Source organism: Macaca mulatta, chromosome 13, assembly GCF_049350105.2.
Source record: "Macaca mulatta isolate MMU2019108-1 chromosome 13, T2T-MMU8v2.0, whole genome shotgun sequence".
NCBI classification, from domain to species: Eukaryota; Metazoa; Chordata; class Mammalia; order Primates; family Cercopithecidae; genus Macaca; species Macaca mulatta.
The window spans coordinates 26097632-26385989 of record NC_133418.1 but is presented as its reverse complement, the minus strand read 5'-3'; the positions used below and the strand labels follow the sequence as shown (position 1 = coordinate 26385989).

At 42.7% G+C, this 288358-nt stretch overlaps 4 protein-coding genes, 2 non-coding genes and 1 pseudogene across 11 annotated transcripts; 2 read left to right on the top strand and 5 right to left on the bottom strand.

Annotated features, from left to right (window-relative positions):
* The first annotated feature begins 64510 nt into the window (after positions 1-64510).
* Positions 64511-126316, top strand: RMND5A (required for meiotic nuclear division 5 homolog A). Its single transcript, XM_015112803.3, has 9 exons — positions 64511-65030; positions 85417-85559; positions 96658-96792; positions 98235-98335; positions 112966-113132; positions 114116-114281; positions 118282-118384; positions 119837-119991; positions 121640-126316. The coding sequence occupies exons 1-9, from the start codon at positions 64889-64891 to the stop codon at positions 121701-121703; spliced, it is 1176 nt and encodes a 391-aa protein (XP_014968289.1). The 5' UTR covers positions 64511-64888; the 3' UTR covers positions 121704-126316.
* A 7268-nt stretch (positions 126317-133584) lies between these two features.
* On the bottom strand, positions 133585-176645 carry CD8A (CD8 subunit alpha). Its single transcript, XM_028832320.2, has 7 exons — positions 176539-176645; positions 139815-140079; positions 139373-139726; positions 138684-138794; positions 138372-138482; positions 137570-137600; positions 133585-135047 (listed from the first exon to the last, which is right to left on the bottom strand). The coding sequence occupies exons 2-7, from the start codon at positions 139984-139986 to the stop codon at positions 134996-134998; spliced, it is 831 nt and encodes a 276-aa protein (XP_028688153.1). The 5' UTR covers positions 139987-140079; positions 176539-176645; the 3' UTR covers positions 133585-134995.
* Positions 152547-153842, top strand: LOC106993043 (histone-lysine N-methyltransferase SUV39H2 pseudogene; annotated as a pseudogene).
* CD8B (CD8 subunit beta) lies at positions 165747-209023 on the bottom strand. 6 transcript variants are annotated; one of them, XM_077959070.1, is made up of 6 exons: positions 208851-209022; positions 205092-205451; positions 200071-200160; positions 193638-193854; positions 191900-191936; positions 165747-166117 (listed from the first exon to the last, which is right to left on the bottom strand). In XM_077959070.1, the coding sequence occupies exons 1-6, from the start codon at positions 208891-208893 to the stop codon at positions 166028-166030; spliced, it is 837 nt and encodes a 278-aa protein (XP_077815196.1). In that variant the 5' UTR covers positions 208894-209022; the 3' UTR covers positions 165747-166027. The 6 variants fall into 6 exon arrangements, with proteins under 6 accessions (XP_077815196.1, XP_014968292.2, XP_077815199.1 ...); XM_015112806.3 differs by having other exon boundaries at positions 193765-193854; XM_077959073.1 differs by lacking the exon at positions 165747-166117 and adding an exon at positions 188553-189325 and having other exon boundaries at positions 208851-209023.
* A 23493-nt stretch (positions 209024-232516) lies between these two features.
* LOC114672052 (small nucleolar RNA U13) lies at positions 232517-232617 on the bottom strand. The gene has a single exon (XR_003722249.2). It is a non-coding gene; the product is annotated as a small nucleolar RNA U13 (small nucleolar RNA).
* A 5218-nt stretch (positions 232618-237835) lies between these two features.
* On the bottom strand, positions 237836-238019 carry LOC114672064 (U2 spliceosomal RNA). Its single transcript, XR_003722254.2, has one exon. It is a non-coding gene; the product is annotated as a U2 spliceosomal RNA (small nuclear RNA).
* An 11608-nt stretch (positions 238020-249627) lies between these two features.
* Positions 249628-279520, bottom strand: KRCC1 (lysine rich coiled-coil 1). Its single transcript, XM_028832319.2, has 4 exons — positions 279374-279520; positions 260719-260824; positions 257201-257359; positions 249628-251006 (listed from the first exon to the last, which is right to left on the bottom strand). The coding sequence occupies exon 4, from the start codon at positions 250982-250984 to the stop codon at positions 250205-250207; it is 780 nt and encodes a 259-aa protein (XP_028688152.2). The 5' UTR covers positions 250985-251006; positions 257201-257359; positions 260719-260824; positions 279374-279520; the 3' UTR covers positions 249628-250204.
* Between the last annotated feature and the right edge of the window lie 8838 nt (positions 279521-288358).

The following is a 288358-nucleotide window of genomic DNA, read 5'->3' as shown; positions in this document are numbered from 1 at the left end:
CTGTGAGATGAATTCACACACCACAAAGCAGTTTCTCAGAAAGGTTCTATCTAGTTTTTCTCTGAGGATATTTCCTTTGTCACGATAGGATTCAAAGCGATCAGAAATGTCACTTCTCAGAATCCACAGATGCAGAGCTAACAAACTGCTCCAGATAACATTGGTGTAACTCTGTGAGATGAATTCACACATCACAAAGAAGTTTCTCAGAGAGCTTCTTTTAAGCTTTTATCTGAGGACATTTCCTTTTTCACCATCGGCCTCAATACTCTCCTGAATGTCCCATTGCAGATTCCACTAGAACAGTGTTTGCAAACTGCTGAATGAAAGAATGATGTAACTCTGTGAGGTGAATGCACACATCACAAAGAAATTTCTCCGAAGGCTTCTCTCCAGTTTTTATTTGAGGATATTTCCTTTTTCACCATGGGCTTCAAGGCAATCTGAAGTATTCCTTCTCAGATTCCACAAAAGAAGTGCTAATAAACTGTTCCATGAACAAAATGGTGTAACTCTGTGAGATGAATTCACACATCACAGAGCAGTCTCTCAGAAAGCTTCTTTCTAGTTTTTATCTGAGGATATTTCCTTTGTCACCATAGGCTTCAAAGTGATCCAAAATATCCCTTCTCAAATTCCACAAAATCAGTGCTAGCAAGCTGCTCCACAAAAGAGTAGTGTAACTCTGCGAGATGAATTCACATACAAATCAGTTGCTCAGAAAGCTTCTTTTCAACTTTTATCTGAGGACATTTCCTTTTTCACCATCGGCCTCCATGCCCTCCCGAATATCCCATTGCAGATTCCACGAAAATAGTGTTAGCAAACTACTCAATTGAAAGAATGGTGTAACTCTGTGAGATTAATTCACATATCACAAAGCAGTTTCTCCGAATGCTTCTCTCCAGGTTTTACCTGAGGATATTTCCTTCTCACCACAGCACTCAAGGTGCTTGCAATATCCCATTGCAGATTAAATGAAAGCAGTGTTAGTAAACTGCTCCATGAGAAGAACAATGTAACTCTGTGAGATGAATCCACACATAACTAAGCAGTTTCTCAGAAAGCTTCTTTCTAGTTTTTATCTGAGGATATTTCCTTTGTCACCGTAGGCTTCAAAGTGATCCAAAATATCCCTTCTCTGATTCCACAAAAACTGTGCTAGCAGGCTTCTGCATGAAAGACTAGTGTAACTCTATGAGATGAATTCACACATCACAAAGCTGTTTCTCAAAAAGCTTCATTCCAGTTTTTCTCTGAGGATATTTCCTTTGTCACGATAGGATTCAAAGCGATCAGAAATGTCACTTCTCAGAATCCACAGAAGCAGATCAAACAAACTGCTCCATATAAGATTGGTGTAACTCTGTGAGATGAATTCACACATCACAAAGCAGTTTCTCAGAAAGCTTCTTTCATGTTTTTATCTGAGGACATTTCCTTTTCACCATCGGCCTCAATGCCCTCCCGAATATCCCATTGCAGATCCCACGAGAATAGTGTTAGCAAACTGCTCAATGAAAGAATCATGTAACTCTGTGAGGTAAATTCACACATCACAAAGCAGTTTTTCTCCAAAGGCTTCTCTCCATGTTTTACCTGAGGATATTTCCTCTCTCACCATAGCACTCAAGGCCGTCCCAAATATCCCACTGCAGATCCCATGAGAATATTGTTAGCAAACTGCTCAATGAAAGAATGATGTAACTCTGTGAGGTGAATTCACACATCACAAAGAAATTTCTCTGAAGGCTTCTCTCCAGTTTTTATTTGAGGATATTTCCTTTTTCACCATGGGCTTCAATGCAATCTAAAGTATCTCTTCTCAGATTCCACAAAAGAAGTGCTAATAAACTGCTCCATGAACAGAGTGGTGTAACTCTGTGAGAAGAATTCATACATCACAGAGCAGTTTCTCAGAAAGCTTCTATCTAGTTTTTACCTGAGAATATTTCCTTTGTCACCATAGGCTTCAAAGCAATCCAAAATATCCCTTCTCAGATTCCACAAAAACAGTGCTAGCAGGCTGCTCCATGAAAGAGTAGTGTAACTCTGAGAGATGAATTCACACATGTCAAAGCTGTTTCTCAAAAAGCCTCTTTCTAGTTTATCTCTGAGAATATTTCCTTTGTCACGATAAGATTGAAAGCAATGAGAAATGTCACTTCTCAGAATCCACAGAAGTAGATCTAACAAACTGCTCCATATAAGATTGGTGTAACTCTGTGAGATGAATTCACACATCACAAAGCAGTTTCTCAGAAAGCTTCTTTCACTTTTTTATCTGAGGGCATTTCCTTTTTCACCATTGACCTCAATGCCCTCCCGAATGTCCCATTGCAGATTCCAGGAGAATACTGTTAGCAAACTGCTCATTGAAAGAATGACGTAACTCTGTGAGGTGAATTCACACATTACAAAGCAGTTTCTCTGAAGGCTTCTCTCCAGTTTTTACCTGAGGATATTTCCTTTCTCACCATAGAACTCAATGCATTTGCAATACCCCATTGCAGATTTAACGAAAACAGTGTTAATAAACTGCTCCATGAGAAGGACAGTGTAACTCTGTGAGATGAATTCACACATCACTAAGCAGTGTCTCAGAAAGCTTCTTTCTAGTTTTTATCTAAGGATATTTCCTTTGTCACCATAGGCTTCAAAGCAATCCAGAATATCCCTTCTCAGATTCCACAGAAACAGTGCTAGCAGGCTGCTCCATGAAAGAGTAGTGTAACTCTGAAAGATAAATTCACACATCATAAAGCTGTTTCTCAAAAAGGTTTTTTCTAGTTTTTATCTGGAATTATTTTGAGGCATAGGTTTGTTTGCCAGCTCTTGGTTAGTTGAATGTGTCCCATCCATACTAGGCCTACTCTTTGCTCAGCTACCATGGGTGGTCCATGGTGTCTTGAACTTTATAGCCATGGAGAACTACCTCAAAGACTTCCCCGGGCATGCACAAAATTCTGAATATCAGAATCACCACTGCCTTTTCATTCTTCATAAGCCATATCAAACACAACCCTCCATCCCACAGAGCTTTCCTTGGAAATGTCTCCCACCCGTAACCTCGCCTTTCCATTCACCTTTTACTTAGTCACACTTTAGCATGTCTCCAAATCATTTCCTTAGAATACCCTCTGTTACTCTCCATTTGTCCATATCAGAACCATTCCTAAATTTGCAGCTTTTTTTTCTTTCTTTTTTTCATATGACAGTTTTTATTATTTTTATGCTGGAACTTACATAATCAAGAGTTGTGCTCTTGAAGATAGTCAATCATCTTGGTTGAATTTACATGACTTTCTTTTTTTGAGAAGTTGTTTCAGAACATGACTTCATTGTATTATTTCACACACCTTCAGCAGAACCTCATCTTGCTTCTTTTTAGGGCAGCTTTGATTTCTGGAAATAGCCACAATTCATCTGAAATGAAATCTACCAGGTAAAATTGGCAAACAAAAGAGATACCTAGATTTTTGATGCTGATGGAGATGTGGCTCTGAAATGATAACACTGATTTGTATTTGTATTTTGAATTGGCCTTAATGACTGTGAGATAAACATAATGGTAGCCTCATTGGTTTATATGATTTATAGGTTTATAATTCCTGAGGTTGCTTTTTCTTTTATTTCTCCCTCTCTTCTCCCTGAAGCTACTCAGGTCCTTCTCTTGCTGCTTCTCCTGCCTCTGGCATCTCAGTTGATGGTATTACCCACCAGGAGACAACCTCTTCTGAAGGAATATACTCTTCTTCCTTTGAGACCAGCCTAGTTATCCATTGAGTCACCAGCAGCTGCCTTAGCCCATGCTACCAATTCTTTTTCTGAATCCCCATCTTGGCTAAGTCCATACCTCAGAACCACCTACATGTCCTTAAACGTTTAGCTTACCAATTGTGTGTATATGGGCTATTCCTGGCACTATGCTTGTCCCAGATTGTTGTGTGAAGAAAATGTGAAGGCCATGACATAGGGAGGTAGAGCTAATGCAGGGAAAAGCAGTCTCCCCAAATTGAGGAAATGAAGCTCAGAATATGTGAAGACCAAAGGGACTAGAGTTTGCCAGACAGTACCAGAGAAGAGCATTTCACAGAGAGACTACTCTAGACATTTTCAAAGGGTTCTCCTAAAGCATTTAGTTGAGTATTGATCAGCACAAACCTGTGAAGGAACTGCCCAAGGTCGGGTAAGGAACCACTTGAAAGGATTAGAGGTAACAGTGACTGGCATTCATATAGGGCTGGAAGTAGTCCCTCTTACCACCAGCCAGACTGAAAAAGTTTATGATTTACAGAGCATTGGCTCACATAGAGGGAAGGATGTTGTCTCAATAGGGGAATAATTAGCTACGGACTGAGCACTTGTCCAGTTCCATCTAACAAATCATGATAGCAAGGTCCAAAGTATTAAACTGTTGCCAAGTAACTTAGCTACATGCCAGAACAAAGCTCAAGAATATTTATAGAAATCAAAAATACCCACCTCCCAACAAGGTGAAATTTACAATGTCTGGCATCCAATCAGAGATTGTCAGACATGGAAAGAAGCAGGACAATATGTCTCATATGAGGATTTTTAAAAAATAAATAAATCAATCAGAAATGAACCAGAACTGACACAACTTTTAGAATCAGCAGTCGATAACATTACAACAGTTATTGCAACTGCTTTCTATATGCTCAAAGTTAACTAGAGACATGAAGATATAAAACCACCCAAATTGAATTTATAGAGATGAAAACTATAATGTCTGAGATTAAAAATACACTGGATGCTATTAATGGCAGATTAGACATTGCTGGAAAAAAAGATTAGTGAACTGAAAGCCTAGCACTAAAAACTATACAATGGAATACAGAGGGAAAAGTGGATTTATTAAGGAGAAAAGAAAAGAAAAAGAACAGTAGTAAGTTGTGGGACAACTTCAAGCCTAATATATATGTAATTGGCATCTCCAGAGGAGGTGGGCAAGAAACTGGAAAGCTGAAAAAATTTGAAGATATAATGGCCAAAATTTTCTGATATTTGATTAAAACTATAAACCCACAAATCCAAGATGCTCAGTAAACCCCTAAAACAAGAAATATGAAAAAAAACTGCACTGGGACACATCATAATCAAATTGCTAAAAAAAAAATTGATAAAGAAAACATCTTGAAAGCAGCTAGAGGGAAAAGACACATTACAGAGGAACATTTGTCAGAATAACAGCAGATTTCTTACTGAAAATAGGATGAGATGATAATTTTTAAAATATTTAAAAACCTATAAGGAAAGAACTGTCAACCTAGAATTCTTTACCCAGCAAAAGTATGTTTCAAACATGAAGGATGTAGAGACAGAAAATAGATTAGTGTGACAGGAACTGTGGGGAGGAGAGAATAGTCAGTGGCTATCAATGATTATAGGGTTTTGGGGGGATAAATGTCCTGGAATTAGATAGTAATGATAGTTGTGCAACCTTGTGAACATACTAAAGGCCACTGAATTATACTGTTTAAAAATGGTAAATTTGATGATATGAGTTATATTTCAATTTTTAAAAACTAAAAATGAAAAACATAATAAAGACTTTTCCAGACACAAAAAAGATGAAAGAATTTATCATGAACCAACCTGCATTGCAAGAAATGGTAAAGAAAATACTTCAAGCAGAGGAAAATGATACCAGATAGAAATACAGATCTATGCAAAGGAAGGGAGTACATTAGAGATATTATACAGTAAATATATAACTTTTTATTATAATTTAAAGCTCTTCAAAAGACAACTTTTTAGATGAAAGTAATGAAATAATAAAAATGCATGATGGGGTTTATACCATGTGTATTAGTAAAATGTATGACAACAACAGCACAGAGCAAGAAGTGACATCACTACATATTTCACAGATATTAAAAATAATAAGGGAAGATTATAAACATCTTTATGCCTTTAGAATAAAGTCAACAATGTAGAAGAAATAGCCAAATTCCTTGAGTGACACAAACTATCAAAGTTTACTCAAGAAGAAATAAATAATGTTACTAGCTCTCTTTAAAAAATTGAATTTGGGCCAGATGTAGCTCACACCTGTAATCCCAGCAATTTAGGAGGCTGAGGTAGGACAATTGCTTGAGCCCAGGAGTTCAAGAGCAGCCTAGGCAACATATTAAGACCCCCATCTCTACAAAAAAAATACAGAAAAAAAAATATTAGCTGGGTGTGGTGGCATGACCTGTGGTCCCAGCTACTTGGGAGGCTGAGGTGGAAGGATCAGTTGAGTCCAGGAGGTGAAGGCTGCAAGAGTTACAATTGCACCACTGCACTCCAGCCTGGGCAACAGTGAGACTCTGTCTCAAAAATAACAACAACTAATTATTAAAAATGGAATTTGTAGTTAAAAGCCTTCCCAAAATGAAGACTCCAGGCCCAGATAACTTCACTGAATTCTACCAAATATGTAAGAAGTAAATAATATTGGGATTATACAAACTCATCCAGATATCAAAACCAGAAAAAGACTTTACAGGAGAAGACAACTACAGAAAAATATCCTTTATGAACATACACACAAAATTTCTAAACAAAATCTTAGCAAATCAAATCCAACAATTAAAAAAGGGTAATATTGAGAGGCTGAGGCTCACTTCAGGCCAGGAGTCTGAGACCAGCTTGGGAAACATAGCAAGACCTGGTCTCTACAAAGAATTAAAAAAATTAGCTGTGCATGGTAGTATGTGCCTGTAGTCCCAGCTACTTAAGAGTTTGAGGCAGGAGGATTGCTTGAGCCGAGGAGTTCAAGGTGGCAGTGAGCTATGATTGTGCTATGATCATGCCACTGCACTGCAGTCTGGAGTGAGACTCTTAAAACAAAAAAGGTAATATATTGTGAGTGAATGAGATTTATGCCAGGATTGCAGGTTGATGTGACATTTGAAAAATTAGTCAATGTTATTTGTCATATTAACAAACTAATAAAGAAAAGCCATATTGTCATCTCAATAGACATAGCAGAAGCAATTGTGATAAAAACTCTCACCAAAGGAGAAATTGATGGGAATTTCCATGACCTGATAAAGGGCATCTGGAAAACCTACAGCTACCATCACACTTAATGTGATGCTTTCCACTCTATTCCTCACTATGCTAGAGGTTCTAGCCAGTGCAATAAACAATTAAAAGAAATAAATGGCATCCAGATTGGTCAGGAAGAAGTAAAATTGCCTTTATTTGGGATGACATCATAGTCTATGTAGGAAATCTAATTCTATTGTGGTTTTAGAAAAAGTAAGCTTAGTTAGGTCATAAGATGCAAGATCAATATTTTTTAAAATCTTACATATCCTGCAGTAAACAATGGGAAATTGAAATAAAAGTTACCATTTACAATAATATTTTTAAAAATCAAATAGAGATATATCTGACAAAAGATATGAAAGACCAGTACACTGAATACTATAAAACATTACTGACAGAAATTTTTTAAATTTAAAAATGGAGAGATATACTGTGTTTATGGGTCAGAAGACTCAATATCGTTAAGATGTTATTTCTCCTAAAATTGGTCTGCAGGTTTAACGGAATCTTAATAAAAATCCAAGCAAGTTTTTTAATGATAAAAATTGACAAGCTGGTTTTTTTGTTTGTTTGGTTTTCGTTTTGTTTTTTTTTTGAGACGGAGTTTCACTCTTGTCCCCTAGGCTGGAGTGCAGTGGTGTGATCTTGGCTTACTGCAAGTAAGATCTTGGCTTACTCCGCCTCCCAGGTTCAAGTGATTCTCCTGCCTCAGCCTCCTGAGTAGCTCGGATTACAGGCATGCACCACCATGGCTGGATAATTTTTTGTATTTTCAGTAGAGATGGGGTTTCACCATGGCCAGGCTGGTTTTGAACTCCTGACCTCAGGTCATCCACCCACCTTGGCCTCCCAGACTGCTGGGATTAGAGGCGTGAGCCACCACACAAAATTTCTAAACCAAATCTTAGCAAATCAAATCCAACAATTTAAAAAAGGGTAATACTGAGAGGCTGAGGCTCACTTCAGGCCAGGAGTTCAGGCCGACAAGCTGATTCTAAAGTTCATATGGAAATACAAAGGATCTGAAATAGTTATAACATTTGAAAAAGTATGATAAAGTTAGAGAACTAACACTACATGATTTCAAAAATTATTATAAAACTATAGTAATCAGGACAGTGTAGTATCGGCACAAAATCAGAAAAATAGATTAGTAAAACAGAATAGAGATACTAGCAATAAACCCAGGTATATATGGACAACTGATTTTTTACAAAGGTACAGGCAATTTAGTGGAGAAAGGAAAGCTTTGCCATCAAATGGTGCTAGAACAATAGGAGATATTCAGATGCAAAAACAAAACAAAACAAAACTACTTCAATCCATGCCTGTACCATATATAAAAATTTACTCAAAATAGATCTAAAACTATAAAATTTCCAGAAAAAAACAAAGTAGATAATCTTTGTGATCATGGGTTATACAAACATTTCTTAGGTGTATTATCAAAAGTGGAATTCATTTTTTAAAAAACCCAAATCAATAAATTGGACTGAAAATTAAACACTTCTACTCTTTGGAAGACACTGTTGAGAGAATGAAAAAAGAAGCCACAGACTGAGAGAAAATATTTTAAAATCACATATCTGGGCCAGGCACACTGACTCATACCTGTAATCCCAGCACTTTGGGAGGCTGAGATGGGCAGATCACTTGAGGCCAGGAGTTTGAGACCAGCCTGGCCAACATAGTGAAACCCCATCTCTACTAAAAATACAAAAATTAGCCAGGTGTGGTGGTGCATGCCTGTAGTCCCAGCTACTTGGGAGGTGAGACATGAGAATCACTTGAACCTGGGAGGTGGAAGTTGCAGTGAGCTGAGATCTATACTACACTCCAGCCTGAGTGACGGAATGAGACTTCATCTCAAAAATAAATAAATAAATAAATAAATAAATAAATAAATAAATAAATCTGATATAAAAGGTTGTGGATCCAGAATATATAAAAGCTTTCAAAACTCAGTAATAAGCAAACCAACAACCCATGCAAAAGTTACAAAACTATTTTAATAGACCCTTAGTTAAAGAAGACACATGGTTGGCAAATAAACATATAATAAGGTTTTCAACATCATTAGCCATTAGGAAAATACAAATTAAAACCATAATGAGATACCTTTACATACTCACTAGAATGGCTAAGATTAAAAAAACTCACTATTCCTAGTGTTGGAACTCTCACACACTGCTGGTGGAATTATAAAATGAATATCCACTTTGGAAAAACTATTTGGCAGGTTTTATTTATTTTTTACTTTTAAAGTTAAACCTATCCCTACTGTGTCACCCAGCCATTCCCCTCCTGGGTATTTTCCCAAGAGAAAATAATGCATATATCCAAACAAAGACTTGCATAAATGTGCACAGCAGCTTTATTTGTGTTAGCCATTGTTAGTTTCAAGCCCCAGCTAAGGCCCAAGGGGAGTGGGTGGACGGGTGGGGAAGAGGGAGGGCAGGGAGCTGGAAGAACACTCGAGAGACAGCAGGTAGATGGGACATGGCTGTATTCAGCCCCACTGTCACAGTGTTGGTGCTGCATTTATACACCTCACAGAAAATAATGGCTCAGAGTCAGGTGATGAGCTTTCCCATCTTATGGCTACATAGCTGTGATTATATAATGCACGAAATTGTGCTCCTGTGCTCCAATCCTGCTGAGTCATGCAGGATGTTTGCCTCCACCTATGTCTGCCTGGCTGCAGTGTAGTCATGTCCTTACAGTCCTTACAGATAAATTTCACTTACCTAAAATTCACAACCATCCTATAAGTAAGTAGCCTCCATACCCTTATTTTCCAGAAAATTGTTAGGAAGCGGGGAAGTGTTGAGTTAGCTTCACTTCTCAACTGGGCTCACCAACTGGGCTAATAACAGCACCTGCTTCAAAATGGGTTGGGAATTTCAAATTGAATAGTGCATATAGAGTACCCAGTCCAGTGCTGAGCACATTGTATATTCTCAATAATATAATTGATGATGATGCTGAAAATGGTTATTTTATAGTAGGGCAATGATAGTCCAAATTCATGTAGACAGAGGCTAGAATTAAGAGGACCTAAGATATAGAGGATTCTTTGCCATATTTTGCCATATATTTTAGAGAATTTAAAAATAAAGAGCTTGTTTTGTAAGGAAACAGCAACAAATTTTAATAAAGTATTATTGAATTCTGGAGGCAGGCAGGAAGGTATGCAGATTTCATTCCTTTAGGAAACAGGCAAATCTACTGAATTAGGACCAAACTGTCTGCATCAGGGCCTCCAGATGAGAAACCTGTAGTTCCTCACACCTTTACAGTTATAACAGTGGAGGTGGTCAGGGTATAACATGAGAAGATCTGTTTTCTGAAGACATATTTCCTTGTGTCAGAAGGGCAGGCCCACATTGTAACACTTTTTAGTGGTCTGAGAGAAGCAGGTGACTACTTATCTGGATAGGCAAGGCAATTAACTCTTCACTTAAGGTATTTCCCTTCTAGCCATCAAGACATTTTTTATTGTTGTCATTTGACTACACAGGTAATTTGTGATATTCTGAGTAAAACAGAAAAATGCGATCAAACAAGATGAGAGTACAGAAGCCTTACAACCCCACCTATCTATTAATCCCTTAATGGATATCTTTCCAGAACTTTTTCTAGGCAGTTTTAAAAAGAAACAAAAATGGGATAATGGCACACATATGTATTGTTTGTAAATTGATTTTTTTTACTTGACGATAGATTCTGAATTTTTTTTCATTTCAGTTGATGCATTTCTGAAACATCATTAATCTTTGTATAGGTATATCATCATCTATTTAACTAATCCCCTAATTGTGGACATTTCCAATTATTTGATATTCTAACAGGGCTTTTCTGACCATCTTTAATCCTACCACATGATTCGACAAATTATCATGACTGACAATTTTCTTAGTGGAAACTGTCTAAAAGAGAAATTGCATAGTCAAAGGGTAGGAACATTTTAAAGATATTTGGATGCATTTCCAATTACCCATCAATGAAGCTGTGCAACTATCACTGTCAGTGCACATACTGTTACTTTAAGATAAAATCCATAAGGGGAGGCTGTAATAAATTCATGTATTACTAGTGTATACCTTTTAATCTGTGAGCAGTCAAATACTATGCAAATGGGGTTACTTTGTACATCTAAATTGGGATTAGGGTAGGCAACTTAGGGTAATCAGGTCAAGGCAGATGGATTTATCCCAAGCTGAGGAGCATGAAACATTAACCAAAAGATAAAAATAGAAGAAAAGAAATAGAAGTGAAAAGCCTACTCAAGGAAAGATGAAGCAATCAATAGCATATTTTTTTTTTGCTGCTGATATTGTAAAATTGCTTCTATCTATCTATCTATCCACCTATCAATCAATTGAGATGGTGTCCTGCTATGTTGTCCAGGCTAGAAACAAATTCCTGGGCTCAAGGGAGCCTACTGCCTCCACCTCTCAAGTAACTGGGACTACAGGTGCTCACTACAGTGCCCAGCGATATATATATCAGACTATACATATATATATGTAGTCTGTTACCCAGGCAGGAATGCAGTGGCATGATCTCAGCTCACTACAACCTCCTGTTCAGGGATCCTCGGGTTCAAGCAATCCTCTTGCCTCAGCCCCCCAAGTAGCTGGGATAACAGGCATGCACCACCATGCCCGGCTAATTTTTGTACTTTTGATAGAGATGGGGTTTTGCCATGTTGGCCAGGCTGGTCTTGAACTCCTGACCTCAGGTGATCCAACCACTTTGGCCTCCCAAAGTGCTGGGATTATAGGCATATATAGTTTTAAAAGAACAAAGGGGGATTCCATTCCAAGATGGCCCAATAGGAACAGCTCCAGTCTGCAGCTCCCAGCATGATCGACACAGAAGACAGTGATTTCTGCATTTCCAACTGAAGTATCTGGTTCATCTCATTGGGACTGGCTGGACAGTGGGTGCAGTCCATAGAGGGTGAGCTGAAGCAGGGCAGGGCATCGCCTCACCCGGGAAGGGCAAGGGGTCGGGGGATTTCCCTTTCCTAGCCAAGGGAAGCCATGACAGACTGTACCTGGAAAATGAGGACACTCTGCCCAAATGCTGTGCTTTTCCAATAGTCTTAGCAAACGGCACACCAGGAGATTATATCCCATGCCTGCCTTGGTGGGTCCCACGCCCATGGAGCCTTGCTCACTGCTAGCACAGCAGGCCGAGATTGACCTGCGAGGCAGCCACCTGGCAGGGGGAGGGGTGTCCACCATTGCTGAGGCTTGAATAGGTAAATAAATTCAAAGTGGCAAAATTCAACAGCCTTCATGCTAAAAACTCTCAATAAACTAGGTATTGATGGAACATATCTCAAAATAATAAGAGCTATTTATGACAAATCCACAGCCAATATCATACTGAAAGTGCTGGAAGCATTCCCTTTGAAAACTGGCACAAGACAGGGATGCCCTCTCTCATGACTCCTGTTCAACATAGTGTTGGAAGTTCTGGCCAGGGCAATCAGGCAAGAGAAAGGAATAAAGGGTATTCAATTAGAAAAAGAGGAAGTCAAATTACCCCTCTTTGCAGATGACATGATTGTATATTTAGAAAACCCCATTATCTCAGTACAAAAATCTCCTCAAGCTGATAAGCAACTTCAGCAAAATCTCTGGATACACAATCAATGTGCAAAAATCACAAGCATTCCTATACACCAATAACAGACAAACAGAGAGCCAAATCATGAGTGAACTCCCATTCACAATTGCTACAAAGAGAATAAAATACCTAGGAATCCAACTTACAAGGGATGTGAAGGACCTCTTCTAGGAGAACTACAAACCACTGCTCAGCAAAATAAAAGAGGACATAAACAAATGGAAGAACATTCCACGCTCATGGGTAGGAAGAATCAATATTGTGAAAATGGCCATACTGCCCAAGGTAATTTATACATTCAATGCCATCCCCATCAAGCTACCAATGACTTCCTTCACAGATTTGGAAAAAAACTACTTTAAATTTCATATGGAACCAAAAAAGAACCTGCATTGCCAAGATGATCCTAAGCAAAAAGAACAAAGCTGGAGGCATCACGCTACCTGACTTCAAACTATGCCACAAGGCTAAAGTAACCAAAATAGCATGGTACTGGTACCAAAACAGAGAGATAGACCAATGGAACAGAACAGAGGTCTCAGAAATAACACCACACATCTACAATCATCTGATCTTTGACAAACCTGACATAAAACAAGAAATGGGGAAAGGATTCCCTATTTAATAAATGGTGCTGCAAAAACTGGCTAGCCCTGTGTAGAAAGCTGAAACTGAATCCCTTCCTTACACCTTATACAAAAATAATTCAAGATGGACTAAAGACTTAAATGTTAGACCTAAAACCATAAAAACCCTAGAAGAAAAACTAGGCAATACCATTCAGGACATAGGAATGGGCAAGGACTTCATAAGTAACACACCAAAAGCAATGGAAACAAAAGCCAAAATAGACAAATGGGATCTAATTAAACTAAACAGCTTCTTCACAGCAAAAGAAACTATCATCAGAGTGAATAGGCAACCTAGAGAATGGGAGAAAATTTTTGCAATCTACCCATCTGGCAAATGGCTAATATCCAGAATCTACAAAGAACTTAAACAAATTTACAAGACAAAAATAACCCCATCAAAAAGTGGGCAAAGGATATGAACAGATACTTCTGAAAAGAAGACATTTATGCAGCCAACAGACACATGAAAAAAAGCTCATCATCACTGTTCATCAGAGAAATTCAAATCACAACCACAATGAGATACCATCTCACACGGGTTAGAATGGCAATCATTAAAAAGTCAGGAAACAACAGATGCTGGAAAGGATGTGGAAAAATAGGATGCTTTTACACTGTTGGTGGGAGTGTAAACTAGTTCAACCTTTGTGGAACACAGTGGTGATTCCTCAAGGTTCTGGAACTAGAAATACCATTTGACCCAGTGATCCCATTACTGGGTATATACCCAAAGGATTATAAATCATGCTACTATAAAGACATGCACACGTATGTTTATTGCAGCACTATTTACAATAGCAAAAACTTGGAACCAACCCAAATGTCCATCAATGATAGACTGGATTAAGAAAATGTGGCACATATGCACCATGGAATACTATGCAGCCATAAAAAAGGATGAGTTCATGTCCTTTGTAGTGATATGGATGAAGCTGGAAACCATCATTCTGAGCAAACTATCGCAAGGACAGAAAACCAGTCACCACATGTTCTCACTCATAGGTGGGAATTGAACAATGAGAACACTTGAAAACAGGACGGGGAACATCACACATGGGGACCTGTCATGGGGTGGGGGGTAAGGGGAGGTATGGCATTAAGAGAAATACCTAATGAAAATGACAAGTTAATGGGTGCAGCAAACCAACATGGCACATGTATCCCTATGTATCAAACCTGCCCGTTGTGTACATGTACCCTAGAACTTAAAGTATAATATTAATAAAATTAAAAAACAAAAAAATTCAAGAACTAAATATATTCAGATTCTGCAATGCCCATTGCTATCTGAACTTTCTCTTCAAACTATTTGAACTCAAGAACTAAATAGATTTGAATAAGAAATGAAGAAAAAAAAAAAAAAGAACAAAGGGTCTTCAGGGAGGTCATTCCAAGGCCAGAGGATGAATGCATTAGGAGGGGGCTTGCAGGATCAAAAGCTGGTGGAAAAGAAGACCTTAGGAGGTCTGAATGGAAAATCTGATGATTAATTTTTAGTAACTTATGCTTATATAGCACTTTACAGTTTAGACAGTCCTTTTAGTGGTGCAAAGGGAAGCAATGGGAGTTGGTGGTGAATGGTACTGGGGTTTTTTGCATTAGCACTGTACAAATCACTTCCTGACTTCTTGTTACTTGAGGGATTTGAACCACTTGCTTTGTTTAACCACCGTAGCCAGCTATCTCTTACATGCAGGCAAATGCAATTCTAACTTACACGAATGGCGAAATAATTTATAAAATTCCTAAGGGGGAGAGTGTTGTAGGATTTTAAAGAACTGTGACAGAGTAAACAAAAACATACGGTCAGAAAAAGTCACAAAGCAAAGGAAATGCTGGCATATATGCTGGTGATAGGGCCGTGGGGAGTGGTCATTGTCACAGGGAGAATGTGCATCGAAAGGAAAAGAAAAGGGCCAAGGCAAAAACCCAAGGAAAGCTGAATCTTGGAGGTGGGTAGGGCCAGGGAAGAGGGTGCAGAGAAGGAGGAAAAGAAGGAATGGCAGGATACCCAGGAAGAAACCAGCAGTGGGGTCACTGGTTGGAGAAGGAAGGCCACATACGCTGTGCTAACATATTAAAAGTTTCGTTATGGAAAAGGGATTAAACTTGTTTGTTTGTTTGTTTGTTTGTTTGTTTGTTTTTTGAGACGGAGTTTCGCTCTTGTTGCCCAGGCTGGAGTGCAATGGCGCGATCTTGGCTCACCGCAACCTCCGCCTCCCAGGTTCAAGCAATTCTCCTGCCTCAGCCTCCCAAGTAGCTGGGATTTCATAAATTTGTTTTATATAACAAGTAGGTAACAAGTATTTATCTAATATGGAAGGTAAAACAAAGCACAGTGGGTGAAGATGCAGGTAGGGGAATCTATTTCCATTCAATGTAGAAGTAGTAGTTAGTGTTCCGTTTTTGTCTGTCAGGATGCCTTCGCCTCTCCAGCTTCTTCTGTTAACAACCTGGTACTTGGTTATAGGAATGGGCAAGGGGCCGGGCGCAAGTGGCTGATGCCCGTAATCCCAGCACTTTAGGAGGCAGAGGCAGGTGGATCACTTAAGGTCAGGAATTTGGGACAAGCCTGGCCAACATAGTGAAATCTGGTCTCTACTCAAAATACAAGAATTATCTGGGCATGGTGGTGCATGCCTGTAATCCCAGCTATTGGGAGGCTGAGGCATGAGAATCACTTGAATCTGGGAGGCAGAGGCTGCAGTGAACCAAGATCACGCAACTGCACTCTAGTCTGGGCAACAGAGTAAGATTCTGTCTCGAAAAGAAAAAAAAAGGTGGGTGGGGGGGGCAAGATCCCAGGTCGAGTGAATAATATTATTCCATCCATCTGGCCACAGTGGCTGGTCCAGAGATGGACATATGACCCCAGCCAGGACAATCAGGACAATCAGAATCCTGAGCCAAATATTTTCTAACTGGATTAGTCTTTTCTTCTCTTTTGGTTGCTGAATTTTTTGGCTACGGGCTCAGAACAGTTTGAGGACATGCTCCCTGCTGCACAGGGAAAGTTCATCTGCAGAAGGCCTTCAGCACAAGTGTCCATAGCATGAATTAGTTATGAGGTGATTAATCAATTAGAGAACATGATCTGTGTGCTATTTCAACTGCTATTATTATAACCTCCTCTAAAACTAGCAAGTAGAGCAGGAAAAACATGGTTGGAAGCAACACCAGCTGCAATGTTTGAGTGACTTCATGCTTGGTTTATCAAAGCACCGGGTGATAAACTTGATAAGAATGTGTACAAGTTTTTCTAATGATAAGGGTGGTGGAGATGGTAAAGGAAGGGTCATCACCATCACTCTTGAGGAAGAGTCATATATAAAGTAGAAATGGAAGACAAAAGTCTAGAAACCCTTAGATTCAGACTAGATTCATATTAAATGTTAAGAAGTGTTGGAATAATAAAATATAGATCACTATATAATAAACTTCTCTATGAGAAAAGGAAGAATCCTAAGGAAGACTAAAGAGGTCAGAGAAGGGCCTTATTTAAACTGAAATCTATTAGACTACTCATATGAAATGACGTTTTTTAGGTCAAATCTGTCAACGACAGCAATTTCATATGATTCTCTCTAATATATAGGCTCTGTCTTTTGTTATGTCAAATGAGAAGCAAGATAGTTTCTGAGATATTAAATGGCTAATTACAAAGTTCCTGTTTAATATCCCAGGAAGTTTTTTGTTTGTTTGTTTGTTTGTTTGTTTGTTTTTGAGACAGGCTCTTGGCCTGTTACCCAGGCTGAAGTGCGGTGGTGCAATCATAGCTCACTGTAACCTCAAACTCCTGTGTAGATCCTCCTACCTCCTGTCCCCCAAAATGCTGGGATTACAGGTGTGAGCAGCCATGACCAGCCCTTGGAAGGTAATATTTAATTGCAACTATATAGTAGGATTTGGGAATGCTTCAAGAAGAGGTATTTGCAATGGGTATTGAAGGCTGCTTGAATTAATGATGGATATGGAATAGAAAAATATTCCAGATAAAGGATAGTAGCATAAGAGAATGCATGAAGAATAGAATAGAATGGGTACAGTATTTTACCATATATATAAGAAAGGAAAACAAAGTGCATATTATTTACTTGTATAAATTTTTAAAATTTCTGAATACTCACAAAAAAACTTGTATCAATGGTTGACCGTTTGGAATGGTGTGGATTCCAGGTAGATAAAGACAGCGGTGGAGGGAAGATTAACTACTGGAAATGGAGTTTAAGGTCCAAAAGAGGATTTAGTGTACAGCAGGACTAGGGTCTTTTTAGATCAGTAGAACTTTGAATGCTTTCCTATAAGGTTTATAGTTTAGTTTCTTAGTAATGAAGAGCCACTACAGAACTTGAAACACGAGATGGACATAATGAAATCTTCATGGAAGGCTTCAGAGTTTGTTCTGCAACACTGAAGTGCAAGAAATATTGCACTCCTTTGTGTTCCAAAATCAAATCAAATTTGCTTCAGCCTCCATTTGCCAGAGTTGGCAAAAAGTCCCAGTTTCATTGGACTCGGCAGTGGTGAGGAGGCATTCTTCCCAACTCCTCAACTCTCTTAGAATCATATGAGTTCTGAGAGCTTACGGGCATCCTAAAGAGGAATATTTCAGCCTGTGGTCTGAACTTTGCTGTCTCTTCCTACCCTAGGATCAGGACCAGCTACATAATTTGCAGGCCTCAGTACACAATGAAAACGCAGAGCCCCTTGTTCAAAAATTACTGAGAATTTCAAAATGGTAACAGGTGAGCATTAAACCAAACATAGGGCTCTTTGGAGTACAGGGCCCTGTGTCACAGCACAGATCATAAGCCCATGAAGCTGGCCCTGCCTTGAAGGCAGGTAACCTAGGGTGGGACACACTTCTTTGCCAAACTGAGGTCTAGGAGTCTCAGCTGTGTCTCCCCCAAATCTGGTGTTCATTGCGTGGACCCTCAACTCATACCTCGTTAACACCAGCTGTGATTCCGCCATCTCCAGAGCACCTGCCCTGCTTCTTCAGGCCCTCCTCAATTTTTTTAATCATCTAAAGCTGGGTTCCCTGGAGGGAGAACCTGAAACAAGGATTTGGATTTAATAGTTTATTTGGGAAGTTGACCCAGAAGAAAGAGTGAGAGATAGGGGCAGCTGATGAGGGAAAGAGTGCAAGGCAGTGTATAGATGTATAAGTGAGCTGGACACTGCTGACCACTGCTACTAGCGATTACTGCTGGAGTCAGACGTGAGGCCAAGAGGATTTAAAGTGTTGAAAGTAAGACACAAAAGGTATCCCTTACAGTGCTTCCCAGACTTCAGTGTGCACCAATCACATACAGATCTTGTTAAAATGCAGATTCTGATTCAGCAGGTCTGGGTGGCACCTGAGATTCTGCCTTTCTACAAACTTCCGGGTGCTGCTGGTGCTGCTGGTCTGCAGACCACATTTTGAGCATCAGGGCATGACACCATTACACTAGATGCACCTCAGCCTCAACCCTCAGCCTCTCCTCCTGTATTTCCAAGGGCTCAGGCTTGGTATCCAACCTATTAGCACAGAGACCTGGCTGCCAAGGATGGGGAAGGGGGCAGAGTTCCCTTTCTGTCTACAACCTAGAAGGCACATGGTACTTAATTTCCTCATCAGGTTACCTGGATTGGTCTGTTTTGTAAAGATAATACAGGTGGCACTATGCGGCGTGAAAAAGAACCACACAGAGACAGAGAAGGGCAGCTATAATCGGACAAGATGATAAAGACCAAATTGGGGTCCTTTGGGGATTAGAATGGAAGCAACTAGAGAGACTTTCCAGGAGTTGATTCAGCTGGCTGAGAAAGCCAACTGGATGTTAGCAGGACAGTGAGAAGGAAGGGACAAAGCTCCAGAGTTTTGCCCCTGGATGTGGTTGGAATGATGAGGGTGCTATTAACAGAGGCAGGTAGAGAGCAGCAACAGCTTGTGGGAGGAACGGAATTCAGTTTTAGCCATGCTACGTTTTAGGAGCTGTACATCCATATACCTAGGACAAATCCTAGGCATCTGTCTAGGCAAGAAGAAATCAAATCAAAATGGTAAAAGAAATACAATAATGGGCATCAAATGAGTTCAGATATGAAGTACAAAGTTTTTTTAGAAATAAGAATGTGCAGCCAGGCACAGTGGCTCACACCTGTAATTCCAACACTTTGGGAGGCTGAGATGGGTGGATCACCTGAGGTCAGGAGTTCGAGACCGCCTGACCAACCTGGTGAAACCCCGTCTCTACTAAAAATACAAAACTTAGCTGGGTGTGGTGTCAGGTGCCTATAATCTCAGCTATTTGGGAGGCTGAGGCAGGAGAATTGCTTAAACCCAGGAGGCGGAGGATGCAGTGAGCCGAGATCACGCCGTTGCACTCCAGCCTGGGGGACTAGAGAGAGACTTCATCTAAGAAAGAAAGAAAGAGAGAAAGAGAGAAAGAGGGAAAGAGAAAGAGAGAGAGGGAAGGAAGGAAGGAAGGAAGGAAGGAAGGAAGGAAGGAAGGAAGGAAGGAAGGAAGGAAGGAAGGAAGGAAGGAAGGAAGGAAGGAAGGAAGGAAGGGAGGGAGGGAGGGAGGGAGGGAGGGAGGGAGGGAGGGAGGCAAAGAGAGAAAGAAAGAAATCAGAATGTGAGGACAAATGTTCACTGAATGGAAGAAATCTAAAATAACGTAGTGTGGAGAGAGCTGTTTTGGTGGCATAGAGTAATGCTACTCAGAAGTCTAGGGGAAATAAAAAAAACCTTTGCTTATAAGCAGGTATGTAGCATTTTCTTCTATAACAACCCGTGAAAAATATTTTAGGAAATCTTTGTGCAAAGCTTCCAAGAAAGCTGATCTGGTCCTTGCCATTGTCTGCTTTGTTGTTAAATATAGAATCTGAGACTCTGGACTTGCTCATCTGGTATCTTATGAGTACTGCTTGTACACAAAATATTCTTCTGTGTCCCATTTAATGTGGTCCAATGAATATATTTAGGTATGTGAGGTTTTTTCCCTTAGGGCTTTTTTTAAACTGACAATTTTATGAGGAAAAAATTCATACCTATAAAACAACCTGCTACAGCTTCGTCGGATGTTTCTCTAATCCTTATCAATGTAAACATATGATGTACATCTTCACTTCGAGATTGGCTATGAATCATTGGTGCGTAGATTGTTTAATGACCACATATTCCTCCCATCCTTGTTCCTATCCCCCTTCACCCTAGATGGACCTCAACCTCAACCCTCAGCCTCTCCTCCTCTTTTTCCAAGGGCTCAGACTTGGTGCCCAACCTGTTAGCACACAGAGCCCTGGCTGCCAAGGATGGGAAAGGAGGCAGAGTTTCTTTTCTGTCTACAACCTAGAAGACACAGGGTATTTAATTTCCTCATCAGGTTACCTGGATAGGTACGTTTTGTAAAGATAATACACGTAGCACTATGAGGCATGCCACCTAGAGGTGAAGTTGATTGTGTCTCCTCTTGAATCTCTGCTGGTTTTATGAATGGTTTTGCCCAACAGATTGTAGTTTCTGCTCTTGCCCTCCTGCAATGCTATTGTCATCATGTGAAGGAGCTTGCAATAGCCTTCTTGCTATGACAGACCATGTGGAGACAGAAAGGCCCACTTTCAAACACCAGACATGTGAGCAAGGCCTTTTTATACCATCCAACTTGAGTTGAGTTAACAGACGACTATAGTCACAAGAGTAAACCCAGACCAGGCCAACAAAGAGACCATTTAGCTGAGCCCAGCCCAAATTGCTGACCCATAGAATTGCGTACAAATAAAATGGTGCTTGTTTTAAGTCACTAACTTTTAAGTAGTTTGTACATAATCATAGATAATTGATATAATTTGGTATCTGATATTTGCATTCTGATTTTGGAATCAACATTATTTTTTATATAATTTTTCATATATTGAATAAGTTGTAAGATAATTTTAAAAGACTGTACACAGTTCTATTATCTTACCATACTTTACTTAAACTTTTCCCAATAATTGGACATTGGTTTACATAGAGCTTTTCATTTTTATGGATAATATTGTTCTAAATGTATTTGTACAAATGATTTCTAAATTCTTTCCTGCTGTTTTCTTAGAAAAATTTCTTGCCAAAAGTGAATTAGTAGAGGAAAGAATGTCAAGTGTTAACTCTCTTTACATATTACTTAACTGCTTTCCAAAAGATTTTTATCAATTTATAGGGCAGCCAGCTGTATACTTGTCTCCCTGTGCCCCCTCAGCAATTTTTTTTTAATTCAGCAATTTGTTTTTTGGAGGGGGACAGAGTTTTGCTCTTGTTGCCCAAGCTGGAGTGCAATGGCACGATCTTGGCTCACTGCAACCTCTGCCTCCTGGGTTCAAGCAATTTTCCTGCCTCAGCCTCCCAAGTAGTTGGGATTACAGGTGTGCACGACCACGCTCGGCTAATTTTTTGTATTGTTAGTAGAAACAAGGTTTCACCATGTTAGCCAGATGGTCTCAATCTCCTGACTTCATGATCTGCCCACCTTGGCCTCCCAAAGATCTGGGATTACAGGCATGAGCCACCACACCTGGCCTAATTTAGCAATTTTTAAATTGAGATGTGCTATGATCTGAATGTTTGTGTCCCCCCAAAATCTATATGTTGAAATCATAATCCCCAAGATGATGGTATAGGAGGTGGGGGCCTTTGAGAGATGATTAGGTCATGAGGTTAGAGCCTTGTGAGTGGGATTAGTGCCCAGATGAAGGTGGCCATGGAGACACCCCTTGCTACTTCTGCCATGTAAGGTTACAGTTGGAAGATGGCTATCCATGACAAAGCAGGCCCCCACCAGACACTGACTCTGCCAGTGTCTTGATCTTGGACTTCACAGCCTCCAGAATTACGAGAAATAAATTCCTACTGTTTATAATCCACCTAGTTTATGGCATTTTGTTATAGCAACTCAAACAGACTAAAACTAGGTATAGCATATATGTGGCAAGGTGTATAAATCTTAGCTTTATGGCTTGATTAATATCTACAGATAGAAATAGATAGATAGATAAATATATAAGCTCTGTGTAATCACCACCCATATGAAGATTCAAAACATTTCCAACTCTCCAGAAGTTTCTCTTGTGCCAGTTCCTAGTCAATATCAGCTGCAGAAGTAACCACATTCTGACTTCCACAACCATAGATTAGTTTTGCCTAATCTTGAACTTCATATAAATTGAACCATACTCTTGTGTACTCTTGCATGCCTGCCTTCTTTTGCTTGTCACTGTATGTGTGAAATCCATCCATCTGGTTGTTGCATATGGCAATGGGTCATTCTTTTCATTGCTGACTATTATTCCACCAAGTGAGGATGCCACCTTTTCTTTACCCATTCTTCATTTGACGGGCATATATGTAGTTTTTCTTTTGATGTTATTAAAGAGTGTTTTTAAAACTTTTTTTTCAATTATTTTAACAATTCAATAGATGTGTGTTGGTGCCTTAGAGGTGATTCATTATTAATATCCTCAATTACTGTTGGAGTGTAGCAGAGGAGGGACTAGGGACTAGTTTGAATGAGTGGGCAGGGAGCAGTTGATAAAGGCTTTGTGAGCCATGTTGAGGAACTTGGACTTTGGGAGTCACTGAGGGATTTGAAGCAAGAGAGGGAATTTCTCAAATTTGCATTTTTGGGAAATAACTCTTGCAGTGGGAAGGAGAATAGATGATTTGAGGAAAAGCCTGAAGGAGAAAGATTCCTAGGCAGAAGGCTAGGCAATAGCAGAGGTGAGAGATCTGCTGGGCCTGAGCTAATGTAGTGGCAACAGAACTAGTTGGACAGATCTGATGGGACTTGGGGGATGAGAAGGCAGGAGGCAATAACTAAGGGTTTCTGCTGGGTAACTAGGGTGGTGTTAGGGTGGTGATAGAGGCATGGACTAAGATAAGAAGTGAGGTTGGGGAGCAGGAAGAGACAATACATTGAGAAAGAAAGATCCAAAGTTATCTTGGATATGTTGAATTTAAGATATTTGTGGCATGTCCAGGTGGAGCTACATAACAGCTCTAGAATTCGGAAAAGCGGTCCTGTTAGAGATAGAGATTTCATTAGCACATGGTAGAAAAGCCTGGAAGGTTGATGAGGTTAGTTAGAAAATCACAGAGGGAAAGAAGGCAGGCAGTGAAAACGGAAGACAATGAAGGAGGTAACAGGAAAGAAGTGTGTCTTAGAAGTCCAGGGGAGAAAATTTTTAAAAGGGAATATCTACAGAGTGGGAGCCAGATTGCAGGGAGTTGAGGAAATGGAAGGAAGTCATTAGATTTCCCTTTTAAGAAATTAAGCAGCAGATTAGAAGAAAAATAATGGTGTCATGGCCAAGATCAACGTCTTCTTTTCTTTTTCCATTCTTTTCCTTTCTCTTACTTTCTCTCTTCCTTTCTCTCTTCCTCTTTCTCTCTCTCTCTCTTTCTCTCTTTCTTTCTTTCCCCAGGGTCTCACTGTGTTGCCCAGGCCTGGAGTGCAGTAGTGGCACAATCACAGCTCACTGCAGCCTTGACCTCCTGGGCTCAGGTGATCCTCCCATCTCCCACCTCAGGCTCCCAAGTAGCTGGGACTATTGGCACACCGCACCATGCCAGCTAATTTTTTACTTTTTATAGAGATGAGGCATCACTATGCTGCCCAGCCACCATGCCTCATCGATCTGCATATCTTTTATTTCCTTTTCTTGTCTTATTGTGTTAGCCATGACTCTCAGAATGATGTTGAATAAGTCTGAAGTCAGGCGACTTCTCTAACATTCAGCTACTTCTCCCTTTCTCTGCTCTCTGCCAGTGGAGCCTGGGGGTTTTCATGGTACAGGATGTGGGGCAGAGTGGGCCAGGGGTGGTTTTGGAAAAGGCAACATTCAAGCAGGGAAAATGGGGATGTAAAGTTCTCATTTTGGGCTGTGGTTCCAGATTTCAGAGTGTGGCCCTCACCAGGGATCCCACCCTTTTCTGCCTAGAAGTTCTCCGCCTCCTGTCCCTATCAATGATCATGCCACTGCACTCCAGCCTGGGTGACAAAGAAAGATCCTGTTTAAAAAAAAAAAAAAGAAAAGAAAAAAGAAAAAAAGAAAGAAAAGAAAAGAAAAAGAAAGAAAGCGAGAAAGGAAGAAAATAGCAAATAAATTTTCATCTTTCCTAATGACAATAATTGTTCCTATAAACTAATCAGAATATGTAATGTTTATGGATTTTTTGTTTGTTGTTTTTTTTTTTGTTTTGTTTTGTTTTTTTTTTTTTTTTTTTTTTTTGAGACAGAATCTTGCTCTGTCATCCAGGCTGCAGTGCAGTGGCACAATCTCGGCTCACTGCAACATTTTCCTCTGGGGTTCAAGTGATTCTCGTGCCTCAGCCTCCCAAGTAGCTGGGATTACAGGTACTTGCCACCACTCCTCGCTAACTTTTATATTTTAGTAGAAACAGAGTTTCACCATTTTGGCCAGGCTGGTCTCAAACTCCTGACCTGAAGTGATCTGCCCACCTCAGCCTCTCACAGTGCTGGGATCAGAGGTGTAAGCCACCGCACCCAGCCTTAATGTTTATGTTTTAAATAAACATGTTCAAATTCATTTAGAGTGCTCTGGAAAACCTCTAAGTAGTTTAGAAAATCCTGTTTAAAAGTTGTTTGCTTTTTAAATTTAACTATGCAGATGGAGTTTTTAAAAATAATTTTTAAAATAAATTTTTAAAGCAGTTTTAATTTTACAGTAATTGATATACTTAATTTTTTTAAAGCAGTTTTAGATTTACAGAAAAGCTGAGCAGAAAGTACAGGGAATGCTCATATTCTTCCTTTCTCTCTGCCCCCACTTTGGTCCCCCATTTCCCCTATTATTAACGCCTTACATTAGAAGTTTTATAGTTTTGCATTTTATATGTAGTTTTGCATTTTACATGAAGTTTTATAGTTTTTGCATTTTATATATACATTTTACTATTACCCATTTTGAGTTAATTTTTGTGAAAGATGTAAGGCATGTGTCTATATTCATTTTTTCCCATGTGAATGTTCAATTGTTTCAGTATCATTTGCTGAAGACTGTCCTTTCTCCATCGAATTGACTTTGCTTGTCTGTCAAAGATCAGTTGGCTATATTTGTGTGTTTCTTTCTGGCCTCCCTATTCTGTTCCATTAATCTATTTGTCTATTCTTTCACCAATACCACACTGTCTTGATTACAGTAAGTCTTGAAGTTTTGTAGTGTCAGTTCTCTGACTTTTCTCCTCAATACTGTGTGGGTTATTCTGGGTCTTTTGCTTTTCCATATCAATCTTAGAATCTGTTTGTCAATATCTAGAAAATGACTTGTAATTTTTATTGGTATTGCATTAAATGTATAGATCATGTTGTAAAGAACCGACATCTTAACAATTTTGAGTTTCCTATCCATGATTCTTTCATGACAGTTTAATAGTTTTCCTTATATAGCTCTTGTACATATTTTGCTAAATTTATACCTAAGTATCTCTCTTTTTGTTTTTTCAGGGGCTAATGTAAATGATGTGTCTTTATTTTTATTTTTTATTTTCTTTCTTAAGCTAAGAATGTTACTGAAGATGTTGTGTTATCAATTTCAAATTCCAATAGCTCATTGCTGGTTTAGAGGAAAAAATAGACTTTTGTATATTATCTGCATCCTACAATTTTGCTATAAGTGCATATCAGTTCCAGTAATTAGTTGCCTTTTTTGTTTGTTTTGTCAATTCTTTGGGATTTTCTACATAGAAAATCATCATCTGTAAACAAAGACAGTTTTATGTCTTCCTTCTTGATCTGTATATATATATTTTTTTTGAGATGGAGTCTTACTCTGTTGCCCAGGCAGGAGTGCAGTGGGGCGATCTTGGATCATTGCAACCTCCACCTCCTGGGTTCAAGTGATTCTCCTGTCTCAGCCTCCCGAGTAGCTGGGATTACAGGCACACACCTCCATGCCCAGCTAATTTTTTTGTATTTTAGTAGAGATTGGGTTTCACCATGTTGCCCAGGCTGGTCTCGAACTCCTGAGCTCAAGCAATCCCCCCACCTCGGCCTCCCAAAGTGTTGGGATTACAGACGTGAGCCACCATGTCTTATCGATCTGTATATATTTTATTTCCTTTTCTTGTCTTATTGTGTTAGCCATGACTCTCAGAACGATGTTGAATAAAACTGGTGAGAGTATACTCCTTTGTGTAGCTCCTAATTTTACGAAGAAAGCATCATCAGTACGTACGATGTTAGCTGTAGGGGTTTTTGTAGATGTTCTTTATCAAACTGAGGAAGTCCCCCTCTATTCCTAGTTCGCCGAGAGTTTTTTTATTATGAATGGGTGATGGATTTTGTCAAATTCTCTTTCTGTATTTCATCTTATGATTTATCTTCTTTAGTGTCTTGGTGTAATAAATTACATTAATTCATCTCTTCTCAGCCTTTTGGCTAAGATCAAATGTAGTCATATTAATTGATTTTTGAGTATTAAACCAGTCTTTTATACCTAAAATAAATCCCACTTGGTTATGGTGTATAATTATTTTTAGATTTGTTGAATTTTATTTGTTAATATTTTGTTGAGGACTTTTGTATCTAAAGTCATGAGAGATATTGATGTGTAGTTGTTATTTTCTTATAATATCTTTAGTTTTAGTATTAGGGTAATGCTGTTCTCAAAAAATGTTAGGATGTATTCCCTCTGCTTCTATTTCCTGGAAGAGATCATAGAGAATTGTTATAATTTATTTCTTAAATATTTGCTAGAATTCACCAGTGAACCCATCTGAGCCTGGTGCATTCTGTCTTGAAAAGTTATTAATTATTGATTCAACTCATTTAGTAGATACAGGCCTATTTATATCATCTATTTCTCCTTGTGAGAGTTTTGGTAGACAGTGTCTTTTAAGGAACTGGTATACTTCATCTAGATTATCAAATGTGTGGGCATGTAATTATTTATCATATTCTTTTATTATGCTTTTAATGTTCATAGTGAAGTGCCTTCTTTCATTTCTGATATTAGTAATTTGCATCTTCTATTTGTCTTCGTTAGTTTGAGTAAAAGTTTGTAAATTTCACTGATGTTTGCAAAGAAACAGCTTTGGGTTCATCGATTCTTTTTCTATTGATTTCCTGTTTTCATTTTTGATGTTTTCTTCTCTGATTTTTGTAATTTCTCTTCTTTTGTTTATATTTAATTTAATTTGCTCTCCTTCCTTCCTTCCCTTTCTTTCTTTTCTTTCTTTTTTGGCATTTTGCTCTTGTTGCCCAGACTGGAGTGCAATGGTGCGATCTCAGCTCACTGCAACCTCCGCCTCCCAGGTTCAAGTGATTCCCTTGCCTCAGCCTCCCAAGTAGCTGGGATTACAGGCATGTACCACCATGCTTGGCTAATTTTGTTTTTTTTTTTTTTTTTTTTTTGTGATGAAGTCTTGCTCTGTTGCCCAGGCTACAGTACAGTGGCACAAACTTGGCTCACTGCAACCTCCGCCTCCCAGGTTCAAGGATTCTCCTGCCTCAGCCTCCCGAGTAGCTGGAACTACAGGTGCCTACCACTGCGTCTGGCTAATTTTTTTGTATTTTTAGTAGAAATGGGGTTTCACCATCTGGGCCAGGCTGGTCTTGAACTCCTGACCTCGTGATCCTCCTGCCTCAGCCTCCCAAAGTGCTGGGATTACCATCGCGAGCCACTGCACCCGGCCTATTTTGTTTGTTTGTTTGTTTGTTTAGTAGAGACGAGGTTTCTCCATGTTGGTCAGGCTGGTCTCAAACTCCCAACCTCAGATGATCCACCAGCCTCGGCCTCCAAAAGTGCTGGGATTACAGGCATCAGCCACCGTGCCTGGCCAATTTGCTCTTCCTTTTCTAGTTTCCTGAGGCAGAAACTTAAATGATTAATTTTAGGTCTTTATTTTCCTATATAAGCATTTAGTGGTACAAATTTTCCTTTAAGCACTGCTTTCACTGCATCTGACAAATTTTGATAAGTTGTAATTTCATTTTTATTGAGTTAAAATATTTTAAAATTTCAATTCTCTTGAGGCTTCTTCCTTAACCTACTGATTATTTAGAAATGTGTAGTTTAATTGCCAAATATTTTTGGATTTTTGAGCTATCTTTCTGTTATGGATTTCTAGTTTAATCCCATTGTCAAGATTTGTTTTATCACCCAGAATGTGCTCTCTCTTGGTGAATGTTCCATGTGAGCTTGGGAAGAATGTGTATTTTGTTGCTGTTAGATGAAGTATTTTATAAATGTCAATTAGATTCAGTTGATTGATGGTGCTATTTATGTTTAGTTCAACTATATAATCACTGATTTCATGCCTGCTGGATCTGTCAACTACTAATAGAGGGGTGTTGAAGTCTCTAAGTATAATAGTGTATTCATCAATTTCTCCCTGCAGTTCTATCAGTTTCACTGCGTGTATTTTGACACTCTTGTTAGGTGTGCACACATTAAGGACGGTTGTATTTTCTTGGAGATTTTTTTAATCTTGTACTGCTCCTCTATATCCCTGATAATTTTCCTTGTGCTAAATTCTTTGTCTGGAATTAATGTAGAACTCCAGTTTTCTTTTGACTAGTATTAGCGTGGCATAATTCTTTAATTTTTTATTTTTATTCTCTTTGTGTCTTTATATTTAAAATGTGTTTCTTTTAAACAAAATCTAGTTAGGCCTTTTTTTTCCCCAATTTTTTCGTCTTGTAGGGACTTGTTTTTTAATCCACTCTGACAGTTTTTTTAATTGGTGTACTTACACCATTCACATTTAAAGTGAACATTGATATCATTGGATTCATACCTACCATATTTTAAACTTTTCTATTCATTGCTTTTGTTCTGTTTCTTTTTGTCTTCCACTCTTTTTCTGCCTTCTGTTCTTTGTTGTTGTTGTTTGTTTTTTTCCTTCTCTGATTTTAATTTAGCATTTTATGATTCCATTTTCTCTTCTCTCTTACATCAGTTATACTTCTTTTTAGTGGTTTTCCTAAAATTTTTAATATACATTTATAACTAATGCAAGCCCACTTTAAAGTAATAGTGCACAGCTTCACAGCGCAAGTACCTTATAATGGTTTTCCCAGTGCCTTGTGGCCATTCATTTCACTTATTCATAAGCAATGGTCACTGAAAGCATGGATTGTATAAGTTAGAACTAAATTGTATAGTGAAAATTTCATGTATTTTATAATTAATTTTTCTCGTGGCTGTTGTTATCCTCTACCATTTTACATTTTATTAGTGATTTTATATTTTATTAGCTATCCAGTGATTTTTGAAGACAAGGTATGAGACAGAAGAAAATATTATAGGCCTAGATCCATGGACTCTTCTGATGGGGCTGGTAAAGAGTTTTAACCTGTATTTATGTATTTATTTATTTATTTAGGAGATAGGGTCTCACTCTGTCATCCAGATAGAGTGCAGTGGTGTAATTACAGCTCACTGTAGCCTCAAACTCCTGGGCTCAAATGATGCTCCTCCCTCAGCCTTCAGAGTAGCTAGGACTACAGGCATGTGCCACCACGCCTTGTGATTTTCTTGTTGTTGTAGAGATTTTGCTATGTTGCCCAGGTGTTTTCAAACTACTAGCCTCAACCAATCCTACCATGTTAGCCTCCCAAAGTGCTGGGATTACAGATGAGAGTCACCATGCCCAGTCAAGAATTTTAATCTTTTGGAGCATTTTACTGCACTAGGCAACAAGGAACTCTGGTAATCCAAATTGTTCCATTCCTTTGTGCATTGTCTGTGGTAAACAACTTACACATCCAGCAACGGCTCCAGCAAAACCGCCAAGACTCCAACTCCAAAGCACAGACATTTGACAAGTAGAAGGGCAGATTATTTTCAGTGGCTACTGGAACATTGAAAAAGAGTAAAGCTTTTGTTAAGCAAAAAACAAAAAAAGTTGTAGTCAGTGAATAGCCTCAGGAAGCAAGCTATTTAGTAGCAATTATTTATTGTCCAGAAAAAGAAAATGCAGAGTGACGAGAACCTAAACTAGAGTAAATAAAATGCTACCGCCAGCTCGAGCCCAGGATTGAGTCCAGTTTGGGCAACATAACAAAACGCTGTCTCTAAAAACAAACAAACAAATGAAATACTAGGACAAGATGTAGTATGCGAAAATGAAAAGTTTTCTCTCAATACCATTAATCAACACATTGATGATATATGTCATAAATGGAAACAAACAGTTCTCTATATACGTTGATGAATCAACAGATTTTACCAATAAATGTCGTATTATTGTGTCCAGAATTGGTGGGTTCTTGGTCTCACTGACTTCAAGAATGAAGCCACGAACCCTCGCGGTGAGTGTTAGTTCTTAGTATGTCCGGAGTTTGCTCCTTCAGACGTTCAGATGTATTTGGAGTTTCTTCCTTCTAGTGGGTTCGTGGTCTCCCTGTCAGGACTGAAACTGCAGACCTTCGCGGGGAGTGTTACAGCTCTTAAAGGCAGCACCTCTGGAGTTGTTCGTTCTTCCTTTTGGGTTCGTGGTCTCGTTAGCTTTAGGAGTGAAGCTGTAGACTTTCTCCGTGAGTATTACAGCTCATAAAAGCAGCCCACACCCAAAGAGCGAGCAACAGCAAAATTTTTTGCAAAGAATAACACTCTCATCACTACCTGAACGCGGACCCCAGCGGGTTGCACTGGCTGGCCCTGGCAGCCTGCTTTTATTCCGTTATCTGACCCCACCCACATCCTGCTGATTGGTCCATTTTACAGAGAGCTGACTGGTCTATTTTACAGAGAACTGATTGGTCCATTTTGACAGAGTGCTGATTGGTGCATTTACAATCCTTGAGCTAGACACAGAGTGCTACACGGAAAAGTTCTCCAAGTCCCCACTAGGTTATCTAGACACAGAGTTAGCTAGATACAGAGTACCAATTGGTATATTTACAAACCTTGAGCTAGACACAGAGTGTTGATTGGTGTATTTACAAACCCTGAGCTAGACACAGAATGCTGATTGGTGTATTTATGATCCTCTAGCTAGACATAAAAGTTCTCCAACTCCCCACCAGTTTAGCTAGATACAAAGTACTGATTGGTGCACATACAATCCTCCAGCTAGATATAAAAGTTCTCCAAGTCCCCATACGGCTCAGGAGCTCAGGTGGCTTCACCTAGCGGATCCTGCACTGGGGCTGCAGGAGGAGCTGCCCGCCAGTCCCAAGCCACGCCTGCACTCCTCAGCCCTTGGGCGGTTGATGGGACAGGGCTCCACGGAGCAGGGGGTGGAGCCCGTCTGAGAGGCTCAGGCTGCGCAAGAGCCCACAGCAGCGGGGGAGCTCAAATATGGCTGGCTGCAGGTCCTGAGCCCTGCCCCGTGGGGAGGCGGCTGAGGCTCCACGAGAATTCCAGCACAGCGCCTACTGGCTGGCACTGCTGGGGGACCTGGTGCACACTCTGCAGCTGCTGGCCCGGATGTTAAGCCCTTCACTGCTCTGTGCCGGCGGCGACGGCCCGCCACTCCGTGTGCGGGGCCCTCCGAGCCCGCGACCTCGCCAGCTGGAACTCACACTGGCCTGCGAGCGCTGCGGGCAGCCCCGGTTCGCGCCCGCGCCTCTCCCTCCACACCTCCCGGCAAGCAGAGGGAGGCGGCTCCGGCCTCAGCCAGCCCAGAGAGGGGTTCCCACGGTGCCATGGCGGACTGAAGGGCACCTCAAGCACCACCAGAGTGGACGTGGAGGCCAAGGAGGCACTGAGAGTGAGGGGCTGCTAGCACATTTTCACCTCTCATTATAACATTAGTTGTTGTCTGAGACGGAATCTCGCTCTGTCGCCCAGGTTGGAGTGCAGTGGTGCAATCTTGGTTCACTGCAGCCTCTGTCTCCCGGGTTCAAGCAGTTCTCCCGCCTCAGCCTCTCAAGTAGCTGGGACTACAGGCACACGCCACCACACCTGGCTAATTAATGTCATAACATTTGTAAGATTTGTATACAAGGTGTTTTTCAAGACTTCCCCTCCCCGCCCCCCCCCCGCCCCCCCCCCCCCCCCCCGCCCGGTGCAAAGAGTTGTCCCAAACAAGCAAAATCCCAGATGCATTTTTTTTTTTTTTTTTTGAGATGGAGTCTTGCTTTGTCACCCAGGCTGGAGCACAATGGCACAATCTTGGCTCACTACAACCTCTGCCTACCAGGTTCAAGTGATTCTCCTGCCTCAGCCTCCCGAGTAGCTGGGATTACAGGCATGCACCACCACACCCAGCTAATTTTGTATTTTTAATAGAGACAGGGTTTCTCCATTTTGGTCAGGCTGGTCTGAACTCCTGACCTCAGGTGATCTGCCTGCCTCAGCCTCCAAAAGTGCTGGAATTACAGGCGTGAGCCACTGTGCCCGGCCCCGGATGCATTTAATGTTGTGTCATTGTATCTGGAATGAAAAGATCTGATCTGGAAGAAACATGTGGGCATCCATACTGACAAGACTCATCAGTGAACTCCAGGAAAGGCAAAGGGAACACAGGAAATTCTGACTTCATTCACAACACACTCTTCTTCATAGAGAGGTGCTGGTGTCAAAGCCTGTCAAGAAATTTTAAAAGTCTGGATGATATGACAAAAATAGTCAACTTTCTTAAACAGAACTACAGTCTGATCATGTACTGAAGATGAGATTTACTCATCTATCTCTTGACAAACTGTGGATTTCTATGAAAAAATAGGTTTCTGCTATTCATTGGAAAGCAACAAACACCTTGGTGGTTTTTAACTTCTTTTTTTTGAGACGGAGTTTTGCTCTTGTTGCCCAGGCTGGAGTGCAATGGCTCGATCTTGGGTCACGGCAACCTCCGTGTCTCGAGTTCAAGTGATTCTCCTGCCTCAGCCTCCCGAGTAGCTGGGATTACAGTCATGTGCCACCACACCCGATTAATTTTGTATTTTTAGTAGAGACTTGGGCTTCTCCATGTTGGTCAGGCTGGTCTCGAACTCCTGACCTTAGGTGATCCCCCCGCCTCAGCCTCCCAAAGTGCTGGGATTACAGGTGTGAGCCACCATGCCTGGTTGGTTTTTAACTTCTTAAACTTGTAAATAAACTTTTTCTTGTTTTTGTTTTTTGAGACAAGGTCTCATTCTGTTGCCCAGGCTGGTGCAGTGGCATGATCACAGCTCATTGCAGCCTCAACTTCCCAGCCTCGAGCCACCCTCCACTTCAGTCTCATGAATAGCTGGGACAACACATGCATGCCATCACACCTGGCTATTTTTATTTTTATTTTGCAGAGGCAGGATTGCCTTATATTGCTCAGGCTGGTCTTTTTTTTTTAAGAAGCATTTGAAATTGTCATATTTATGCTGAAGATTGTGTATTTGACAAGCAAATACACAAGCACAAGTTTCAATTAAGGGGTAAAGTTCATTCTTTAGTTTTAGTTTCAAAAAAATGTTTAATACACTTTCAATACTTTTATATAGACCAGTTAAAGAGATCAACAAAGTAATACATGGATATAACAATTTTGTAATTGCTAGGCCTACATGGGAGTGTGTTAGTCCATTTTGTGTTGCCATAAACGAATACCTGAGGCTGGGTAATTTATAAGCAGGTTTATTTCACTCACGGTTCTACAGGCTATACAAGAAGTGTGATGCCAACATCTCTTCCTGGCTAGGCCTTCAGGAAGCTTCCAATCATGGCTGAAGGTGAAGGGGACCCAGAGTGTCACATAGTGAGAGAGGAAGAGAGAGAAGGTGGAGGGGCAGTGTTTTCTTAAACAACTAATTCTCGTATAAACTAACAGAGCAAGAACTCATTCATTACCACTGGGACAGCCTCAAACCATTCATGAGGGATCTGCTCCCATGATCCAAACTACTCCCATGGGGCCCCACCTCCAACTTTATCATATTTCAACATGGAATTTGGAGGGAACAAATATCCAAACCATATCAGGCAGCCTGATCATGTCACTCAGTAAGGAAATGCTTTTAAACTGTCTTAAAACAGTCTTAGGCCATTTTTATTCATATTGTTTTCTTTGCAGTTTTACTAACTTTTAACATTTTCAATAAATTTTCATGTTGTAAATAACATTAATTAAAATCAATTTACAACCTTTATATAAATTAAATCAACTCCTCCTACCTTTAGAAAAATTTCATTTTGTCTTAAGCCTGTTTAACAAAAATGTATTATTTTTACCATATGAGTTTTAAAATTTTATGAAAAGCCACTAGGTGTTGGGAGCAGGTCCCCCAAAATCTGGCCATAAACTGGCCCCAAAACTGGCCATAAACAAAATCTCTGCAGTACTGTAACATGTTCATAATGGCCCTAACGCCCATGCTGGAAGGTTGTAGGTTCACGGGAATGAGGGCGAGGAACACCTGACCCGCCCAGGGCAGAAAAACCACTTAAAGGCATTCTTAAGCCACAAACAATAGCATGAGCAATCTGTGCTTTAAGGACATGCTCCTGCTGCAGATAACTAGTCCAACCTATTCCTTTAATTCCACCCATCCCTTCGTTTCCCATAAGGGATACTTTTAGTTAATCGAATATCTATAGAAACAATGCTAATGACTGGCTTGCTATTAATAAATATGTGGGTAAATCTCTGTTCAGGGCTCTCCGCTCTGAAGGCTGTGAGACCCCTGATTACCCATTTCACACCTCTATATTTCTGTGTGTGTGTCTTTAATTCCTCTAGCGCCGCTCGGTTAGGGTCTCCCTGACTGAGCTGGTCTCGGCAACTAGGGAGATTAATTTCAAGAAAGGTAAGCTAATCTTAATTATCTGATTTTATTTCAGGGACAGATGGTTAAAAAGACATAGCAACCACAGTAGAATCTCATTTAGTAGAAATTTTTAATAAGAATTTGGGATCTACTTGGATAAGGCAAAAATTCAAGTAGACATAATGAATTAATATCTTGTTTTTGAGAGGAGGAACCACATAAAATGATAGGCAAATAAGTTAGGCAAAATAAACAGATATTCAGGAAAAGATATAATTCTCTACTCAAAAGAGCATTGGCAATTATTATTGGATTGTTATATCTACACCTTAGTGATCATGCTAATGTACTATGGGCTTAGATAAAATTATTTTTATACAGAGGTCCCTTGAGACCTGGAAATTGTTTTAAGAGCTCCTCCAGAGGAGAAAAACTGTGCTGGTTGACCTGCTTGTGGGATAAAAAAATTGCATAGTATCTCCTCATCTCAGTACAAAATACTATATAGCATCTATCACTTACAATTTTAAAAATAATTAATCATGTTCATGACATCCTGTGGCAAATACACTGTAATTTGTAACAATATACCAAAAATTTTAAAAAGTATATGATATGATCTATAAATATTAATACTGTTTATTTTAATAATTATATATAATTTTAGCAAATTATATACATAATACATTAAATTATATATATATAATTTTAATAATTTCTTTTTTTTTAGACAGAGTCTTGCTGTGTCATCCGGGCTGGAGCCTACTGGCATGATTGCAGCTCACTGCAGCCTTGACCTCCTGGGCTTAAGAGATCTTCCTGGCTCAGGTTCTTGAGTAGCTGGGACTACAGGCATGTGCCACCATGCCTGGCTAATTCTTATTTTAAAATTTTTAAAATATTTTGTAGAGATAGGGTCTCACTATGTTGCTCAGGCTGGTCTTGAACTCTTGGGCTCAAGTGATCTTCCCACTTTGGCCAACCAACGTGCTAGGATTACAGATGTAAGACACCACACCTGACCTAATTTTAATAATTTCTTTCTGTACCCCAATAAATCATTTTTCATACATTTAGGGATGCATACACCCACTTTGGAAGCTACTGTTCTGGTCATAGAATTTTATCATTAACACTACCAACTGACCTCATTTGATTAAGATTTATTGACCATTACACCCTACAACAGCAGAATATAAATTCTTTTCAAGTGACCATGAGAATATTTATTAAAATATAACATATTTTGGCCCAAAAAGCAAGGGTCAATAAGCTAAAAAGAATTTAAGTCACATACAGTATGTTCTTTGACCACAATTGAAATAAATTAGAAATCAATGACTGCTGAAAAATTGCTGGGCAGACCCCAAATATTTGGGAACTAAATAACAGACTTCTAAATAATCAATGGGACAAGAATAAATCAAAAGAGAAATGAGAGTATTTTAAATGGAGTGAAAATGAAAACCCATATATCAAAATGTGTGGGATGCCCTTGAAGCAGCACTTAAGGAAAATTTTACAACATGAAACACTTACGTTAGAATAGAAAAAAAGGTCTCAAATCAATAACTTCAGCTTCCATCTTAAGACACCAGAAAAAGATTAAACTCAACGTGCATAGAAAAAAGAAAATAATAAAGATCACAACAAAAATAATGAAATAAAAATCAGAAAAACAATAGCAAAAATCTGTGAAACTAAAACTGCTTCTTTGAAAAAATAAATCAAACAAATTGATAGACCTCTAGCTAGGGTGATTAGGAAAAAAAGATAGAAGATGCAAATTAATATCAGTAATGTGGGACACAACATCACTGCAAGTTATACAGATATTAAAAGATAATAATGGAATATTATGAATGACTCTACGCCAACGAATTCAACAAGTTTGAGTGAATTCTTTGAAAGGCACAAAATACCAAAGCTCACTCAAACAGAAATAGATAGCCTAAATAGTCCTATACTTATTTTAAACATTTAATTTGTACTTAAAGGCTTTCTCACAAAAGACTCCATATCCAGATGGCTTGCTGCTCTGATGAAGTCTACAAAATCACAAAAATAAAATAATAGTAATTCTACTAAAACTCTTTCAGAAAATTGAAAAGTAGGGAATATTGCAATGAATTCCATAAATTAAGGATTAACCTGGTACCAAAAAGCAGACAAAGACAAGCAAACTACAGACTAATATTCCTCATGAGCACAGATGCAAAAATTCTAAACAAAATATTAGCAAATTTAATTCAACAATATATAAAAAGGATAATGCAGCCAGGTGTGGTGGCTCACGCCTGTATTCCCAGCACTTTGGGAGGCTGAGGTGGATGGATCATGAGGTCAGGAGTTCAAAACCAGCCTGGCCAATGTGGTGACACCCCATCTCTACCAAAAATACAAAAAAAAAATAGCTGGACATGGTGGCTTATGCTTGTAGTCCCAGCTACTCAGGAGGCTGAGGCAGAAGAATCACTTGAACCCACACAATTGAGGTTGCAATGAGCCAAGATGGTGCAACAGCACTCCAGCGTGGGTCACAGAGTGAGACTCCACCTCAAAAAAAAAAAAAGGATAATGCATCATGACCAAAGTGGGGTTTATTCTAGGAATGCAAGGCTGGTTTGAGATCCAAAAGCCAATGAAGGCTGGGTGCAGTGGCTCATGACTGTAATTCTAGCACTTTGGGAGGCCAAGACAGGGGGATCACTTCAGCCCAGGAGTTCAAGAACAGCCTGGGCAACATAGTGAACCACTGTCTTGACCAAAAAAAAAAAAATCCAGCTGTGTTGGTACTTGCCTATAGTCCTTGGTACTTGGGAGGCTGAAGTGGGAGGATCACTTGAGCCAGGGAGGTCAAAACTGCAGTAAGTCATGATTGCACTACTGCACTTCAACCTGGGTGACAGATTGAGAAGTTGTCTCTTAAAAACAAACAAACAAAACAACAAAAACCAATCAATGTAATTTACCATATTAACAAACCAAAAAGAAAAAACACATGATCTTCTCAATAGATGAAGAAAATGCATTTAGCAAAACTCAGCAACAATTTCTGATAAAAACTCTAAGCAAATTACTATTAGAACATCCTGAACTTGATAAAGGGTATCCAAAAAAAATTACAGTTACCATTATACCTACTAGCAAAAACCTAAATGCTTTCTTCCTAACATCAGGAACAGATAAGGATGTTTACTTTCACCACTGCTATTCAGTATGGCACTGGAGTTTACAGCCAGTGCAATCAGACAAGAAAAAGAAATAAAGGGCATCCAGACTGAAAAGGAAGAAGTAAAATTGTTATTATTTGAAGACAACATGATCATTATGGAAAATCCAAATGAATTTGCAAAACAGGTAGATATTAGAAGTGACAAGTGATTAAAAGTAGGTTTAACAAGGTTATAGGATATAAGGTCAAAATACAAAATTCAACTGTACTTTCATACACTATTGAAGAACAATTTGAAACTGAAAAAAAATTTAAAACCACACATATGATTGCATAAAAAATTAAATATTTAATGATGACTGAAAACTACAAAATATTGCTAAAAGAAATTCAGGAAGACCTAAATGGAGAAACACACTTTGTTCATGGATTGGAAGACTCAATATTAAGATGTCGACTGTCCCCAAATTGATTTATATATTCAATGCAATCCCAACCAAAATCCCAATAGGTTTTTTGTAAAAACTGACAAATTGATTATTAAATTCAAATGGAAATACGAAGTACCTAGAATAGCCAAAACAACTTTTACAAAAGAAGAACAAAATTGAAGAACTTTCATAACATGATTCCAAGGCACTATAAAACTACAGTAATCAAGACAGTATGGAATCAGCATTAAGACAGACAAATAGATAAGTGGAAAGATGGTGGATCCCAGAAATAAACCCACATATATATAAACAACTGAAGTTTTCATAAACTTTAAAGGCAATTCTATTTTTTTCAACAAATTTTACTGGAACAATTGGATATCCATATCCAAAAAAAAAGAAAGAAAAAAAGAAAATGAACTTTGATCCATACCACACAGTACATAAAAAAATTAACTCAAACTGGATCACAAACGTAAATGTAAAACCTAAAGCTATAAATGTTCTAGAAGAAAACACAGGAGAAAGTCTTTGTGACCCTGGTTTGGTCAATGGTTTCTTAGAACCAATACCAAAATCACAATCCATCTATGGTTTTTTTTTTTTACTTTACCCAAATGAAGAACTTCTGCTCTTTGAAAAATACTATTAGGAGAATGAAAAGACAAGAGACAAGTGTTGGAAAAATATTTGTAAATCACATATCTGATTAAAAAAAAAAAGTGTCCTGTAATGTGCAAATAATACATATATTTTCAAAACTAACTAATAAAAATTCAAAAAATTAACAACCCACAGGGCCACGGTGGCTTATGCCTGTAATCCCAGCACTTTGGCAGGCTGAGATAGGCAGATCACGAGGTCGGGAGATTGAGACCATCCCAGCCAATATGGTGAAACCCTGTCTTTACTAAAAAAATACAAAAAAATTAACTGGGCATGGTGGTGGGTGCCTGTAGTCCCAGCTACTCGAGAGGCTGAGGCAGGAGAATGGAGTGAACCCAGGAGGCGGAGCTTACAGTGAGCTGAGATCACATTACTGCACTCCAGCCTGGGCAACAGAGCAAGACTCCATCTCAAAAAAAGAAAAAGAAAAAAGAAAAAAACATTAACAACCCAGTACAAAAATGGGCAAAACAAGACTTCATCAAAGAAGATACACAGATGGCAAATAAGCAAATGAAGAGATGTTCAAAAAATCGTTAGCCATTAGACAAATACAAATTAAAAATCACAATGAGAATCTTCTATACCCCAATTGAAACATCTTAAATTTTGAAGACTGTCCATGCCAAGTGTTATCAAGGATGTGCAACAAATGTAACTCATATATGTTGCTGGTGGGAATGAAAAATGGTTAACCACTTTGAAAAACAGTTTGGCAGCTTCTTAAAATTTAGACATACTCTTACCATATAACCCAGTTGTAGGATATAACAAATTCCTCTTCAAAGGTTTTAGCCTGTAAATTGTTAAGTACAATGCGTTCTGGTATCAGTATGTTCAGCATCCTGTTCTTTATTTTACAGCTTAACCTCCTCGTTCTCTTTGTCTCCTTACCCCTAGTTTCAGTAAACAACCCCCTCCTAGCCTCTATCACCTGCTCCATCCCGAGTCACCCCTGGTCACCTGCTCTGACCTCTGTCACCCAGGCTGGAGTGAAGTGGCCCAATCATAGTTCACTGCAGCCTTGACCTCCCTGGCTCAAGTGATCCTCCCACTTCAGCCTCCTGAGAAGTTGGGACTACAGGCAAGCACCACTACATCCAGCACTTTTTTTTTTTTGAGACAAGAGTCTCACTCTGTTGCCAGGCTGGAGTGCAGTGGTGTGATTTCAGCTCACTGTAACCTCCGCCTCACAGGTTCAAGCAATTCTCCTGCCTCAGCCTCCCAAGTAGCTGGGACTACAAGCGTGTGCCACCATGCCCAGCTAATTTTTGTATTTTTAGTACAGACAGGGTTTCACCATGTTGGCCAGGATGGTCTCAATCTCTTGACCTCGTGTTCTGCCCGCCTCAGCCTCCCAAAGTGCTGGGATTGCAGATGTTAGCCACTGCACCTGGCCTTTTTTTTTTTTTTTTTTTTTAAGTACAGACATGGTCTTGCTATGTTGCCCAGGCCGGTCTTGAACTCCTGGGCTGAAGTGATCCTTTCACCTCGGCCTCCCAAAGTGCTGGGTTTACAGGTATGATCCACCACACCCAGCTTAATTATTTCTTAAATTGTGCATATTGGCTGGGCACGATGGCTCATGCCTGTAATCCCAGCACTTTGGGAGGCCGAGGCGGGTGGATCACCTGAGGTCAGGAGTTGGAGACCAACCTGGCCAATGACTCTGGAGACTGAGGGAGGAGAATCGCTTGAACCCAGGAGGCAGAGGTTGCAATGAGCCAAGATCGCACCATTGCACTCCAGCCTGGGCAACAAGGGCGAAACTCCATCTAAAAAAAAAAAATCGCGCATATTGCTGGCCTTTCCTTTACCTTCTTGTATAGCTCTGTGTCTTGTCAGTTGGAGCTTAGATGCACAGAGCCGCATCCTTTTTGGAAGAGACTTTGGATACTGTGATCTCCCAACCTCCTCAACTTATACACAAGGAAACAAAGGTACAGAGAATGTCTTACCTAAGGCCAAATAACTGGGTGAACTGGTTTGGAACATCAAAGTTTTATGCCCTTTGTACTACACATCCTCTTTTTCATCTTTTTAAGATGGATCGTCATTTCCCTTGAAGGGTTCTCTGCTTAACCTCCCCGTGACTTGAGATATGTTTTCATGTTGTTTCCTTTATTACTTACTAGCTACATTGCCTCATTTCTCTGAGGGAAGCAAACCTTTGTTGTGTGAGAACGTTTTTAATAACCTTTTCCCCTACCCTGCTACTCTGACTATGACCTGTCTTCTGATAACACTGTCTTTTCCCAATTTGTAGTCCTCAGGTCTTGTTTTTTGTTTTTACTTTCTTTTCTTACAGTCAGTTCAGTTGCTTCAGTCTCATGTTTGTGGTTCTTAAGATTTTCCCTCCATTTTCTTCCTCTTTCTTTGGGATCTTGAGGTTAAAAAACCTTTCCCTCCCACCCTCATTATGACTGAGACTTTGTTAATTCACGTCTTGTTTAATCTTATTTTGTTTGTCTTCTGCATCTCTATTGTTACTTTAGTGGGTTTTCTGAAAACACTCATATTCATTCCATCTTCTTCACAGAACCCTTTTGCTTATAATTCGGGAAAACAGAGAAGTTCGATTGTATTCTACAAACTATCATGTGAAGTAAATTACCAGTAAAGATTAGGATGGTAAATACTTTTTGTCTGACTCCTCCCCTTGTGAGCCATCTCTCTGAGCACCCCTTGTTTCCCTCATGAGCTCTTGCTACCAGGTAAACAGAATTGATATGAGATCAAATGAGAAAGTGTGCATGAAAATAATTTAACTAAAAATACACGGAGCAAATATATTAGCATCAAAATCATGATATCAATTAACTAAGATTATTAATTAATATTAAACTTTAAAATAAAAGATAAAGGATAGTTATATGTATATTACAGTTAAATTAAGTGCTGCTGTTGTGGGGGCACATGGTGGACCACTGTACTGGAATTCCTTTTTCCAGAACTATGCAGGCCAGAGCCACATTTCAGAAACTATTTTTTTAAATGATCAGAAATCAATTGGAATTATAATAAAACACATAACACATCTGATGAAACATAATGTTCATATAAAATAAAATGTGCTTACTTGATTGCAATTATCTGTACGTATACATTTTTACATACAGTAAAATCTTCAATCATCTATTTTTCAGACACTGAGCTGGAACCACCCAACTAAGCTACTCCTGGATTTCTGAATGTCTGAAATTGTGCAACATAATGTTTGTTGTTTCAAGCTGCTAAGTATTAGGATAATTTGTTATGCAGCCATACTTAACTAATACAGCAACTCTGCCATGACATTTCCTCGAAACTCTTTCAGGGTACAGGGGACTGGGTAATGAGAAAGGAAGACCAGTTCAGGAAATTGTTCCAGGGCTTTCATCATTGGGAGTGGTTGGATCAATCCTTTGTCACTTCTTTTCCAACAGTAAGTCGAGTCATGGATTTCTGGCACTCCCTTAGTTCTAAAGGGAGAACCTTGACTCTGATCATAGCAAGAACATGGAGTCTCTCACAGAGGCATTTTTCTCTTTATGTGTGTATAAAGTTAATGTGTTGAGGCCGGGCGTGGTGGCTCACACCTGTAATCCCAGCACTTTGGGAGGCCGAGATGGGCGGATCACCTGAGGTCAGGAGTTCCAGACCAGCCTGGCCAACATGGTGAAAACCCATCTCTACTCGAAATACAAAAATTAGCCGCGCCCGTGGCGCTCGCCTGTAATCCCAGCTACTCGGGAGGCTGAGTCAGGAGAATCGCTTGAACTGGGGAGGCAGAGTGAGGTTGCAGTCAGCTGAGATCGCGTCACTGCACTCCAGCCTGGGCGACAGAGGGAGACTCCGTTTCAAAAAAATAATAAAAATCTGTTGAAAAATTAAGGAGTATCATCATCTTGAGCCCTCATCAACAGGCATTAAATGTAATTTTTTGTTGTTTTTTTTGAGACGGAGTCTCGCTCTTGTCCTCCAGGCTGGAGGCGATCTCGGCTCACCGCAACCTCTGCCTCCCGGGTTCAATCGATTCTTCTGCCTCAGCCTCCCCAGTAGCTGGAATTACAGGTGCGCGCAACTGCGCCCAGCTAACTTTTGTATTTTTAGTAGAGATGGGGTTTCACCATGTTGGCCAGGCTGGTCTGAAACTCTTGACCTCAGTGATCTGCCCGCCTCGGCCTCCCAAAGTACTGGGATTACAGGCTTGATCCACTGCGCCCAGCAATGTAATTTATTAAACTGCTAATTATTCATTGGTCTTAAAAACTTCATTTCTAACAAGTGAATTTTATATAATTACAGTTAATATTAATGGTAATAGAAAAGGAGGAGACCTAGAATTTTTCAAAACAGTCAGTGCATTGACATATTATAATTTTTGTATTATAGAACAGAATTCTTGTTTTTTGATACAGGGTCTCAGTCTGTCATCCAGGCTTGAGTGCAGTGGTGTTATCACGACTCACTGCAGCCTCAACCCTCAGGCTCAAGTGATCCTCCCCCTTCTGAGTCCTAAATCACTGGGACTATAGGCTCATACGACCATGCCCAACTAATTTTTAATTATTTTGGAGAGAAGGGTCTTGCTATGTTTCCCAGGCTGGTCTTGAACTCCTGGGCTCAAGTGATCCTCCTGCTTTGGCTTCCCAAAGTGCTGGGATTACAGGGATGAGCTACCACGCCTGGCCTAAAACACAATTTTAATTCAGTGCTTCTATACTACTTAAACACTAGTCCTGAATTGGGAGAGGTGCGGGGAAGAGAAAATTGAAGAGAAATTGACAATTTAGTTATCGGGTAGGATGAGACCAGTTATTTTTCTGTTCCCCTGAAAGGGATACCGTCACTCTAAATTTAATATAAAGCAAACACTGATCTGCCAAGGGAAACTGGCAAAAGAGTTGTTAAATTGGTAATAGGTTAGTAAGTTAAAATTGCCAAACTGGGTTCCTGCCTAAGATGGCCATGGGAGACAGTAAAATTAGGTTGAATTTTCCTAAGTCGCTGAAAACTATCTTCTGTTTGGTGGAAAATATGCAAGAAGTTTTGGCTCCTGACTATAACACACAGTGTCTTGTATGTTTTATATGGAGAAATGAGAGTGAGAAAAGTGAGAATGAGGTTGGAAAAATATGTGACAAGCTGCCCAAGGAAGATTGAAAAAATCTTGTCACTGTTTTTACAATTTCTTTCAGAAGCATGTAGATATTTTACTTCTGAGTCTCAGGAGCAGTCATATAAAATTCTTCCCAGAAAAAGTAGTAAACTTGACAAACTGCCAACAAAAGGACTTAGTCTAAGTAAAAATTCAGGAAATTTAGAAAATTATAGAGTTTTAGAGAGAATTAAGAAACCATGAGGAAAGAAATCCATATGTGTCATAGAATATATACACACATGCATATACACATACATGCAAACCCATGTATAATGTAATATTTTTAGTAAGATACTCTAAGGAAATATTGGCTTGGCTGGGCATGGTGGCTCACGCCTATAATCCCAGCACTTTGGGAGGCCGAGGCGGGTGGATCACCGGATGTCAGGAGTTCAAGACCAGCCTGGCCAACACGGTAAAATCCCGTCTCTACTAATAATACAAAAAATTAGTCAGGCGTGGTGGTGCACACCTGCAATCCCAACTACTCAGGAGGATGACGCAGGAGAATCGCTTGAGAGACAGAGGTTGCAATGAGCTGAGATGGCGCCATTGCACTCCAGCCTGGGCAACAAGAGTGAGACCCCATCTCCAAAAAAAAAAAAAAAGAAGAAGAAGAAGAAGAAAAATATATATATATAGGCTTTAGGTGACTTTAATTGAAAATTGTTTTAGCTGATTTCTGTGCTGTGTTTTGGAACTCTAACTTTGGTATAGGGTCAGGCAAAAACCCATCATTTAATTAAGGAAAGACATCTTCTATTCCTGCACCTTTCCCAAGGATTCCAAGAAAATGTAGCACTGTTTGCCCCCACTTGGTAAAGTTGTACAGCATCTGCAGGACTAACTCCCCCTTCATAGAAGTATTTAATCTCCAAAGGTCTAAAATTGCAAAACAGTTCTCATGATATGGTGGACACATTTATGAAAAGGGTATATTACAGTGGCTCACACCTGTAATCTCAGCACTTTGGGAGGCTGAGGCGGGTGGATCACTCGAGGTCAATAGTTCGAGACCAGCCTGGCCAACATGGTGAAACACTGTCTCTATGAAAAAAATACAAAAATTAGCCGGGCGTGGTGGCACACACCTATAGTCCCAGCTACTCAGAGGCTGAGGCAGGAGAATTGCTTGAACCCGGGAGGTGAAGGCTGCAGTGAGCCGAGATCATGCCACTGCACTCCAGCCTAGGCAACAGATAGAGATTCTGTCTCTCAAAAAAAAAAAAAAAAAAAAAAAAAAAAAGATTATAGGCCTGGTATGGTGGCTCACACCTGTAATCCTAGCATGTTGGGGGCCAAGGTGGGTGTACTGCTTGAGTCCAGAAGTTCGAGACCAGTCTGGGCAGCATAGTGAAACTCTGTCTATACAAAAAATACAAAAATTAGCAGGTATGGTGGCACACACCTCTAGTCCTCACTACTCAGGTGGCTAGCTGAGGCAGGAGGATCGCTTAAGGCTGGGAGGCAGAGGTTGCAGTGAGCCAAGATTGCACTACTGTACTCCAGTGCAGGTGACAGAGCCAGACCCTGTCTAAAAAAAGAAAGAAAAAAAAGGTTATAACTAAACAGAGAATATTTGGTGAAGAACAGAGTAAGCAGTGACAATTTTACCTACAAGAGAAATGTACAAGGGAGCGGTCCCAGGGGGCTCCTGTGATGTAGAGAGGCTTCAAGGAAAAGGTTTGATTTCAGCTGGGCTCTGACGGTAGGATCAGACTTGGGATTGAGAGGAAGGCACTAGATTAGCAGAGGAGCTGAGGGAAGCACTAAGAACAGTGAGAATAGACAAAATGAGGAGATGAATTTAGATCAGGAGTAAAGGCTTATGCCGGGAAGTAATTTCCAGAACCAATGGATCAGTTGAGAGAGACAAGGAAAGTTACTGGGTTTAATAACTGAGCAGTGCATGGAGACCCCTGGAGGTTCTATTTCAGGAGATTAGTCATCTATGGACAGAACTGTTTGTTATTTATAATAAACCATTTGATTTTTTGTGAATAAATTCCTTCATAGTTTCTCATGAAAAATAATATTTTATCCTAAAGATCCCTCCTGGAGGACTTTATTGCTTTTTTTTGGCAGGATAAGGTACAAGGATTTTTATCCCTGATAGATAAAGTAGCTTGAGAATCTCCCCTTATTTCAGTAATTTAAATCTAACAATCTTTGTCTTAAAATCCTTGTTTAAAAAGAGGAAAACCATTTTCTGGCCCACTAGACCGGTAACAACAACAAAAAAGATTTCGGTCATTATGCCATCAAAATATACACCTTGAACAGACCTGTAGACTTTACGTTCATTTCCTCTGATTTGCTTCAAGGCATTGAACTCAACTCTTCCATTGAAAAAGCTGTTGCAGACCCAAGCCAGAGGATCCCGGCAAAGTATGAATAGTTGGTTTTGTGGCTTTTGTTTATGCCTTGGAAAATGTGTCCTGGAGAGGAGGGTTAGAGAGAAAAGGGCACATGGTACGATGTATACCTACTCTGTCTTTCTTCCATATCCCAGAGTGTAGACACTAAGACTGAATGCACCCATATCTAGGGATTGGAGAAGTACCCCGGAGATGATTGGATGAAAAATGATCTATTTCAATGCAATAATGTGTTTTAGCTGATCGTACATTATTGGATAACCATGATGGGGGTTGATTTGGAAAAAGGTGTATAAATGATCCACATTCCTTGCAATTGTGAACCCAACTGTAAACAGAATTATATGAACGAGCTTATTAAAAATTAAAACATAAAATGAGGTTTTACCTTCTGATCTCTTGGAACATCTTTGCCCTTGAATCAAACATGGATGTGAAACAAAACAATGCATGTTTAAAATGTAGTTGTTAAATTCTCCAACTATATCAGTGTTGGAGGCCAAAAGAATGAGGGTTGTGATCAAGTCAGTATACCACTGGAGGCTATATGAGTAAACAGCAAACTGTTCTCATAAATGCAGAATGTTGGCAAACTGAAAAATCACATCTGCTGCCCAGAGGGAATGCTGAGGGCAGTCACACCTCAGGCACAAGTGTTTCTTGTAATTAGGCACATCTGAAGCCTGTTAGCAATAATGGGAACGCGTGATCAATCAAGCAACTGACCAATTGTTACCTCCTCTTCCCTGCTCTTTCTATCCAACAAATATGGAGGGCTGTGAAAACTCCAGGCCCTGGCTCACTAGAAGCAAGGAGCCCCTGACCCCTTCTTTAAAACAGATTATTTTGTCTTAAGTTTTCATTTCTGCATTCGTCCTCCTTTGTTCAGTCCTGTAGTGACTGTCACCAGCGGCCTTCGTCCTCCTTTGTTCAGTCCCGTAGTGACTGTCACGTATTAGGGTATACAAAATAACAGCTAAGAAAAAAATCTTATTCTTTATTGTATTTTTATGCAATTTTATTCATATGGCTTTAGTTTTAGAGACATGAGTTTCTATATTTTTCTTTCATAATGAAGATTACCCTTTTCCTTTTGTTCAAATCAGTAAGACAAAGTGACTGCAGTTACAAATAAGTCCAGTCACCTACATACAATGGGATGAGGCTCTGGGGGACTTCAGGAGGCAGTGAGTATATTGTGCATGTGGAATGTGAATCACAGGGGCAGAAGATAGACTGGGGTAGGCAGCCCCTAGATGGCTCCCAGTGACAGCAGCCTCCTCTTATTCTTGCTCTTGTATAACTCCCTCACCTTGATTGTGGCCTGGATCTAGTGACTTGCTTCTAACAAATAGAATGCCAGAAAGGTGAGTCACTTCTGAGATTAGGTTATAAAAATAGGGTGACGTCTCTCTTGCTCTCTTGCTTGTTCTGACGGGGGCCAGCTGCCTTGTTGTAAGCACCCCATGGACAAGCCCTATGTGGCAAAGAACTGAGGGTGGCCTCTGGCCAATAATTAGTGAAGAACTGAGGCTGAATCCAACAACCCATGAGGACTTGAATCCTGCCAACAACCACATCAGTGAGCTTGAAAACAGATGAAGCCTTCAGATGACTGCAGGCTCAGCCAACACCTTAATTGCATGCTGTGAGTGACCCAGCTAAGCACTCCCAGATCCCTGACCCACTTGTGAGACAATTTTTTTTTTTTTTTTTTTTTTTTGAGACAGAGTCTCGCTCTGTCACCCAGGCTGGAATGCAGTGGCAGGAGAGTCACTGCAAGCTCCGCCCCCCGGGTTTACGCCATTCTCCTGCCTCAGCCTCCTGAGTAGCTGGGACTACAGGCGCCCGCCACCAGGCCCAGCTAATTTTTTGTATTTTTAGTAGAGGCAGGGTTTCACCGCATTAGCCAGGATGGTCTCGATCTCCTGACCTCGTGATCCACCCGCCTCGGCCTCCCAAAGTGCTGGGATTACAGGCGTGAGCCACCTCGCCGGGCGAGACAATGTTAAGTCAAGTTTTGGAGTAAGTTTGGAGTAATTTAGAGCTTAATTTACACTGCCCTCAAGTAGTATATGGTCTAATTAAGTAAACTAAGAACATAAATAAAAATAATAGCTAACAAGTATAGTATTTACCATATGCCAGAGATGCTTCTAAGCATTTTACATTTAATTAATCATTAGTCATTTTTATTTATTTTTTGAGACAGGGTCTCACTCTGTCACCCATACTGGAGTGAAGTGGCATGATCACGGCTCACTGCAGCCTCAAACTCCCCAGGCTCAGGTAATCCTCCCACCTCAGCCTTCCAAGTAGCTGGGAGTACAGGTGCGTGTCACCACACCCAGTTAATATTTGTATTTTTTGTAGAGATGGAGTTTTGACATGTTTCCCAGGCTGGTGGTCTTGATCTCCTGAGCTCAATCGATCCACCCACCTTGGCCTCCCACAGTGCTGGGATTACAGGCATGAGCCACCACTCCTGGCCAATCATTAATTTTTTTTTTTTTTTTTTTTGAGACAGTGTCTTGCTCTGTCACCCAGGCTGGAGTGCAGTGGCGCGATCTCAGCTCATTGCAACTGCAACCTCCGCCTCCTGGGTTCAAGTGATTCTCTGCCTCAGCCTCCCGAGTAGCTGGGATTACAGGCTTCCACCACCATGCTCAGCTAATTTTTTTTTTTTTTTTTTTTTGTACTTTTAGTAGAGATGGGGTTTTGCCATGTTGGGCAGGTTGGTCTCAAACTCCTTACCTCAAGAGTTCTCCCCACTTTGGCCTCCTAAAGTGCTGGGATTACAGGCGTGAGACACCATGCCAGGTCAATCATTTCATCTTTACGACAACTCTATTAGGTATTATTACTATCACCATTTTATAAAGAAATTAAAGCAACATGAGGTTAAATAACTTGCTCATGGTCACACAGTAGAGTTGAGTGTCAAACTCAGTTTGGTGCCGGATTTCACGTTCATCTGTACTGCCTCTTGCCATTTCATACACCACAATAGAAGTATGTATGCTTTATGGAAGTACTACAGCATGGAGAATGATTGTATCTGTAGGATAAAAGGGTCAGAGGATTTGCAGACACCTAAGTAGGATTTGAAAGATGGAGGAAAGGGATTCCAGTCAGATGGAATAGCACATGTTAAGGTATGGGGGCACAGACTGACTGTTACTATTCCTTTCAAATGTTTGTAATCAGGCAGTGTGATCTTCTTCATATTCTGACCTTCATTTCCATTGATAAACACCACCTCTTTGAATCCTAGTAAACCATTACTCTTTTTAAGAAAAGTGTAATTCTTGATTCTGAACCAAGTGCAGGACAGAGGCTCAGAATAAGTTAAGCAGAAAAATCACTGTTTTGACACGAGGTGATTTAGGGGATTAGTAATGGAGGCACTTGTCTCTTGGAGCAACAGAAGCACATTGTTTACACACTGTCTACGTGCTGTCCACTTAGAGTGCCCAACCACTACAGTACTGTCCACTGCTCTTGGGAATAAGGCGAAGATCAGTCATAAGTTTGAGAACCACAATCAAGTTTCTATATTTAAATGTAACTTTAAATAATCTTGGCTGGGTGCGGTGGCTCACGCCTGTAATCCCAGCACTTTGGGGGGCCGAGGCGGGTGGATCACCTAAGGTCAGGAGTTCGAGACCAGCCTGGCCAGCATGGTGAAGCCCTGTCTCTACTAAAAATACAAAAATTAGTCGGGTGTGGTGGCGGGCGCCCAAAATCCCAGTTACTCGGGAGGATGAGGCATGAGAACCACTTGAACCTGGGAGGTGGAGGATACAGTGAGCTGAGATTGCACCACTGCACTCCAGCCTGGCGGATAGAGTGAGACTCTGACTCCAAAAAATAAAAATATAAATAAATAATCTCACATCAGACCCAAATATGACAGAAAAATGAGAACAGAAAAAAGGGGGAATTAATTATTCACTGGAAAAATTAAAAGAGGCAACACTAAAAACAGAGAGAAGAGGCTGTAGATATAACTAGGGACATAAAAAGAGTGGTCGCCTTTTCCCCTCATTATCATAATTATCCTTAAAGGGTCATTAAAATGGTTTTGAGATAATTGTAGATTAAATGCAGTTGTAAGAAATAATGCAGAGCGATCCCATATACCCTTAACCCAGTTTCCCCCAATGATAACATTTTGCATAACTACAGCATGACATTATAACCAAAAAATTAACATTGATGCAGTCCATGGAATTTATTCCATTTTCTTCAGTTTTACATGCATTTGTGTGTGTGTGTGCTTACTTCATGTGTATAGAGTCGTGTGAGCACCACAATTAAGGTACAGAACTGTTTCATCACAAGGATCCTTCATGCCACACTTCTGTAGCCACAGCCATTTCTATCCCTCTTATTGTCCCCAGTCCCTGGCAAACACCAATCTGTTCTTCATTTCTACAGTTTTATCATTTCAAGAACACTATATAAAAAGAATCTTTTGAGGCTGACTTTTTTCACTCAGCATAATTCCTTTGAGATTCATCCATGTTGTTGTGGTATTAACAGTTCATTCCAATTTATTGCTGAGTAGTATTCCATGGCATGTATATATCATAGTTTAACTGTTCACCCACCAAAGGGCATTAGGGTTGTTTCTTATGTAGGGCTATCACAAATACGGTTTATATAAGCATTTGTGTACAGGTTTTTGTGGGAATATAAGTGCCCAAGAATGTAATTGCTGAATGCATGTTTAGTTTTGTAAATGAAACAAAACACCATACTCTGTTCCAGAGTGGCTGTATCTTTTTATACTCCCACCAACAACGTAAAAGTAATCCCAATTTTTCTGCATCCTCAGTAGCATTTGGTATATTACTATATTTTATTTTAGCCATCTTGATAGGTGTATAGCAGTATCTCATTGTGGTATACATTTGTATTTTGCTAATAACTAGTAATTGTTGAATTCTTTTCATGTCCTTATTTGCCATCTGTATAGCCTCTTTAATGAAATGTATGTTCATGTCCTTTACCTTTTTCTGATAGGATTTTTTCATACTCTTGAGTTTTGCAAGTTCTATGTATATAGTCTAGATACAAGTCCTTAGCAGGATATGTGGTTTGCAAAGGCATTCTCTCAGCCTGTATTTTGTTTTTTCCAACGTCTTCACAGAATCCTTTGCAGAGCAAAAGTTTTTAATTTTGATTAAATTCAGTTTAACAACTTTTCATAGACTGTGCTTTTGGTGTCAAATTTAAGACCCCTTTGTATAGTCCTATGTTCCAAAGATTTTCATATATTTTTTCTAAGTTTTACATTTTACATTAAATGTTTTATTTATTTTTGAGACTGAGTCTCACTCTCTTGCCCAGGTTGGAGTGCAATGGTATGATCTCAGCTCACTACAACCTCAGCCTTCTGGGTTGAAGTGATTCTCTAGCCTCAGCCTCCTGAGTAGCGGAGATTACAGGTGCCCACCACCACATCCAGCTAATTTTTGTATTTTTAGTAGTGACAGGGTTTCACCATGTTGGCCAGGCTGGTTTCAAACTCCTGACCTCAGGTGATCCACCTGCCTCAGTATCCCAGAGTGCTGGGATTACAGGCATGAGCCACTGCACTTGGCCTACATGTTTTAAATTTAAATCAGTAATCCATTTTAAGTTAAAAGTGTGAGACTTAGGTTGAGGTTCTCTTTTTTTGGGGGGAGGGTGGGGGGCCTATGCATACCCAATTATTCTAGCACTATTTGCTGAAAAAGTTATCCTTTTTCTATTGAATTGCTTTTACACCTTTGTCAAAAATCACTTTGAGCATATTTGTGCAGGTCTATTTCTGAGTTCTCTATATTCCATCGATCTATGTGTCTATGTCTGTGCCAATACCACCCAGTCTTAGTTACTGTATCCTTACAATATTACATATATTAAGACATATATTAAAACTAGAGTGATTTTTACTACTTTATTCTTCTTTTTCAAAATTGTTTTAGCTATTCTAAGGCCTGCACCTTTCCATATAAATTTTAAGATAAGCTTATCAATATTATAAAACATCTTGCAGAGATTTCGATTGGAATCACATTAAACCTACAGCAATCCATTTGGGGATAATTGACATTTTCACTAAATTGAGTCTTCCATTTCATGAACATAGTATGTTTTTCCATTTATTTAGAATAAACTTCACCATGTCATGGTATAGAATTCTATTTATATATTGCTAGAATCCACTCACTATTTTGTATTTTTTTTTTTTACCAAGTTCATGAAAGATATTGGTCTATAGTTTTCTTTTTGTGTATAATCTTTGGTTTTGGTTTCAGGGTAATACTAGTGTCATAAAATGAATTGGGAAGTATTCCCTCCCCTCGTATTTTTTGGGAGAAATTGCACAGAATTGGTGTTAGTTCTTCTTTAAAGGTTTGGCAGAATTCTCCAGTGAAAAGTTCTGAGCCTGGAGGTTTCTTCTTTGAGAGTTTTAAAATTATGAATTCAATTTCATGAACAGCTAGAGGGTTGTTCAAACAATCTATTTCATATTGAGTGAGTTATGGTAGTTTGTGTTTTTTGAGTACTGGATCATTTCATTTAAGTTGCTAAATTTACCGGTGTAGAGTTGTATTAGTATTCCCTTATTCTTTGAAGTCTGCAGGGTATGTAGTGATATTCTTTGTTTTATTTCTGATATTGGTAATTACTCTTTGTCAGTCTTGCTAGAGGGCTTGCTAATTTTGTTTTACTGATTTTTCTCTACTGTTTTTGTTCTCAATTTCATTATTTTTTTCTTTATTATTTCCTTCCTTCTGCTTGCTTTGAGTTTATTTTGCTCCTCTTTTTCTTGTGTCTTGAAGTGAGACTTCCTTTTTGACCCATGGATTATGTAGAAATGTGCTGTTTAGTTCCCAAGTGTTTGGAGATTTTCCTGTTATCTTTCTGTTATTGTTTCTGGTTCGATTCCATTGTGCTCAGAGAATATAACTTCAATTTCAATTGAACAAATTGAACAAATTTCAATTTTTTATAATTTGTTGAGTTTTGTTCTATGGCTCAGAATATGATCTATGTTGGTATATGTTTCATGGGCACTGAAAAAGAATGTGTGTTCTTGGTGTTATTGGGTGGAGTATTCTATAATGTTGATTAAATCATGTCTGTTGGTGGTGATGTTGAGTTTTTTCATATTCTTGCTGATTTTGTCTAGTTGTTCTACCAATTGTTGATAGATGGGTGTTGAAGTCTCCAATTATTATTTTGAATTGATCTATTTCTCCTTCCAGTTCCATCAGTTTTTTATTTCACATATTTTGCTGTTCTCTTGTCTAGTGCTTACATATTTTGAATTGCCATGTCTTCTTGATGGATTGACCCTCTTATCATCATATAACGTCCAATTCTGTCACTGGTAATTTTCTTTGCTCTGAAGTCTTCTTTGTGTGATATTAACATAGCCATTTATGTTTTCTTTTGATTATGTTTACATATCTTTTTACATTCAACCTGCCTGTATCATTATATTTGAAATGAACTTATTGTAGACATCATAGAGTTGGGTCATTTTTTTTTTTTCTTTTGAGTCAGGGTCTCGCTATGCTGCCCAGGGTTGGTCTCAAACTCCTGGGCTGAAGTGATCCTCCTGCCTCAGCCTCCTGAGTAGCTGGGATTACAGGTATGCACCACAGCACCTGGCTTTTAATCCACTCAGCCAATCTTATCTTTTAATTGTTATGTTTGCAAATGTACATTTACATTTAATGTAATTACATGTTAGGGCTTATGTATGCCTTTTTGTTGTTGTTGTTGTTGTTGTTGTTGTTGTCTTTGCTGTTCTCTTTGTTTTCATGTATCTCATTTCCTGTTTCCTGCCATCCTGTGGGTTATTTGTTCAATGATCACCACTATCCATCTCCAGAATCTTTTCATCACCCCAAAGAGAAATTCTCTACCCATTAAACAATAATACCCCTTCCCCTTTATCTACAATGTTTTTATTGCATCCCTTTGTATATTTTTTTAGTGGTTGCTCTAAGTTTTACATTATATATATATGTAATGTAATATATATATTACATATATGTATATATTGTTATATATGTAGTATATATGTAATATATATATGTAATATATATATATTCATCACAGTCTACTGGTGTCATTTTACCAGTTTAAGTATAGAAACCTTACCTCCCTTTACATTGTTGCCCTGTTTATAATAGTTTTAAATATTTTCTCCACATACATTTAGAACTACATCAAACAATGCTATAATTTTTGCTTCCAATACCAATATAGAAATTTTAAAAACTCAAGAGGAGGAAAATTTATTGCATATACCCATATTTTTGCTGTGGTTTTCCTCCCTAGTGTTCCAAGTTTCCTTCTTTTATAACTTCCTTTCTGTTTAGAAAATTTCTTTAGCCATTCTTTTTGGTAGGTCTGCTGGTGACACATTCTCTTACCTTTCCTTCATCTGAGATGTCTCCATTTCCCTTTCATTACTGAAGGACATTTTCACTGGTCATTGGATTCTGGGTAGATAATTCTTTTAGTTCAGTATTTGAAGAATGTTATGCCACTTCCCTCTGGTCTCCATGGTTTCAAGTTAAAAATCTGCTGTCACTTGAATTGGTTCTCCCCTATCAATAATGCATCATTTCCCTCTGGCTGTTTTGAGTATCAATATTTTTTCTTTATCTTCAACCTTCAGAAGTTTAATTATCACATATCTTAGCATCATAGGTTTCTTTCGGTTTATCCTACTTGGGATTTGTTCAGCTTCCTGAATCTGAAGGTTCATCTCTTTTGCCAAGTAAGGGGAATTTTCAGCTATTCTTTGAATATTTTTTTTCCTTTTAAATATCCTGCAGATCCTTGAGACACTGTTCATTATTTCCCCTATCTCTATTGTTCAGATTGGGTAAGTTCTACTGGTCTGTCCTCAATCCACTGATTCTATCATATGGTATCTTCACTCTACTATTGAACCCATACAGCAAGTTTTAAAATTTTACTTGTACCTTTCTGTTTTCTGTTCTATAATTTTCATTTAATTCTTTAATAAATTTTGTTTTGCTGGGTTTTAAATTTTTGTTTCGAGAGAATTTGAATGATTGTTGAAGCATTTTATGATGCTATTTTAATATCATTGTTAAGATAATTTCAACACTTGATTTATCTCATCATTTGACAGCTATTGATTGCTTTTCTCATCTGTGCTGTGATTTTCCTGGTTCTTGGATGAATGATTTTTTATTGTATCCTGGATATTTTGGAGAGCATATTATAAGAGTTTGGATTCGTATCCTATTTAATAATTCTTCTTCTTCTTCCTTCTTTCTTCTTCTTCACAGGCATGTTCAGCTTCCCTCTGGGCCCCACTGACAGTACCTTGACAAAACTGAAGTACTGACTCACATGGCCTTATTGCAAATGGTGGGCTGGAAGTTCAGCTCTCCTATTGCTCCACTGACAACATCCCAGTGAAAGTATGGCACCAACTTTGACCACCTTGATGCCTCTGATTGGGGATGTAAGCTTGGTCAATCCCCCTTGCTCAATCTGCTGGGGGAACTGGAGCATTGCCTGCTTCTATAAGGTAGGGAATAAAAGGTCAGCTCCCAGTCAGGCCTACCAAAGTCACCCACAGGGAACTGGAGAGCTGCCTCCTACTTCCATAGGTTAAGGGGTAGGGTGGAAGGTCAACTTCCTGGTTGGCTCTGCTGAAACTGCTGGGGGTTGAGTTTTGGGGAATGCAGTTGTTCCATCAGTGTTAGGCTGGACTAGGGAAGAAGCTGATGAGGTTTTTCATTGTTGGGCCACACTTTTTTCTATTCTTTGACTAGGGAAAACGGGCTTTCCATGGGTCTTTGTTTTGTCTGTGCCTATTCATGGTGCAGGGCTGCAGACTTCCGTAGTGCCTTGTCTGAAATTTAGAAGGAAATGAGGAAACTAGGGAATTTACCACATGTGATTCCTCAAGTCTTGAGATCCCTAGGCAGTCTGACTTCATTCCACCTTCCAAAGTCTTCCTATGCTTGTTTTTTGTGTTATGTCCAGGTTTTTTCGGGAGGGCCTAGGAAAAATGGGACTACTCTATCTTGGTGGAATCAGAAGTCTCAAAAGGCCATTTTTATTTTATTTTATGAGACAGGGTGTGGCTCTGTTGCCTAGGCTGGAGTGCAGTGTTGCGATTTTGGCTCACTGCAACCTCTACCTCCTGGGCTCAAGCCATCCTTTTACCTCAGCCTACCAACTAGCTGCAACTACAGGCACATGCCACCATGCCCTGCTAATTTTTATATTTTTTGTAGAGATGGCATTTCACCATGGTGCCCAGGCTGGTCTTGAACTCTTCAGTTCAAGCAATCTGCCCACCTTGGCCTCCCAAAGTGCTGGGATTACAGGCGTGAGCCACAGTGCTTGGCCTCAAAAGGCCATTTGTAAACACTTGCTTTAGTTTACTGCCTAGAGTCTCCTCCAGGTTGTCAAAAGCCATGAATTTTGTACTTTATCAATTTACAACCCAAACCTTGCCCTGCACAGATGCATACTAAGATATAGAAACAGGCTGAATCAAATACTTAAGAAGACTTCCAGTTTCCAGTTCATGTAAGTAGTCTGGAAGTCATCATCACTCTGTCCTAACAACAAGCAAAAACTGAACAAACTCTTCTTAGATTTTGTTTTGTTTTGAAACAGGGTCTCTTTTTGCCCAAGCTGAGTGCAGGGGCATGATCATGGCTTACTGCAGCCTCGACCTCCTGGGCTCAAGCAATCCTCCTGCCTCAGTCTCCCAAGTAGCTGGGACTATAGGTGCACATCACCACGCCTGGCTAATTTTTTGTATTTTTTTGTAGAGGTGGTTTTCACCATGTTGCTGAGGCCAGTATTCTTAGATTCTTTACAGAAGTGAGGTCACGGGGCAAACTGCTGCCTCCTAAGCTGGAGGGTTAGATAGACAGATACAGAGAATTGCAACATGCTGGAGAAGAATCTCAGAAACAGAAATCTCTGAGTGAAGCAGTACTCATGAGGAAAACCTAAACTGTAATTGAGGAAATGCTGAGACTCACAGTGGACAAGTCTGAGAGTTAAAAATCCTAGGATGGGGCAGTGGGAGGAGGCTGTCCTAGAAGATCCTCACACTTGTGTGGATTTTACCTCTTAGAGCTTTGGCAGGTTCTCACAGTGAATATCAGAGAAAAAAATCCATGCTTCTGGAAGGAGAAAGGAAAAAGTTATTTTGAAATATGCCAGAGCATTCAATGATAAAGAAAAAAATCTTGGAAGAGCCAGAGGAGAAAAGTACCTTACCTATAGAAGAACAAAGATAAGAACTATATCAGGACTTCTCAGAAACTATGCAAGCAAGAAGAGAATAGAATGAAGTATTTGAAGTGTTGAGAAAAAACCCACCAATGTAGAATTCTGTATCCTGTGGAACTGTCCTTCAAAAACGAAGGAGAAATAAGCACTTTCTCAGACAAATGAAAATTGAGGGAATTTGTTGCCAGTAGACCTGCCTTGCAAGAAATGTTAAAAGAAGTTCTTCAGAGAGAAGGAAAATGATGTAGGTTGGAAATTCTGATCTACATGGAGAAAGGAAGAGCAATAGAGAAAGCATAGTTGAAAATAAAGTAAAAAAAACTTTTTCTTAGTTGATCTAACAGATAAGAGTTTATTCAAAATGATAGCAATGATGTATTGAATGATTGTAGTTTATATTTAAATGCAAAGAATGACAGCCGTTATACAAGGGACTGGAGGGAATAATTAGTGATATTTCATTATTATAAAGTATTTGCACTACCCATGAAGTGGTACAGTGCTATTTGAAAGTGGACTTGGATTAGTTATAAATGTATATTGCAACTTTAGGGCAACTACTAAAAAATGTTGAAAAAAGAAGTACAATTCATATGCTAAGAAAGGAAAGACAAAAAGTGAAATCGTAAGAGGAAATAATAGCACCCTGCACTTCTATGGGGCTTCATGATTTGTGAGCACGTTAAAAAATTATATATATATAAAAATATGTGTATATTTTTAAATATATGTGTAATTTAAAAATGTATATTTAACAATGTTTACTTCATCTACCTTGCAACATTGATATGTATTTTCTCAATACATATTGTTGCAAGGTAGGTGGAGTAGATTTTGTTATTGAAGACAAAACAAAACAGAACAATGAAGTTTGGTTAAGGTTCTTACCTAAGGTTAAAAAGCTGGTAAGAGAAATGTTAACAATTTTTGTGAATTTTAGCCCTGTACTCCTATTAGCAAACCCGGCATTATTTACTTTAAAAGGTTGCTTTGAGGACTGAGATAATCACACATTTAAAGCAGAATGCCTAGCATGTTATAAGCACTCAATAAATTGTAGCTATTTATTAAAACCAAAATCAAAAATCAAAAATGCAAACCAAAACAGAAAAATAAACCTCATCATATTTCCATAATGAGGAAGTAATGATTCAGACTCCAAGCTTTCAAAAACAGGAAGGATGCCTCTGTCTATTCCTGTTTGGTTGTGTTGCACCTCACCTGTTACTTAATAAGCCCTGGCATCTCTGTAATTTTAGAACTGGAAGGAACTTAAAGGTCATCTATTCCAAGCTTCTCATTTTATAGATAAAGAATCTGAGGCTGAGAGGGGTTGAATGAATTACTTCAAGATTACAGTGCTAGCACTCTTCCTGCTACAGCTGGTAGAGTACACCAACAGTGAGCAGGAAACAAACCTAAGAAAAACATCGAGATTCCAGAAAGGAAAAGATTCAGACAATAAAACCTGAGAGAGCAGGTTTCAAAAGGTATAAATAACCCCCTACAGGCTAAGCACCCAGGTACGAGGGTAGTGCCTACGAACTATACTCATGGAAATCTATGAGGTTCTCATGGAAGTCTATGAGGGGGTAATTTAACTGGTAGGCAACCAGACTAGAACTGCCCTGGACTTCATGAGTGGTAAAGGCCACACTGAGGAGGGCTTTGCAGCTGAGCAGAGGCTCTCTTCTACAAACATTATGGAGCTGAAAGGCGGGGATGGTGGACACAGAAGTGCAATACTGTCAATACTGCATATCCAACCCCTAAGAGTCAGTCATAATGGTGAGCAAGTATCATTAATCCAGCCAGCAAATGGACCCCAAACCACACAGGTGACACAAAAGATGCAGAAAATATTCAGATCAAGACTTTTTGCTAATAGTTGTGCTTTCACCCTTCACTTCAACTGGTCATAGCAGCAATTCCCAGAAATGTCTCAGATACATATATATTTTTTACTTGAAAATGATAAAAATGTGCCAGGCACAGTGGGTAGCTCATGCCTGTGATCTCGATTACTTGGGAGGCTGAAGCAGGAGAATCGCTTCAGCCCAGGAGTTTGAGACTGCAGTGAGCCATAATTGCACAACTGCACTCTGGCCTGGGTGACACAGCGAGACACTGACTCTTAAAAAACAAAACAAAACAAGATAAAAATTGATTTGTTTAAATGAGAAGAAACGCTATTTTTCGCAATTATTTCTTTTAGTAACACATTTTGTCAGTTTACTTTTACTTTTATATTAGTTGTGAGCTAGAGTAGTCAAGAAATTAGTAAGGTCTTTGCCAACCTCGCCGATTCATTTTTATTAATAGAATTATAAACATAGTCTTTCTTACCCTTATCTGAAAGTGTATTTTACATAAAAGCAGAGGTTTTTAAAAATATAATTTCTCAAATGTAAGAGATGAAATTTTGCCTTTTTCTATCTTGTCCCTCTGGTTTCAGTCTTCTAAGAATAAATCAAAGTGAAAAGAACATGTATGAGATATGTTGAATAAGCTATAAGCTAGTGTAACAGCTATTAAGCATTTTAAAAAGACGTCAAAAGCAGTTCTAAAAACTGTTTTTGTTGTTGTTGGAGAAATGTTAAGAGGACAACAAAAGCTGTTTACAAAATAGTAAATACAATAAGAGCTTTCTTTCATAAAAATGTGCATCTGAGTTTATGTGTATGCACAAAAAAGAAATCTGTGGAAATTCACCCCGAACGTTAAAACTGATTTTCTTTTTCTGGGTCTTGGGTTTTCATGGGACTTTTATTTCTGTTTACTTATTTGTGTTTTCTAATTTTCCTACAATAAATACGTATTTTGGCTGAAAGACAAAAGGTTTTCTTTTTCCTTTCTTTTTTGATTAATATTTACTTACATTTTACAGAGTCAAATCTGGAGTGGAGGGGAAGACGAGCAAAGTCCAGAATGAGTGTCAATTAAAGCTTCTCCAGGCTGAACAGCATGTGGGGGCAGCAGTCCTTTTGATACTAAAGTGGGATTTTGTGTGTGTGTGAGTTCTTCTTTGTTGTGCAGTGAAAATGCAATTATAGAAAACTAATTTGCAGTTGCTCTGAAAACTAAATTTGTTTCCCTGTTGTTTCTAGAGGTGCTTCTTTAACAATTCAGTTTAGGCTTAAAGCAATTATGCACTGTGTTGAAAGGGCCAATACAAAGTAAAGAGGGGACATAAATCTCTGCCCTTACAAGTACTATTTTTCTCTCCCAGCTAACTCTGAAGCCTCTTCTCCTCTAATTTGTGTATTCTTTTTCCTTTAACAAGCACTTCTTTTCATGCTGATTAAATCATGGGAGATAAAAAAAGCCCAGATCTGGAAGCTGATAGTCTAGTTGAGTCAACAAGGCACATGTTGGAAAAATTAACTAAAAAAATGGGGGCAGAATGCACTAAGACATGAAATGACTTATACAGAGGTCTTCAGCGGTTAAAGGTAGGGCTGGTAACTTTACTGTGGTCATGGTCTAGATCAGCACTGTCCAACCAAACTTTCTACAGTGATGGAAATAATTATTTTGCACTGATTAATACAGTAGCCACCAGCTACATGTGATTATTATTTGAGATGTGATTAGTGCAATTGAGGAACTAAATTTTAAATTATCTACCTTATATTTCAATTTAGCTACATGTGGGTCGGGTGTGATGGCTCACACCTGTAATCCCAGCACTTTGGGAGGCTAAGGCGGGTGGATCACAACGTCAGGGGTTTGAGACCAGCCAGGCCCATATGGTGAAACTCTGTCTCTACTAAAAATACAAAAATTAGCTGGGCGTGGTGGTGTGTGCCTGTAGTCCCAGCTGCTCAGGAGGCTGAGGTAGGAGAATCACTTGAACCCGGGAGGCAGAGGTTGCAGTCAGCCGAGATTGCACCACTGCACTCCAGCCTGGCTGACAGAGCAAGACTCCATCTCTAAAAAAACAAAAAACAAAAAACAAAACAAAAAAAAAGCTACATGTGGCTAGCTGGTGATTATGGTATTCAAGAGTGCAGGCCTAGGTTCTAGAAGGTGTCACTAGTTAAAGTAAGACTTGTTACTTGAAGAAAGGGAGGATTCGAAAAACAGAATAAAGAAAAGTGTTCCAGGAGAAGACAAAGTATGAATGAGCTGTACTCAAGTCATACAGAGGGTAGAAAAGTGCTTCATGCCTGGATAGGGGTTTGTGCTGTGTTGCTACACTGGGCAGCCCACGTCCTTGAGAGAGGATTTGAAGATGTAGGTAATGAGGAGTCATTGATTATTTGAGATCAGTGGATTATCATGGCTCTTACCTTGTGCCAGGCATTTTGTTGAGTGCCTTAAATGGAATATTTCATACTATAACAACCCTTTAAAGAAAAAAAAAAGACTGAGGAAAGGGTGACTGAGCTTATCAAGGAGATCCTTGAAGAAAAGGGAGGAATAAACGTAGATTTGTCTAGGCAGCTTGGCAAGAAAAGAAACGAGTGCTTGAGGAGGATTAAATGAAGGTTCCTCCCCCAGGTAGGTCAAACCCATTTGGGCTGAAAGCAGAAAGGAAGAACTTACTGCAGAGAAAGAGGGGGAAGATCTGGACAGGGGTGAGAGGCAGCCCGCAGGCCTCAATGACTGTCCTGGAAAGGGAGAAGGGGCTCCTGGGCCTTTGGGTACATGAGAATGTTCACAAAATGGATGATACACAGCAATACTTGGAAAAGAGTGACAGAGGTTGCTGGAGCTGGATTTTTTTTTTTTTTTTTAAATCTGTGAAGTAAGAATCAGAGACATCTGCCAAGAAAAGAGGGAAGAAAGAAAAATGGAGTGGGGAGAAAGGAGATCTGAAATAACATCATTTGGGGTTGCCCTAATAATGACTACCACCACCTTTATCATGTGGTTTTCCTGAGTCTATTATGGGTATTTACATATATTATCTCCTTTATCTCACAATTTAGTTAAGTATTATTAATTCCAATTATTTCTCAGTTATACGGAAGTTAAGGCTCAAAAACGTTACCACTTTAATTTAAAAAAAAGGATTGCCTACCACCTCACGCCAGGGGCTGTTCTAAGCAAAAAACTCAGGCAAGGGGCCTGCCTTCATGGTTTTATGTAAGTAGTGCAGACAGAAAAATAAAACATCAGATCATTTCAGAGTTTAAGTGGTGTGGAAATAATAAAATGTGTTATGGTATTAACGGTGGGGAGGAAGTACAGTTGTGTGGTCAGCCAGGGGAGGACCCTGTAAGGGGACAAGTGAGCTGAGAACTTTAGGATGAAAAAGGCAGGAGGAAGAGTTTTCCCGGCCAAGGAAAGGGCAAGTGCAGAGGCCCTGAATCACGAACTAGCTGGGCTCCTAAAGAAATGCAAAGGTAGTGCAGCCGACCCTGATCAAGGAGGTCTAGGCCAAGGCTGGAGACGCCATAGCAAGTTATGGGAAGGATTTACCCAAGGGGGCAAAGCCGATCCGATCCGATAGCATAAGGCTTCCCAGGGAGCAAGGGCCAGGCTGCCGGGCTCTCCAGCGCGTGTTCTTTCCACCCGGCTAAGCTGCCCGGCACATGGCTCTGGAGCGAGGCCACCGTCAGGAGAAGAGGTTCCCGGCCAAGGGGCCAAAGGGCCCGCGGGGGATGGGGACATGACTTCCTGGGTGTCGCAAGCCCGGGGTAGCGCTGACAGCCGGCGCGGGCCTTTCGCTAGCAGCAAGCGGCTCCCCTCGCCCGGGCCTGATCATCCCCGCCTTTAATTCCCATTAGCGCCCCAACCCGCCGCAGCACCAGCCCGGGCGGCCTGGCTTGGTTTTTCATCCCGGGAGGTGGATGCCTCGCCCAAAAGTTCGGAATGACGGTACCCCTTTCCCTTAAGAGCGATGAGGAGACGAAATAAATTGGGGTCAGGGCGACGTCCTACGGAAAACAGCCCTTTGTATTTTTGTCTGGTTTTCCCCTATGGCTTTCCAGAAACTACTCGTCTCTCGGTACGCTCTCCAAGTCACCCCCTCCAACAGCGAGCCCGTTGGTTTGGCCCCTCAGCCTGGATTGGCTGAAGGCTTACGCCTCGGCCAGGGATTGGTTTCTTACCACTCCCCGCGCCCATTGGTTGGGTTTCCCCACTTCTGGGCGGAGTGGTGAAGGCCGGTTTCCGCCCCCTTGTTTACGGAGCGCGTAGTTGTAGCGCTTTCCGAGCGCTGGGGCTGTCTCTAAAGTTACCTATTTAGTTCCTCAGGCCAATTGGGGCCTCGCTCCACCCTCGCCCTCTCCCTCGCACGCCTTCCGCGTGGTACGACCCACACCTTTAGAGCAGCGGTGCGTGTGGGCGCCGGTCGCATTCCCCCGCCCGCTCTCCCCGGGTCGCCCCCCCCCACCCGAGGGTGCGCTTGGTACGGCCCGCGCCGCCTCCTTTCCTCGCGCGGGTGGCCATCCCCTTCCCCCCAGTCGGCAGCGCTTGGTGCCGCCCGGGAGAACCAGGTCATCAGTCGGTTCCCGTGAAAACAAAAACAATCGGCCGCGCGGCCGCGGGTACCCGAACGTCGCTAGCGGGGCCCGGAGACGCGGGGCCGGGTGGAGCGAGCGAACGGGAGCAGCGGCGACGCGCCGCGGGGCCAGGGCGCCATGGGGCAGGCGGGCTCCGGCTGCGCGGGGCTCCCCCGGCGCCGCGGCTAGTGCGCCCGCTGCTTCGGCTGCCTCAGCCTCCCGCGCCGCCCGCTTGGGGGACGAGGAGCAGGACGCGGCCTCGGCGGGGCTCGGGCCGAACGGCTGCGGACACCCGGGCGCCGAGGAGCCGAGCGCCGCCGCCTCCGGCATGGATCAGTGCGTGACCGTGGAGCGCGAGCTGGAGAAGGTGCTGCACAAGTTCTCGGGCTACGGGCAGCTGTGCGAGCGCGGCCTGGAGGAGCTCATCGACTACACCGGCGGCCTCAAGCACGAGATCCTGCAGAGCCACGGTAGGGCGGCCCGCGTGGGCGCGCGGGGCAAGGCCCACCGCCCGAGCCCCGGCCCCGGCCCCGCGGCGAGAACCCCTCACCCACTCTCGCACCTCTGGCCCGGCCCTCGCCTCCCCTGGGGCGCAGAGGCCCCCAGACCCCTGAGACTTTTTCTCCTTTTTCGCCCGATTTACCTCGAACCTGCCGCGACTTCGCTGCTAATTCAGAAGGAGCGCGAACCACCCGGAAACCCGGCCAGGAGCTGCGGGCTCCAGTCCGGATAAACGTGGGTGTGGGGGCCGCCTATCGCACCTGCAAATTGTCGCCCCCGCGAGTGGGCGCCCCTCGTCCCCCGCCCCCAGCCGGCCCCGAGGGTCTCACGTGGTGCTCGCGGCGCGGTCCTGCGGGCCGTGCGCGAATCGCCTGGGACCCCAGGCTCTGAGTGATGAGGGCAGTGCAGGTGGCCCCCTTTCCCCTCTGTGCCGCCGCGAATCCTTGGCCTGGGGACTTCGTTTCTTCTTCTTATTTTGGAAAGTCGAGCGTTATTCTTAGCTGTGGGTTAACAACAGCCTCTCCTGCAACTTCATGATTTGGCTGCTATGTGGACGCAGCTTCTAACTCCGCAGCGGCTCTGACATGGTTCCTTGGAAACCAGCTCAATCAAACCCTTCTGTTCTCCTAGTGTACCTTCTGATGACACTAAGGGGGAACGGGCGACGTTTGCCCAAGTAAATTGTGCACATGTTGCTGGTTACTTGCTTGTCTGGTCAAGTTCTTTCAAAAAAAATAAATTTTCCTATAGAAGGTGTTTCACCTAGATTTTTTTTTTATTGCCCCAAGCCCTGAGGACAAGTACTTTTAAAGGCTTGGTTTTCTTACACTTAAAAAGTCACAGCGATGATTCCTCTTGATCAATAAGTAAAGGACTTATTTAATGGGTTTATTAAAGAGGCTGAGGGGGCTTCTCAGCTTGTGGACTGAACAGAAATTTATGTGAAGGACGGTTTGGTAGCTGGGGGAAGATGCAGATTATTTGTGGCAGGTGAGATGAGGGCAGTGGCGTTAGCTGAGTGTCTCTCCCCTCCTCCTTCGTTTTTTCACACTTTGTTTTCCCAGACTGCATTTCAGTTGAGGATGGGTGCTGGTCCATGGGAAAGGAGGCTTACAGCAACTTCTCGTTCTGGGCACTGCAGTCATTTTTGAACTCCAGGAAGGAAGCAAACCTGCAGTCATAGCGGATGAGATATTAATATGGAAAAACCGTATTAATTCTCTTAGGAGTTGCAATACTAGTATGGAAAAACGAGCAGACCTTGGTGGCTGCCTGTGAAGGGAAATTTGACGTGGCGATGATGATATAGTTCATAGATACAGGGAAGTGAAGGTGGAATGGGACAGGAATCCTGGGAAGACTTTGAATTTGGTTTTGGACATGTGAGGTAAAGTTGAAGGGCTTAATGAAGATAGAATCGAGGGCTCTCATATTTACTGGTGGCTGAAGATGCATAGGTCTAAGACTGTTTTCTGATGTCATTTTTAGGAGGACAGTGGAGGGGATCACTTAGATTGCACAGAAGAAAGACTGGGGTCTAACCGCAGTCTTGAATTTCCCTTGGTGAGTGGAGAGCCAAGGCTGGATAGAGCCAGCAGGAACCGAAAAGGGTGAGGGCTTAGAAAAGGAGAGGTTGGTTGGCTTTTATTTGGCTATTGGGAGTCAGTAACCCTCTGTGTTTGCAGTTTCATAGAATTGCTAAGACAAGCCAGATTACTGGGGGTTAAGAAGAAAAATGTGATGTGAACCGAGGTGTGGGAAATCCAGTACAGGGGTGGGAGGTATTCCCTCTGTGCTCCCGGCCCCGCCAAGGAACCAGTGGAGGAAGAGAATGAAGGGCCTAGACTTGGAGAGGTGGAAGGAACATTTCCTTTGTAGGGACCAGGTCATAGGCAGAGTTTGAGAGGAAAATGATGGAACAAAAAGTACCTTTCTTCCATGATAGAGGATGTAAGTTGAAGGGGGATGTGATTGTGAGCTTTGTTTTAGAAAATTTAGGGCCAGTCTCAAATGGATAAAATGATGGTGAGGAATTGCTGAGGCAAGAATTTGTTTTTGACCTCTTCACTGGGTACTAGGGAACTTTTCTCAGAATTTATGGTCCGAGGGGTGTTGGCCACACAGTATGCTATGCTGTTAAAAACAGTCTGAGTTGGTGAGTTTGTGTGTTCCTTTTTCAGCCTAATTTTTTCCCTCTTGTCTACCAAATTGCTAGTCTTATATTGGTATCTCTTTGATTTCCTTTAATTCTTCAATAATAGGTTTAAGTGACTAAAGGTAGTTTACTTTAGTTTTAGCTAAAACTTAGTAAAAACGTGAAAGAAAATAAATACCACAAGTGTCAGGTCTAGCTTCCCAAATAAAATCTTTTTTCTTTTGGTGTTCTTTTGTGTGAAGATAAACATCATGCTTTGGCATCTGGGCTATGGTATTTTTGAAAACAAGTGATTTCTAAATTAAAGTTCTCAGCAGGTGATGTGGTAGATATTACATTGAAACTTAAATATACCCTTCTCAAAGGTATTTCACTGAAAACTGAGTTTGGAACTCTATTTTCAAGTTTAAAGGGAAGATTTGAGGGCTTCTGAATATACCTGTCTGGGCAAATGATCCCGGTAACCTGAGAGGCTCTAATTGGGACCCCTTTGTCAGGACTTCCGGACCTCATTCTTTGAGATTACGTGTGGTAATCTTGCAAGAATCTGGTGTGAATAAAACAGAATTTTTGAGGACTATATGGAACACATCATTGCATCATACTGGTGAATGACTGTTGCAGAAGCATCCTTTAGCTAACGTAAAGGGATTGGTTCAGTTTCTGAGGATGAATGTTTTATGTTAAAAATGTTTTTTCCTCTCTAAAGTTGTGAGCAGACAGCTATATATTAAATGAGCTGTTAGGATAGTTTGTGATGGAAACTGATCATACATAAATAGAGTTTAGTTAGATAGTCCTGCAGTGAGCCCTAAAATTTCTCAGGTGGTCTAAATCACCTTTAAGTAGCCTGAAATTCTTGCACATAAAATTTCTCTCATTAATCTTTTTTAAATGAAAGTTTCTTAGTGCAAATACCCTTGGGGGAATGAGGATAGTATGGGCTGGTCTCTCATACCTGGGTGAATTGGTTTGTGCTGTCCCGTTTAATCCACCTCTAGCCAAATCCATCAGCCTCAGAACAGAATATCTTTTTTTTTTTCTTTTAAATGGGGTTGTGCTGGTATCAGGCTTGCAGCAGAGAACAATAATGGAATATAAGGCTCTGAGAGGGAAGTGCAGGCTTTGACTTGGTACTGTAGCCAGTTAGGGAATATTGGTGGTTCAGGGACAACATAGTTGTAATAGAAATATGAAGAAGCAATAAGAACCCAGGGAGAATATTGAAGAGCTGTGTCAAGGCCCAAACCATTCCTCTCCCTGGAGACTGATTGACTCTAGACTTCATGCTTTTGGAATTAGAAACCTTAGGGTGGTAGATAGGAGGGTGGGGAGTGAGCCAGAGCCTGCAGTGAGGTGCCCAAGGTAAAAGGAATAGAGATCACAACTTCTGTCATTTAGTTGTGTCAGCCTTTCAGTGAGGGTTTCCCTGTGAGCACAAAGTTTGGTGTAAGGTTCATTGTGGTTTAATGTAGGCTGGTGGTCATTCCCAGTGTGCCTCGATCTAATTTGTATAGTGCACTGGTGCTTCTAAAACTTCACTCATAGACATGTGCACTCTTACTTTTCAGATGGACTAACGATTTTACTTAAGTAGATTTATCTTAGGCAATGATATTTGTGTAGTCCTACATGCGGTGCGTAGGTATTAGGTATAATACACTACATGTTAAAATAAATTCGTAACCATTTAAATATTAGTTTACATACTAGCTAAAATTACCATTTGCGTCAGTGGTATGGGAGCCACGCTTTGGATAACCCTGAGTTAACAGGGTTAGCTACTGTATGGTTAAATTTTGGTGATTTGATTTGTGATTATATGCCTTTTAGCATTTTTTTCCTATTGGCAAATTTATGTTGTTTCCCATTAGCACCACTGTGGTGGAAGGGAAAAACAGAAAAGAACTATTTATCATGTTTTGCTGGTATTCTGAATTCATACTTTGTGAAAGAAAATTAGGCAGAAACAGTTGGTAATGATTTCAGGACATGTTTAAAGTATACTTGGGAAAATTGCAGTTTTTGTAAGAGTAAAGGACATGCAGTATTTTTTTCTGATTATTTTTAGACTATTATTTAACGGAGTTCTAATGTGGTTTCTGAAAGTGACTTTCAAGGAATTTTCTAAATTTAAAATGCATTTATTAATTTTTAGTAGGTCATATATTTCAAATGGTATCCATTCAAACAATGAAAAAGATAACCCAGTAAATAGTACATTCAAATGGTATAAACTCAAATGATAAAAAAGCACACCCAGTGAAAAATCTTTCTACTCTTGTTCCTGGACCACCTGGTTGCCCACTTCACAGACATAAATGCCAGTTTCCAGAAAAAAATTTTCATTGTTGTTTTTTGAGACAGCCTCCCTCTGTCACCCAGGCTGGAGTGCAGTGGTGTGATCTCAGCTCACTGCAACCTCCACCTCCTGCTTCAAGCAATTCTCCTGCCTCAGCCTCCCGAGTAGCTGGGATTACAGGCGCCCACCACCACGCCTGGCTGATTTTTGTACTTTTAGTAAAGACAAGGTTTCAACATGTGGGTCAGGCTGGTCTTGAACTCCTGACCTCAAGCAATCCACCTGCCTCGGCCTCCCAAAGTGCAGGGATTACAGACATGACCCATCACGCCTGACCTCCAGAAAAAATTGTAAAAGAATCCAGTGAAATGACGATTTGTCACTTTCCCTTTTTTCTCTAAGGAATCGGATATGTATTTCCATTTACTATGATTAAGGCTTAGTGTTATCTCACTTTGAAAGTTGGTAAAGATGTCTTTATCTGTGGGAGTGATCAACATATACTCTATTGGCACCTAAAACTCCTTTGGTGTGTGTGTATTTTGTGACTTTTCGTAGTAAAACTCATGTAAACCATAACTCCTACCCGTATCCCTTTGGTGAATCAAAGAAACTGTTGAAAATTTGGTTACCAGTTGGAGAACCGGTTTCTTTTTAAAAATGTGGGGGTAACAAATGAGAAGGTAAGTAGGCAAGTAAACATGAAAAAAAAAAAATCTTGTGGAGGTCACATTTTTAACTCATCGCTGTGGCATGATATTGCATCAGGACACAGAAACCAGAGGTTGAGGGTCACATGTTAGGTATAATCTTCCACTCTAAAATTTGGATTGTGTATATTATATATATGTGTTGAAAAGTATGCTTATTTGTGTATATGGATGATCTGTGCTTTTTCAGAGCTGACCAGTGTTGAGCATATTGTTTTCAACGAAAGTAAATGTATTATATCAGGGCTTTATTTACCTTTTTAGCCTTATTCTGTGGTATACATGGAGTAGGCCACATAGCCAGGTTGCCCCTTTGTTACCTAGACTTTTGCTAAATACTGACAAGACACTCTTGAGTCAATAGTGACTTTGTTTTGAATACAATTTGGTATCTGTGTTTAACATCTAGTCTGGAAAATAGTATATCAGTAGGTCATAAATAAAAGTTTGGGTGGACATTGTTCAGATATTCTAAGAGAAGAACAGACTGTTTCTCTAGTTATTTAGGCTATTTTAGGTGATAAGAATAAAAGGTCAGTATATTAGCGTTTCCTGTTGGGTTTAGAAGTAGATTTAACTTTGTTAGCCATTTTTTTTTCCAGGCTCACTCTGGAGATAATTAATTCTTTGTTATTGGGCACCTTATTCATTTAGACTGGCAGGTGACATAATAGTTTTCATTAAAATGGAATTTGTGGATGTATAAACAGGCTGAGGTTAGGGCTAGGCTGGCTCCAGGGGCACCAAGGATGTCATCAGGACTGATCTTCTCTTCTGTCAACTGTTGGCTTCATTTTCAGGGAAGTTTGCTTCCCATGGGGTAGAGATGACCAATGGAGCTCAAAAGACAGGAACGTGGCTGTTTTGTTGGAGTTACTCCGGGGAGTACCTTTATTATTCCGTTTTGGATTCTCTCCCTAAATCAGTAACTGGGGCCGGGGAGCCAGGTCTTCTGGCCACCTTGAGCTGTGCTCACCCCCTCAGGAGGTATCTGGCCTTATGATACACTGTTCATCAGGTAGAGAAGAGACAGTTCTAGAAAGGAACACGTAAACCCAGTCAGAGTAATAGATGTCTGTTACAGTGGAACAGCTACATGTTATATCAGTAACATTCTCTGAGATGTTTTCCTGAGTAGTCTCGCCTTCTCAGCTTTTGCCTTGCCTCCTAACTATAATGTTCATACAATTCAAGTAGTGAGTTGTTAGTATGACTTAATCTGTAGACTAGAGAATACAACTTGGTTCATATTCCTCTTGGGAACTTTTTTGAAATGACTTTAATGCTTGACATGGTAAAGTTAATTTTCCTAAAGTTATTTTATTTCCAAAGTAAACTCTGGATAATAACATTGGTAAGGAGAAATTTGCCAACACTTGTGTGATACTATTATACTACAGCTGATAGAGAAGTTTCTGTTGTTTTCATGTCTTAGTCTCTTAGTCTTTAGGATGGTGAAAATGGTGTTTTAGCAAACTGTTCACTTGGAATATTAAAACTAACTTGTTGTTATTTAGGACCCTGCTTCTTCATCTGTAAGGCTTCTGAAGTCTTTGAAAATGATCCCAAAATGCAGATTAGGGAGAAAATTGTGGAGGGCCCTGGCTCTGAGCTATGTGTACTTGGAGACCCATGGTACTTCCAGGAGATGATGCTCTCTAACTGGCCATTTCCTTGAAAGCTCTAAGAGTAGCAGAAACTTCTGGCCATTCTCTTTAGATTAGATGTTAGCTCAACCCTTCAAAAAACAAAGACTAGACTATCTGGCAGGAGTCGAGGATTTTGAGAAATACAGTGTGCTTTCACCTTATGTGGGTGTGGTGGTTGTGTGGCTGAGCTCAAAAGGGTGGTTTGGGAATGTCATTTGGGGAGGACATAGGCTTATATTACCAAGTCTATCTCCACTTAAGATGGAGGCCTGGATGGTGATTTCTTCTGTTACGGGGGCACAATGTAGTGTCAGGCTGTGTGTTATTTCTGATGAGTTTGTTGTATCTGCAGAATTCATATGGGTTTAATTCATCTTATTGATACATGAAGACATTTGGGAGGAGATGAGGAAATAATCTTTTAAAAGAAATGTTATTCATGGCCCTGGTCCTCCAGGAACTTGGAGGCTAGTTGAGAAGATGAGTCCGTACTTGTGGAGTAGTACCTAAAATTTTGACCCTGGGCCCAGGAGGTCTGGGTTTGAATCCTTGCACTGCCAGTTTACTGGTTCTACAACCTTTTTGGTTTTTTTTTTTTTTTTTTGGAGACAGAGTCTCACTCTGTCACCTAGGCTGGAGTGCAGTGGTGTGTGATCTCAGCTCACTGCAACCTCTGCCTCCCGGGTTCAAGCGATTCATGTGTTCCCAAGTAGCTGGGATTACAGGTGTGCACAATGCACGGCTAATTTTTGTATTTTTAGTAGCAACGGGGTTTGACCATGTTGGCCAGGCTGGTCTTGAACTCCTGGGCTCAAGTGATCCACCCGCCTCAGCCTCCCAACAGTGCTGAGATTACAGGCGTGAGCCACTGCACCCAGCCTGATCCTACAATCTTGCTTAGCCAGTTTTTCCTTCAGTTAACTGACATCACAGAGTTATGAGAATGAAATAGATAATAGATGTGAACTGGCTTTGAAATTTGTAAAACAGGGTAGACGTGTTATTTATAAAGTCTGTGCCTTAAGTAGTGTTAAGCACTTTTTTATTTTTTTTTTTGAGGCAGAGTCTCGCTCTGTTGCCCAGGCCGGAGTGCAGTGGTTCCAGCCACGATCTTGGCTCACTGCAACCTCCGCCTCCCAAGTTCAAGCGATTCCCCTGCCTCAGTCCCCCGAGTAGCTGGGATTACAGGCACACACCCCCAGGCCTGGCTAATTTTTTTTTTTTTTTTAATTTTAGTAGAGACGAGGTTTCACCATGTTGGCTGGGATGGTCTTGATATCCTGACCTTGTGATCTGCCCGCCTCGTCCTCCCAAAGTGCTGGGATTATAGGCGTGAGCCACCACGCCCGGCCCACACACTCTTTAATTGAGACACTTTGAGTAATATTTAGGTGTCTTTATTACTGGTTTATGTTAAATACCATTCTGTGCCAAGTGGTCTGATTAACACTGTAAAGAATGCTGAAAAGGTATCAGAAAGAGTCTTTAAGGAACTTAGCAGTTAGTTGGAGAAACCAGACTCATATTTGAAAGGGGGAAAAAACAAGACCGTGGCACAGTATATAACAGTGCTTCTGGTTAGTACAGACACCAGTGAAGAGAAAGAGCCCTTAGAAAGAACTGCATGGGGGTAGATAGGCATTATTTCAACTGAACTTTAGATCACCTCATCAGTAGTTATTAATCACCACTTATAGGTAGAACTAAGCAAAATCTTCTAGGAGTTACAAAGAACAGGCATTTTCATCCTCTGAGAACTTTGTGTCCAGTTAGGGAGATGAGACTGACATTTTTTTAACAAACACACAAACAAAAGCAGTGCCCTATAATGCAAGGTTATGTATCTAGGCTAAATGCTACATGAGTGGTGCAGATAAAAAGGAGTGGGATTTGAGACAAGGAGACACTCTTTTTACCTATGGGAAGTTTTAGTAGCAGAGATTGAATGCGAATAGTAGAAAAAGCAGATGGAGTGCCTGGAGGGGAGGATGGCAAGAACAAAGGTGTAGAGGAGTGAGAGGTGAAGGACCAGATTGCAGGGGAAAGGCGATAAGAGCATTAAAATTACATTGGAATCAGGTTTTGTAAAGCCATGGATACCAGGGAAAGTAGTAGACTGGGAAGATACTGAATTACTTTGGGGTGGGGTGGGAACATTTTGAATAGGGAGGGGACGGGGACATCATCAGAGACCAGTTGTCAGCAATATTTAGGTTGGTTTGGAGTTGGGAGTGAGGTTTGAGTAGAGGCAAGAAGGTTAGTTAGTTAAGGCTAAGTGTCAACCTAGATTTGATGAAACAGAGACCTGTCTTTGGGTACTGGTGGTAGAAATTTAAAGGGACCCATGAAAGGGATCTTTTGAGGGAAGGAATGACCAGGAGTTGGTGCACAGATGGAGTCTGGCAGAGTAGGAGAAAAGGGCAGGAAAAACCAAAGGTTAATCCAAGGTTTTAAGCATGAATGATGGGTAGATCATTATGGAACCAGGTGGAAAATAGAAAGTTTAGGAGAGGGAAAGGTAGGAATCTGAGTTGGATTTTGTTTTTGTTTTTGTTTTGGGTGGGGGCGGGGGGTGGGTGGAAGGGGCATCTCACTGTGTGGCCCAGACTGGATTGTAGTGTCTTGACTCACCACAGTCTCTGCCTCCTGGATTCAAGTGATTCTCCTGCCTCAGCCTCCCGAATAGCTGGGATTACAGGCGTGCGCCACTACCACCCGGCTAATTTTTGTAATTTCAGTAGAGATGGGGTTTCACCATGTTGGCCAGGCTGGTCTTGAACTTCTGACCCCAAATGATCCACCCACCTCGGCCCCCCAGAGTGCTGGAATTACAGGCGTGAGCCACCGCAACTGGCCTGAGTTTGATTTTTAAATATGAAATCCAGATTCCAATGCTACAGGAAACCTAATGTGGTCCCACCTTTCATTTCAGAGATAAATGAGATGCCTAGAGATTAAGTCTTTATACTTGGAATTTGAAGGGAGTGAACAGGTTCTCTAAAATGTGACTGTCACAGACATATGTTTAAAATCTCATCCCAGCACTTTGGGAGGCCGAGACGGGCGAATCACGAGGTCAGGAGATCGAGACCATCCTGGCTAACACGGTGAAACCCCGTCTCTACTAAAATACAAAAAAAGAAAAAAAAATAGCCGAGTGTGGTTGCGGGCGCCTGTAGTCCCAGCTACTCTACTCGGAAGGCTGAGGCAGGAGAATGGCGGGAACCCGGGAGGCGGAGCTTGCAGTGAGCTGAGATCGGCCACTGCACTCCAGCCTGGGTGACAGAGCGAGACTCCGTCTCAAAACAAAAACAAACAAACAAATAAAATCTCGTGCCTGTATCTTTTTTCTTCTCTCTGCAGTTCTTGCCTCATATACTTTGAAGCCTTTCCTGTCTTCTCTATGATAGTCATTGATATTGTTCTTTGCTCCAGTAGCACTATTAGTCTGTACCATGTAATTGAGCTCTTAAATATTAACTTTATTTCGTTTTTTCCTCACGCTTGGTTTTGCAGCACACTGTGCCTCTAATTTGATGCAGTGGTCTTTAATAATTTCTCTGGATCAGAATGCCTGTCTGTCAATTTACTGTTCTCTGAAAGGTCAGGAGTTGAACACCAAATACCATGCTTGCTTTTACCTTGCAGATTTACCAGCTACTAATATATGGAAAAAAAAATTTGTTTTCTGTGTGTACCTCCTCCAGAAAAAAATTGATGTGTTCTATTTTATGCATTTTCTCCTTCCTCTAAGCAGCCGCTGTGTCCTAGGTGCTGAAGTAGCTCACAAGAAGCTCAAAGTTTCAGTGGACCGCAGTTTATTTTACTACAGACGAAGTGAAATAGTCCTTTATTTTTAAAAAATACCAACCTTACCTTTTCAAGTTTCAAGTTTTTCTATTCTAATACTTCGCAAGGATATCTATGGTCACCTTGTCAGTGATTTTTGTAGAGTCAATCTTAGATCTTTTTATCCTTTATCTACTTTATTCCCATTCTAAATTTCTTAAATCTGTGTAGAAATTGATAACATGGGAAAAGTATCTTGAACACTGCTGATGAAGGCCTTCAGCACTCAATAAATGTTAATTGAATCTAAATGTCATAGTTCTCCCTTTTACCTTTTTTTTCTGTTTTTCTTGGTTTCATTTTGTATTTTAAGGCATCAAGGCTTTTATAAGAGTGGTATATCGTAGATTCTCCCCCGCACCAGCCTTCTTAGTGATGCCTAATACTCTTTTTGCTTTCTGATTTTAATGTTTTTATTTAAATAGCTAATCTAGAATGAATTCCGGAGTATATCTCTATGAGGTCTGAGTTTTTATTTAGGTACGGTTAGATTTGTTTCCTAAATGGATTTCTTCGTATTTATCTGCATCAGAACTTGTGTTCCATTTTGCTTTCCACTTAATTCTAAATTTAAGATCTCTGTCCATCTTATGAAAGTGGAGTTAACTTTTTATAACTCAGAAGAGCTCAAATGCAATACATGTAATATTTATAAACTTGGATATTTTAAATTTTTCCTGCCTACAGGATATTCATTAAAATGTCAAGCCAGGTCTTAGTGATTTCTGGGAAATCTCATTTCTCTGAAAATATTCTAGTCTTAAGTGGTGATGATTTTCAACCTTTTTGAAAATCATCACCACAACAATACTTTTTAATATTGTGCTTCCCTCTTTTTTTATAGAGTGCTCCCAAGTATGGTGGGTCTCATGTCTCATGTTTGACTCGTGGGCAGCATGTATTTCATGGTGTAATTGACACCTTTAAACTAACTGCCTTTTATAGACCAAATTAGAACTTTTTATTATCTCCTGATGAGCAGACATTTCAGGCTACAACATGGTGTGCTGCCTACCAACCAGCTGTTTAGTTTTAGCAATGCTATCTTTAACCGTGTGTTTGTGTAGTTGAGCCCCCATCCCCCCATATCATAAAAATAAGTGGCAGACAGAAAATTAAAACTGCAAATACTGAGTAGGGATGAGAAACATACTTGTCAGTGTTAATGATATATTTGTCTTGATTGTATTAAGGTGAGTCAAAATAGTGGGTAAATCTTGTCACAGAGCTGGACATGAGACGTAGTTTTTTTTAACCCTTGTGATCAGTAAGGAAGAAAGTAAAACAAATGTATGTACAAAATGCTAAAACTATATTGAAGGTGTAACCAAGGTATAACTAGGGATTTTACAGTTTTTAGCTTTGTGCAAACCAGTCACCCTTTTAATATGTAAATTTGTTCTACCTTCCTATATTCTGACTTAGAATGTACTTTTGTAGGGTCACATTATGTACTAGAGATGTTTCATTGCATCTTTGACAAATGTGGGAATAGTTTTGTAAAAAAGAAACTGTCTCAAAAGTGACTTGAGTCAGAGCACAAACCCATTAATTCCTGGGGTTGGTGGGAGAAGTCGTTATTTGGAAGAGAGAGGGAACTGATGCAGGGGGACTCTTTTATGAATGTGTGTTATTTGGAAATATGTGGGCATATGTGTGTTTGTATGTTTGTGTTGATCTTGGATACTGTGACCTTGTTGAACTCTCACCTATTCTTGGATTGTGTTTGTGTGTAGATTCCTTGGGATTTTCTACGTAGGCGACAATGTTGTTGACAATCAGGAACAGTATTATTTCCTAACTTACTTGATATTTGGAGAACTTAGGCTGCAGTGCTATTGTGTAGCAGATGCTAAACATTCTGTGAGAGAGTGAGGGATCAGTGAACTGCTGAGTGAAACTGCTGGCAGTTTCAGAGGGTGTTGGTAGTATCAGACAGTCTTCAATGCTGGGTTTGAAATTGAGATTATGTAATACATAATTAAATATTTTCATATGTATTCTTTTGGTAACTAGTTATTGAATGTGTAGTATATGCCAGTTACTATGCTAAACATTGAGGATTAGTCATATTTCCTACTAAAGTTAATTTTGTGGGAGGAATGGACAAATAACTATTTACAACAAAGTATGAAACTCTGATAGGGAAGTATAGGATGCTGTGGAAACATTTTTCTAATTTATTGTTTCTGTGAAACTAGTGGGAATACATGCTGAAATGGCAAAGCAGTGAGTCTCAAGGGCAGAACTTGAAAATTTTGAGAGTGTTGTGCTTAAAATCTGTTTATATAATAAAAGGTGCTGTTCTATTGTATTGAAATTTTTAACTTAATAAAGCAACACAAGTAGATTGTCTACATATGTTGGTTCTTTGCTTGTATTGAACATGCTAATTCTTATACTTGTTTAATCATAAAAGTGACTTTAAAAAGTACTTGTGACCATTCAGTGATGAGTGAGCATTGCGTCAGAGCTGTTCTTTCAGGCTCATGTATTGGGCCTGGGTTCCCTGGGTTTATTATATTGGAAGACACAGTTAGTGCAGGACTTTCTCCTGGATGATAAGTGACCACTGCAGCGGCCAACCTGGATGTAGTTATGGTGCAGATGACTGTCACAGTTAACTTCCCAGCTTTTCTTCTAGGAACTGAATCCAGTTAGATTTCATTCACATAAAGGTTCCCCTAGAAGCAGGTTGTGTTTTCATACAGAGAGATCAAAAAAACATTAGAACTCTCCTAGTAGGACTTATAGAAGTTTGGTTGACTGTCAGTCTGGTCATTATAGTGATTTTCAAACCTGTTTTTACCTTTGGCCGCTTTCCACTGAATCCATTTGAAAATGCATTAGTGAAATATTTCTCTCTTAACAGGGCTTTCCCAGGGTTCTCTTTCAGATTATTCCATTCTGCTTTTCTTGAGTTTCCAAATACCTTGTAGAAATTATTTTTCCTTGGAGCATTCTGAGAACTCTCAATATTAATTAATTGGCCGTAAACTGCTTGTATCTGTCATTCATAAAATTGAAAACCAAAAATTAGAGGAATTTGTAGATGGTAAAGGAAGAAAAGGAGGTAACAAACAGCACCAAACTCTAGGTATATAAGTTACTACGATTTGAAAATATCAGCAGATTTCAAGGTTGGTGCATGGAAGTTCAGTGGTAAATTCTAGGTGACCTGTCTCCTCCAGCTTGGCTTCTCCTTTTTTATTTTTATTATTATTGTTTTTGAGACCGAGTCTCAAGTCTCGCTCTGTCACCAAAGCTGGAGTGCAGTGGTGCAATCTCAGCTTACTGCAGCCTCCCCCTTCAGGGTTCAAGCTATTCTCTTGCCCCAGCCTCCCTAGTAGCTGGGATTACAGGCGCCTGCCCAACACCATGCCTAGCTAATTTTTGTATTTTTAGTAGAGACGGGGTTTCACCATATTGGCCAGGCTAGTCTCAGGCTCCTGACCTCAAGTGATCCGCCTGCCTTGGCCTTCCATAGTGCTGCGATTACAGGCGTGAGCCACTGTGCCTGGCACCCTTTTTATTTTTTATATTTTTCCTATGTTGTTGTCTACTGATATAGAAATAAATGAGTCTGGATGGATAGGAGGTATAACTTTCTTTTAAAAAACATTTTCTTTATTTCCAAAAGAAATCCAGCACTTACTAACAGTCACTCTCCATTCCCACCCTGCCTCCTCCCACCCCAACTACCATTAATCTACGTCTGTCTCTGTAAATTTGTCTATTCTGTACCTTTCATGTAAATGAAATGACACAATATGTGGCCTTTTGTGTCTGGCTTATTGAATACTTAATGTAATATTTTCAAGGTTCATCTGTGTCATAGTATGTATCAGCACCTCATTTCGTTTAATGACTGGATAATCCATTGTTTATCCATTCATCATTTGCAGGTTTGGTTTGTTACCAGTTTTTGTCTTACGAATAATGCTACTGTGAACATTCTGATTCAGGTTTTTGTGTGGACATGTTCTTTTGGGTATATAACTAGAAGTGGAATTTCTGGGTCATATGATAACTGTTTAACTTTCTGAGGAACTGCCAACTTGTTTTCCATGGTGTCTGCCCCATTTTATATTCCAATAGCAATGGAGAAGGCTTTGAATTTCTCCACATCCTTTCCAACACTTGTTACTGTGTTTTCCTGGTAGCCAATCACAGTGGGCATGAAGTAGTATCTCATTGTAGTTTTGATTTTCATTTCATAAATGACCAATACTATTGAGCATCTTTTTGTGTGCCTATTGGCTATTTGTGTATCTTCTTTTGAAAAATGTCTATTCAAATCTTTGACTTCTTCTTTTTTTTTTTTTTTTTTTTTGAGATAGGGTCTTGTTCTGTCATCCAGGCTGGAATGCAGTGGTGCAGCCATAGCTCACTGCAGCTTCAACCTCCTGGGCTTAAGGGATCCACTTGCCTCGGCCTCCCTAGTTGCTAGGACTACAGGCATGAGCCACCATGCCCAGCCACATTTTTGTATTTTTTCTGTAGAGACAGGGTCTTGCCTTGTTGCCCAGGCTAGTCTCAAACTCCTGGGCTCAAGTGATTCTCCCACCTTGGCCTCCCAGAGTACTGGGATTACAGGCTTGAACGTTGCCTTGTGCTTTGCCCATTTTTAAATTGTGGTGTTTGTCTTGTTATTGTTGAGCTTTAAGAGTTCTTTATATAGTCTGAATACTAGACCCTTTCAGAATGTGATTTCCAAATATTTGCTCCCCTTCTATGAACCATCTTTTCACTTTGTTGATAGTGTTTGCAACACAAAAGTTTTTAATTTTGATGAAGTCCATTTTAATTATTTTTTCTTTGGTTTCTTGTGCTTTTGGTGTCGTATCTGAAAAACAATTGCCTAATTCAGGGTCAAAAATGCATCTGTTTTCTTGCAAGAATTTGATAGTTTCAGCTCTTACATTTAGGTCTTTATTCCATTTTGAGTTAATTTTTATTTTTATTTTTATTTTTTTGAGAGAGAGTCTCGCTCTGTTGCCCAGGCTGGAGGGTAATGACATGCTCGCAGCTCACTGTAGCCTCGACCTTCTGGGCTCAAGCAGTCCTCCCACCTCAGCCTCCCTAGAAGCTTGGACTAGGGGCGTGCACCACCATCGCCTGCTAATTTTTGTATTCTTTGTAGGGACGGAGTTCTGCCATGTTGCCCAAGTTAGTCTCAAACTCCTGGGCTCAAGCAATCCACCCACCTCGGGTTCCCAAAGTGCTTGTATTATAGGCATGAGCCACTGCATTCGGCTCATTTGAATTAGTTTTTATATATTATGTGATTCTTTTGCATGTGGATATCTTGTTGTCTCAGCACCATTTGTCGAATATGGCTCTAAAAAAAAAAAAAAATTTTTTTCCTCATTTTATTTACCATCAATTCAGATACTTGTATGTGTTGCACATTTGCAGGCACTATTAACATAAAACTGGAGTATACAATTTGCAATAAGGACTTGGCCTTCCTTTGGGGGCTTATGTTTAGTAGAGACTGATGATGATATATATACATGAAATTGTTACAATGGGTTATAGTTAAGTGCGGGGGGAGTAGTAGGGGAGAGGGCAGAAGTTACCAGAAATTCAGAAGAGAGAGTAAGTCTGTGGTCAGATGGGTTCATAGAGAAGATGAGGCTATTGAGGTTAGGTATGCTTTAAGTACAGAAAGATCAGAAATGGCCAGAACGAGCTACTGAGGCAATTAGATGCTTTTGGTCCAAGAAATCTATGGAACACCTTTTAAACAGATTTTGAAAATTTCTTGAAGTACCAAGTCTTGTCTTAGCCTAAATTATTAGAAGTTGGAAACCTAATTGTGTCATTGAAAATTGGAAACACTTGATAGAAACTTTGTGCAACTGTATTTAGAGATAAGGAAAGCTTTTTTCTTACCTTTCATTTCTCTCAGTAGTTGTCATTGAACAGACTTAATATAGTTCCTCTTCACAGTTCCTGTAACCTTTTAGGATTTCTTTTAATAGAGCTTTAGAGAAACTATTCTTGTCATCGTCACTGGTTACTTCCACATTGTAAATCCACTGGCCATTCTCAGTCCACATCTTCCTTGACCTAGTAGCACATCAACACAGCTGGTTACTCCTCCTTCCTTGACACATTTTCTTCTCTTGGTTTCCCCAACATTATACTTTTCTTGAGTTTCCTCCTCCATCACAGTTAGTGCTTCAGCAGTCCTTATTAGCCTTCCTTTTCCAGTTCTATTTCTTCCCAGCCTCATAAACTTGGTGTTCTCAAGACTCAATTCTTTTATCACTTCTCTGTGTCTGTACTGACTCCCCCGATGATTTCATATAGTCCCATGCATTGAGTTTTATATATATATATATGGCAGTGACTCACAAATTTGTATCTCCAGCCCTAACACTGCTGTTGAACTCCAGGTTTGTATATGTCACCAACTCCTCCACTTATGCACCGAGGTGCCTACTCAACGTCTCAAACTTCACAAGCCCCAAACTGAACTTTCTCTCTCTCCTCATCCCTCATACCTGCTCAGCCTTTATTCTTTTTTGGCAGGATGGGGAGTTGAGGTCTGGCTCTGTCACTCAGGCTGGAGTGAAGTGCTGTAGCTCCCTGCAGCCTAGATGTCTCAGTCTCAAGTGATGCTCCCGCCTCAGCTTCCCAAGTTGCTGGGACCAAAGTCGTGTGCCACCATGCCCGGCTAATTTTTGTATGTTTTATAGAGACACGGTCTGACTCTGTTGCCCAAGGTTGGTTTCAAACTCCTGTGCTCAAGTGATCCTCCTGCCTTGGCCTCCCAAAGTGCTGATTTGTTTTTTGTTTTAATTGAAGACAACCCCATCTTTCTAGTTGACCCAGGCTAGAATCCTTGGAGACATCTGTGAGTCCTTTTCTTCCCTCATGTCCAGTCACGAAATCCTGGACTGAGCCAGTGTCATTTCTCATCTAGATTGCTGCCACAGCCTCTTATTTTCCTGCTCAGTTCTGGTACTCTTGTTGCCAGTTAGACTGACCATATGAAAATGTTTTATCGGCCAGGCATGGTGGCTCATGCCTGTAATCTATGTAATTTGGGAGGCCAAGGCAGGAGGATTGCTTGAGCACAGAAGTTTGAGACCAGCCTGGGCAGCATAGTGAAGCCCTGTCTCTGCAAAAAATACAAAAATTATCTGGTGTGGTGGCAGGCGCCTGTCATCCAAGCTACTTGTGAGGCTGAGGTGGGAGGATTGCTTGAGCTTGGGAGGCAGAGGTTGCAGTGAGCCGAGATTGTGCCTCTGCACTCCAGTATGGGCAACAGAACGAGACCCTGTCTCAAAAAAACAAACAAACAAACAAAAACCCCCCAAAAATTTTTTTTGTTAGTTTATATGCCTTCTCTGCTCAAAACCTTGCAGTGGTCCCTTTCAGTCAACGTAAAAGCGTTAAGTCTTTAAAATGCCAAAGATCCTACCAAACCAGGACCATTATCTCTTGGACCTCTTCTATTTTCCTTGGCCAGAAATCCACTTTTGACATGCTGGCCTCTTTGTTGTTTGAATAGTCTAGGTGTATTTTGCAATAGGGCTTTTCTCCCCTCAGGCTGGCATGCTTTCCCCAAAGCAGCCAGCCACATGGTAGGTAGTTCCTTCACTTTTTTCAAGTCTTGGCTCCAGTGTCATCTACTCAGTAAAGCCTACCATGCCAGCACTGTTTTAAAGTTGCGGTTGCTCCACTCATACATGCTCCCCATCTCTCTTACCCTGCTTTTTTCCCCCAGGTAGCGTGTATCATCTTTTGTCATCATTTATAGTTTGCTTATTTTGTGTGTTATGTCTCTTGCCAGAAGTTAAGTTCTTGGGAAGGGATTTTTGGTTATTTTGTTTCACTGCTGTACCTGTCACATATAATGAGTGCTCAATAAATATTGGTTAAATGAGTGGGCATCCTAGGGCTGTTGTACTCTTGGGCTCCTTGTTCAAATTCTCAGGTCCCATCCCAGACCTACTGAATGAGAAACTCTGGGGATAGGGTCCAGCTACTTTGTTTTAACTTTAAGTGATTCTGAAGTAAATTAAAATTCAAGAACCTCTGCTATATAATGTTGGTTAGCATTTCAGAAACCAGGCCTGTTGCTTACAGGTGGGAATATGTAGATATAGAGATAAATGACAAATACCATAACTGGATTTGTTTTATCTGTCTCTTTTTCTCCCTTCTCGAGAACTCTTTTTTTTCCCGCTGTAGGAACAAAATTTGGAGGGAGGTAGCTCAGGGAAAGGATGTAAACTGTAGTAACTTTTGGTTGATCATGTGTGTCAGGGGTCTTCAAACCCACCTTTAGGTTCCAGTGATTCATTAAAAGAATTCACACAATTCAGCATATAATCTTAGCTAAAATTTATTACAGCAAAAGGGTGCAAAGCAAAACCACCAAAGGGAAAAGATTCATGGGGCAAAAGTCCAAAGTTAGGCAGTCCAGAGTTAGGCAGTGGGTGCCTTGGTGACCAGCCCCCAATAAAAATCCTGGGCACTGAGCTTCTAATGAGTTTCCCTGGTAGGCAACCCTTAACACTTCTCACAACCCATGGCTGCAGGAATTAAGCATGTTCCGTGTGACTTCACTGGGAGAGGACTGTTGGAAGCTTTCTCCAAGCCAGGAGAAAGCCAGGTACTCACTGCCCAGCAGGTATCAAAATTCTAGGTTCCCAGAAGGAAAGCAGATGTTCACCATAAACCACACTGTACAACAGTTTAGGCACAATGAGCCATTCTTTTCAGCTAGGGCAGGGGTCCCCAAACCCCCGGGTATGGACCAGTACCCCTCCGTGGCCTGTTAGGAATCAGGCCGCGCACAGGAGGGGGCAGGTGGCGGTGAACGAGCATTACCGCCTGAGCCCCACCTGCCACCAGATCAGTGGCAACATTAGATTCTCATAGGAGCATGAACCCTGTTGTAAACTGCACATTCGAGGGATCTGGCGCGCGTGCTCCTTATGAGAATCTAACTAATGCCTGATCTGAGGTGGAACGGTTTCATCCTGAAACCATCCCACCCAGCCCTCGTCCATGGAAGAAATGTCTTCCACGAAACTGGTCCCTAGTGCCAAAAAGGTAGGGGGAACACTGAGTTAGGGAGTGATGGGAACACTCCCAAACTCCCAAGTTTCTATATGTCAGCCAAGAGGCGACTTTGTAAGCAGGACTCTCTAAGGGTAGCAGTCTATGACCTGCTGTGTTAACTCTTTTCCGCACATGGTGGTATCCAGGGAAGTTTGTTTTCTTCTACTTCTTTATATGGAATATGATGTGTTTGCACTAAATTATCTCTGTTGAGGAAATTTAGTAACAATCAGAACGTTTTGAGAATGACTTGAACAGTGTAACTGGGTTTAATAAGTGAGTTTATTCACTTAGACTTATTTTCTCAAAAATAATAGTGCCTTGACAGTATTATTCACAGTCTGTGCTGGTTTTTGTAATGGTAAAAATGATTACTTTCACAGTAAAATTTTCTTATTTCCCAAAATAAAAAAAAATATATCTTTCTTAGTATCCATTTGAAAAATCACATCTGTGAATGTGACCATCAGCTTCAAAGCAGATACTGAGTTTTCTTCACTTTTCTTCCATCTTTTGTGGTCCAAAAGGCCCATTAGAAACTTGCCATTTTTGGGTTTGTTTTAGTGAGTAACCAATCTTTCTTTTTTTTTCTTCCTTTTTTAATAGGCCAAGATGCTGAATTATCAGGGACACTTTCACTTGTTTTGACACAGTGCTGTAAAAGAATAAAGGATACTGTTCAAAAATTGGCCTCGGACCACAAAGACATCCACAGCAGTGTTTCTCGGGTTGGAAAAGCCATTGATAAGGTATGGTATTGAAGGAAGTGTTTTGTATTTTTTAGCTTCATTCTCTTTCTTCTGTCAGTACTTTGATAACACTAGCTTTCACAAAGTGTGCTACTCCTGTCATGTTTGCTTTTGATAACTTTTGCAGGTCTTGTTTTACCATGTTATTCTTACTCAGGTTCCCTGTTGCTATTATTTAAAAAATAAAAACAAAATTAAAACTCTCTGCTTTTATAGCTTTATTGTTTATCCGTTTGAATACATGACTAGAGCTCCTAGGGTCATGATGAATAAAGTTCCAAAGAAATTTTAACCCAATATGTGGGAGTTTGTTTACCAGGAGTAACTTCTCCTAATTCCTGAATAATTCCCTAGCTGTGACTCTGTCCCTGTTATGGGATGATTAGAATAACAGCCTTGTATCAGTCTCCCCTGCATCATCCCAACTGTTATCTTCCTATGAGCATCCCAGCTACTTTTGAATTTTGCCTTCTGTGTGAATGAGTGAGTGGGTTGGTTGCTAGGCAGTGAGGCTGGTCACTTTTATTTGATGTTTTTTTTCTTGTGACATTTTTTTAGTAAGCCATCTTTGACCTGGTGGTTGATTTATAAGCAGTTATCATTTTTAGTACTGGCGGATTTTATTCATGGAGTTCATAGTCCTATTGGGGCCTAAGAGAAGTAGCGCAAGGTTACTGTGTGATACCTCTGACTACTTCAGACATAGGGGAGATTGTGACTGGTCAGGGGTGTTTCTCTTCACACATCGTAAACTGCTGGGAGGGTAGGAAGAACTTCTGAGGAGTGCCCTTTGTAGCAAAGGCATCTTCTAAACAGTCCTATGAGTTACTTAGTCTGTACTCACAAGAGTGATAGTTGTAACAGAGGTAATAGAAGCTCATTGAATCTGAAGAGTGGTTCGTGTAACTCATGGGTAGACCCAGCTGTTAGAAATTATCCCGTGAAAAGGCCAGGCTTGATGCTGTTTGAGTCAGGACTATATGCTTATAAGGCATCACTGGTAGGTGTGGTATGACAAGACCGTGAGTGGCAGGGGCTCAGAGGACTTGTTTTGGTAGTCGTGGCTTACAGAAGTGTTCGTGACCTTTCAGAAAGTTCTCACCACTCCCATAGTGGTGTGAGGGGTATGACTCGGCCAAAGAGTCAAAGGTTGGTTTTGGCAGCCACAGGGTTCCAGCCACATCGTTACATCAGTGATGGCAGTCACCAGCAAAGTCTGGGAAGGCAGTGAGTATTCTCTGAAATGGTTTTGAGGTTGGGAAGCCTGTTCAGTAACTCCAAGAGAGTGAACACAATTTTAAAAGTGGGTTTGACATCAACCCTATTTGGTACTATGATACTTGAAGTCTTCAGTTGGTTCCTGGAATGGTTGTTGGTGTGTGTGAGCTTAAGAACTATGGGAGTGGTGGTGGGACACTTCATTTTCTTCCAGCAGCTGTATCCTTCTAGAATGTGATGGGGCACTTTAGAGATGGTCTTAAATCACTGTGGGTGAAGAACCCTCTGTTCCTCTAGAGGTACAGTAACTACTTATGGTGTCTAAGAAGATTCAGATTTTGATGTTGACAGTGACCAAGGCATCCTGGTGATTCTAATGGCTCAAAGTTCAGAGAGAACCCCAATAAGTTCCTGGGGACATCTGCATGACCACCAGTCTGCTTGCAGTTATAACAGAGGGTCAGCATTTGGACAGTAGAACCAAAGGTGCTGTGACAGTGAGAAGAGCTAAAGCTTCCAAGGCAGCCAATCAGAGATTCTTGGAATAAGAGGGGATGGGCTCAGCAACTATAATTGTAGCGTGTGGGCTACTGACTAAGATCTGGAGCAGTTGGGCAAACAATTCACCAATTATGCTTTCTGCAGCTTGTAGGGTGACCATATATGTCCCCGTTTCCTAGTTTATGTTTGTTGTCCTGTCATGATTATCAGAACCTTCTTTTGCTCTTGTCCTACTTCTCCTGGTGCCTGGCTGAGCATGTCTTACTCCAGATCTAGCAGGTCTTTATAGATATTCATAAGGGTTGTCAGATATTTTGACTAATCTTTAAGGCAAAACATTGTCTGGATGTACTTGGTGCCAAAAATGGAAGTATCTTATTGGGAATGGATATCAAGGAAACACATTTATCATGAATAATCTACATTCTGGCTTATTTGGGCAGGGGGATGTGTTCGAGGTGAAGATTCCTAATTACGTATTTTTAATTTACTTGTTGCTCTTTTGAGGACATTGTTTTTCATGCCCTTGGAAGTTATAAGGACTTTTTCAAGTAAATCTTTTACAGTTTCTTTCAAAAAATTGGGGTGTTTTTGTTTGTTTTTTTTGAGATGGACTCTCACTCTTTTGCCCAAGCTGGAGTGCAGTGGCACGATCTCAGCTCACTGCAAACTCTGCCTCCCAGTTTCAAGCGATTCTCCTGCCTCAGCCTCCTGAGTAGTGCCCAGCCCCAAAAATTGTTTTATGTTCCTGTGAAAGTAGTTTTGGTTCTAGGTGACCTGGATTCTGGATTCTTCTCATCCATCATATGAAACTGTATTATTTAGTCTGCAGGGCATGATGGCTCACACTTGTAATCCCAGCACTTTGGGAGGCCGAGGCAGGCAGATCATCTGAGGTCAGGAGTTCAAGACCAGCTTGGCCAACATGGCAAGCCCCCATCTCTACTAAAAATACAAAAAAAATTAGGCACATTCCTCTAATTCCAGTTACTCGGGAGGCTGAGGCAGGAGAATCACTTGAACCCGGGAGGTGGAGGTTGCAGTGAGTCGAGATTGCACCACTGCACTCCAGCCTGGGCAACAGAGCGAGACTCCCATCTCAATACATACATACATACATACATACTATATTATTTAGTTGACACTGAATAGTGTTTGTGGTACTGTAGTCTACCACCACAGAGGAAAGCCTGGATCTTTTAACTCAGTTCCCTAATATCTTTCAGTATACTTTCTCCCCATATTTTTGGCATCTACTTGGCCTCAGCTGAAGAGGAAGCTATTTCCCCAATAGAAGTACCTAGACATTGTGAATGGGCTTCTCGCATACATGAGGAATTCCGTGTAGGTTGTGTCACATAAGACTCCATTGACTTGTTAAGTCCTCCAGGAGCTCTTTGAATTTGAACCTGGTAGTTGTGTAAGCTCTGGGCAGCCTGTTGTAAAGGCTGGGTGGACCTGAATTGGTGGTGACCAAACAGGATAAAGCTGAATCCACTGTGGCACAAGACTTTCAAGAACCACACCAAACAGACCTGAGTAATAAACTGGAATGTCCATCAGCCTATGCGTACCACTTTATGAACACGTGCTCCCACCCTCACAGGATGAGGACAAAGAAGCCAGTGGCTCCTTTATGAGCAGGCTGATTTTGAGTGAGAAACAGTACATTTTAGTCATGCTCAATGGTATTTTTTCTTTTATATTTTAATAGTTACTTTGTAAAGTTCCCTACATCATGTCTCTGAAAATGTAAGCAGAATAGAAGCTTCTGGTGGTGTTAGCCAAGATATTGTTTGGCTTTTAATTATTATGAACCGCGTCTCGCTCTGTTGCCTAGGCTGGAGTGCAGTGGCAGCATTACAGCTCGCTGCAGCCTTGACTTCCCTGGGCTTAACTGGTCCTCCCACCTCAGCATCCCAGTCCCAGCCAAGTAGCTGGGCCTACATGCGCTTGCTACCATGCCCAGTTAATTTTTTTTCATTTTTGCATAGAGATGTGGTCTTGCAGTGTTGCCCAGGCTAGTCTTGAACTCCTGGCCTCAAGCGGTCCTCCCACCTTGGCCTCCCAGTGTTGGGATTATTGGTGTGAGCCACTGTGCCTGGCCCATTATTTATTTTAAATAAATAATATTTGCTCTGTGACCATTTTTTTTTTTTTTTTTTTTTTTTTTAGTAAAGATAATGTATTGGGCTGTTCTTAATTTCCTCTCCCATTTTTAGGTAATCTAGAATTCAGTCCAGTTTAGGGTATTTTATTCAGTATTTTATTTAGTCAATTGACTTCTAAAGTTTACTTCCTAAGAAAAGTCAACAAAAATGATTATTGCTTTAGACTTCTAGGTATGTGTGCATATGTGTTAAATAGTACTAAAGATTTTAATATATAAAATCTGATGTGGTATAATTAAAAGTTGACCACATAGTACATGTCCCTTATAAGATTGGTGTTTTGTATACATAAAATAACTGGAAAAATTCTTAGGCTACATGAAAGAAGTTTGCTGGAATAGGCACTGCTTATTATAAAGTAAAGGTAATTGCTATCTTACATTTGGCTTGGAAGAATGGGTAAGATTTAGAGCAGCAGAACAGTGAGATGAAATTTTTCCTTGAGACTGGAAAAGGGCAAAATAGCAACTGTGAGAATATGCCTGACTCATGTTTAAGATGCTTCAAGATTGACTTGATTAGAGTGAGTGCTCCTGTTGGTAATAGGGAAAGGCAAATGATGGAAGGCCTAAGAGGTGTGGATTTGATGAGATGATGAAAGCAGTTGAGGGTTAATTTGACCTCATTAAATAGGATGAAAACAGACTAAGTAGTAGTCATAAGTAGGTGGATAATGGCTATCAAATATTGAGTGTTGACCGTGTTCCAGATACTGAGCTAAGTGCTTTACATACATTTATATCCCATGATGCAGGGACATTATTCCCATTTTATATATGAGGAAACTGAGACTCAATGATAGCAAATAGCATACCCCAGGTATATAATTTGAAAGTGGTGGATCAAGGTTTGGAAAAAGTTTTCACTCAAGAATCTGTTCTTAAATACTGTGCTATAATAGGAAATCACTGAGGCCATTGCAGAACTGGTAATGTTGAAGGGGAACATAATAGTAAAAAAAAATTTTAAACCTCATTGTCTAAACATATATTTTGCCACTGGGTGGAGTATCTACATTGGTGAGGCAAAATGCTGACATATTAAGGAGTGAATGGAATAATGGTATAAAAAAAATGACATATAGAATATTTTAAGATAGTTCTGGGTGAGCAGTCCAGAACTGACTTTTATGTAGGTATGTGTGTGGTAAACAAGGTATGTATGTTGGGTAGAGAGGGACAGAAGGACTTAATATCCATTAAACTGTGCTAGCTAATACAGTCTGCAATTTGCATTTAAGTGCTTTTAAATTAATGAATATTACTATCTGTATGCTTTTGTGTATTTGTTTTTATTTATATTTTCTAATAAGGATTTTTTAAATACAGAAGCAGAAGGTTTGGTGGCAACCTGGCTCTCAGATTCACGTTTGGTTAGGTTTGGCCTGGCTCTCAGATTCAGCTACTGTGTATTAAAGGTTTACTGATGGATGGATACTCATAGAGGTTTTCATGTACATTATTTACCTTAATCTTCACCAAACACTTGTAAGGTTGAGATTATTGTCTCTAGATACAGATGTGAAAACTTAGATGTGTAAGGAACCTGCCTGAAGTCACAGAGCTGGGATTAAAAACCCAGATTTTAACATTTAGAGGAACCTTTCTCAACTGGAGGTTCTTGAGAGAATTCATCCCTAGTGCCCTGAGGGCACCCACTCTACACATGAATTTCTCTCCTTTCCATAGAATGGTAAGAGATACATGTCATACTTGGGAGAATTAATAAAATAGCCACAGAAAGGCAGATAACTAATAGTGGAGGAATAGGGATGCAAATGTGACAGAAGGCCTGGCAGAGTGGTTTGGCACATTACTCCCTCACTTTTTTAAATAAAGTAATAACATAACAGTGTGAATCTACCATTCTCTTAATGTTGATAACCAAAGAAGAGGTAGAAATACCGTGAGGAGAATATGGAATGTCTGCGTCAAAAAATGCATCTACAAAATGCTGATTATGACACACTACAAAGTTCATTTTCCAGCCCTTGCTTTGGAAAGCACTGCTATCTGGTATATGCCTCAAAATGGGTTATTTCGTCATAGGACAGGTGCCTCATTATTAGCTTTACTAGGTATTGTAAAATTTTCCCCTGAAGGGTTTATACCAATTTACAGCCCTACCAAACACATATAACAACACTTCCTGCTTCCTCATTTCTCACCTACACCTGGTATAATCAGACTTCAGATGTTTAAAGATTAATCAGATGGGTGTGAAGTAGTATCTAGTTGTACTAATTTTGCCTTTCTTTGACCATCTTGAAGGTGGGGCATCTTTTCATGTTTAACATTAGGAATTTCCTATTTGTGTATTTCATGTTCTGTCCATTTTTTCTGTTGTCTTTCTTATTGAGAGATGTGTGTTTGTTTCAGACTCTTCTGAATACTAATCTTGTGTGGTTTGTATGCAAAGTAGGTATCGTCTGTTAGTCTGAGGGGAACCAGAATCCAGGTCTTCTTACTCTGTTAAGTATCCTTTGCTGTCTGCCTCTCACTGCTAAACCAGATTAACTGGATGCTTAAAAGGGAAATTAGTTCCTGGTAGGTGCAACAATAGCACATTGTTGGTTCATACACTAATTTTTCTTCAAAGTAGATGGAGAAGTTTCAAAATACATGTTAATGCTATTAGGGAATTGGCACTTAGGAATTAAATACTGAGTTTTACTGTATATTGTTACCACTGTCTGCTCAGTCATTATAATTTTATAAAATATATTTGAGAAACGGATTGGTTTTTGATGGTAAACAGTGAAAGCCATTTCTGACTGATTTGTATGTTCATGATATGGCCAAACAGGTAGGGTGGCCTGTTTAGATCTCACAATTTCATAATGATGTTGTATCAAAGTTATTTACTCCTCTTCTGCCTCAGCTTCTAGATTTAGTATGTCCTGGATTTCTCCTTCCAAGTCATAACAGCCTCTCCGGATGGACACACCCTTGGATGTGTGCTTTTTTGCGTTTGGTTCTTGTTTGGATCCTTTCTTCCCAATTAAGAACAGGATGCCAAAGCTTTTCTTTGCTTAAAAAATATGAAAAGAAAAAGTATAGTAAGACAGAAGATGTTAATTATAGATGGTATTTCTCTTCATTAGCCACTTCTTGGGTGGTTTGCAGTGCTGTGGATTTTCTGGACAGCCATGCAAACGAGTTTGGTTACCTAGCAACAGAAGCTGGAACTAATGCAAGCTCTAGTGCAACAGTGAGTAAGAACCTGCAGTTATAACAAAAGGAGTTTGACTCTGTATTGCATTGCCTCAACCTCTGTATATTTTATAATCTTAGCTTTAATTTTTAATGCATGTGACCAGAAAATAAGCTATGGAAGTTTACTTATCTACCTCAGTAGTTTATACTGGAAAATCAGAATGGTAGAAGGGAGCTCAGAAGTGTCCAGAAAACAATCGAATGCATTGCTCATGCTTCTTTTCCAAGAGCAGCAAATAAGTTACAAGCTTGAATGTAGTTAGATTTTGAGTGTAAGGGTGTTTGACTTTTCTTATCTATGTAGGTAGTGACCATAGTAAGCCTTAAGAAAATGGAGGTACACATAGGGCATCGTTGTAAAACTTTGTAGCAAACCCAGAGAAAATTGTTTAAATATTAGACTCTTTTTGTAATTTTCTAGGTGATCAATACTTACTTTTAATATGTATATTAAGGAAAGAATTCAAGGGATTATTTTGTTTGATCTGAGCAGATACTGTCAGATGGTAGCTTTTAAAATTCTGACCTAACATATATATATTACCAGATAAAATTGTTTCAACGTGATCTGTGCTTTGAGCTGACCAGCGTGTCTTCCAGAGTTGTTTTATTTTATTTTTTCCTAAGGAATAGGTACTAATAAATTTGTTGTTTGGGGAAAAATCATTAAATGAATAAGTCGAAACCTGAAGGTTGTATTTGGATTTAATGCAGTTGATAAGATAGTGAGAGAACTTTCTTAATTAATCTCTTGATTCTTTGCTTATACTGTGCATTTAGACATTTAGAGAGTTATAGGCAGGTTCCTGAGTTTGTAATAAATTGTCATCTTCAGATCTTTAGAAACCCATTCCTTTATGCTTCTGAATGGCCCTTTGGGAAGTAGAATTTGGGAGAGAGTAACATTGATCAGCCTCTGAGCCTCTACTCCAGAAGAGGCAGAAAGTAGTACCACCTCCAGTGTTCTAGTTGTTATAGACAGCATAAAGATAAAATAAAATAAGTTACTTTTAAAAAATGATGAACTGTTATAAAATTAGCTCTCAACAGGCAGAATCTGATCAATAGAAATTAAACATGATAATCTTATACAAGCAGTTGTGTGTGCTAGGTAACAGTTTTTTCATTATGTGCATGGATGCTGTTGCTTTAGCATCTAGGTACTTTGTATTATTTCTTTCTTTTTTTTTTTTTTTTTTTTTTTTGAGATGGAGTCTTGCTCTGTCTCTCAGGCTGGAGTGCAATGGCATGATATCGGCTCACTGCAACCTCTACCTCCCTGGGTTCAAGCGATTCTCCTTCCTCACCCTCCCAAGTAGATGGGATCACAGGCACCCGCCACCACGCCCAGCTAATTTTGTATTTTTAGTAGAGACGAGGTTTCACCATGTTGACTCCTGACCTCAGGTGATCCTCCGACATTGGCCTCCCAAAGTGCTGGGATTACAGGAGTGAGCCACCATGCCCGCCCAATTATTTCTATTCTTTAGGTTAAGTACTTGGCTAAGAAAAATGTCTGTGAAAAGAAAATGAATAAAAATTAAGACTGACAGTACTGTTGGGTTTTTATGTTTGTTTTGTCTTGAGTGATTCCAAACCTTAATGTATGTATTCAGTTTTAGGCTACTGTTTTCACGTCTAGAAATAGGGTAGATAGCTCTTTATAGGGAGAAAAATGTGCTTAATTTTGGAGAAGGGCACTCCTGCATTGTGATTGTAAATAGTGGGTTGTTTGCAGTTGCTGTTACTAGTTACTTACTGTCTGTTCTTGTATGTCATATAAAATAATCCCATATTCGTTGGACTGTATATTTAAGCAGTGGTTGACTAGGATTGCAATTTTCGTTAAATCTAAATAGCCTTGTCTAGTTAAGTTTTTTTTTGTTGTTTTTTTGTTTGGTTTTTTTTTTTTTGAGACAGTCTCGCTCTGTCGCCCAGGCTGGAGTGCAGTGGCACGATTTCCGCTCACTGCAAGCTCCGCCGCCTCCAGGGTTCACGCCATTCTCCTGCCTCAGCCTCCCAAGAAGCTGGGACTACAGGTGCCCGCCACCACGCCCAGCTAATTTTTTTTTATTTTTAGTAGAGACGGGATTTCACCGTGTTTGCCAGGATGGTCTCGATCTTCTGACCTCATGATCTGCCCGCCTCGGCCTCCCAAAGTGCTGGGATTACAGGCGTGAGTCACTGCGCCTGGCCAAGTTTATACGTTTTTAAAAAGAAATGCAAAACATTTATTAGGGAGCAATGCCTATGAAAGATAAAGGGTGCTGAATTAGTCAGGGAAAGCTTTCACACTGTGATGTACATTTGCTCTTCTTTCACTCTTGATATTTCATGTTCCTTCTGTTGTCATTTCTTCTGTCTGAAGACTTTAGCAATGCTTTTAGAGCAAGTCTGATGGCAGTAAATTCAGTTTCCCTCCATCTGAGACTGTCTTTATTTCATCTTCATTCCTGAAGGACATTTTCACTGGAAGTAGAATTCTAGGATGACAGTTCTTTTCTTTCAGTACTTGACAATCATGCCACTTCTTTCTGGCCTCCATAGTTTCTGTTGAGAAATCTGTAGTCATTTGAATCATGGTTCCCCTGTAAGTAACATGTCACTTTTCTCTGGCTGCCTGCAAGATTTTTTCCTTTATCTTTAGTTTTAACAGTTTGAATGTGAGATGTTTGGGTCAGATTTCTTTGAATTTGTCCATGTTGGAGTTCACTGAGCTTCTAGAATCTGTATTTATGTCTTTTGCTAAACTTGGGAAATACTCTTTAACTGGTTTTTTCTATACCGTACTGTTTCTCTTCTCCTTGTATTCTGATGACACACATGTTAGATCTTTTACAATTTTCCCACAGGTCCCTGACGCTCTGTTTTTGTTTTGTTTTGTTTTGTTTTCTGGTGTTCAGATTGGATGATTTCTGTTGATCTTCACTGACTTTTTGCACTGCCACTTTGCTTCTGCTGTTGAGTCCATCCAATGAATTTTTTATTTTGGTTACTGTATCTTCTTTTTCCTTGCTAAGTCACTCCCTTTGTTTCAAGATTGATTGTATTTTTATAATAACTGCTCTAAAGTTTTAGATGGTTCCACCATCTGTGTCATGTTGGCATTGGTGTCTGTTGATCATCTTTTTCCATGTGAGTTGAGATTTTCTTGATTCTTGGTATGCCAAGTAATTTTGCAGTATCTTGAACATTTTGAATATGTGTTATAGTACCCTAGGTCTTATTTCAGTTCTGTGGAGAATATTGGTATTTTTGGTTTAGCAGGCAATCAACCTTGTTGGATTCAGGCCACAAGTTCTAGCCAGTCTTTTCTGGGTTGTGGTTTCAATGTTAGTTTTGTTTCTAAAGCCATTACAGTTATTTAGATTTGTCCTGTATGTGTACCACCTGGTAACCAATATGATACCTAGGAATTAGGTCTATTCCCTAGTTCAGTTTTCAAAATCCGTAGTATGCTGTTTCTAGTCGGGACCATGCATATATAACTCAAAGGCAAACCCAGAGGTGTACATAAACCACTGTCTTAACTACTTGGCCATCCCCCCACAACCACTTTCAACCTCAATACTGCAGTTGTTGGGATGTGCCATGGATTAATATGTTGATAGGCATGTGTGTTTTTTCTCCTTTTTTCCCCTCCCATTATAGACAGTGCTGCAGTGAGCATGCTTTTACAGGTCATCATTACATTCCTCTAAAAATATTGCTATATATAATGCCTAGAAATCAGTTCATTCGCTTGATTCTATTTTATTCATGGATGCCATTATTAAATCTACTTTTTAAAAAATTCTCTAAAAATATACCTATTTACTCTTCTAGCATGACAAGTTTTAGAAAGGAGCAGTGGAAAAATTCCTTCCTGTGATACACTATAAATTGCAGTTGGGTACTTATTGGGGTATCTCAGACTGAAACAAAGACCATTTTTTTCCTGTTAAGTGGGGTGAAAATAATCTATTTATGATTCTCTTTCTCTTTTTTCCCCAGAATTTTGATTCTGACATTAGCAGTGTGGGAATAGATGGCTGCTGGCAGGCAGACAGCCAAAGGCTTCTCAATGAGGTGATGGTGGAGCACTTCTTTCGACAAGGAATGCTGGATGTAGCCGAGGAGCTCTGTCAGGTAACAGTGTGCCCACTGGGAGGTTTTGAGAAAGAAGCAAGGGAACTCCTTAGAGTTTACAGTATTTGCAGGGTGGGGTTTTGAGTCTTCCTCTAGCTGTAGATAGATTTTTTAATATTTAAATTATCAGAGATGACCTCATTTTACTAGGAGTGTTTTTGGGAATTTTTTAAGTGGCAAAAATTATAGTTCTAGAACTTGTTATCCAAATCATTTTTTTCTTGTTCCTGTCCCAGAATGTGAGTCTCAGTTCATGAATCAGAGGGCTCAGAAGTGATACTCTTTCTTCATTTCCCTTTTTGATAGAGAAGGTTAGTATAGCAGACAAGAGGAAAGGGACAAAAACATTGATGTTTGTTCTTCTGTTCTAGCCTAGCTTAAACAATTTTATCAAATGAATTTCCAACTAAAATTTTTTTACCTCACATTAGCAGCATTTGTCTTTTATTTCTATCACACATGAGTTAGGACTCTGGAACAGTTTACCAATGCCATGTAGTCATAATAGTAGCAGCTGCCATATATTGAGTGCTTACCTTAAGCCAAGCCCTGCCTTTATTCCTTGCTGCAATCCCATGAAGTACAAATTATTGTTTCCATTCTACAGATGAAAAATCTAAGGTCTGAATAAATAAGTTGCCTGAGGCCTTAACAGGTTCTTTGTGAAAGAACTGGGATTCAGTCCCTGATTCGTATGTCTTCACACTGCGTTCTAAGCCACCATGTGCTGTTGCATTTTTGTTTAGAAGCATGAAGGACTAAAAGAATTAAATAGTTTAAAAGCAGTCTGTAAACCAAACCTCTAAGCTAAGCCTTTTCTGTTTTAAACAATTCAGATAAGTGATAACTTGGTTTTTCTCTGTACCTTATAGGGATTTTGTATGTGTGTGTCCATGTAATTTCCTGCACCAAACTGTCATTGAGGATTGTTTGCTTTTAAGTAACAAAAGACCCACAATCACAGTGGCTTACGCAAAAGTGAAGTATTTTTCTTCGCAGAAATAGGTAGTAAGACGTCCACAGCATGTTTGGTAACTCTGCTTCGTGAAACTCTTAGGGACTTAGCACCTTGTGACTCGGTTATCCCCAGGGTGTCTCCTGTCTTCAGGGTCCAAAGATAGCAGCCAAAGCTCCAGCCATACCTTTGTATCCCAGGAAGGGGCAGAGAGCATATTTATATTTCATTGGTCAGAACTTAACGTCTTACAAAGCCATACCCAGCTTTATTCCATTTGCGTATGTACCCTGCTGAAATTTGAGAATTCTACTGTGGAACAGAGGGGAAGAATGGTACTAGAGGGCAGTCATCAGTCTCTACTATAGGGAATTATCTTTAATGGCTTGCCCCATATTTTACAATCTAGAATATACTTAATCGCTAGCTCCTTAGCCTGATTAATGCTAACAAAAGTCCTTTCTGTTTTTTGTTTTTTGTTTTTCAGGAATCTGGTCTTTCTGTAGACCCAAGTCAGAAAGAACCATTTGTGGAGTTAAATAGAATATTAGAGGCATTAAAGGTCAGAGTTCTGAGACCTGCTCTGGAGTGAGTATTGAATTTGCTTTCTTTTGAGTACTTTCAGAACTCTTTGTAAGAAAACTCAATCAGAAAACACATTAGAGATTTTTAGATATATTTATCTTACCTGTGGTAGACTTCAGAGAAATCAAAGGAGAATTATTTATTTTGGCTAAGTGAAATATGGGGGGTGTGCAATATGAGAAAATGATTAGAGCTTATTTCACTTATCAGTTGGTCTGAATTCCCATGAGAGAAAAGGGTTTTCTGTTTCCAGGCTACACCACCACTTTGTGTGGGCTGGCATTACAACAAGCTCTATTGTTCAGCCAGTGCAAGTTTGATATTTAAGCTTCCATAATATGCTGGGTTTTGCTGGGTTTTATGCTAGCATTCTAAGAAATTATTGGTTATTGGAACTAAGTGATGTGGATGAAGAGAATAAATATTTTTGTAAAGGTACTCTGTTCATAATTATTGTGGATTTTGATAATTGACCATGAACCTCTCATTGATAAGAATTATCTGAAATTGCTGAGTAAGCTCTAATAAATATTATTCTAGAGCAGAGTCAGCAAACTTTTCCGTAAAGGGCCAAGTAGGAAATATTTTAGGCTTTTCAGTCCACATAAGGTCTCTGTTGCATGTTCTTCATTTTATTTTACAACCCTTTAAAAATTTAAAAACCCGGCCAGGCGCGGTGGCTCAAGCCTGTAATCCCAGCACTTTGGGAGGCCGAGATGGGCGGATCACGAGGTCAGGAGATCGAGAGACGATCCCGGCTAACACGGTGAAACCCCGTCTCTACTAAAAAATACAAAAAAAAAATAGCCGGGCGAGGTGGCGGGCGCCTGTAGTCCCAGCTACTTGGGAGGCTGAGGCAGGAGAATGGCGTAAACCCGGGAGGCGGAGCTTGCAGTGAGCTGAGATCCGGCCACTGCACTCCAGCCTGGGTGAGAGAGCAAGACTCCGTCTCAAAAAAAAAAAAAAAAAAATTTTAAAAACCCATTTTTGGCCATCTGCTATACAAAACAGGCAGCAGGCTGAATTTGGCCTGTGCCATAGTTTACTGACCCCAGTCCTAAAATGTTTTAGTGTGAGGATTACCAGGTTATGTGTAATAAATAGTTCATAAACTAAAGGGAAGAAACTGGATTATAGAAGCAGGGATTTGTTGTGAGATTATAGCTTTAGAATCCTGGTATTTTAAAACCAGAAAAATTAACCATTAGTGTTACGGAAGTTGACTTTTATAAAATGTGCACTTTTTCCCTTAAAATTTAGTTCCGCTAAGCCATTTAATTCTTCATAGCTTAGTTTTTTCTTTCTGATCATTTCTCAGTTCTTTTTTCTTTTTGAGACAGGGTCTCACTGTCACCCAGACTGGAGTGCAGTGGCGTAACCACGGCTCACTACTGCCCCAACCCCCCAGGCTCAGGTGATCCTCCCACCTTAGCCTCCCGAGTAGTTGGGACTACAGGACTGTGCTGTTAGGCCCGGCTAATTTTTAAAAAAATTTTTTTGTAGCGACAGGATCTCACTATGTTACCCAGGCTGGTGTTGAACTCCTGGGCTCTAGCAATTCTCCCACCTCAGCTTCCCAAAGTGCTAGAATTACAGACTCGAGCCACTGTACTCGGCCATTTCTCAGTTCTGAGAAAATTTTGTATAGTTCTAAAACCAGCCCAGATGACTAGATAGAAATTCCTGTATAAACTTATGTAAAATTCCTGTATAAATTATAATAGATCTCACTTAAGAACTGTACTGCAGTGTAAGATGCATATTACCTTTGCAGAATTTGTTTAAGCAAATTTCAGATTGTGACACATCTGGGAGATAAATTCAACCAAATACCTGTAACACCTCTTAAACAAAATATGGCAACAACTACTTTTTTTTTTTTTTTTTTTTTTCCAAAAAGACAGTCTTGCTCCGTGGCCCAGGCTGGAGTGCAGTGGGATGATCATAGCTCACTGTACCCTCTCAAACTCCTGGGCTTAAGTAATCCTCCTGCCCCGGCCTCGTGAGTAGCTAAGACAACAGGTGCGCACCACCACACCTGGCTAATTTTTAAATATTTTATAGAGACAGGGTTTCTCTATGTCGCTCAGGCTGGTCTCAAACTGCTGACCTCAAGTGATCCTCCTGAAGCTTCAGCTGCCCAAAGTACTGGGATTATAGGCATGGGCCAGTGTGCCCGAGAAAGCCTACATACATGTAAACATATAATGGGTTTCCCAATTGTTTTATAGTGATTAGCAAAATAATACTTGGGTTGTCATTCAAGGTAATATTCACTTATCTATGCGTTTCTTAGTTTGTTTTCATTAAACTTTGTTCATATGTGCTAGTCATGTACATACTATGACTATATCTATAGTCACTGGCACATAGTATTTGCTACTTCAGCCTTCAGAGTACTCCAGACTTTTCCTAAGACCCTTTTTAACTTTGTGCATATATAAGATATATTTCTTATTGACAAGCATGTTATGTATATTGATTATTTCTGTAAACTTTGTCTGTTATTTGTAGCCTTAAGACAATTCCTCAGGCAAATAGAGGACTTGTTCCATAAGTAAAAATTTTCTCATTTCATGTTTCTGGGAATAGTGTTTAATATCAGCATGAGGGAGTGTAGTGGTAATTATAGTTAACTCTTCTTGAGTGGTTATTATATGCCTAGCATTGTTCTAAGCATTTTACATGTCTTAACTTATTCAACCCTCATATTAACCTATGAGGTAAGTCATCTTACAGAGAAGCAATTAAGGCCTAGAAGATCCTCTGTGAAAAAAAGTCAAAATATTATATGAGAAATGCTTCACATAATAGTCCCCCAATATTCTCATTTGAGATTCACTTTAACTTATTAACTATATCATCAAGCCAGGTGCAGTAGCTCACACCTGTAAACCCAGCACTTTGGGAAGCTGAGGTGGGCAGATTGCTTGAGCCTAGAAGTTCGAGACCAGCCTGGGCAACATAGCAAAACCCTATCTCTACAAAAAAATACAAAAATTAGCTGGGCATGGTGGTGCACGTCTGTAGTCTAAGCTACTCGGGAGGCTGAGATGGGAGGATCACTTGAGCCCGGGAGGCAGAGTCTGCAGTAAACTGAGACCACACCACCACTCCAGAGCGGGATCCTCTCTCAAAAAATAAATAAATAGAAGTAAAAATGTACCATCAGTAATCCTACAGTAAAGAAACTCATTTAGCTTGGTATAACCCAGCGTTTTCTCCTCATATTTGACCAAACAATCTTGTTTTCCCTCCAGATAACAGATTTGAAACCCATAAAATTGGAGTTACACAAAACATAAGTTATACAAAACATAAGATTTAATAGAAATTGTCATTACAACAACTCAGATTTTTCCAGTCCTTGCCTATTACTTGTGGATGCAGAGCAGATACTGACAAAGCATCTTTCATGAGCTAAGTACAGAAAATTCCCTTTATTCAACTTATAGCAAAAGTTGAATGATACGGGATACCAATTTGGGGAATTCTAGTTAAGGTACAAGTGGGAAGATATCTGCCAGTTATGCAGCATCCCATTTGTTCTTGCTGGGAAGGATATCATGGAGCTCACAAGGGAAAAGAGGAAGGAGAGGATGCAGCAATTCCTCCAGGCTGCCTAGGCGGTGAAAAGGCAGAAGCCAGCCAAAAAAATTGAGGTGGCTAGGCCGGGCACAGTGGCTCATGCCTGTAATCCCAGCACTTCGGGAGGCCGAGGTGGGCGAATCATATGAGGTCAGGAGTTCGAGACCAGCCTGACCAACATGGAGAAACCCCATCTCTACTGAAAATACAAAATTAGCCAGGTCTGGTGGCACATGCCTGTAATCCCAGCTACTCACGAAGGCTGAGGCAGGAGAATCGCTTGAACCCAGGAGGCAGAGGTTGCAGTGAGCCAAGATTGTGCCACCGCACTCCAGCCTGGGCAACAATGAAACTCGATCTCAAAAAAAAAAAACCATTGAGGTGGCTAAAGGCCATTGAGGGCCTAGAAGGGAAGGAAGCGTGAAGAATGTTAGCTGTTTAGTTGTAACAGTGGAAAGAAGGCCCAGGGGAATGGTGATATTGTGGAGAGAAGTGGCAGAACAACACCTAACTACATAGGTCTAATCAGGACCTTGCTTACTCCTGTGTTTGTGCCCTTGTACTCTGAGTTTGTACAGATTTTCCCCCTCATCCAGATTTCTTTTATGCTCACCCAGATTGTTTATTTGTTTTTTGAATTTCCCTTGGTGCCTAGGGTAGTGCTTACCTCATAATAGGCCCTCAATGAATAACAGTAATCTGAAGGAGAATTTAGAGCAAACGTCATCCTCTTTCATGGTGGCAGATAGAAAGCCAAAAATAGTGTTAACAAGAGAATAATAGTAACTTAATACAATGAGGTCAGAGAAATATTAGAAAAAATAGGAACTGTCCTTGTGGCTGTGCCATTATTAACATACATATTGAAAGAAAGCAGTATCTTTAGGGGAAGCTACTTGATTGCCTTCCTAAAGCTGTCTCAAAGAGTAATACTACCTTGCTGGATTTGCCACAGTCTAGTATCTGACTTTCAGCCTTGCAAACTTGGAAACTTGTTTTTGGTGTCCTTGTTTTGTTTTGTTTTGTTTTCACTAAGAACAGGCCTTAAACGATAAAAACCTGAATTACTAAGCTGCGTGTATAGTTTGGATTATTAAGGGCTGTGAAACTAGCTCCTGGTAGGCAGGTCCATGTGGAAGGCACATGAGCTTGCTAAGCCTGGAGTTGGAACAAGAGGAGATTGTTCTAGAAAATGTTCAATGTTGGCCAGTTGCGGTGGCTCACGCCTGTAATCCCAGCACTTTGGAAGGCCGAGACGGGCGGATCACAAGGTCAGGAGATCGAGACCATCCTGACTAACACGGTGAAACCCTGTCTCTACTAAAAATACAAAAAAAAAAAAAAAATTAGCCGGCCATGGTGGCAGGCGCCTGTAGTCCCAGCTAGTTGGGAGGCTGAAGCAGGAGAATGGTGTGAAACTGGGAGGCAGAGCTTGCAGTGAGCCGAGATCGCGCCACTGCTCTCCAGCCTGGGCGACAGAGCGAGACTCCACCTGAAAAAAAAAAAAAAAAATGTTCAATGTTCTCAGGCTGAAATGTCCTGATGCCATTATCTCCACAATGGAGGTTTTGTTGCAGAGCCATTGGGCAGTTCATACTTCATTCACTGACTCCTTTTCTCAAAATTGTCCTTGGCTTGCCTGGGTCAAGTTTTGAGTCTGCATTAAGTATCCCAATAGGTAATAAATATAAGAGTACAAAATAAAAAGGCACAACAAAATAAAAATATAGTGAAAAGTAAATCTCCCCACCTTTGCCTTCTAATCACAGTTACTCTCCAAACAGGCAGCCACCATTAACTTTTTTCTTGTGCATCCTTCTAGAGGTAGTCCATAAGTCCACAAGTTTATGTGGGTGGTAGTTCCCCACTTATCCTGAAGGGATATGTTCCAGCACCCCCAGTAGATGCCTGAAACCACAAACAGTACTGAACCCTATAAATGCTGTTTTTTTGTATATATGCATACCTTTGATAAAGTTTACCTTATAAATTAGGCATAGTAAAAGAGTAATCACAATAATAAGATAGAACAGTTATAACAATATACTGTAATAAAAGTTATATGAATGTAGTCTGTCTCAGAGTATCTTATTTTACTGTACCTCACGTATTTTCAGACCATGGTTGACTGTTGGTAACTGAAACCTCAAAAAGTGAAACCACAGATAAATTGAGACCCTGCTGTATTAAGTTTTATGTACATTTTTATGCACAAGTCGTTGCATACTATACACAGTGTTTACTTGAAAATGTTTGAAGTATTTACCTATATCAGAACATATAGAACTATCTTTTTTTTTTTTTTTTTTTTTTTTTTTTTGGTGGCTGCTTAGTGTTCTCTTTTAGGGATTATACCTTAATTTTATTTAACCAGTTCCTATGGATGGACATTTGTAGCTTCCGATCTTTTGCTTTATAAGTGATGCAGCATCGAATATCCATTGCACGTTATTTTGAGCATGCCCACTATATATGTAGGGAACATTTCTAGAATATTGGGTTAAGGTACATTTAAAATTTGGATTGTTCTTACCATATTTCTCTCTAGAAAGGTTGCCCTGAAATACAACCCTAGCACAAAATACCAAAGATCATTTCACATCCTTGTTGTCACAGCTGATTTTCCTTCCATTTAAACAAACAAACAAACTTTGTGAGCCTGATACTGATAGGTATGTGTGGTAGGGGAAGAATGAGATGTCATATTTTCAGTTTGCATTTATCATATGAGTGAGTTGAGTTCAACCACATCTTTTCTAGATATTTTCACACCTTCATTGTGGCAAAGGCTAAGTCCACTAGACTTCTGGCCTGAACTGTCTTTGAGGGCAATCTTAAGGCAGAAGCGACCACTGCTGAGATATGTGACCACGTATACCACAAAATTATTTCCATGGGCCTGTGAGAGCATTTCATCACTGCCTCTAGGGAACCTCGTAACGCTTTTTTCAAAGAATTTGCTAACAGCAAAGCCTCAGTAAAATGCCATACAGAAAGCAGCTGGCCAGGCGTGGAGGCTCATGCCTGTAATCCCAGCACTTTAGGAGGCCTAGGCATGTGGATCACCTGAGGTCAGGAGTTCAAGACCAGCCTGGCCAACATGGCAAAACCCGGTCTCTACTAAAAATATAAAATTAGCTGGGCGTGGTGGTGCATGCCTGTAATCCCAGCTGCTTGGGAGGCTGAGGCAGGAGAATCCCTTGAACCTGGGAGGCGGAGGTTGCAGTGAGCTGAGATTGTGTCATTGCATTCCAGTCTGGGTGACAGAGTAAGACTCCATCTCAAAAGAAAAAAAAAAAGCAACCGAATGGTTATGAGAAAGGGAAGAGAGACATTACAGCATTTTTCACAGAAGAGAGAAAAAAAATTACTTCAGACCACAGAAGGATTTAGATTGGACAGGCCATGAACAGTATCAGGTAGGCTGCTGAAATATGGGAGGACTCCATCTGCAAAGCCAGCAGATAGGTGGGTACAGAAAGAAGCCACAGGTTTCTTAGTGGTGTGTGTGACCAGTAGTCCTAAAGATGAGAAGATGCTTGACAGACTTAATAGAAATTCTAGTACCAATGGGTAAAACTGTTTATAAGCGGGAAATAGTTCTAGAAAATGAAATTGGAGGAAGCAAGCAGAGGTGCCTGATCACAGGGCCTTGACTATCACTGGAAATGAGGGTAACAGTGATTCAGCAATTTCTAGTGTTCTTCCCCCCCACCACCACCACCCGGCTTTTTTTAGTTGAATAGAGATGGGGTCTCACTATGTTGTTGCTCAGGGTGGTCTTGAACTCCTGGGCTCAAGCGGTCCTTCCACCTTGGCCTTCTAAAGTGCTGGGATTACAGGCATGAGCCACAGTGCCCGGCCTGGTGTCTGTTTTCTTATTCCTACTCGTGGCTTCTTGTAGGTGAGTGGTCTCCCTGACTCAGGCACATTTTAATAGCCACATAGAACCACAGAGGAAACAAGGCTCTGATGTATTTGCCAGTCCAACAGAAGGAACAATCAAGGCTTGAACAAGTTGGATTTTTTTCCAGAAGTTGATTTCTTTTTCTTCCCTCCCCCACCTTTTGGTCTTAATTTTGAAAAGGCAGAAGACGAAAGAGTTAATGGATACGTTTTAACTCACTCTCTATGCCCTAAGTCTGGTGGAGAAACCATACCTCTTAAAGAGAAGCTAATTGAAAGGTAGAAAGAGGTGCCGTTTTTCAGAAGGATACAGAAAAGAAGGAATAGAAAAGCCAGAAGAGAAAAAACATTGCATTGATAACACTGTTTTCTATTGTCTATTTTATATTCGTTGCTGGTGAAAGTTTATAGAAGTTCCAAGACTGTAGGTATTCCTTAGGAAGAAGAATAGACATTATCTGAATACATCCTCACCAAAGATTTGGGCAGTATTGGAAATGAGTGCGCAAGCCGTGACTAGAGAAATTGAGACTAGAGAAAGAGAAAATTTAAATGGTCCCTGAGAATAAATGTTTAAAAACATAAGAAGCTAAACTAACTGAGAGGCTAAACACGCATGATAGAAAAGAAAAAGGTGACCTGGGAAAGACACTGGACATGTGCTTGTAAAATGCAAGTCTAGTATTAGGTTTATAAAATACCTTGTTTTTTTTTTGTGCAGTAAATAAGGCAATGTCATATTAAGTATTTTAAAAAGATCATTGATCTGTAGAGTTATATTGTCCAATATGGTGACCACTCCTATTTGTAGCTCTTACTAATTGCTGCATTACTGAGAACCTTAAATAAAAGGATGTGTGTGTGTGTGTGTTTTAAATAGAGTCAGATATGCAATACCATAGTTTGTGTGGTTTCTTAAATAGCATGTGAAAAGGACAGAGACTCACACCAACTGTGAGATGAGTTTAATGGTAGTAGTTCCAGCAATGGACTCAGCCCGTAGCTGAGAAATTACCATTTGAAAATATCTAAGAAATGAAACATTAAGTGTTCTTTTCAATCTCTAAAGCAAAGTTATGGAGTTCCTCACTTTTTTGACTGAATTTTTATTTTTGTCAGGTTTGCCATTCTCTGAATTTTTAAGCATTTGATTGATGTTACTAAGGACATTTCATGAGGTCCACACCTGTGGAGTAAAAATAAATGTCATTCATTCACCCTGAACTTCAGCTTTTACCCCCAAGAGTATAGCCTTAAAGGAAATTAGAAAAAGAGGTTTTTGTAAGGCTTTAAAATGCTGTGAAAGGTTATAGTGGAATGTGCTGTGGGATTGGCAGGAGGCTTTTTTTTTTCCAGTATTACTAGAAATAGACACCCAACCAGGCCGGCAAAATTGTAAGATGAGAGAGATAAGCCCACTAATGCTGTGTGTTAGGTTCCTGAGGGAGAACCGCTAACTATGAAGGTGAAATCTTGTATTTATTTTTGGAATGATGTAGAAATGCTAAATATGGAGGTAACCGTGTGCCAAGTCTTTTCACAGGCCTGACAATTTGGATAATTAATGCTAATATTTCTGCTGGGTAATTGTATAGATGCGGATTGCTTCTGACTTAGTCTTCTCGTAAGTAATATTGTTTTGGGGTTTGTTGGTGGAAAGTCCCCAAAAGGCTCTTCATCAGAAGAATGTAGTGGCAGTGCACAGAGGGTGACACTGTTGATCTTACTGTCATTTTTGGGGTCTTCAGTGTTTCCGTAAATGGAGTAATTCCAAAGGTGACAGTGTTCTCGTGGTCCACGCTGGAAATTTGGGATCAGAATTTTTTTAAAAAAAATTATAGAGTTAATAATTTCACTGCATTTTTAGTTTGCTTGCCACCCCTCCGCCCCCACCATCTCTACTAAAAATACAAAATTAGCCAGGCGTGTTGGCACGCACCTGTAATCCCAGCTACTTGGGAGGCTGAGGCAGAAGAATCACTTGAACCTGGGAGGCAGAGGTTGCAGTGAGCGGAGATCACGCCACTGTACTCCAGCCCGGGCAATAGAGTGAGACTCTGTCTCAAAAAAAAAGAAAAGAAAAAAAAAAAGGTGGGGAGGAAGGAAGGGAGAGGGGCAGGGGCAGGATTCATTTTGGTGAGAAATAGAAAACTAATCTCATTTTCTTTGTAATTCTTTAAGATTTATGAGAATGAGCCATAGACACCCTGACCTGCTCAGTTTCTCAAACTTTATCTTTCCTCATCTTATCAATCTGGAACTTCCTTGTCTTTATAAAGTAACCTCTTACCACTGAGATCTCTGTGTTCTTTCTCTCCTGTTTGTTTTTTTTTTTTTTTTAAGGCGGAATTTCACTCTTGTTGCCCAGGCTGGAGTGCAATGGCGCGATCTTGGCTCACCACAACCTCCACCTCCCAGGTTCAAGCGATTCTCCTGCCTCAGCCTCCTGAGTAGCTGGGATTACAGGCATGCGCCACCACACCCGACTAATTTTGTATTTTCAGTAGAGATGGGGTTTCTGCATGTCAGTCAGGCTGGTCTCGAACTCTCAGCCTCAGGTGATCGACCCACCTCGACCTCCCAAAGTTCTGGGATTACAGGCCTGAGCCACCGCACCCATCCCTTGTATTCTTTGCTGAACCTGTGGGCAGTCTTTGCAGGTTTCTAAGATATATAAATTCGTTTTTACCACAGTTTAGTTCAATAACACCTGGCTGCCAACAACACAGTTCAGATTTCAGTCACCATGATGTATTAGCTGTGAGCAATTGTATAAAATACAGACTTCTCTGCCAGCTCTTCAGTCTATACATCAGGACGTAACAGGCGCATCATGGTCATGACCAGTTCTGTCACTTCGCTCTTGATCACTGCGCATCTACTGTCAGTTACCCTCAGGCAACAAGTGTGTAGTTGTGTCACCTCCTTAACTCCCTTATCCATGTGACATTTTACAAAAAATGAATAATTGGAAGACGGACTCGGCAACAAGAAAAATCTTAGAAGTGAAATTGAATGTGATTAGAAAGATTTGAAAAGGATGACAGCAAGACGAAGCTAGGGCAAGACCTAAGCCTACAGGAAGCTAATGGTACAAAGCATATTGGAAAAGTCCTGTCACTATGAAGACCAGGGTAAAGTCACTTCACCATCTTTTCACTTATATTGCACTAGAATAGCAAGATGCTTGTGGTTTAGATGGAACATTTACTTCGTGTGTGTGTGTGTGTCCCGGTTTGGCTACTATTCCCACCAAATTGATAATAGTTGCCTTATGGAAAGAAGATGGTAATTACCAGGATATTGAAGAACTTCACTGCCAGTAAAAGATGCTTCTATCATGTTCAGAAATTGTGAATTGACTAATGTTAAGCTATCTGAGGAAGATGTTATTGTGAGTAAGAATGCTGCTGTGAAGTTTGTACTCAGATTTCAATGATTCATTAAGGCAGATGTTAACGATGATCATCACAGAAGGCAACTCTTGATACCAGAGCTTAGCAAAAGGCACAGAATAGTGAAGAATAGTGAACAGAGTTAAAAATAGATTCACTTTCTTACTAGGAGGCAGCTGTGGAGAGTGACTTTGAATAAAACCTATGCTTATTTGGCCACTTAACTGTGGCCAGGGAATTGAAGTCAACAAAATACAAATGTTGGTTTCTGGGTACAGTCCTGGAGGTATAAGAGAGAGGTCCTATCATGTCAGGTGAGGATTTCACCTTAATTGCTTACATGTGCTTAAATGTTTGGGAGAGTTAAAAATGGGTGTCTCATCCTTAGTTTAGACATTTTGCCAGGGAGGGAGAAGCTTGGAAGTCCTTTGCCTTGTATAATTTAGTCTTAGTATAATATTAAGAGGTTAAATGAGGATAGTACATTGTTTCAAAACGAATAGGATGAAAAGAAATACGACTTTTAAGAAATGTGAAATCTTGTGTTGTGTGAGTTTGGGTTTTGTGTTTTCTTTTCCCTCCCAGTTCCTTTTTGTAAAGGTATCTGCTTACTTTTCTAAATATTTCTTGGCAAGGAAAGGGGAGGAATTAAGCAATGCTAGTTTTTTTCTTATTTCATAGCCTTGTTTATAGCAAAATTTGAAACTGTGCAAATATAAATTTAAGTAGTACATTAAAAATTATATTTGTCTAAATAAATGCATCTCCAGGTTAAGTGGAGTACAGGTGTTTCTAGCTTATAAAGCTAAAATTGATAATTCATAACTTTCAGGAAAAGTAATTTATAATTACTCTATAGGCCTGTTCGTTAAAAGGAAGTTAAGACATTTTACTTTTACATTAGCTTAAAAAGTTATTACCTTTTAAAGTATAAAATTAATACATGTTCATTACAGAAAACCTGGAAAATATAGGACAGCATAGACTGTTATCAGTGCTGTTCAGCTGGAATTGATTGGTGTGTCTTCCTGGTTGTTTCAGACCCCTGGTGCTGATCTAAGAGTTGGTGCCTTGTTCTGATTAGTCATAGCCCATGGTGTAGCAGTTGATAAAAAATACTTGAAATCCCAGAGTCATTACTGTTAAACATTCTGGTGTCTAAAAGTTACTTTTAAAAATATATCACACTCTTGGCCGGATGTGGTGGCTCATGCCTGTAATCCCAGCACTTTGGGAGGCCGAGGCGGATGGATCACCTGAGGCCAGGAGTTTGAGACCAGCCTAGCCAACACGGTGAGACCCTGTCTCTACTAAAAATGCAAACATTAGCTGGATGCAGTGGTGCATGCTTGTAGTCCCACCTATTCAGGAGGCTGAGGCAGGAGAATGGCTTGAACCTGGGAGGCAAAGGTTGCAGTGAGCTGAGATCGTGCCACTGCACTCCAGCCTGGGCAACAGAGTAAAACTCTGTCTCAAAAAAAAAATGTGTGTATGTCTATATCTCATCACATTTGTATATATCACACTTTCAAGTCGTTCACAGTGGCTGACACCTGTAATCCCATCACTTTGGTAGGACAAGGCGGGAGGATTGCTTGAGCCCAGGAGTTCGAGACCAGCCTGGGCAACATGGTGAAACCTTCTCTGTGCAAAAAATTACAAAAAATTAGCTGGGTGCGGTGGTGTGCGCCTATGGTGCCAGCTACTTGGGAGGCTGAGGTGAGAGAATCGCTTGAGCCTGGGAGGCAGAGGTTGCAGTGTTAAGCTGAGACCGCATCGTGTCTATGAACTTTTCCTTTTTTCTATTGACTTTTTTAAAATTAAAATTCGCAGTTACTCTATTAAATAGCTCCGGTATTTTGGCTCTACAAGCCCTTACACATACACCCCATATCAGAAACAGAAAAAAGAAAAATCTTACTGCCTTTCCTTATTTGCTAGTAGGAAAACATACTTATGCTTTTATGAGTGAAGGGGTGTATAAACTTTTGGAAAGTGATTTAATTTAAATGCACTACTTGGAACTGGAAATCCATAAGGTGCCTGTCAGGCTTAGAGACTGGCAGGCTAGCGACTGCAAAAAGCACAGTGCTGTTGGTACTGTTGGTTGATGTAGGGCATTCGCAAAAGGCCACTGCCAGAAGTACTTTGCTGGTTGGCCAGGCTCACACCTGTAACTGCAGCACTTTGGGAAGCTGAGACAGTAGGATCACTTGAGCCCAGGAATTCAAACACAGCCTGGGCAACATAATGTTTACAAAAACATTTTTTAAAAAAATTAGCCGGGAATGGCAGCATGCACCTGTGGTCCTAGCTACTTCAGAGACTGAGGTAGGAGGATCACTTGAACCCAAGAGGCTGAGGCTATAGTGAGCCGGGATTACGCTACTGCACTGCAGCCTGGGTGACAGAGTGAGACCCTGTCTCAAAAAAAAAAGTACCTTATTGTCAGCAGGTTTACCTCACTTGGTGTTGCCACTTGACTGCATCATTTTAGTGCCAGGCAAGGAACCAAGGCTTACAAATTTAGGTAAGTATTTCCAAGATCCAGATGATTAATATTTTTAAAAATCACTGACTTTGAAGTCAGAGAAGCGTCATGATTTGACTGTAAGATGTGAATACATCAGCAAGTTAATTAGAATGTTTATCTGCATGTGCAGCCCTTTCTGGGAAGGTTAGGACCCGGTAAAAGTGCAGCTCTGTGAAGTCCAATCCCAATCAGCAAATTCATTATAAATAACTTGAAAGGTTTTACTCTTGTAGTTGGTGGAGTTACTCAGATTTTATATTCTTACCCAGTTCAGATTCCAGTGGTCTTTGGTGAATTGGGTTAAGTGAGGAGTATTTGTCTTAACTGATGGTCAAATTAAATAATATAATGCTAACAGCTTCTATATGTTAATATATTTAGAGAAATAAAGTAATGTTTCCTTATTCCCTTATCGCAAAATTTGATTTTAACAGCTAACTATATATTTTCCTGCCTTTGCCCTCACCTGACCTGGTAGTACCAGTTCAAGATTGATTATTCCAACTGTTTGTTCTGTAGAAGCCTGAGGTGCTGTATTTTTGGCTCAGTTAAAATAGAATCTTGTTTTTTCCCTTACTAGAACTATGTTTGTACAAATCATTTTGCACAGTAAGATTTACTGTATGATATTTGTCTAGCTTTATCTTCCTGATCAGACTGAAAGCACCTTAGGGGGAAATAACGGTATTTACTGTTTTTAATCCCAAAGTGAATAACACAAAATCTTGCAACTATTGAAAGTTTAAAAGTATAGTTGCCTTTCAGGATCTTTGATTCATGCTTGTATATATCAGGCCAGTTTTACAGGAAAAGGGCAGTGGATCTAGGCAATCTAATTGTGAATCTCACGGCTGACACCGCTTCAAAGTGTGGTCCTGTGCAAGTTCAGATGCATCATGTGACACATCAGAGTCATTCTAGTGATTGTCATCTGCTTTAATGCTTTTTTCTTTCACTGGCTGAAGGGCCTCTGCAGGTGTAGTTATTGGTGGTTACTTTCCTGACAAAAGTCTGGGCCCTAGGGATTGATGTTACCATAGACTTCCACAAGATGGCAGACCAAGCCCCTTTTTTGTTTTACTGCGTTTTGTTTTACTGCGTTACAGGTACTGCGTTGTTAAACTGTTTGTTTACTGCGTTTCAAATAGTTTTTAAGACACATTGCTTATGCTTTTGATTATTCTTAAAGTTTTTTTTTGCCTTTTCTTTAGGTGGGCAGTATCAAACCGGGAAATGCTTATAGCTCAAAACAGCTCCTTGGAATTTAAGCTACACAGACTGTACTTTATTAGCTTGTTAATGGGTGGAACCACAAATCAACGAGAGGCATTACAGTATGCTAAAAATTTTCAGCCATTTGCCCTGAATCATCAAAAAGGTGAGTCTGGAGTCAGATGTTATTAATGTTTGAAACAGGGCTATAGCCACCACTATAACTTAACGGTTCTTATTTGTTTGTTTTGTTTTTTGTTTTTGTTTTTTGTTTTTGAGACGCAGTCTCGCTCTGTCCCCGAGGCTGGAGTGCCGTGGCGCGATCTCGGCTCACTGCAAGCTCCACCTCCCGGGTTCACGCCATTCTCCTGCCTCAGCCTCCCGAGTAGCTGGGACTATAGGTGCCCGCCACCATGCCTGGCTAATTTTTTGTATTTTTAGTAGAGATGGGGTTTCACTGTGTCAGCCAGGATGGTCTGGATCTCCTGACCTCATGATCCACCCGCCTCAGCCTCCCAAAGTGCTGTGATTACAGGCGTGAGTCGCCGCGCCCAGCCCAACTTAATGGTTCTTATCTAGAGCTAATACATGTTTGCCAGTAAACAGTTGTAGTTGATAATCACAGGAAAAGCTCTGACTGGCTCTAGAACAAAAACAAAAATATTAAAGCCTCTTAGAAGTCAGAGATGTTGCAGATTTTGGAATTCCATATTAAACTGAGAGGAGATCTGAGAAAGAGCAAGGTGTGCACTTGCTCTCGTCTACCCCAACCTGGCTGTGTGCTGCTTGTTTTGCCACAACAAAGTGTCAGAGAGCCAAGGCAGCAAATGTTAACCCCACGTATTTGTGTAGGAATACATTAACTCTGCAATCAGAGATAATGTGATGACATAATTGTTACTCCTGTAGGTAATGGTAATTATACTATGCTGTATATAAGAATTTAAATTATAAGTTCAGTATTTTCACTCCTTTCCTTTTCTCTCCATGCTGTTTAAGATGAAGGAAGAAACCCAGCTTAAGGACCAGAATTTTAAAGACCTGTTAATACATTATTTTAGGCTGTATCAGTATGGGTGGGGGTATTCTTGCTTTTCGCAGCTTATTACTGCAAGCAAACTAATGCTTTCTTGCTGGTACTTTTTTTAGACATTCAGGTTTTGATGGGAAGCCTTGTGTACCTGAGACAAGGGATTGAGAACTCACCGTATGTTCACCTACTTGATGCAAACCAGTGGGCTGATATCTGTGACATCTTTACACGGGATGCTTGTGCCCTCCTGGGGCTCTCCGTGGAGTCCCCTCTCAGTGTCAGGTATGGAAATTGGCCCTGTCTGTTATTGAAGTATGCACTGCATTAGTCACCTCCCCTTAACTTGTTTGGTTCTTGATATTTAAAGCCAAAAGAACTTTTGTCTTTCTGAAGAAGAGTGCAATTGGTATTTCAAAAGATATCACAATTGGCAGTAACTCTGTTTTAGAGAAGCAGTTTTGAAAGTGTGGTGTGTGAACCTCACAGGATCCTGAGAGCCTTTTCCACTGTATTGATATTAGTACAGATGGTCCAGAAACAGTGGTGGATTAAACTGCTAGAGCCTTTACACAAGTCGGGGCGGTGGTACAAATTCCACAGATACTTGCTGGATTCCTCACCACCACACCCTTGCAGTTTAAGAAATGCTAGTTTTACTTAACCACACCTGTAATCCCAGCATTTTGGGAGGCCAAGGAGGGCAGATCACGAGGTCAGGAGTTCAAGACCAGCCTGACCAATAGAGTGAAACCCTGTCTCTACTAAAAACACAAAAAATTCGCCAGACGTGGTGGTAGGTGCCTTTAATCCCAGCTAGTTGGGAGACCGAGGCAGAAGAATTGCTTGAACCCAGGAGGTGGAGGTTGCTGTGAGCCGAGATTGCGCCATTGCATTCCAACCCATGCAACAGTGCGAGACTGTGTCTCAATTAAAAGAAAGAAAGAAAGAAAGAATATTCTCGACCTGGTGTGGTAGCTCACATCTGTAATTCCAGCACTTTGGGAGGCTGAGGTGGAGGGAATCTCTTGAGGCCAGGAATTAGAGACCCACCTGGGCAACACAGCTAGACTCTATTTCTCCAAAATGCTTTTTAAAAAACGGATGTTCTTGATGAAACATTAAAATTATTAGTTTTATTACATCTTGACTTTTCGGTACACATCATCTTAATAATTTGACAAAATAGGAAATCCACATAAAGCACTTCAGTTTCTTGTCGAAGTATGGTAATTTTCTTGAGAAAAAGCATATTGTTTTGAGTTATAAGCTAGCTAGTCACTTTTTATCATGGAATACTTTTTTTGTTTCTTGTTTTTTTTCTTTTGTTCGTTTGTTTTTTTTTGAGACGGAGTCCCCTGGCTGGAGTGCAGTGGTGCAGTCTCAGCTCACTACAGCCTCCACCTCTTGGGTTCAAGCAATTGTCCTGCCTCAGCCTCTGGAGTAGCTGGGATTACAGGTACCTGCCACCATGCCCAACTAATTTTTGTATTTTTAGTAGAGACGAGGTTTCATCATGTTGGCCAGGCTGGTCTCGAATTCCTGACCTCAGGCGATCCACCGCCTCGGCCTCGGCCTCCCAAGGTACTGGGATTACAGGTGTGAGCCACCACACCAGCCATGGAATAGGTTTTACTTGAAAGAATCATTAACACAGTTACCCACACTCAGGTCTTTGGCAGTCTTTTTTTTTTTTTTTTTTTTTTTAATCTTTTTTCTTAAATTTTTCAGAGACAGAGTCTTGCTGTGTTGTTCAGGTTGGACTCAAACTCCTGGGCTCAAGTGATTCTTCTGCCTCAGGCTCCTGAGTAGCTGGGACTACAGTTGTGTGCCACATCACCCAGCCATGTTTTTAAGTGAATGAAGCAAGCCTGTCACATTTGAAAGGTCTTAAGTATGATCCTACAAAAGCATGCATGAGTAAAAGAGTCATTCAAAGTACAAGACAGACAAATGGATTTTAATGTAGCAGGGTACAAAAAGTTTAATGGTAAAGTTTCAGATTTTGCTCTGCAACCAACCTTTAGAAAACTACTACCAGTTTTGGCCAGAACTGAAAAGTCAGTTTTGGTGTGGTATTGAGGAGGAGTTTCCACAGTGATCCAAAGCGATCAAAGTAGTGCTACACATATGTGTGAAACAAGGTTTTTTTTTTTCATTTATCTCAACCAGAAGAACATACCACAATAGATGTAATGCAGAGTAAGCTATAATAATCTAGCTGTCTTCTGTCAAGGTAGGCATTCAGGAGATTTGTAAAAGTGTGAAACAGTGCCACTCTTCTCACAAATATATTTTTGTTTTGGAAACTAGTTTTTTTTTTTTTTTTTACAAGAATGTTGTTTTTAATAATGGCATGGTATTTTATTTTTACATGGACTAATCGCAACTTTTATGTTTCTCGTTTTAATTTCTAATGCATTAAAGATATAACCCACAAAAAGAAAAGCTCTTTGAGATCCTTAATATTTAAGCATATAAAGGGGTCCTGAAACCAAAACATTTTAAGAACCTGTTTTAAGAAAATAACTTAATTCCACAAATGTTTTGTATATTTGCTATGTGCGAGGCACTGTGGGCACTGTGTTGGATATAAGATGAATAAGGTGTATTCCGCAGGGTTCTCCATCCTAGCATAGGAGCAGACAGATGCAATTAGCTATAATGTGAGGCATTGTTGCCGTCAGTCTGTCTGAGGAAGACTCTGAAGTGGGAATGTACATGCAGAAAGTTTATTGACATCAGCACCTGTGGGAGAATGAAAACAGCAGGATTGGGCAGAGAGGAAAGTTGGACTGTGTTAGAGTGGCAACAAGGTCTCTCCCATTCCTGAGGAACTCTGGAGCTGCTATGGGCCTGTGGAGTTGTCCCAAATTGGGCCTACAGGGCTGGGCTTTTGTACCCTCACATGGAGCAACTTGCTGGATATGACTCTGGTCAGATGACTCTTTTCAACTGAGGATAGTCCTGAAGAGACAGACACAGCTGAGAGTTGGCTGCCAACACTTCCAGATCTGAGAAATGAGTGCTTCTACCCTGGACAGGGGTGATCTGGGGATAAGAGGAACTATGCAAAAAAATGTTTCAGGAGCAAGCATGTCATTTGACTGATAAGCTGAGCCCATTAAACTTTTTTTTTTTTTTTTTTGCTATTTTGTGCAATATAAAACCTTTTTTGGCATTAATGTAAGATTATTATGAAATTCTTTATGTTTTTTTTTTTTTTTTTGAAACAGGGTCTCATTCTGTTACCCAGGCTGGAGTGCAGTGGCACCATCATGGCTCACTGCAGCCTCAGCCTCCTGGCATCTTCCCACCTCAGCCTGCTCAGTAGCTGGGACTCTAGGCACATGCTACCATACCTGGCTAATGGCTAATTTTTATATATTTTGTAGAGACGGGGATCTCACTGTTTCCCAGGCTGGTCTCAAACTCCTGGACTCAAGTAATCCTCCCACTTTGGCCTCCCAAAGTGCTGCAATTACAGGAGTGAGCCAGCACCATCTACTGTTATGAAATTCTCTAAAAACCTTATTCTCAATTCTATACTTCTTTCCTATGGACCGAAAATGGTATATAAATCAGCACCATCCTGAGACCACATTTTGAGTATCATTATTCTAATTAGCATATACCTTGGAGCACATTTTGTAAGAAAAATAAGTATGGTGGTATATAGTCTGTAAGGAAGGGAATAAGAAAGGAAGTTATGTCTTGTGTATTGCTGAATGAAGAATTTTGTGCAAGAACATCTCTTTTTCCTTCAAACTCAGATACTACAACTTCTGTATTTGGAAGAGTAGTAGTTCTTAATTCCTGCTCTTCATTTGAATTAATTGGTTCTCCAAAGCTGCCTTCTTTTTTAAAATGCATGTTTTAAAACTTTATTTTTCTATCTTCTGAGGAAGTAAGCTAAAGTTAAATTACCCTAGCAAATGAGTTTTTTTTTTTAAATGTTTGCATTCTTTAACTGCATTTACCCGCATATTGGTGAGGTTTATTTAGTAAATTTAGAGTTTCATTTTTTTGTTTTGTTTTTTAACTGGGATTGGTTTTCAGTAACTTCAGGAAATATACCAGTGGGCCTGGGGAAGAAGGGGAGGGAAAACAAGTTATTTTTCTTCTAGTGCAAATGGCTGGATTTACTTTTAGCAGAACAGAAGGCTCTCACCCCATCCAGGGGCCAGGGTCTGCGGTACACAGAGTCTGGAGAAATTGAGGTCTCCTTGGACCAAGCAGCCTGACACCTGGCCTGGCACTGACGTTTCCTCTTCTGCTCTCCCAGTTTCTCAGCAGGTTGTGTGGCGCTGCCAGCTTTAATTAACATCAAAGCCGTGATTGAACAGAGGCAGTGTACTGGAGTTTGGAACCAGAAAGATGAATTACCTGTGAGTTCCATTTTCTGTTGGCTATTTACTTTAACTGCCTTGAGAAGAATATGGCATCTTTAAATGTTCACCTTTTAACCAGGAAACATCATTGTAGCCATTCGACAGGAGTTCTTTTATATATATATAAAAGATTAAACAATACAAATGAGGAACCTAGTACATTTTGGGGACCCTGGAGGAGGAGTATTACAATTTTGACTTGAAGTGCCTTTGAAAGCTGGGGAAGGGAAACATCAGAAGTGGTGAGAGTTGTAGGTGCAGTAGCATGCAGTGGGTTCTGCAGTGCAGTTCACAGACTACTCCTGTGATGGTTTTTCTAATACAAAAGCAAAGTTAATTGGATTTACTTTTGTCTTAACTATTGCTGTCAATAAGATCATGGGTTTGTGCTGGTTACATTTTCCTAATGCCAACAGAATAAGTACAGAGCTCTTAAAGGTCGTCCCCGTAACACCTGCAGTCATCAGCGGGCCTCTAGTACTGTATTTCTACTGCTCTCCTAGAAAGGACCATGGTTTTAAACATCAGCACAATCACTTGCCAACTCTAGAACTTCTCTAAGCAGTAGTGTATTCATCTCTAAGACAAGGACCAGCTTTCTCTTTATGGGGCTGCTGAAGGCTGCATAAGCATGCTTAGAACGAGATGGGACACATGGTAGGCACTCAGATTGTGGCTGCCATGGTGCACTTATGATGTGGAGTGGCGAAGGTCATTGTATGTGTGTTTCCACCAGGTCTCTGACAGGCACTAAGACTCTGGGCTGGAATTGTCATTCCTGTCATGATTGTGTCACAGACCCTGAAAAGCTGACATACGCATTTAGTTTTTTGCCCCTTTTATACCACACCTGTACACAGGTTTATTTGCAGTTACCTTGTTCTTCCAGCGGGTAACCCTGTCAGTTGGTTGCCCCAGCTTCTCAAAGATCTTTTCTGATTAAAGGCACAGGTGCAGTCCTGGTCTTGAGTGTGGTCAGGACACAAGCAGCACTCCTGCTCCACTGCCACTAACTTGAACAAGTGAAAAGAACTTGAGCCTTCACTTGTTTTGTGGAGGCAGGTGCCTGGCATCTGGCAGTTTCCCGTTTATGTTGTAAGCATCTCTGACATGCACTAAGAGCAGACTGAAATCTGAATTCACCTAAAGACTGTGTGTCAAGCCAGTAAAGCCATTAGAGGTGGTGATCTGCCCCTTAGAGGTGGTGATCTGGTCATTGTTTTTTGTCAGACTTGTTTTTACACTTTGTCAGCTTTCTTGAAAATAATCTTGAAGGCTAATTTATCGCTTTGAATCACTAAGACTGTTCATCTGAGTTAGAAGAGTGCTATAGAAAGTTACATTCAGGCGAATAGATATGATCAATGCTCTTTGCTGCACAGCATATATTACCATGTGGATGATTTTGTGAAATATGACTTCAGCTTTTTTACTTTTTTTTTCTAACAGATTGAAGTGGACCTTGGTAAAAAGTGCTGGTATCACTCTATATTTGCCTGCCCCATTCTTCGTCAGCAAACGACAGATAACAATCCACCCATGAAATTGGTCTGTGGTCATATTATATCAAGAGATGCCCTGAATAAAATGTTTAATGGTAGCAAGTAAGTGTATGACTTTTTAAAAATGTTAGCAAATAAATTTTGTTTTGGAACTTGGTAGGAGGATAAGAAGTGATGAGGATTAAAAAAATGTAGCTAGATTTAGAACTAAATAAATTTCTTAACTACTCATTTGGCAAAGTGGGTGGTATCTGATTTGAGTATTTTTAATTTATCTGTGGATTTGGTGATTAGATTTATAAGCATGTCTTTAATTTTTGGGGTAGGTGATAGATTTTCCCCTTTTTTATACAAATGGAGTTGCATACTAAAAAATGTTCTATACTTTGCTGTTTTCACTTAGTGATGTGTCTTGGAGATCTTTATGCTGCAGAAACAGCCCTCATTATTTTTTTGTTAAAGCTGCAGTATATTCTAGTGTATAGAAATATGATGGGGTAGCCAGTTCCCTGTTGATGAACATTTGTTTCTCTAAACAGTGCTAAGTGAAGGCGACGGGCATGGTGGCTCATGTCTGTAATCCCAGCACTGTGGGAGGCTGAGACAGGTGGATCATGAGGTCAGGAGATTGAGACCATCCTGGCTAACACGCTGAAATCCCGTCTCTACTAAAAATACAAAAACAAAAAATTAGCCAGGTGTGGTGGCGGGCACCTGTAGTCCCAGTTACTCAGGAGGCTGAGGTGGGAGAAGGGCGTGAACCCAGGAGGCGGAGGTTGCAGTGAGCTGAGAACGCGCCACTGCACTCCAGCCTGGGCAACAGAGCAAGATTCCATCTCAAAAAAAACAAAACAAAAAAATACAGTGCTAAGTGAATTATATACCAGATACATAAATTCCTAGAATTGAAATTACTGGTTCAAAGGATATATGCATTTGTAATTTATTTTAGATAGTGAGCCCAGCTTTTTTTTTTTTTTTTTTGAGATTGAGTCTCACTCCATCACTCCGGCTGGAGTGCAGTGGTGCAGTCTTAGCTCACTGCAACCTCTGCCTCCCGGGTTCAAGCAATTTTCATGCCTCAGCTTCCTGAGTAGCTAGAATTACAGGTGTACACCACCACGCTTGGATGATTTTTGTATTTTTAGTAGAGACAGGGTTTCACCATGTTGCTCAGGCTGGTCTCAAACTCCTGAGCTCAAGCGATCCACCCACCTCAGCCTCCCAGGTGTGAGACACCATGCCCAGCCAAAATTGTTGATCTTAGTTCAGGCTGTACTGATTTCATGTGCCACTGTGAGGCATGTGGGCCGTTCTTGGTGTGGGCTTGTAAAGCTGCCATCAGATTTGCTGCCCTTGAATGGATTGTGTGACCAGTACATTTGAAATTCATTTAAAGACTGATGCAAGCTAAACCTTTGGGAAGGAGAAATTGAATTTATTTTCAAAACCCCAAAAATGATATCCAGAAAAGTTATCTTTGTTTTGTTTAAGAAACAATTTTCAATGAAGAAAAGGCTTTCTGTTTAGGATCTGGCATGGGTGGTATGTATTTGTGACCCTTCAAATCTTCGTGGTTATATTAAGGGAAAGCGTAATTCATCCTTAAAGCAAAATACAAACAGACTTGTTGTTTTTGTGTGTTCTTATATGTGTGTGTGATTGTTAAAGATACTGTATAACAAGATAAAAATTGAATGCACAGTACTGAGTCTGCTCCTTCACTCACTGTTTTCTTCTTTGTCTTTAGATTAAAATGTCCCTACTGTCCAATGGAACAAAGTCCAGGAGATGCCAAACAGATATTTTTCTGAAGAGATAACTTTAGTTTGCAATTTGTAAGTGAAACTGAGTCGTGGGCGCATTTCAGAAGAGAACGTTCCATATAATGCAGCTAACCAAGGACTCCTGTGTTTCTATAAGCTAATGCTCCAGAAACTTTGCCAACCTGTTAGTGTACACACACTGAGGGGAGTGCTCCCGGTGAATATTATCATAGGGCTTTATTATATTCTTGGTCTTCATTTCTGATCAAGTAAATACACCAGCAGTTGTCATTCAATGCAGGTTTTTGTACTTAATTATATGGTGATTTTTTTACTTTTTAAGAGCAGAAACAGAAATTGACCTCCCCACCATGTGTTTAATATTTCACTGCTTTTACTTTTGTCATTTTCTTGATAATCGTAAGCCTTGAGAGTGTTTGTGAAAAAGTTTTATTTCCTGTTATGTATACATAAGTAAATGAAAATTCTTCAGAAAAAGTTTGATAAATTGAATTGTGGTTATGAAACTAATTTGCATTTTTATTTGCTTAAGAAAGAAAGCTGTGATAGATTCCAGATTTGCTTTTTGATGTTTTCCTCTGCTCCAGCTCCAAGAAGTCAGCACACCTGCATTTTAGCTCTGCATGCAGCCCCAGCAGGCTGCGTGTTTAAGAATTTCATTGTTTAACCGGCTGGTGTGAGAAGTCTTCCGTTAGCATAGAGTGGAAGGAGTACTATTGTTTGGTTGGTTTTGGTTTTTTGTTTGTTTGTTTGTTTTTGCTTTTATTGCCAAGAGGTGCTTGTTTTAAAAGTATGTTTAATAAAATGAAATTCTAAAGTTAGAAGTGTTCTTAAGTTGATATTTGCTCTCTTGGTCTTGGTAGCCCTATTGTATCATTGCAGACACAGTGTTGTGCATGTGTGTATTATATATGTGCACCAGCATCAAACATTGTGTATCTGGAAGGAAAGCAGCATGTTCCAGTTCTAAAATGCAGTTACCAGACCCATCACTTTAAATCCTTAAAGTTAGAAGCTAGCAAATTTTCTGTAGTGCAGAATGTTTATTGCTGTTTTTGTGTTTGAATAGTATAATGTTTGATGCCTCTCTTCTGCAAAGTGTATCATCTCATTGACTGTGAATCTGTATATTATTCTAATGGATACAGATAATGATCTTTTCTCTTGTGAGGTATCTTCATTTAATGCACTGTCCAAAAATAGCCATGTGTAAGAGTCTCTCTGTATGATGAACCACATGGAAAAGACTTCTGTGGACATAATTCTGACTGAAACCCATGAAGTGACTTCAGTATGAGAATGTTACATGGAAATCACCAAATATTTTGCGACTTTATTTCATCTGACATGGAGTGAACATCAATAGGAATACTTTCAAAGAAAAAGAAAAAAAGAAAACACAGAAGCAAAAAGAAATGTGGCTCTTCACATTTTAAACTACAGATGGACTTGGTTCGAGGGAGGGGGAATCACAGATTTGGTGCTAAGTTACTTAGAAACTGGCAGCGTTTTACAGTAGTACACCAACCTGGATGTTTTTTTCTGAAATGTTTACCTGGGAGAGCTGGGGTTTGTTTGTGAAGGGAGAGAGTACTGTGGAAAAGCTCTGCTTGAGTGCCGTGTGGCCAGGCCTATGTGGATGGCTACTCCGCACTGTGCGGGTTCGCCAGCGGTTGCGATTGGCCCGGCTCGGAGTGCTTGTCTGGTCCAACCTCAGTCTGGCCCCATAGCGACTTTTGCCCCATGATTCTGCTTCACTGTTGGAGTCCTCTTTGAAGTTCCCCCTCTCGTTACTAAAGCAGTGAAGGAAGAGAACAGAGACAAACTCTTTGGACTGTGAAAGACAAGGTAGAGAATTCCAGGCAACAGTCTGACCAAGGGTGTAAACCAGTTTATTATGTATATTTTTTTGCCTTTGAATTAAAACCTAGAGTGTTGTTTTTTTGTTTTTTTTATGTTTTACCCTTTTTCTCCTTAGGCCAAGTTTAGCTTATTCTCATCTTTCCACCCCAAACACCTACACAACATTTAGGTTTCACGTAAGGTTTGAACAAGACAGATGTACTCTGAAGGCTGGTGGTAAATGTGTTTGATGACCAGGCACTTGATATAGTCGGCTTGGGCCACTTTTAAGGACAAAAGCCAGAGCTCAGCTTTATCCCTCTCCCAGTGCTGGGAGCCAAAAAACTGTTGACAGTTTTTTGTGCAGCTCAAGACAACTTTAAAAAGAACATGCTTTAACTGAAGCATTGGACTCTGCAGCTTTCTGTGTAAGGTCCGTGTACTCCCACTGGGCAGGGTGAGGACCAAAATTCTGAAACTTATGAATCTGACATATTACATGGAAATTATATCTTGCCTTTAAGTGCATGGACTTAAAATTCATGAGAGACTAAATGTGAGGGAGAAGTGGATTTAAAGAGGCCAGACCTTAACCAAAGATGCTGAGGTACAGCATTCTGCCCTCCCTACCCTAGAAACTCCATAAATGCTGTCACGACCCTATCATCGCTGATACTTTCTGCACGTCAGCAGTCCAGGAGGATGCTTTTTGTCTCTTTATCTCTACTTTACAAAAGGTAATATGATAGAGGCAACGTTTATAACAGTCACATTTAATTATAATGTACATGAAAGACAGAATTTCAGAATGGTTTCTTAAATTTCCTTGGAAACCGTTTCCACATATCAGTTATAGTCAAAGGCCATGGGACTATGCTAAACCAATAAAACCTTTTTAGCAAATCTTTAAATTCTGACTTAGCCAGAGCATCTGAGTGTTCAAGTACAGTTTTACAGTGGCTAAGATTGTCTCTTGATCTTTTTCCTCCATTGTGTGATCATCACAGATGCTATTTCTGTTTTATTGGTGATTATATGAGACTTCTAATACATAAATGAACGGGTATTGGTGCCTCTTTATTTTAAAAATTTTGAAGAAAAGAGCCACCTCATATTCATAGAGTGTGTATTTTTTGAGTGTGTGAGCATTTAATTGAAAATAAAGTTATGAAGTAAATCTTAACTTTTCTCTAGCAGCTAATGTATACAGAGACACTAAAACCCACACCACGTTTTGTGGGAAATGAGGATCCTCTTTTTGTCCTCTCCAGGTAGTCCCACAGGTTATGCAGTTTCAGTTCAGTCTTCTTTATGCTGTGATCGATTTCCACCTCAGTGGCTTAGCCTTTGGGACAGTGGATACTGCAACAGCCAAGAACTCTTGGTTATCCGCACAAGACAAGCTGCTGGTAGACTACATTAGCCCTCTGGTTTTCCAGCTCAACCTCTGATAAAGTGGACTGACAGCCACGCTGCTCAGTCTGTTTAGTCAGCCGACTCAGGTGATTTTCAGGGAAGGCATGGAGGCATAGTTTGGTTAGTTTCATCACTAGGATGTATAAGGTGACGACACAAACCAAATACCTTTCTTTCATCACTTAACTATACGTACTTGATCTCTGGTAACACTAGAATGCTGTGGTCTTGAGGGAATGTTAGCAAGGGACACATAGAAGGTTTGGTGTTTTCGTAAGCCTGTCTAGCTGTGGCAGGTTTTGTGTGGTACACTGATGTTTACCATAAGCAGGTACAAGCTTCATGGACTGTTCTTAATGAACTATAATTGAATAGATACCAAAAATAGAATGGCAAATGTATTTTAATAGCAGATGAGGCAGTTAGTTTTCGGATGAATTTTCCACTGTTGATTTTACTTCAAGACATAGCAAGAGAAACAAAATTTTGTTTTCAAGACATTTCCGCTACAGTTTCAAACTGTGGGCATATGCTTCATTTACTTCCAAAGAGGAAGAAGCAGCTGGAATTGGCTTACAGCACTTGCTTTGTTTCATGTTATGGGTGAAGACCTACATACACTCTTCTTGTAGCAGTCACTTAACCTTCAGCAAGGCAGTTGTGGGGTTCACTATGATTTAGTGCCTGATCTTTTTTTTGGGAAGGGGCGGGAATGAATGTGTTGGGACTGGGAGGGAAGCAGAAAATGGGAGCGTGAGTGAGTGTGCATGTGTCTGAAATTCACCATTGCCCCCACCTGCGCCTGGCAAGGAACAGGTGTTTGATGTATTTTGCTCATGACTGCAGTATGCATGTATTTTTTTCCTTCTCTGTGTTTTCTAAACTTACACTAAAGGATTCATCAAATCATCTTGTTCAGATGGCTCAGGATTGTATTTATTTTGCTTACCCCGTGCTCTTGGGTTCTATAGTATTTCTATAATTATGTAACGAGAATAGTGTTGCACTGTAATCTATCATATAGAGCTATATGTATGGAAAATTTTGATCAATTTTTTAAGAAATGTATCCTGTTTGCAAAGGCACAATAAAGTTCCATCTTATAGACTATAGGCAATAAAGCTAACAATAAACCTTATTTAACACAAACCACATCCATATCCTCTGTTCATTTGATTTTGGAAAAAGTCTAGCATATCCAGTAGTTTCAGGGAATTCATTTTAACTTTTAAGAATTCTGATATATTTAATTTATAAATATCAGACTGATAGAATTTTGGAAAACTATAAGAAATGCTTTGTTAATGTGTGTATTCCTATGTAAAACACATGACTTCTCCTGTGTATATTTTTAAAAATTAAAGAAATGCACATTGAAAAAGTATTTTGTGGAACCGGTCTGTATGAATGTGCCAGGTGACAAAGGTATGAGGGAGGGAGTAGGGAGGTGCTGATTGCGAGAAGAGAAAATTGCAGTCTGCATTTGCTAAGGGTCTGCATGTCAAGAATTTAAGAAAGTATCTGTCCCCATCTTACTCTGTTTCTGTGCCACCAACAGTGAGAAGAGAAGGTGACTGGGCACTGTCCCGAGTTGTTTGTTGTTGTTGTTTTGAGACAGACTCTCACTCTGTTGCCTGAGCTGGAGTGCAGTAGCCCAATCTCGGCTCACTGCAACCTCCACCTCTTGGGTTCAAGCAGTTCTCATGCCTCAGCCTCCCGGGTAGCTGGGATTACAGGCATGTGCCATCTAATTTCTTTTTTATTTTATTTTTAGTAGAGACGGTGTTTCACCATGTTTGCCAGGCTGGTCTCGAACTTTTGACCCTGAAGTGATCTGCCCACCTCAGCCTCCCAAAGTGCTGGGATTACAGGCGTGAGCCACTGCGCCCGGCTGAGTCCCGAGTTTCTGAGTAGGAAATTGTTTTTTAATGTTTCCAAGCTTCTGCCCCCTCTAGCCCCTCCTGTGCACAGTGGGGACCCTGCCCTGTGTACTGACCAGAGTGGCAGTGAGTGCATGACTGGTAAAGTGGAGCCCGGAAACAGCTCGATGAACAGGCTGCTGGAGGGACTGGAACTTGTGCTGTCAGCATTACCAGGGAAGACCAGAAACTGAATTGCCTTGTCTTCTATGGCAGGCCAAGGTTGTAGAGACCAAGCATTTATCTGTACTGCTTTTGTATATTTTTTAAGAGAAATGGTGTTACCTGAGATTTTAGGATGTTTCTTACCTATGGAAACCCTTGTGGTCCCACCGAGTCAGGTTGGAGCTAGTGGCCCAGGTAATAGAAGAAGAGGCCTGGCAGGCCAGTCCAAGCTCTCACCACCTTTCCCTCCAGCATTTGGGCTCCTCAGGACTCAAAAAGTGTGGTCCATGGACCAGCAGCATCAGCATCACCTGGGAGCCTGTGAGAAATGCAGAATCTCAGGCCTCAGCTCAACCCTGCTGAACCAAAATCGGCATGGTCATGAGAAAACGGGCTTCCCTTACAAGGAGTGTCCTGGATGCTTCCTGTTTCAGGAAGTATCCTCCCTCTCAAATGTGGCGGGTCAAGATCACACCTACTGAACAGAATTTCCCTTGAGGACTAAGGGCAAATCTGTTAGCCATCAAGAAAATTTATATTTAGTGTGCTTTGAACTCTAGTTATTGAAAAAATCAGTGTGTTTCTTTAAGCATCTAGGTAATTGAGGGAGTGCTGTATTTGCAGTATGGTAAAATGCATTCATTTTCTACCCCCTCCACCAAAACAGGGAAGGTGAGCATCAAAGATGAAAAACAATTTTGGTAATGACAAAATAAGGACTAAAAATGCATCTTTAAACAAGACAGCTTGATGCTTCTCACCCCCCAGCAGAGAAACTTGATAATAAACAATATCCCAGCAGAAGACAGCCTTTCTTAACTTTCCTTTTTCCTTAGCATCCAGTAAGAAGCTTAACCACATAACCCTGTGTACACAAAATTTAGAATTCTGAAACATTTTACAAAACAATAGTGCTACAAATGTGTGATGTGCTATTTTATTTTTAATGCTCCCCAAGACTAATTTGATTTCGTGACCTGCTAATGAGGCAGTTTTTTTGTTGTTGTTTTTGGTTTTTAATAAAGTATACTTTTTTTTTATAAAGTATATTATACTTTAAGTTCTAGGGTACATGTGCACAACATGCAGGTTTGTTACATATGTATACTTGTGCCATGTTGGTGTGCTGCACCCATTAACTCGTCAGCACCCATCAACTCGTCATTTACATCAGGTATAACTCCCAGTGCCATCCCTCCCTGCTCCCTCCTCCCCATAATAGGCCCTGGTGTGTGATGTTCCCCTTCCAGAGTCCAAGTGATCTCATTGTTCAATTCCCACCTATGAGTGAGAACATGCGGTGTTTGGTTTTCTGTTCTTGCGATAGTTTGCTCAGAATGATGGTTTCCAGCTGCATCCATGTTCCTACAAAGGACACGAACTCATCCTTTTTTATGGCTGCATAGTATTCCATGGTGTGTATGTGCCACATTTTCTTAATCCAGTCTGTCACTGATGGACATTTGGGTTGATTCCAAGTCTTTGCTATTGTGAATAGTGCCGCAATAAACATATGTGTGCATGTGTCTTTCTTTATAGCAGCATGATTTATAATCCTTTGGGTATATACCCAGTAATGGGATGGCTGGGTCATATGGTATTTCTAGTTCTAGATCCTTGAGGAATCGTCATACTGTTTTCCACAATGGTTGAACCAACAGTGTAAAAGTGTTACTATTTATGAGCCAGCTTTTAAAACCTTGCATGATGGGACAGTGATGCAGTGGTCCACTTATCCACCATACTTCTTTGAAATCTGTCAATATATCTATGATAGAAAGTACTTAAAAACAACAGCAACAAAAAACACTTTCCTTGTAGCAGTAGGGTATTTCGTATCCTTGTGTGAGCCTTCTATGCTAGCAAATGTGGCAATACATCTCAATGTTAGAAGGCTTGTATAATCCAGAACTACTAATTACTGAGCTCTCGTGTGTCAGGCAATGTTGCATTTATTTAGCTATACTTCCTTTCAGCTTAGAAAAGTACAAAGTGCTTCATGCTAAACATTGGCATGTAGAATCCTTTAATAAAAAGACATGTATTTTAGCATGTGGTATGACGTCTTAGCAGTCACTCATCTAACAGATTTTTAAAATTCCACTCTGCTGGGCACTGAGATGAAAGCCTACAATCTGCTGGAAAATACAGAAAAGTAGAGCCAAGGTCCTGTAATGAGGTTAATAACAAGAGGGTGCTGGAAAAGAAAGGAGAGCTGTAATCGTTTTGTGTTTTTAAGGCCCACTCTAGCTATAATGGGAAGAAGGGTAGTTGGGGAGGGGACAAGGCCAGAGCCAGGGAGGACAGTAGGTAATTAAGGTCAATGTGAGTATTTATTGAGTATTGGTCTCGGGTACTCTTGGAGGTCTCGGATAGAGTGGTGAACCAGGCAGACTTGTTCTCTAAGTGAGAATCAAGGTCATGAAGGAAATACAGGAAGGCAATGTGCTCCTCACACAGTGCTCTGAACCTCCCATTATTTAGAGAAGCAGTATTAGGTTCTTGTCTCAAGTGATAGTGGGCTTCCTTGCTCTAGCATTTTAACTGTATTCCCACTTCTCTCTATTATCTATGTTTTCTAGAAGGATGAATTTCTAACTCTGCCAGTCTCTATATCGGGCTCCTACACTGTGTGAGTTGTGTAAAATTCTCCCAAATTCCACTTGGGGCTGGCCTTTTTACTCTCTTTAAAGACATTTAGTGGCTGGTCATGGTGGCTCATGCCTGTAATCCCAGCACTTTGGGAGGCTGAGGTAGGGGGATCACTTGAAGTCAGGAGTTCGAGACTAGCCTGGCCAACATGGCGAAACCCTATCTCTACTGAAAAATACAAAACTTAGCTGGGCACGGTGGTGTGCGCCTGTAGTCCCAGCTACTTGGGACTGGGACTGAGGCAGGAGAATTGCATGAACCCAGGAGGTGGACGTTGCAGTGAGCCGAAATTGGGCTACTGCACTCCAGCCTGGGCAACAGAGCAAGACTCTGTCTCAAAATAAATAAATAAATAAACAGTAAATAAATAGGACGTTTAGCCACCGCGCAAGTGTTGGATCCATTCAAATGAAGGATTCTGGTGTGTCATTTCCCCTCTGAAGTAAAAATGTTTCTTAGAAGACATGTCCTCAGCATTCAAGACTAAGCTCTCCCCTTCAGAACAGATTAGAAAAGCATTTTAGGTTTTCTTTCATTCTTAAGTACAAGACTATGTTGCCTTTAGTTATTTCAGATATTTCGGATTAGTGAGCTAATCTGCCCTAAAGGGGAATTTCACGGGAAATTATTAAATTGTCTTGAAAACTTTCAAGGATGACTCAGGAAATGTGGGGCTGAGGGCCTCTGTCCTTCCTAGGTTGTGCTGTTAGGACTAGGCTTAGTGGCAGGTGTGGAGTAGGTAGCATGGGGTTTGTATGGTGGCTTCATGACCATCAGGGTCCCAGACTCCTTTCTGCTCCATGGCCTTAACATACGACCTCAAATTTACCCTTGTCTAATCCTAGCTGTGTTCCAGGCAGGAAGGAAGAGGAAAGTGGGTGGGGAAAGAGCGAACTTCCCCGTTGAGAGAGCCCCTCTAGGAGGCCTTCCTGAAAGTCCCATGTGGCAACTTACTCACTGTGTATGGCTGCAGGGTTGTCTGGGAAATGTGGTCTTTTAGGTGGCCGCATTACCACCTTTTCAGATTCTAATTGTGTGGTCTTGGGCAAGTGATAGAAACTTCCTACACTTTTGCTTCCTCAACTGCAAAGTAGAATGATAGTAGTTCCTATATCATAGTTTCGATGAGACCTAAATGAGATACTGACCTATGGTGAATGTTGAATAAACTCGTAGTTTTATTAAGTCAATAAAACATAAATGACATTTGCAGACCATGGTCAGCTAAGGGGGAACAGAAAAGGGGGAAATAGTAACTGGCACTCAGAAGTGAGATGTGTCTGAAGGGATGGAGGGGCCTTCCGTAGGTGCCGAGATGGCAAAATGGTACAGCACACTTCTTTTCCTCCTCTGCCCTTCCTCAGCTGCCCAGAGGATGACAGAGCTCCCTTGTGGAATGAATGGCCACAGCCATCAACAGCAGAAGTCAGGTGGTGGCACTCAGGATTCAAGGCTGAGGGGAATGTCAAATGACACAGTGCTGTCAGGGGCTGAGTCTATCTGGGACGGAGGTTTCCTGAGATGTTGCCCTGCCGTGCACTGGGTGCTGAGATCCTGGGGTATATGTAATAACATATATATCGATCAGAAAGGGCTACTGTTTACCCTTTTGGGGAAAGAATAGAAATGAGAAGAATCAGACTCAAGTAGCTGCATTCAGAGTATAATCAATACGACACCGGTTTAGAAAAATTCAGTGCAAGTTCATTTTTTCAGCATATATTTATTATTTGCTTACCATGTTCCATGAGCTGTTCTAGGCAACTGAGAAAACATGTATAAACTCATGTACTTCAAGGTAGGGACTATTATTAGTTCCATTTTATAAGTGGGGAAACTGAGGGATCAAGACATTAAGTCGCTTGCCAGAGAACTCATAGTTAATAAGTAGCAGAGCCAGGAGGCTGGTTTATTTTGGTTTTGTTTGAGACGGTTGTGCTCCATCGCGCCGGCTGAAGTGCGGTGGCACAGTCTTGGCTCACTGAAGCCTCAAACGTCTGGGCTCAAGAGATCCTCCTGAGTAGCTGAGACGACAGGTGTGCACCACCATACCTGGCTAATTTTTTTGTATTTTTTGTAGAGATGGGGGTTTCACCATGTTTCCCAGGCTGGTCTCGAACTCTTGGACTCAGTCGATCTGCCTGTTGTGGCCTCCCAAAGTGCTGGGATTACAGACCTGAGCCGCTGTGCCCGGTGTTAGGAGGCTGGTTTAGAGCCTCTGCATTTAACCACTATGCTACTGAGGCCTCTTTTAGTTCCCTTTGGTGGGGAAATGCTGCTCAACCCTGCTTTTAGGAGCAGCTTAAGTGGGGCTGCCCCCAGGTATTTATAAAATTGTGTGCAGAGAAGTATTTGCACACAGACCCAGGACAGGAATGGGGGCAGCTTCTGGCTGACAGAAAAGGGAGATTTCTCCCCAACCCACTTGGATAAAGATTCATGGGGAATTTTCTAAGGTAGAGTGGAATTGAAAGCTGGAGAAGGAAAATGACAGATTTCTCTCTGGCTTTTCTCTTCCACGAATAGGATATGTTTTTATTAAATGAATGAATGTGAAATGAACTACACTGAGGCTGGATTCCAGCAGCTGATACCAAGTTTACAGCATAACAGAGGAGTCACTTCTGTCCTTTGTGTTTTTCAGGGTCAAAAAAAAAACCTGTTATGGGCATCTTCCACATACTAAGAGGGTTTGTAGAACCAATGTCTCAGGCTAGCAATTGGCAAATGAAACATGGTTGCACCGGAGGCTGGCAGCTCTGAACTGTGGGTGCTCCTTCTGCATGTGTAGAATGAACAGGTTGGAGGTCTGTGGTTGTCAGTGATTCCTAAGCCTGAATTCACAGCCCACCATGAGCGTGCTTTAGGCCTGCATGGCTTGCAGATTTGTTTTCTGTTTTCTTCCTGGTCCAGAGGGCCACCTCTAATGAACGGATGTTCCTATATTGATATTTTTAATGTCCAAATTATTGTTTACCATTTTACTTGTGGCAAGTGAAATCCTGGTTGTTTTGAGGGTATAAAAAATAGTAAGTATTTGGCCCTCTCCGGAGCCTCCCAAGCGTGGCCCCTCCACCACTCACCACCACCAACTTTGAGCTCAAGGTTGAAGAGGAAATGCTGCTTGTGGCAGAAATGCCCTTTTCCTGTTTTTGCCCTGGCACAGATTCTTTGACATTCATTGGTGCTCCGGGGTCAACTTCACAAGTTTCTCCCATGAGAAGGGGAGCGACGTGTTGTGAGATGCTCATCCTTCCCCAGAGAATCCGGAGATAGCCTGGAGCCCAGGCCCTGCTTCCACAGGAGGCCTCAAAACCTGGCACCTGCCCTGACTGGGCCCTCAGTATGCCGGGCACCTCCTGGCTCTGATCAGCTGGGCTCAGGGAGGAGCGACATGGGGAATTTGTCTCATGGGTAATATCTCAGCTTTCTCTTCTGCTTTAACAGACACAGGCTACTTCACTTAGGGAACGGAAAGCCACTCTTGCTTTCTGTTCTCTAAAAGTATCTTGGTTTTAAAACTTACAACAGACTTCTGGAGGGCTGATTACATGGGTGTGTTTGCCTTATGATGTCATTGAGCTGTACATTTACAACTTAAGCAATTTTCAGTACGTATATTTTACCTGAACAACAAGACGACTTTGTGATGTATCATGAAAGGAGCATCGTCTCATCTGTTACCAAGAAAGAACAAAAGGAAGAAGGGTGATGCAGGATGAAGCTAATCTATTTTGATTGATGTGAAAATGGCAGGCTCAGGTGAAGGTGAGGACTGATTCAATAATTTTAGGTCTTTATCCTAAAGAAACAAAGATATATGCAACATTTTAGTAGTGTTATAGTAGGAAAAGTTTGGAAACAACTAAATACCAGGTAATAGTTAAATAAATGATGGCACAACCAAAATAGGATGCTATTTATCCATTAAAGAGGATACTACAAATGTTTATTCATTAAAGCCACTTATAACAACATAGTACAATCCCATTTTAAAAAGAAAGACATATTTTACACGTATGCATAGAAAATAATCAGGAAGAAAGTATACCATATTAACAGATTATTTCTAAGGTGAAGAATTATGAGTGGTTCTTACTTCCTTATCTACTTAAGTTTTTTCTCTCCAATGGGCAGGCATTGCTTGTACCATACTGTATGCAAGGAAGCGCGTGTTTGGGACAGCAGTTTGGGCTCTCAGCCTCCTTAAGAGAGTCAGGTCTGCCTCATCCCCGTATCTGCTAGTTGAGCAGAGGCCAGGGCTGTGCGAGCGGCTCTCCAACAATTGTCTTGACAAAGTATAAAAAGTCATCAGTGATCCCAGGAGCATGTTTGTATCTCAAATTCAGAGATTCAAGAGGGCCTTAGTTTAACCTCACTGATGCTCAAATTCTATTTGTAAAGGAGTGGCCTCTCCTCTTTCAGCGGCCCCTCTGCAATGCAAGGGCTGGGAGAGCAATTCCGCCTCCATGTACAGGTTTCACAGAGATTTTCTTTAGAGACAGAGGGATTAGATTTCAAGGGTTAAGCTCACCGCTTCATTTTATTTTAGGTCTACAGAATTTTAGACTTGATTATATTAAAAAAAGAGTCTGATGTTTACATTATATAACTATAGATTTCAAGGGTTAAGCTCACCCCTTCATTTTATTTTAGGTCTACAGAATTTTAGACTTGATTATATTAAAAAGAGTCTGATGTTTACATTATATAACTATACATTATATAACTCTGCCAAAGGCAGAGTTCATTACCTCCTCGAGACTCTGGGCACAATATCCCAGGTATCAAGAAGTACTTGTTCCCTTGCAGTTGGAGACTCAAGCAACTCGCCCTGAGACAGGGTCCTTGGAAAGAAAGACCTGAATGGTGTGGAGGAAAGAGCCCTGAGCTGGGAGATAAGGTCCCTCCAGCTACTGCTCCAACCCTGACTCGCTGTGTGCCTTTGATCAAGCTGTCTCTGGGCTTTAGCCTCCCCCTTTGTAAAATGGGTGGGGAAGAGGTTGAGATAGCACAGGTACCTCCAGCTCTGTCAGCATGATTCTGAGAACTCTGCGGGTAGCTCTGACTTGCCCCTTTCCACACCCTACCCCGATGTGTGCACAACAGTATTGTGACCCTTGCGGTGTACTGTAGATTTTACCTAGTTTTGTTTCCCGTCAAACACATAAAGAAAAAGTAATCTTTCCCACCCCACCCCCACTAAAATAATAATCATGAGAATGAATACATAGGGAGGAAGACTGGAAAAAATGAAAGGGAAGGACTTGCTCCCTCAAAAGGAAGGATCTCAGTTTGAAGTAACGTAGTGGCTGTCGCACAGGGTTAGACGTATCTGTCCGAAAGGCTGGGCTTGCCTCCCGATTTGACCACAGGCCTGAAAGAAAGGAAAGCGACCATCATTGTAGCGAGAACCCCATCAGTGCAGCTTCCATCCAGCCATGTCCAGCCTCCCAATCCCCCAGCCTTTGAAAAGTCTGAGAACCTGCTCCTGGGGCACCAGCATGGGATTGGCTGAATGACCTCAGCACAGCACCCCTGCTAAATGCCTTACTTGCGGCATCTCATGTAATCCTCACCGCAGCCTTAAGGGTGGGCGCTGAGCTTGAGAAGTTAAACTTGCCCAAGGTCACACATCTAGGTGGTGGTTGAGCCAGGATTAAACGGAGTTAGTGTAGCTTCCTGGAGCTCTTGTCAAGGTCTCCACAGAGGTGTGAGAGTGAGACTGATAACCAAAGTCATTAGCTGACCTGATTCTCAGCCCTGGAGGATCACAGGGAGAGAGGAGGATGTGAGCAAATCACCATCATCAGCCAAATGATGTTACGCTAAAAACGTGTTAGTGGCCGGGTGCGGTGGCTCAAGCCTGTAATCCCAGCACTTTGGGAGGCCAAGGCGGGCGGATCACGAGGTCAAGAGATCAAGACCATCCTGGTCAACATGGTGAAACCCCATCTCTATTAAAAATATAAAAATTAGCTGGGCGTGGTGGCGGGCGCATGTAGTCCCAGTTACTCAGGAGGCTAAGGCAGGAGAATCACTTGAACCCAGGAGGCAGAGGTTGCAGTGAGCCAAGATCACACCATTGCACTCCAGCCTGGGCGACAGAGCCAGACGCCATCTCAAAAAAAAAAAAAAGAAAGAAAGAAAGAAAAAAAAAAGTGTGAATTCAGCACCAGGCTAGCACCTCGTAGACATGCTAATTCATCATGAGTGTCATGTCTGCACTCTCAGCCCTCTAAAATCTCTCTGTTGAAGCGGAGCGGCCCACCATCATCACTGAGTATATTAACTCAGGTGTTGGAATTCCCCAGATGTGTTTAATCTGTATAGCTTTGTATTTTAAGGCAGAACTTTATTCTCAGTTATTCATCTCAAAATCAGAGTTTTGGGAAAAGGGATGATTCTCCTACAAAAGTTCCCAAGTGTACCCTGAATAATTAAAATGCTAAAACTTTTCTCCTTTTTTTTTTTTTTTTTTTTTGAGATGGAATCTTGCTGTTACCCAGGCTGGAGTGCAGTGGTACGATCTCAGCTCACTGCAACCTCCGCCTCCTGGGTTCAAGAGATTCTCCTGCCTCAGCCTCCTGAGTAGCTTGGATTATAGGTATGCACCACAATACCCGGCTGATTTTTAAACAGTCTTTATCCCCTTAGCATATCACCTATAACATATGCATTGGAAATTCATTGCATTTTTATTGGTAAAAATAACAATGTGTAAAGTCCTGAATTCGGATTTCCTCAGAAAAATGTAAAGGCGTATAAAATGCAAACTCCAGGTATAAAATGTAAAATATTTCATCTACTGAATAGAACTGGTGTACATATTCGGTTATCCTTAACACTTCAGCCTGCAACCATGGGGAAGGTGTCTGAGCTTTGGATGGAAGTTGCAGCTCCCCGGCAGTATGACCTTGGACAAATCACTAAATGTTCTAAGCCTCAGTTTCCTTATTTGTACAATGCAGGTAATCGTGACTACTTTAAAGGTTGTTATAAAACTTTAAAAAAGTCTATCTATAAAGCAAGTAACATGCATTAGAGGCTTTCATCAAATGGTTATTATTATTGATAATCTGAGTTTAATTGTGCCTTTGCCACTTTACTAATCCCTGAGCCATGAGATGGGGCAAGGTTGCTGTGAGGATTAAGAGAGATGGGGTGTATTACCCCTATCACAGGTCTGACTAGAGCAGGAACTTGTTAGATGCTACCACAGGGATGCCTCAGCCAACGGGTGGAGAGGAGGTTTATAACAATGAGTGTGTGTGTGTGTTTTAATCATTTCAGAATGATCATGGGCTGAAACTGGATGGGGCACTCACTTGAGCTGCCAGGGAGCTAATTGTCCCTGCATCTCATTCCCCTTTTTTCTACTCCAGTCCTTGACAGCAAAACAAGGTCCTACATGACACAGAGAAATTAGGAAGCAAAGCCATTATTTTTTTGGTTCAGCTGATAAAAGATTGGCTCTCCCTCAAAAAACTAGACCAGCCAAGTAGAAAAAAAAAAAAAGATTTTTTAAGAAAACAACAAAACCCAGATGGAATAATCACAATAAAGAGGAGGTCAGGTCCTCCAAGGAGCTCGGATGAATTGGGGGAATCCCTCAGGTATTTTTTTTTTTTTTTTAAGTGCCAGGCCAAATAAGATGGAGATTTACTGGAGTCACACTGTGTGGACACCAGCCTAACCTGGGCCTACTTTTTCTCAAGGATGCAGGCCAGATGCCAGCCTTGGCCTCTCTTTGCTCAGAAACTACCTGACTCCCTGCCCCAGGACTCCACGGCCATGACCTCTCTCTGGGAAAAGTTGCTACTATTTGCTACTGGGGAAACCAGGAGCCCACCCCAGGGCTGGCCAAGGTGAGCAGGCTGAGCGTTCCAAGAGACTCACCTGGGACATTTGCAAACACGTCTTCGGTTCCCTGGATAAGGAAAAAGAAGGGAAAAAGTGAGTGCCCCCATCCACCAATCGTCCCCAAAGACAGTGTTTTTGTTTTGTTTTGTTGTTGTTGTTGTTGTTGTTGCTGCTGCTGTTTTTTGGTTTTACAAAAAATCATTTCAGAACGATCATGGGCTGAAATTGGATGAGGCAAATAGGCAATGGCCCCTACGAATTCTCCTTCCTTTCCCCTATTTCTTTGAGGATTATAACTCTTGAGAGCCGGGTAAGGGCTTCTTACCCATCCTTCGTCTCAAGCATCCATTTTTTTAAAATTGCAACTACAGACGCGGGCGGAAGCAGGGAGCCTGCAGACCTGACCCGGTACCTCCCTTGCATGGCACCCAAAGCAGAGTAGGCGGTTCGCGGGAAGAGGGCCAAGGACGAACCTCAAACTGGTCGTGGTTTTGACTTAACCCCCCTGGGCACTTGACCCAGGGGCACAGCGGCCCCCTCCTGGCGGGCGTTGTCGTGTGTCCCGACATGTGCGCGCGCTGCGGGCTTCGCTGACCGAACACACCCGCTGCAGCGGCTCTGGGAACAGGGCTTTGTCTCCCAAAACCTCTCTGAGAGCGCAAGGAGCGGGAAGGGCTTTCGCGCATTCTATCTCCAGGAAAGAAGTGCCTGTACCTGCGGGGCAGCTCGGGAGTCCCAGAAATCTCAACCCCACACCCCGCAAGGTCCGCCTGGAGCTAGCAGCGCCAAAGGCAGGAGCAGAGCCGTCTCCTCCCGGCCGCGATTCCTCGGGACTTACTGTGGTTGCAGTAAAGGGTGATGACCAGTGACAGGAGAAGGACCCCGCAGGCCCCGGCCAAGGGCGCCCAGATGTAGATATCACAGGCGAAGTCCAGCCCTCTTGTGTTCACTGACGACACCAAAGACGCCGACATTTAGGAGCGGGCCCGGGACCTCTCAACCGCCCCACCATCCCAGGCACGTCTCTCCACCTCAGGACTCGGTTTCCCACCACTTGGATAGCCCTTGACCTACAGTATCAGGGCTCCCCTTGGCATGGGCTCTCCCCGCGGTCCGTGCCGCCCCCGCCCCGAGCCCCCGCACGCCTCACCTGAGCCCCCCGCCGCTGGCCGGCACGCCTCTGGGCGCAGGGACAGGGGCTGCGACGCGGTGGTGGGCGCCGGTGTGGGGGGTCGCGGCGCTGGCGTAGTGGTGGGCTTCGCTGCAGGGGCAACAGAGCGTGGTTGGGGGCCAGTCTGGGATTATGGACGCGCCCCCGCCCCGGCCCCAGCCTCGCGCGCCTTTGCCCACGGGAACACCTCCCCCCGGTTTTCCTGGGAGAAGGGATGGCAGAGGAGACGGGATGGGTACCCCGGAATGCGCGCGGACCCCTGTGCTCGGGCCTTGGCTTAGCCAAGCGCACGCGGCGCCCGGCCCGAGCGTAGGAGCCCGCTCCCCTGCACCTGTCCTCTCTCCCGGGCAACCAGCAACCCTGGAGCGCGGGTTGATTGCTGTCCGCATTTTACCCACGAACAAACGGAGGCGTAGAGAATTTAAGTCATTTGCCCAAAACCACACAAGCATCCGAACTCGAGCCCAGATCGGCCGGACGTAAAACACTATTCCTAGTCCCTACTCAGCCGCACGTTAGCCTCAGTTTGCTGTGTCTGTGAAATGGGAACAATATCTAAGTCTCTTCCAGGTGCCCTAAGAGGCTTGAAAGCAGGACCTGTGTGTGGAAAACAGGTTGAGGTGAACCCCAAGCCCCACGCGGAGAGGTGCCGCACCCCGCGCCCGGACCTGGCAGGAAGACCGGCACGAAGTGGCTGAAGTACATGATGGAGTTGCTCAGGGCCGAGCAGAAATAGTAGCCCTCGTTCTCTTGGCGGAAGTCACGTAGGGTGAGGACGAAGGTGTCCCCCAACCTCTTGCCCGAGAACCGCTGGGTGTCCAGCCCCTCCGCCGCCTTGGGCTTGTTTTGGGAGAGGTATAGGAGGAAGGTGGGGCGGGCGGCGGTGCCGCGCGGCTGGAAGAGCCACGAGCAGCCCGACGTCGGGTTGGACAGCAGCACCTGGCACTTCAGCTCCACCGTCTCTCCCAGGTTCCAGGTCCGACCCAGCGGCGACACTCGGAACTGGTTTGGCCTGGCGGCGTCTGCAGGCAGCAGGAAGCGAGGCTGAGCCCCGAGTCCCGCGCCCCCCGCCCGCCCCATCCCCTGCCTTTCCGGGGGTCGCAAACTCACGGAGCAGCAAGACCAGCGGCAGGAGCAAGGCGGTCACGGGTGGGGCCATGACGCGCTCCCCAGGACGCGGCTCGGCTCGAAGCTCGGGCGCCACGGGAGGCGCGCGGGAGCCGGTGGGGAGCGGAGGGGGGGAAGTTGCGCCCTTCGGCCGGCCTGGAGCCTGATTTCGCATTTGGAGGATGTGATGTCACCCGAAGCCCCCGCCGAGGAAAGTCACCCTCCTTTTCGCGGTTGTCGCCTTCCAGCCCGGTGAGGAGGCTGGGGCCTGTGAATGGGCCCGTCGAGGCAGCCTGGTCAGGCAACTGGGGGCAGCTGAAAACTGCAGGTTCGGGGATGAGGAAAAGGGCTTGGAAATAGTCCCTGGAAATGGTTGTGTTAGGAGAGTGACAGAGTGGGTGAAGGGAGATCAAAGATTTCAAGAAGTGAGGGCGAGAGTCGGCAGGAAAGGAGGGGAGTGTCCCTTCCTTTGCCTTCACTAAAGGCGTCTCTTATACTGTCACCCTTTTTGTTGGCAAAATGGGCACTGAGGGCTGAAAAGGAAGAGGAGCTAGCCACCTGCCCGCTTCTCAGGAACTCGCGCAGAGCAGCCCCAGTGTTCACCGAGGAAGGGCCCTCTCCCTTCCCCCAGGAAATTTCCATGAGGGCGGCAGCAGCCGAAGCTTTGGGTGGCAGTGTCAGTGCGCTGCTGACCTCATCCTTCCGGCCTTTCATCCAGCGGCTAAACTCACCAAACAGTCGCATCTCTTCTTGGAGTCTTTGCAACAGCCCCCACACTAGTCTCTCTCCTGACCAGTCCTCCAGCCACGTTGTTATAAAAATTATTATTCTCATAAAGGGGATCTAACAGCGTCACTCCTGCAGCCTCCCATGGCCTGCATTGCTGGATGGAAACTCAACCCTCAGCTTGGTTGACCAGCCCTTGGGTGCTGGCTCCTCCCAGCCTCCGCACAGCCCCCTGCCCTGCCTTTCCCAAACACCTGCAGCTGCAGCTGCAGCTTCACAGGCTTGAGGTTATTCAACCCCTGCGCTCTGTGCTTTCACGCCCTTGCACTTGCTGTAGATCTGCCTGGAATGCTGGTCTGTGAAAGCCCTGGAGGCAGCTCCTGTGCAGTCTCATTTGGACCTCATTTCTTTCACCCCCAGCTCTGGGCGCTCGGCGGGGAGGTGTGGGTGACGTGGGTGAATGCTTGGGTAGAGGCAGTTTTCTCTCTTCTGTCCCTAGCACACATGTGTCCCCTTCCTTTCTGTTTCTTTCTTTCTTTCTTTCTTTTTTTAAAGACTGGAGTCTCGCTGTTTTACTCAGGCTGGCCTTGGGACTCCTGGGCTCCAGTGATCCTCCTGCCCCAGCCTCCTGAGTAGCTGCGACTACAGGCTCATCCTTCCTTTTTGCCTGTTTCTGTCCTGAAACCTTCTAACCCCAGTGGCATGCCCTCTTCCCATTTCTTCCGGGCTTCTGAATCTTTCCACTTTGAATCCCACTGTGGCTGCACCTCACATTACTACTGCTTGATCCTAGAGACAAGACACCTGGCATTCTGTGTTCCAAATGTCTGTCTGCCCCACCTATGAGTTCTGCTGGGTGAGGACCATGCCCCAGACTTCATGATGTGTCCTCCATCCCCAGAAACACAGCATGGGCTGAGCTGTGCTTGTTGAACTACACTCTCCTTATCCTTGTGAGGCCCAAACTTAAGTGTTGGATGGTTTTCTGTTGTTGTTGTTGTTGCTGTTGGTTGGTTGTTTTTTTGAGATGGAGTCTGGCTTTGTTGCCCAGGCTGGAGTGCAGTGGCACGATCTCGGCTCACTGCAGCCTCTACCTCCCAGGCTCGAGTGATCCTTCCACCTCAGCCTCCCAAGTAGCTGGGACCACAGGAGCGCACCGCCATGCCGGGCTGAGTTTTTGCATTTTTGGTAGAGATGGGGTTTCACCATGTTGCCCAGGCTGGTCTCCAATACCTGAGGTCAAGTACTCTGCCCCGCCTTGGCCTCCAAAGTGTTGAGATTACAGGTGTGAGCCACCATATCGGGGCCTGGATGGGCTTTTTTTTCTTTTTTTAATTATTTGGATTTCAGTACCTCCTTCCAGCTCCCTCAAAGCATCCAAGATGCTTATTCTAACATGGAACATGTAACGTTTTATATTCTGAAATTTAAAAAAATGTCTTTTAAGTGACAACAGCGCAATATATTATTGTACAAAAACAAACACAAAGTCCCCTGTCTCAACTCCCATCACTGTCATCTGCTCCCCACAGAAAACCACTGTTACGGTTGAATGTGTCCCTCAGATATTATCTGTACCTAAACAGATGTTTATACATCATCTTAGACACGTGGGATTGTATAAGATATGTATTTTTGCAAGATATCTTGTTTCACAGTGGAAGGAGAGCTTTCAGCAGATGTAGATCCACCTCATTCTTATAAATGGGGGCATTTTATGTGGGTGTTCCATAATGTAATTCTGCTGTTAGTGGACATTTAGGCAATTTCTCATTATTGCAACACTAGCAAGGCTGTAGTAGATATAATGTATCTGTATCACTGAGGGCTTGCACCAGTACCTGCAGCTTTTTCAGATGGAAGATGAGGTAGCTGGGAAAGAAAACACCTTTGCAATGATGGTTATAACTGGTATATCGATGTATGCATGTGTGTGTGTGTATGTGTGTGTGTGTGTGCATGGTATGTGGGTCCCTCGCTGTGTAGACGCAGTGCTGTCCCTCAACTCACATGAATGAGGGAGACAAGGAAGCAATCAAGTCCAGACAGGCCACCAACACATCAATCCTTGCTGTAGATGGTAGTTTGCCATTTTGCTCAGTACCACCAGCACTGTATCAGGAGTGTCAAATGGCCCTGCTGGCCAAAGGCTACAATCAAGAGGGTGGTAAGGAAGATGACTAGATACAAACTGCACTTGCCCAGTGGTGGAAGCGTGGAGGGGGCCAGAGTCAACCTCCACATATTTGGATCTTGGGAATCAGGACCCTGAGTATGATGATGACCAGATTTGGGGGTGTACTGCTTTAAAATAGAGTAGTTCCATCTTAGTCTTGCGGAAATCAGCTTGGGGGCCTTCTAGCCCTGCAGCTCAGAAAAGTGTCAGCCGGGGGGTGGCAGCCCCTTTGTACAGAGCACCATGGGGGTTGGAGGGGAGAGGACAAGGCAACATGTCAAACCCATCAAGGAGGCTTTGTGACCCCAATGATATTTTTTGCAGAACGTGGTGGATTTTCGATGTAACCACAATGACATCCGCCTTGCAGTAGGCAGAACAGATGCAATTGCACGAGTTCTGGAGACACTTTCTGTAGACCAGGTGTGCAGAGGGCTGGGTTGGGCCTATCCATCACTTCCAGGTAAACTCCCAAACCCCACACTGCAGCACTCACTTGGGATGGCATGAAGAAATGTGAATGACTGCACTCCTTTAAGCAAGCTCCTTATTTTAAAAAATATCCAGAAGTAAATAGGGTAAGATAGTAACCAGTTTCTATGCTGATTTAAACTGGTCCATGGAAATGGAAAATTTTAATGTAGACTAAAGACATATTCAAAATGCATAAGCGGGCAGAACAGTGGTAGGAAATTCATCAGGGTTCTGTGCCACTGCTCCTAAGACATGGACTGCAGGGACAAGCTGGAATCATAGCTGGAAAATTGCCTGCTGTGTCCCCATTGCCAATTCAGGTCTATGGAGATGTTACTGTTCTTGGAAGGAGTTAACTCGTCCAGGGCTAGAAACTCTAGAGTTATTAGGGCTTTGTTTTATCTCAATTAGAAATACCAATCAATTTGGCTTCACTTCTGTCACCCTTCTTTTCCTCCACCCCGAGTTCCCCAAGTTCATCTAGGCTGCTGTCCTTCTTTCCTGAACTTTTGCAATGGCCTCTTAACTGGACACTCCCATTTCTACTCTGGTCCCTTCTAGTGAAAATCTCATCATGCCAACCTCCTGCTTCAACCTGAGAGGGCTTCCTGGTATCCCTAGTAGAATGTCAGGGATCCCTAATGTTGCCTGTGAGGCCCTGAGCACTTGGTTTCATAGTCTCTGTCCTCTCACCCGTCACCTTCTTCACTATTCCTAGGCTCAGCATCTCTCATTTCTCAACGGGGGCCTAGTCCTTTACACTTCAGAGCCCTTAAACATGCTATTCCCTCAGCCAAGAATGTTCTCACCTCTGCTCTCTGCTTACCAAACCCCTCTCCCTTGAGACCCAGCTCAAGCATCTCCTTCCTGTGGGGTTCAGCTCCTTCCCCTCCCACTCCCAGACAGTACAGACCACATCCTTCTCTTCTCTGTGTCACCCGGACCTTGGGTATCTACAGACTGGAGTACAATGGTTTGTTTGCCTGTCCAGCTTGACAACCAAACCCTTGGTCCCTTGAGGAAGGAGACTTGTCCCTCTCATGTTTACACCAGGGTGCCAAACAAAGGGCTTGGCACACACTTGAGTGGCACACACTCAAGAAATTCTTGCTCAGTAAAAGCTAAAGGAAGGTAGAAGTAGGATACTGCAGACCAGAGGAGGCCGAGATAGTTCATTCCAAATAAGAGTGGCCAGGAAAGGCTTCACACATAGCTGGGTTTGAAGATAAAGGAAGAATTAGGAGAGAGGTTGTTTAGAATGAGGCATTTGATATGTCTGATCAAGATCAGCTGATACCATGCTTTAACACATAGTAATGGTATAGTTAAAAACAAAAGGAAGAGGAGGAAGGGGAGAAGGCAGATGTACTCAAAAGCAAGATAAACATCTTCAAGGACGTAGCTGCCAGGCAATGACTGGAATCAGGGGCTGGCTTGCTGGGATCTGTTCTTAGCAAACCATTCTTGGGCCTGGGTCTTGAGTGTCTGTTCTTAGTGTAGAGGCACCAAGAATTTGACTCCTTCAGCTAACAGAGTTTCACAGTGCTTTGCCTATAGAGGAAGGCTGGAGCCAGGCTCTCTGCTTGAAACAGGAATTTGGATCTGGGTTTCTCTTGATTGAAAGACAGCCCACAGCCATCCATGAAAGGCCTAGTTCTGACTGTGGGCCCTGGAAAGTCAGAGGCTACTAAAAAAAAACTCAGGAAAAGAGAGAGTAAAGAGAGGAAGAGATTTTCAAAAATTTCTATTCAAGATAATCCTGCACACACACTCAAAATTCAAAGTATACATAAAAAAGACTCAACAAGTGGAATGTGCACTCACTTCCAAAAAGATGCAAATTATCAAACAATTTGAAAAAAATTTAAAACAAAGAGAACAACAAATGTAGAAAATGCAGAAATTGAAGAAGAACAGTTGAAGATGGTAAATACTGAGCATACTGGAAATGAACACTCTACATATTAAACTAGGATATACTCTAGGTTGGACATGGTTGAAGGGATAATTACTGAATTGGAAGCTAGTATGGGGAAATTCACAGAGAATGCAACACAGGAAGATGAAGATTGAACCAGTTTGAAAAAGCTGTTGAGATATATTAGCACGGTGAAGTGTGTAATAGGATTTCAGAAAGGGGAGAACAAAGGGACTGTGGAGAAGAAATATGGTAAGAAAGCATGGCTGAAAAATGTTCACAATTAAAGACAAACATTCTCAGATCAAAAATACTCTTAGTGCCAAGTATAAAAATACATACATCTTTGCACATATCAAAGTGAATTATAAGAAATCAAGAGTAAAGAGAAGAGGGCATCCCAGGAAGCTAGGATATTTGAAATATAATTGGGAGGATGCTTAGTTGCAGTTTGGATTGAGCAGAGAGGGTAAGAAGCTGAACTGTAATGGGGAAAAATTTTGGTTATACCTTGCATTGACTCTCTGTCAGCCCCCTCCCTTGCTGACACATGCTTACTATAAAACTGATCCAATGGTCTCATAATGTTTGTGGTTTCTTTGAATAAACATAGAAATTGATCCTTGCAGTCTTAAAACCTGAGAAAGTTACATTTGCCTCATCTGAGTTCCTTTCTAGGGAAACCAACCATTGGGGCTCCCAGATAGTAGCAATGAGCTGAAACTCACCAGATCACTTATTATAAACAATAAGACATCAGCCTCTTCACCTGGCATGACGGCCTAACCAACCTCTTGTTTCCTGTTGTCCAACTCCTTTTCCTTACTCCTCCCGACTTCCTGTTTTCCCACACATGGTTACATGTCTTCCCTGCTATATAAACCCCTTAATTTTAGTCAGTCAGAGGGATAGATTTGAGACTGATCTCCCATCTCCTTGGATGCAGCACCTGACTAAACTCTTCTTCCTTGGCAATACGCTCTCTCAGTGATTGGCTTTCTGTGAGGTGAGCAGAAGGACCTAGATGGATCCCCTGGTGTTTCGGTAACAAAATTGTTGCAGATCTTTAATCTCAAGAACACTGAAACAGAAGTGTTCTGAATGCAACTGGAGAGCCAGGATTTGAGTTCAGGAGAGGGGCCAGGGCTGGGGATGCAGCCTTGGGAAGGAGGTGATAAGTTGTGAGAGTGGGTGTCATTGCAAAGGAAGGTGGTGTGGAAAGAAACATACAGAAGAGGATATGAAACCTTCAGGAAAGGCTCAGATTGAAGAGCAAGAAATAAAACATTGGCAAGGAATCCAGGTAGTGCAGAAAATTCAGAATGAGGCTTGAGAAAAACTTCACAGGGGAGGTTAGGGTGATAAGAGAGGCACAGAGAGGACATCAAAGCCTGTGGCAGGTAGAGATTGTAAGCTCATGTCTGCCCCTGGCCCACATGAGGACATCCCACATGTTTGCCATTGGTGGATGATAAGATGAGGAGGACTTACAGGAGAAAGGCCAAGAAGGGCAGGTAGGGGCAGCGTGGGGAATTGTGGAGGGTAATGTCAGATGAAGTGACATTGACTTCCAAACTTCATTCATTATTCACTCATTTAAACATTTCTGCTATTCACTTTTTTTAAAAGAAAAGTTTTGAAAACATTTTAACATAGAGCAATACACCAAATAATATAAAATGCCCACTCTTTATAACTTATAAGTGTTAGCATTTTGTTCATATAATGTTCATATGAACCTTATAGATAAAATGGTACCCTTCCAAATACCACCCCACCCACCTTCTCACCAAAAGCTAAATTTGGAGTTTTGTTCATTATGACAGAAAGATGGTAAGTGTTTTAATTTTTAATGTTTTTACCTTTCCTATAGAGCTGAGAGAGAAGGATGCCAAATTTTCAATGAGTGTAGATTTATCTATTTCTCCTTTTAATTCGGTCTGTATTTTGTCTCCTATATTTTGAAGCTTTGTTATTAGGTGTATACACATTTAGAATTGTTGTGTCTTCTGGATGAATCGACTCTTTTATCATTATGAAATGTCCTTCTTTACCTCTGGTAATACTTTGTTTTGAAGTCTACCTTTTATTCATAAGCAACACAGCTTTCTTTTTATTTTTATTTTTATTTGTTTTTTGAGATGGAGTTTCACTCTTGTTGCTCAGGCTGGAGTGCAATGGCACGATCTCGGCTCATGACAACCTCCACCTCCCAGGTTCAAGCAATTCTCCTGCCTCAGCCCCCAGAGTAGCTGGGATTACAGGCATGCACCACCACGCTTGGCTAATTTTGTATTTTTAGGAGAGACGGCATTTCTCCTTGCTGGTCAGGCAGGTCTCAAACTCCCAACCTCAAGTGATCCACCTGCCTCGGCCTTCCAAAGTGCTGGGATTATACGCATGAAGCACTGCACCCAGCCTGCATAATGTATATTTTTCTATCCATTTACTTTCAACTTTCCCGTCTCTGTTTTGAAATTTTTACTACATATGTATATGTGTATAAGTGTATATATATATAAAAATGCTATATAATTTTATTTTCTGAGATTTTCAAAATACAGATATGTCATCATATTGTGTGTCTTTGAGCTACGTTGATACATATAGATTTATTTTAAATACTGTGTGGTGTATTATCTTGTGAATGTGCCACAGTTTTATGTTCAGTGGTTCTTGAACCACAGTGTTCATCTCTCTGGAAGTACATGGAAGCTGTCCTTGGGGATACACATAATTTTAAGGAAATTGTTTTCCAGATTCTCAACTCCCATTGGTTCTCTCTTCATAAAATGGATCTGCCCAAGAACAACTTCCTGTGTTTAGGCTTTGTGCTGGTTCCCCTTTCTGGCCTATTCGTTCATGATTGTTTTATTTTCCACTTTAAAACTGAAAGGCAAACTTCCCACCCTCCTGGTCTTTACTATGCCCCAGAGGTGGGTGCATAATCCTCTGGGCTACCAATAAAAAGACAAATCTAAACATTTTTCATGTAATTTCCATCCGTTAGAAATTGCTGGCCGGGTGCGGTGGCTCAATCCTGTAATCCCAGCACTTTGGGAGGCCGAGACGGGCGGATCACAAGGTCAGGAGATCAAGACCATCCTGGCTAACCTGGTGAAACCCCGTCTCTACTAAAAAATACAAAAAACTAGCCGGGCGAGGTGGCGGGCGCCTGTAGTCCCAGCTACTCGGGAGGCTGAGGCAGGAGAATGGCGTAAACCCGGGAGGCGGAGCTTGCAGTGAGCTGAGATCCGGCCACTGCACTCCAGCCTGGGCGACGGAGCAACACTCCGTCTCGAAAAAAAAAAAAAAGAAAAAAAAGAAATTGCCAAAGAATGCATTTCTCCTGAGAAGAGTCCCCAGTATTCAGGTAAAGAGTCATCTGGGGGCTGGGCGCCATGGCCCATGCTTGTAATCCCAGCACTTTGGGAGGCCGAGGTGGGCAGATCAGGAAGTCAGGAGATGAAGACCATCCAGGCTCACACAGTGAAACCCTGTCTCTACTAAATATACCAAAAATTAGCCGGGCATGGTGGCAGGCGCCTGTAGTCCCAGCTACTCGAGAGGCTGAGGCAAGAGAATGGCATGAACCTGGGAGGCTGAGCTTGCGGTGAGCCGAGATCGCCACTGCACTCCAGCTTGGGCGACAGAGCGAGATTCTGTCTCAAAAAAAAAAAAAAAAAAAAAAAAAAAAAGGGGGTCATCTGGGAGGAATGCAGGAGGCAGAGTGCCTCACAGCCGACTTTGGGGCTTCATCACTCTACTCAGCTCTCTATCGTTGAGCTAGAATTCAGAGGTGAGACAGTCATTATAAGGATGCATAGTAACATGTTCATTATAATTACAGAAGGAATCAGACTTTTTTTTTTTTTTTAACAGAATGTAAGTCTGATTTGTTAATTGGTTTGACATTGAAGACCAGCTTCGCCAATGAGGTTAACGGCAGTATTTTAATTTTCCTTGAATCCAATGAACTACATCTTTAGCTCCAAGGTTTTGATGAAAATCAAGTTTAGCGCTTAAGAAACAGCTGAGAAAAAGAAAAAAAAAGAAGAAAACAATTTTAACAAGTTTAAAATATATGATAAGATAAAAGCATTTTGACCAGGTGCAGTGGCTCATGCCTGTAATCCCAGCACTGTGGGAGGCCGAAGTGGGCAGATCACGAGGTCAGGAGTTTGAGACCAGCCTGGCCAACATGGTGAAACCTCGTCTCTACTAAAAATACAAAAAAACTTAGCTGGGCATGGTGGCAAGTGCCTGTAATCCCAGCTACTCAGGAGGTTGAGTTAGGAGAATTGCTTGAACCCAGGAGGTGGAGGTTGCAGTGAGCCGAGATCACACTACTGCACTCCAGCCTGGGTGATAGGGTGAGACTCCATCTCAAAAAAAAAAAAAAAAAAAAAGAAAAGAAAAGAAAGAAAGAAAGAAAAAAAGACAAAAGCATTGTATCACAATATTGTTTGTATTGGAATTTGTCTTGAAATTACATTAAAATATTTCTAATACCCCAACTCTTTCCAAGTTAATCAATTTCAACAATCAATTTTAAGTGAAAGAAGAATGGTGTCATTGATGGCTACTTGGTAGGCTTCAGTACAACCTAGTTTAGGGCTTCCAAAACCTGAGAAAGTGAATAAATCTAAAGATGGTAACAAACCCATGTGCAGGTCAATGGTTCCCAAGTCTTTGCCTTCAACAAAATTGGAAGAAGGCCTTCTAGATTTGGCAACTAACATGGGCTGAATTGTGTCCCCCCAAGTACATTTGTTGAAGTCTTATACTCTCGCATCTCAGAATATGACCTTATTTGGAGATAGGGTCCTTACAGAGGTAATCAAGTTCAAGTGAGGCCATTAGGATGGGTTCTAATCCAATATAACTGGTGTCCTTATGGAAAGGGGCAATCAGGACACACACAGAGAGAACATCATCTGAAAACAAGGCAGAGATGGGGTGATGTTTCTACAAGCCAAGGAATGCCAAAGATTGCCAGCAACTGACTAGAAGCTAGGTGAGAGGCACGGAACAAATTCCTTCTCTAGCTCTCAGAAGGAACACACCCAGCTGACACCTTGATCCTGGACTTCTAGCTTCTGGAAATGTGAGGCAATAAATTTCTTTTGTTGAAGCCACCTAGTTTGTGGTACTTTGTTAAAACAGCCCTAGCAAACTAATACAGCAACTAATAGATCACTAAAATTAATTTTTGATGATAGATAACATTGTTTGTTGCCTCTTTCTTTCTGTCTCTCTCTCTCTCTCTTTCTTTCTTTCTTTTTCTTTTTTGGAGAGAGGGTCTTGCACTTTTGCCCAGGCTAGAGTGCAGCGGAGTCACTGCAGCCTCAACCTCCTGGGTTCAAGCAATCCTCCTACCTCAGCCTCCCAAGTAGCTGGGACTACAGCTGTGCACCATCACACCTGGCTACTTTTTGTAGAGATGGGGTTTCACCATATTGCCCAGGCTGGTCTTGAACTCCTGGACTCAAGGCATCCATCCATCCACCTTGGCTTCCCAAAATGCTGGGATTATAGACATGAGCCACTGCACCTGGCTCATGCTTTTGTCTTTTTGCAAAAAAAAAAAAAAAAAAGGAAAAAGTTAGAAGATTTAGTGATTCTGCTGTAACAAAGCCAACTATGTATTTACGGAAACAAAATGTCTCAGTACTTGCATTGTACAACAAACAAAAACAAAACAAAATTAATGCTGAACTCTGTCTCATTCTAGCAATCAATAAGTCCTGTTATTTTATGGATTCATTAATTAAATGGACCCCAAAATTCATTTGTGCGGGAGTCCATTTCATTAAGAGCTGAATTTTCTCCCAAAATTATTTTTTTTAAACTTTTTTTTGAGATAATTGTAGATTGACATGCAGATACAAGAAAGAGTACAGAGAATTCCATACCCTTCACCCAGTTTCCCCTAACAAAGGTTATTTATTTATTTATTTGTATAAACAGTCGTCTTCTGTTGCCCAGGCTGGAGTGCAGTGGTGCAATCTTGGCTCACTGCAACCTCCGCCTCCTGGGTTCAAGTGAGTCTCCTGCCTCAGCCTCCTGAGTAGCTGAGATTACAGGCACCCACCATCATGCCTGGGTAATTTTTGTATTTTTAGTAGAGACGGGATCTTGCCATGTTAGCCAGGCTGGTCTCGAACTCCTGACCTCTAGTGATCTGCCTGCCTCAGCCTCCCAAAGTGCTGGGATTACAGGTGTGAGACACCATGCCCGGCCAAAGGTTACTTTTAATATTCATTAATTTTGAAGACTTATAGTTTATTTATGCTATAAAGAACAATTGTGCACTATTAATACTCACAATGATGACATAATCTAAAACTTTTAATATTTAGAAACTTATGGTTACAAGAAATTAAAAATTCATCTCATGTGCTTTTTTGGAAGAGAAGTATGAAATATTAATCAATATAAGGTCCTTAAGCATATGCACCTATTATATTAAACTTTTATGGAGGAAGTAGAATAGAATTCATAAATTCATTTGTTTTTATTTTTTATTTTTTTGAGACAGTCTCACTCTGCCGCCCAGGCTGTACTGCAGTGGCACAATCTCCACTCACTGCAACCTCCGCCTCCTTGGTTCAAGTGATTCCTGTGTCTCAGCCACCCGAGTAGCTGGGATTACAGGTGTGTACCACTACACCCGACTAAATTTTGTATTTTTAATTTTTGTATTTTTAGTAGAGATGGGATTTTACCCCGTTAGCCAGGTTGGTCTTGAACTCCTGGCCTCAAGTGATCTGCCTGCCTTGGCTTCCCAAAATGCTGGGATTACAGGTGTGAACCATTGCACCTGGCCTAGAATTCATAAGTTTAAGGAGAAGAAGGAGTGATGAAAATTTCCAAAAGTCAAGAATTTTTTCTTATATTTTAAAAATGAGTGATGGTTGAAATAAAATTGATATTTATGTGCTATTATAAATAATTTAAAAGAATAAGGTTTTATTTTAAAAATCAACATTTACTTTGGAAATGATATCCTTTATAGTGATGAAAAATGTTTGATGTCAAGTTAAAACTGAGTAAAGAAGTACATTCATTTTGTAACAGCATTTTTCACAGTAGCTAAAATGTGGTAGCAAACCAAGTGTTTATTACTGGATGAATAAACAAAATGTGGACGCAGGAATCTCTCTTCTGGGCTCATACCCAAAGGAAATGAAACCACCACCTCACCAAGGTATCTGTACTCCTGTGTTTTTTGTAGCATTATTCATAATAACCAAGATATGGAGACAACCTGGACAACCATCAATGGATGAATGGTTAAAGAAATTGTGGTATGGATATATACAAAGGAATTCAGCCTTAAAACAGGAGGAGATCTCCACAAGATGGCGGCGGTGGGGGCCGAGGCGTGAGGAGGTGAGGCTGGAGCGCCACCCCCTCACCCTCCCCATTCCCAGCTTGGTGTGTGCCTTGCCTAGTTTCACTTGATACTCTTCAGGAATTATGTAGAAAAGAAAAGCTCACATGTAAATTGATTGGAATCACCAAAAGGAATCTAAATAATTATGAGGTGGAATACTTGTGTGACTACAAGGTAGTAAAGGATATGGAATATTATCTTGTAAAATGGAAAGGATGGCCAGATTCTACAAATACTTGGGAACCTTCGCAAAATCTGAAGTGCCCGTTACTGCTTCTCTAATGACAAGCATAATTATTTATCTCAGGTAAAGAAAGGCAAAGCAATAACTCCGAAAGACAATAACAAAACTTTGAAACCTGCCATCACTGAGTACATTGTGAAGAAGGCTAAACAAAGGATAGCTCTGCAGAGATGCAGAAATCAACAGAAGGAAGAATCATAAAGGAATGATATTTGTTGAAAATACTGCTAATTTAGAGGGCCCACCTTCAGACTTCTATTACATTAACGAATATAAACCAGCTCCTAGAATCAGCTTAGTCAATGAAGCTACCTTTGGCCGTTCATGCACAGATTGCTTCTTTCAAAAATGTTGTCCTGCTGAAGCTGGAGTTCTTTTGGCTTATAATAAAAACCAACAAATTAAAATCCCACCTGGTACTCCCATCTACGAATGCAACTCAAGGTGTCAATGTGAACCTGACTGTCCCAATAGGATTGTACAAAAGGGCACACAGTATTCGCTCTGCATCTTTCAAACTAGCAATGGACATGGCAGGGGTATAAAGACCCTTGTGAAGATTAAAAGAATGAGTTTTGTCATGGAATATGTTGGAGAGGTAATCACAAGTGAAGAAGCTGAAAGACAGAGACAGTTCTATGACAACAAGGGAATCACATATCTCTTTGATCTGGACTATGAATCTAATGAATTCACAGTGGATGCAGCTCGATACGGCAATGTGTCTCATTTTGTGAATCACAGTTGTGACCCAAATCTTCAGGTGTTCAATGTTTTCATTGATAACCTCAATACTCGTCTTTCCCAAAGAGCACTGTTTTCCACGAGAACCATACATGCTGGAGAAGAGCTGACTTTTGATTATCAAATGAAAGGTTCTGGAGATATATCTTCAGATTCTATTGACCACAGCCCAGTCAAAAAGAGGGTCAGAAGAGTATGGAAATGTGGAGCTGTGACTTGCAGAAATTACCTCAACTGAACTTTTTCAGGAAATAGAGCTGATGATAATTGTAATTTTTTCCCTAATGTTAACATTTTTAAAAATACATATTTGGGACTCTTATTATCAAGATTGTGTATGTTTCAAGACATTTGCCAAATGTATTACCGATGCCTCTGAAGAGAGGGTCACTGGGTCTCACAGACTGATTTGAAGTCTACATATTTATGGTGCTTAGAGACCAAACTAATGGAAGGCAGACTACAGCTTAGCATAGGTGTACTTAAGTCTATGTGAACAGAGAAATGCCTCCCGTAGTGTTTGAAAGTGTTAAGCTGATAATGTAATTAACAACACAGCATTCAGCTTGCCATACACCTCAAATTCGGAGAAACACTTAATTTGGGCAAATCTACCAGTTCTGTTTTTGCTACTTTATTGTCATTCCTGTTAATACTCACTGTACTTGTATTTGAGACAAATAGGTGATACTGAATTTTTAAAAAATAATAAAAATAAAAAATAAAAAAGGAAGCGATCCCACCATTTGCCATAACCTAGACGGGCCTGGAGGACGTTATACTAAATGAAATAAGCCAGACACAGAAATGCATGATCTTCCTTATATGTGGAATCTTTTATTTACCTATTTTATTTATTTTAGATGGAGTCTCACTCCGCTGCCCAGCCTGGAGTGCAGTGGCGCAATTTTGGCTCACTGCAACCTCTGCCTCCTGGGTTCAAGTAATTCTCCTGCCTCAGCCTCCCGAGTAGCTGGGACTACAGGCACCCGCCACCACACCTGGCTAATGGTTGTACATTTACTAGAGACAGGGTTTTGCCATTTTGGCTGGGCTGGTCTCGAACTCCTGACCTCAGATGATCCACCTTGACCTCTCAAAGTGCTGAGATTACAGGTGTGAGCTACCACACCTGGCCTGTGGAATCTTTGAAAAGGGTCAAATATATAGAGAATAAAACAGTGGTTATCAAGATTGCAGTAGGAGAGAGGAAACGGGTCTAAGGATACAAAGTGGCAAACATACAGGATGAACAAGTCAAATAAAGTACAACATGAAGACTATAGTTAATAATAGTGTATTATTTCAGGATTTTTGCTAGATGAGCACAGTTGCTTTTGCTACAGGAGGAAATAAATGGGTAACTAAGTGAGATGATGGATATATCAACTTGTTTCACTATAGTGTCCATTTTACTAAATATGTGTGTCTTATACCATTATGTTGTATAAACTTATATATACACAATAAGATTTATTTAAACAAACAAAATGTGGTATATACTTAGAGTGGAATATTATTCAGCTTAAAAAGGAAGTCTGACACGTGCCACAATATGGATGAATCTTGAGGATATTATGCTAAGTGAATTAAGCCAGTCACAAAAAAACAAGTACTGTATGATTCTGTGTATTTGAGGTATTTAGAGTAGTCAAAATAATAGAGACAGAAAGTAGCACGGTGGTTGGGACAGGCTGGGGAGAGGGAGGAATGGGAGTTATTGTTTAACGGTTATAGAGTTTCAGTTTTTCTAGGTGAAAAGAGTTACAGAGAAGTATGGTGAAGGTTGCACAACAATATGCATGTACTCAATACCACTGAACTGTACACTTAAAATGTTAAAATGGTAAGATTGTTATGTATATTTTGCCACAATTAATTATTATTATTTTTAGAGACAGAGTCTAGCTCTGTCAACAGGGGCAAGCCCCCCACTCTGTGATTTTCCAAGGTTGAGTGCATTGGTGTGATAACAGCTCACTGCAGCCTCCAACTCCTGAGCCTCCAACTCCTGGACTCAAGCAGTCCTCCTGCCTCAGCCTCCCAAAGTGCTGAGATTACAGGCATGAGCCACTGTTCCTTGCTAAATCTTTTCTTTTGTTTTTTTTTCTAGACAGAGTCTCTCTCTGTCGCCCAGGCTGGAGTGCAGTGGTGCGATCTCGGCTCACTGCAACCTCCACCTCCTGGGCTTAAGCGATTTTCCTGCTTCAACTTCGCGAGTAGCTGGGATTACAGGCACGCACCACCATGCCTGGCTAATTTTTGTATTTGTAGTAGAGACAGAGTTTTGCCATGTTGGCCAGACTGGTCTTGAACTCCTGATCTCAAGTGATCCACCTGCCTATGTCTTCCTAAGTGTTGGGATTACAGGCATGAGCCACCACACCTGGCCTAATTTTTTTTTTTTTTTTAATGAGTGAAGGAGTTCATAGTCTTTCATACTTTGGGGTGATACAAGAAAAGGAAAAAGGTTTAATGACAACTGCCACTTTTATTTATTCATTCCTTTGTTGATGTACTTTTGGGCTATTTCTGGGTTTTGCTGTTATAAGCTAACCTACAATGGACATCCTTGTATACATTCCCTAGAGTCCAAGTACAAGATTTTCTCTAGGGTGTTTTCCTGGAAAAGGAATGACTGAGGAGTATGGCAATCTTGTGAGAAATGACCAGTTTGAAAGATGTGCCCCATAGCTTTTGATACACTTTTCTCCAAAGTCATGGTTCCAGTCCACACTGACACCAGCTGTGGAGTTTTCATTTACCCACGAGCTTTGTTATTCCTGGTTTTGTCAGTCTTTTTAATTCTGCCAATCTGATAAGGTGTGATGGTATCTCGTTGTTTAAACTTGCACCTCTCTTATTAAGGTTGAGACTGAGCATCTGGGCCCATGTTTGCTGGCTATTCAGCTTTTCTCTTCTGCAGACTGCCCATTTGTCCACTGCTCTGTTTCAGTAACTTCCATATACCAAGTACTCTCTGCCCTCCATAACTCACATCACTTAAACTACAAATTTTGTTGATGCTTACAGAACCTGATTTCCTTCCAACCAATTGTGCTCTCCTAATTCCAACAACCAAACGAGGCTTCAACTCTTCTTTTTGTTCAGAGGCCTCCTGAGTCCTGTCCTACTCACAGTAAAGGCTCTGCAAAAAAAAAAAAAAAAAAAAATGGGGAAAAATACACTGCATCCAAAAAAGGCTCATTTCTTTCTTTCTCTCTCTTTTATGTGTATGTGACAATTTGCTACCTTAAAACAGTTTACCCAAAACAAACTTTGCAAAGCCAGCGGAAATTTTTCTTTTTGCATAAGATGGTTAATTCTTTTGAGTGCTGGCCTGGGATCCATGAAATAACCTCAACTCGACCATAAAGCTTTTCACTCCCACGTTATGTAAACGGTGACAACCTTGTTGGTTGCAAGCCCCCCGTGTGACTTTCCGAGGGGATCTGAGTGGTGCAAGCTGGAGGATGCAGTGATGGAAACATTGCGAGAGGGAAGGCGACTGTTTCCACCCACTCATCCTCAGAGCATGAGGGCTAGGGGAAGGCTCTGACTCCTGTAGGGGGTGACCCATTTCTAGGACTACAGAAGGGGACATGTGGACTGGAGAGAGGAAGGAAAGACCACGGCAAGGAAAGTCAAGAAGTGGGACAAGTCAAGGGCTCTCTCCTCCCTTTATCCTTGTCCTTGGCCTGCAGCAACTCCTCTCTCTCTTTTTGTGGGGACAGACTGAAGAGGATTGCTTAGCCTGGTTTGTACCTTCCAAGTAGAGCAGGAAAAAGGAACAAGCTGCTCCCTCCACACCTCAGACGCTGAGGTCAACTGCCCTTTGGGCGGGGCACGTTGGCTCACACATGTAATCCCAGCACTTTGGGAGGCCATGACGGGAGCATCACTTGAGTCCAGGAGTTGGAGATCAGCCTGGGCAACATAGTGAGGCCCCATCCTCCGGCTCGCACCACTCAAATTCCCTCGGAAAGTCACACGGGGGGCTTGTTGCCAGCAAGGTCATCAGTTTGCAAAACATGGGAGTGAAAAGTTTTATGGTCGAGTGTAGGTTATTTCATGGATCCCAGGCCAGCACCCAAAAGAATTAGCCATCTTGTGCAAAGAGAAAAATTTCCACTGTTTTTTTTAAAGTTTCCATTTTGGGTAAACCGTTTCAAGACAACAAATTGGAGGGAGAGAGAAAGAGAGAAATAGGCCTTTTTAAGATGCAGTTTATTTTGCCCCATGATGTTTTTGTTTTTGGTGGTGATGGTTTTTTTGTTTGTTTTTGTCAGAGCCTTTACTGTGAGTAGGACAGGACTCAAGAGGCCTCTGAACAAAAAGAAGCGTTGAAGCTTCATTTGGTTGTTGGAATTAGGAGAGCACAATTGGTTGGAAGGAAATCAGGTTCTCTCTCAAAAAAAAAAAAAAAAAAAAGCCAGCGTGCTGGCGCAGGTCTGTGGTCCAAGCTACTTGGGAAACTGAGGTGGGGGGGATCGCCTGAGCCCGGAAGTCGAGGCTGGAGTGAGCCGTGATTGGACCACTGTACTCCAGCCTGGGCGACACAGCAAGACCCTGTACCTTAAAACAAACAAGAAACAAAACAAACGACAACAACAAAAAACTCATTTGGGAATGTTTCTGCGCGTGCCCAGAAGCACAGCCATGCTATAGGATCTCCTCTGTGCCCCACAGTCAGCTTTTTACTTGGAGGGTAGAGAACGGTGCTTTCCCACGCTGCTGTGCAATGGAGACAAGCTATGTGAAGCTGGCGTATGTGTGGGGTTTGCAGGCTTCGTCCAGTTTCATTGCCGGCTGCTGACCCGGCACCAATTCCTGTTCTGCAGGTCCCACCGCAGGGAGACACGCCAGCCATGAGGACAGATGAGGGAACATGTGATGCCACGATGGGGGTGCCAGGATGCGGTGGGTGCGGTCGCGGACAGGCGCACGAGGAGCCCAGCGGAGCGCCACCCGGAGCAGGCGCATAGGAGGGCTGGGGAGGGCCACCAGGGCGACGAGAGCCGGTGAGCCTGAATCAGCCTAAAGGAGGCGGAGGAGGAGTGTGGTGGGCGCAGGGCCAGGGAGCTGGGGGAAGGGCGGGGGGCTAGCCCAGGCTGAAGGCAGGCAGGAGCAGGGCCGCGATGTCAGACCAGAAACAGCAACACTGTGTTTGGGAACCTAGCAGCAACCGCACCGGTGGAGACAGGGTCGGCTGGAGAGGAGGTGGGGCCGGGTCCTAGCTAAGTAAGGCGGTGGACCTTGCAGCCCTTCCACCCTCAGCAGCTGGCTCTGGGAAAATCTCGGGGCCAGTCTTGGCAGGGCTGTAAAGCGTCCACCAGAGCCTGGATCCCTCCGCCACCTTGCCCATGAATTCATCTTTCTGTGCACAGCGAGCCCCTAAGCGGAGACGGCCGACAAGTTTCCCACTGTTACCCCAGGGAACAGCGGCCCCTGAGGAGGTCAGGTCCTGGGGAGGGGCAGAGCTCAGCGCGCAGTACTGAGGCAGAAACGGGGTCCAGAGAGGGTGGGGTGGGGGGACAGCGAAGGGTCGCCTGAAGCTCCCTGGTGCGGGGAGGCCAGAGGAGGGATCTAGAAACCGTAGCGAGACGAGAACTCAGAAAAGATCCGGCCCAGCGCATTTATTTTACGGAGGAAGAAAAACTGAGGCCCAGGGAAGGTGAGCACTCCAGGTAACTGGGGACTAGCAGCAGGGACACTGCCCGTCACCCGCGTCCAGCAAAATCTGACGCCCCTTCGGCCCAGCAGGGGGCGGTGCTGTTTTGGTTTTGGCCTGGTTGGGGTGAGCGGAGGAGGGAGCGACTTCGAATTCAGTCTGCATCTTACTGACCGCGAGCAAAAACTAAGCGGGTGCACGTTCCTTGCATCTGGGGGCCCAGCAACCTCTATCTTCGCCCCAGCCCTTACAGCCTAGCCCCTGGCTGGGGCTCCAGCTCCCCGCCTTCTCACCCCCACCACCAGGAGCTACCTATCTTATCACAGGCCCACGTAGATTACCACTAGGAAATTACCACTCGGGTGGGGCGGAGGTGCAGCGGGAACTGCAGTTTACAAGGGGTCAAAAGAGCGAGCGGCTAATTATGGCATTTCTAGCCCAAGACACTGCCCAGAGATATTGCGAGTAGGCGCCCTAACCTCTCAGCATCTGGTAGTATCTACCAATTAGTGCTGTGAGCCTCCTGTGCAATGCATCCGTCTGTAGAAATGGCCAAAATGGGCCGGGCGTAGTGCGCAGGGGCTCACGCCTGTAATCCCAACACTTTAGGAGACCGAGGCGGGCGGATCACCTGAGGTCAGGAGTTCGAGACCAGACTGGCCAACATGGCGAAATCCTGTCTCTACTACCAAAAAATAAAAAATAAATAAATAAAATAAATTAGCCGGGCGTGATGGCGCAAGCCTGTAGTCCCAGCTACTCGGGAGGCTGAGGCAGAAGAATCGTTTGAGACCTGCAGGCGGAGGTTGCAGCGAGCGGAGATCAAGCCACTGCGCTCCAGGCTGGGCGACAGAGCGAGACTCCCATCTCAAAAAAAAAAAAAAAAAAAAAAAAAAAAAGAAATGGACAAAATGTCAAAGCTTTAATGGTGGGTAGAAGTCCCCATACTTGAGAGTCTCGTTCTCCCAACTCTCCGTCTCTGTCAGAAAATGCGAAGGGACTGGAATGGAGATCCTGAGCGGTTCTGGGTGCCGAGGCCCTGCCCGGGTCTGAGCTGGCTGCGTCTGCTGGTCCCCTTGTCGGGGCCGCTGGGCAGAGATGCCTAGGGGCCGCGGGCGGGATCCCCTCCCTGGCTCATTCGCATCCGCAGCCCCTCAAGAAGGCCGTGGGCCCGCGGGGAGGAGGAGGTGAGCACCCGGCAGGAAGGAGATGGGCTTGGAGGCTTTGGGCGTGCCCTGGGGCAGGTGGAGCGTCCGGCCTCTGATTTCCCGCGCAGGACACTGAGGTCGTGGTGCAGAGAAGGGTCGGCGCAAGGATCTGACATCCTTGCGCGCGCTGGGCGCGGGTGCTGTGGAGACAGGGAACAACTCGGAGCACTAAGGTGGGAGGGTGCGGGAGCCAAGGTCCCTCTGAGGTTCTTTTGACTTATTCACCAACTTCATCTCTCTCTTGGTTTTAGTTTACCTGGAAGGTCCTCTCCTGCGCTGGCTCTGGGGGTGCTTGGAACCAGAGCTCCTTAGTCGAAACGTGTCCTGCTGTCAGCCAACACCAAGTCCTTAGGCCAAGCCGGTTTCTCTCCTGGTTTTTTTGTTGTTGTTGTTGTTTACCGAAGTCCCGGGCTGATTAGACATAGCAATGGCAGCTGGGGGTGGCCTGGGCCGTGCATTGAATTTGTGACTTTAGCAAGTCCCTAAAATTCCTCTCTGCCTCACTTTTGCTGCCTTTTTTAGGTTAAAAGTGTTTTGGAGAATAGAAAACAAAACAAAAATAATGGCTTTATAGTGCCAATATGGAATTATAATCACTCCTAACATTTTGGTATATTGTTTGTATTTGCTTTGTTTTTATCTTATGCTTATGTATTAATTTTTTTCCATCACTGTCATCATATTTCCTATTCAGGTCTTCAGCCTGCTTTAAAAATTTTTTAATCGTGAAGTTCCGTAAAAATTTTATTTCAGCCAATTTCTTTTATAACACGTTCTTCATGAATCTTATCTGATATCTGCATAATATTCCACTCATACTTTGCCCAATTAGACATTTAGGTCGTGCGTACTTTTTAAATTATGATACAGTAATTTCTAAATAGTGTATAATTTCAATTTTTGTTTCTTAGTGATCATAAGAGTTCTTAAAAGGTGATAACAATTTTTTAAGTGGATAGATTATTTTCCCCCTTCCTTGGTTTATAATTTTATTGCTCTGTGGTCTGAGAATGTGGCTGTCTTTACGCTTTTTGAAATTTAAGTTTTTGATTGATGGTTGATTTCATAAATAAATGTAGGCACAGTTTTGTATACTTGATTGGGCACAAAATTCTTTTATATTAGATCAAGCTTTGTAAAATGTATTACCCATAGCTGCTATGTCTTTTTAAAATTTTTATCTACTTGATCTAATTTCTGAAAGAACTGTAAGTTTTTCAAATGTATTTGTGGATTTACTATTTCCTCTTTATATTTCTAACAGTTTGTACATTGTATATTTTAAAGTGATGTTATGGAGTATAAAAACCACATAGCTGTTAAAAAGTAATAAACAAAGATACATTTTGGCATATATATCTTTTTGTGCATTTGAATTATTTTCTTGGTTTGAATTTTTAGAAGGAAATGGCTGTAAAGGCAAGTTGGCCTTTCAAAGATTTGACAGATGTACACTGTTGGCCACATCAGAGTTCTTCTTTCACTAACTCTTGGTCAGCCCCAGGAATTAAAAAAAATTACACACACACACATACGCGGACACGCACACACACACATATGCTTATAGTAAGTCTTCACTGTCATCTGTAGGTTCTGGGAAACTGCAACTTTAAGCTAAACAACATCTAGTAAAACCAATTTTTCAATCGACATTGTAAAAAAAAACCGCATTGAATGAAAAAATACTTTTTGAGGATCTGCTGTACGTTATTTTACTTAAAATAACAGTTTCCAGGAACCTATACATGATGTTAAGTGAGGACTTAGTATGTGTGGGGTGTGTGTGTGTGTGTGTGTGTATGCATCAATATTATTTTGAGAAAAGCAAGAAGTGGGATAATTTTTGCTATTTCCTTTGATTTTTATTGTGGTTGACGGTTTTTCTGTAGATCTGCAATCACTTGAATTTTCTTTGTTGTGTGTGGATTGTCTGTTCTTGTCCTCTTGTGCTTTTGTTTTCTGACTTTTAACTCAAGGAGGTTAATGTCTTTCAGCTCTTACACTGTAGGAATTACATTGCTATTTCTTCTACCACAAAACACCTTATTGAAAAAGAAAAACTCTGGTGCACCAAACCGATGTCTCAAATTCACCCTGACCGCCCCTGCTCCCCCTGAATCTTAGCAGAAATTTCAGTATGGCAAACAAAGCAGATAGAGTTCCTGTGGGGCCTAAAGCTTATGCAATTTGGGAATCTTCTTTAACCTTTTTTTTTTTTTTTGAGTGGTGAGATTTTAGCATATTTTGGCTGAAATATGGGAAAAAATAATGCCCAGTGAGATTACATGATATTCCTGGGATTGATGGCTTCATGTCCCAATTTCCCTCTGAGAAGGAGAGTGGGGTGGTGAGAAAGGGAAGGTAGTACGGAGAGCTAGGACCCTTTGCCTTCTTTCAGGATGAGAAAGAAAAGGAATAGCCAAGCTTGCCATACACAAGTGGCCCCATCCATTTATAATATTCTTTCGGTATCCTTTTATTGTCTGTGAGATCCATAGTAATGATCTCTCTATTGTTTCTGATATTAGTAATTTTTGTCTTCTCTTTTTTTTTCTTGGTTAGGTTGACTAGAGTTTTACCAATTTTATTGATCTTTTCTAAGAAGGAGCTTTTGTTTTATTTTCTCTATTGTTTCCTGTTTTCAATTTCATTGATTTCTCTAATTTTTATTATTTTTATTCTTCTGCTTGCTTTAGGCTTGTATTGCCCTTCCTTCCGTTGTTTCCTAAGGTGGAATTTTAGATGATCAATTTTAGATCTCTTTTTAAAATATATGTATTTAATGCTATAAGTTTCCCTCGAAGTACTGCATTGCTGCATCCCATGAATTTTGAGAAGTTGCATTTTCATTTAGTTCAGTGTTTTAAAATTTCTCTTGAGATGTCTTCTTTGACCCATGTGTTATTTAGAAGCACTTTGTTTAATCTTCAAGTATTTGGAGACTTTTCGGCTCTCTTTGTGTTATTAATTTCTAGTTTAATTCTATTGTGGTCTGAGAGCATACTTTACATGATTTCTGTTCATTTCACTTTGTTAAAGAATGCTTTATGGGACAGAATGCAATCTCTTTTGGTAAATGTTCCATGTGAACTTGGAAGAATATGTATTTTGTTGTTGGATAGAGTATTCTATAAATGTCAATTAGCTCAAACTGGTTGAGAGTGCTGTTGAGGTCAATTAAATCATTACTGACTTCTTACCTGCCAGATTCGATTTATCAATTATTGAGAGAGAAGTATTGAAATATCCAACTATAATACTGACTTTGTGTATTTTTCCTTGCATACCTATCATTTTTTGTCTCAGGTATTTTGATGCTTTGCTGATGCATGCATGTTGAGGATTGTTTTGTCTTCTTGGAGAATTGACCCCTTTAATATTACATAATGCCCTTCTTTATCCCTGATGATTTTCCTTGCCATAAAGTCTGCTTCATCTGAAATTAGCTCCTCCAGCTTTCTTTCCATAGTGCTAACATGATATATCTTTTTCTATTCCTTATAACCCATCTGAGTCTTATATTTAAGGTGGGTTTCTTGTAGACAGCATATGGTTAGGCCTTGCTTTTTTGCTGCTCTGACAATCTCTGTCTTTTACTCGGTGTATTTAGACCATTCACATTGAAAATGATTATTGATACAGTTGGATTAATATCTACTATGTTTGTAACTGTTTTCTATTGGTTACAGTTGTTTCTTGTCTCTTTTTTCCCTTGTCCCATCCATTTTAATGACTATTTATCAATGTTTTCCCAGAGATTGCCTGAGCTCTCAACCAATATCATGTCTAGCTCTGTGTGCAGCAAAATATATTTCCTCATACCTCTGCATAATAAGGCAGGTGCGAAGGTGTTTGTGCAGCATTGCCTTTAAAGTGGGCTAACCCAGTCTTCATCAATGGGGCAACAGGAATTTAAATTATGGTTCACTGACCTACAGGAATACCAGGTGGCAGTTAAACGTAAGCCAATACATCTATATGTCCTGGAATATAGCAAATTCTGACACATATTGTTAAGTAAAAGAAGTGAGTTGCAGACCAATATATGTATTATAATTCTTTTAGGTAAAAATTGTGTGTGTGTGTGTGAATGTCTAAATGCACAGAAAAGTGTGTGTCTAAATGCACAGAAAAATCTCTAGGTTTATACAAATTGTGTTGATGGCAGGTTTGGGAAAGCAAAGAAATATTAATTATATTTTTTCTGACAAAACTTATATTCATGTATTCGTAAGCTTTAAACACACACACACACACACACACACACACACACACACAAACTTGTTTCAGACCAGACTGGCCAACATGATGAAACCCTATCTCTACAAAAATACAAAATTTAGCCAGGCATGATGGCAGTCTCCTGTAATGCCAGCTAATGGGGAGGCTGAGGTGGGAGAATTGCTTGAACCCGGGAAGGTGGAGGTTGCAGTGAGCTGAGATCACACCACTGCACTCCAGCCTGGGCAACAGAGTGAGACTCTGACTCAAAAAGAAAAAAAGGAAAGAAAGAAAGAAAAGGAAGGAGGGAGGGAGGGAAGGAAGGAAGGAAGGGAGAGAGGGAGGGAGGGAGGGAGGGAGGGCATGGTGGCTCACGGCTGTAATCCCAACATTTTGGGAGGCTGAGGCAGGTAGGTTGCTTGAGCCCAGGACCTTAAGTGCAGCCTGGGCAACATAGGGAGACCCTGTCTCTACAATAAATACAAAAATTTGCCCGGTGTGGTAGTGCCCACCTATAGTCTCAGCTACCCAGGAGGCTGAGGTAGAAGAGTCACCTGAGCCTGGGAGGTCAAGGCTAGAGTGAACTGTGATTGTACCACTGCACTCCAGCCTGGGTGACAGAGTGAGACCTTGTCTCAAAAATAAAAAATAAATTAAAAGTAGGCTGGGCATGGGTGGCTCACACCTCTAATTCCAACACTTTGGGAGGCCGAGGTGGGTGAATCACCTGAGGTCAAGAGTTCGAGACCAGCCTGGCCAAACATGGTGAAACCCTGTCTCTACTGAAAATACAAAAATTAGCCATGTGTGGTGGCATGTGCCTGTAGTCCCAGCAGGCAGAGGTAGGAGAATTGTTTGAACCCAGGAGGCAGAGATTGTAGTGAGCTGAGATCGAGTCCCGGCACTCGAGCCTGGGTGACAGAGCGAGACTCTGTCTCAAAAATATATAAATAAATAAATAAAAATAAAATTTAAAAAATCAAAGAAGCTTAAAAATGTTTTACCTCACAAGGAGAGAACATCTGCCTGACATAAGTAACCCTCTCTAACCTCAGCATTTGGTGGTTCTTCTGAAATGGGTGGTTCATACTCATGGTGATCTGGTGCTAGAGACGCAGGAAGCAAAGACGTTCCCCAGTACTTAACAAGCTCAATGGTTCCCTTTTCCCAGTCTTTAGGATTTGGGGCAAATTTATTCAAGATGGATACATTTAGTTCCACAAGGTGGACACTTTGGGGGTTCACAAGGATGGGGACCACAGCTCACCAGGGCAGAACTTGAGCCCCCTATGACTTGGGGGGTTGATGGTGGCAGAGAAGTCTCTGCTGGGTGTGTGGGATGATCCCTCAGCAGGAGGGAGGAATCTGGTAAAAGTGGTAAAGATCCACTCATCGGGACCTGTGCTTCTTGCCTATGGTTTTCAGGATCCATGGGCTAAGCAGCTTCTTTAAGGTTGCAGTATTGCTGTAGTTTCCGTGCAGGCATCGGGGGACAAGGATTCCTGAAATACCTTCCCCTTGAGGCCTTGCAAAAAGAAAAACAAGAGAGTCTCAATACATGCACCAAGTCAAGGTGTTGGTTACTTATTAAGTAATGACTGATTTTTTTTTCTGTGACTTAGTCGAGTGAGATGTTGTGTCAAATTAAACACAGAAAGAGCTGGTGCATAACACTCGATAGGCCTAGGGTTACCACAGGATCCAAACACATTTGATTCAGGATCTCAAAGTCAGAAAACTCTGTTTCTGTTGATTTCTTCTCAGAAAGAGGAAACCACACACAGAGAATTACCTACTCAGTTATTCCCCAAAGTTCATCTCATTTGGGAAAGCGGGTGAGGGTTTTATCCTCCCTCTTAGGCGTCACTCTCAATTTTATTGCCATGGTTAATCAGGGTGAATTTCAATAGTGTCTGACCTGCAAATTAGTTTTCTGCCATTTGGAATCAAGGATGTGCGGGTCTACAGCTGCAAGAGACTTAGAGATATCCCCATGCTTTAAAAATTTCTCTCAGGAGAGTGGTAAGGTAGGGTGGCTATTGTCACCACAGGTTGGAAGACAAGACGGTCACAAATGTCAGAGAATTTATTCTGATGGAAACTTATCCTCTGGGGTGCATTATAATGGACATAAAGACTCAACTTCAGGAAGATGTCAGTTTTCACCAGTTAATCTACAGATCCAGTGCGTTCAAACTGCCAACCAGATTCTCCTGACAAGCTGATTATCAAATTCATGTGGAAGTATAAAGGACCAAAAATAGCTGAATAATTTTGCTGAAGGGTAAGGGGGAACCCATTATTCCAAATATTATTACTTATAAACTCTAGTAACTTCAACACGAAAAGAACAATGAAAGAGAGTAGGGGGGCCTAGAAAATACAGATGTGAAAATGTTGGAGATGGCTGGGCACTCTAGTGGGTAAAGGATTCGATCATTGGTGCTGTGACATTGGCTTCCCATGTGGGAAAAATGTAAAACTTGAACTTTATCTCAAACCATTCACAAATGTATACTCCAGATAGAATAAATATGAAAAGCAAAGTTTCAAAACTTTTTTAAAAATGTGTTTTTAAGACAGAGACATGATAAGGACAGAATTTCTTGGTCAAAATATAAAAGCACAAGCCATAAAAGTATGATGTTACCATTCAAACATTTGTTTAAAGTATGCAGGGCAAAAACCAATACAAAATTTAAGTCTCAAATTAGTAGAAGATATTTGCAGTGCATAAAAGCAACAGAAGATTTTCATCCATAACATATCAGATTCTCACAAAGTAATAAGTTAAAGACAGCAGAATTAAAACTGGGCAAAGTACGTGACCAAGCCAATATCCAAATAAAAAGATGCCAAACCTTACCTGAATCAGTGAGATGCAAATGAAAACAACTGATATCATTTTATACTCAAATTAGCAAAATGAACAAGACCAATAACATCAAGCACGGGAAAGGATATGGCCAAATAACTGTTATGCAATGCTGATGGGGATGTAAACTGTTACAACTGCTGTGGAGATAATTTGGGATATCTAGGAAAAATATCTATTAAAAATGAAGATGCTCTGGCCCCAGAACTTCCACTTCCAGGTTCATTGCTCAGAGAAGCTTTGATGTATAAGAGTGTTCACAGAAGCACAAACAACAGAAATTGGAAAATTATAATAATTACAAACTAATATCTAATAATAGGGGAATGAATAAAATTGTCATACATTAATAAAATATGACACAAATAAATGAACTAGATCCACAGGCATCAAACACAGGTAAATCTCAAAAATATGTTGAATGTGGCCGGGCGCGGTGGCTCACGCCTGTAATCCTAGCACTTTGGGAGGCCGAGGCAGGCAGATCACAAGGTCAGGAGATCGAGACCATCCTGGCTAACACGGTGAAACCCCCTCTCTACTAAACGAAATACAAAAAATTAGCCGGATATAGTGGCAGGTGCCTGTAGTCCCAGCTACTCGGGAGGCTGAGGCAGGAGAATGGCGTGAACCGGGAGGCAGTGCAGTGAGCCCGAGATCGCGCCACTGCACTCTAGCCTGGGCAACAGAGTGCGACTCTGTCTCAAAATAAATAAATAAATATATATATATATATATATATATATATTGAATGAAATAAGCAAATTTTAAAAGTGCGTGTACAGTCTGACATTATTTATAAAGAATAAAAGCACATGCCACATATTATTCATTATTATGTCATTGTTTATAGATACTTACATAATAAGAGAATCACAAGTATAAACAAAGCCTCAAGGCAGAACCCACAAATTTCAAGATAGGGTATGCAGTATTGAGGATGGAATAGGGGTGAAGAAGGGGTCTCAACACAAACATTTTATTGCTTGAAATAAAAGATTGAAGCAAATTTGGCAAAAGTTAAATTTGCTAAATCTGACAGATTTATTTAGCAAATCTGCTAATTTGCTAAATAAACTTGCAGCTAGTATATTACCTTCAGTAGTTTTCTTTATATTTGGCATAAATCATAGTTCATGGGAAGAGGTAATTACATATTAAAGATGTATATTCACTGGCTGGGTGCAGTGGTTCATGCCTGTAATCCCAGCACTTTGGGAGGCCAAGACGGGTAGATCACCTCAGGTCAGGAGTTTGCGACCAGCCTGGCCAACATGGTGAAACCTCGTTTCTACTAAAAATACAAAAATAGCCGGGTGTGGTGGCAGGCACTTGTGGTCCCAGCTACTCAGGAGGCTAAGGGAGGAGAATTGCTTGAACCTGGGAGGTGGAGGTTGCTGTGAGCTGAGACCATACCACTGCATTTCAGTCTGGGTGACAGAGCGAGACTCCATCTCAAAATAAATAAATAAATATAAAAAATAAAAGCATATATTCATAATTAGCAGAATAACTGTATGTAATGAGTACCTGCTCTGTTCCAGGCACTGTTTAAAGTATAGGCATACTTCATTTTGTGCTGCACGGATGTTCTATTTTTAGCAAATGGAAAGTGTGTGGCAACCATGCATGAAGCAAATCTATCAATACCATTTTTTAATAGCGTGTGTTGACTTTGTGCCTCTGTGTCACCTTTTAATAATTCTTGCAATACTTCAAACTTTTTTGTTATTATTGTATCTGTTCCGGTGACTGTAATCAGTTATTTCTGATGTTACTATTTGAATTGTTTTGGGGCACCGTGAACCATGCCCATGTAAGACAGTGAACCTGTTGAGTGTGTTCTGAGTGCTCCACCACTAGCCATTCTGTCTCCTCCTTAGACCTCCCTATGCCCTGAGGCATAATATGAAAATTTGGCCAATTAATATTAAAATTAGGCCAATTAATAACCCTACAATGGCTTCTAAGCATTCAAGGGAAAGGAAGAATTGCACATCTCTCACTTTAAATCAAAAGTTAGAAATGATTAAGTTTAGTGAGGAAGGAATGTTGAAAGAGGAGATAGGCTGAAAGCTAAGTCTCGTGTGTCAAAATAATTAGCCAAGTTAAGAAGGCAGAGAAAAAGTTATTGAAGGAAATTAAAAGTACTAATCCAGTGAACACATGAATGATAAGAAAACGAAATAGCCTTATTGCTGATAATGGAGAGAGTTTTAGTGGTCTGGGTAAATCAGAACTGCCACAAAATTCCCTTAAGAGAAAGCTTAATCCAGGGCGAAGTCCCAACTCTCTAAAATTTTATGAAAGCAGAAGTGGTGAGGAAGCTGCAGAAGAAAAGTTTGAAGCTAGGAGAGGTTGGTTGATTCAAGTGGTTTAAGGGAAGATACCATCTCCTTAACATCAAAATGCAACATGAAGAAGCAGGTGCTAATACAGAAACTAATAGGTGCTGCAGCACACCAAGTTATCCAAAAGATCTTTCTAAGATTATTGACAAAGGTGGCTACACTAAACAACAGATTTTCAATGTAGACAAAACAGCCTTTTATTGGAAGAAGATGCTACTAGGTCTTTCACAGCTAGAGAGAAGTCAATGCCTGACTTCAAAGGACAGCCTGCCTCTCTTGTTAGTGGCTAATGCAGCTGGTGACTTTACGTTGAAGCCAGTGCTCATTTACCATCCTAAAAACCCTAGGGCCCTTAAGAATTATGCTAAATCTACTCTACTTATACTCTATAAATGGAATAGCAAAGCCTGGATGACAGCACATCTGTTTAGAGCACGGTTTACTGAATATTTAAAGCCCACTGTTGAGACTCACTCAGGAAAAAAGATTCCTTTCAAAATATTACTGCTCTTTGAAAATGTACCTGGTCACTCAAGAGATCTGATGGAGATGTACAAGGAGATTAATATTGTTTTTCATGACTGGTAAAACAACATTGCTTTTACAGTCCATGGACCAAGGAGTAATTTTGACTTTCAAGTCTTGTTATTTAAGAAATACATTTTGTAAGGCTAGGGCTGCCATAGATGATGATGCCTCTGATAGATCTGGGCGAAACCTTCTGGAAAGGATTCACCATTCTAGATGCAACAAAGAACATTTGTGATTCATGGGAGGAGGTAAAAATACCAACATTAAGAGGAGTTTGGAAGCAGGTGATTCCAATTCTCCTGGATGAGTTGGAGGGAGGGGTTCAAGACTTCAGTGGAGGAAGTAATTGCAGGCATGGTAGAAAGAGCAAGAGAACTAGAATTAGAAGTGGAGCCTGAAGACGTGGCTGAATTGTTGCAATCCCATGATCAAACTTGAACACATGAGGAGTTTATTCTCTCTGATAAGCGAAGAAAGTGGTTTCTTGAAATGGAATTTACTCCTGGTGAAGATGGTGTGAACATTGTTGAAATGACAACAAAAGATGTAGAATATTACATAAACTTAGTTGATAAAGAGACGTCAATATTTGAGAGGCGTGACTCCAATTTTGAATGCTGTTCTACTGTAGGTAAAATGCTATTAAACAGCATTGCATGCTACAGATAAATCTTTTGTGAAAGGAAGAGTCAATCAATGTGGCAAGCTTTGTTGTTGTCTTATTTTATGAAATTGGCACAGCCACGCCAACTTTTGGCAATCACCGTTCTGATCAGTTAGCAGCCATCGACATCAAGGCAAGATACCCACCATCGGCAAAAAAATTACAACACTGAAAAGCTCAGGTGATTTTAGCATATGTTTGGTAATAAGTTATTTTTGATTCAGATATATACATTGGTTTTTTCAGACATAATGTCTTTGTACACTTAGTAGACTACCTTATAGGGTAAACATAACTTTTATGTACCCTGGGAAACCAAAAAATGTATGTAACTGGCTTTATTGTGATATTCGCTTTATTGTGGTGGTCTGGAACTGAACCTGAGATCTCTCTGAGGTACTGTACTGGAATTTCCAAGGTTAGTGAAACATCCTTTCTGTAGCCTGAGTGGTGAGATTTAGGCTAGTCTCCAAAACATCAAAACTAACTAGAATATAATGTAATAACAGTGATCATTAAGATAACAATGCTAGCAGCTACCATTCACTGAGTACTATGTGCCATGCACTCTGCAAGCGCTATTTTATTAATGCTCGTGTGTGAGGTAGATATTATTATTATTCTTGTTTTATATTCAAGGTTCAGAGAGGTTAATTCACTTGCTCAGAGTCACACAGGTAGCCCAGATCTGCTATGTGCCAGCCCTAATTACTGAGCCATCCTGTCTGTCCCACCTTTTCTGAGCCAACTCCCGGCTTCTCCTGCACCACGGGTCGTGTAGCTGGCTTTGAATATAGGGTCGTGTAGCTGGCTTTGAATATAGGTGCTCTTTTTATATAAATGCTCTTGAAAGGATCAACTTTCCTTTTTTTTTCAAATAATTCAGTAACTTTGACTTTTTATTAGGTTACACTGGCCTTCTCCCAGGTTTTTCATTAAATTCATGAAGACTGCTGCTCCTTAAATTCTCAAGGCGTTGGAGTCAGGCCGCCTGGGGTGAATCCTAGCTTTCAGATTTATCAAATGTGGTGTGATTTCTAGGATGCCATTGAGCCCTGCTAAAGGAGTTGCTAATATCCACCTCTTTCTGCCCAAAGAACCCGCAACTCCCAGCACAGTGCTGGTGCCTGTGAGGCACTCAGCAGATGGGAGCTTTGTTCCTAGTTGTGTTGTGATGGGGAAGCAACATGGCGCCTTGTCCTGCGGGCACACTTGAGTTAAGATCACACTGGGGCTCCTTCAGGCCCTGGGCCGAGTTGGGGCATAGGCCGAGTTCGGGTATTGCTGCAGCCTCAGAACTGCCCAGAGTTGACTGAAGACACTCAGGGACCTCCATAACTGAGAGCAGGCAGAGGCATTGTTTTTAACCCAGTGTGGACCCCCAAATGGAACATTTTCCTTCCCTAGGTGAACGCCTTCAGAACCCTCCGAAAATCACAGTTTCACTTTTAGCAAGGCCCCGCTGCAGCAGGGGAAAGCCCCCACAAACCCAGTCCTCTCCAAAGGGAGCGTTCTGAGCCCCCTGCTTCCTCCGCCCTTCTCTTCCCCCCGGTTAATTCCTTCGCTGCAGCTCGTTCTGCCTTCTTTCTTTGCCTTTTCAAGCCCCGCTCCTCTCTGATTTTGGAGGGCTGGCGCAGGCTTGGGCACTTCTTTCAAGGTTCTGTATTGTCTGCCTGCCCTGTGGCTTCTCCTTCTGCAACTCCGAGCAACTTTGTGCTTGGATTGCAGCTCCCAATAGTCCTGCCCTGACTTGCCCCAGGCACAGGGCAGAGATGAACCAGGGACTGTACCCAGGGTTTTGAGTTCCGCCATGTTTATAGCATCAACTCTCCTTTAGCTCTTGGGAAAAAGAGTTTTAAAGTGCTGCAATCTTCTAACACAAAATTATATCAATGCTGAAAATGTGTTTTCCACTTACACCCCAGCAGGAAAAAAAAAAAAAAAAAAAAAAAGAGGATATCTATTTCAGGTGAGAGTCATGATGACCTCAGAAAGCAATATCAAAAGCTATCAAAATGTTTATACGGGTAGATTCAGTAATCCAATCTGGAACGTTTCTCCAATGGATGTAATCTTAGGCTTGGCACAATACAGCATGAACAGAGATGTTAAATGTTAAAAGCAATGGAAATGTTCAGAAATAAAGGAATACTTAAGTAAACAGTGATAATGCATTCAGTATATTTTTAGGGATTAACATGATGTTTTAGAATTACGAAACCTGTGGAAAGATTGACAAGGAAAACGCAGACAGCATGCTTGATACAAACATACATTCAGCATGATTATAACCATATAAAATGTAAAAAATGTTTTTAAAACATGAGAAGAAATTACACCAAGATGTGTTTCCCTTGCTGTTGTTTCTAGTGGCTAATTTTTGCAATGTGTATTACTGCAGTTATAATACCTTTACAAATGGAAAGCTTAAAAATAACTCACTTCCCTTCCCAGAGAGCAATGCTCAGTGCAAAGCCACACTCCACTCCAGAGATGGCCTTCAGCACTGGACTTTTTGGGGCCAGAATCAAGCAGTATGTGTCACTTCTTGTCTTATGTTGTTGGTGCCACTTATTCATATGTTGTCTCATAATTCTGCAGTTGTTTAATGTGTTTATATCTTTCTCCACAACCATTTTTTAAAAGCTATTTTTAAAATTGTGGCAAAACACATGCATAACACAAATTTACCATTTTAGTCATTTCTAAGTATACACTCCAGTGGCATTAAGTATATTTATATTTTTGTGCAATCATTACCACCATGCAATCACAGAACTTTTTCATCTTCCTAAGCTAAAACTGTACCCATTAAGCACCAACCCCCTATGCCCCATCCCCCAGTTCCAGGTAACCGCTATGCTATTTTCAGTTTCTCTGACAAATTCAGAGACACCACTCTTGGTACCTCCTACAAGTAGAATCATACTGTATTTACCTTTTTGCACAATCATTTTTTAAAACTTTAAAAAACATTAATTAATTTGACAGTCTCACTCGGTCACCCAGGCTGGTTGGTGTTTGCAGTGGCATGATCATGGCTCACTGTAGCCTTGACCTCCTGGACTCAAGTGATCCTCACATCTCAGACTCCCGAGTATCTGGGACTAAGGCACCCACCACAGTGCCTGGCTAATTTTTTAATTTTTAGTAGAGATGAGGTCTCACTATGTTGCCCAGGCTGATCTCAAACTCCTAGGCTCAAGGGATCCTGCTACTTCAGCCTTTCAAAGTGCTGAGATTACAGTGTGAGCCACTAGGCTCGGCCTGCAGAATCTTTTTAAAAAGCTGTGGTCTCTCAAGGGGACGGTGTAGTGGACAGAGATAATGAAGAAAAACACAGGGAAGAAAGAATGACAGAGAGTGAGAAGTGCTGTAAGTGCAGTGACGGAGACCACCCCGGGGCCTCCTGGATAGGCTGCATGTTTGTAGGATGATGGGGAGTGGTCCTGGAGAAGACTGAGGAGGAGCCCTAGGGGGTCCAGGCAGAGAGACGAGGGGCACAGAGCTGGAGGAGGGAAGGGCGTTTGTACAGTGTGTGTGTGCGTGTGTGTGTGTGTATGCTGGGGGACATGCAGGGAGATGGCAGGCCTCAGCACTGGGGAGAGCTGGAGTGCATTCTAGATGCAGCGGGGAGCTAGAGCAGGGACCTTCTTCTCCCTGCTCGGCCTGGCAGCAGGGAAGGAGGCCTTGGGCTGTGGCTGATTGCAGTCAACACTGAGGAACAAGTGCCAATGCTTCGTGCAGGGCACAACCTCTGCCACACTTTTACCTATGTGACCTTTCTGGGCCAGGTGCTGTGTGAGGTGCTCCATTTCTCAGATAGGAAGGCTGAGGCTCAGATCAATGCTGCCTTGCGCACAGCTGGAAATGGCCAAATCAGTCCCAAAGCCCCACTTTGTTCTGCGTCTTTGTGAAGGGCCGGGTGGCTGTGTGTGCAGTGTCTGTTGTGCTGGACATACAACAGGAAAGCAATTGTTACCTCTGATTTTTAGGAGGCCAAAGGACAAGAAGCCACGTGCTGTAGGCCAAAGAGCAACTGAGGGATTGAAGAGTAAATCTGTGATTGAATGAGCAGATGAAAAGAGGAAAAGCCTCCCCCAGCACAAACCCGCAACCCATTCCCTTCCCAGCGTCCTGGGGGCAGGGAGTTTCATCACTGTCCTGGGTCAGGGAAGAAAGAGGGAGGCCTTGTGGTGGAGGGGAGGGGAGGAGAGCTCAGCATCAAAGGTGTAAAGAAGGTTCTAGTCCCTCCAGAGCACACTCAGGGATGCTTTCTTGTGCTTCTGTCGCAAGGCCTGGTCTCAATCTTGCTTACTATAAATGCAGTGCTACGTCCTGCTTTTCCTTTACTTCATTGCATAAACCTTCCCTGAATCACTTACAGAATCTTTAGAACCACCATTTTTAAGGTTTGAATAGTTGCGTACCAAGTAAATGACCACAGCTTATTGAAACTCCTCTTTGTAGTCAACCACTTAGATTGTTCTGTTGTTATTTCTAGAACACATAACTAATGCTAATAAATAATGATGATAACACAGATTAGTATTTCCTGAGGATGGATCTGTTGCGCGAGTTCCAAAGCTCTAAGCAATTTCTACGGGCCCTGGAGTTTCCTCCACAGCTCCTAAGGCGGCTCTGGCACATGAGGAAGCTGGGAAAAGAACAGGGGTGATGGACACATCTGCCTTGCAGGGGTGATGGGCGCATCTGCCTTGGTAAGTGAACTTGTTGGTTCTGTCCCACGCAGCTTGGGTGTCTGCACGGCGGTGTGCTGCTGGGGTTGGAGAGGGGCCGCCCTACATAACGTCCCCACATAAAAGGGGCAGGTGTGCAGGTGGTCCCGGGGATGGTGGCAGCTTTGTCTGACTCCCCTCTACTGGGGGCTGTGGGGGATGTGGGAGTGGAGGGTGCGGATCACCCTCCTCCGGGGTCCTCCAACCTCTCCTTGGCCATTCTCTTTGACTTCCTTGGGAAAGAGTCCAGGCTTCAGAGGATTCTTTGCCCATTTCAATCTGACCCCATTTGAATCCCCAACGGTCGCAGTAAACCCCAGGCACACAAAGATAGAGACTTGTGGCTGGCTTGCGGTTGCTGTGATCACGTTGGAATCAGACAACGGCTGCCCTGGCAGGCAGCACCCAGGCACCTCTCAGGTGGGAAAAGACTGAGCCAGGTGAATGTCCCCGAGCTCCAGCCAGCTCAGGCTCCTATGGGTGATAACTGCACCTCTCGGAGGAAGCCAACAGAAAGTGCATGCAGAGGCAACATGAGCAAAGAGAAGTGCTGGGACCCGTTCTTTGCTGCCACCTCCAAGTCTGAACAGCAGGCTCTAAGGGGGGCATGGGAGCCCCTCAGGAAGGGCCACTACCCGTGCCTCACCTCCTGCCCGCCACTCCACTCTTTATTGCCCTACCTGACTGTAACAGGCTGCGTCTTCAACGTGGTGTCAGCTGCCCCAGAGACACCTGAAGAACACCAGGAGACAGGGGTGCCATTCGGACATGAACAGGAGCTCCTACCTGAATGTGCAGACCTCCACCACTGGAGCTCTCGGGGGAAAACATCCACGACAGCCTCGCTGAGCCTTGAAACATTTGCAGACCAAGCAGACTCAAGTGCCCGTGTTTGCAGGCGGTTTTGTAGAACGTGTCATTTATCTATTCATGTACCCTTGAAAGCCCGAGAGGAAGTGTGGTCGTGTGGGGAGCTCTGTGCAGGCAACATGAGAGTCTGTATTGTCTTCCTAGCTCTGCCCCGGTTGTCAGAGGAGTGCATCTGGGCCACAGGGGTGAGGGGCCGTCACCCCTGCCTTTTGGTTAGCCGGTGACACCTCCCCAGTTGTGTGGCAGGGGATGCAGCACTAATGCCCATGAGCTCCTCTCAACATTCAAAACAAAACAGAGAGCCACTCTAAAACAGTGGCTTTCTTGCAAATGGAATATGCTGAGAATCTGTGACATGTGCAGGTCGGTAAGTGAGAAGGAAACAGGAACTACCGATCTATTCTGACAATGTAGAAAGCAGTGGAGGTTTGGGGCCAGGAGAACAAAAGACCTATGGGAGAGGAGGTGACCCAGCAAGGGTGGCCATGGACTTGGGTGAATCACCTGAGCCCTGTCACTTGGAAAGAACCCTAACAACCATCTTAATCCTTTCTGCATAGATACCTTACTGTGCTGCTGCTGGGTGTGAAGCATGGCTACTAAAAATGTTCACTTCATTTTTAAAAAGTAGAGCAGGTTCAAGGTTATTGCTGTAGAAGACAGTGTCACTCTCACTCATGTGCATTGTGGGAGGCTTCCTTAGCAGGATCGAAAGAGGTGGAATTACAGTGGGCACTGGAATTGGCTATGGTTCACACATGTAGACATGATTGAATTTTTTTTGTTGTTTTGTTTTGTTTTGTTTTGTTTTGAGACAGAGTCTCGTTCTGTCGCCCAGGCTGGAGTGTAGTGGCACGATCTCGGCTCACTGCAACCTCTGCCTCTTGGGTTCAAGCGATTCTCCTGTCTCAGTCTCCCAAGTAGCTGGGATTATAGGTGCCCACCACCACACCCAGCTAATTTTTGTATTTTTAGCAGAGGCAGTGTTTCACCATGTTGGCCAGACTGGTCTCCAACTCCTGACCTCAGGTGATCTACCCACCTCGGCCTCCCAGAGCGTGGGGATTACAGGTGTGAGCCACCGTGCCCGGCCGACTGTGGATTTTATCGCAGCAAAAAGTTCATCTTGGTACATCAGCTAAGACTGTGGTCAAGTGTAAGCCATTGAGTAGACTGGTTTTTGAGTGATTCTTGGAAGCTTGCAAGGACTTCTTTTGAGAAAAAAAAATAAAACTCTCTGGTAGAGTTAAACATGAATCGGCTTGCCCTGAGAGTTCGGGTTCTATGTCGCGAGAGGTAGTTAAATGTGGATTGGGGGCCTGGTGCGGTGGCTAATGCCTGTAATCCCAACACATTGGTAGACTGAGGTGGGGGGATTGCTTGAGCCCAGATTGAGATTAGCCTGGCCAACATAGTGAAACCCCATCTCTACAAAAATACAAAAAATTAGCCAGGTGTGGTGGCGTGTGCCTGTGGTCCCAGCTACTCAGGAGGCTGAGGTGGGAAGATCACTGGAGCCCAGGAGGCAGAGGTTGCAGTGAGCCGAGATGGCACCACTGCACTCCAGCCTGGGTCACAGAGCAAGACCCCATTTCAAAAAAAAAAAAAAAATTGTGGAGTAGACAAATATGGGGCAGGGTTGCTGTTTGCTGTAAAGGGTGTTCACGTTTTATTTTGGAAGCTGAATTAGGTGAACTTTAAATTCTTTTTGCAACATAGAGTTCTACAGCTCTGGATCAGATTTTGCTAGTTGCAAAGATTTTTGAATTTTAATTGCAGTTTGCTGCTGTTTCACCCACAACAAAAGTAGATGAAGAACTCATAGCTTATATGCACTGATCACGAACTCTGGGACTTTATAGAGCAGACGAGGAAAACTTGTGCAGTACCTGAACTTGAACTGCCTTGACTCTTGTTCCCATGTGCTGGGGGATGGGGCAAGGACATCTCACTAGGTATCAGTGGGTGGTATACACTGAGTAAAGTCCTATCCTTATAGTGTTGTTTTCTTGCCTGGTGACTTGACTGAGTTTAGGCTTAGTGACCTGCTTGTAAAATGGCAAGAGTGTGTACATGCATAAGTGATTAATTGACATAATGCAGGTAAATAGTACAGTACCAAACGCATAACAAATGTTTAATAAATGAAGATGGTGGCCGGCAAGTGGGGGTGAATGTCAATAAACAACATGTGAAGATATGGATCATCTGGTCACTTTAAACTTTTAGCCAGATCAATGTGGGCAAAATTTCTCTAAAAATAACTAGAATTGTGTGTGTGTGTGTGTGTGTGTGTGTGTGTGTGTGTGTGTGTGTGTGTGTCTGGACCCACAGAGAAGTTTTTTAACACAGATATATAAAGTAGATAATCTCATTTATATTTTGGAAAATTTTAATTTTTAAAAATTTTTGTTATTTGATGATGATGATTTGTTTCCCCTCACGTTGGTGAGGATGGTCTCGATCTCCTGACCTCGTGATCTGCCTGCCTCGGCCTCCCAAAGTGCTGGAATTACAGGCATGAGCCACCGTGCCTGGCTGGCATATGCTCTTTCTGAATATTTTTTTTTACTTTGGATTCCTAATTGGATTCCTAATATTGTTTACTGTGGATTCCTAATTAGGGAAAAAGTAGTCAGGCTGGTGGGAGTCAGGCGAGTGGGAGCAAGGGAAAATAAAAAGAGAAAGCAGATAAGCAACAAGTCTGCCTTTCTTTATGGTCCAGGACACACAGTCCTTCCAAGCAAGTAACTCTCACCAGACACCTGCAAGTTAGTTCACTGCAACCTTGGCATTATTAATACTACACAAAGCCCTCTTCAACAGATGGTATAAACACTACCCTGTAAAATCTCCAGCAAGCCTTTGTCTCCTTGCTGTCAGTTTCTCTCTGCTGCCTGCCCGTTGTCACTCTGGCAACGTATTTTCTAATAAATCTTCTGCCTTTCTTTACCTGCAACTGTCTCGGTAAATCTTTTACCTCCACACCACCGGCTGTCATTCCCCTACGACATTTAACACGTTTCTCACACAGGTAATTTCTTTCCTCTTCTGCCCAGGGCTGGGTTCATAGAATATCTAATATTTGATAATCTGCTTTTTACATTTAATAATGCATTGTGAATATCTTTCCATTTATTAAACATTCTTGTACAGCATTATTTTAATGTCATTTATTACCTTGCATGGATGTATTCAGAGGAGGTTTTCCAACTCTAGGAGATGCTGTTGACAATCTCATTTATTTCTCTCTCTCCCTCCCTCTCTCTCTCACCCTTTCCTCTCCACCCTTCCTCTTGCTGCAGCCTCCTCACAGGGTCATAGGCACAGGCACACAGCTACAGACATGAAGATGCTTTCCTGCATTACAAAAAAGGATAGTTTAAATACTTCCCTGCATCCTGCTTTTCCTCCTTAATAGTACACTCTGGCAGTCTTTCCAAGTTAATATATATATATATATATTTTTTTTTTTGAGATGGAGTCTCACTCTATCACCCAGGCTAGAGTGCAGTGGCATAATCTCGGCTCACTGCAACCTCTGCCTCCGGAGTTCAAGTGATTCTCCTGCCTCAGCCTCCCGAGTAGCTGGGATTACAGGCGCGCACCACCATGCTCAGCTAATTTTTGTATTTTTAGTAGAGACAGAATTTTGCCATGTTGACCAGGCTGGTCTCAAGCTTCTGACCTCAGGTGATCGCCTGCCTTGGCCTCCGAAAGTGCTGAAATTACAGGTGTTAAGCACCACACCTGGCCCTTCCCTCTCCTCCTCTCCTCTCCTCTCCTCTCCTCTCCTCTCCTCTCCTCTCCCTCCCTCTTCTCTCTCTCTCCTGCTCTCTCTCACCCTTTCCCCTCCACCCTTCCTCCCTCTTTTTCTTTTCCTTCCTTTCTCCCTTCCTTCCTTCCTCCTTTCCTTTCCTTTTTCCTTCCTTCCTTCCTTCCTTCCTTCTTTCCTTCCTTCCTTTTCTTGGGGGGCAGTGGGGACAGAGCCTTGCTCTGTTGCCCAGGCTGGAATGCAGTGGCTTGCTGTAACCTCAAACTTCTGGACTAAAGTGACCCTACGGCCTCAGCCTTCCAAGTAGCTGGGACTGTAGGCATGTACCACCATGCCTGGCTATTTCTTTTGTAGAGACAGGGTCTTGCTTTGTTGCCCAGGCTGGCAAACCATTCTTTTTTTTTTTTTTTTTTGAGACCGAGTCTTGCTCTGTTGCCCAGGCTGGAGTGCAATGGCACAATCTCGGCACACTGCAACCTCCACCTCCTGAGTTCAAGCAATTCTCCTGCCTCAGCCTCCTGAGTATCTGGGATTACAGGCACCCGCCACCATGCCTGACTAACTTGTGTATTTTTAGTAGAGATGGGGTTTCACCATATTGGCCAGGCTGGTCTGTAACTCCTGACCTCGTGATCTGCCCACCTCGGCCTCCTAAAGTGCTGGGATTACAGGTGTGAGCCACCGTGCCTGGCCAAATCATTCTTTTTAAGTCATTCTTTTGATGGCTACATGATATTTTTGGGTGTAGATAGACAGCAACTTATTAAATGATTCCCTATTGATTAACCTGGGATTGTTTCCCATTTTTATTTTTCCCAAACGATATTGATAGAATCATCTTTGTGTATTATTCTGATGCAATGATGCTTCTACTTTCCCGGGGGCCTATTCCCAGGAGTGCTGAGTGACAGTCCCTGATTCATGTTAAATGCTACTAGATGGTGCCCCCCTGTTTTCCATGAGGCTGCAGCGCTTATCACAGGATCAGCAACACCTGCGTGCCCTTGGCCCCAAGCTTTCCGCAGTGAGCAGCATCGCTGTTTTACAGTTTCACTTACTCAGTGACATTTGTATGCAAATGACAGATTATTATTTTTCTGGAAGATGTATGCTTAACCATGTCAGGGTCATAACTCATGCTATGAAAAAGATTTTGGTGTAGAGGTCATAGCAGAAGAAACGAGAACATGTGAATCAGCCTTCCTCTCTTAGACGCAGACACACACAAAGGTCTTAACTGAGCTTGGATATTAAAAGCAGTGCAGGGGAGAGGGTGGGGAGGTTTGGAGTTACCATCAGAAGCGTCTGACCAGGCTCAAATGTGGGATAGTTGTCCACTGAAGAGCCTTGTGTGTCACAATGTCTAGGAAAAAATGTATAAGACAAATGTTCCAGGCCAGGCATGGTGGCTCACGCCTGAAATCTCAGCACTTTGGGAGGCCGAGGCGGGAGGATCATGAGGTCAGGAGTTCGAGACCAGCCTGACCAACATGGTGAAACCCCATCTCTACTAAAAAATACAAAAATTAGGGAGGCATGATGGCGCATGCCTGTAATCCCAGCTACTCAGGAGACTGAGGCAGGAGAATCGCTTGAACCCGGGAGGCGGAGGTTGCAGTGAGCCAAGATCATGCCACTGCACTCCAACCTGGGCAACAGAGCGAGATTCTGTCTCAAAAAAAAGAAAAAAAGACAAATGTTCCCCTGCACCCTCCCCACTAAATTGATTGCCTGCCACACAGAAGCACACACAGGCGCACTCCGAAATTACGCAGATAAACGCTCGAGAGTATTCTTCCGTCTCCCATTGATAAGCTCTTTTCTGTGCTGGGCGGGGCTGGAGGACTTCCTGAGGGAGGAAGCTGGAACTGCCAGAGTGAGCACTGGCTCTTGTCTGAGTCCCTGTGACCCTTTCTTCTCTCCTCCCTCTTCCCCTACACCACAAGGTAGACCACCCGACGTGGCTTTCTGAGTTTCTAGGGAGGTGGGCTTTGAGCAGGGCCCACAAAAGAACTTCAACCAAAGTCTGCTTGTCTTGTGGAAGCTGCCCTACCTTCCTGTTCCCAAACCAGCAGCATCAGTGTGGCTGCAGTGTAGGTACTCGGATAGAAGGGGGTCAACCCAAGTTCCATCTTCTGCCCTGGTCCAGCTAGAGCCTTGGTGATCTGAAGTCAGCCCCACTTTTTGTGCTGATCACGTTTACTGTTGCTCTCCCTTCCCCATGTCCCCCAAACTTGGCTGAGGCTGAGGAGAGGGTGGAGGGGTGGGAGTCATGGCCTCCCTTTTACCTGGCCTGGTCGTGCCCAGATAGCAGGCCTGGCCCAGCAGGCAGCTTCAGGCTCTCAGGATGCTGCAGGGGTGCTGGGGAGGGGTGTGTGGGGAAGAGGGGCCTCCACCCCTCTGCCAACACCACCTCACATCTTCCCCTCGTAACTTTGCCCTCACTCAACCGCAGAGACCTCCACAAAATCTGCGAGAGGCTGTGAACTCCACTCCCAGACAAACATAACCTTTTTGAGAAGGCAATCCATGCCCTCTGCTTGTGTTGGCATCACCTGGATCTTTCTCTGGTCTGTGCAGGGCTGGCACGAGGCTGCAGCCAGTGAGGCACTGAGGCCACTCACTCTCGGAGCCATGCAAGTGCCAGCCTTGGGCCTGTGTCCCCCTGGCCATGAGAATGAAAGCCCGTGGGGTTAGGGACAGCTTCTGAGCCAAATCTTTAGTGCCTGAAACACGTGCCTGATTGAGATCTGAGTTGTTGACCTTGGTTCTCTAAGGGGATTGTCCATTGTACTTGGCAGAGTACTTGGCACATCCTGAGTGGTCCTCACAGCCTTAAGGAGCACAGAAAGGTGGATGGGTGGGCGGGGGAGCCAGCAGGGGAGGTGCTGGGCTGTGCTCCCAGCTTGTGGGGGCCTAAGGACCTTCTATCTGAGCCTTATGCTTTGTTCATTCATTCATTTCAATTCTGGCCTCAGGCTTAGGACTGACTTGTACAGGTAGCAGGAAAGAACCAGAGGACCCCCACAGGCCTTGTCCTGAGCTAGTAGGGAGCGAACTGAGGCCTACGGGCTCTAAGCAAGACTGCAAGCCCTGGGGACCCAACTATGTCTATCCTGGCTACGCTGCACCCCTAGTCTCAGCACAGGGCTGGCTGAGCCCACAGAAGTTTCCCCAAATAGATTTGAACTGGCATCAAGAAATTTAAGGAATTGGGCATGGTGGCTCACGCCTGTAATCCCAACACTTTGGGAGGCTAAGGTGGGAGGATCGCTTGAGCTCAGGAATTTGGACCAGCCTAGGCAACATAGCGAGACCTCATCTCTACTAAAAATAAAAAAATAAGTGGGCATGCTGGTGCACACCTGTAGTCCCAGCTACTCACTTGAGTCAGGGAGGTCAAGGTTGCAGTGAGCCATGACAGCGCCACTGCACACTAGCCTGGGCAACAGAGCACTGTACACACACATACACCCCACCCCCCAAGGAAGAGGAGAATTGAGTGTAGAGTTGTGGGTATTAGTTCAGTCATAAACGGGCACAGGAGTAGAAATGGTCTACAGTTAAAAATGCATGAAAAGGCCAGGTGCTGTGGCTCATTCCTGTAATCCCAGCACTTCGGGAGGCCGAGGCGGATGGATTGCTTGAGCCCAGGAGTTCAAGACCAGCCTGGGTGACATGGGGAAACCCCATCTCCACCAGAAATATAAAAAATTAGCCAGGTGTGGTAGTGCATGCCCATAGTCCCAGGTACTCAGGAGGCCGAGGTGGGAGGATCGCTTGAGCCCGGGAGACAGAGGTTGCAGTGAGCCATGAGTGCGCCACTGCACTCCACCCTGGGTGACAGAGCAAGACCCCGTCTCAAACAACAACAACAAAATTACCTAAAGGAATGGACATGGTTTCCTCTCAAATTTAGAAGTCTAAGCAAAGCTCTTAAAAGGGTACTCGCATGTGAAAGGCAGTAAACTAACAGGAAAAACAGGATCCAGGAGAGCCAACAGTACTGTGCAGGATGTAAGTGCCTTCTTCAGTGCCTCGGCTTTCAGCTTTACAGGAATCACATGTGTCATGCATATTTCTGTGAATCTCAAACTGATGCGGGGCTGGGGAATATGGTTTCCTTCTGTCTGAGTTATGCAACTGGAAGGCCTCCAGGAACCGGTGACTCACGGTGCCCCAGGAGTGTCAGTGACGCATTGAAGGAGGTTTCCCAAGAAGCGACAGAGGAAATATCTTTTGCCCTCCACAACCTTGGAAGGCCTCTGAAGACAAGGCTCTTTCTGTCTTTCCCTTTGACTGGGTGATAGATTCGGATCAGCGTTGCAGCCCGCGTGGGGTTGGGGATCACTTTCTGAAAACAAGTTGCCCACTTCCTACAGGTAGAGACACAAACTGCGGGGCGGGGGCGGGGATGAGTAAGGATGAAAGGGATGGGGTGGTGTAGGACCCCCTTCTTCTTTTGAACAGGCCCTGGTGGGCTCCACACCTGCAGGCTACTTCCCACTGAGAGGAAGGGGATGGGGGGAGGGGGGAACACCAGTGCTGCTCCCAGACCCATTAAGGTCCACAGAAAAACACACCAAGGGAAGTACTATAGATGTTCTCCTTCAGGGCAGAGAACCCAGGCTCCCCTAAGGTTGCTGGAGTGCAGACCACCCCCGCCACTAGCCTAGCCCCATATGAACTTCCAGACAAGTAAATGCAATTGGAAATGTAGCTTGCCCAAAGTCTGCAGCTGGTAAAGACCCAGACTGTGCTGTTTGGCCACCTCAGACCTGCCTCACCGTCATTTCCATGGTTCAGATTTTTAAAATTTATGAATAAATCTTTCATTGGTGGATATTTGTGTTGATTCCAATTTCTTATTATAACAATGGCCAGAGGTTCTTTTTTCCAAACTTTTAATTGCTTTTTCCCCAACTACGAAAGTAATACATGATGTAAAAATTCACACAAGGAACTGTAGAAAGCAGAAGTGAAAATTCCCCAGAGTAACTGCCATTAACAGCTGAGAGTAAATCCTTACAGACCTTTTCCTGTACATATCCAAACAAATATACCCAGAGGCCTTGATTTATTATGAGAGGAGAAAGATCAAATCTGCAGAACAATATTAGAAGATTTAATTTTCTATATTCTCTATGTTATGTATTATATTTGCAAGATTTCAATTTTATGTTTTAAAAAATATGGGAAGAAAAAAAAACAGGAAACTTTTTTTAGAAAAAAATTTATTTTTGAGACAAGGTCTCACTCTGTTGCCCAGGCTGGAGTGCAGTGGCATGATCACAGCTCACTGCAGTCTCAAACTCCTGGGCTCAGGATATCCTCCCACCTCATCCTCCCTAATAGCTGGGACTACAGGCAAGCACCACTGTGCCCTGGAAAATTTTTAAATTTTCTTGGAGAGTCAAGGTCTCAAACTCCTGAGCTCAAGTGATCATTCGGTGTGGGCCTCCCAAAGTACTGGGATTACAGGCGTGAGCTATCATCCCATGTGCTGGCTGAAGAAACTTCCAAATACCAAGTTTGCACATTTCTACAATGTTCTGTACTTGGATTTTAAAAACTCTCTTTCTTGAAGTAGAATTTACATCTATATCCATAGCTATAAAGTCAACATGTCCTAGTGTACAGCTTGATGACTTTTTCTAACGAAACACACTCATGCAAGTGACTCCCAGATTGAGAAGCAGAAACGCTCACCTTCAAACCTCATGCTCCCTCTTAATGACCCACCACTGGACTAAGGATAACTGTATCCTAACTTCTAACAACATATATTTGTTTTGCTTGTTTTCTTCTGTGCTTGAATTTTAACAGTGACCACATATTGCACCATGTATTGTATTAAGAATAATCTATAAAGATGTTTTAAAAATACACGCATTTGCCATAACCATCATTTGATATCAGCATATATGGATCTAGCTCATTCCTTAGTAGCTGCCTAAACCCCCTTATTAGACTGTATCTGAATTTATCTGACCAGTCCCTTTTGATGAACATTTGGATTATTTCCCATTTTTAGCTAGTAAGCAGCGCTAGAAGGAACAATCCGATGCATATTTCTTTGTGCATACCACTTTTTGATGTGTTTCTTTTAGATAAATGCCAACAGTGGAATTGGTAGTCAAAAGACAGCTGGATGGAGTTTGGGGGGCATATTTCATCATAACGGCCCTATAGAATGTAGTAGCAGCTCAGTTCCTTCTTCAAAACAAAAGTCAGGTGCTGGGTGCAGACCTTCTCACCGCAGCCCCCGCCATTGGCAGCCTAGCCTGCTCTAGCTCCCTGGGCAGCCGGAGTTGAACCCGCCTTGGCAGGTGCCTGCTGCACAGAAAACTGACAGAGGAGCGCAAACCACCCCTGCCCCCAGCCCAGCCCCATGAGAACTTGCAAGCAAGTACGTGCAATTGCAAAGACAGCAGCAGGGAGACGGTCAAATTTCAAAGCCTGCAGTGGGACAAGGGACCTTGCGGCCTGTTCTTACTTCCGCTGCGCACTGGGTGTGAGCCTTCAAGAGGGCAGACCGCGTGCACTGCAGGCCTTAGTCTCTTATTTATTTGTGATGGCCCGGATGAGGAGCCCACCTGAAACATGAACCCTAGAGGAGTCTGGTCCAGCTGACCCCAGTTCTTTCACCCCTCGCCTCAGCCTTGGAAGGCAGCCTGTCCCTTGTCCTCAGAGCTGATAGGCAGAGCTTTTGCTTCTTTTGAGCACCTCCTGCTGAGGCAGGAGACTAGGTTCTGGGGGCAGGGAATCTAAGGCCAATTCGTGCTGACTCAAGGAGAAACACCTACGTCTGGGGGCAGGGAATCTTGAGGCCAATTTGTGCTGATTTCTCAAAGCTGGATCAAAAGGAAAACACCTGGGTCTGGGGGCAGGCCATCTAAGACCAATTAACGTAAACCAAAAGGAAAAACCCCATCTCCCCACACTGAGTAACCAAGGATCAAAGGCTACTCTCTCTACAACCCTCCCGCTTCCACCTTATCTCAGACGGAAAGGGAGACTGTCCTGGATTGACCCCAGGCCAAGCACGAGCCATCCCTTCATCCACATAGGGCATCAATTCACCTCAGCCTTTCATTAGCCATGGACCAAATCCTTCATCTAGTTAAGGGGTAGCCGACAGGGATCTCAAAAGGGTACTTAAAACCCAGAAAACCTTGCAATTGGGACCATGGGCCGCCTGCTTAGGGCCCACTTCCACCCTGGGGAGTGCTTTCTCACTTCAATAAATTCCTGCTTTTGCTGCTTTTATTTCTTTATGACTTTGTGTGTTTTGTCCAATTCTTTGTTCAAAATGCCAAGGACCTGGACAACTTACACTCAAGGCCCTCCTTCCGGTAACACTGCATCTATGCCCTTCTAACTCCACCCACCACACCTCGTGCTGCTGCGACCGCACCCCAGATGCCCGGAGAAGGCCACACTACCCCCTCCCCAGGTTGTCTTTCCTTTCCTGGTTTTTTGGTAACATTTCTTACATTCTGTGGCTGCCACAGGTCTCTGAACATAACCTGATTTGTCAATGCCCTTCTTTGAGCTGGCCAGGAAAAGCAGGTGAGGCAGGATTCTCCTTGGTCCTGGACATGGTACTTCTGTTAATGCAGCCTCAGGTTGCAGTGTTTTATGGTGCAATAGCTCCTAGGCTGCTAAAGCTCAGGCAGGGGGCGGCTAAGATGGGACTCAGGCACTTTTTCAAACCCAGGAACGAGGTCCTGCTCTCCACTCTCCACTCCTGCTCATCACCTTCTCCTTGCTTTTTCCTTGTCCAACAGTTAAGGCCAAGAATCAATAAGAAAATGAAGGGACATGTGACAGAACCCCTCATGCCTCCTACCGTCTCTTTGATGCTTGACTTGAGGCCAGGGATCCCTGGGGTTCATCCCACAGTAGAAATGAACAAGTGCTAGTTCAGTGTGGGAGTGGGCCGGGAGATGGGCCCGAGGCACCTGAAGCCTGGCTCTGGTGCCCTGGGCACTTCCTAGCCTCTTTAGGACTCTCTACACCTACAATGTTGGGCAAATGAGGATCTCAGGTGTAACAGGAGGATGTACAAATTTTATCCTTATGGTTTCTGTTCCACTGAGCATTGATGTCTTGGCTGTAGATGGGCTTCTACACATTTATGCCACAGGAGCCATTTGTTATCTTTAACCTGGGACTTTATTTGTACAACTAAGACATTTGTATAAAAAGAGCAGAAAATGAAAGAAGAATTAAGCCATGGGAGAGTAGAAATGGGAGCTGAGAAACTGACAAGTGGAAGACGAAGTGAACTCCTATCCTCAAACCCGCAAGTTCCCAGCCCCAAAGGAAGCCCTCAGAGACTGACATGGCTTCTGGGAACTGGACAGCCCCTCTCAGCAAGCTTCATTCCCAACCTGCGCCTGGCCTCTCTGTGAGGAAGGTCAGCCCCAGCCTGGGAAGACCAAGACGGAGCCAGCCCAGTATCACCCCATGAAAGACCCAGGACCCAATGTTACTGCCCTACCAGGGCAAAGCAACTTGCAAAGATGGTGGCTAAACAGCCACCACTAAAGGTCCCAGCTCAGGGAAGGCACAGGAGCTGGAAGCGGTGGCATGGGTGGCATTTCTTACGCAGTCCTCCAGCACACTCTGTGAAGTGCCCTGGGGGCAACGAAGCCTTCTCCCCAGTATTCCCGATGGCCCACGAACAAGTTGCTCCCATGCACGTCACACACAGAAAGGCCTTGCAGCAGTGAAAAGCAAGCAGCCAGTGAACTCTCCAGGGTCGAATGTGTCCCCTCTCTCCTTTTTCCACATCGTGCTCGTTACTGACCAATGTCTTTTTGTAGCAGGACACCAAAACCGTATTCTCTGCTCATTTGTAAAACCTGAAAACAACAGCAAGTTGTGAAACCACGTATTTTCAGGCAAACGATATTGAATTTCCTGTAACAGAGACAAATGGCAAATGAGAAAGCAGAGTTCTACTCCAAGTGGCCTGGGGCCGAGAGTTTTTTGTGAGTATGTTTCTAGGGCCCATGTTAGTCACTAAAAAGATTGTTAAGGCTAAAAAACAAACAAAACAAAACAAAACTGCAGCTCAAAGAACCGTGGCTTTGAATTGCGTTACTTCCTGTAGTACCTCTAAGATAATCTAAGAGAATCACAAATTTATATCAAGGGGCCAGAAGAAATTACCCTGCGGATGGGATGATTTTCTAAGGACAGTTAGAGGCTGGGGAACAAGGACCTCAAATCGCAACTCAGATCTGTGAGCACCAGGGGTTATTTCCTCCGCGCCTGGATCATGAGAGGATAACCAGAGGTGCTTTTCAAACTTTTTAAAAGTCACAAACCCTTTTGTTCAAATGACATGTTACAGGTAAGTGTAAACCCAGACAATAGAAAAGAGTATCTGTTTGAAATGAAGAGAGTGAAGAGGGCTCAGGGTCCCCCCATGACCACCCAGTGCCCCTTCCCTGCCTCAAGCTGATCCTGGGCTTGCGAAAGCATGAGGTCCTGCATCTAGCACCCCAAAAACTGGCATCAGATCACTGGGGAGCAAGTTAAAATGAAGGGATGGGGACAGACCCAGACCACAGTTAGTACCCAGAGAGGGGCTTATTTTACATGAAAGGTCACCATGGGAGAGATTTTGAGTGGAACTTTCTCTTTTTGAGATAGAGTTTCACTCTCATTGCCCAGGCTGCAGCGGAATGGCGCGATCTCTTCTCATTGCAACCTCTGCCTCCTGGGTTCAAGTGATTCTCTTGCCTCAGCCTCCCAAGTAGCTGGGATTACAGGTGCCTGCCACCATGCCCAGTTAATTTTTTGTATTTTTAGTAGAGATGGGGGTTTCACCATGTTGGCTAGGCTGGTCTCAAACTCCTGACTTCAGGCGATCTGCCTGCCTTGGCCTCCCAAAGTGCTGGGATTACAGGCGTGAGCCACTGCACGCGGCCTTGAGTGGCACTTTCTAGAGGTCTGGCCTGAGACAGCTATACTCAAGTTATTATCTCTTGGGTAGGGGGCAGCTTCTAAATCCAACACACAAGGTGAAAATTGTACACAATTAAAATATCATTGAAAATTGCCCATAAAATCCAGCAGGCATGTTTCAGCAACTCTCGATATAAATATAATGTATACGACAATGCAGAGCATATCATAATATGAATGTATGTGGCTATTTACCATTTTAGAGTATTTAAAAATACATTTTGTTTGTCCGTTGTTGCACTTGCAGAATTGAAGTCAATGAAGTGACCTGAGTTTGTGCTCTGACTCCAGGGGCCTGGGGCCACATGCTTTAAGGATAGTACCCCAGAGAGTCCTCACACTGACCGTGAGATTGGCACTGTTAGCTCATTTTACAGACGAGAAATCCGAGGCTTGCCGAGGTAAAGTGACTCGCTGACTGTCACATGGTTGGTGACTGGCAGATGGGATTCAAACCCAGCTCCGTCTCTGCCTAAAGCCAGAGCTCTCGAGCAAGAGACCCTGTTGCTCTCTTCAATTTAGAGGTGTGTACTTTTGCTCCCCCAAACATTTCTATATAGAGAGGGTTGCTCTGAGGAGCAAATGTAATTAACTGGATAGGCAGATGTGAAACAGTCTCTGTTTTGAGGAACAAAAATCAAATGCAGGAATGCTGCCCCCGGCCCACGATGGCTTCCAACAGCCTCATGAAAGACCAAGTACATAATGTCGCTGCCCTACCAGGGCAAAGCAACTTGCAAAGGTGGTGGTTAAATGGCCACCACTAAAGGTCCCAGCCCACCCCAGGGAAAGTATCGGAGCTTTCTCAGCTCAGTGGGTCCCAAGAGTGTAATGTGACTCTGCCAACTCCTGGGACCCAGATGGGGTCGAGGGCGGCAGGTGGGACAAAGGCAGCTCCTAAGGAAGGAAAGCAATGGCTGGTGGAAGAGGCTAGTCTTCAAATCCGATTCCAGTAGTCTCTCCATTTATCTGTAAAATGAGGGTGATAACCCCTTATCTCACACAGAACCGAGGGGATGAAATAATAGGGGGGATGAAATAGTAGGTGGGATGAAATAACAGATGGGATGAGTTTGGGATACCCTGTGGTATTCTGTGCATGCAAAGCCTGATTGCTCTCCTCAGGAGAGCTAAGAATGTTCTTGAAATACATTTAAGTTATTGGTCAGGTTTTTGTTTGTTTGTTTGTTTGTTTAGGTTATCTCTTCGGTTCCTGAATTCTATTATCTCATCTATTTATACAGTGTGTGACTTTTTTTTTAGATGGGGTCTCGCTCTGTTGCCCAGGCTGGAGTGCAGTGGTACCATCATAGCTCACTGCAGCCTTGAGCTCCCGGGCTCAAGTGATCCTCCTGCTTCAGCCTCCTGAGTAGCTGGGACTACAGGTGTGCGCTACCATGTCTGGCCGAGTCTATGATCTTTGGAAGATGAGGTCTGACTTTGGGTCCTTGCTGCAGATAGAGGCTGCAAGCTGCAGCTGGGGCTGAGGAACCCAGGGCCACGCCCAGGTCACACACTTACTGTTTGATGAAACGAAGCCGGGCTCTCCTCCGCCGGCCTGGAAGAGGAAAGCAAGGGCGCCAGTCAGTGTGGGCTGTGGGTCACTGCACTGAGCCCCAGAGGCCAAGTAGGATGGTCACAGGGGCAGCTGACACCTCAGCCCACCTCCCTGGTCCCAGACCCTGGCCCAAACACTTTACACATTTCAATCCCCTTAATGCTTACTGAAAACCTGAGTTGGATACTACTTTTAAGATCTCCATTTAATTTGTGGAGAAACTGAAACACAGAGTGAGTTACCGGATAACATGCCCAAAGTCATGCAGCTAGTAAGTGGGAAAGCTGGAATTCAAACTCAATTAATCAGCCGCAGAGTCTGTGTCCTTAAACACACCTGCTCGCCCTTTACAGCAGGTCAGACACGAAAGTTCCCACACACAGGCAGTCTCAGGCCTGGGCAAGCGCACTCACAGGGCGAGATTTCCCACTGGGAGTAGGAGGAAAATAAAAGCATATCTATTTACATTTGTATCTCAGCCTTTATTACTTTTGATTTTTATTTATTTTTTTAGAAATGCAGTCTTACTATGTTGTCTAGGCCAGACTTGAGCTCCTGGGCTCAAGTCATCGTCCCTCCTCAGCCTCTCGAGTATGGGCACTTGCCCCTATATCCAGCTTACTTTTTATTTTTGAAACATATTTAATAACATGCATTTAATAACATAACACACACAAAATATGAAATAAGTAAATCCAGCCAACTGCTGCTGTATTCGCTTATTTAATATTTTATGCATGTCACTAAATGTGCTTCAAAATATTTTACCAATGAGGTCCTTCCTTGATCAAAAGAGTTTGCAAGCCACTGAAATTTATGGGGTTCTTAGAATGGGGTACATTGACCCCTTGGTGGGGAAGAATTTGTAGGCAAAAGTATGCACCTGGGTGCATTTCTGTGCGGAGAGGTCCATTATTTTCATCGTATGTTCAAAGGGGTCTGTGACCTACAAAAGTTAAGAGCCACTGATCTAGTTCATGCCCCTGCTGTCCCACCTGCCCATTTTATAGAAGCGCAGAGAGGGGAAGGGGCTTGCTCGAGGTGGCACAGGTGAGCTGAAGAACCGGGGTAGACTGTGGGCTCTGGGCTCTAGGGCAGCCATGCGCCTCTCCTCCGGCTCCCCGTCTTTCTTGTGAACCCAGTGCTGTGCAGAGCTTGGGGTGGGGGCCATAGAAGGAGACAGTCCCGTCTCTGGGGTGGCTGGGAGCAGCAGTCATTTCTGAGTTTCCGACAGCCTCATCAATATTGGTGGCGTAGAGAGGATTTCTAGCTTTCAGCAATGCAACACAAACCCCACAGGCAATCTTTTTTTTTTTTTTTTTTTTTTGAGACGGAGTCTTGCTCTGTCGCCCAGGCTGGAGTGCAGTGGCGTGATCTCGGCTCACTGCAAGCTCCGCCTCCTGGGTTTACGCCCACAGGCAATCTTTTCTGGGCACTGGGTTTTGGTCTCAACTGCTCACATGAGTTCCCACTTACACGTGCCGGGTGCCAGGCATTTGGGGCAGGAATTTACAAGCAGCAACTCTGGGAGGTAGGTAATGTCCTACGCCCATCTGAGGCAGCCAAGGCTCAGAGAGACCAGGGTACTGGATCGGGAAACAGCCACATTGCACTCAAACCCAGGTTTGTCTGACTCCAGGGACAGGGTGGTCTTTGGTTTTGGCTGCGTAGCCCCAGATCAAGAACGACCTCCAGAAATACCATAGGTTCTCTGAGGCACATTCCCACCAGGCTGCCAACTGCTCTGCTCCACTAGAGAAGTAAGTATCCCAGGAGCACTTCAAACAGCAAACAGGGACACCCGATGACCCAAGAGGAGACAACTCACAGTACAGGTGGATGGCCACTCCCAGGGAAACCAGCAAAACCAGAACGCCAGCCACCAGCAGGCCGAGGGTGATGGGGCTACAAAGTGGGCCTGGAAAAAACACACGTGACATGTGTTCAACACTGAACATTTTTCTGCATAAGACACGCAGAAAAATATAAGGAGGAAAAAAAATCAAGTGGAAGTCCCACCTCCCAGAGAATACCACTATTTGCATTTTGATATAATGTATTTTTCCTCAAGTTTTTTTTTTTTTTTTTTTTTTGTTTGTTTTTGTTTTTGAGACAGAGTTTTGCTCCGTCACCCAGGCTGGAGTGCAGTGGCGTGTTCTCAGCTCACTGCAACCTCCGCCTCCTGGGTTCAAGCGATTCTCGTTCTTAGCCTCCCAAGTAGGTGGGATTACAGGTGTGTGCCACCATGCCCGGCTAATTTTTGTATCTTTAGAAGAGACAGGGTTTTACCATGTTGGCCAGGCTGGTCTCAAACTCCTGGCCTCAAGCAATCCACCCACCTTGGCCTCCCAAAGTGATGGAATTACAGGCGTGAGCTACCATGTCCGGTCATCGTCTAGTCTTTGTAAGCACTTTAAACATCATTGAAATCATTTTATATATAAAATTTCATGTCCCACATCCAAATTTTTGAGAGGTAGACAATTTTTATTCCTGGTAATGAGTCCTTTACTATTTATGTTTAAAACTTTTAATTTCACAAGAAATAGCTGAATATATTTTCATTGTAAGAGATTTAAATATAGGATTAGAGTGCTTGCTGACATCTTTGCTCCTTCACAGAATTAATCACCATTGATAATTTAGTAACTTTCTCTTTCCATGCCTATGTAATTTTTATAGATACATATACGGTGTATTTGTTTGTTTCTTTGTTTGTTTTGACACAGAATCTCACTCTGTCGCCCAGGCTGGAGTGCAGTGGCGCAATCTTGGCTCACTGCAACCTCCGCCTTCTGGGGATTCAAGCGATTCTCCTGCCTCAGCCTTCCAAGTAGCTGGGATTACAGGCGCTCACCATCATGCCCGGCTAATTTTTGTATTTTTAGTTGAGATGGGGTTTCACCATGTTGGCCAGGATGGTCTTGATCTCCTGGCCTCAAGTGATCCACCTGCCTTGGCCTCCCAAAGTGCTGGGATTACAGGTGTGAGCTACCATGCCCGGCCTTAAATACATATAGTATTTTAAAATATATACAGCAGATTATACTGTACAAATTGTTCTTTTGTATCTTCACTGTTTCAACATGCCTTTTTTCCTTCACTTAATCAATGTGTTCTTTTTTCCAGCAGAGTAACGTCTGACAGTATGGATGTATCATGAGTTACTCGTCATCAGTGGGCATTTTTTGTCGTTTCCTGTGTTTTACTTTTACAAATAACTCTGCAGAAAACATCATGTGTATTTCCTTACAAAGATGCCTTCCTGAGGTAAATACTGAGAACGGGAGCTACTAAACCACAGACTTTGCCCATTTTAAATTGTGACAGATGCTGTCAAATGCCTCTCTAAAAGGTGGCACTGACTTCTGTCCCCACCCACCAATAGTGCACCCTGCTGACCATTGATATCATCAAAATGTTTTAGTTTTTGCCAGTCAAGTGGGGGAAAATGTTATTTCACTTAAATTCCCTCATTACTTACAAGCTTTGGCCTATTTTCATATATTGGGAACTTGTATGATTTTTCTTCTATGAGTTGACTATCTGTTCCTTTGTCCATTTTGTGTGCTAAACAGCACACTTTACACTATCAATGCCCCAAATCCTTCTCTGACACCCTTCAGGCCCCTGTGGCTGGTCCCTCGAGTAGCTGAGGGGCAGAGCCAGGGCCCATGGGTGAAAGGGCAAGGCTGCAGATTTGGGCTTGAGGTTCAGAAAATCGGAAAGCATTGTGGATGTCAAGGAAGAGAGAGAATTTTTACTGAATACGTATGTGCTAAGTACATACTAAATGCAAACTCCCATCTTGTGAGGAAGAAAGGTATTGGCATTTTTTTATTTGCATTTATTTATTTATTTTATTTTTTTGAGACAGAGTTTTGTTCTTGTTGCCCAGGCTGGAATGCAATGGCGAGATCTGGGCTCACCGAAACCTCCACCTCCTGGGTTCAAGCGATTCTCCTGCCTCAGCCTCCTTAGTAGCTGGGATTACAGGCACCCGCCACCATGCCCGGCTAATTTTTGTATTTTTAGTAGAGACGGGGTCTCACCATGTTGGCCAGGCTGGTCTCGAACTCCTGACCTTACGTGATCTGCCTGCCTTGGCCTCCCAAAGTGCTGGGATTACAGGCATGAGTCACTGTGCCCGGCTTGCCATTATTTTTATCTCTCATTTCACAGTTCGAAAACAAAAACAACATTCAAAAAGGTTAAATTATATGCCCAAGGTTACCCAGCTACTAAAATGCAGGACCAGGGTGTGGACACAGATCCTTCGAGTTCCAAGCCCCTGTGGGTCCCACCTCAGTTGCATGAGGGCATGAAAGGTATGGGAGGGAAGAGAGGTGGCTGCTACATGGGAGGGAGCCCACTGTCACTGGAGGGGAACCAGCCAAGGCTGGATCGCTGGGATGTGGAGAAGAGATTCACACACTGGGTGGGAGGCTGGATGAGTGGCCCCTCTGAGATGCTGAGGGCATCCGCTGGGCTCCCTCTCACCTCCTTTTTGTTCCCCCAACCTGGATGAACCTCAAAACACGGTGCTAAGTGAAAGTCAAGCAGGAAAGAGCCATGGTGTGCGATTTCACTTCTACGAAATGTCCCTGAGAGGCAAATCTGCAAAGGCAGATGGTAGATTAGTGGCTGCCAGGGGCTGGGAACAGGGATGAGCTGTGAACAAGCACTGGGAATCTTACTGGGCTGATGGAAACCTTCTAAAACTAGATTATGGTAATGATTGCACAACTTGGTAAATTTACCCAAAATCATTGAGTTTGTATGCTTAAAGTAGGTGAATTTTGCAGTGTGCAAATTATATCTCAACTAAGGTTTTGTTTTTGTTTTTTGTTTTTTTGAGATGGAGTCTTGCTCTGTCACCCAGGCTGGAGTGCAATGGCTTGATCTTGGCTCACTGCAACCTCTGCCTCCTGGGTTCAAGCAATTCTCCCGCCTCAGCCTCCTGAGTGGCTGGGATTACAGGCACACACCACAATGCCTGGCTAATTTTTCTATTTTTAGTAGAGACAGGGTTTCGCCATATTGGTCAGGTTGGTCTCGAACTCCTGACCTCAGGTGATCCGCACCCCTCCCCTACCGCCTCCCAAAGTGCTGGGATTACAGGAGTGAGCCACCGCACCCGGCTTAACTAAGTTTTTAAAAACTGTAATGGAGGTGGGTGCAGGTCACAGGGATGTACAGGGCAGCTGGGCTTCTTCCTGAGAAGAGGTCATGGTTAAGACCACTGTGGAGGCCAGCGATGTAGCTATAGGTCTCCTCTGAAGCATGGTCTCCCATCCAAAATGTGACTCTCCAGGAAAAGCTGCTGCCACAAATAACGTGCTTGGGTAAGGGGCTGTTCGACAGATCCACACCAGCGACACCCCCAGCCCAGCCTTCCTCATCTTGCTGGGGCCTCAGGGTCTCCTGAGCTCTGGATTCGCACTCCGCTCCTGAGTCCGTGGTTTAGAAATGGTCCCCCAGCACCTAAGGGTGTTGTCTCAGAAACAGCCCTAAGCCTCATGGGCGACCCCTTCTTAGTGGCCCTATGGGTTTCATTCATGATAATAGGCTTTGAGGTCTGTGTGAATGCCCCCACAAGCTCTTAGTGCCTGGTGTATAATTACATCTCATTTAATCCTGCATCACCATTTTACAGACGAGGAAACAGAGGTTCATAGAGGCTGAATCATCTATTCAATGTCTCATAGTACAGGTAGTGGTAGACAGAGATTCAGACCTAGGCCTGTCTGACTTGCCACTAGGCTACACTGACCCAGGGCCGCTCTCCTCAGTGTAACATCCACCTACTTTCCCCACACCCATCCTCAGCCCCACTCCACTTGGCCACCTTCACACACATCCGGGTTATTCTTAATAACTTATTAATGTTTGGTATGCGTTTTGCCATGGGATTTTACTGAGGGTTGGTACAAGAAACGATGCAAGAGGCCAGGCACAGTGGCTCACGCCTGTAATCCCAGCACTTTGGGAGGCCAAGGCAGGTGGATCACCTGAAGTCAGGAGTTCAAGACCAGCTTGGCCAACATGGTGAAACCCTGCCGCTACTAAAAATACAAAAATTAGCCAAGCTTGGTGGTGGGCACCTGTAATCCCACCTACTCCAGAGGCTGAGGCGGGAGAATCACTTAAATCTGGGAGGTGGAGGTTGTAATGAGCTGAGATCACACCACTGCACTCCAGCCTGGGCAACAGAGTGAGACTCTGTTTCAAAAAAAAAAAAAAAAGAAAAGAAAGAAAAAAAAGAAATTATGCAAGAAATCTGAAGCGCTTTGTTTTTGCCATCATTTATAAAAGTATGACTGAGTGCGCCGTCATTCAGCTGTCCTTACATGAAGATGAATGGGGCAGATTGCTCCTAGAATTTAGCACTAGGATGGAAGTTTCTTCTTTTGGTGCCAGGTTGTTTCTTTCTATCACCGGGGTTGGGGTGCCATACAACTCGGGGTCTTCCCTTTGTTTAAACTGATGTTGCTGGGTTCTCCAGAGCCGTAGTACACAACCAGTTCTTGCACCCTCATCTTAGTGGCTCTATTGTATTTGCATTTTATATCCTTTTTATTGTAGTCTGCCTGAAATCATTTAGGTGAAGGGGTCAGGGCATGGGACTTTATAAAATAAGGTCACTCTTAAGCTCCTTAAGACTTTACTCTTCTGTACATTGGTTCTGATTTTCTTTTTACTGTGACCTCATGTGATGGCAGCTTGCCACCCCGGTCTCCCAGATCCTATTCAGTACCCTCCTCGATAATTTCTGGTACAAAGACAAAGCGAACTGAGCAGTGCGAGGCAGTGCTCCTGGGGCTGCTTGTGGTTTGTTCTCTGGGTAGCAGCAGATGGCACTTTCTGTTTGTCATCAGTGGCTTTTGCTGGGCTGAGGTCAGTATTTTTCCAGAAACACGTTTGGGCTGATGGGTTTAAGGAAAGCGTGTGCGTGGGCATGTGTGTCTGTGTGTGTGTGTATGTGCATACACTCCAGCTGAGGTGTCTGGTGTAGCATAGAGAAGCAAATGTGTTCATTTGCAAACAAGCATGTATTCATGAACAAGCACATACTGTGTATTAGGTCCTCTGTTAGGTATTAAAACTGGAAACATTTTTTTTTTGAAACAGGGTCTGGCTCTATCACCCAGGCTGGAGTGCAGTGGCAGGATCTTGGCTCACTTCAATCTCCACCTCCCAGGCTCAAGGCATCCACCTCAGCCTCCTGAGTAGCTGGGACTACAGGCATGTGTCACCACGCCCAGCTAATTTTTTAATATTTTCATAGAGACAGAGTTTCACCATGTTGCCCAGGCTGGCCTCTAACTCCTGAGCTCAAGGTGATTCGCCCATCTTGGCCTCCCAAAGTGCTAGGATTACAGGTGTGAGCCACCACATCTGGCCAAAACTGGAAAAGTTTAAAGTGCTGGTCCTTTGAGTAGATTTTTTGTTTGTTAACAGCTTTATTGAGTTATAATTTAGATATAAAGTCTCCTTGTTTAAAGTGTACAATGTCATGATTTTTAGTGTATTCATGGAGTTGTGCAACCATTTCCATAATGTAATTTTAGAACATTTAAATTCCCTTAAAAAGAAACCTTATATCCATTAGGAATCACTCCCCATTTCTTTCCCAAGCCCCCAGCCTTAGGCAGCCACCAATCTACATTCTGTCTCTACAGAGGGTCATATGTTGAATATTCCATAATCATGGAATCATATAGTATATGGATTTTTGTGACTGGCTTCTTTCACTTTATTCTTTATTATGGCCAAACAATATTCCACGATAATAAATATACCATATTTTGTTAATCTATTCATTAGCTGGTGGATGTTTGGGTAGTTTCTACTTTTGGCTAGTATGAATAACGAAGCTGTGGGCATTTGTGTGCAGGTGTGTGGGTGGATTTTGCCTCCATTAAGCTTTGTCCAGTAACAGTTTACGAGTCTGTCTCCCATGAGACTGTGAGTTGCTGTCACACTCAGCATCCTTTCTGACCCTAGCTTGGGCCAGGGAGATAGGCTCTAGAGTTAACACTTGGAAAGTGCCTGGGGAAGGAAGGAGGGGAGGGAGGGAGGGCGAGAGGATGTCTGCCTTGTTTCTGAGGGTGCAGAGGGGTAGGGAACTCACCTTTCTGGGTCGCTGGCCTGGGTAACCGGCACACTCTCTTCTTGGGGGTGGACTTCTTGGTGGGCTGGGCAGTGGTGGGAAGGAAATCAACTACAGAAAGAAAGCAAGACACATATCTTAGCCAGGTGAACACCAGGTGGACTCAAAGATAAAACTTTGACTTGTGGCCGGGCGCGGTGGCTCATGCCTGGAATCCCAGCACTTCCAGAGGCCAAGGCAGGAGATCATTTGAGCCCGGGAGGTTGAGACCAGCTTGGGCAACATGGTGAAACCCCCTCTCTACAAAAAATAAAAAGTTTAGCCAGGCTTGGTGGCACATGCCGATAGTCCCAGCTACCCAGGAGGCTGAAGTGAGAGGATCACCTGAGCCTGGGAAGTCAAGGCTGAAGTGAGCTGTGATCACGCAACTGCACTCTGGCCTGGGTGATGGAGCAAGACCCTGTCTCAAGAACAAACGAATGAACAAATGAACAAAATTTGTCTTACATCCAAGTACTGAAGTCCTTATGACTGTTCCCCAGGCTGCTACAAGGCCTGAAGGACACATAGCAGTAGAATATTTGATCTGCTTTCTCAGTTCTCAGATGTTGGGAAAGGGGTGGGGGCCTAGGGATGGGGTTCAGTTTGGTGTCCTGGAGAGAGGAAGCCACACAGACCTGAGCAGAGCCTACATCTTTGATTTTTTTTTTTTTTTTTTGAGCTGAAGTCTCATTCTGTAGCCCAGGTGGAACACCGTGGCACGATCTTGGCTCACTGCAACCTTTGCCTCTTGGGTTCAAGTGATTCTCCTGCCTCAGCCTCCATAGTAGCTGGGATTACAGGCACGTGCCACTGCACTCGGCTAATTTTCTGTATTTTTAGTAGAGATGGGGTTTCACCATGTTGGCCAAGCCGGTCTTGAACTCCTGACCTCAGGTGATCCACCCGCCTTGGCCTCCTGAAGTGCTAGTATTACAGGCACGAGCCACTGCTCCCAGCCGACCTACACCCCTGATTAACCACTGTGTGATTTGGGACAAGTCATAGTACTTTTCTGTGCCTTGATTTCCTCATTTGCTGAAATAATGATAATTGCCACCTCCTTCTTAGGATTATCTGAGAATTAAAGGGACAGTGTGTCCAAAAAAAAAGGTTCAGTAGACGTGGCTCCACCTGGCCGAAGACCTTGCGCCCCAGGGCTGGATCGCCCAGCCTTTGGCACAACCAGACCCTCCGCCCAACTCGGCAATCTCTAAGCACGTGGAGGAAGCTCATGGAAGAGAGGGTTGCCCTTTTCTGCATGTACAGTACCAAGCAGGTGTCATATCTGGGGATTTGTTTTCCTTCTCAGGTGACCCTAAAATATATATATAATATCAGAGCTAGGAGAACTTCAGTCTCCAACTTTAATTTCAAAGGTGAATGCCAGAGACAAGGGGAGCTGGCCCCTGCAGCCCCAAGTGGTGAGTGCTGTGTTGGGACCCCAAGCCCCTGTCCTGACTCCTGGATGGGTCACCCCTCTCCTTCATTCTAACCCACTGACCCCTGCTGAAGTGTTGGGAGAGAGCAGCAAGCTGGCACCCAGAACAAAGGAAGACAGCTGTGGCTCTGACGCCTGCGGGGGATGAAAGGGGCGCTGCTGGCCACGGAGTCCAACCCTTGCCTGTGTGGGTTGAGGAAACAGACCCCTCTGCACTGATTTTCTCCAAAATGGTAGAAGAGGGAGTAAGAAGACACCTAAGCTCTAGGTTCAGGGAGACAGAAAAAAAAAAAAAAAGAAAAGAAAAGAAATATTAAAGCTGGGTGCGGTGACTCACACCTATAATCACAGCACTTTGGGAGGCCTAGGCGGGTGGATCACCTGAGGTCAGGAGTCCAAGACCAGCCTGGCCAACATGGCAAAACCCCGTCTCTACTAAAAATACAAAAATTAGCTGGATGTGGTGGCACGTGCCTGTAATCCCAGCTACTTGGGAGGCTGAGGCAGGAGAGTCACTTGAACCAGCGAGGCAGAGCTTGCAGTGAGCCGAGATCATGCCACTGCACTACAGCCTGGGTGACAGAGTGACTCCGTCTCAAAAAAAAGGTTGAGGGGTGGGGAGACAGGCAGGGGAAGCCCACAGATCAGTCATTTTGGGGCTGGCATCTTCTATATAAAAGTAGACATTTTAGCCCCTCACCTCTCTGAGCCTCCTCTGAAAAGTGGAGAAAACACGCTGTTTGCTTCAAGACATTGACGGGAAGAAGCAACTAGAATGAACGTGCACTAAGCTCCAACCATGTGCAGGGAGCAGTGCTGAGCTTTTCCACGTAAGTTTACTGAACCCAACAACTTTTGGGGCAGGCACTATTGTCCCCATTTTATCCAGGAGGAAGCCTAGGCTCAGAGAGCTGAAATGATGTGCCCAAAGTTAGACAGCCACAGGCTGCTGAGCCAGGATCTGCACCAAAAGACCTTGATTCTAGAACCTGTGCTGCTCATTCTGCCACACTACCTCACGTACAAAGGTTTTCTGACAAAAAGTTGAACGCTTTAGGTCCACCCAAGGCCCTGGGTCGTCAGAGTGTCAAGGGCAACTGTTGTAAGAGGAAAACTGTCATCAGCAGGGTCTTGGAGAGCATGCAAGGAGCCTGGCCTTCTGTTGGGAGTGTTGCCTCCTTTATTCCTCATGGCCCTAGAAGTAGTGCTGTTTGACTTATTTTCTATTCGACTTATTTTCTATTCGAGGAAGCAGGGATGTCTCCCAGATGGTCTGTAGTGAGCCGAGAGCGGAACCAGCTCTTTAGGCCCTCAGTGCCTTGGCTGGGTACCACAGCCTGGGTCTGGTGGGAGACTCAGGTTGGGGGACTGTTCTATTTTACATTCATCTTGCCTAGAGCCTGGTCACCCTGGATTCCTCCTGAGCCCCCAGTTTAATCTCTCCCTCTCCGTCCTTAAAAGGAATATAACTTTGAGCCCATGATATACTTAAGGGCCTGAAAAAGGCCCTGTCTTTCCCCAAACACTTTTTCAACCATCCCAGCTTTGTCCTCTAAAAGGCCTTTCTTGGGGGAGAAGCTGGGTTTTGGCTCTGAAGAAGGTCTCGTTGCAAGCCCTGGGGAGAAGCAGGTTTGGTTGCAAGCCAGCGCTGTAAGGAGGCATTGACATTCCTGCAGTGCTGGGAGGTGTTTGGGGTTTGGAAACACAGAAGTAAGGAGTGAGTGGGGTTGGGGTGGAGGCGGTGGGAAGCTCTGGAAACTAGCTGTGCTTATTCCACCCTCCACCTTCTCAGACCCCGAAATCTCATGAGTGGAAAGGTGTGGGGCTTACAGAGGCAAAAACAATAAGCCAACATCAAAACCCAAACCCCAAACCCCAAACCCCAAACTCCCAAACTCCCAAAGTCCATTTTTCAATACGAAAATCAGTGGACCCCACGCAAAGGGATGCCTCAGCTTCTTGCCTGCAATAGTCCCTCCAGGCTGGCAAGAGGTGGCGGGGCATCACTTTGGTTTGTGTCTTCCTAATCGTGCTGCTGTCCCCAGCTGCCCCTGCACTTCCTCACGCTGGGTGGTCTAATTTCTGGGTCTCCTTGTGGCTTTTAGTGCCCTCAGGTGAGCAGGAAGCAGGGCAGTGGGAGCCCTGGAGGGGGTTGGCTCCAGCCTTGGGCCAAGCTGGAGGTGGGGCTAGAGCCAGAGCCAGGTGGTGCGGGTTACCACACAATCCCTCCCCACCCATAGCTAAATGCCTTCTTTCCAATATGGTGGCCACTCACTGCAGGTGCTGCTGAGCACGTGAAATGTGGCCAGTCTGAATCGAGAGGAGCCGTACGTTTTATGTAAAATGCTCACTGAACACTTCGTATGAAAAATGAATGTAAAATATTTCAGCAATAACAGATGAAAATACAGTTAATAAATTGAGTTAAATATATTATTTAAATTAGTTTTACTTGCTTTTTGCTTTTTTAAACATGACTAAAAATTTAGAATTTCATCTGTGGCTTGAAATGTGTGTCTGCTGGACTTGCTGACTTAAGTCAGAGGTCTGCAGCTTCTCTGGGATTAAGTGGGTCATGCAGGCCATCAGCAGCCCCATGACACCGAAGAGAACATTGAGGCCCAGGGGAGAAAGCGTGGCAAGTTTGCAAGCAGAGCTGGGCCTGGCTGTCTCCTTACTACCTTCGACTCAGGTATGAGTTCCAGCCATAGACCCTCACAGAGAACATAAGGGTACCTGTCCCTCCACTGCCCCTAGAAATGCCCTCACTGGGTAGGTAAGTCAGGGCAATGAGGGCTTCTTCTCCCTGTGTGCACACTCTGTGGGGATTTCTAATACCACTATAGGGCCAAGGGACTCCGCCCAATCCAGCCGTAGCTTCGGATGTCCCTGATGTGGCCTGAAGGACAGCACTGCCCTGTCCACATAAGAAGCATAATGCCTGGCCAGGCATGGTGGCACACGCCTGTAATCCCAGCACTTTGGGAGGCTAAGGCGGGTGGATCATTTGAGGTCAGGAGTTCGAGACAAGCCTGGCCAACGTGGTGAAATCTCGTCTCCACTAAAAATACAAAAAATTAGCTAGGCATGGTGGCTCATGCCTGTAATCGCAGCTACTCGGGAAGCTGGGGCAAGAGAATCACTTGAACCCGGGAAGCAGAGGCTGCAGTGAGCCAAGATTGCACCACTGCACCCCAGCCTGGGCAACAGAGTGAGGCTCTGTCTCAAAAACAAAAAAAACAACAAAAAAGAGAAGCTTAATGCTCATCTCTGACTCTGATCCATCTCTTCCAGTTTCACCTTATTCCCATCTAAAGTGGTTAGGTAATAGACCTACCTTCCAGGGTGGTTGGCAGCATTAAGCGAGCTAGCTATGGAAACACTTGGAGGGGCTTGGCCTGGGTAAGTCTCCCCATGTACTTTCTGTCATTATCAGCAGCAGTGCCGTTAGTCACCGCTGCAGAGTGGGGCACACTGAAGCATGGTGGTCCCAGTGCCTGGCACGTGCCTGGTACACAATCGATGCTCAGTGCTCATTGATAGCATTGGGCCTGCTTCTTACCCACACTCAGCTGAGTTCCCTTTCCGAAGGTCAGCTCGGGGCTCCCGATGATCATGCAGAAGTAGATGCCACTGTCTTCCGGCTTCACGCTTGTGAGATTGAGAATGAACCGGCTTGCATCCCGAAACACAGCTATCTTCTCCTGTGCCACCTCTTCACCATGGACAGTCCCTTTTGTGGAGTCCCAGAGGGCCAGGAACTCGTGGTGACTGTCACTGCTCGGGGCCTGGCGCTGTCTCAGCCAGTAGATGCGCATGTTACCGAGGGAGATTTTAGCCTCGCAGGACAGCATCGCCATTTTGTTGGTTTGCACCTGTATGTATGCAGGGGTCTGCTGGAGGACTGAGCTGCCACGGACAACTAGGAAAAGCCAAGAACAGAGATGTCACACATTTTCCTAGCCACAGTTGTGGGACCTCGCAGTCACACTGAGTCAGGTGTCAAAGAAAAAGCCGTGGAAGAACCTGCCCAGTTACTGGGTCCAGGGGCTGTACTGAGTGCAGCTATTGGCTCCTGGACTCAGAGCTCACAGACCCCACCTTCCAGGAGATCATCTGGAAGGCAGGTGTTTGCTAAGTTCAGCTTCACAAAAGTACAGGGGAGAGAGCTGCCATTTGTTTATTGAGTACTTATACGCCTGGCCCTTGCATAAAGGAACTCAATCAAGCCTCAAACTGGCTTTGGAATTTTTTAAGACATGGGGTCTTGTTATGTTGCCTAGGTTGGAGTGGAGTGGCTATTCACGGGCACTATCATAGCGCACTTCAACCTTGACTTCCTGGGTTCAATCTCTTCTCCCACCTCAGCCTCCCAAGTAGCTGTGACTATAGGCATGCACCACCACACAAGGATGGATTCAGGATTTTTAGTCCTCATTACACAGATGAGGAAACGGAGGCATGAAGTTATTTGTTCAGCCTAGGAGTGAAACTCAAGGATTCAAAGTCTGAAGCCAAAGCTGGTTGCCTTTTACCTCCCCTGACTGCCACTGGACATATAGCCCTTCGGTGGGCTCCAAACTGCCGAAGGAGACCCAGGACAGGCTGGGAGAGGAGCCCAGAATCACAGCAGAGCATGTGGCTAGCCTGTCCATTGCTGGACAGCAAGGGCAGACAGCAAAAAAGCTCACTGTCCCCTGGTAGGTACAATTATAGCCCATGACCCCCGAGCCCAGCTACCGATGGGTCACTGGATCCCTATTCCCCAGTGGAAGGACAGACACCCCAGAAGCAGGGCTGGGAGTTCATCTTAGACTCTGATGAGAAGCACCCGGCAAGCAGGGGCTTGTTCATGAGGAGCTAGAGCAGGACTCACAGACCCGGCCCTGAACCCAGCCTCTGGCTGTGCCAGCTGTGAGACCTCAGGCCAGTCACCGAGCCTCTGTCTTATGAAAGGAGGGCAGCTTGGTGCTGTTGTCCTGCCTGTCTCTGAGGGTTGGAAAGAAATGAAATGCTGTCCAAAAAAGCACACTGCAAACTGTATGGCCACGTACACAGGTAAATACTGTCCTGATGTCTCATATCACAGGGCTGTTACTGGAAGTCAATTAAATCTCAAGGAGAAGGATCAGAATGGGTTCCATTCACACCAAGGCTGCACAGCTTCCAGCGAACACAATCTGACCTGGTGAGCCCTTCATTTTGGCTGTGGAGCAAAGGGAGACATTGCAGGCCAGGGCCGAGATGCAGGAGTGGGGAGGCACAGAGAGGACACAGACCTCGGTAGGCAGAAGAGGCCAGAGGGCAGGCGTGTGTGCCCAGGAGGAGCCGGCTTACCGAGCACCTCATGTTTAAAATCCTGCCTGCACTTGCGGCTCAGGCCCCGTGGCCCCATAATGGCCTTCTCCAACACTGACGAAATGAACTTTGAGTTTTTGACTTTGCTCCTGGACCACCCTTAGCTTTCGCTTGCATCAAGAATGAAATGATGGGGCCGGGTGTGGTGGCTCATGTTTGTAATCCCAGCACTTTCGGAGATCGAGGCAGGAGGATCACTTGGGCTCAGGATATTGAGACCAGCCTGGGCAATACAGTGAGACTCTGTCTCTACTAAGAATACAAAAATTTTCCAGGCATGGTGGCATGTGCCTCTAATCCCAACTACTCGGGAGGCTGAGGCAGGAGAATTGCTTGAGGAGATAGAGGTTGCAGTGAGCCGAGATCGCACCACTGCACTCCAGCCTGGACGACAGAGCAAGACTCTGTCTTGGAAAAAAAAAATTATTAAAAAATAAAAAAAAATAAAAACAAGACGGAAATGATGCCTGGGGCACAAGTGGCTGCTGGGCTTCCTCTTGTCTGCCCAAACACCACAGTGCCGTTCCAGCACAGCAGAGGTTTTTCCTTGTTTCGGGTCGCTGACTTCTTGGGGGAGTTAATAAGAATCAGTAATGCCAGTTTATTGAGCTGTGCCTGGCATGGCACATACATTGCCTCATTTGATCCTCACCAAATCCTGTGGGGGAGATACTGTTTTGCACCCACTTTACCCGTGAGGAAAGCGAGGCTCTCACGAAGTTTAAAGACCGCTCAAGGTCACACAGTGATCCAGATTCAAACCCAGCTTGTGGGACCCTAGAAACTGACTTGGAACCACTGAACTGAAGAAACCTCCAGTCCTCTCCCCAATGGCAGTTATGTGCTCATGAGCACACAGTGGGGCTGCAGGTTCACAGGTGCCTGAAGCCCTTCCAGGAAAACCCAGAAGCGACTCCTCTAAGAGCAAGGCCTGGGCTGTGAGTGTGCATTTCCTCTCCTGGCTGAGACACACCCTGGCTCTTCCCGGGACCCACTTGCTTCTTGTTCTCTAGGAACTGAATACTCAGGGCTGTGGCCAAGTCCCTGCTGTGTGCTGGACACGGAGCCAGGCCTCACTGCCTGTTCCCCTCCATAACCCAGGGATTCCATTATCAGAGGGACCTGATGTTTCTAGATCCATCAGTAATGACTTTAGTGCGCTGAATGGCCTGGGCTCTTTCTATTTATGATATTGCACTCACTGGGCCAGAGCCCCGGGCTGCCAGGCCTTGTCACCCTCTGGCGGGATGACGAGCTTTGGGCTTTTTGGGCACCAGAGTAAATCGACCGGTTTGGGCAGCTTTCCGGGTGTGCAGAGGCTTCTTCCAAAAGGCAGTCTGGCTGGACTTATTCAGAAGGACAATCTAGACGCCCCATTCAACTCCAACAACCCAACCTCCAGGCTGCTTCCTAGGGAGCCACGCTACCCATGACACCTAACACTGGGGACACCAGGGAGAACGGGAGCCAGAGGGATCACCCTGCCCTAGCCCTCCCAGAACTGGGAGCGCCTGATGTTTGTCTGATTGTACGACAAACATTTCCCCGGAAGTAATAAAAATGTGTCCGCAGGACCCTCGGCCTGGCCAACCTTCCTCGGAGCACATCCTGCGGGGACCCTGGGCAGGGACCTGTTTCCTTCCCCTTGTGACCTCCGGCGCCCCTCTCTTTCCTTCCCTCACTCCCTCCCCTTTTCACTGCCTCCCCTTCTCCTGGGTCCAGGCTTTTGCGGGGAGGTGGCCTCAGTCCAGGGGCTCTCCGGCTCCCCGGGGTAATGCGGTCCCGGGGTATTTTATTTCCACCCTTAGGGACGGTGCCTGCCAAGCTGCCTCCCGGGCGCCCTGCTGCCGCGGCCTCTACGCTGCACCCTGCCAGGACCAAGGCCAGGACAGCCACTTCTCACCTCCCAGCTCAGGCCCCAGGAGCGCAGACCCTCGGGCAGCCCGCGCTCCGCCCGCCTTACCTGCCAGCTGTGCAGCCAGGAGGAGCCACAGCCGCGGCCGCATCGTGGCGCGCCCGGTACACCTGGCCCCGGGGGCTCGGCGAAGACAGTCGCGGCTGAGGTGGGTGAGGAGCCGGGCCGGGCGGGGCGCCCATGGTCGGGGAGCTGGGGGGAGCAGTGGGGAGGGCGGGACCGGGCAAGGCGGGGGCGGGAGTCTTGTGTTGGGGACCGCGAGGTCTCCGCCCTCATCCTCCTCGCATTGCAAAGGTCTGGGCTGCGTTTCCAGAGCCCACCAGGACCCTCCGCTTTCCAGAAAGGAGGTGACACCGCCGGCTTCCCCCAGGCAGCTGCATGTGTGTCATCGCCCCCTGCCCCGGGAGATGCTCAGGACAGGGTTGTGACCCCGAGTGACAGTCGAGGCTCAGAGAGGTCAGGATGTGTAGTGCATGGTGGAGCTGGCCACTAACTCGGGCCATTTCTTGTCTGTTTGAGTAGTTATTGAGGGGCTCCTGCGTGCCCCGGGCTGGGCTGGGCCTGGAGTCGGCAAGCCCCAAGCCTTGCCCTCCCTTGCCAGGGAGGAAGGAAAGGTAACCAGCTGTGACACTGACGGAGGTGAGCTGGGAACTGGAGGTGCAGAGAAGGCCCCGACCCTGTTTGTAGGTTGTGGGGGTGCAGCAAGACCTAGATCTTAAGAATTTCGAAGGACTGTGACAATCACTGGCTGCGCCCTGCCGGCGAGTGCCCTGGGGCCGGTTCTATTTGTTGTGTGATCCAGCCCTGGTGGGGAGATTTGTGAGGGGAGACCTGGCTCAGGCTGCATCTTCCTGTTGAAACGGGGGTTAGCAGAAAGGGGGTTGGGGAGGTCCAGGGAGAACTGGGCATGCGGCCTGGAGGGGAGAGGGAGCCCTTGGAGGGCTGTGGGAGAGACCACTTGTAAATGTCAACGAAGACCCAGCCAGGCAGGCCCATGGGTTACCCTAACAGCTTAGAGTTTATCAGAGAGGAAATGGCGTGTCCCCTGACATCTAAAGCAGGCAGCGGGGCAAGGACACTGTCACATTTGGTCTCCACATCCAGTATTCTTTCCATCCCACTCTTGCCCCAGCCCCTCTGCCTATTGCTGGTGACAGAGAGTTCAAAGGCATCGCGGAGCTGGGTGCAGAGAGTTCAAAGGCACTGGGGGAAAAGAAGTCACTCAACCCAGCCAGCGGCCAGAGTTTCCCTGGATACTGCCTTTGCTCCCAGGCTGAACTGGTGAGGTCTGGATGGACAGAGACCTGGGGAGACCACACATTAGTGTGAGCTTTTTAAAAAAATTGATGTGAATTTCACATAACACAAAATTAACCATTCAAAAGCATACAGTCCAGTGATATTTAGTACATTTACAATGTTGTACAACCACCACATCTATCTAGTTCTGAAGTATTTTTATTTCCTCAAAAGAAATCCCTGCACTCACTAAGCAGTCATTCCCTATTGTCACCTCTCTCCAGATCCTAGCAACAACTAATCTTCCTTCTGTTCTTGGATTTACCTGTTCTAGATACTTCATGTAATGGACCCATACAATCTGTGGTCTTTAGTGAATGGCTTCTTTCACTTAGTGCAATGTTTTTCAGGTTCATCCCCATTGTGGCACCATTCCTTCTTATTGTTGAGCAACATTTTGTTGTATGTACCTGTATATGCCACATTTTCTTTATCTGTTCATCTAACGATGGGCATCTGAGTGGGCTATTATATCTACTTTTTGACTTTTGTGACTAATGCTACTGTGAACATTCTTGTACAAATATATGGTTGGGTGCCTGTTTTCAATTCTTTCAGGTATATCTCAGGGAGTGCAATTCCTGAGTCATACAATAATTCTATGTTTAACTTTTTGAGGGACTACCCAACTGTTTTCCATAGCAGCTGTGACCATTTACATTTCTGCCAACAATGAAAGGGTTCCAATTTCCCCACATCATCGCCAACACTTGTTATTTTCTGCTTTTGTTTTGTTCCATCCTAGTGGGTGTGAAGTGGTATCTCATTGTGATTTGGATTTGCATTTCCTGAATGAGAAATGATGTTAAGCATCTATTCATGTGCTTGTTGGCCATTTGTATTTCTTCTTTGATGTGTATTGGAAGTATTTGTTTTTTAGAAAACACAAGCTACCTCTTTCTATCCACTCTCTCATGCAATTGCACAGCATTGCAAAGGGAACAACTTTCTCAGTAAAGGATTAAAAGTTACTCACTGCTTTGTCAGGTATTGTCTAAAATCATAAGACAGGGAACCCCTGGATGCATTAGTTATGGAAACTTTTGCGTTTGTGATAAATTAACCTCTAAATATTAGTGGTTTAACTTAATACAAATCCCCTGTATTGTTCTGTGATATTCAAGTGCAGCTGTGCCGGGGACTAAGGAGTATTTTCTCCACTCAGTCCTGCAGGGGACCAGGGTCTTTCCCCCATCTTCAACTCATGGCTCCAGGGATCACTGTGCAAAGGGAAAAGAGGATGATTGCCTTCACCAGGGTGGTGTAGGGGGTGCTGGGGCTGGGGACCAGGCCTGGAAGCATCAACATAACTCTGTCTACTTTCCACTGGCCAAACCTCAGTCACATGGACTCAATCATACTGTAAGGGGGCTGGAAAATGGAGTTTACTTGAGTGCGCAAGAGGAAAGGGGAAATGGAATCAGTAACTATATAATCAGCATGGATCGCACTGGTATAGCAGAAAGAGCACTGGTTAGCATCGCTTCTCTGCTACTTACGTACTCTCAGGCCTCAGTTTCTACATGGATAAATGAGGAAAATAACACCAACCATGCCATCTCACTGGGTTATCTTCAGGGCTAAATAAAATTCGGGATCTGCTTGCCCATTGAACTTGGAGGAGGTAAGTCAGCAGGTATCTTGGAAAAACATTGAGGGCATGGAGATGGTCATATTAATTGAGGTGGGCTGTGGGCGCTTAATGGGTGGTGTCAGGGAAGCCAGATGTACTGAAGGACCCTTCCTTTGATGTTCACGTGTGCCATTGGATATTCATTCAGGTGAATAACCTGTTTGTAATTAACTATCTGAACCTGGAACAAAACTCAGTTTTGCCTTTCAACATAAAGTACCTTTCTCTCTCAGGTTTTGCCTTCCCTGAATGTAGCGGTTTTTAGTCTACCATTCACTTGTGCCTTTGCTCTTCCATGTTTCTGGTCTTAGCTACAGATCAGTTCATGATCTGACTTATCTTCGGTTGACGTTTGTTCAGTACAGGTTGGTATAAGTATTTGGGGACCTCACTATATTGTCTCCTGCAGCTGTGCCTGAGTTTTGGCTGGTTAAAATACTCATCTGTTTATTATAAAGCAATCTCCTTTTTTATATAGTTCAGGATTTTTGTTGACTTGTTTTGAAATTACATGTGTAGGTAGAGCCTATTATCTGTGAAATTCATTTCAGGGCAGTAAAAGTATCATTACAAAGAGTCATTTTGGTGAAGGAGGGCTGGTCTGATGGGTTGAGAACTGCTAAATTGGGTCATCACAATTGACCCACTGCCACTGTGGTGCCTGGTCAGAACTCAGTCACATGGACTCAACCAAACTGTAAGGCAGCTGGAAAATGGAGTTTAGTTGGGTACCCAAGAGAAAAGGGAAATGGAATCAGAGAGTATATAACCTGCCTGGACCGCACTGGTATAGCAGAAAGAGTGCCCATTAGCATCGCTTCTCTGCTACTTACCCACTCTCAGGCCTCAGTTCCTATATTCATAAATGAGGGGTGCTCTTTACCTGAGGTTAAGAGTTCAAGACCAACCTGGCCAATATGGCAAAACCCATCTCTACTAAAAATACAAAAATTAGCCGGGCGTGGTGGGGTGCCTGTAATCTCAAGCTATTCAGGAGGCTGAAGGCAGAAGAATCGCTTGAACTCAGGGGGCAGAGGTTGCAGTGAGCCAAGATCGCGCCATTGCACTCCAGCCTGGGCGACAGAGCAAGACTCCATCTCAAAAAATAAAAAAAATAAAAAATAAAAAAAAAAATTAAGATAGTGCAGTAAGAAAATTCCAGATTACAAGCAGATTTTTAGATCAGTTTTACAGAGAACATTTTGAACCAGGTAGAATAAAAGCTTATTGGGTTGATGTTCACTTTCCACTTGGAAATCTCACACTTAGTTCTAACCCAAATCAAAAAGAAGCAATCTACATTGCTTTTTCTAGTCTCCTTAGGAAAAAGTCGCAAATATCAAACTAACCACCATCAAAGGGAGCCCAAATCAAACAAAAATATATTGAATAAGCCTCTTTTAGTAGGGAGTTAATGATTCCACTGTTACCGTTAAAAGAATTGAAAGCAGAATCCCTCCTACTCAGAGAAGTCACATGAGGTGCAAAGCAAAGAAAAGAATGTCTTTAGAGAGTTTATTTCCAAGTTGGAGACCAGGCCCATGGAATGCTCCCCTATTAGAGGTCAAAGTGCAGTTCTATATCCTAAAGTCAAGTCCATACAAACACTTTACCAGTACTACCTCCCCCAAAGGACACCAAGGACACATTTCACTTTTTTTTTTTTTTTTTAGAGACGGGATCTTGCTCTGTTGCCCAGGCTAGAGTGCAGTGGCTGTATCTCAGCTCACTGCAACATCTGCCTCCCGGGTTCAAGCAATTCTCCTGCCTCAGCCTCCTGAGTAGCTGGGATTACAGGCATGTGCCACCATGCCCAACTAATTCATTTTGTATTTTAGTAGAGATGGGGTTTCACTGTGTTGCCCAGGCTGGTCTCGAACTCCTGAGCTTAGGCAATATACCCACCTCAGCCTCCCAAAGTGCTAGGATTACAGACGTGAGCCACTGCACCCGGCCTCCCACTTTTTTTTTTTTTTTTTTTGCCACATTAATTTTCTTATTTTAGTGATTTTATTTTAAAATACTGAAACACTAGGTTCATATTGTACTGTCAATCAAAAATAAAAATAAAAAATGTTAAAAAACATAATAAAGAATATCCAGGATTTTAAAAATCACATAAAGAAATGGAAGTCTCTTTTTCTGCTCCTACAAATTCCAGACTCTAGGGTGAGCCTCTTATCAAAAAGAAATTTATTCAAATAAGAGAAAGAGGGCCAGGTGCAGTAGCTTGCACTTGTAATCCCGGCTACTCAGAAGGCTGATGTGGGAGGATTGATTGAGATCAGGAGTTGGAGACCAGCCCAGGCAATATGGTGAAACCCTGTCTCTACCAAAAAAATAAAATAAAAGTAAAAAATTACCCAGAGGTGGTGGCGTGTGCCTATAGTACCAGCTACTTGGGAAGCTGAGGTGGGAGGATCACCTGAACCCAGGAGGTTGAGGCTGCAGTGAGCCGTGATTGTGCCACTGCACTCCAGCCTGAGAAACAGAGTGGAAACCTTGTCTCAAAATAAAAAGGGATTTTTTTTTTTTTCCAGGAGATCAAAAATGTTGATCCAGTAGAAAAGTTAATCTCTGGCCAAGAATAGTGGCTCATGCCTGTAACTTTGGGAGGCTGAGCTGTGAGGATCACTTGGGGCCAGGAGTTCAAGATCAGCCTGGACAACATAGCAAGACCCCCATCTCAATTTAAAAAAAGAAAAAAAAAAGAAAGAAAAGCTAATTTAAAAGTTATGACTGCCCAGAGGACATCAAGCATTTCTGTATCTAAATTAGCAAACTTATTGCAACATAAATCTCTGTTCCTTAAATACTTTTCAGACTAAGCGTGTCATGCTTCTTGGTCTTTTACTTCTTTGTGCACAAATGCAAAAGTAGAAGGAAGAAAATGAGAGGGTGAAGAAGGGCTGGGATACTTAGTGTCAACTGGCTTTGCTCAGGACCTTGGCCAATGAGAGATCTATCGGTTCTAACTACATCTATAGCTATATACGCACGTGCATATGCATTTATATTATTTTACATAGTTCAAAACATTCTCTGACAGATTGATCTAAAATCAGCTTGTGTTTGGAAAATTTTCTTATTGTTTGGCAGTCTTAGCTCAAACCTGGTGAGCAGAGTGGTCTAGATTCTAGCCCCTACTCACCTCCTTCGTTGAGCATCTGTATCTTGTGGCCCTGGGCCTATCAGCAAGACAGAAATTGGAACTGGGCTGGACACTAACTGGTGCCCTACCTTGGGGGAATGGCTCTCCTGTCTGGGTCCCACAGTTCTCATATGAATCACACCTACTTCACAGCACGTTTTGTGCGATCAGACTCAGCGTGTAATGCAGTGTGTTCTATGCCCACCACCCCACACATGCTGACTGAACACAAGCTCTGCTATTCCAGGCCTTGTGCATTCCAGGCATTGTGCATATATTAATAAGCTAAACAGATAAGATTTATGTCCACGGGGAGCATACAGTCTTGTGAGATAGACAAATAATAGGCCAGGCGTGGTGGCTCACACCTGTAATCCCAGCACTTTGGGAGGCTGAGATGGGAGGATCACTTGAGGCCAGGAGTTCGAGACCAGCCTGGTTAATGTAGTGAAAATTCATATCTATTTTTTTAAAAAAGCAAATAATAAATAAACGCTATAAAAATGTGCAATTAATGAGCCTGGTAAAGAAATAGAGGCCCAGATGAGACTTGGAAAAAAAATTTTTTTTGAGGCGGAGTCTCACTCTGTCACCAGGCTGGAGTGCAGTGGTGCTATCTTGGCTCACTGCAAGCTCCACCTCCACTGTGCCCAGGTTCACGCCATTCTCCTGCCTTAGCCTCCAGAGTAGCTGGATTACAGGCGCCCGCCACCACGCTCCGCTAATTTTTTGTATTTTTAGTAGAGATGGGGTTTCAGCGTGTTAGCCAGGATGGTCTCATTCTCCTGACCTCGTGATCTGCCCCCCTCGACCTCCCAAAGTGCTGGGATTACAGGCGTGAGAGGATTACAGGCGTGTACAGGATTACAGGCCCGGCCGAAAAATAAATAATTTAAATAAATTGTTGCAACCTTATTCTGTGGCTTGACGAAAATGTGATTGTGGAACCTGAGCAACATAGCTAACAGCTGCAACTTTTGCTTATCTGAGTATAGATTCATCCTTTTAAAATTTGTTTTTCTTTGTAAAATGTTGTGAAAGACTGAATGGCACCGAGATAAGACCCCTTCCCTTCTTAGTCACTGATCTTTTGTTATAGATTAACTTCTTTTCTTGTACCAGATGGCACAAAATACTCCATGACTATTAAATTACTCAAGATGCAGCTGTGCATGGCAGCTCACGCCTGTAATCCCAGCACTTTGGGAGGCTGAGGTGGGAGGATCTCTTGAGTTCAGGAGTTTGAGACTAGCCTGGGCAACATAGTGGAACCCCATCTCTTAAAAAAAGGGGGGGATATCTTTGGGAGGAGTCATTTTTACCACACGTAACAATCAAGTTTCCTCAAACATAATTCCAAAATTAAAAACAAAGCAGAGAAAGAATGGAGAAGAAACTATAGATTAAAAGGGATTTAAGAGCCAGTCATGGTGACTCATGCCTGTAATCCAATTATTCTGGGAGGCTGAAGTGGGAGGATCACTTGAGGCCAGGAGTTCAAGGTTACAGTGAGCTATGATCATGTCACTACACTCCAGACTGGGCAACAGAGTGAGACCTGTCTCTATAAATAAATAAATAAATAAATAAATGATAAAATATTAAGTATCTCTTTCCAAAAAGGAACAAGTTAAACCAATCAGCTTGCTGTAATCATGAACCACCTTTGTATGGAAGATGCTGTAATCCCGCTAAACTTCTTTGTTTCTGCCTAGATAGTGAGATCTTAACTTCTTCACTTCGCAGGACTGACCGCCTTCCTTTGGAGTCTGTACTTCCCAGGTAGATATCCTCAAACTGTGTGCTTCAATAAGCCTTCAAAGTTCTATGTTAATCCCTTTGATTATTTCAGACTGACAGACTGGAGGTTGCTGTGTGTGTATGTGTATCACTGTGTTGTCACCTGACAAATGAGGAGGTTCCTAAGTTTAGAAAGGAGAGCTTTATTTCTCACAAAAGGTTGCAGCCTGCAAGTGGCCATTCTGACAGGTCAGGAAGCTTGGACTCTCCAGCCAGCAGCACTTCAAGGTAGGGGTTAAGGAAACAGGAATTTATGCTGAGTGGGTTGGCCACGTATATATATTCAACAGGTTACAGGAGAAGCTATGAATATTCATGAAAAGGAAGCACAGGCATAGTAGGCTAATGATTGCAACATGCATCCTAAGTTCAACTTTAGATTAGTCAGGGCTCTCCGGAGGGACAGAACTAATAGGATATATGTATATATGAAAGGGAGTTTATCTGGGGGAACTGGCTCACATGGTCACAAGGTGAAGTCCCATGATAGGCCATCTGCAAGCTGAGGAAGAAGGAAGCCAGCAGTGACTCAGTCCGAGTCCAAAAGCCTCAAAAGCAGGGCAGCCAACAGTGCAGTTTTCAGTCTGTGGCCAAAGGCCCAAGAGCCCCCGGCAAACCACTTGTGCAAGCTCAAGAGTCCAAAGGCCGAGGAACCTGGAGTCTGATGTCCAAGGGCAGGAGGAGGGGAAGGAAGCATCCAGCTTGGGAGGAAGGTGAAAGCTAGAAGGCGCAGCAAGCCAGTTTAGCCCACCTTCTTCCACCTGCTTCCTTCTAGCTGAGCTGGCAGCCAATTGAATGGTGCCCACCCACACTGAGGGTGGGTCTTCCTCTCCCAGTCCACTGTCTCAAATGTTAATCTCCTCTGGCAACACAGAAACAGCGAGAAACAAGACTTTACCAGCCATCTAGGTATCCTTCAATCCAATCAAGTTGACACCTAATATTAACTATCACAGATGGTTAACCTAATTTATGACAATTAGGCCCTATACATCAAAAGGTGAAGCAGAGGACATGAAGTCCCTCTGTGTGCAACCTCTGTAGACTGGCCAGAACCACTCCTGTGGGCAGTGGTTTCTTATCAGGAAGGAATGCTGGTCAATGTTGAAATTGCAAAACGGAGAGCCAGTCAAATGGTTGGTTGAAGTCAGCGGTGGAGCAAATCTTTTTTTTTTTTTTTTTTTTGGTGGTTGGGGGTACAGAGTCTCTTTTTGTTGCCCAGGCTGGAGTGCAGTGGTGCAATGACCACTCTGCAGCCTCGGCCTCTACCTCCCGAGCTCAAGCAATCCTCCCACTTCGACCTCTCGAGTAGTTGAGACTACAGGCATGTACCACCATGCCTGGCTAATTTTTTTTTTTTGAGATGGAGTTTCGCTCTTGTTGCCCAGGCTGGAGTGCAATGGCATGATCTTGGCTCACTGCAATCTCTGCCTCCCGGGTTCAAATGATTCTCCTGTCTCAGTCTCCTGAGTAGCTGGGATTACAGGCACATGCCACCAAGCCTGGCTAATTTTTGTATTTTTAGTAGAGACGGGGGTTTCTTAATATTGGTCAGGCTGGTCTTGAACTCCTGACCTCAGGTGATCCACAGGCCTCGGCCTCCCAAAGTGCTGGGATTACAGGCATGAGCCACTGTGCCTGGTCTTGCCTGGTTAATTTTTTAAAAATTGTTTTGTAGAGATGGGGTCTCACTATGCTGCCCAGGCTGGTTTCAAACTCCTGGACTCAAGCAATGCTTCCCTGTCTCAGCCTCCCCAAGTACTGGGATTACAGGCATGAGCCACTGAGCCTAGCCAGATAATCTTTTTTCTGGTTTCTGGTTTTTGTTTAACCTTTAGGAAAGACAGCCTAGTGGCAGTTAGCGAGGTGGGACAGGGTGGTATAATGAGGTGTGTCCAAAGTCCCATCCTGTCTTGGCTAGAAACTTAGTTTTTATGTTTTCTCTGGGGTTCCCTTGGCCAAGATGGCATCTTTTCAGTTGGTTGGGGAGCTTAGTAATTTATTTTTATTTCCAAGTGTTCACGTCTGTGATTGTGAATGGGAGCTGCACATCAATGTGTTTGCACACACATTGTTGCATGTTTGCATGACACACAAGTTTGCAGGTCTATTTAACGTTCTACACGTTCACACCCTGATTAATACTCATGGCTCAGCATTCACAGTGCAGAAGGAGCTTTCCTAACACTGGGGAAAGTAAAATTACAAGTTTGTTTACCCTGATAACAAAACCACTCTGAGTTTTTGCTTGAACCATGAATAAAACTGCACCAGGGTGAAATTTTGCACATGGCTACTCCTTCTAGTCTCTTTTCCTTAGGACCCTGCAGGCTAGAGTGTTCATTCTTCAGAGGGACCTTCAGTTCTAGAATGATCAACAAGTATTAATAAACCTTTGAATGGCCTGGACTAGCTTCCACTTAGGATGTTACAAAGCTCATTGGGTCAGAGCCCTGGGGCTGGCAGGCCTGGTCACCTATTGGGGAAATGACCAGTTCTGAGCTTTTCAGGTTCAAGGGCAAGAACCTTTCAGGTTCAAGGGCAAATCAGCCACTTGGTGGTGGGAAGTTAAGGGGTACGAGGGGGTATGATTTGTGAAATATATATTTGGTCTTCATCCTGTTTCCTGAGATATAGCTTCTAAAATCTTTGGAATCTCCAAAGCGATAAGTCTTTTTGTATACTACTAAGTTGACTGATGCCTGGGGGTTCCTGGATACATTCTGAATGGTGCCGGTCACAGAAAGACCAAGATAGGATGAGAGAGTTGGGATTAAAAATTTAAGCCCCACCCTCCAACCTCTAGGGAGGGAGAGGGGCAGAAGGTTGAGTTGATCACCGAATGGCCAATGATCTAATCAATCACGCCTATGTAGTAAAGCCTCCATAAAAACCCAAAAGCAGGCGTGGTGGCTCACGCCTATAATCCTAGCACTTTGGGAGTCTGAGGCAGGCAGATCACGAGGTCAGGAGCTTGAGACCAGCCTGGCCAAAATAGTGAAACCCCATCTCTACTCAAAACACAAAAATTAGCCTGGCATGGTGGCGTGTGCCTGTAGTCCCAGCTACTAGGGAGGCTGAGGCACGAGAATCACTTGAACCTGGGAGGCGGTGGTTGCGGTGAGCCAAGAAGGCACCACTGCACTCCAGCCTGGGCAACAGAGCGAGACTCCAAACAACAAAACAAAACAAAACAAAAAAACCCAAAAGGACAGGGCTTGGAGAGCTTCTGGACAGTTGAACACGTGGAGGTTCCTGGAAGGTGGCACGCCAGGGAGGGTATGGAAGCTCTAAGCCTCTTCCCCCAGACCTCACCCCATGCATCTCTTCATCTATATCCTTTGTAATATCCTTTATAATAAAGCAGTAAATGTAAGTAAGTTTTTCCCTGAGTTCTGTGAGCCACTCTAGCAAATTAATTAAACCCAAGGAGGTGGGCTTAAGAACCCTAATTTCTAGCCATTTTGTCAGAAGCGCAGGTAAAACAACATGGGGCTTGTGATTGGCATCAGCAATGGGAAACAATCTTGTGGGACTGAGCCCTCCACCTGTGGGATCTGACAATTTCTCAGGTAAGTAGCGTCAGAATTGAATTTAAGGCAGGGCGCGGTAGCTCACGCCTGTAATCCCAGCACTCTGGGAGGCTGACGTGTGTGGATCACTTGAGGTCAGGAGTTCAAGACCAGCATGACCACCATAGTGAAACCCCATCTCTACTAAAAATACAAAAATTAGCCAGGCATGGTGGCAGGCACCTGTAATCCCAGCTACTCAGGAGGCTGAGGCATGAGAATCACTTGAACCCAGGAGGTGGAGGTTGCAGTGAGCCAAGATCACGCCACTGCACTCCAGCCTGGGTGATAAAGGGAGAGTCAGTATCAAAAACAAACAAACAAAAGCAAAACAAAACAAAAACCCCAAAGAATTGAATGTAATTAGCGAACACCCAGCTGGTGTCACCTCCTGGAGGACTGGCATGTGGGGAAAAACTCCCACACATCTGAGGTCACAGAAGTATTTCATGCTGTGAGAGTACAGGAAAAACAGAGTTCGTTTTTTTCTCTATGTTCTCAGAGCCTACTTCCAAAAGGTAGGCAGAGCATCTCCCCACCCCCTACCTCCTTATTCCAGCTCCAGGGCTGCGTCTCACCATTCCTGCCTGGAGGACAACCCAAGCAGAGGCATCCTGCCACCGTTTAGCCACCTTATACCCAATGTACACAGACACTTGTATCTGTATCCTGTGAATCAGGGGACCAGGAGGTGGGTCCAGCTCTACCTGAATCAGAACTAGCAGCAACACTCTGGCCAGTTCTGCTCTAGACACCTACCTGGGAGGAAGAGAACTCTGTCAGCAGGTCAGGCAGCTTGAGACTTGTGGGACAAGGAAGCCAAAACTCAGCCCAGACGCATGCCTGCCCAGCTCCCTGGACAAGGGCAGGAGCCATTCTTCCCTCCAGACCCTCCTTTTTCCACTGCACTTTAGCCTGGGCAACAGGCTAAATACTCCATCTCAAAAAAAAAAAAAAAAAATTATTAATGTTGGGTGTGGAGCCTCATGCCTGTAATCCCAGCACCTTGGGAAGCCAAGGCAGGAGGATTGCTTGAGGACAGGAGTTCAGCACCAGCCTGGGCAACATGGTGACACCCCATCTTTACAAAAAATGTTTAAAAATTAGTTGGGGGTGATGGTCTGTACCTGTAGTCCTAGCTACCTGGGAGGCTGAGGTGGAAGGATGACTGGAGGCCATGAGCTGGAGGCTGCAGTGAACTATGATTTCAACACTGCACTCCAGTCTGGGCAACAGAGGAAGACCCTGTCTCAGACAAAACAGAAAATAATTCTTTTTTCTTTTCTTTTTTTTTTTTTTTTTTGAGTTAGATTCTTGCTCTGTCACCCGGGCTGGAGTGCAGTGGAGCGATCTCAGCTCACTGCAACCTCTGCTTCCCTGGTTCAAGTGATTCTCATGCCTCAGCCTCTTGAATAGCTGGGATTACAGGAGTGTGCCACCATGCTTGGCTGATTTTTGTATTTTTAGTAGAGATGGGGTTTCACCATGTTGGCCAGGCTGGTCTTGAACTCCTGACCTTACGTGATCTGCCCGCCTTGGCCTCCCAAAGTACTGGGATTACAGGCATGAGCCACCGTGCCCAGCCTGGAAAATAATTTTTTTTTTGAGATGGAGTCTCACTGTGTCACCCAGCCTAGAGTGCAATGGTGCGATCGTGGCTCGCTGCAACCTCTGCCTCCTGGTTTCAAGCCATTCTCCTGCCTCAGCTTCCTGAGAAGCTGGGATTATAGGTACCCGCCACCACACCCGGCTATTTTTTTTTTTTTTTTTAATGTATTTTCAGTAGAGACAGGGTTTCACCATGTTGGCCAGGCTGGTCTCTAATTCCCGACCTCAGGTGATCTGCCTGCCTCGGCCTCCCAAAATGTTAGGATTACAGGTGTGAGCCACTGCGCCCAGCCAAGAATTCTTAACTGATAAAAGATGGTTAACTATAGTAAGTGGTTCAAGAGGACTACAAGGCAGGAGCTGACAAACTTTTTCTGTAAAGGGCCAGATAGGCAATATTTTAGGCTTTGTAGGCAAGAGGCACAATTAAAGACATTAGGTAGGTCCTCATATAACAACACAGAAGGAAATGTCCACATTTTTTTATAGATGAAATTCGAAATAAAGTAATGAGTACACGTTTTGGAATAATGTTCTATTAATGAAAAGAATGGGATCCATTTTGCTGGGATAACATTTTGCCTAGTTGAGGTTCCCATGTAAAATCGTCTCAGATCCGGCAGTACAAAAGCTGGATTTAATCTGCAGGTGGTACTGTGCCGGCGCTCTAAGCCCTGTCTATGGGGTAGAGGGATGGTGAACAAGGAACTGAGAAACTTGGAAGAGGGTCTGTCCCCCACAACTGAGATTCAGACCTCTGCAGGGAGAACCAGGTCATACAGCCCACCGGGGACAAAGAAATTTGTTAGAGGACATAGGACACGGACACAGACGAGAACGGATGGACACACACACCCCCAGAGAAAAGTGCCAACTTGGGCAAAGTACCTTTTTCCACCTGCCACTTCACAATGACCCTCCAGCGCCCTCTACTGGCAGAGACTAGCATCAAGCCAACTGGCAAACCAGAGGCGTCCTCTAAGGTCGTTTTGCAGAGTAAAGACTGCTTGGAGCTCAGAGGCAATAATTCCGTAACTTGCACAGGGATACTCAGTGAGGCAAATAAATTTTTCCCCAACTTCTTGCTTGTCTTTAAAAGTGTTTACTAGAAGGTCGGGCGCAGTGGCTCACGTCTGTAATCCCAGCACTTTGGGAGGCCGAGGCGGGCGGATCACGAGGTCAGGAGTTCGAGACCAGCAGGACCAACAGGGTGAAACCCCGTCTCTACTAAAAATACAAAAATTAACGGGGCATGGTGGCGCGCACCTGTAATCCCAGCTACTCAGGAGGCTGAGGCAGGAGAATCACTTGAAACCGGGAGGCAGAGGTTGCAGTGAGTCGAGATTGCACCATTGCACGCCAGCCTGGGCGACAGAGTGAAACTCCGTCTCAACAACAACAAGAACAAAAAAAAAGTTAGTCAGCTGGAACCTGTTCCCCACCCACTTAGTTCTCTGATCATAGAACCCATAGTTATCAGTGTATTGTGTATCCTTCAGACCTGTTCGATGCTCACATACAATGCTTTATTTTTAAAATTTCCATTTTACAAATTTTACAACAAAATCTTCTACTTTACACAAATTTAAACTATTTCGGCAGTTACATCTATTAATTTTTCTTTGATGGTTTCTGGTTTGTATCTTATTTAGGAAGGTCATCCATACTTCAAGATTAAAAACACTTTTCCCATATTTTCTTCGAATACTTTTATATTTTAGTTTTGACACATGTATCTGTAAACCATCTGGGTTTTAATATTTGAATAGAGTGTGAGGTGACGATTAGATTTTATTTTCTTCCAAGTGGGTGGCCATTTAACTGCTTCAGTGTTACCTAATCCATCCTTTCCAGCAGATTCAAATGATTTCATACTGGGGACCCCAGTCCCCAATCATCAGTAACAACTGCCAAGGATGGCTTCATCCCACAGGTCCCTCTCCTCCTCGGGGCCTTCCCTGCCTGGCCCCTTCTTCTCTCTCCCGGACCTTCTCGCATCTTTTGTGGTGTCCCGACCCTGGTGATTCTTCTTGCTGTGTCTGGGCCTCTCTGCACTGCCTGGGGCACCCTCGGCCTTTCTCCTGCCCCTGTTCCCTTTGTGTGAGTCTCCCTTCGCACGGTGCTTCCTCTTGAGCTCCTCCCCGTGCCTCCTCCTCAGGCCTCGGTCCTCACATTCTCTGTCCCCATGGCCCGCCTGCTGGGCGCTGCTGCGGGGTTCCCAGAAGAAGCAACAGGAATCTTCCCTGCCCTGCGTCCCGCGGACGCCTGTGTTCTCTCCCTGCCCAGATGGGCTTAGAAGCCACCGGTGTTTGAAGAAACGGTCCTGATTCTCCTGACTGTGGTTTACAGATTCCAGTCTTCGTGGAGCATAAGGAATTTTAGGCCAGGGAGGTACCCAGCTTTCCACGGTCCTCAGTCTTTCCAAGGAAGCCGGGAACAGGTGGGGTCTCCAGCAGGGGAGTCCCTGCTGCTCCGGCCCCCGAGGCTCAGTGGGACCCCTTTCTTGGTACACGGAGTCCTCCTTCACCTTTGTAAAGCAAAGTGTTGGTTGCAATCCTCTGGCTTTCTGCTTTCTAATGTAATCCTCCAGTTCATGTTGAAAAGAGTCAGAAGTCTTAGAATTTTCCATTATATTGATTACGGATGAATCTGTTAGGGAAAATGGGGGGAAGCTTTCTGTTAAATGTATTATTTTGCTATGATTTTTGTGTGTGTCCTAAAGATGAGACTCCAAATTCTAGGGGAGATTATGTTATGTAATATGCTGTAAGTACTACATAGTCACTGATGTTGAAAATATTTTTGACATAGACTGAAAATGATATATAATGGACTAAGAAAATGAGCCTTAAAACACTGTGCAAATTTGAGGATCTATAACTATATAATATATATAACACATATAGATAGGCATAAGATTTATCAGTGGTTACCCCAGGTTTAGGGGGAATTTAGATAATTTTAGTCTTAATTGTTCTGAATTTTTGCCAAAAATACTATCACTTGTGTGATAAAAAAAAAAAAGAAAATTAAGTTGTTTCAAGAAAATAGACAATCAACTAATCTAAAATCATTCATAAATTCTACAAAAACAGAACAAGCTAGTCCTGTGCTTATTATATGCCAAGAAAGAAATAATAGAGAGATAATTAAATTAAACATATTCCCAGGTCACTCACATTCTATTTTAAATCTAATAGCTGGTGAAAAAAGAGAGGAAGATGCTATTCTTTTTTTTTTTTTAACAAATGAAGAAACTGAGTCACAGAGAGTTTGGGTTGCTTACTTAAGGTCACACACAGCTGAAAAGTACAGGCAGGATTTAAACCCAGGGAGCGAGGGTTCAGAGCCTGCTGGCTCAGTCATACTCTGTAGCTCAGAATGCTTTTCATCTCTGAGATTTGTACCAACCTTATAGGTGTTTTGGGGACTAAGACAGTGATTACAACTGAAGGACTGGGGACAGCGCTGGGGATGCAGCAAGTGGCCAGTGACTGGTAGCTATTAATATTCTCATTAAGATGCAGGAATGAGGACCAGCAGTATTAAATGTTTTACTAGCAGTCTATTCTGAGAACTTGCCTCCATTTTATTTTACTAATTTTTTTTTTTTTTTTTTTTTTTTTGAGTCAGGGTCACTCAGGCTGGAGTGCAATGGCACGATCATGGCTCACTGAAGCCTCGAACTCCTGGGAGACACCCGCTGCTCCACAACACAGCCAGCAACATCAACAGGTCCTGCCAACTGCTGTTTTCAAAACTTCTCCAGAATCTGACCAATTCTACCTAAACTGCTCTTGCCTGGGCCAGGGTGCCACATGTCCCCTGGATCAGGGCAGTCACCCTTCTCTGGTCTTCCAGCATCTATTCAATGAGCCTATTTCCAAACCAGCTGCCAGGATAACCATTTTAATGCGATGTCATCCTGGCTATCTCAAAACCATTAGAGAGCTTAAAATCCTCTGCTCAAAACCATCAGTGGGCCGGGCGCGGTGGCTCATGCCTGTTATCTTAGCATTTTGGGAGGCCAAGGTGGGTGGATCATCTGAGGTCAGGAGTTCAAGACCAGCCTGGCCAACATGGTGAAACCCCATCTCTACTAAAAATACAAAAATTAGCCAGGCATGATGGCAGGCGCCTGTAATCCCAGCTACTCAGGAGGCTGAGGCAGAAGAATCGCTTGAACCCAGGAGGTAGAGGCGACAGAACGAGACTCCGTCCCAAAACAAACAACAACAACAACAAAACCATTAGAGAGCTCCTCCATCTCTCCCTCAGAAGGAAGCTGATTCCCACGGTGCCTACAAGGCCTGACACTGTGGGTCACTCCCTGTCCTGAGGCCTCCAGTTTCTCTCTGACTACCGTCCTCCTGCTCCTCCTCTTCAGTCACACTCCTCTCCCAGCTGGAAGGCAGCAGAGAGGCACACCCTGGCCTCAGGTCCTCCCTGTCCCTAACTCTGCAAAGCTCTTTACCTCTGCACGCACACCGGAAGCCCCCTTGCCTCCCTGGTCTTAGCTGGAAATGTCAACTTCTCAGAGTTTTGACGACCCTCCCCATGGGACACCCTCTGCCCCTTCTCTGCTTGATTTTCCTCCATGACATCACCATTCCCTAATAGAGTGCTTTAAGATACTGAGATACCTTGGGGGATTTGAGACAGGGTCTTGCGCTGTTGCTCAGGCCGGAGTGCAGTGGCACAATCACAGCTCACTGCAGCCTCCTGGGCTGAAGTAATCCATTACTCAATTACTCCCACCTCAGCCACCTGACTATCTGGGACCACAGGCGCACGTGACTACGCCCAGTTCATTTTTTGTATTTTTAGTAGAGATGGGGTTTTGCTGTGTTGCCCAGGCTGGTCTGGATCTGCTGGACTCAAGCAATCCATACATCTTGGCTTCCCAAAGTGTTGGGATTACAGGCGTGAGCCACTGCTCCCAGCTGAGATGTCAAGATGCTGGTTCTCTTGGCTGGGTGGAGTGGCTCACGCCTGAAATACTGGCACTTTGGGAGGCCGAGGTGGGCGGATCACTGGAGGTCGGAGTTCAAGACCAGCTTGGCCAACATGGTGAAACCTCCTCTCTACTAAAATACAAAAATTAGCTGGGCATGGTGGTGTGCCTGTAGTCCCAGCCACTTGGGAGGCTCAGGCAGGAGAATCGCTTGAACCTGGGAGGCGGAGGTTGCAGTGAGCCAAAATGGCGACACTACACTCCAACCTGGGCAACAGGAGACTCCGTCTCAAAGAAAAAAAAGACCCTGATTCTCATTCTGCATTTCTACCGAGCTCCCTAGCAATGCTGATACTGCTCATACCCAGACTACACTTTGAGTAGCAAGAACCTCACAATTTAACGTTTACATTTGTTTTTTGTTTTTGTTTTTTTTTGAGACAGAGTCTCACTCTGTAACCAAGCTGGAGTGCAGTGGCGCCATCTTGGCTCACTGCAAGCTCCGCCTCCCGGGCTCAAGCGATTCTCCTGCCTCAGCCTCCCAAGTAGCTGGCACTACAGGCGCCCGCCACCACGCCTGGCTAATTTTTTGTATTTTTAGTAGAGACGGGGTTTCACCGTGTTAGCCAGGATGGTCTCGATCTCCTGACCTCACGATCCACACGCCTCGGCCTCCCAAAGTGCTGGGATTTACAGGCGTGAGTCACCGCGCCCGGCCATTTTACATTTGGTCTGTTTTCTATCTTACTACACTTGGATGTAAGCTCCTCATGGGTAGAGATTCCTTGACTGCTGTTTCCTCAACATGTCAAATTGTGCTTAACGTAGATGCTTAATAAATACTCGCTGAGTGAATACATGAGTGAAGAAACGCCGTGACCTCTCCCAACATGTTCGGGTCCACTAAGAACCCCAGATCTAAGGAGTCCTACCCACTTCAGCTGTGCTTCCCACACAGCCTCCTCTCATTTGCCCCTCAGCTGTCTTCCTTAACAACTAGCCATCCAAACATCGCCAAACGTCTGGTTCACCTCTTACCTGGAATCACTGCCATGCATTAGTTTACTGAGAGAAATTTCCACAAAACAGATGGAACCTTCACCTCCTTTAGACTACAGTCGTTGGGGTCGTGTAAGTAGAGGTCCTGGGGGCCTCACAGAGTGCAGAGGCCCACCTGCTTAGAACTCAGAAGCAAGTTAGGAGCCCTAGCACGGCGGGGGTAGCTTTACTCTGAGCTCCAGGAGAATTCCAGCTTGCTCGCTGCTCGCCCGTCCAAGAAAGCAGGAAGCCACACCCCCTCCTTCGCCCCCGCCTCTTTGGTTTCAGGCCTCCCCATCCCATAGCTCCACTCTCAGGAGAAACAAATTCAATTACAGACACTAAAGTGATTTAGGAACGCCGCCCAAGTTTATCGCTTTGGAACCAATCAGCCTATAATCTAATCAGTATTATTAAATCCTGTCTGAAGAGTTTATCTTGAAAAAAATTTAATAAAACACTATTACTTTGTGAAATATAGCATACATGCAGAAATGTGCACGAAACAAAAATCTACAGCCCAATGGTTTATCACTAAGACAAAGTCCATCCAAACACCATTCAGGTCAGCAAACAGAACCGAGCCACGTGCCAGATGCGTCTCCTTTCCCTCCTAACCTTAACTGTCCCTTTGTCCCGCACTAGCCTGTGTTTTTTGGGGGGAGTCTCATCGTTGCTTTTCTGGATAGTTTATTACTTACATGCAAGTCTCGAAATGCTATAGTTTTGCCTGTTTTCTGGAATGTACTTTATGTAAATACGCTTGTACACTGCACTTCTTCGTACAGTGTATTTCTGAATTTTACCACATGTTCATTTTCATAGCTGTATGGTATTCCATTATTGAAAAAAGTATATATATTTCATAGAATATATATCTGTGCATTATATATGTATGGGTGTGTATATAGATAGTTAGAGGGATATTAACAGATTATTGATCTGTTCTAGGCCATTGTGATTGTCCCCAGTCCAGGCCATTTTAAACAACACTGTCATGAATATTCTTGTATATACTTCCTGATATACATAAACTTGCATTACTACAGAGTGTTTACCTAGAAGTGGGATTTCTGTGCTACACAGCATGGTATATTCAGCTTTACCAGACATAGTAATACCAAAGGTTTTTCTAAAGGGGTTAATACCAATTTTTGTTTTTGAGACGGAATTTCACTCTTGTTGCCCAGGCTGGAGTGCAGTGGCGTGATCTTGGTTCCTGAAGGGGTGGCCTGCCCCTCCACACCTGTGGGTGTTTCTCGTAAGGTGGAACGAGAGACTTGAGAAAAGAAATAAGACACAGAGACAAAGTATAGAGAAAGAAAAGCGGGGGCCCAGGGGACTGGCGCTCAGCTTACAGAGGACCCACCTTTACCATCTTAAAGATAAGGGAGTGGCAGGACAATAGGATCGTTTTTAGGGAGGAAATCAGCAGTAAGACATAAGAACAAGGATCTCTGTGACATGAATAAGTTTAAAGGAAAATCCTGTGCCTTGAGATAAACCTTTTAGCAGCATTGTTTCATCCTATCACATGGGGATAAACCTTGGACAAAACCTAGCTTTTCTAGGAACAAAGACACACCCTGCACGCCCAAAATCCATTCAACCTTGAGTTACCACAGCACATGTCTCTTGCAAGGACAAGGTTGGGGGTAGGGTCACAGATTAACAGCATCTCAAATACAGAACAAAATGGAGTCTCTTACGTCTACTTCTTTCTATATAGACACAGTAACAGGCTGATCTCTTTCTTTTCCCCACAGTTCCCTGCGGCCTCCGCCTCCTGGGTTCAAGCAATTCTCCTGACTCAGCCTCCTGAGTAGCTGGGATTACAGGTGCCCACCGCCATGCCTGGCTTATTTTTTGTATTTTTTTTTTTTTTTTTTTTTTTTGAGACGCAGCCTTGCTGTGTTGCCCAGGCTGGAGTACAGTGGCGTGATCTTGGCTCACTGCAACCTCTGCCTCCCAGGTTAAACCGATTCTTCTGCCTCAGCCTCCTGAGTAGCTGGGACTACAGGCGACTGCCACCACACCCGGCTAATTTTTTATTTTTAGTAGAGATGGGGTTTCACCATATTGGCCAGGCTGGTCTCAATCTCCTGACCTCGTGATCCGCCTGCCTCGGCCTCCCAAAGTGCTGGGATTACAGGCATGAGCCACGGCACCCAGCCAGTTATTACCAATTCACATCCTTCCCCCAGGAGTGTTTGGGGGCTTCACATTCTTTCCAACACTTGGAATTGTCAAACCTTGAATTCTGTATCTAACTGTGATTTTAATCAACATTTCCTGTTTACAATGGTACTGAGTATCTTCTTTATGTCTATCGGCCAGTGTTTTTCTCTTTTGTGCCATGGGGGTCCAGGTCTCTAGAACATTCTTCTGTTGGGTCGTTTGCATTTTACTTATCTATCTTCTAAGAATGAGCCCTCTGCTGGCTCTGTGTGTTGTGGAGTCTCCCACTGTTTGTCTTGTATTTTCATTCCCTGGGTGGTGGTATCTTTTGGTGGACACTCTTAATTTTAATGTTGTCCAACATAGGAATCAAACTTAACAGGGATAATGGTTTTTGTTGTTGTTGTTGTTATTGTTGTTGTTGTTGTTTTAGAGACAGAGTCTCCCTCTGTCGCCCAGGCTGGAGTGTGCGGTGGTGCTATCTCGGCTCACTGCAAGCTCTGCCTCCCGAGTGGGATAGTGCTTTTTAATGTCATGTTTAAGATATATTTTCCTAATGCTAGACCAGGGTTTCTCTACCTGGCACTGATGACATTTTGGGTCAGATAATTCTTTGTTGAGAGGGGCTGTCCTGTGCATTATAGGATGTTTAGCAGCATCCCTGGCCTCCACCCACTATATAACAGTAGCAACTCCCTTCCAACCTAGTTGTAACGACCAAAAATGTCTTCAGACATTGCCAGAAGTCCCCATGTTTCAGAAACATTGCCATAGATCATAAACATATTCTCATATGATGCCTTATGAAAGCTTCATAGTGGGCCAATGCGGTGGCTCACGCCTCTAATCCCAGCACTTTGGGAGGCCGAGGTGGGTGGATCACTTGAGGTCAGGAGTTCAAGACCAGCCTGGCCAGCATGGCTAAGCCCTGTCTTTACTAAAAATACAAAAAGTTAGCTGGGCATGGTGGCGCACGCCTGTAGTCCCAGCTACTCAGAAGGCTGAGGCAGGAGAATCGCTTGAGCCCAGGAGACGGAGGTTGCGTTGAGACGAGATCATGCCACTGCAGGCCAGCCTGGATGACAGAGCGAGACTCCAACTCAAAAAAAAAATAAAAAAGCTTTATGGTGGCTGGGTGAGGTGGCTCACACCTGTAATCCTAACACTTTGGCAGGCTGAGGAGGGTGGATTTCTTGAGGCCAGGAGTTCCAGACCAGCCTTGCCAACATGGCAAAACCCTGTTGTTTCTACTAAAAATATAAAAATTAGCTGAGCATGATAGTGCACACCTGTGATTCCAGCTACATGGGAGGCTGAGGCAGGAGAATCGCTTGAACCCAGGAGGCAGAGGTTGCAGTGAGCTGAGATTGTACCACTGAACTCCAGCCTGGGTGACAGAGCAAGACTCTGTCTCAAAATAAATAAATAAATAAATAAATAAAAGCTTCATAGATATATAATTCAACTGGAATTGATTTTTGTGCAAGCCGTGAGGCAGGCATCCTACTTCATTTGTTTGAAGATATGGTGGGGGGAACGCAAAGGGTTTGTGTTTTTTTCTGTTCTCTCACTCAACAATCAACACGGAAGATTTCTGTGACCAAATGTATGGGGTTTCCCCCCACACACCAAGCGAACAGTCAATTCTGCAGCTGACACCAGCGGGTGTGCTCTAATCTAATTCAGTTCTCACACTCTCAACCTGGAGATGGCATCAGGTCCCACAGGTTGAGGACTCAGTCCCCAAGACTGCCCCTGCCCCCAACTTTGGAGGCCAGTTGCAAGTCCCAGCCTGTTTCACTTGTGCTTCTGATCAACCAGCTATGAATTAGAGTTCCCAGGACCTCCTCCTTAGGTTCAGTTAATTTGCTAGAGTGGCTCACAGAACTCGGGGAAACACTTACTTATGGTTGCTAGTTTATTATAGAGCATATTAGAAAGGATACCAAAGAACACTAGATGAAAAGATGCAGAGGGTGAGATATGGGGGAAGGGGGCGGAGCTTCCTGGTCCTCCCCAAGCTCCTCCCCGGTGTTCCACCCTCCAGGAACCACCATGTGTTCAGCTGTCCACAAGCTCATCTGAACCCTGCCCTTTTGGGTTTTTTATGGAGGCTTCACTACACAGGCATGATTGATTAAACCACCGGCCATTGATCAACTTAGCCTTCAGCCCCTCTCCCCTCCCTGGAGGTTGGGGGGCAGAGCCGAAAATCACACCCTTCTAATCCTGCCTTTGTCTTTCTGGTAACCAGCCCCCTTCTGAAGCTACCTAGTGGCTGCCAGCCATCAGTCAACTCATTAGCACACAAAAATATATCACTTTGGAGAGTCTAAGGATTTTAGCAGTTGTATGCCAGGAAATGGGAAGAAGACCAAATGTGTATCTCACAATATCACATACCATACTTTTCCAACGCCATTTATTGAAGTTTATCTTCCACACTGCTCTGAAGTTCTTTGTTATTTTACTTTTTTCTCACTTCAGACTGGTAACAGGCAGACCTTACCAGGTTTGAGAAAGGCACGTCCCACACATGAGTGTGAAAACCCAACCATCATGCTTATGAACTGCAAACAGATCTGCCTTTGTTATTCAACAAATGTCCATTTGTTCATGGTTCTGCTGCTGGTTTCTGTACTCTGTCATATCTTTGCACCAGTACTCCTCTGTCTTCATTACTTAGTTTCATGAGAAGTCTTTATATTTGCTAGAGTAAGTCATCTCCCTATTCCTGTCTTTCCATATTCAAGTATGTGTTGATTTATCTTGGCATTTTGTTTATATATAAACTTTAAATCTGGCTCATCAATTTCTGTAAACACTTGCAGTTTTGCTTGGGGCTACACTGAATCTGTAGGTTAATTTGAGGAGAACTGACATCTTTCCAGCGTTAGAACTTTCAGTATATGAACATGGCTTATGCCTCCATTTATATGAGCATTCTTTATTCTTTTATGTTCCCAGATGATGGACTTTGTTCACCAAACTCCTCCTAGAATCCTGAAAGGCCACACGTTTTAAGCCCTAGGCCCAATGTCACATATAATGCCTGTGCAATTCATGGGTTTATTTATGTCAGATGTAATTTCATTTTTTACATTTTTATTTATTTATTTATTTTTTTGGGACAGGGTCTCACTCTTACCCAGGCTGGAGTGCAGTAGCGTGATCATGGCTCTCTGAAGCCTCGACTTCCCAGGCTCCATTGATCCTCCCACCTCAGCCTCCTCAGTAGCTGGGACCACAGGCGTGTGCCACAAGCATTCACACATGCACAGGTGTGTGCAGTAGAGACAGGCTTTCACCATGTTGCCCAGGCTGGACTCGAAACTCCTGAGCTCAAGTGATCCTCCTGCCTTGGCTTCCCAAAGTACTAGGATTACAGGTATGAGCCATGGCACCCAGGCAGGCGTAATTTCAAGTACTGAAGAAGCTTACAAAGATAAGGACTTTATTAAAAGAATTATTTGCAGGCTGGGTGCAGTGGCTCACTCCTGTAATTCCAGCACTTTGGGAAGCCCAAGGTGGGCGGATCACCTGAGATCAGGAGTTTGAGACCAGCCTGGAAACATGGCGAAACCCCATCTCAACTAAAACTACAAAAATTAGCCAGGCGTGGTGGCGCGCACCTGTAATCCCAGCTACTTGAGAGACTAAGGCAAGTGATTCGTTTGCATCCGGGAGGTGGAGGTTGCAGTTAGCCGAGATCATGCCACTGCACTCCAGCCTGGGCGACAGAGTGAGACTCTGTCTCAAAAAAAAAAAAAAAAAAAAAAAAAAAAAAAAAAAAAAGCCGGGCGCGGTGGCTCACATCTGTAATTCCAGCACTTTGGGAGGCCGAGGTGGGCAGATCACGAGGTCAGGAGATCCAGACCATGCTGACTGACACGGTGAAATTCCGTCTCTACTAAAAATGCAAAAAAATTAGCTGGGCGTGGTGGCGGGCGCCTGTAGTCTCAGCTACTCGGGAGGCTGTGGCAGGAGAATGGCATGAACCTGGGAGGCGGAGCTTGCAGTGAGCCGAGATCTTGTCACTGGACTCCAGCCTGGGCGACAGAGCGAGACTCCGTCTCAAAATAAATAAATAAATAAATAAATATTGCAATGTGAAGAAATTTGGGAGAAAGGAAAATAAAGTGGGAGAAGAAACAAAATGGAGGCCCCTGCAAGTCCAGGTTGTGTAGCTGCCCGGTCTGGGTGAGAGATTATTGTCACCATTTAGCAGGCAGGCACAGATTTCACCTTTGGGCAACCCTGAATGTCAGGCTCAGCACCATGAAATTTCACACTTTATTGTGGGCTCCCATTGTTGCGCTCTGATTATTTGATTCAGCTAACATGGTACTGGCACATTTCATCTTCAAATAACCCTTGCTGAGGCAAATTTTTTTTTAAATTCCATTTTAAGATGAAAAGTAAGGTTAAAGAGGTTAAGTGATCTGCCCTTAGCCACGTATAGAAGTTAGCATGTTCAAGTCCATCTTCCGATTCCAAGGCCAATGCCTGCCCTCCTTCCATTCTACCTCCCCACAGTGTGTGGGATTTCTGCTCTTGCTGTTTCATAAGCTCTGGACACTTGAAAGATATCTAATATACAGAAGGCAGATGCTAGTTATTATCAGACAAGCTGAAGTGAAAGCATGAAAGGGCTCAGGAATCACTTCTTTTCTTTTTGTTCTTTTTTCCTTTTTTGAGATGAAGTCTCACTCTGTAGCCCAGGCTGGGCTGCAGTGGTGCAATCTCGGCTCATTGCAACCTCTGCCTCCAGGGTTCAAGCGATTCTCCTGCCTCAGCCTCTCGAGTAGCTAGGACTACAGGCATGCATCACCATGCCCCGCTAATTTTTGTATTTTCAGTAGAGACATGATTTCACCATGTTGGCCAGGCTAGTCTTGAACTCCTGATCTCAGGTGATGCAGCCGCCTCTGCCTCCCAAAGTGCTGGCATTACAGGCCTGAGCCACTGAGCTGGGCCAGGAATCACTTCATGATGGCATTACCAAGGGCTGTAGATGCTGAAATTTATCAGAAAGGGATATTCTTGTTTCTGTGATGGACAAGCGCTGCCCCACCCAGACTCCTTAAGGCTCTTCCAGCCCTGAAATAAACCGTGGTGTAGAGCATTTATATGCTAAAGAGATCACTTTCTTGCTTACTTTATCCATTATTTCCATGGCTCTCTCTTGTCCCTAAGCTGCTCCTGTGTCTACGGTTTCACCCTGGAGGGCCAAAAGTTCCAACAGGCAAGTAAAGCTCATGCTTGCTTAGCCCACAAAGGGGGAACAAGTACTGCATACTTCGCATTTCAACATCTCTTTTGGGGGTACCAGGGTATACAACTCCCTTGTCCTGGTTTTATTATTTATTTATTTTTGAGACAAGGTCTGCCTCTATCACCCAGGCTGGAGTTCAGTGGAGCTATAATGGCTCACTGCAGCCTTGACCTCCCTAGGCTCAAGTGATCCTCCTACCTCAGCCTCCCAAAGAGCTGGGACTACAGGCATACGACATCATACCCGGCTAAGTTTTTGTATTTCTTTCTAGAGACAGGGTTTTGCCACTGTCCAGGCTGGTTTCGAACTCCTGGGCTCAAGTGATCTATCCACCTCAGCCTCCCAAAATGCTAGGATTACAGGCTTGAGCCACCATGCCTGTCCTGTCCTGGTTTATAACAGATGAGGTGAGGCTGCTATGCAGCTTTTATTTTGAAAAAGAACTATGCAGTTAGATTTCCTTGACTGTTCTTTCCTCAAAGAGCAACTCATTTCTCCATCTTCCTTTAATCTTGTCATAATGTATCCAAGGATGATATAAGCCCACCTCCACCAACAGTAGAAGAAAGACGCAAAAACACCACACCTTTACCAATCAATGGCTATGTCCTCATCCTCAAGCCCTCAGGAGTAAATAAGTTTTGCAAATGAAATTTTATTTTACCTATACAAAGACTAAAGATTTTTAATCAAAAATGCAATTTATTGCTTCTACCCAAGATCAAGGGTAATATCTGTGCTTATTATGTAATATCTGACACATTCACTAGCTGAGAACAAAATAATAAGTGGGTTTTAAGAGCAGAAGATAGTGTAATCTTGCTTCATCCACTAGGTGTGCGGGTTCAACAATGCAGTAACAACCAGAACAACGGTGCTCCAGATAACTGATGACTCCAGTACGGCTCTGGCCCTCATGCTCTCAGTTTTAATACGAAACCTGCCTTTTTCCCTTTTATTTTTTATTTTTTTTACTTTTATTTTTTGAGGCGGAGTCTTCCTTTGTCGCCCTGGCTGGAGTGCAGTGGTGGATCTCTGCTCAGTGCAACCTCTGCTTCCAGGGTTCAAGTGATTCTCCTGCCTCAGCCTCCGGTTTAACTGTGATTACAGGCGTGCACCACCACGCCCCAGCTAATTGTATTTTCAGTAGAGACAGGGTTTCAACATGTTGGCCAGGCTGGTCTCGAATTCCTGACCTCAGGGTATCTGCCCACCTTTGCCTCCCAAAGTGCTGGCATTACAGGCGTGAGCCACTGCACCTGGCCTTTCCTTATTTATTTTTTTGAGACAAGGTCTGTCACCCAGGCTGGAGTGCAGTGGCTCGATCTCAGCTCACTGAAATCTCCGCCTCCCAGGTTCAAGCAATTCTCCCACCTCAGCCTCCCGAGTAGCTGGGATTACAGGCGCCCGCCACCAAACCCAGCTAATTTTTGTATTTTTAGTACAGATGGGGTTTCACCATGTTGGCTAGGCTGCTATTTTTATTTTTTTATTGAGACAGAGTCTCGCTCTGTTGCCCAGGCTACAGTGCAGTCGCGGGATCTTGGATCACTGCAACCTCCACACCCCGCCCATTCCCCACGGGTTCAAATGATTCGTCTTTGCTGAGATTAGAAGCGCCCACCACCACGCCCAGCTAATTTTTGTATTTTTAGTAGAGACAGGGTTTCACCATGTTGGCCAGGCTGGTCTCAAACGCCTGACCTCAGGCGATCCTCCCGACTTGCCCTCCCAAAGTGCTGGGATTACAGGCGTGAGCCACCATGCTTGGCCTCCTTTTTATCTTTGTTATTTTTTGAGACAGGGTCTTGCTTTCTCATCCAGGCTGGAGTGCAGTGGCACAATCATGGCTCCTTGACCTCTTGAGTTCATGCAACAATCCTCCCACCTCAGCTTCTTAGGTAGCTGGGACTAAAGGCATGAGCCACCACACCCAGCTAATTAAAAACTTCTTCTTTTTTTTTTTTTTTGTAGAGTGCCAGGTGCAGTGTGGCTCATACCTGTAATCCCAGCACTTTGGGGTTGGGTGCGAGGATCGCTTGATCCCTGAGCCCAGATCCCAGGAGTTTGAGACTAGCCTGGGTAACGCGGGGGAAACACCTCTACAAAAAACAAAAACAAAAAAACCATATATACATATGAAAACAAAAAACTTCACACTTGCCCATTGTTATGGCACGCGCCTGCTATTTCCAGGGGCTGATGTGGATGAACCCAGGAGTCCAAGGATGCATTGAGTGAGCCAGAATCACGCTGTCTCAGAAAACTCAGTCTTGCCATATTTGCTCACGCTGATCTTGAACTCCCGGGCTCAATCTTCCTTCAAAAGAGCTGGGATTGCTGTGCGTCAGCCACCTCATCTTGGAAAATTTAATCGAAACAGTAGACCTATGTCTTCTAAATTGCTAGCATGCCTGTCTTTTCTTTTTATAACAGCCATACTGTTATAAAGTCATACGCAACCACAAAAACTCGACGTTAATGAAGGCACGAACAACTCTATCTTTATTAGTATTTATGAGATGAAGCGCACTATCGTTCCTGGAAATACTACTATACCAGGTCTATGAGTGCAAGATGGAGCAAGCTCCCATTACCAACTCCTGCTTCCAAAAAATGCCTTTAATATTCACCAGAACAGATACAGATATTAAGCTAATAAGAACACACACTACCGTTCTTCCGGGCCAAAAAAACCCCAAAAACAATAGCAGGAGTATGGCCCCTCCCAGAGCCTCCCTTCTTGCACTCACCTTAAGGTCACGGTGAGAAACCTCATCTTCGGTAAACATTTCACTCGTTTTCTGATGTAAACATTACATTGAAAACATACCCTCTTTGAGACATTTTGTCTGCTTCTTAGTGACTTCGATCTTTGTCGCCCCTTTTCCTTGGTCGCGAGGGCCGTCATTTGCATGTCCCGCCCTCCCTGCACCCAGGAGGCGTGGCCACCAAGGGGCCCGGTCCTGCACAGCGCCCCGAGGAAGCTGGTTTGGAAGCTCTGGAGCGACCCCACTGCCGGGTAAAGGACAATATTTGCCCAGAACGGAAGGGAATTTGGGATGAAGTTGCCGTAAGAGTGTGGGACGAAGCTGTTTCGGGCAGAGCAGTCGGAACTCACCTGAGGAAAGCATGGGGGCAGGAGTCACTAATATGAATGAGTGGCACGGACAGGGCGGCCTTGCAGCGCCCTCGGTGTTGGAAGGGAAGATCGTGCAGCGCCATGGGGACCAGGGCGGCGGGCCGCAGCTGGGATCGGGGTGAACGCCGGTCAGGGTGCCTTGGAGCGGATTCTGTCCTCGGGAGCTGCGGTTCTTACTCCTCTGCCGTCACCGGCGGGCGACCTTAGGCAGGGAGTGAAATGCAACGGGAGCCCTGGAGGGAGGGTGAAGCCGCGCATGCAGGAGGAACCTACTATTGGCGAGTTCAGGACCCGCAGCTGCGGAGGTGGGGGACCACTGTGTGGCGGCCTGCTGAGCGGCTGCGTGCTCCGCGGTTGGAGGGGGGAACCTCCAGCCCACCTCCTTTTTTCAGCCTAGAAACCGCTAGTTACCCCCTTTCTTATGCGACCAAGACAGTAATAACTTTCACGGCCCTCCGGGTCTGCGCCCATTCTCCTCTGAGGATTCGCTCATCCACCGGGAGGCCTGTTTTCCTCACCTGTTGTCCCTCTGGCAGACCCTAGGCCTCTTGGAGTCCAGCCAGCATCTCTCTGCCCGCTGTTTCTGAGGTGACAGCATGCTGGCAGCCCTCGCTCTGGGCGCCTCCTTGGCCTGGGCGCCCACTCTGGCCGCGCTTGAGGAGCCCTGCAGTCCGCCACGGCACTGTGGGAGCCCCTCTCTGGGCTGGACGAGACCGGAGCCAGCTCCCTCTGCTTGCGGGGAGGTGTGAAGGGAGAGGCGCGGGCGGGAACGGGGGCTGTGGCGCTCACACGCGGGCTCGGCGGGCCCAGCACTCGGAGCGGCCTGCCGGCGCCGCAGGCCCAGGGCAGTGAGGAGCTTAGCACCTGGGCCAGTAGCTGCAGAGGGTGCGCCGCGTCCCCCAGCAGTGCCGGCCTGCCGGCGCTGCGCTGGAGTTCTTGCCGGGCTTCAGCTGCCTCCCCGCGGGGCAGGGCTCGGGACCTGCAGCCGGCCATGCCCGCACCCGCCACCCCGAGGTTGGCTCCCGCGGGGAGCCTCCCCGACGATCACCGCCCCCTGCTCCGCGGCACTCCGTCCCATCAAACGCCCAGGGGCTGAGGAGTGTGGGTGCAACCCGCAGAACCGGCAGGCAGCTCTGCTCAAGGCTCCCGTGTGGAATCCACTAGGTGAAGCAACTTGGGCTCCTCAGTCTAGTGGGGACTTGGAGAACTTTTATGTCTAGCCAAGGGATCATAAATGCACCAATCAGCACTCTGTGTCTAGCTCAGGGATTGTAAATGCACCAATCAGCACTCTGTCAAAACGGACCAATCAGCTCTCTGCAAAATAGACCAATCAACTCTATGTAAAATGGACCAATCAGCAGGATGTGGGTGGGGGCTTGATAAGGGAATAAAAGCAGGCTGCCAGCACCAATCAGCGCTTTTCTGAAGGGTGGGAGCGTTGTTGTTTTGCTCTTTGCAATAAATCTGGCTGCTGCTCGCTCTTTGGAGCCAGGCCACCTTTATGAGCTGTAACACTCACTGCAAAGGTCGGTAGCTTCACACTTGAAACCAGCAAAACCATGAACCCACCGGGAAGAATGAACAACTCCAGATGCACTACCATTAAGAGCTGTAACATTAGCTGCGAAGGTCTGCAGCGTCACTCCTGAAGTCAGAGAGACCATGAATCCACCAGAAAGAAAAAACTGGACACATCTGAACATCTGAAGGAACAAACTTCGGACTACCATCTTTAAGAACTGTAACACTCACCGTGAAGGTCCGCAGCTTCATTCTTGAAGTCAGCTAGACCAAGAACCCCCCAATTCCGGACACAGTTCCCACCCACCACACTCTCTCCCTAGTTCTATCCCAGCTCTTTAAACAGTTGTAGTTCAAACCTCAGACCATGACAGCACATGAGCCTGAACTCCAGTATGGCCCTGGACAAGTTCCTTAATCTCTCTGAGCCTCGGCTTTCTTGAAGCAGCGGTAACATTGTTATTAGTAGCCTCCTGGCCCCAGTACACCGACATACATATATGTGGATATCCTGTGAGGGGTCGTTTCTTGTCCGCAGAGGTCCATACTTTGTTCCTGAGTCACTGATGCATTCCTGCATCCAGCATGTTTAAGGGAGACAGTCTGGGGAGGGCAGGGAAGAGCCTAGCGGGTCCCTTAGTGATTAGGGCTGTGATGGGGGTGTTACTGGAAAAGGGTCCCTATCCAGACCCCAAGAGAGGGTTCTTGGACCTCTTGGAAGAAGGAATTTGGGGCAGGTCCATAAAGTGAAAGGAAGTTTATTAAGAAAGTAAAGGAATAAAAGAATGGTTACTCCATAGGCAGAGCAGCAGCATGAGCTACTTGACTGACTATATTTACAATTTTTCTTGATCCTCTGCTAAACAAAGGGTGGATTATTCATGGGTTTTCTGGGAAAGGGGTGGGTAATTCCTGGAACTGAGAGTTCCTACCCTTTTTAGACCCTATAGGGTAACTTCCTGATGTTGCCATGGCATTTGTAAACTGTCATGGCACTGGCAGGAGTGTCATTTAGCATGGGAATGCATTATAATTACCATATAGTGAGCAGTGAGGATGACCAGAGGTCACCTTCGTCACCCTCTTGGTTTTGGCTGGCTCCTTTACTGCATCAGTGTTTTATCAGCAAAGTCTTTGTGACCTGTGTCTTATGCGGACTTTCTATCTCATCCTGATTTAGAATGCCTAAGCTAGTGGGAATGCAGCCCCGCAGGTCTCAGCCTTATTTTACCCAGCCCCTATTCAAGATGGAATTGCTCTGGTTCGATTGCCTCTCACGGGGCAGTGCACAGTCACATCTTGGTCTCCGCCGCCTCATCCTTCCAGATCTTTCAGATGTTTGCCCTCTGGCATTCTAGGATAGGAAGACTGCTTCCAAAGTGATGCAGGATTTTTCTCGGACACTTTTCCAACTGCAGACTTCTGGCCTTCGATGCTCCAGCCCATGCCTAGCTCTGCCCCAGGCAGGAGGTGCCCTGCACACTTGGGCTTGCACTCTGGTGGGGTTCCTGCAGCCACCAAGACTACATGCTCAACCCCAGTAGGAGGGGGTGTGTGAGCAAGTGAGTGCCTCATCTTGCCAGCCACTCCAAGTGCCCTTTGGGGCTTGCAGCTGGATCAGGCCTGTTGGAAGCAACTCCCAGGGTGAACTCTGACATCCAGATGAAGTGAACTTGGTGGCGCCCAAACAGGAAAGCACTGACTCTGAAGCCTCAGAGGGGGTGTTACAGCCATGCTAACAGTTTTTAGTCCCACCGTCAGCAGCCTGACAAACAGGGGCATGTTAACAATGAATGGGGGGGGAGGTGTTAACAACTCTGTCAGTCCTGTTGTCTGCTCCTGCTGGAGGCTCCCTGGCTGGCCTGGCCCTGCACTGCTTCTCGTGGCAAGTGGCTGCTACTGGTCGCAGACAGTGGGGGAGGTGTGGAGGGCTATGGTGTTACTGCCTTCTTCGTACCCTTTGCTGACAATGGTAGGGTGAAAAGGGCGGAGAAGACTTTTCTGAAGCGATGAAACGGCTCTCAGTGGAGAGGGGATGCGAAAGGTAGTCCCTGACCTGAAGTCGGGTGGTCTCTCAGTGTGGCTGAGTCTGGGGTTTTTATGGGCTCAGAAGTGGGGACTGCATGCTGATTGGTTTATGAGTATGCAAAAAAGGCTAAAACAAAGGCACCATTCGAAGGTGGCATGACAGTGTAGAAAACCAATTAGGGAAGGGTAGATATATGTAAAGTAAGTGAAGGGTTGGGATCAGTCAGGAAAGTGCACCAACAGGAAGAGAGGTTCTCAGTTCAGTCCGTGGATTTATCCAAGACTTGTAGCTTAGCTTTCAGACTTTTAAACTGCCTTTGGTTTGAAAGTTGGGTTTCACTGGGGACATGCTGCTATCTGCCTAGGTGTTTGTCTGCCTCCTACCACTATTAAAATTACTAAATCAGTGCATCTAGCCTGAGGGGTCCCCTAGTCTGGCCAGCAGAGGTTTTTGTTTTTTCTTTTGTTTTAATTAAAATTTTAATTAAAAGGGACTAATATAGAGGGTTTTTAAAAAAATTACCATATGTGTTGAGTATTTATGCTATGCCAAGCACTTCCCATATATTTTCTCATTTAATCCTCAGAATAGCAAGGGTGATTGCCTTATCTCCATCCTATAGATGAGAAAGCTGAGACTCAGAGAAATTAAGAAACTCACGAGGTCATGTTGTATGTAAGTTAGTTTTTGCTGTGTCATAAACCACCCAACTGTTTATGATTTCAAACAGGTAATACTTGTTTCTTAACAACTGGATGGGGGTGGATGGCCAAGGGGCCTCATATTTTAGGGACAGGAAGAACTCATCGTCAGCTGGGTGTTGGGGATGTGACCACAAGTCTCATTATTCAGGAGAGTTTGAACATAGGGGTTGAGTTCCAAAAGCAGCATAAGGGCAGCAACACAAGAACTTTCTATGTCTCACTTATGTCATATTTGCTATTCTCCCATTGGCCAAAGCAGGTCACAAGGGCATGGCCAGCCAATATGGAAGGGGACAACCAAAAGGGGTGGACACAGGGAGTGAGAATTGCTGCCACAGGGAAAAATCTGGCAGGTGTCACCTTTAACCAAAATGAACATAATCAGTAATAGGACAAATTGCAATCGTGTGCCTCCTGATAGTCTAGCAAGAAGAACACAGCATCACTTCTATGATGTTCCTGCCAATAATACGTAATTGGGATCTAATCCTAAAGCAACAAATTCAAATTAAGGAAAATTCTACAAAATAATTGGCCTGTAATAGAAGTGTAAAAGTCATGAAAGTTAAGGAAAGACTAAAGAACTGTTCCAGACTGAAGATGAAAGAGACATGAGAAATAAGTGCAGTGGTGTTCTGAACTGGATCCTGACTTGGCAAAACTTGAATAGGAACTGTTGGTTGGATGGTAGAAATATATTAATGTTGATTTTCTGATTTTGCTAGCTATATTACAATTTTAAGAAGACACACAGTATTTAGGGGTTATAAGGAGTCAGGTCAGGAACTTTCAAGTCATTTAGTAAAATAAAAGTTATTTGTACTTTAATTCTAAGACTTCTATAAATTTGAGGTTATTTTAAAAATACTTAAAAAAACTCCTTTAAAGTCTCTTAAAATGCTGTCCTATTAATAATAGATTTTTAAATTTGTTTTTATTTTTAGCAAGGTTTTGTGTGCCCATAATTTGAAGTATTGTTTTTATTTATTAAAACATTGTTTAATGTCATTCCATTCAGAGGTAATGAACTGTTAGTTTGTTGATGATGTTGTTGTTGTTTGAGACAGAGTCTCGCTCTGTCACCCAGGCTGGAGTGCAATGGTGCAATCTCAGCTCACTGCAACCTCTGCCTCCTGGGTTCAAGCAATTCTCCTGCCTCAACCTCCTGAGTAGCTGGGATTACAGGCACCCGCCACCATTCCCAGCTAATTTTTGTATTTTTAGTAGAGACAGGGTTTCACCATGTTAGTCAGGCTGGTCTGGAACCCCTGACCTCAGGTGATCCATCCGCCTTGGCCTCCCAAAGTGCTGGGATTACAGGTGTGAGCCACTTTGCCTGACCTGAAGTGTTAGTTTTATGTCTTTTTTTTTTTTAAAGACCAGTAGTTCCCTTATCTCCACTTTCCTCCTTTCGTGCACCTCAGAGGCAACTACTTTCAGCTGATTACTTTAACAGGTATGACCTTATTTCCACATAATTCTTATGTCATGATTTTTTTATTTTTGAGATAGGGTCTTGCTATGTTGCCCAGGAGGGAGTGCAGTGGCGCTCTTGTAGCTCACCACAACCTTGAACTCCTGGGCTCAAATGATCCTCTGGCCTCAGTCTCCTGAGTAGCTGGGACTACAGGTACATGCCACCGTGCCTGGCTAATTTATTTTCACAGAGACAAGGTCTCACTGTGTTGCTTGGGCTGATCTCTAACTCCTAGGCTCAAGTGATCCTCCCGCCTCGGCCTCCCGAAGTGTTGGAATACAGGTGTTAAATCAAGTTTAGCCTAAAGCTGCCTCCTCACATATATAAGTGTGGCCTAAAGGTTTGTCTGTATATCATGACAAGTGTAGTAACAGACTACACTTGTGTCAATCACTGAGTTTTGGCCAAATGTAGCCAACTGTTCAAACCATGTTCAGATAAGGCAAATGCCAAGCTGTAGCCAAATTCAGCTGTCTCTGTACCTCACTTCCATTTTCTGTCCATAAACCTTCCACTGCGTGACTGCGCTGGAGTGTCCGAGCCTACTCTGGCTGGGAAGGCTACCCGATTCTTGAACTGTTTATTGCTCAATTCAACTCCTTTAAATTTAATTTGGCTGAAGTCCTTCCTTCCTTCCTTCCTTCCTCCCTCCCTCCTTCCTTCTTTTTTTTTTTTAAGATGGAATCTTGCTCTGTTTCCCAGACGGGAGTGCAATGGCACGATCCCGGCTCACTGCAAGCTCTGCCTCCCCGGCTCATGCCATTCTCCTGCCTCAGCCTCCCCAGTAGCTGGGACTACAGGCGCCCACCACCACGCCTGGCTAATTTTTTTGTATTTTTAGTAGAGATGGGGTTTCACCGTGTAGCCAGGATGGTCTCGATCTCCTGACCTCATGATCTGCCCGCCTTGGCCTCCCAAAGTGCTGAGATTACAGGCGTGAGCCACTGCGCCTGGCCTGAAGTTTTTCTTTTATCACAGGTGTGAATCATTGTACCTGGCTGTCCTACATTTTTAAAAACTATCATGCAAGTCATAGTGACTTCCTCAAGACTGTCATTATCACATACTTGTAGTGTGCCCTTGCTCAATTTTTATGGTTTTAATTTAAAAATTGGAAAAAGGATCTGCCTGCTCTACTAAGTGTAGTTCAGTTGTGTGTGCTAACTACTGAACCATGGCATCTTTTTTGAAACCATTTTGACGAAATCACAGTACTTGGGTATCTTACTGAATATTCTTAGGTAGTTGGCTCCTGAACAATGTGGGGTTAGAGGCTCTGAACCCTGTGCAGTAGAAAAGCCGAGTATAACTTGTGACTCTCCCAAAACTTTACTAATGGCCTGCTGTTGACTGGAAGACTTACCATATCATAAACAGTGGATTAACACCTATTTTGCATGTTACATCTAGTGCATGCTGTATTCTTACAATAAAGTAAGCTAGAGAACAAAATGTTACTAAAAATCATAAGGAAGAGAACATAGATTTACTATTAAGTAGAAGTGGATCATCATAAAGATCTTCATCCTCAACATTAATTGAGTAGGCTCAGGAGGAGAAGAGGAGGGGTTGGTCTTGCTGTCTTTTTTTTTTTTTTTTTTTTTTTTTTTGAGATGGAGTTTAGCTCTAGTGGCCCAGGCTGGAGTGCAATGGCGTGATCTCAGCTCACTGCAACCTCTGCCTCCTGGGTTCAAATGATTCTCCTGCCTCGGCCTCCCAAGTAGCTGGAATAACATGCGTCACCATGCCCGGCTAATTTTGTATTTTTAGTAGAGACAGGGTTTCTCCATGTTGATCAGGCTGGTCTCGAACTCCCGACCTCAGGTGATCCGTCGGCCTTGAACTCCCAAAGTGCTGAGATTATAGGCGTGAGCCCCACCACACCTGGCCTTGGTCTTGCTGTCTTAAGTGTGGCAGAGGCAGGAGAAAATCTGCGTATAAGTGGACCTGTGCAATTCAAGGCCATGTTGTTCAAGGGTCAACGGTAGTTTTGAACTTCCCCCAAGCATTAGACTCAAAATAACCTGTGAAAAAGAATTTTGTCAACTCTAAAAATGCTGATAATTCAGCTGACCTTGTTTGTAATACCTGTCAATAAAGACTATACTATCTTGGGGTTTTCAGAGAAGAAGGTATCTTTTAGGACTGATAATTCACAGCCTACTTGTGCTCTACTTTGGTTCTCTTTTGACCAGTAGACCAGACATGTTAAAAACAGGCAGTAAAACTGCACAAAATAATCTTACTCTGTCAATGCCATGGAAGAACAGTTAATTTGGGGATCTACTTAGTCACTCTAAGACTAGTCACATAGTCAGTTATAAATCTACCTAATAATACAGTTTTTTAGCCTATATTATTTTGTCCCAACCAAAAAAAAAAAAGTTATATTCCTTACCTATAGACAAATATATCACTAAGTGTATTTCCTTATTGTTAGGATTAAGTCATCAAGGAACGGGAATGTCTACTTTTTCTATTCTTGGTGATTTTGATACAGCTGCGATGACTGGAGGAACACCAGGGTCTTTGGTCTCGCGCTGACAGGATTGACATGGACACACATGGATTGGTTTTAAGAAGCAAAAAGTTTAATAGGCTGGAAAGAAGGAAAGAAGAAAACAGCTCCCCTGTACAGAGATAAAGGGAGGGGGGATTCAAACAAAGAGAAAACCCTGTGTGCCACAGAAAAGTGGCTGCTTATATTGGGATGCTGGAGGAGGCGGTGTCTGGTTTCCATAGGGCCCAGGGGATTGGTTTGACAGGTATGTCACTCACGTAGCCCGTGAAAAAACTGGCCCTCCCATCCTAGCCTTTTAACATGCAAATACAGGGTGTCTTGCCGTTCTACACACGTGGGGATATGCTGGGGCAAGGGAGAAGGCTCAGGGAATCGCCATGTTTGGGTGGACCCAGTTTCTAATGGCCGGGATTTGCATAGCAAAGCTTGGCAGCCCTGCTCTAAGAGCAGGGGCTTTCCTGCTAGATAAGACGTTTCTGGAACTGCTTTAAAAGCAGCACAGCAACATGGCACAAGTATACATATGTAACAAACCTGCACGTTATGCACATGTACCCTACAACTTAAAGTATAATAATAATAAATAAATTAAAAAAAAAAAAAAAAGAAACAAAAACTTCCCAAGGATCCCCTTTTCCTCTCTAGCTGCCTAAAATAATTTCTTAATAACTCCTATAACAATTGATGTTGGGTTCTAATGGTCGCCTCTTCCCCTTCTAGGCTACCGTCTAAGATGAATTTTTTTTTTTTTTTTTTTTTTGAGATGGAGTTTTACTCTTTTTTCCCCAGGCTGGAATGCAATGGTATGATCTTGGCTCACTGCAACCTACGCCTCCCAGGTTCAAACGACTCTCCTGCTTTAGCCTCCCGAGTAGCTGGGATTATAGGCGCACACCACCACACCTAGCTAATTTTGTATTTTTAGTAGAGACAAGGTTTCGCCATGTTGGCCAGGCTGGTCTCAAACTCCTGACCTCTGATGGCCTCTCAAAGTGCTGGCATTACAGGCATGAGCCACCGTGCCTGGCCTGTGTGTTTGAAATTTATTATGGGAACTGGCTCATGTGAAATGATTATGGAGGCTGAGAAGACCTACAATCTGCCATCTGTAAGATGCATAACTAGGAAACCCTGTGGTTTAATTCAGTCAGTGTGAAGGCCTGGGAACTTGGGGGTTAGGGTGGGATTAGGTTAGGGTGTAAGTTCTAGCTGAATGTGAAACCCTGAGAACCAGGAGCACCTATGTCCAAGGAAAGGAGAAGATGGATGTCTCAACAAAAAAAGAGTAGGCAAATTTGCCCTTTTTCCTCCTTTTTATTCTGCTTGGGGCCTCAACAGATTGGATGATCACATTGGGAAGGCCATCTGCTTTACTAATTCACCAATTCAAATGTTATTAATCTCTTCTGGAAACACCTTCACAGACACACCCAGAAACAATGTTTACCAGATACTCAGACATCCCTTAGCCCAGTCAAGGTGACACACACAATTAAAAATCACAGATGATTAAAAAAATAACAGATGGGAAGAGTTAGAGTATAGGCATGCTAATAAAAGTTTAAGTAATAATGATTTTTATCCAGTGTTTATTTTTTCAGGCTAAAAGTTGTATTTTAGAATACAAAATGGGAAGGGCAGTTAACTTTTGTTTGTGAATTTCCATCTCCCTACCATGGTAAAAATAATTTTAGCAAAACAACTTTAATGTTAATATTATAATAGACATGTAAGCACAACATTGCAGAATACAAAGAGAATTTTTTTCTGTTTTCTTTTTTTAAGTGGGGCTTGGGAATTTTCATTTCACAGTCTCCTTGTTATCCAAGGCATTTTTAGAGGCCAGTCTTTCTAGTCATATTTGATAATGAGGAAGATGAACTAATTGACTTCCTCAAAGTCACATAACAACTTCATGGCATAGCTGAGACTAGACTCCTGGGATTCAGATTCTCAGGCCATCAGTCTCTCTACAACAAAACAGTGATGCTTAAATACTTTAGATGCATATCACAAAAAAGGGGATTATTATAATGAAAACACTGATTAGGACAAGATAATTTAATGGCATTTTATTTCCGATAAACCCTTCTCTCTTCAGTTTTAACTATTTGAAAAAATTGTGGGCATGTCAGAGGCATGTAAACTAGAGTAACTCCATCTTGAATAGCAGCTGGGTAAAATGAGGCTGAAACCTATTGGGCTGTATTCCCAGATGGTTAAGGCACTGTAAGCCACAGGATGACATAGGAGGTCAGCACAAAATACAGATCATAAAAACCTTGCTGATAAAACAGGTTGCAGAAAAGAAGCCGGACAAAACCCACCAAAACCAAGATGGCCACCGAGAGTGAACACTGGTCGTCCTCACTGCTAAACTCCCACGAGGGCCATGCCAGTTTACAAATGCCATGGCAACGTCAGAAATTACCCTATATGGCCTAAAAGGGGGATGCGTATCAAGAAATTACCATAAAAATGGGCAACCAGCAGCCCTCTGGGCTGCTCTGTCTGTGGAATAGCCATTCTTCTATTCCTTTACTTTCCTAATAAACTTGCTTTCACTTTATTCTATGGGCTTGCCTTGAATTCTTTCTTGTGTGAGATCCAAGAACCCTCTCTTGGGGTCTATATTCAGACCTCTTTCCTGTAACATCGTTCTGGCGACCAGTGAAGGGACTATAGTGAGGAAACCCCCGACCCAAAAGCTAACTTTGGGTAAGTGGTGGGGTCCTGTAATACTCAGTCATAGATTTCCACCTTAAAAACCAGGTTCACATGTGAGTAAGCAAGGAACTTTTACAACTTTAAAGTGTGACCTACCCAAAAGATCTTGCCTCTTAAGTATGAACTGCCAAGTTATTCTCTCCTCCTCCCAAAAGAAAAATCATTGTTAAATAGACTGACACACAACAACATGTAGAAATTAGAATACTTTATTATAAATATTTCCAGAATATAAACTGATTTTGTATCAAGATTATTTGAAACTTTAGAAACTTTATGTAACCTAAGATTATAATGTATTTCATTTTCCACTTTCCAGCCTAGAAAATACACTGCAAGTTAGATCTAATACAGGAGAAAAAAATTGCTTCATAGAGAAAAACCAATGAACATAAAATACCCAACTCAAAACTGTAACAAACCCAATCAAGAAACAGATTGTGCAAAGTCCATTAATCCTCCAATTTAAAATAAATAACCTCCCAAGAGAAAATAATTCTACCATCAAAGCAATTTGATGAATAAAAGCAGAGTGACTTTCATTAAAGGAAATTACACTATATGTCAAAAAAATGTAATAATGCTTTTAGAAAATGAGGAAAAGTAATTTCTGTGTTGGAGAGCAAGCATGCTAAACACTTTCTGTTCACTTGGCCTTTGTTAGAAGTTAACCTATTCACATAAGAAAAGTGGTATGAACATGGACATCATAAAACCAAGCTCTCACCTATTTTTTCAACTTAACTTTGGAAGAACCAACTTTGAAAGCTTCAAAATCCAAGAATAGACTGGTCCCAAAGCATTTCCTCCTCTGTCCTTTCTTGGCCTTGTTCCTTTTTCTTTTTTGTACGCTTACGTTCCTCTTTCTTAGAGACTACATCTCGGCTTTTTTTCTCCTTTCGATTCTTAAGCTTTTCTGTACTGACATGTACGGTTTCTATTTCCACCTCTGTCTTCTTTCTTTGGATGCTCTTGTGTTTGTCTAAATCAATTTCCTCACAACTTTTTTTTCTCTTATGCTTGGATTGCTCCTCCTCTGATTTTTCTCTGCCTTCCTCTGGGCGCCTTTTCCTCTTCTGATATATCTGTCTGTGACTGGCTTGATGAGTACTGATACTGTTATCTGAGGAGAAGTGCTTGTAAACTCTAGATTCTACACCATGTGAGCCACAAATATATTCTTGCTGATTAAAGTTCAGGGGTACTGGTTTTTCTGAGAAACATTCCCTGGTGAACTGACAGTAGCTCAGAGAGTCTAGTCTCAATCTGCTGTCATGGGCTGGTAACCACTGAGGCAACGGATTTTCCACTGTTTGTGAAATATTGCATGATCTTGGGTAGGTCTGGATGGTTTCAGATGGGAGTCTCTGGTCAAACATTCTATATGTGGGTCTGGAATTAACCTCTCCTTTGTACCCACAGGTTTCCAAATAGTCCCCTCTCATCTTTCTGAAACAAGTCTTTGGCTCTAAGCCTCTGGCTTTCTGTACTTTAATATAATCTTCAAGTTCATCTTGAAAAGAGTCATATGTCTTCTTTGAATGCTTCATTAGGTTGACAAAATGGGATTTTCTGCAAAGAAGGGAGAAAATTCTTACCAGATTATCTTGTCCAGAGCATTTCCTTTGCTCTTTTTTTTTTTTTTTTTTTTCCGAGATGGAGTCTCGCTCTCTCACCCAGACTGGAGTGCAGTGGGGGTGCTCTTGGGTCACTGCAACCTCCGCCTCCTGGGTTCAAGCGATTCTCCTGCCTCAGACTCCCGAGTAGCTGGGATTACAGGCACATGCCACCACGTCCAGCTAATTTTTGTATTTTTAGTAGACACAGGGTTTCACCATGTTGACCAGGCTGGTCTCAAAGTGCTGGCCTCAAGCGATCCACCCACCTCGGCCTCCCAAACTGCTAGGATTACAGGCATGAGCCACTGCACCCGGCCTCCTTTGCTCTTGGTAAGAGCTTTGAAAAACAAAGCAGCTCAAACAAATTACAACTTAGTTCAGCATAAAAGTTGAGTATCTTGACATTATATGCCAAAGGGTAGCATCAGGATGGTCAGATACCTCCCAGGTCATGTACCAGTAACTTTAACCTTCTCAGAAGTGAGAGGAAAAGGGCAGAAGGGAACTGATACACATGTTGCTGTCATAGGGACAAAATGTGAGACAAGCAGGGATGTGTGGATAGGAACCACACAACCACGGTGGGTGTCTTGGTATTAATGTTCAAATAACTTCTGAAGTTCTCATGAATTGGTTTCCTATATATTAGGTTTCTAAGACAAGTAAAAGAACCACAGATATAGAATTTGATTTTTAAAATCTTCAGTTTACTCAAGATAAAATAAACATACTCACCTGACGAGAGTACTGTAAGACTTAACAATAAAAGGATGTTTATAAAATGGATTGGGAATGCTGAAAATTGGAAATTCAGTTATACGATGAAAACTACTTTTAGGTATCAGGTATGAGGGAAGATGAAGGAACAGAGTTCTGTATCTTCTGTGTAGGCTTGGATTTCATTCCACTACTTCTGATTGGTGAAAAAAGCATTCTAGAATGTCTTCTGGTTTGTTCTCTCTTAAAGTACTGGTGAGAGGCATAAGGGAAGAAACAGGGTGAAAACTGAAAGGGGATAGGGCTGATGTGGAGAAAAGTTTCAGAAGAAACTTACAGTAGATACACCGTTTTTGTTTACTTGATTCTTTTTTTGGGGGAGGGGCAGGACTGTTCCTGATTCTTTCCTTTCCTCACCTCAAATCCTGAATAAATACAAATACAGCAGAAAATGTACTTACTATGAAATTATAATGCCATATATGTGTGTGTGTGTGTGTGTGTGTGTATATATATATATATTTTTTTTTTTTTTTTTTTTTTTGAGACAGAGTGTTGCCCTATCGCCCTGGCTGGAGTTCAATGGCACGATCTCGTCTCACTGCAACCTCCACCTCTGGGGTTCGAGTGATTCTCTTGCCTCAGCCTCCTGAGTAGCTAGGACTACAGGTGCGCACCACCACGCCTGGCTAATTTTTGTATTTTTAGTAGAGATGGGGTTTCACCATGTTGGCTAGGCTGGTCTCCAACTCCTGACCTCAGGTGATCTGCCTGCCTCGGCCTCCCAAAGTGCCGGGATTACAGGTGGGAGCCACTGTGTCCCACCTGCCCTTTATATTTTTGGTGATACAGTTTATCTCAAAAAATTAGGAGGGTGTATATCCCATATAGAACTGAATATTTCTTCAGCTCTCAGAAACAAGGCTTGTTTCTGCTAAAGGGAAGAAATGTTCAATTCTACATGGGATATACTCCCTCCTAATTTTTTGAGGCTAATGATCAGCCAGTTTTTCAAATTTGGAAATTTGAGGTTAAAAAGAAAATCTAAATGAAGCCTAGTTTGTCAAGTTAGAAAACATAGTTCCTGTTCAACTTAAAATAGTATAAAAATTCTGACTAGAAAACTAATAAAAAATAATGTAACAAATACTTGCTTAAATATGGGCAAATTATTTTAACCTATACTTCAGAAAAGAATATATGCAAATAGCCAATAAGCACAGGAACAGATGTTTAAAAGCACTGATCAGCAAGTAAATATGAATTAAAACCACAATGAGATACCACTATGCACTTACTAGAATGACTAAAATGAAAAAGACTGACAATACCAGTGCTGATAAGGATCTGAAACTCTCATACATTGTTGATAGGAATGTAAAATGGTACAACCACTTGAAAAACAGTTTGGCAATTTCTTTTTTTTTTTTTGAGACGGAGTCTCGCTCTGTCGCCCAGGCTGGAGTGCAGTGGCGCGATCTCGGCTCACTGCAAGCTCCGCCTCCCGGGTTCACGCCATTCTCCTGCCTCAGCCTCCCGAGTAGCTGGGACTACAGTTGCCCACAACCGCGCCCGGCTAATTTTTTGTATTTTTAGTAGAGACGGGGTTTCACCGTGGTCTCGATCTCCTGACCTTGTGATCCGCCCGCCTCGGCCTCCCAAAGTGCTGGGATTACAGGCGTGAGCCACCGCGCCCGGCCGGCAATTTCTTAAGAAGTTAAACATACATTTACCATATGAATGCAGTTATTCTATTTCTAGGTATTTACTTAAAGGAAAAGGAGATACAGTCATGCACTGCATAACAATGTTTTGGTCAACAATGGACTAAATGAATATATGATGGTGGTCCCATAAAATTATAGTGGAGCTGAAAAATTCACAATAATGTGAATAACGCACAATGCATTATTCATGTGTTTGTAGTGACGCTGGTATAAACAAATCTACTATACTGCCATATAAAAGTATAGCATATACTATGTACAGTACATAAGATTTGATAACTATATTACTAGTTTATGATTTATTTACTATACTATATTTTAAATTGTTATTTTAGAGTATATTCTTTCTCCTATTGAAAAAAAGTTAACTGTAAAACAGCCTCAGGTAGGTCCTTCAGAGGGTATTCCAGAAGATGGCACCATAGGAGATGACAGCTCCATGCATGTTACTGCCCCTGAAGACCCTCCAGTGGCACAAGATGTGGAGGTAGAAGACAGGGATGATGATCCTGACCCCTGTGTAGGCTTAGGCCAATGTGTGTTGTTTGTGTCTTAGCTTTTCATAAAAAAGTTTACCAAGTGAAAAAAAAAATATATAGGGCCAGGTGTGGTGGTCCATACCTGTAATCCCAGAACTTTGGGAGGCCAAGTGGGTGGATCACTTGAAGTCAGGAGTTCGAGACCAGCCTGGTCAATATTGTGAAACCCCGACTCTACTAAAAGTACAAAAATTAGCTGGGCATGGTGGCACATGCCTGTAATCCCAGCTCCTGGGGAGGCTGAGGCTGGAGAATCGCCTGAATCTAGGAGGCAGAGGTTGCAGTGAGCTGAGATCGTGCCTCTGCACTCCAGCCTGGGCAACAGAGTGAGACTCCATCTCAAAAAAATAAAAAAATTAAAAATTTAAGAATAGGAAAAGGCTAGGATAAAGACATAAAGAAATAAAATATTTTTGTGCAGTTGGACAATGTGTTTTAACCTAAGTGTGATTACAAAAGAGTCAAAAAGTTAAAAAAAAATTAAAAGTTTATAAAGTGAAAAAATTACAGTAAGCTAGGGTTAATTTATTACTAAAACAAGAAAAATATTTAAAAAATAAATTTAGTGGGCTGGGTGTGGTGGCTCACGCCTGTAATCCCAGCACTTTGGGAGGCTGAAATAGGCAGATCACCTCAGGTTAGGAGTTTGAGACCAGCCTGGCCAACATGGTGAAACCCCATCTCTAGTAATAATATAAAAATTAGCTGAGTGTGGTGTGGGCACCTGTAATCCCAGCTACTTGGGAGGCTGAGGCAGGAGAATTGCTTGAACCTGGGAGGCAGAGGGTGCAGTGAGCCGAGATCACGCCACTGCACTGTAGCCTGGGTGACAGAGCGAGACTTTGTCTCTAAATAAATAAATAAATAAATAAATAATTTAGTGTAGCCTAAGTGTACAGTATTTATAGTCTACAGCAGTGTACAGTAGTATCTTATGCCTTCCCATTAACTCACAACTCACTGACTCAGAACAACTTGCAGTCCTGCAAGCTCCATTCATGGTAAATGCCCCATATCGGTGTACTATTTTTTTAAATCTTTTATATCATATTTTTACTGTTTCTTTTTGTTTAGATAGGTTTAGATACACAAACACTTACTGTTGTGCTACAACTGCCTACAGTACTCAGTATAGTAACATGCTGTACAGATTTGTAGCCTAGGAGCAACAGGCTATATCATATAGCCTAGGTGTGTAGTAAGTTATACCATCACTCTATGATGTTTGCACAATGAGAAAATCATGACACATTTCTCAGAATGTATCCTGGTCGTTAAGTGACACATGACTGTGTGCCTATACAAAGACCTGCACATGAATGTTCATATAGTTTTATTTGTGATAGCCCCTGAAAGAAAAGAAACTCAAAGTCAATCAACAGGGGAATGGATTAAATCAAACAGTGGTATAACGATACAATGAAATACTATCAGTCATAAAAAGGAATAAACTATACTGATACACATGACGTGAGTGAATCTCAAAATAATGAAAATAATTATAATTCTTTTTTACTATTCAAAACAGTGACACACTAGGCATAGTGGCTCACGCCTGTAATCCCAGCACTTTGGGAGGCTGAAGTGGCAGAATTGCTTGAGTCCAGAAGTTCAAGACCAACCTGGCCAACACAGGGAGAACCCATTTCTAAAAATAAATAAATAAATAAAAAGTAATAGAAGGCTGACAAAAGAGTACATACGATATGATTCCATTTATATAAAACTCTAGAAAATGGAAACTCTAACAGTGGTTGCTTGGGGAGAGGTGGGAGGAAAAGATTCTAAAGGGGCGTTTTTTGGGGGATGATGGATATGTCCATTATCTTGATTGTGGTGATTATTCCATGGCTATATACATGTGCCAAAACCTACCAAATTGTATACCTTAAATACATACAGTTTACTGTATGCTAACTATGCCTCAATAATGCTGTTTTTAAAAAGTCACTAATGGCCAGGCGCAGTGGCTCAGGCCTGTAATCCCAGCACTTTGGGAGGCTGACGCAGGCAGATCACCTGAGGTCAGGAGTTCGAGACCAGCCTGGCCAACATGATGAAACCCCCATCTCTACTAAAAATACAAAAAATTAGCTGGGTGTGGTGGCACATGACTGTAGTCCCAGCTACTCAGGAGCCTGAGGCAAGAGAATTGCTTGAAACCGGGAGGTGGAGGTTGCAGTGAGCCTAGATCGTGCCATTGCACTCCAGCCTGGGTGACAGAGAGAGACTCTCTCAAAAAAAAAAAAGTCACTAATGAGATTTAAAAGATGTTGATAATTGTTGAAACTGGATGATGAATACATGAGGGTTCATTATACAATTTTCTCTATTTTTAAGTTTTTTTTTTTTTTTTTTTTTTTTTGAGACGGAGTCTCACTGTGTCTCCCAGGCTGGAGTGCAGTGGCGTGATCTCGGCTCACTGCAAGCTCCGCCTCCCGGGTTCACGCCATTCTCCCGCCTCAGCCTCCCAAGTAGCTGAGACTACAGGCGCCCGCCACCACGCCCGGCTAGTTTTTTGTATTTTTAGTAGAGACGGGGTTTCACCATGTTAGCCAGGATAGTCTCGATCTCCTGACCTCGTGATCCACCCGCCTCGGCCTCCCAAAGTGCTGGGATTACAGGCTTGAGCCACCGCGCCCGGCCAATTTTTGAGTATATTTAAAAATTTTTGGTAATAAAAAGATTTACTTTACACCTACTAGGAGGGCTATAGTCAAAAAAAGATAATAGAAAGTGTCAGCAAGAATGTGGAAAAATTGGAAACTTCATTCATTGTTTGTGGAAATGTAAAATGGTGCACCTACTTTGGAAAATAACTTAGCAGCAGTTTCATCAATTCCACTTAGCAATTCCACCCATATACAGCCAAAAGAATGAAAACCTATGTCTATGCAAGAAGTTGTACACAAATGTTCACAACAGCACTATTCATCACAACTAAAAAGTAGAAATAATCAACCCAATGCCCATCAACCGATAAATGGATAAACAAAATGCGGTATATTCATATAATATTATTCAGCAGTAAAAAGGAATGAGGTACTGATATATGGTACAACACGAATGAAGCTTGAAGACATTATGCTATGTGAAAGAAGCCAGTTCCAAAGGACCACAGATGGCACAGAGATGAACAAAGAGCTGAATGGAACCTTACTTACCCTTATCAGGCTGAGAATTTGGTGGAGAAATCTGATCATATTCACTCAGTTTTTCAGCATGAACTTTCAAAGAGTGAGACTATACAATAACTGGTGAGCTAAAAACCATGATTCAGAAACTAAAAATCAATTTTTGTCCAATTCTCCACTCTCATTCATCTGAAACCAAACACAATCTTGTTATAAAGATTAAATAATTCAAAGTTTATAATTACATCAACATAGACCAATCATCTGAAAATTCACAAAATTTATCTTCATTTTATTAATTTTCTTCTTAAATCTGAAAATAAAGCCTAACTTTTAAAAATGTTTAAACATACTTTATTTTATAACAATATTTTTATATAGTTTTATTTTTATTTTTATTTTATTTTTTTTTTTTTTTGAGACAGAGTCTCGCTCTGTCGCCCAGGCTGGAGTGCAGTGGCACGATCTTGGCTCGCTGCAAGCTCCACTTCTCGGGTTCACGCCATTCTCCTGCCTCAGCCTCCTGAGCAGCTGGGACTACAGGCACCCGCCACCGTGCCCGGCTAATTTTTTGTATTTTTAATAGAGACGGGGTTTCACTGTGGTCTCGATCTCCTGACCTTGTGATCCGCCCGCCTCGGCCTCCCAAAGTGCTGGGATTACAGGCGTGAGCCACCACGCCCGGCTATAGTTTTATTTTTAATTGACAAGTAATAATTGTATATATTTATGAAATCCAATATGATAGTTCAGTACCTATATATAATGTGGAATAATCAAATTTGGTGAATTAGCATAGCCATTACTTCAAATGTTTATCATTTCTTTGCAATGTGAACACTTAATCTCTTACAGCTACTTTAAAAAATATTAAAATAATAAATATATTTTGAATATACATGAACTATAGTCACCTTCTTATGCAACAGAACACCAGAACTTATTCTCCTATCTAACTGTAACTTTGTACCCCTTGACAAATGTCTTTCCTTTCTCTGTCCCCTCCCTTACCCTAGCACCCAGCCTCTGGTAACCACCATTCTACTCTCTACTTCCCTAAGTTTTTAGATTCCACGTACAAGTGAGATCATACAGTATTTGTCTCTCTGTGCTTGTAAAGCCCTAATTTTTTGAGCATTTTTTTATACCCTGGAAAAATAAATAACATTTGTTTATTTAAGAAGAAATTACTCCAAATTTATTCTACCCTAGGTATATACCCCAAAGCACTATAAATTGAAAAATAGCACTTAAGAGTTTTAATAAAAAGAGTTAAAAAAAAATAGCACTAATAAAGAGTTTTAAAAAAAGTTTTAGTCTGAACTAAAAGTTTACGAATAGAGTTTCGCTTACTTTCAAATCAAAGTATGAGCTTCCGTAGATAATCCTATGATTAGAATTATTTCTAACATAAAGTTTTATGTTTCTGTTTGTGACAGAGACTACCAGTTGTCTCCCAATATACTTTTTACTTCTTCCTTAGTAACAAACCTTAGGAAATGTGTCTAGCTAAAAGACTACATGTTCTGGCCATTGTTAAAAGCAACATGTAGTCATGTGAATAAATTCTGGTCAATAAGAAGAAAGCTGAAGTGCTGTGTAGGATTCTAGGAGGGATCCTCCCTTCTGCTGCTGAAATGAGGATGCCATGGTTAGAAATGAAACAGTCGGCCGGGCGCGGTGGCTCACGCCTGTAATCCCAGCACTTTGGGAGGCCGAGACGGGCAGATCACGAGGTCAGGAGATCGAGACCATCCTGGCTAACACGGTGAAACCCCGTCTCTACTAAAAAATACAAAAAACTAGCCGGGCGAGGTGGCGGGCGCCTGTAGTCCCAGCTACTCGGGAGGCTGAGGCAGGAGAATGGCGGGAACCCGGGAGGCGGAGCTTGCAGTGAGCCGAGATCTGGTCACTACGATCCAGCCTGGGCAACAGAGCAAGACTCCGTCTCAAAAAAAAAAAAAAAAAAAAAAAGAAATGAAACAGTCATCAAAGAAGTCAGTCAGGGCCTTAGAATAAAAAGACAGAAAATGTCTAGGTCCTCTCTGATGATCATGGAACTATCCTAACAGCCTTGTATACACTGCCTAACTCCACACTTTTAAATGAGGCAAGGAGTAAACTGTTATGGGTTCAAGCTATAACAGAAAATAATCTCTGAATATATTTAAAGCCAACCATGTAAGAGTAACTAAAATGTAAATGTAGGGAAAAGGACACTAACATTTTCAGAACACAATTATGAATGATGTGTATTTTCTGTATTTTTCTACATTGAGTATTACTTGATAATCCTTTGAAAGTTATTTTTAAAATTTCAATGAAATGCAAGTTATCACAGAGCCCTTTGACTATTTCTTAGACCTCTGGGCTCTGAAGACTGAGCCTAAAATATACTAGACTAGAATATAGTAGATTAAGAATTAGGGCAAGACAGAGATTGCCACTTCCATTTTTCAGGTTGAAGAAACAGAGAGGTCAAAGTGATTTGCTCAGCAATTAATGGTGGAGTCAAGGTTTGAATCCAAGTTCTCCCAATCCAAGGCTAAGACATGACTGTAATTATGGTACTTTAATCTCAACCACCACATATGAAATAAAATGCAGTTTCTGACATGATTATCAATGGGGAAAACTAGATGAGTTCTCTAAAAAAGCACAGCAGGCCTATGTTTCATTTCAGTAAATGTATCTACTACTTTTGGTATCCCAGATACCACAGATTAAAGAGATCTAGGAAAAATAAATAACATTTGTTTATTTAAGAAGAAAGAAAAGAAAGAAAGAAAGAAAATGAGCTTCAGAGTTAGAAATGAGCTCCAGAGTAGCTCATCCAAGTCTCAAGAGTGTGAGAAGAGTAGAATGGGAAAAGACTATTGTAATGTAGTATACAAAAGACTATTCTTTCTCCAGGATACTATTATACAGCAAAGATGATACAAGTGAGTAGCTATACCATATAAAAGGAAAGAACACTGGACAGGGAATCAGATCTCATTTATTGGCTTAGTCATGCCCATGACTAGCTAAAAACAATCACCACTCCTCCGGATCTCAGTTTCTTCTTCTATAAACTAAGGAAGTATGATCATTAGACATTTTACCTTCCAATGCTAGCATTCTAAAATCCTGTGCCTTGAAAACAAGGCAAAGTCAAGGGTAAGACTGCTGCATATTGTGTTGTAACCTTTGATTACTGTAAAGGAAGAATCTGGGGATCTATAATATCTCTTGACTTATTAATATTTTCCTGCTCAAGCTTCATAATATCTTCCTTATATTTACCACAAGAACTGATACAGTGGCTTTCTGCATAAGGTAGAAGACAGAATGGAGAGAAGAAAAGAAAATGAGCTTCAGAGTTAGAAAGATCTGAGTTTAAATCCTAATTCCCCAAATACAAGTCAGGAAGTTATTTCCCTTCTCTGAGTCAGTCATCAAAAGGACAATACTTTCCTTGTACGGATTAAATAAGATGACATATATGAAGTTTACCCACTACATTTAAAAAGTGACATTAGGACATATTCCTTCTATTTTCAACCTACCTCATAATGCAAAATCCTTTGTTATTTGAACTGTAACACTACTCCACAGACATCTTTTATAAAAGGTATCCGGAAAAGTTCAGTCTTTGTTCATTCAGTGTGGTATCTATCAATAAAAGAGAGGTAAGACAGAAGATTATATTAAATCGTTAAAGTAATATTTTTAATTTTCAACTACTATATTTCATATACCATCTCAAATCTTAATTTTCTGAGTGCTTGCAAAGCTACAGTAATAAATTTTTGCTCATTAGGATAGAAATTTTAATATGAATATTTTGTAAGACTCTAATATTTAATATGCTAACATATTTTTTAGTCTACAAAATACCATTCTGAAGGAAAAGTTACTGGGGCACCAGTATTGAAAGTCTGGGCTAAGAAATCCAGTCTTGGCATTTTATGTTTTAAAGCTAACAATCTCAAGAAATGCAGTCAATTTTAAGATAGCTAATGATTCCAGATACATCACCAATGTCATCTGAGAATCACATGGGGGAACCACAAACCATCTTTTTTTTTTTTTTTTTGAAACAGGGTCTGGCTCTGTCACCCAGGCCAGAGCGTGATTCTTCTATCTCAGCTTCCTGAGTAGCTGGGAGTACAGGTGCATGCCACTGTGCCTGGCTAATTTTTTTTATTTTTTGTAGAGATGGGGTTTCACCATGTTGCCCAGGCTGGTCTCCAACTCCTGAGCTCAGGTGATCCAACCCACCTTGGCCTCCCAAAGTTGTGGGATTACGGGCATGAGCCACTGAGCCTGGCCAACAAACTATCTTAACCTTGGCCTCCCAAAGTTCTGGGATTACAGGAATGAGCCACTGAGCCCGGCCAACAAACTATCTTAACCTGTGGTAGACAACCTTCTTCCACGGCTGGTACAAATACAACCACACAAATTTCACTAAATAGAGCTCAGACAAGCCCTTCAAAGCTACAGTCATATTCACATATTAGCTTCTACAACTTTTGCTAAAAGTGTTTCTCACTTAATAAATAATCTACGCCAAATTACTACATTTACACTTGGGGTCTGTACTTCAATCTAAAGTTCCTAACAGCTAACATTTATTTTATAGAAGTTTACCAGTTTATACATAGGGTGCCAATCATATAACATCAAAATTGTACTTTCTATCTGGTAGTTTAAACGGATGAGTTAGAATCATATGTAATGTCATGGAGAAATGCCCATGATGTATTAACGGGAAAAACAATGTATAGAACTCTATCAATCAATTGTTCAATCATAAAATCCAATTTTAGTATAAACAACCCAACATATACAACCCCAACTTAAATGTATACATATGTATTTACTATAAGGAAGGAATAATGCAATTGGCCTCCAATCCATTCACTTCCTTTCCTGGAGAAGAGGGAAAAAGAGAAGGATGGTTGGCAACTGGACCTCAAGTAAAAAGCCTAATGATATTTGCTTGGAGGAAGAGATCTTACCACTAAAATGCTCTTAGCAAGATGTCCCTGGCTAAAGATTACCTGTAGTAAATAAACCCAGACTCTATGAGGCATCTCTCTCTGAAGAATGCCACATAAGGTACACAACTCTCTAGGGTATAACATAGAGATGAGTCACAATTTAAACACCCCACTGTGTGAGCTCATCTTGTGAATCTTACTTAGAAACCTTACCTATTTATTCTGGGCCAGAGATACAAGTCCAAAGTGGGAAAACATGGTGTATTGGTCTGTTCTTACATGTTACAAAGATATACCAAAGACTGGGTAATTTATAAAGGAAAGAGGTTTAATTGACTCAGTTTTGCATGGCTGGGGAGGCCTTAGGAAACTTACAGTCATGGTGGAAGGTGAAAGGGAAGCAAGCCACTTTCCTTTCAAGGTGGTAGGAAGGAGAAGTGCTGAGTGAAGCGAGAAAAGCCCCTTATAAAACCATCAGATCTCGGGAGAACTCACTATCATGATAACAACATGGGGCAAACTGCCCCCAATTCAATTACCTCCACCTGGTCTCTTCTTGACATGTGGGGATTATGGGGATTACAATTCAGTATGAGATTTGGGTGGGGACACAAAGCCTAACCATATCACATGGTCTGAGGAGCCATCTTTCATGTATTAGACACTATGCTTCGGTTGAGTCTTTCGACTGCCTGTATCCTTGAAATAATTAGTAAACCTGATGAGTCTGATTTGACAGTCTGATCTTGTGTGTTAACTCAGTATCCACAGAAAAAAATCTGAAAAGATATATGCTAAATTTAATGGGGTTTGGGAAATGCGAAATTGGGTCAGAAAATGAGTAGGGGCAAACATTTAACATATTGCTCTTTGTACATATCTATATTAATTTGTGCAAAAAACATATATGACTCTCTACTTTTAAAAACTCCATAAATATTTAAGTTATACTGGGTATCTTCAAACTAATCTTAATATTAGTGCCAATGTATGGATTAAAAAGATTTGCTTAAAAATATTATGTGCTCAAGATAATTATAAATCAGAAACATTTTAGAAAGGACTTGAAGAGTATTAAAAATGTATCTCAGGCTGGGTGTCATGGCTCATGCCTATAATCCCAGCACTTTGGGAGGCAGAGGCGGGCAGATCACTTGAGCCCGGGAGTTTGAGACCAGCCTGGCCAACATGGCAAAACCCTGTCTCTACTAAAAATACAAAAAATTAGCTGGGCGTGTTGGCACATGCCTGTAATCCCAGCTATCTGGGAGGCTGAAGTATGAGAATCTCTTGAACCCAGGAGGTGGAAGTTGCAGTGAGCCAAGATTGCGCCACTGCGTTCCAGCCTGGGCGACAAAGTGAGACTGCCTCAAAAAAAAAAAAAAAAAAAACAAAAAAAACTATTATATATAATATCTAAATTATTTCTTAGTTGTTTTAAAATAAAGGATTTACTTACATTTGACTTTAAGGTCAGCAAGGTAAACAGGTTAATACAAAGGTTTTCAGAACTTCCTTTGATTCAGAATTAATGTACAAAAACTGACATGGTGATGTGATGGTGACTTTTCCATTAAAAATCTTGGTTTGGCGTAGTGCTTCGTACCTGTAGTACCAACACTTTGGGAGGCTGAGTTGGGAGGATTGCTTGAGGCCAGGAGTTTGAGACCAGCCTAGGCAACACATTGAGACCTCCAGCTCTACAAAAATAAATCTTTAATAAGAACAGGTAAATACTGTCTTTCGGTGACGACCAAATCAGTATACATGGAAAGTTTACTGAGTAGTTATTTAGAAGCTCAAGATATCTGAAAATAGAACAATAATTTCCTTCCTGGTTCAACCCTTAATACCAACCAGGCATTTCTAAAAGGCAATGTTGTAAGCTGAGGTAAGAAACTTGGGGTTACCTTTAACTCCTTTACCAACTATGCTCTCATTTTTTATCTGTTAAATAGCAAAATAGTCTGAAGCTCAAAATCTCAGCCATTTTTCTCCTGAGTCATGTCTGTTCTAGCTTTATAATATTTTCAAAGCTGTTCTTTCATTTTTCAATTCCTATAACATTATTTAGTTCAAGTTCTCCATGCTTTTGGACTTTACTAAACTTTATCACTATTTATTTTGTCTTCAAGGTACTCTGGTGAGTACTGTGGGAAAGCACAGGAAGAAAGAGATGAACCTTACTTATCGAATGCCTACTGTACGCCAAATAATAGATTATTATTTCAGTTTTTTACTTCTGCAAGAATTTCTCATAAAGCTCTGGATATTGGGATTTAAAGGAATTAAAATGTTGCCACATGTGCTATTTGATAAAGGCAGATATTAAACCTTGGTTTATCTCATACCCTTTCCCTTACATACACATAGCTGTTCCACACATTGGGAGTAAGTGAACAAGACAATTGTTAATATTGAGGACTTCATAATTTTGTAAAAACTGATAGGCAAAGAACTATGATGCAAGACAAAAATGTGTAAAGTGCTGTAACACATAAGAAGGTATAATGTGTTCTTGGTGAGGGGTTTGTGGAGAAGAATGGATTTTGAATGAACTCTTAAAGAGATGGGTAAAATTTAGAAAAAAAAAACAAGAAAGGGGTATTCTGGAGGACAGAAGAGCATTAGAAAAGGCACTTCTGCTTTAGCTAAAACAAGACATGCATAAAGGTAGTGAAAGACAGTGCTAAAGGTGGAATGACGCTAAATCATAATATGCCTTATTTGGACATTTGGATTTAATTCTGCAGTCAATAGGGGAAGAAAAAGAGACTCAACATGGGGATATTGTTAGGAAGCTGTTGCAGGCAAGAGATTATTGGGCTGCACCAAAAGAGTAGCAGAGCTAACAGAAAGGAAGGGAAGAATATGAGAGATATTCTAAAGCTGGAATCAAAGGAATTTGTGATAGCTGGGAAGAGCAGAGAGAAGAAAGAGAGTGGGGGCAGAGACAATTCTAAGTAAGGCCTTGATCCTGGGTAAAGTTATCTTTGACAGAGAAAGCAAGGAAGAGGAAAAAGAGTTGTTACTGTTGTTGTTATCCCCCAGAAGGAGGGAAGTAGGGAGTGGAACGAATAAGCATTAAGCATTCAAAAAGCAGAATTTGATTTTGGAACAAACCCAGATTCTTTCAAATGTCTAGTATCTTTCACATCTCTTCTTTCCTGTTGCATTCTTCTATGTGTTTAATTCCTCTATGTGAAGTTGGGTTTAAACAACTTGCAGATGTTTTATGTACTCTGAAATTCCTTACGAATTAAAATGGTTGGGCCCCTGAACTAATTGTGTACGTATCAAACTTCACTACACGTGATGGGTAACAGGAACCACTAGAGGAAAGAAAGGTCGGTAGTGAGCTCTAGGCATTTGTAGAAATCTTTCCTCAGAAAATTTTGACATCACCTCTCTTTCACTTGCATAGTGATTACTATATATTTCCTCATTACAGAGGTTGCAGCATTATATAGTTTGAAGAACACAGACGGTGATTGTTGTGGAGTAAAGGGAAATTATCTCTTCCTCTAACCTGGACATTGTTTTCATCCTTACCATTTTATTTTAGCATTAGTTATTTTTTAAATAGTCATCATATTACTGGTTTCTAATGACCTTTACAATTGTTAAAATCTTGGAGGTAGCATCTCTCTCCCCGGATATTGGCTATCTTCTCCCATGTGATAGGGATGCTGACTGAATTATTTTTCTAAATGCAGGAATTAATACTTCATCTTGTTATGGGTTTAGACCATTATTCCTTTTTTTTTTTTTTTCCAGACGGAGTCTCACTCTGTCTCCCAGGCTGGAGTGCAGTGGCGCAATCTTGGCTCACTGCAAGCTCTGCTTTGCAGGATCACGCCATTCTCCTGCCTCAGCCTCCTGAGTAGCTAGGACTACAGGTGCCCGCCACCACACCCGGCTAATTTTTTGTATTTTTAGTAGAGATGGGGTTTCACTGTGTTAGCCAGGATGGTCTCGATCTCCTGACCTCGTGATCCACCCGCCTTGGCATCTCAAAGTGCTGGGATTACAGGCGTGAGCCACCGCGCCCAACCTAGACCACTATTCCTAAATGAGGTTTCTTTCTTTTCCTTTGTTTATTTTCTTTCTCTCCCCACCCCTGCCCCGCTTCTCCTTCTTTCTTTAAAAAGTCAGAGTCCCCCAGGCTGGAGTGCAGAGGCATGAGCATAGCTCACTGCAGCCTTAACTCCGGGGCTCAAGTGATCCTCTCGCCTCAGCCACCAGAATAGCTAGGACTATAGGCATGTGCTAGCATGCCCAGCTAATTTTAAATAATATTCTGTAGAAACGGGAATCTCATTATGTTGCCCAGGCTGGTCTTGATCGCCTGGCCTCAAGTGATCCTCCTCCGTTGGTCCGTTGGTCTCCCCAAGTGCTGAGATTACAGTTGTGAGCCACTGCAGCCACCTGAGAATTTTTAAAAATTCAAATGATCTTAATCTTGGTATTTGCTATGGCTCCCACACATACTTTTTATATGCATTCAGTCTATGACTTCATTCACATTACTGGTGAAAACTTTAAGCAGGACAAGGGCAAGATAATACCTATGGCATGCTACAAATAATCTGCTCTCTTCTTGCATCTAGGATGTATCTATTTATTAGCAATCTGTGGGTTTAATTAGAAAGATATTAAGAATTTGATATCATCTGAGTTTATTTCAAAATCAAATTCAGCATCTTTTTGAACACTATGCTTCTCCACTCTACTCCCTACTACTCTCCTTCTTATGGGTCTGATCTATTTGTACCACACTGAAGTCTTATTTTTCCATTTTGTTGATATTTGAAAGATATAGGAAATGCCCTTCTAAAATTGTAACCATCCTTTCTACAGCAATGGTTCTCAATCTCAATTATTTTGACCAAAACAATCTATAGGCAGATAGGAGTAAACTCTTGTAGTCAGGAGGTCTAGGGATTACAGCTTAAAGAGATCAACCACACACACAGCAGAAGTATTTCAAGTTTCATGGTTTACTTTAACAACTCATGAACTTCTTGAACTATAGTCTTAAAACTTCCATTTGATATAAAAAGTCATTATTTAATCTCTGAATAAATTATGCCAATTAAACTTCAAGTATCTTCCTGGCACAATCTTGTATCTCAGAAACCTCAGGGAATCTCATTATGCTCTCTAAAGAAATACGGTCCTGCAACGTTCTTTTGATTTACCAGTAATCTTTCATAAAAGAAACGAGGCATGGCATGACTTGTTTTCAATAAATCCATATTGCCTTTTAATGTTTATTTCAAAGTATCACATTCACAAGCCACCTATTAATAATCTGTTCTGTAACACTTTTACAGCATTGCCCTTATGTTGTATCAGGTACTGTTCTAAGCACTTATACATAGTAACTTTTTTTTTTTTTTTTTTTGAGACAAAGGTTCCCTCTTGTTGCCTAGGCTGGAGTGCAGTGGCACGATCTTGGCTCACTGCAACCTCCGCCTCCTGGGTTCAAGCGATTCTCCTGCCTCAGCCTCCCAAATAGCTGGGATTACAGGCATGTGCCAGCACGCCTGGATAATTTTTTTTTTTTTTGTATTTAAGTAGAGATGGGGCTTCTCCATGTTGGTCAGGCTGCTCTTGAACTCCCGACCTCAGGTGATCCACCCGCCTCAGTCTCCCAAAGTACTGGGATTACAGGCGTGAGCCACCATGCCTGGCCTCACGGCAACTAATTTTATCCTCGTAAGAACTCTATGGGCTCAGTACAATTACTTTGTATATTTTATAGAAGAGGAAACTGAGGCACAGAAAGGTTAAGAAACATATCCATGGTTGCAGTTAGTAAATGACAAGGCAGTCTGGTTCCATAATCTGTTACTGACTGTTGTGGCATGCTGCCTTTCTAACTCATGTAAAACTTTTCAGTCTACATTCTGGAATCCATTTCTCCTCCTTAAAAAGCTGAAACATTTTCTGATCTCCAGGTTTTCCATCTCTCTCCATTAAAAAAATGAAAACTGGCTGGGCACACTGGCTAATGCCTGCAGTCTCAGCACTTTAGAGGACAACGTTGGGGGGATCACTTGAGTCCAGGAGTTTGAGACCAGCCTGGGCAATGTACCAAGACCCTGTCTCCACAAAAGAAAACAAAACAAAAAAATAAAATAAAATCAAGCCACAGAGTATAGGATATTCTCAACTAACATATCAGACAAGGGACTTACATCTGGAAGATATAAAGACTTTTTAATGACTCAATTATAAGACAAACTCAATTTAAAAAGGGCAAAAGGTCTGAACAGATACTTCAGAAAAGAATATATACTAATGACTAAGTAAATATGAATTAAACCACAATGAAGGGTCTGCTTTTAACTTGGACTAACATAACTTCTTCATGCAATAAACTGAAAAGAGCCATACTGTCTAGTTAAAAAAACAAAAAAAAAACAAAAAAAAAAAACCATAATGAGATAACACCACACTCTCACTAGAACAATTAAAATTAAAGGACTAAGAATACCAAGTGTTGCTAAAGATGTTAAATAACTAGAACTTCCATACATTGCTGGCTAAAATGTAAAATGGTACAACCATTTTACAAAGGAGTTTGATAATTTTTTTTTTTTTTTTTTTTTGAGATGGAATAGCACTCTTGCTCATGCTAGAGTGCAGTGGCATGATCATAGCTCACTGCAGCCTTGGCCTCCTGTGCTCAAGTGATCCATCTCAACCTCCTGAGTAGCTGGACTATGGGTTCATGGCATCATGCCTGGATAATTTTTTTTTTTTTTTTTTAGTAGAGATGAGGTTTTGCCACGTTGCCCAGGCTGGTCTTTAACTCCTGGGCTCAAGCGATCCGGCCATCTTGGCCTCCCAAAGTGCTGGGTTTACAGGTGTGAGCCACCGTAAAAAATTATCAGCCACCTGGCTTAATTTTTTATAAAGTTAAATACATAGCTACCATATGACCTAGCCATTCTGCTCCTGTGTATCTGACATGAAAACATATCCATGCAGATTTGTATATGAATGTTCACAGCAGCTTTATTTGTAACAGCCAAAACCTGAAACAACTCTAATGTCCATCCACAGCTGAACAGATAAGCAAAATACAATTATTCAGACATAAAAAGGAACAAAAGAGCAACAATACAACATGGATGAATCTCAAAACCATCATGCTGAGTGAAGACAGACATGAAAGAGTATCTACTATATGATTCTATTTATAAAATGTTCTAGAAATGCAAACTAATCTCTAGTAATAGCAGCAGATCAATGGCTGCCCAGGGATAGAAGTAGAGGGGGGAATGGATTGTAAAGGGGCATAAGTACTTTCGAAGTTGATGGAAATGTTTGGCATTTTGCTTATGATAGTGGTTTCACGGGAGCATACACCTGTCACAAATTCATTGAATTGTACTTTTTTTTTTTTTTGAGACAGTGTCTCACTCTGTCCCTCAGGCTGGAGTATAGTGGTGCAATCTTGGCTCACTGCAACCTCCGCCTCCTGGATTCAATTTTTGTGCCTAAGTCTCCCAAGTAGCTGGGATTACAGGCATGAACCACATACCTGACTAATTTTTGTATTTTTAGTAGAGACAGGGTTTCACCATGTTGGCCAGGCTGTCTCAAACTCCTGACTTCAGGTGACCCACCCACCTCGGCTTCCCAAAGTGCCAGGATTACAGGCGTGAGCCATCGTGCCCGGCCTGAATTGTACACTTTATATATGTGGAGTTTATTGTAAGTAAAATATACCTCAATAAAATAACTAAAGGAGTTTACACTTTTTTTTTTAATAAGAAATAATTATACATTAAAATGATTTTGAAATGTTGGCTTTGTTTCCAGAAAGATCATCCACCCGACAAAGGCTACGTCACCTCAGGCACTACTAAGAACTAATGCCTGTCATACTGTTACTTAGCTCCATTGCTCCTTTGAGTCAAATAGATATAGGAACACTGGAGTCAGTTCTGCCTCTTAGGAAGTTATGTAACCCTGGTCAAGCTTCTCAACCTCTCTGCCTTAGGTTCCTCACCTCTAAAATAGGGATATAACATATACCTCAAAAAGCTGTCGTGGTCCCTATAGAAATTAATACATGCAAAGCACTTAGAAGAGTGCAGGGAACAAGGTAAGTGTGGTATGGATGAAGTATTTGTATTGTTGTTCAGGATTCTGTCTATTTAAGTGACATAGTGAGATGTTCTCCCAATAAATTAATCTAGTAACTATAGAAAGACAAATAAGGTTATCCATAAACAGCACAGAAGTATCTGAAAGAAGTACCTAATTCTTTGTATTTCAAGTTAATTTATGTTTTAGAGGGACTGTGTTTATGGAAGTTGAAGGATGGACATGATCCTTATTCTAATTGCTCTGATTTTGAACCAACTTTTTGTTTTTTTGACACATGGTCTCATTCTGTCACCCAGGTTGGAGTGCAGTGGTACAATCTCGACTCACAGCAGCCTCAACCTCCCAGGCTCAATTGATCCTCCTGCCTCAGCCTCCCCAGTAGCTGGGACTACAGGCATCTGCCACCACGCCCAACTTATTTTTTGTATTTTTTTGGCAGACATGAGGTCTTGCTTTATTGCCCAGGTTGGTCTCGAACCTCTGGGCTGAAGGAATCCACCTGCCTCAGCCTCCCAAAGCAGTGGGACTATGGGTGTGAGCCACCAAGCCCTGCCAGGTCTTTATTTCAGTAAAAATATGTAAAAGCACTGTGAAAGTTAAAGTAACAAAAACTGCACATCAACTACTGTATTAAATATGAAACACATAATATGAATTTCTCATAATTCAAAACTGTCTAAGAAGAGCTTCATATCTTAAATACAAGGAATTGTTCTACTTTTCTTAATTTGATTTACAATCTGTTTCATTCTACCTACCTTTTAGAAATAGCAAAACCTGAATTTAACTTTTTAAACATCTTTCTCACAAAACGCAACTTGATGTTGAATTATTTATTTATTTAAAGAGACAAGGCCTTGCTATTTTGCCTAGGCTGGTCTCAAACTCCTGGGCTCAAGCGATCCTTCTGCCTCGGCCTCCCAAGTGCTGGGATTACAGGCATGAGCCACTGTGCCCTGCCTAATTTAACTCTTGCACCATATGAAATGTTTTTCAGACATTTCATGTTTGACGAATAAATCAATTGAATTTGAACAAAAAATGTAATAAAAATTTCCATGCCTCACAGCATGACCTGCTGTGATATGGCATTTAATCATAACAGCTTAATAGGTTTGTGTTTTTTTGAGACAGGGTCTCACTGTCTCCCAGGCTAGAGTGTGGTGGCGTGATCTCGGCTCACTGCAGCCTCTGCCTCCCAGGCTCAAGTGATCGTCCCACTTCAGCCTCCCGAGTAGCTGGGACAACAGGCACACACCACCACGCCTGGCTAATTGTATTTTTAGTAGAGCCGGGGTTTCACCATGTTGCCTAGGTTGGTATCAAACTCCTAAATTCAAGTGATCTGCTGCCTTGGCCTCCCAAAGTGCTGGGATTACAGGTGTGAGCCACCATGTCTGGCCAGCATAATAGATTTTTAAATGGTTATTAAATATCTTTAATCTTTGAGGAAAAAATTTTATGAGCAAAATTAGGATGTTAATTTGGTTATATTTTAGGTATCAGTAGCTTACTTCTTCTTCCCCTCTAATAAATACACCATGGCTCTATACTTTTCAATCCAACTCACTAACATATATTAGGAGACATTTTATGTCTTTCCATTATTTGCACCTTCTTTCTGTCAGCAATGTTATTTTCAGTGTTTTTTATTTTTATTTTTTTTTGAGATGGAGTTTCATTCTTGTTACCCAGGCTGGGGTGCAGTGGCGGGATCTCAGCTCACTGCAACCTCTACCTCCTGGGTTCAAGTAATTCTCTTGCCTCAGCCTCCCGAGTAGCTGGGATTACAGGCGTGCACTACCATGGCTGGCTAATTTTGTATTTTTAGTAGAGACAGGGTTTCACCATGATGGTCAGGCTAGTCTTGAACTCTTGACCTCAAGTGGTCCACCTGCCTTGGCCTCCCAAAGTGCTGGGATTACAGGTGTATTGGGCCCGGCCTCAATGTATTTTATTAAAGTTATCTAAAAGTATCTTATGTTTTATGACAAGGTCTATAAATGCAGTTTTGTTTTTTGATATAACAGTAAATAGTATTTTTAAAAAATCTGTTTCTAATAGCTTTTTGCTAGCATTTAGAAATACTATTGATTATATATACGGAACTTGTATTTTACTCCCCTGCTGAACTCACTATTCTCATTACCTTTTCCTAGATTCTATGGGGCTTTCTACATAGATGATCATATAATCTGCAAATAAAGACAGTATTATTTATTGCCTATCTGTAAACCTTTTATTTTTCTTGCCTGAATGTACTGGCTAGGCGCTCTAGTACAATACTGAATAGAAGTGGTGAGAATGGACATCCTTGTTTTATGCCTGCTCTTAGGGAGTTCTGTAATCCAATACTATTCTAATCTTAGTAAAGACTAGGCAGAGCACAGCACTAAATTTTGGGATATTAGGCAACTGATTCTGTTATCTTTGCCAAAACATGTTGTTTGATTCTTTTTTTTTCCCCGGAGGTCAAATCCTATTTAAAGTGATTTCAGAGAACTTAATTGGGGTAACAATGCAGCCCAATACCTGTCAACATTATGAATACTCTTTGCTGTAACGCTAGTTGTTAATCTTGCTTTTTCAGGAAATGAGACTAGTCTGATGTACAGTTTGCCATGTTTTAGCTACTTTACATTAATACAACAATTACAAAAATAACTAAGGGTTTATTATGGCATATTCCCAATGACAAAATACAAATGAAGTAACAAAATCATTAATTGGGAGTACATATTTAGTATCAAATTAATGTTTTTATTTAAAGTAAGTCTTTGAATGCCAATAATCATAAGTACTCTATAGCTAGCTAGCTCAGGGATCACGCTTGTGAAATTAGTTTTATTTGGATCCAACGTAGATATCCTACATCAAAGGCCATCAAATGTGTGCCATTCCTTCTAATGGGTTAGTGTGAATAGTTTTGTAAGAGGGAAGCGTATCAATGCTCATGTCCTTGGGAAGCTGAAGTAGGTGGATCATTTGAGTCCAGAGTTCCAGACCAGCCTAGGCAACATGGTGAAACCCCATCTCTACTAAAAATACAAAAAAACTAGCTGGGCATGCTGGCGCACGCCCGTAGTCCCACCTACTTAGGAGGCTGAGGTGGGAGAATCACTTGAGCCTGGGGAAGTTGAGGCTGCAGTGAGATGAAATTGTGCCTCTGCACTCCAGCCTGGGCAATTGGAGCGAGATCCTGTCTCAAAAGAAAAACAAAAACAAAAAATGAGATCAACGCTTATGTCCGAACATACATGTGGTGAATACAGTTAGGGGCAGTTCTTAGTCATTTTAACATGCTTAGTCAATATTTTCACTTATTGACACCTAATAAAGGCAGCAAGTCTGAAACTAACAAATAATCATTAATGTTTCTCCAGGCACACTCTCTCATCATTCTTCCCAGCTGCCAACTTCAGATTTACATTAACATAATGTGCTCTGGTGTGCCTGTAACAAACATGTCATGTGCAGAGCACATATTTATGCAAAACAATGTACTACTCCTGGTATCTTAGGAGTCTGACTAATCCATATTTAAAACTGCATTTTCTCCAAGTGCTCTTTATTTTTCTCCCTAATTTCATTAATAAATGTTACTATTGAACCCTTTAAAAGGGCTGGCCTAATTCATTTGTATACCCTTAGTACCAAGTATAATATCTGGCACATAACAGGAGCTTAAAAATGTTTTCTGAATAAACTTAAGGGTTATTAGCTAGATTTTCTTTATGTCGTTGAGTCTCTGCTTAATATCATGGAAACAAAGGAAAATATTTTTAGGCAATTGCTATGTAAATGAGTTAATTACTCAATAAGTAGCCAGAAATGTCCTTCACTCCAAAACCAAGTCAGTTTTGTTTTTTTTTTTTTCTTAAAAACAGGTAGAGCTGGGCACAGTGGCTCAAACCTATAATCCCAGCACTTTGGGAGGCTGAAGTAGGCGGACCACTTGAGGTCAAGAGTCCAAGACCAGCCCAGCCGACATGGTGAAACCCCGTCTCTACTAGCAAACACAAAAATTAGCTGGGCATGGTGGTGCATGCCTGTAATCCCAGCTACTTGGGAGGCTGAGGCAAAAGAATCACTTGAACCAGGGAGGGAGAGGTTGCAGTGAGCTGAGATTGTACCACTGCACTCTAGCCTGGATGACAGACTATATCTCAAAAAAAAAATAATAATAATAATTAAAAAAAAAACAGGTAGATAACCAAGAATTTTTGTTTGTTGCAGTTTTTACTATGATTACTCAGGAATATTATTATTTAGTGACTTTTTTTAACTGTCAAAAATATTTGAGAAACTTCACCAAATAAATTACAAAGTGTCCTGGAAAATCTTGACACCACAATAATACATTGTCTGTGTTATTTCTTTTGGCTATGGAAACATGGTGCTTCTTTGGGTTTTTGTGACTAAATTTTCCATTTCCTATTTGTAACCTTATGCCTTCTATATCTTCCTTACTTGGTTGTTGTTTTTTGTTTTTTGTGTTTTTTTTTTGAGACAGGGTCTTGCTCTGTCACCCGGGCTTAAGTATAATGGTGTGATCACAGCTCACTGCAGCCTCAACCTCCTGGGCTCAAGCAGTCCTCCTACCTCAGCCTCCCAAGTAGCTGGGACTACAAGCATGCACTGCCATGCCTGGCTAATTTTTACTTTTTTTTTTTTTTTTTTTTTGTAGACAGGGTCTCACTTTTTTGCCCAAGCTGGTTTCAAACTCCTGGGCTCGAGCAATCCTCTGGCCTTGACCTCTCAGTGTTGGGATCACAGTCGTAAACCACCATGCCCAACCTTTGCCAATTTTTAATCCTTACTGATATTCGCTCTTTATCAAGACCAATACAGAGGAGTTCCTTATAAGGGTGCCATAGGTATAGGTGAAAATGGATTAGCAGATGCTCTTCAAATCAGTTTTAGTGGTCCTATCAGAATTTTGAAAGTGAGAGTAGAATTTTAATAACTGGAAACATGACAATTCTTTGATACCTTTGGAGGAATCTGCTAACAAAGTCTTAAAAAAATTATAGCTAAGTGCAAACAACCTTTTTTTCCATCTTGGCAATTATTTAAAACTCAAATACCTAAAATAAAAAATATATTGACTCCTAGCCATGTTTTAGATAGTGTGACATATGAAATATTTGCCAATTGTTAAGTGGCAGTAACTGAAATTTTAATGAAGGATATTTACCAGAAGTAAAGTGACAATAGGTAATTTTTTAGGTAACAATTATATTCTGTTTTTTCAAATTCTAGTGAATAGTCTCAACCTTAACAGAGATTACTCTGAATGTCATCTGAGATTACTTTTTGAATATCAGCCCTTATGGGTCAAAGTTTCATATGCTTTATGAATTACAATTTTAGTACCAGCCATGTCAAGCCATGGAAAGAATACCAACACAGATGTGTTTATTCAATTCACAATTTTAAAGCTGTAAAAGACCTGAGTTTGGCTGGTGCAGGGTTCTTCAACCTTGACACTACTGGTATTATGAGTAGGATAATCCATTGTTGTGTGTGTGGGAACTGTCTTGTGCATTTTAGGATATTTGTGACATCTCTGGCCTATGCCAAGGAGATGCTGGTAGCACCTGTACTCTTGCTTACCATGTTCCTTGTGGGTTTAGAAGATAATCCCAGATGTTGAAATCCCAAAATACCAAAATCCCAGTCACAAGATAGTTGCATCATGTTAGCCCAGCTTTCATGGACTATTTCTGTACAACTGCCCATAATCTATTCCTGTAATACATTTTCTCATTTGCCATTTTTTTTCCAGTATCTTAAATTGTCAGACTTAAAAAAATAATAATTCAGCATGCTGTGTATTTCATCTTTGCATCATGTCCAATACTGGAAGTGTAAACTGCAGAGACTTTGAGAGAGTTCTAATTTGTCTTATGCATTTTTTGCAAATGTGACTTCATGAAAGTACATTATCAAAACACTGACTTTGTGTGTAAGCACTGTGCATGTACCTAAAAACGTTGAAACTTCCTCAACAAATGAAGAGATGAGAGATGTCTTTTGCGTATCTGCATTTGTGAAAGATAAAAATTTCTTCAGGTTTCAGCTCTTTGGGCAACTGCGTAAGTGAACAGTGACCCACTACAGGTTTTGACCTATCTCATCAAAAGACTTGTCACAGTATTTCAGATGACCAGTTATTAAGCTAGGTGCACACGACTACCAACCATTGTGACATGCTTTTATACATTTCCCTTTTTGATCTACTTCTTTATGAATACAGCTCATCTGCTCCTAACTGTTATATGCATGTGACTGTTAGTATACTTGTTTGCAAAATGTTACCATTGCGTTTTATTGTGTCAAATGACCTATGAAGTGTTCTGTCATGTTTCTTAAATAAATCCCCCTTTAAAAATGTAAACAAACATATTTTAAAGAACTAAAAAAAGTACTTTTCCCAGATGTATTATTTTCAATATTTTGGCCTTTTGTAATTGTGATTTTGGGGACTTAAACTTTAGGGATTTTCATCTTTCGGGATTTCAACATTCAGGATTGTGTCTTTTGGAATTATGATTGGCTCTTCTCCCTCTCTGCTCAGTGATGACAACCTAAAATGTCTCCACATTATCAGAGGTCTTCTGGGGGGGGGTACGATCATCCCTAGATGAGAGTCACTGGGCTAGTCCAATTCCCCCACCCACAGATGACAAAACTCAAATCCAGGAAGTAGGACTTACTCAGGGTCATTTAGCTGTAGGAGAAACTAGCACTAGAACCTGTAACTAGTCAGACTCCTATTCCAGTATTCTCATTTTACCACCTTGAGGTGGAACAGAAAGTATTGTGTGAACTGACATCTTTTAAAGTCTTTTGCACATATTTGAAGTCATTGCAAAATCAAAAACAAAAACACATGCTGAGTCTGGCAAAAAGCTTTTTCCATGAGAAGCTGTTTCCAAATCTTCCTGTGGTCTGGCCATGTGAGCCAAATTGAATTGTAGTCTTTAAACTGCTCAGGCTTATTTATTAGTGAGAGGCAGGAAATTTGTTATAAAAGCAAAATAATCCAGGCTGACTGAAGACACTAAATCTAGTCTTCCAAAACTGCCTTCACTAAGAGAACTTAATAGTTTCAACATTTGGTTGCAATGACTAATCCCTATTTTTAGTGAACAGAAAAAGTGCTTACAAAAATGTTTTAAGAAATTTGCAGTATTTTACTCCTCTGCTAGTTCTCCAAAGTCAATTGACACAAAGTCAATTGTGTAAAATATTATGGGATAACATGCAAAATGTATCATGAAAAAGGATAAACAAGAAATCAGTATTTTTATGGAGTTATATTTACAGGTGTCTCTCCTGGAAAAAGGAATCTAAATTATTCTACAATATTCTGGCTCCCATCATCTTTCACTGTGAAGACAAACAGCAACATAAGGCAACACAGCAAATACTAAAAAAATTGATACTGAACATGGCTAAATGTTTCACTTATGTCTTCTGCAGTGGGATCAAGCACTATCAACTAAAATAATTCCCAAAACTGCTTTAAGCCTTATCTCATGGTTTGCAACCAGCAGGCTGTTTGTAGACATATAGAACTATTATGGTAAGAACTCAAACGTCTCTCAGATTAAGATGGATAAGAAATAGCCTTTTGTGTTAGGGGCAATGTGTTGGAGAACTGCAAAAACTCTCCCCATCCTTGGAGAGTTGACCAAAATTTAACATGGCCTCGAGAAGCCTAAGGCCACATCCATGAGGGCAATCCAGCCCTCTTTTGAGTTCCTGTTGGAAAAGCCAGGCTGCCAAAAAAATTTTACTGTTTGTTCTAACCAACACCTAATAACAGCTCCCTGACTTCCCTTTTAAAAAGCATTTACTAAAAAGGGCTCACAACTACGAATCCTCCTCCGTTCCTTTGAGATGTGTTTGTACCTCTTACAATTCAGGAGTGTCTTCCTTAAGGACCTGGAAGCCAATGCTCTGAAATGTAACCAGGAAGGACTGGGCCTGACTCCCGGTCTCTGTGGGAGGATCCTATTTTATCTCAGATAATTCCAAGATAGGAGACAGAGCTGGCCTACTTGCATTTATGCAGTGACCAGCCCTTTGTAATTTTTCACCTCCCTGACTCTACTTGAGCCCTCTCTTCCCACTCCCTACTTCTCCCTTTAAAACTCGCAATCATCTCGGTGAAAATAGGAATGGAGCTCAGCCTTTCCCCCGTCAGTAGTTGCGGAATAAAATCCTTTTTCAGCGCTTTAATGTCCAGCTTCCTGTATCTCTGACATTGGTAGGTACATATTAAAACTCAGCTGGGCGCGATAGCTCGCGCCCATAGTCCCAGCTACTCCGGAGGCTGAGGCAGAAGGATCCCTTGAGCCCAGGAGTTGGAGGCTGCAGCGAGCTATGATCGCGCCACTGCACTCCAGCCTGGGCACAGCGAGACCTCCGTCTCTAAATTAGAGGATTAAAAGCACACACACATAAAACCCCAGATCACTATCAAGACGGGCCTATAAATCTTAGAAGCTTGTCTTACAGGGCCATATGCTCAAAAGCTTAGGAAAACTCTCCAGTGATCCCCCGCTAAACCTCATCCCCTCTTCTCTTCCCCCAAGGGTCCCGCTACTTCCTGCTTTCCCCGATTCCTAAATCCACCTCTCCCTAAGTGTCCTACGTCGAAGTCTCTACTTTCCAGGATGCTGAACTTCACCAAACGGAAGCTTACCCTCTTCCACGTTTGGGCTTTTTTCTACTTATCCCTGTCCCCTCAATTTTCGAGTTTCCTCATCAACCCCACTTCCCTTTCCCTGACGCTCCGGGTCTAGATTTCCTCCTGGCCGCCCCTAGTTTCCCACTCCGACCTCGGCTTCCTCCGCAAGCCGAGCGCCCCTTCCCTCCGCACTTCACTCGGAAGCCCTGCGCCCCTTTCCGGGAGCGGCGGCCGGTGAGGGGTGCGCGGGACTCGGGCCGCGCCCTAGTCGGCCATTTCGCACACTCGGGGCGCGCCCGGCGGGCTGGGCGCGCGAGGCCTGTCCTGGAGCGCAGGAGTTGAGGGGCTGAAGACCGGGCCGCCCCCGCCGCCGGGGCGGGAACTCACCTTCTCTGAGGCAGGGGCGGGCGTCTACAACTACTGTCCCCCGCCCCGCCAACGCCGCCAGCCAGGGGATAAGCCGCGGTGGAGGTGGCGGAGAGGCAGGAACAACCGCTGCCGCTGCCGCCGCCTCCGCCGCCGAGCAGGCGGGATGGGAGGAGGAGGCGGAGACCCGGCTTCCTGAGGGGAAGTCGCCGCCACTACCGGCTTATGACTGGACAGCGCAGACGCCATGGCGGCGAGGCGCGCTAGTGCGCTTGCGCTGCGAGCCCAACGCCCAGGAAGCCCCTTGAGCCCCGCCTTGCTGCTTGCTTCGCCCACTGGGCCTGGCAGTTCCCGGCGCGGTTCTAACGTCTTGCTGGAGCGACTGGTTTTGATCCTGTCCCTCTGCCCTCCTTTCGGGGGCAAAGAAAAGTTCGTGGGGCCGCTCGCCTTGGGAGAAGGAGTATAAAGCCAACTGAGTGAAAAAAAAAAAAAGTCTGGAAATTTACAGTTCCACCCCCAAATATCTTAAAAATACATGATCTGTTGCCTTATCAACCCCCAAATATAGGTTCGTGTACCAAATGGGCAGTAAGCCAAAACTGACACATTCAGTGCTTAGGAGCGGGGGAAGGTTTATTCCATTTGGCCAAAGTGAGAGAGCGGGAGAAGTCTCTCAGATACTGACATGCCTTTGAACGTAACGGGGGGGCTTTTATGAGTAAGGTAAGAATAAAGAGGGTGGGATCCCCCGTGATCAAAGTGTTTCCTCCCTGGGACTCTAGGTCTCATCTGCCCCATCAGATGATGCCCCATCTGGACCATCAAGGAGGTCTGCGTGACCTAAGAGTCATCGTTGTTTTGTTTGTGATAGGGTCTTGTGCTATGGCCCAGGCTGGAGTGCAGTGGTACGATCACCGCTCACTGCAGCCTCGACCTCCTGGGCTCAAGTGATCCTCTCACCTCAGCCTCCCAAGTAGTTGGGACTGCAGGCAGGCACATACGCCTGGGTGATTTTCGTTCATTTTTTATAGAGATTGGGCAGGGGGTGGGAATGTCTCACTATATTGCCCAGGCTGGTCTCGAACTTCTGGGCTCAAGTGATCCACTCACCTCAGCCTCCCAAAGGGCTGGGATTACCAGTGTGAGCCACCGTGCTAGGTCCATTGTTCTTTAAAAGAAAAACAAATTCATCAGTCTTGCCTGCAGCTCTGGGGTTAGGTTATGAAGTTAATCAATTCCTAGTGACTACCCTCTACTGAAATGACTACGTGCAAGCAAGCCTGCATGGAGGAAGAAAAGGACGAAGAAAAGGAAAATAAGTAAAACAAAACATTTTATGATCTATACAATAAAGCCTCAGTTATAATCTCTCTTTCCTTTATTATGTCCTAATTACACAGAGTAGATTAAGCACAATCGTTTGTCATGGTACGTTGTCATCACTGGTCCATAAATGACCTTTTTCTCCCTCTTGCTCTTTCAGTATATACATCTATAATATATATTATACACACAAATATATATGTATGTATATATCTCATCATCTCATCCCGTTTCCCAGAGAAATCACTAACCTAGTTTGTATTCATCATTTCCTTTCTCTATGTATTATCATACATAGGCATGGCTGAAACACATTTAGATTGTTTTTAAACTTTATAAGATTTACACCTTTATGAGTATGCTGGGGGGTGTTGTTCATTTCACTTAATATTTTGAATTTCGTCTAAGCTGTTGAAGACAGCTGTAATTTGTTCATTTCACTGCCGGACAGAACTCCACTGATTTTCCTGTTGATGGGCACATCTCCTGGTATACTGTGGAAGAGTTTTTTTTGGGTATTCTCTACTTTCCTGTCACATTGCCGTTGCCTTATTTCAGATTCTCATCATCTCTTGCTAGAAACATGCTAACATCTCCCTCTGACTTCACCTACTCCAGGCTACTCCCCATATTGCTGTCAAAGGGTTCTATCTAAAAGTCATTACTGGCTCCCCAGTGTCTGTTGGAAAAGGTCAAACTGAGTACTATGAGGCTTCTGTGCACCACCTCCCTGATCTCATTATCTTTCCACTGCCCTTACATCCCCACCCTGCTATTACCTGTGATTCAGCAACATTAAACCTATACTGATTCCTGTAAATACCACAGTGTTGCAAAACTCAACTCGCAGTACTGTATACACTTCTCCCTCTTTCTGGAATGCCCTCCGCTCCACTTCCTCATGAATTCCTCTTTCCCTCAGAAATAAATACTATTCTAAATTCAGCATTTTTCATTTCCATGTATTTCTTTATAATTTTACTACATATGTATGTACCCCTAAGTAACATGAAATATTGCATTGCATGGTTTAAAACTTTACGTGTTACTATACATACTGTTTATTCCTCTGCGATGTTTTTTATGTGCCCTCTTTTATATTAACTCATGCTGATATGTGAGGTTCTCATTCACTTTCACAGTTCAATAATATTCCATTTTATGAATGTACCACTACTTACCCTTTCTCCTAGACGTTTTTGATAGACACTGGGTTTGTTTCCTATTTTTGCTCCTCCAGTTGTTGCTGCTTTAACGTTCTTGTGCAGTCTCCTTATGCACCTGGAGCAGAGTTTCTCCAGGTTTTATACTTTGGAGATGTTTTTCACAAGGAGGCCTCAGATATACTTCTTACTTCTGTGAACCTCCATTTTTTTCATCTTCAAAATGGCCACAATATCCACCTCAAAGGGTGCCATGAAACTTGTGGTAACATAAGCAAAGAACAATGTCACACATTGGAAGAGATGTTGCTGTTAGAATAGCTTTCAAATGTATATGAAACACTGGGACATAAAACACAGTAGTCTGGTGCCGGAATGGTAAAGAGAAGTATACTACTTATGTATCTGTAGCTCCTGCAATAGTCGCCCAATTATAGTTGTTGCACATATCATGCTGTTTCTTGGCCTTCATGTCTCTGCACATGCTGCCATGTCCTTGGGTCTGAAGTGATCTCCTTTGGTTCTGAGGTTCTGGTCACCCTCCCTACTTCTCTTGTCTGTCTCTTCTCCAGAGCTTTCCCTGGTTCCCTTCCCCTTAGCCTCCTATCTCTCACCAGCTTTACATGCTCTTCCATAATCTCCTTTAAAGGTCAATGTCTCGAAGACAGGGCTTACATTTTACACATTTTATTTTATTTTATTTTATTTTATTTTATGAGACAGAGTGTCGCTCTGTTGCCAGGCTGGAGTTCAGTGGTGTGATCTCGGCTCACTGCAACCTCTGACTTCCTGGTTCAAGTAATTGTCCTGCCTCAGTCTCCCAAGTAGCTGGGATTACAGGCACGTACCACCATACCCAGTTAATTTTTGTATTTTTAGTAGAGACAGGGTTTCACCATGTTGGCCAGGATCGTCTTGATCTCCTGACCTTGTGATCCGCCCGCCTCAGCCTCCCAAAGTCCTGGGATTACAGACGTGAGCCACTGTGCCTATTTTACTTTATTTTTTGAGAGAGGGTCTTGCTCCGTCACCCAGGTTGGAGTGCAGGGATATGATTGTGGCCCACTGCAGCCTCCTCCTGGGTTCAAGTCATCCCCCCACCTCAGCCTCTTGAGTAGCTGGGACTACAGGTGTGCCCCATCACACCCAGCTAATTTTTATATTTTTTGTAGAGACAGGGCTCTTACTATGTGGACCAGGCTGGTCTAGAACTCCTGGACTAAAGTGATCCTCCTGCCTTGGCATCTCAAAGTGGTAGGATTACAGGTGTGAGCCACCATGCCCAACCTTACTCATCTTTATACCTGGAGCAGTGAGCACAGTGCCTGATACACAGGCTGATAAATGCATGCGGGATGAATGAATCTAGGACTTCTTGGGAGGAAAGGATTGCACAACTAAGGATTTCTTGGAGCCAGAGGGAGAAAGAGGGAAGCAAGCATGCTGTTTAAGTAAGAACACATGAACTAGAGAGTATGAAGTTTTGTCAAGGATGTAATTATGCAGGATATCATGGATAATCAAGGAGGGCACCTGCTCCTGTCACCCTGGAATGTGAGTGCTAGGTGTGCACAAGAACTTCTTCCTTGATCAGGTCCCTCACACAGCATATGAAATGAATGAATGAATCAGTCAGTGAATGTACTTGAAAGCGGTGAGCTTCTCCCCAACTCTAGGCCTATTTAACATTGCCAGGTATTAAGCTATTATTAATCGAAGCATGGGTTGGCAAACATTTTGTGTAAAAGGTCAGATAGTAAATATTTTCAGCTTTGTGGTCCATATGTTGCCTGTTGCAAATATCCAACTCTGCTGTTGCAGTGTGAAAGCAGTCACAGAAAATATGCAAAAAAAAAAAAAAAATGACTGCAGCTGTTTTCTAATACATTTTTCTTTATGGTCATTGAAATCTGAATTTCATGTAATTTTCATGTGTCACAAAATAGCTTTTTTTTTTTTTTTTTTTTTTTTTTGAGGTAGGGTCTCACTCTGTCACCCAGGCTGAGTGCAGTGGCACAATTTCAGCCTTGACCTCTGGGGCTCAAGTGATCTTTCCACATCAGCCTCCCGAGTAGCTGAGACCACAGTCATGCATCAACATGCTTGGATAATTTTGTTTATTTTTTATAGAGATGAGGTCTCACTATGCTACCCAGGCTGGTCTCAAACTCCCGGGCTCAAGCAATCCTCTTGCCTTGGCCTCCCAAAGTGTTGCTATTACAAGCATGAGCCACGGCACCTGGCCAAAATAGACTTTTGATTTTTTTTTCTAACCATCAAAGAAGGTACAAACCATTCTTAGTTTGGAGGTAAAGGAATCTTGACTCTTGGTCTAATTGAACCTTAGCTCTGGGTACAAAGGAGGTCAAATCCAGGGATAAGGGCTGTCCTTTAACTAGTCTTCAGATGTAAAATCTTGCAGCTCCTTTGATTTGTCACTAGATGGTGATCATTGCAGGCATGTGGCTCAGTCGGTGGGTCTTTCAAGGAGATGACTAGAGCTCTTCCAGGTATGACAGATTAACAGCTACAGTATTAATACAGACACACAAGCTATCCCAGTGATTCAAGACGTATCACAAACCACATGGATTTGATCGCTATCTACACTCCTTCACACTTATTTGTACATATTCCCTGAATTGCAACATACAGGGAAAATGTACTCACTCTCTCAAGGCCTGTGAGGTTATTAGCTTGAAGGTTCAGAACAATAATACAGAGTACAGTTAAAGATTTTGGGGCTGCAAAGTGGCATCTGGGAACAGATCCTACCCACAATGCAATTTAACAAGTAGAGCCCCTTCTTACATTAAAAGGATACTTGAAGCCATGCCTAGCCCTTTGATGATACATTGATAACGCTCCCAAAACAGCCCCCACTCCTGCCTCTTCGTGTCCCTTTCTTCTACCCTTGAGCTGTGTGATTAGGGACCCAGCATGACCCTTGCTTCGTAAATCCTGCATCAGTTGCCTCTCACATACTTTAGGGTGAGGGAGTGCTTGGTATCCCCAAGAATGTTCTTGGCTTGTGTGTGTGTGTGTGTGTGTGTGTGTTGGGGAGGCGGGAATTCAGCTGAAATAGAGACAGACAGAGCAATGGCCTGGACATCCTGTTCCACAGTGGTAATTATTGTCATCCCCTTGTCTGAAATCTCCCAGGTCAGCCTCATTCCTGGACCAGGAGCTCTTTGGCTTGAGCTGTTTCATTCTTCTTCCTTTCTCACTACCCTTCTTTATTCATATACAAAAAAAGAAGGAGCCTGGATGCTTACTAAAATCACTAAAGATGGAAAAGGTTGCCATCTTCCTGGAGTGGAGAAGGGCTCGTCTACAGAAACATGACTGTGAAGGTCTGTGAAGCTCGAGTCTACAATCCTAACCACTATATCACATTGTCACACAGTTATGTCCACCCTGTCCCCTAGATTGATCTCTTAGGAGATGCAGAATGAATCTACTTTTTCCATATTTCAAGAGGTAAGACATCAACAACAGCTCTCATGTGCTTCCTGAATCTTTCCTGAATCTTTTTTTTTCCCCCCCTAGAGGGAGTTTTGCTCTTTTGTCCAGGCTGGAGTGAAGTGGTGTGATCTGCAACCTCCGCCCCCACCGGGTTCAAGGGATACTCCTGCCTCAGTCTCCCTAGTAGCTGGCATTGTAGGTGCCCACCACCATGCCCAGCTAATTTTTGTGTTTTAGTAGAGACAGGGTTTTGCCATGTTAGCCAGGCTGGCCTGGAACTTCTGACCTTGGGTGACCCACCCGCTTTGGCCTCCCGAAATGCTAGGATTATAGGCATGAGAGCCACCATGCCTGGCCTGCTTCCCGAATCTTTTCTTCTCTGCCCAATCATCTCCACTAGGGCAATAATGATTCAGCCTCATTGTCTGGAGTGACATCTGAGATTTGTTGTCTCACAGCCATGGAGATCAAGAATGTGGGCACACAAAGAGTGAGGTTAACAGCAGAAATTCAACAGGGAAATTAAAGAGAATAGCTCTCTGCTACAGAGAGGGGTCCCAGAAAAATGGGTTGCTGATCCACACTGAAATGAAGAGGGTTTTATAGGTGAGCTAGTGGGGAGGTGGTGTCTGCTCTACATAGGGTGTGAAAAATGGGTTAGGACCAGGTGGGTCATCTGCACAGGACTTGAATCTCTGACAGCCCCCACCCCAATCTTTTATTATGCAGGTAGGTACTCTGCCTGAGCTTCTCTATGTGGCCCATTTCTTTTCTACTGTACACATGCTAACAAAAAAGGGAAGGTAGAGCCCCATGTTGGACATGCCTGGCCCCCAGGTAGCCCTTTTCTATTGGCACAGCTGCCGGCATCCCCTGTGCAAGCTTCCAGCTTCCTTATCTATGTTTGCAGTTCGGTCTTCCAGGGTGCTCTTTGTTAGAAAAGAAATTATTTCTAGGGCTGTTTTTTGTTAGAAGGGAAGTTCTGCTGAGGACTCTTTTGCCCTCACTATCTGCCTAAATGATTTTTTTTTTTTTTTTTTTTTTTTTGAGACAGAGTCTTCCTCTGTCACCCAGGCTGGAGTGCAGTGGCATGATCTTGGCTCACTACAACCTCCACCTCCCAGGTTCAAGTGATTCTCATGCCTCAGTTTCCCAAGTAGCTGGGATTACAGCTGTGCACTCCCATGCCTAGTTAATTTTTGTATTTTTAGTAGAGACGGGATTTTACCATGTTGGCCAGGCTGGTCTCGAACTCCTGATCTCAAGTGATCCAACCACCTTGGCCTCCCAAAGTGCTGGGGTTACAGGTGTGAGCCACTGTGCCCGGCCTAAATAATTTTTCTATCTCCTGCATCAATAAGAAATCTTTTCAAAACTCTACATGTGCTTTTTCTCATGACAGAGACCAGTAGTTCTCAATGGAGGCAAATCTACTACGTAGAAAGCATTTTAGGAATGTGGGAAGAACTTTTGTTTGTCACAATGATTGTGGGATGCTACAGGCATATTCGTGGCAGCACCAAAGTCATCAAAAAAGGGTTGGATCTCAGTGGGGGGAAAAAACAAACCAGGATGGGCTGTAGCAAAGGCAAATGGGCAAAAAACTTTTACACAGGATTTATATTGATATGTGGCATACTAGGGCCTTATGCCCTCTTCTCCACCACCAGTCTGGAAACTACCGTCAACATCCTCTGCATCCTTAATCCTGGCCAGAGATGTTAGATCCTCTGAGAAGCAGGGGACAGCCTGGTACAATGGAGACTCTCTGCCCACCCTGCACAACCTTGAATATCTGTATGTGCTTTTCTGGTAGGCAAAAAGTCGGTTTATGATTGTCTGAGTCTGGTAACCCATTTTGTAAGTAATCGTAAAGTAGTTTTTGTAAAGTTTTAATATACACTGAATTTTCCAGCAATGCAACTTCTTGTTAACCAAAGGAAGATCATAGTTTATTTTATTTAGAACTCCCCTAAGAGTCATTCAGCATTTCAGAAAATTATGGTCACAGGCAACAATATGGTATTGTGTCCTCAAAATCAATCTGCATTTTTGCTCTGTCTATCATAGTGATTCCACGTAGAGGTACAAACATCTAGCCATTTTATCTCATCTTCTAATATAGTTGTACCCAAGCATATGCATAGTGAGCACATTTACATATTTAATTTACAATAAATAGATATTACTACAAATTAACTTTGATTTTCTTTCACCTTTATTAGGTTAAACTAGTCATTTTTTTTTTAGGTATAAGAATGAATAAATTGGCCGGGTGCGGTGGCTCAAGCCTGTAATCCCAGCACTTTGGGAGGCTGAGACAGGCGGATCACGAGGTCAGGAGATCGAGACCATCCTGGTGAAACCCCGTCTCTACTAAAAAATACAAAAAAAAAAAAAAAACCAGCAGGGCGAGGTGGCGGGCGCCTGTAGTCCCAGCTACCCGGGAGGCTGAGGCAGGAGAATGGCGTAAACCCGGGAGGCAGAACTTGCAGTGAGCTGAGATCCGGTCACTGCACTCCAGCCTGGGCGACAGAGCGAGACTCCGTCTCAAAAAAAAAAAATGAATAAATTATACTATGTATGAATTTCACTTTAAAGTAAACATAGTATTTACTATAATGAGACTAATATAATAAATATTTACTATATTTACTATTGCTGCTGTGACAAAACATGACAAATTTGGTGACTTAAAATAACATAAATTTATTATCTTACAGTTCTGGTGGTCAGAAGCCAGAAATGGACTTTATATAGCCAGAAATGGACTTTACATGACTGAAATCAAGGTCCGCAGGGCTGTGTTCCCTCTGGAGGCTCTAGGGTGAGAATCTGTTCCCTTGTCTTTTCCAGTTTCTTGGTTCATGGCCACTTCTTCCATCTTTAAAGTCAGCAACATAGCCCCTTCAAATATCTCTCTGACTCTGACCCTATTGGTTGCACTGTTGCTTCTCCTCTGACCCCGGCCCTCCTGCCTTCCTCCTATAAGGATCCTTGTGATTACATTGGTCCTACCAGGATAATCTAGGATAATCTTCTCATCTCAAGATCC

Bases quoted from the DNA above. Each gene is read 5' to 3' on its own strand.
- CD8A (XM_028832320.2), bottom strand. From the start codon at position 139,986: ATGCGAAATCAGGCTCCAGGCCGGCCGAAGGGCGCAACTTCCCCCCCT. The intron at 139,727-139,814 runs GTGAGTTTGCGA...TGCTGCCTGCAG, and splicing joins GCCGCTGGTCTTGCTGCTCC to ACGCCGCCAGGCCAAACCAG. The intron at 137,601-138,371 runs GTAAGTCCCGAG...TTCCTTATCCAG, and splicing joins CACCCTTTACTGCAACCACA to GGAACCGAAGACGTGTTTGC.
- KRCC1 (XM_028832319.2), bottom strand. From the start codon at position 250,984: ATGAAGCATTCAAAGAAGACATATGACTCTTTTCAAGATGAACTTGAA.
- CD8B (XM_077959073.1), bottom strand. From the start codon at position 208,893: ATGCGGCCGCGGCTGTGGCTCCTCCTGGCTGCACAGCTGGCAG. The intron at 205,452-208,850 runs GTAAGGCGGGCG...GGCTTTTCCTAG, and splicing joins CCTGGCTGCACAGCTGGCAG to TTGTCCGTGGCAGCTCAGTC. The intron at 189,326-191,899 runs GTAAGTGTGTGA...TCTCTGTTACAG, and splicing joins CGGCTTCGTTTCATCAAACA to GAAATTCAATATCGTTTGCC.
- RMND5A (XM_015112803.3), top strand. From the start codon at position 64,889: ATGGATCAGTGCGTGACCGTGGAGCGCGAGCTGGAGAAGGTGCTGCAC. The intron at 65,031-85,416 runs GTAGGGCGGCCC...CTTTTTTAATAG, and splicing joins CGAGATCCTGCAGAGCCACG to GCCAAGATGCTGAATTATCA. The intron at 119,992-121,639 runs GTAAGTGTATGA...CTTTGTCTTTAG, and splicing joins AAAATGTTTAATGGTAGCAA to ATTAAAATGTCCCTACTGTC.